Raw genomic sequence first — 288,358 nt, 5'->3', positions numbered from 1 at the left:
AACAGTGACTTCTTGAATTTGTTTCCTGGTAGAGTTCTGATTATTAAGTAAAATGATGCTGTATAACTTGGTAGCATTATTCAGGCAGCACAGAGTGCAATCATCTCAAGGGTTTGTTACTAGCATATCACAAAGTAATATCCCCAGCTCTGAAAGTATAATTCACTGCACACAGATTCAGGGGGCCAACAGCAGTGTTGGTAACCTCCTTGGCTCTGGTGTGTGTCTGTGTGTTTATGAGTGTCTTGGCATCTGTGGGTAATACAGGATGCTCTATGCTTTGCAAAGTGACCATTTTTCCCTACCTCTCTGGGTAAACAATTCATGTTTAAAAAGCAGCAGTGGCCTACACAGGGTGTTCTGTGACTTTCTTTTAATCACAAGGTTTGGGATTCTCTGAGGCACAAACACCCTTGGACCCTGAATCAGAAGATGCTTAGAGATGGTTCAGTCAGCTTATATTTTGACTTTTACACCTGCAGATGCCCTTTTTCCCTGAAAACAACAAAAACAACCCCCCTGAACCTTAGAATTCCAATATGTAAAACACATTAAATTATTTTAATAGCATTAATTTACAAACTCGAGTTTTATAATCTTTGTTTCATATACTAATACATGAGGTCCTTTGAGAAGACAAATTTCAAACTCAGAAACTTAAGTTTAGGACTTCATTTATTCAGCAAATAATTACTGACTTTCTATTTTGTGTGAGCCACTGTGCTAAGCCTCTGTATATTATTTTCCATGTGGATTCCAAGAGTTATGGGTGACAGTACAGTCTTAAGTCAGTTTGCTTACAAAATTAAAATAAAATTGTGCAGAACCACAAAGCACCTACACGGCACATTGCACAGAACACAGCTGGACTTGCACTCGTCGAATCTAGTCCCACTATTACCCAGATGATGAAGCAGAGGCCCTGGAAGAGGTAGTAATTTTCCCGAAGGAGGAAGGTTAAAATAGCATTGACTGTGTGTCTGCTCAGTGCAAGTGGTGAGGGGGTATTTGCTAAAATTCACCTTATTTTTTTGTGATATTATCGATATTGTTAGACCCATTTTATAAAGGAAAAAGTTAGGGTACTATGAGGCTGAAGAGGTGGCTAGCAGCCAGATAACAAAGACCTTTTAAATGCATTGATGATTTTGGCTGTTGGTTTAAGCAGGTGTGATTCGACCAGATATGTGTTTTAAATTACATGTTCTATGGACCTTACATGTATTACCTTATATCCCTCAAGAAAAAAATTGTAGGAAGTACACATAATTCCCTTATCCCTGTTCTACAAGTGATCATATTGAGGTACAGCAAATTTGTGTCACTTGGCCTAGAAGTGTGTTATGGGGAAGATGTGGCAGAGCTGGGATTTGAACCCTGATAGTCTGACTGAAGAACTCCATGCTTTCCGAGCTGAGCAGTGGTCAGTGCTCTGCAGCCAGAGATGCTCAGAACATGCCTGTGGTTCAAGAAGCTGGGTTCCCTGGTTACTGCAACAAGGCAGATACAGATGGAGAACCATGGGGCGTCTCCATTAGAGGGTGTTAGAGGGCACCTATGGCTCTGGGACTGTGCTGGGCAAGTTGAGGAGGCTTGAAGGAGGCAAAGCTGAGCTCCAGAGTGTGTGCGTGGTCTTAAAATGGGGTGATTCTATGACTGGGTTTCTTAATCTAATTTTATAAGAAGAAAGAGCAAGACTAAAGTTGTGATTGATGAAGCAGGAGCAGTTATTACTATACAAGATCGGGTGCAGGCATGCGTCGCCAGGATCTGGCTGATTTTGTGGCTTGGGCAGTGTTCATGTTTCGCCTGTTCAGGCATGATCACGGCGAGGTCTTGTTTTTGTTTTGATCCATCAGATGTTGTCTGATGCTGATGGTCTGGGAAATCATTGTCGTCAACAGGAAACTACCCAGGACCAGTTGTTAGAACTCAGGCAGCTCCTAGTGATTCCATTATGTGGTGATGGTGCCAGACCGACACCTACCTTTCAGGGGATGCTTTTCTCTCACAAGATGCACCCTTTCAGTAAATGTGACCTCTCTGGCTGGTGTGTGGACACTGAACTGAAAGGCCTCAAGTGAGGTGCAAGGACACCACTTCTCAGGTCATTGCCTGAGGCCAGGACAGAGAGGTTGATAGCTGTGAAATGTGAGTGGAGAGGACGGGGTGGATCTGAGAGCCTTTAGGAAGCAGGATTGAATGTCACCGAAGATCCCTTATTCTCCAAGAACCCAACCTGTGACACATTGGGACTGAACCATCTGAGAACACACAACATATTCATCAATGCTTAGTTGTTGTGGGACAACGAGTAAGGGAAAATCTTACCAAATACTAACTCAGCTTTGTCTCCTCCAAACCCATTCTCAGGCCTCCGAAACTGTGGTTTCCAGAGAGGCTGAGATTTACAGAGACCTTCTCTTCCTCCAGACTACTTGGATGTTTTTTTGCAAACTTCTTAACACCTTGACAAGTACTTCTTACTGGCTGAAAGCCCCTTTTTCGTTATTGACAAAATCTTCCCAGAGGGCATGTGGGAATTAGATTTGTGTTTGCAGATTCACCTTATATGTGGTCTGACTGGAAACAGAGAGAAATGCTTTTAATTATGAGTGTAGTGTATGATATAAGCAAGGACTAGAGAGGTTTGTATGAGGTGTGAGAAGGGAAAACATGCCTGTGTAACCATCAAGGCTGCTTGTCTTGAGTCCTTCACAATTTAAAATGCCCAGCTTAACTGAAGAGTAGTTTTCAATGAGTTTTTTTTTCTCAACCTCCTCCTATCTTGCCCTTTTCCCTGAACCCCCCCCTGAGACATTGGTTCAAAGGGGAACAAAGCAGAGTAGTTAATACTAAATTTTATTCTACCTTCAGATTTATAACGACAGAACTTCCAGATATTTGCCACACCTTGTATTGTCACATTATAACCTCGTCGGAAATGCAGCGTGAGAGCCTAGATCAAATTGTAGTGTCATAACCTTGTCAGAGTTCTCATTTCAGAATCTAATCAGGGTTTTAATATTATAACTATAGGGGCTTAAGTAACCCAAGTTAAGATATATGGTGAAGAAATAGAGCAGAGAGACGCCACAATATTATGTTATTACTTCTAAGGTGAGGTAGAGGAGAATATGCCCAGTATCCCTGTATGTAAGTAGACTTTTAAATAGGCCACCCCAGAATTAGGTAGCCTTACCTCCCAGCATGGCATCATGAATTCTATTGTCCAGCAGGGCCAGAAAGAGGCTGGGACACCACAGTCTTATGGCAAGCTCCTTCAGGTGGAGGGAACATCAGGGAGGGGGGATTGCCCAGAAATAATTAACGTACACAAAATTCTGTCACATGGAATTGGTTTATTCTAACATCACCATTTAACCTGAAATACAGTATCATAAATCAACCTGAATTCAAGTACTAAAACCTAGCCAGGATTATATAGTTATAACTCAACTCATTCTAAATTTTTAATGATATTGCATTGTGGAAGGAAAACATGTACAGAGCTCAGAGAGATTATTAGATAATTTTAGGCAAATAATGATAGCTCTTGTGTGTGCATAATTTGGGGCCTATGATTTTATTGGTCAGAAAGACTGAATTTTTATTTTTTTAGAAGGGGAGCCTTGGTCCATGTAAACACTCATTCTTTGAGTGGTTAGTTAAAAATAATCACTTCCCTGGCTAAGTTTCCTTGAGTTACCACTCCTGTCTCCCCCCGCATCACCTCCCACTTCATCCTCCACATATTCTCATAACATGCTTATTGCTACTTTGTGACATTTGTTAAATGCCTTCATTATATAATGAATTATTTCTTCTCTGTGTTTCCCTACTAGACTGTATGTAGTTCTTTGAAGGCAGTTTCCCTATTTATCCTGTTTGATGTTTCTGCAGAGCTGATAGCATAACTTGTATATGTTAATGGTCAACAAAAATATTTGGTCTCGTCTCTGGTTGTTAGAATAGCATTTAGCATAGCGTCTTACACAGGGCCCCCTGAAAACAGACTCTGAAGTGGGGAGTCGTGCAGAAAGCTTACTAAGGGAGTGGTCTCTGGAGGTGCACCTTCAGGAAGTAAGAGGGCAAGTTTGGGCAGAAGTAGCTATTCCACAGTGGAATTATAACTGACACACCCTCCCTATTTTAAGGGAGATCTGGAGCTGGGATTTCCATTGGGATTATCACAAAGTAAGGCAAAGTGGGGCTTTTGTATCAACATGGAAACAGTCATTGGGAGGAGGCATGACCCTGGGGAAGGGGGCAGTGCCCTGGTTCAGGGAGCAGTTTGCAATGAGGGTTGCAGCTGTTACCTGACAGCAGCTAACCTTCCCAGAAGCTGGGAGGTGGGGGCATGAGCCTGAGGAGGGGATCTTGGTGAGCCCCACAGCATCCTGTACACAACTGTCCTTTAGTATATGAACTAGGCTGCCATGCAGCTAGTAACACTGGAGCAAACTGAAGCAGATTTTCAGACTCTCACACCATGGTCTTTCCAGTCTAAGTGGCTTCACGTCATTTTTTTTATCCATTAAGCATCACTAATCACTAATTAGCTAGATGGCTAATGTGTCCTTAAATCATCATGAATGCATAGGATTCAGGACGCCTAACTTGTGATTCCTTTCAGAGGTGGCAACCAAGGCTGAATAGGCTGGAGAGGTGGGTGTAGAGAGGAATCAGGTAACACAAACATAGCATTTGCTATCTGCCAGGCACGGTTTCCAGTGCTCTGCATGAATGAATTCATTTACTTCCCCATGACATTATATGGTAGGTAGAGCCTCTTTTTTTTTTTTTTTTTTTGCAGTTGAGGAAACTTAAGCTCACATATCTAAATAATTTGCCCAAAGATGACAGAGCCAATAAGTAACCAGACCAAATTTGGACAGAGAGAGTCTGGCTGAAGTTCTGTGTCCTTAATCTTTTGAGGAAAACACTCTCTATCCCTTGATTTATTATGTGCTTACTCTGTGTCAGGCACTGTGGTAAGCATTTTGCTGGCTTTATTTTCACTCCCACATTCCTCTGAGGTAGGTTCAAATACTCCTCTTTTAGGGAAGAGGATACCAATGCCCAGCAGGTTTATAACCTGCACATAGCTGGAAAGTGGGGGCGACCAGGATTTAAATCCATATCCATCTTACCTCCTGGTCCCTGTCTGAAGCGGTATCTCCAGTGTTCTAGTTTCTGTGTTTTGACAAGAAGGCCAGCATGGTAACTCTTTGAAGATCTTATAAGGCAGAATGAAGTTGTTTTTACAGGACAGGTTTACAGGGGCACTGAGGGAGTGCACACAGACCGCAACCTAAGTGACTTTCTGTAAGAAGAAAAAAAATGGCAAGAAGGAAATAAACATTTATTGGACTTCCCATAAGTCTGGATAACTTCACTGCATTATCTTAACTATAGTGAGAAATAACAGATATTAATTCTGACCATATGAACATACAATGCCCTGCTTCCCATGGGTTACTCTTCAGTGGGGGTGGGGAGGGGAAGGCGCCCCATCTGCCTTCAGGACTGGAGTTTTCTCCATGAGTTGGATAGCAGGGTCATAGGAGGCTTGTACCCCTGACTCTGCAACCTGTGTAAACCCTAGACCTTGACCAACTGAGCCAGTCATTGCTTTTGAAAAAATGAAAGTTCTTCCTAAGATCCTGATCACACCCCCTATAAATATTCTAATTTTTTTCTGAATTTCCCAATGCCAGATTTGAGTGTTGGCATAAGGAAAATCGTGTCCCGTGTGGTTTTCCTTTAAAAAGAGAGCTGGAAGTAAGTATTTCTCCTGGGCTGGGAGGGCAGCTGAGCACTTGCTTGATTTCTTTGCCCAGTGTTTTTGACAGGAAGGACCAGGCAGGTTATTTACATGGAAGCGGAAAGGGAAGCTGACAAGGGTTTGTTGATTGAGCCTGGCATGGTTCAGTTCCAGGAATGACTTTTGTGCTGATATCAAATAGTAGTGATTTCAGGTTTATGACAGTTATCAAATATAATGAAGTGGAATGGGACTGAATTGTACCATAATAGCAATAAAAATCAACCTGGAAGGAGAGATGTGTCCATCTGTTTTGCTGTTGCTCAGGGAGGTTGACTGTGGGCATTTGAGGCAGTGGTATGACTTCAAAGGACCAGATTCTGTGATTCTGCCTATGCGAAAGATAAGGCCACCCAGATTCCTGTGGCCACAAGGGACTTGGGCTCTGATAGCTGTTTCCTGGCCAGGCATCCACTGTCACTTTTGTAATCAACACTGGTGGTTGCCTTCTTGGGAACGAACTGAGGGGAGAGAAGGCTTGAGCGGCTGGGTGGGACTTGGTGATGTTAAAATAGAGCATCTCTCACGCACACCACAGGCACCAGAGCTCTTCTTTTTCACCCATTCAGAGGTTGCCTTAGTTGGATAGTTGGAGAATCATCCTTTACATTTCTTACAGGGTCTTTTGTGCAATACTTCAAGGCATGTTTTACTCATCCCAAACAAACAAGCAGACAAAAGCCGATGGTTAAATGAGTTTGAAAAATACTGTCTGTGATGTTTTCCCTTTTTAAGCTGGCCTTGCCCAAGGCTGTATTAGAGAACTCCCGAAGTCCTGTACCTACTGCTGTTTACCTGAAAGCTGAACATTTATTTGTGAGAATAAACACTAAATGGAGAATTTTTACCTGTTGATCTCCCACGGAGCTGGTACTACAGATAAACATTTCTGGAAACACATTGAAAAAACTGTGCTCTTTAGCGGCCAGTGTTCAGGTCGAGATGATTTCCTTGTATGTGAAGGATATGACCAGTGTGGGGCCTTCCCTGAGTTTGACATCTGACCCCTTGTTAGGGCTGGGAGGGTGGGACTGCCTACTCGAAGGTGGCCTCTGATCTGCACTGAAATGACTAGAGGCTTGCTGAGCTGCAAATAGTGCTCACAGTGCAAGGGACCTCTCGTTATAACACTTGTTTAAACCAGTTCTTAAGGTTGTTGTTGAGGAAAGAAGAGCTTCCTGGTCAGAGGAGAGTGTGGCTGAAAAAAGGAATTGGTCTGTGCTCCATCTTTCAGGATAGATAAGCGGAGTCAGAGGGACATGAAAGGGACAATGTCCAGGAGAATTCACTGAAACTCTGGAATATGTGCTGCGGTTTTGTCCGTCAGACCCTGTGAGGCCCTGGGTGACTTAGAACACAGAGATCTCCTGGGCTGCCGCCACGCAGGGACCTCTTGTCCTTCGCAGACCTGGAGCCTGAGGCAGCACCAGCCGTGTGGAGACTCAAGCCAATCTTGAAGCCTTTGGCCAAGTCTTACATAGTTCTCAGGAGTGTTTTATGACACAGCCTTTATCCCACTGTGAAGCCCCTGGTTACCCATCACCTGTACCAACCTGGAGGTTTTAGTTTCAAGTAACTAAGTCCCAACGTAAACTGCTTCAAGCCTGAAAGAAAAATTTAGTGGATTATATTCCGTGAAAGTTCAGGAATACTGTTCAAACTCAGCTCAGTTCAGGGCCTCAAGCAATTCCTTCAGGCCTTAGAGTCTGTCTCCCTTTCTGTCCCTCTCTTTTCCCCTAATTCTTCCATCTCCCCCTTCTCCCTCCCCTCCCCATCTCCATGATTCAGTTCCTGCCTTCCTCTGAGCTGGCTTCTCCCCAAGATGGAAAAATAGCTTCTGGAAACTCCAGATTCCCATTTCACAGATTAACAAGAAAGTTGAAAAACACTAGTCTCTTTCCCAAGACTTCTAGCAAAAGTCTTTGAATTAGGTTTTCCTGGGCCAGTTTGAGTCATAGCCTATTCCCAGACCCATCACAATGGCCAGGATCATGCTGACCAGCCAGGCCAGCGTCACAGCCCCCCTTCCTGTGCTGGAGGGGAGGATCAGCTGGTCCACAGTGGCTGGGAGGGAGGTCTTTCCCCAAAGGAGGGTTGAGGTGCTATGACCAGAAAAAGGGCAAATACACAGAGAGGAGAGGAACAGCCGATGTCCGGTATCACAGTGTAGCTGCTCTCAGCATGTGATGGTGGTCCAGGCACGGAAAGCCCTAGAGGAAGTTTTATCACAAGAGAAAGACCAAATCAAGGCAGCTTTGCAAACATTGCATTGAAGAGTAAAAAAAAAACCTGCAGCAGAAAACTAGGACGTATTTTCTTGTGAATTATGCTAACTTACTTAGTTATTCTGTGTCTGTCTCTACACACCCTTGCCACATGGCTCTCTGCTCTGCTCTTCTTTATTCATGGACCAGAATTCTGGCCCCTGTGAACAGTATCACCTGGACTTCCTTGAGCCCCGACTTCCATGTGGATTTGGGCAACCAGCAGGAGGCTGGAGGGCGAGAGAGGACGAGCTGGGGTATTTCTTACCCTGCTCCCTTCCTTTCTCTGAGCTGCGTCTCAGCAGTGGCTGCAGTCCGTGGGGCTTGGAGTCCTGCCTGGACGTCCTTCTTTGGTTCCAGTGACACTGTTTCCTCTCCTTGCCCTTGCAGCCTAGAGAGCTGGTGATAGCTTTCTGGCTTCCTGTTGTTGCCAGTTCTAGAGTTTCTCACCGTTCTGCGTAGAGCCCCATAATCCCGCCCCTGCCCCTGTGAGTGGTACTTCCTTTCAGTTCTCTGTAGAATCTCCTCTGAGTGTGCCTTCTCTTTTCTTCCTAGGTCTGTAACTTTCATTCATGAGCATTGTAGGGTTTTTGAGAGACCTTGAGACATTTTCCCCTTCCCTTGCAGCATTAGTAGGTTTAAATGTCCACACTCATATGGATCCTACGTGTTAACTGGGGGGAAGGGGAGAAAAGCCTCCTAAGGTGGCCCTGTTGATATATAAGGAGCGAGAGAGACCTGTAAAAATAGCTCGGTGCAAAACGACAGGAGGTCACACAATGTTCAACCCTGAAACATCTAGGATCCCAGACGCCTGATGCAAAGAGCTGAGAACATTTTCCCAGTTCCAGCTGAGACCATCTGCATAGCCACCTGTCCACGGCTGTCATTTTGTTCACTGTCCCCAGGGTATGAGTCTGTGTATTTTCGGAGGAGGCAGTGTGGGGTAGTGATGAAGAATTTCCACTGTGGGAATAAAGAGCTGGCAGCTCCGGAGAGGAAAGGCAGGAAGGGAAACTCAGTTCTAGGGGACTGGGAAGGAAGAAGAGGGTGCCTAGAAAAGGTGAACCTGTGCCCATAATGGGCAGGATTCCCTTGTGGGTTCCTGTAAAACCTTGTGGTTTGGCTTCACCAGTAGACTTGTGACCCCTGGTTGTACAGATGGGCCAGCAGGGAAAGACTGAGCCTGCCTGGCCGGGCGCACTCAGCCTGGGGCTTCTGCCAGTGCTGCCTCTTAGGCCACGCCTGTGTTGAGGGCACTCACCACAGAGGAGTGATGGTCCATGAGCTGGGTGGGCGTGCTTTATTAGTGGAGGCTGTATGTACCGGGGAGGACCCTGGGCTAGATGTTGAGAGCTGTTGCATCTGGTTTCTAAAACTTACTCAGGTTTTGACTTGAGGGTAACTTAATTGGCTGCGTTTCACTGGCCTCAATCAGCAAATGAACGAGCATAATGCTGTCTATGCTGTTTTCATTACAGGGTTAAATAGGAGATGTGAAATCAGATTTAGAAACCAAAGACTTGAAGTTCTTTTTTTTTTAATGAGCAGACAGAGTATAGTTTCTATTCTCTTGCACTCACTGTTCTGTTGTATAAACACATGTTAACAGCAATGCTGTAATCAACTGTTCTCTCTAATCAAGGAATGAACAGGTCTCCAGGAGAACTTGAAGGCAAACCCCTTAGCCTTGTCCAAGATGAGTAGAGAGTACCCCTGAAAGGCCAGCAAGGCACAGACCAGGGAAGGGATAAGCACTCCCACCAGAAGATACGGCAGGCAGAAGGGTGCATCCGCTTAGCAGAAGCACAGCCACAGGAGCATTGTGGCCAGTGAGGCTGGTTGGGAGCTGGGCCGTGGAAGATCACACATGCCAAGCTGAGGCATTTGGGAGGACCAGCATTTTTAGAGTTTGTTCCTGAGAGCAGTAGTTGTGGGACAAAAACATTGACCAGTCCAACTTGGGAAATCACCTCACCCTGTCAACTTCTTGGAGATGCACATTAATATAAGAGAAGTTCTAATAAGTACTACAGAAAAAAAGCAGTCTGTTTAATTTTGTTTTATTCAGTTTTGTCTATTATTTAAACATTTATTCCTTTCAAAAAGAAAACAAGTGTGTTTTTACATCTCTTGGAAGTAATGATCCACCAAACTAATTTTTGGGAAACAGTGAATGGAAACTATCACAGAGGAATGTCATGATTGCATCTGGGTTTGGGAATGATCATTCTAACGGCAAATAGGGGCAGGATGGGTTAGAAGGAGAAGATGAATGTGGGGGGTGGTGGTGGCCAAAAAAGGCTTCTCAGGTAACCCTGGAAAGTTATGACAGGAGCCTGAGCAGAGGCATTAGCCGGGGGAGTGATGAGGGATGTTTGAGAGAGAGAATCAGCCGTTCACTACTGGACTGATCAAGTATAGGGACATAAGCAGGATACAAACTCAGATATATTTTAAAAATCATTTATCAGACATATAGTATAACAGCAACAAATACTACTCTGATTGAGTGCATGTTACATGCCAGGTAATGTTCTAGGTACCTGTAATGAATTAACAAATACAGTCTTCAGAAAAACCCTGTGAGAGAGGTGCTGTCATTTTACAGATGATAAAACTGAGTCACACAGAGATGTAATTATGTGCTCGAGGTCACACACTTGATAAGTCTAGGAGTCATGAAACTCACCTGACACTTTGCCTGGATTTGTATGGCTCCAGAGCTATGAATTTTCTTTTAAATTTTTAACATTTTTGTATGCTTGGAAAAAATCCAATAAAGAGTAACATTTTATGACAGGAAATTACATGAAAATTAACATTTCCATGGAAAAAATTTTGTTGGGTCACAGCCACATATATTTATGTATAGTCTTTGGCTGCTTCTGTGCACAACAGCAGAGTCAAGCCGTTGTCACAGAGCCGCTGACGGCCTGCAAAGCTGGAAATATTTACTCTCTGGCTCTTTACAGAAGTCTGCAGCCCCCCCAGTGAGTGGCACAGCACAGCCAGTATTCAAATCTGAGATTCAAAAGCATTACTTGCCCCCTGGAGGCACAGACCACCCAGGACTTGGGAATACAGACGGAAGACCTGGCCCAGTGCCTTCCAAGAAGCTCACGGACAGAGGAGAAATGGTAAGTCAACAATCACCAGAATTCCAACATGGCAGTTGTTTCAGTGGGTGAAAGATGCAGCAGGGTCTTCCGGTCTGAGAAACGGTGCCTGAGTCGGGCTGGGGAAGGGGCGGGAGGTGTCAAGGAAGGTTAGTCAAGAGTGGAAATGAGACAGTGAAGCTCATGGAGAGAGAAAGCAGTGGGACAAATGACATGATAACAGAGAGCTTTCCCTGCAGCCTGTTTCTGCTTTTACACCTTCCTTGATCCTCAGCCAAAGAGGGAGCCCAATATTTGAGAAGAACACTCAGTAGGAAGAAACAGAATAAACTGCACTCAGAGGTTTAATATCATGTTTGTGGGGAACACAGAGGCTCTTGTGTTAAAGTAGAAATCGAAAGCAGTTGCCGGGAGCTTCACCAGCTTGTTGAATACTAGCAAGCTGGTGATGGAATCGACAATAAAACAGTTTCTTCTGTTCAGGGCCATTGTGAGCAGCTTGACTACAGAAGCACTTGTTGCAATACCTTGATCAGATCCATTTTGCTTCCTGCTGGGAAGAGGCGGAGCACACCTGCCCAGAGTGCTCCAGGGAGAGCCCGTGCGGCCGATGCCCTCCGCAGGTTCTCTTCGCATCATCTGAAGTGCTCCTAGAAACTGCTCCCGGTCAGTAACAGGTAATAAACACGTGGAAGCAAATGCTTTCATTCCACACGTTATGATGTGTTCCAGCATCCTTTGGACAGCCTGACTGCCTTTTATGCCAGAGTAGTATTTGCTCATCTAAGAAATTAGGCTAAGTGAGAGGGGAAACGAGATGAAATTGGTATGCACCACTGACAAGCTCTTTTGTCCACAGTACAGGAAAGCCTTATTAGTGTTATAGTCTGCACAGCCAAGTTTGTTCACAAAGAGCACCACAGGCCTGGAATTGGCCTCTGGGAGTCAGCAGTCTGCTTGTTGGGTGCTGTCATGGGAATGGAACCTCCTGTTATCCTATTTAATAAATATTTATTAGGTGTTTGTCTCACTTGTCCGGGCAGTAGAGACACACTGGTGTCCCAAACCCAAATGATTCCTGCTACCATGCGGGAGCATACAGTCACACGAGGGCAGAAATGTTCATCACATAGTCTCACAGTCAAGTATAAACCTGACTGTGCTAAACTCTACATAGGGGAGCTTCCTGTGTTATAAGATCGTGTACTGGGGGGTTCGATCTGGTCAGGGAGTGTAGGAACTCAGGGAATGGGATCTGAGATGTTTAGGGTGAGCATGACTTACCTAGATGAAGAGGAGAATGAATAGAGTTCCAGGCACAAGGAACCATGTGGTGGCTTTACAGCTGCCAAGCAGCTTTGCCTGGCTCAGTGACTCCTGTGTGGCTGGTTTATAAATGTCAGGGATGTTCCCTTCATTCCACAGGCTGTCTTTACTATCATGTGCAGAATATGAATTCGTTTGTAGTTTAATTGACCGATTTGGCTCATTGAGTCAACAGTCTTTATTGAGAGCTATGTGCCATGCTGGGGTACTGATGTGGAAAGACACTGTCATGATCCATATCTCATAGGTACCATTTATTGAGCTCCAATTTGGGACACGGATCTGCAGGACGATCATCTATGTGCCTTTTATGAGGCTGGTAGCATGGGCAAGATACTTTGTCTGAGACTTGGGTCCCAATCTGTTTAAAAATAAAAAGGCCAGTGATTTTTACTTAACCTGATAGCTGGAAGGACAAAGTGAGATGGTGCAACATGTAGCACAGTTCCTAGAGCAAAGTAGCAACTCAATGAGTGTTTGTTGATCGAACAATGCAGTTTGTCTTGGACCAGTCCTGGGCTTTAGAGTCCGGACTGGTTCACTTCAGTTTATGCACAGATCATAACATTCTCCAACTGTCTACCTGCCAGTTCTCCTCCCTCATTATGTCTAGAAATAGATTCATCCCCTTAAGAACTGTACCCATTCCTTTTCTGGTCAAGGCATGAATGCACTACTAGAGAATCATTCATTTATGTATTTCTAGCAATTGTATAATGACTGGTCCAACTTAGTACTGGGGTAAAAAAAGATTTCCTCCAGCTAAAATCCTTGAGTAATAAAATGGATTCATGATCAGGGAACTCATGAAAACTGCTAATTATTCTTTTATACTGACACCTGACAAAAGAAATGAATGTATAGGTCTGCCATCTTTCAATCATGAATGCTATTTTAGAAAGTCTCAAATCTACCCAAATAATAATATTTCTTTTAGCATCTACAGTAATATGAGCATTGTCCTCAGGAAGCCTGTCAGCCTCATTTTATTAGGAAATATGTTTATGTCAGTGGTGGAACCACACATTTGTTTTTTGATGCCTCCCAAACCTGAAATTACACTATCCAAGAGCTTGCTTGCACAGTGTGCCACATCCCTGTATTGTGTTTTAGAGACCTAGGGAAAATGAAAAGATACAGGTGGGTCTACCAAACTTGAGAGTGAAGTGGGCAGGGAAACAGAAGGCTGAGATTTCTGGAACTTGAAGGCTCATGTGTCTGATGTCAGATTCCATGAAATCGATCATGGTGCTGCTCGAAGGGAACCAGTGAATGCAAGGTCTCTTATGAGGTCATTCCATCCTCCCTCACCCACCCATTTCTGATTATAAATTGGCAATTGGTGATTAGAAAACTATCATGATTTTATCTTAAATTTCCAGACATGGATCCATAGACATGGAACTAATCTGGTATGGTGTCTTAGAACCCAGTAGCCAGGGATTATTTTCCTTGTGCTTACCCTAAAATCTTATTTTCTGTACTTTGAGCCCTTGATTCTTAGAATTGTGTTTCTTGATTCTATTCAAACAAACAAAAGCAAACAACCAACCCTTGTGTTTCCATCTTCGGAAGTGTCATTGAGAAGTCATATGAGAAGTAGTCTCACAGACCCCGCCTGGGTTCAAATCCTACCACCCTCACTTAATTGCTGTGTAACCTTGTGCAAGTTACTTAATCTCTCTGTGCTCATGTTTTTCATCTCTAAAGTGGGGGAGATAGTAGTAGCCCCTGCCTTATGGAATTGTTGTGTGAACTAATTCATTAGCATGAGTAAAATGCTTAGGATTTCTTGGCACATATCAATATCAAATAAGTATTAGGCTAAACGTAAAAATAAGGTTGCCAGCTTTCTTGTATCTAGGATAAAAGAACCATAATTGAGCTTGACTGTCTTTATAAAATGTTTTATAAATTTAGACTTTTAGGAGATATGGCATAGAAGAAAGTAAGTAAATCTTCCCAAATAGCACTATTTATACATTTCCTTTGAATGGAAGATGCGTTCATTTAATGCATGCCCTCTTGAAGAAAGAACTGGAATGATTTATTTGCTGGCACAGGCTTTCTGGAGAATTATCTAGTTCTGGGGCTCACAGGAAAGATGAGACTTACTCCCACTGCTAGTCAGCATATTCTGTGGTTATACATTAGTAATTTATCTTGGGGCAGAATAAGCTTCTCAGGATAATCCATTGCTACTTGACCACCTTGTGCTTCCCTGCCTGTCTTCCCTCCATTTGTCTATGATTTCTAGTGACTTCTTTAGGGAGCATGCCGTTATAATCCGTTTCCCCCCAGACCTTTCTGGTGACTAAAGAGGTATTTAATAAAAGAGATCCCATTGCATAAAGAAGCAAACTAGACAAGAAAATGATTATAAAAATATGAATTAAATTCCAGATTCCTTATTTTCTAATTAGTTCTTTCCTGATGCTAAGTAGATACCTTCTACAATCACCAACCTCATGAAACCATTTTCTCTAAAATGTTGGGGCATTCACTTGTCTTGGCTTCTGAGATATCAGTTTTTCTCTCTTCTGCAGAGTAACCAAGGCATTAATTCACTGGATAAACAGGAAGGCAAAGCCCTTGGAGGCAGGCTGTGGAGAGCCTGGTCACATGGCTTAAGGTGGCAGAAGGGGTAAAGGGCAGTAAGCACGCTGAGGTTGGACACCAGGGGTGGGGCACGAAACCACACTGGTATCCCCTAGTTCCTTGAGAGAGATGAAGACCTGGTTTTGACATACTAAAGTTGGGTCAGTGTGAATCTGAGCCCGGTGGTATGCCAGAGAGCGAAGATCTCTTAGGCCCTGAAGCCTGAAGTGGTACAAGCCTGGATGACTTAGCTCTGGCTTAATTTTATTTCCTTCGAGCCACATGACCTGCATGTTTTCATCTAACACAGTGATTCTCAACTGGGAGATTTTACTGCCCAGGGGAGACGTTTGGCATTGCTCACAGACATTTTGGTTATTGCAACTACAAGAGACTGGGGAACTACCGCCAGTGAGTTGAGGCCATTTTATAGTGCACAGAACATCCCCCAAATAACCTAGAATTATCCAGCCCCAAATACTACTAAACATCAAGGTACAGAAACTCTGCCTAATGTGACCAGACTGCTCCTGCCTCTCGGTCTTCGTGCTGGGTGTTCCCTCTGCCTGACCCTTCCTCCTCTGTACCTCCGCCTGTCTGGCTCTTGCTGGCATGCAGATTTCTACACAGATAGCATCTCCTGGGAGGAGGCCAGTCCACTTACTGGGGAACTCCCTCTTCCACCCACAGTTACTTTTTTTCAAATCCCCAATGTTTTTATTTTTTTTTCATAGTGCTTAGCCATGTGAATTATGACTTGCTCAATAAAAATATTCATTTTTATGAATCATGCGTTTTGCTTTTCACAAAGCAAAGAATTTACAAATGCATTTGAATTTTTGATATGTCTTCTGCTTATTGTCTTTTCTGTGCAGAAAAGCTTTCAAAAACCAACAAAACCCCTTTCACTTGTTGAAAAATGCAAAATACAAAATCATTGTGCAGCAGTAATTAATGTGGTTTTTTTTGGGGGGAGTTGGATTTTACCTAATTAAATTTGTGCAAAGAATGAGAAAGGGGCTTTATCATCCACCAGAGAATCAAGTTTTGTGGCACCTGACTTCAATCACTCTGAATAAGTGCTTCATTAAGACATAGGCAAGCCTAGTGACAGATCATTAATTTTCATGGATATAATCTGGAAAGCCAAATGTTTGTAGAAGAGGAGTCTGGCAAGAAAGGCATAAATGTATTAGCACTTATTAAAAATAAGCTGTAAGTCTGTTTGCATGCCACATCTGTCATGTTATGAATTAATAGCTTGAATGTAACCACCTTAAAATATACGTCACAGTGTGTTGCAGAATGAAAAGTAGTTAGTATCTTCATCCTCTGTCAGTCTGGGTCTTTTACATTCTTGAATTTAAAAGTTTTTTGAGGCTAATGGAAAGAAATAAAATGGAACCAGAGCCAGGAACATTTGTATTCTTTCTTGCTGTAGCTTGACTCTCTTGCTATTTATTTTGAATAGAATGAAAGGGAAGGCAGTAGGTATCTGAAAGACTAGATCTTCCATCTGTGGTGGAGAATGAAATACACTATTTTTATACCAACACCCATTTGGTAATTTTTAAACATAACTGTCTCAATACATCAGAGCTCCAGAGTCTTAAAAATCAGAGAAAAAAATGTACAATTAATGGCAAACTTTACATTTCTCCATAGTAACTAGTTTTGAGGGAGGGATATTGCTGTCTCTGAATTTTTCTATTCATTCTAAGGAATTGAAATCGGGATACAAACACTGTCATGCTAATGGACTAACCTATTAGTCTCACAAAATGATGGCACCTAATTATGTAATGATCTCACTGATTTAAAGTACTTCGCCAGCATAAGTGCAAACCCTATCCCTTTTCCTCTCTGAGATTAGTATCTGCCAATGTAGGCTTGGTACTTTGTTATAAAGATCATGCTTTGTAACCTATCTATGGTCTGGATATAGAAGTTAGATTAGGATTAAGATGTGTGCCATTTAAAATGAATTCAGTAGGAAGACAACAGCTTTTAAGATCAAAACTGCATTCAAATATTGGCTCTGCTACTTACTGTACTTGTTGGACAATTTACACAGCTTCTTTGAGCATCAGTATTTTCATCTGGAACAAAAATGTGACCAATGATTAAATGAGTGTTGTGTAACATGTTGACACATGGAAGATACTCAGTAAACAGTACTTCCTATCCCTGTAACACTGTAATACTAGATTTTGAGGGTTACCTGGTAGTGAATCTCTTCTGACCTTGGTTTTTGTTTTATTTTGGATTGGGTTATAATGGTCATCATTGTTTATGATAACTTAAAAGGAGCTTTTTGGGTCATTCCTAGGGGTTATTTATTAAGTAGCACAAACTTTTTACACTTCGTCTGGAGACTGGAAGTCTGGGTGCCTACTTGTCTTAATATACTCCTGGATTCCAGTTATCTTTGGGGATATCTGTATTTTCTTCCCTCCAAGTAGTAAAAAAGTGATGTAAATATTTAAAGCCAGGACTTTGCTCTCAAAAATTTTAAATGTATGGTGACTGTAGATAAATTTATGTAGCAAAGACTCTATTCCCTTTTTTTGTCTTTTTAATCATAGTAATACAGTTCATGGTGCTCTTTCTATACAAATGGGTTGAGTGAATGAAAGAAAGAAGAAATAACTTCCAGAACTAGACATGATGGTTTCCTGTTTCAACTTTATATCCTGAATAAGGAGGAGGAGTTACAGAGGATACTGGGGGAGTTGGAGAATATGGGTTCAAATATTAGCTCTGTGACTTAATAGCTGAATGAACATGGGCAAGGTCTGACCTATTTGAGTCCTATCCTCCTGATCTGTAAAATAGCAGTCATAATAATTCGTCTCGAGACATGTGGTATTACATAGATCTCCATGATGATTTACTAAGATAATGTAAGAAAAGCAGTCACCACAGTGCAGAGCACAGAGTAAGCATGCAGCAAGTGTTAGTAATATCATAACAATTATTTATGGATTTGAGAAAAATTTGCATTCATGAGAGCTATTTGGGGTATAACTCTACTTCAGTTGCTTCCTCAGATTCTCTACTTCCCATTGAAAACACCACCATGAATTTCCTTTGAGGTGGTCAGGAGTGAGTTAACTCCCAGGAGCAGATCTGAAAGCTGCCCATGAGACGTGTCAGTCTGGTATTGGAAAGCTGTAAGATCACCCCAAATTCCTTAGCTTTGGACCAAGGAGCCTGCCTCCAAGAGTGTCAAACTCCACCAGTATGCTAATCTTATGTTTTTTTATTAGCTATGCTTTATGAGAACACTGCTGAAATATGATATTTATCTGAAAACACATCATGCAAATAATATGCTACCGAGAAATGTACTAACACAGTGAGAAAAGTTTTAAAATGAGTGAAATGATTCCATCTGATGGTGTTCAGTCAGAGTTAAATTGCATTTGCATCTTCAGCATGCTACACATATTGTTAGTCTGTCTCACATAAAAATCATCAGGGTTAATAATAATCTTCACTTTAATTTTCTACTTGGCACGCTAGAGATACAAAACCAAACCCACATACTGTAAAAAAGAGTTTCCTCACTCAGTTAATCTACTTTTGCACCAGTTTGCTGGGATCTTCCATCCAACCTTCTCTCCTTTGTGTAAGCATTGAATCTTTTCTTTTCTTCCAAAGAATGCATGTAAGAGCAATGTGTGACGTGACCTGCTTTTTGCCACATAGCATTGGTCAAAGGAAAATTTCCCACTATACTCTCCCCAAATTATTCAATTCAAGAATTTTTTTTAATTCAGGTAAAATTGGCATTTAACATTATTTAAGTATTATAGTTTGGCATCTGAGTAGACTACAAAGTGATCACCACCAAAAGTCTACTTATAATCCATTACTGTGCAGTTGGCCCCTTCATCCATTTTGCCCACTCCTCAACTCCCTTCCCTTCTGGTAACTATCAACTTTCTGTATCTGTTAGTTTGTTTTTATAGATTCTACATATGAGTGAAATTGTATGGTATTTGTCTTTTCCTGTCAGACTTACTTCACTTTCATAACATCCTCAAGATCCATCCATGTTGTCAGAAATGACAAGATCTCATTCTTCTTTATAGCTGAGTAATATTGCATTGTGTATATTACATATGTATAGTAATACCACATCTTCTTTATTCATGCATCCATCAGTGCACACTTAGGTTGTTTCCATATCTTTGCTATTGTGAATAATGCTGCAGTGAGCATAAGGGTGCATATATCTTTCTGAATTAGAGTTTTCATATTTTTGGATAAATACCCAGAATAGGTGGATCATATGGTAGATCTGCTCTTGGTCTTTTGAGGAATCTCCATTCTGTATTCCATAGTGACTGTACCAATTTACATTCCCACCAACAGTGTACAAAGGTTCCCTTTTCTTTACATCCTCTTCAGCACTTGTTTTTTCTTGTCTATCTGATAATTGCCATTCTAAGAAGTCTGAGGTAATAGCTAATTGAGGTTTTGCTTTGCATTTCCCTGGTAATTAGTGAATATTTTTTTCATGTGCCTGTTGGCCATCCATGTTTTCTTTGGGAAAATATCTATATTCAAATTCTCTGACCATTTTTAAATCATGTTGCTTGTTTTTATTGTTGAATTGTTTGAGTTCTTTGTATGTTTTGGATATTAATCCCTTACTGAATATATGATTTGTAAATATCTTCACCCATCACTGGGTTGTCTTTTCATTTCAATGACAATTTCCTTAGCTGTGCAGAAATCCCACGTTTATTTTTCCTTTTGTGTCCCTTTCCTATGGTATCAGATCCACAAACATATCACTAAGACAGATGTCAGGGAACTTTTATGTATTCTTCTAGGAATTTTATGGTTTCAGGTCTTACATCCAAATCTTTAATCCAATTATGATTAATTTGGGTATGTGGTGTAAGATAGGGGTCCAGCTTCATTCTTTTGCATGTGGCTTTCCAGTTTTCTCAGTGCCATTTATTGAAGAGACTGTCCTATGTCCATTGTGTATTCTTGGCTTGTCATAGATTAATTGTCCATATTTGTGTGGGTTTATTTCTGAGCTCTCAATTCTGTTCCATTGATGTCTGTGTTAGTTTTAATGCCAATACCACATTGTATTGATACTGTAGCTTTGTAGTATAGCTTGAAATCAGAATCATGGATACCACCAGCTTTTTCTTCTTTCTCTGGATTGCTTTGGCTATTTGGAATCTCGTGGCACCATACAAATTTTAGAATGACTTATTTTAATTCTGTGAAAAATGCCTTTAGGATTTTGATAGGGATTGCATTGAATCAATAGATTGATTTGATAGTATAGACATTTTAATAACATTAATTCTTCTAATTCATGAGCATGGAATATCTTCCAATGTATTTGTGTCTTCTTTAATTTCTTTCATTAGTGTCTTACAGTTTTCAGCATATAGCTCTTCCATCTCCTTGGTTAAAATTAAACTTGGTTAAAATTCCTATCTATTATTTTTAATGAAATTGTAGTGGATCACTTTTGTAATTTCCCTTTATAATAGTTCATTATTACTATATAGAAACATCACAGATTTTTGTATATTGATTTTTTATCCAGCTTTGCTGGATTCATTTATTAGTTCTGTCAGTGTTTTGGTGGAGACCTTAGGATTTTCCACATACAGTATCATGTCATCTGCAAGGAATGACCATTTTTACTTCTTCCTTTCTAACTTGGATGCCTTTTATTTCTTATTTGATTGCCATGGCTAGGACCTCCAGTATTGTTGAACAAAAATCGTGAAGAGTGGACATCCTTGTCTTGTTCTTGATCTTTGAGGAAAAGCTTTCATTGAATATGATTTTAGCTGTGGCTTGTCATATTTGGCCTTTATTATTCTGATGTTCCTTCTATACCTAATTTGTTGAGAGTTGTTATAATAAATGGATGTTGAATTTTGTCAAATGCTTTTTTTTTCATTTTAATTTATTTTTTATTGAACTAAAGTGACATAATATAATAGCTTCAGGTGTACAACATAATAATTCGACATCTATGAACATTACAAAATGCTCACTACCGTAAGTGTAATTATGCCATGCCACCATGCCAAGTCACTACAATATTATTGACTGTATTATCTGTGCTATACCTTTCATCCCTGTGACTTATTTATATATTTATTTTTTGCTTTTTAAAAAAATTTTATTTTGGTATCATTAATCTACAATTACATGAAGGACATTATGTTTACTAGGCTCCCCCCTTCACCAAGTACCCCCCAACTTACCCCTTCACAGTCACTGTCCATCAACATAGCAAGATGCTGTAAAATCACTACTTGCCTTCTCTGTGTTGCACAGCCCTCCCCATGCCCCCCCCCCCCACACTATACATGTTAATCATAATGCCCCCTTTCTTTTTCCCTGCCCTTATCCCTCCCTTCCCACCCGTCCTCCTGAGTCCCTCTCCCTTTGGTAACTGTTAGTCCATTTTTGGGTTCTGTGCTTCTGCTGCTGTTTTGTTCCTTCAGTTTTCTTTTGTTCTTATACTCCACATATGAGTGAGATCATTTAGTACTTGTCTTTCTCCTCCTGGCTTATTTCAGTGAGCATAATACCCTCTAGCTCTATCCATGTTGTTGCAAATGGTAGGATCTGTTTTTTTCTTATGGCTGAGTAATATTCCATTGTGTATATGTACCACATCTTCTTTATCCATTCATCTACTGATAGACACTTAGGTTGCTTCCATATCTTGGCTATTGTAAATAGTGCAGCAATAAATACAGGGGTGCATCTGTCTTTTTCAAACTGGAGTGCTGCATTCTTAGGGTAAATTCCTAGAAGTGGAATTCGTGGGTCAAATGGTATTTCTATTTTGAGCATTTTGAGGAATCTCCATGCTGCTTTCCACAATGGTTGAACTAGTTTACATTCCCACCAGCAGTGTAGGAGGGTTCCCCTTTCTCCACAACCTCACCAACATTTGTTGTTCTTTGTCTTTTGGATGGTAGCCATCCTTACTGGTGTGAGATGATATCTCGTTGTGGTTTTAATTTGCATTTCTCTGATGACAAGCGATGTGGAGCATCTTTTCATGTGTCTGTTGGCCATCTGAATTTCTTCTTTAGAGAACTGTCTATTCAGCTCCTCTGCCCATTTTTTAATTGGATTATTTGCTTTTTGTTTGTTGAGGCGTGTGAGTTCTTTATATATTTTGGACATCAACCCTTTATTGGATCTGTCATTTATGAATATATTCTCCCATACTGTAGGATGTCTTTTTGATCTATTGATGGTATACTTTGCTGTACAGAAGCTTTTCAGCTTGATATAGTCCCACTTGTTCATTTTTGCTTTTGTTTCCCTTGCCCGGGGAGATATGTTCAAGAAGAGGTCACTCATGTTTATGTCTAAGAGATTTTTGCCTATGTTTTTTTCTAAGAGTTTTATGGTTCCATGACTTAGATTCAAGTCTTTGATCCATTTCGAATTTACTTTTGTGTATGGGGTTAGACAGTGATCCAGTTTCATTCTCTTACATGTAGCTATTCAGTTTTGCCAGCACCATCTGTTGAAGAGACTGTCATTTCCCCATTGTATGTCCATGGCCCCTTCATCGAATATTAGTTGACCGTATATGTTTGGGTTAATGTTTGGAGTCTCTATGCTGTTCCATTGGTCTGTGGCTCTGTTCTTGTGCCAGTACCAAATTGTCTTGATTACTGTGGCTTTGTAGTAGAGCTTGAAGTTGGGGAGTGAGATTCCCCCACTTTATTCTTCCTTTTCAGGACTGCTTTAGCTATTCGGGGTCTTTGGTGTTTCCATATGAATTTTTGAACTATTTGTTCCAGTTCATTGAAGAATGCTGTTGGTAATTTGATAGGGATTGCATCGAATCTGTATATTGCTTTGGGCAGGATGGCTATTTTGACGATATTAATTCTTCGTAGCCAGGAGTATGGGATGAGTTTCCATTTGTTAGTGACCTCTTTAATTTCTCTTAAGAGTGTCTTGTAGTTTTCAGGGTATAGGTCTTTCACTTCCTTGGTTAGGTTTATTCCTAGGTATTTTATTCTTTTTGATGCTATTGTGAATGGAATTGTTTTCCTGATTTCCCTTTCTATTGGTTCATTGTTAGTGTATAGGAAAGCCACAGATTTCTGTATGTTAATTTTGTATCCTGCAACTTTGCTGAATTCCGATATTAGCTCTAGTAGTTTCTGAGTGGAGTCTTTAGGGTTTGTTATGTACAATATCATGTCATCTGCAAATAGTGACAGTTTAACTTCTTCTTTATCAATCTGGATTCCTTGTATTTCTTTGTTTTGTCTAATTTCCATGTCTAGGACCTCCAGTACTATGTTAAGTAACAGTGGGGATAGTGGGCATCCCTGTCTTGTTCCTGATCTCAGAGGAAAAGCTTTCAGCTCCATGTTCAGTATGAGTTGTGGTTTTATCACATATGGCCTTTATTATGTTGAAGTACTTGCCCTTTATACCCATTTTGTTCAGAGTTTTTATCATGAATGGATGTTGAATTTTTTCGAATGGTTTTTCAGCATCTATGGAGATGATCATGTGGTTTTTGTCTTTCTTTTTGTTGATGTGGTGGATGATGTTGATGGATTTTCGAATGTTGTACCATCCTTGCATCCCTGGGATGAATCCCACTTGGTCATGGTGTATGATCCTTTTGATGTATTTTTGAATTCAGTTTGCTAATATTTTGTTGAGTATTTTTGCATCTACATTCATCAGGGATATTGGTCTGTAGTTTTCTTTTTTGTTGGAGTCTTTGCCTGTTTTTGGTATTAGGGTGATGTTAGCTTCATAGAATGAGTTTGGGAGTATTCTCTCCTCTTCTATTTTTTGGAAAACTTTAAGGAGAATGGGTATTATGTCTTCCCTGTATGTCTGATAAAATTCCGAGGTAAATCCATCTGGCCCGGGGGTTTTGTTCTTTGGTAGTTTTTTGATTACCACTTCAATTTCGTTGCTGGTAATTGGTCTGTTTAGATTTTCTATTTCTTTCTGGGTCAGTCTTGGAAGGTTGTATTGTTTTAGGAAGTTGTCCATTTCTCCTAGGTTTCCGAGCTTGTTAGCATATAGGTTTTCATAGTACTCTCTAATAATTCTTTGTATTTATGCGGGGTCCGTCGTGATTTTTCCTTTCTCGTTTCTGATTCTGTTGATGTGTGTTGACTCTCTTTTCCTCTTAATAAGTCTGGCTAGAGGCTTATCTATTTTGTTTATTTTCTCGAAGAACCAGCTCTTGGTTTCATTGATTTTTTCTATTGTTTTATTCTTCTCAATTTTATTTATTTCTTCTCTGATCTTTATTATGTCCCTCCATCTGCTGACTTTAGGCCTCATTTGTTCTTCTTTTTCCAATTTCAATAATTGTGACAGTAGACCATTCATTTGGGATTGTTCTTCCTTCTTTAAATATGCCTGGATTGCTATATACTTTTCTCTTAAGACTGCTTTTGCTGTACCTCACAGTAGTTGGAGCTTTGTCTTGTTGTTGTCATTTGTTTCCATATATTGCTGGATCTCCATTTTAATTTGGTCATTGATCCATTGATTATTTAGGAGCATGTTGTTAAGCCTCCATGTGTTTGTGAGCCTTTTTGCTTTCTTTGTACAGTTTATTTCTAGTTTTATACCTTTGTGGTCTGAAAAGTTGGTTGGTAGGATTTCAATCTTTTGTAATTTACTGAGGCTCTTTTTGTGACCTAGTATGTGGTCTATTCTGGAGGATGTTCCATGTGCATTTGAGAAGAATGTGTATCCTGTTCTTTTTGTATGTAGAGTTCTATAGATGTCTATTAGGTCCATCTGTTCTAGTGTGTTGTTCAGTGCATCTGTGTCCTTACTTATTTTCTGTCTGGTGGATCTCTCCTTTGGAGTGAGTGGTGTGTTGAAGTCTCCCAGAATGAATGCATTGCATTCTATTTCCTCCTTTAATTCTGTTAGTATTTGTTTCACATATGTTGGTGCTCCTGTATTGGGTGCATATATATTTATAATGGTTATATCCTCTTGTTGGACTGAGCCCTTTATCATTATATAATGTCCTTCTTTATCTTTTGTTACTTTCTTTATTTTGAAGTCTATTTTGTCTGATACTAGTATTGCAACCCCTGCTTTCTTCTCTCTGTTGTTTGCATGAAATATATTTTTCCATCTCTTGACTTTAAGTCTGTACATGTCTTTGGGTTTGAGGTGAGTCTCTTGTGAGCAGCACATGGATGGGTCTTGCTTTTTTATCCATTCTATTACTCTGTGTCTTTTGATTGGTGCATTCAGTCCATTTACATTTAGGGTGATTATTGAAAGGTATGTACTTATTGCCATTGCAGGCTTTAAGTTTGTGGTTACCAAAGGTTCAAGGTTCGCTTCTTTACTGTCTTACTGTCTAATTTACCTCACTTATTGAGCTCTTATAAACACAGTCTGATGATTCTTTATTTCTCTCCCTTCTTATTCCTCCTCCTCCCTTCTTCATATGTTGGGTGTTTTGTTCTGTGCTCTTTTTAGGAGTGCTCCCATCTAGAGCATTCCCTGTAAGATGCCCTGTAAAGGTGGTTTGTGGGAGGCAAATTCCCTCAACTTTTGCTTGTCTGGGAATTGTTTAATACCTCCTTCATATTTAAATGATAATCGTGCTGGATACAGTAGTCTTGGTTCGAGGCCCTTCTATTTCATTGCATTAAGTATATCATGCCATTCTCTTCTGGCCTGTAAGGTTTCTGTCGAGAAGTCTGATGATAGCCTGATGGGTTTTCCTTTGTAGGTGACCTTTCTTTTCTCTCTGGCTGCCTTTAATACTCTGTCCTTGTCTTTGATCTTTGCCATTTTAATTATTATGTGTCTTGATGTTGCCCTCCTTGGATCCCTTGTCATGGGAGTTCTGTGTACCTCTGTGGTCTGAGAGGCCATTTCCTCCCCTAGTTTGGGGAAGTTTTCAGCAATTATTTCTTCAAAGACACTTTCTATCCCTTTTTCTCTCTCTTCTTCTTCTGGTACCCCTGTAATGAGGATATTGTTCCGTTTTGATTGGTCATTTAGTTCTCTTAATATTCTTTTATTCGTGGAGATCCTTTTATCTCTCTCTGCATCAGCTTCTCTGCATTCCTGTTCTCTGATTTCTAGTCCATTAATGGTCTCTTGCATCTCATCCATTCTGCTTTGAAGTCCTTCCAGAGATTGTTTTAGTTCTGTATTCTCCCTCCTTAGTTCTTGCATATTTCTCTGCAAGTCCATCAGCATGGTTATGACTTTTGTTTTGAATTCTTTTTCAGGAAGATTGGTTAAATCTATCTCCCCAGGTTCCTTCTCAGGGGAAGATGTAGAAGATGTAGAAAATGTCTGGATCAAATTTTTTTGCCTTTTCATGTGGATAGGCGCAGTGGTGTGCTATTGACTCGTCTGTCAGCTGGCAGAGCCAAGACTCTTTCCACTTGCTCCTGTCCTTTCTTTACTGGGACAACTGCGACCCCTAGTGGCTTGTGTTGGGCAATTGCGTGTAGACTGGGTCTCTGTATCTTGCCCGGCCTGTATGGAGGAAGCTCTCTTGCTGTGGGGGTGGCCAGCCTCTGGCTGCTGCTTTGCTATGGCGGGGTCCCGGAGGGGTAAAGGATGGGGGGCTCTTTGGCTGTTTACCTCCGTGAGGGGCCTCAGAGCTGTTGCCTAGGGGGTTAGTGCGCCCAGAGTTCCCTGGAATTTCCAGCTGCTGGACTGTACCCAGGATGCTTCCGTCCAGCCATGGGGTCCCTGTCCCTTTAAGACTTTCAAAAAGCACTTGTTTGTCTTTGTTGCAGGGGTGCTTGCTGCGGGACCCGCTCACAGGTCTTACTGTCCTGCTTCCCTAGTTTCCAGCACCCCACGCATGCACTGTGTCTGCGCTCCGGTGCGGATGGCTAGGGCTGGGTGTTTAGCAGTCCTGGGGTCCCTCTCCCTCCCTGCTCTGACTCCTCTCCTCCCACTGGGAGCTGGGGTGAGGGCCCTTGGGTCCCAACGGGCTGCAGCTTGTGTCTTACCCCTTTCACCAGGCACAGGTGTGGATGTAGTCTGACTGTTGTCCTGTGTCTTCTGGTCTCTTTTAGGGATAGTTGTATTTGTTGTATTTTCAAAAATATATATGTTTTTGGGAGGAGATTCCCACTGTCCTACTCACTCTGCCTTCTTGGCTCCACCCCCCTCAAATGCTTTTTATGTATCTATTGAGACAGTCATTTTTTTGTCTTTCATTTTGATATTGTTATATCTCACTTTTTTATTTGTAGATGTTGAACCATCCTTGCATCCTTCGAATAAATCCCACTTGATCATTGTCTATGATCCTTTCAATGTATTATTGAATCAATTTGCCATTATCTTATTGAGGATTTTGCATCAGGGATATTTTCCTGTAATTTTCTTTTTCTGTTGTGTCCTTAACTGATTTTGGTATCAGAGTAATGCTAGCCTTGTAAATGAGTTTGGAAGCATTCCCTCTTCTTCAGTTTTTTAGAAGAGTTTGAGAAGGAGAGCTGTTAAATCTTCTTTAAATTCTTCATAGAATTCAACAATGAAACTCTCCTGGCACATTTGTTTGTTGGGAAGTTTTTGATTACTGATTCAATATTCTTACTAGAAATCAGTCTAGTCAGATTTTCTGTTTATTTGTGACTCAATCTTGGAAGATTGTGTATTTCTAGAAATTTATCCATTTCTTCTAGGTTTTTCACTTTTATGGCATATAAGTTCATGGTCCTCTCTCATGATCCTTCATGTTTCTACAGTATCATTTGTAACTTCTCTTTCATTTGTGGTTTTATATATTTGAGCCCTCTATCTTACTTGATGAATCTAAGCTAAATGTTTTCCAATTTACCTTTTTACAGAGCCATTTCTTAGTTTTCCTAATCTTTCTTTTGCCCTCTTTGTCTCTATGTCATTTATTTCTGCTCTGATCTTTGTAAATTCCTTCCTTCTACTAACTTTGGACTTCATTTGTTATTTTTTTTCTAGTTCCCTTAAGGGTCAAGTTAGACTGAGATTTTTCTTTTCTTGAGGTAGACATGTACTGTGATGAACTTCCCTCTTAAACTGTTTTGAGAGGGTGAGTTCTTTACCTACAAATACATATTTAACAATAACAATATTATACACAGCAGTTAACTGTAGTATAACTACATTCAAGTTCCAAGACCTGATTCCAATGTGTGTAAGGATATGGGAGGGGGTCTTCCCACACTAACACCAAGCAATTCCCTAACACCAGCAGGGTTATTGAACTCAACTCAGTTCTGATGCTATCTTCCCAGAAAAAGCACCAGATTCCCCAGACAGCCTTCCACCCCTCACTCCAGGTACTGGTCACAAGCCCCAGGCAGTTACCTGTGCTTCTGACCTACTGGCTACAGATTGGAGGGTTCCCATGACCTCCCCCTTAGGTTCAATTAATTTGATAGAGCAGCTCACTGAACTCAGGGAAACACTTATGTTTACCAGTTTAATAAAGGATACAATCTAGCAGCCAGATAAAGAGAGACATAGGGCAAGGTCCCAAATAAAGGAACTTCTGTTCTCATGGAGCTCGGGGCCTGGATCAGTGGCAAGCGGAGGCATTCAAGTTTAGAAGCTCTCCCCGAATGAGAAGCAGGATCGAACACAGCAGAGGGCAATAAGGTTTTCTCAGAGGTTTTTGTGAGGGCTTCATTGCATAGTCCTGACTGACTAAATTATTGGCCATTGACTGATTCAACCTCTAGCTCCTGCTCTTGAGTGGGGAATCCAAAAGTCTCCCATTAACGTGACAAAACACCTGTTTCACATTTAAGACTCTATAGTGTTTTCAGGAACTGTGGATGAAGACCAAATATAACTGGGAAATATATATTTGGTCATATAAGTGACCAAATATGTATTTCTTATGACTCATTATATGGCACTGTTTTTTGTTGAATCCCATAGATTCTGGTATGCTGTATTTCTGTTTTGATTTGTCTTATGGCCCTTTTATGATTTCTTCCCTGGTTTCTTTGTTGATCCATTGTTTGTTCAATAGCATGTTGTTTAATGTCCACATATTTGTGATTTTTCCAGTTTTCTTCTGGTAACTGATTTCTAGCTTCATATCAGTGTGGTCAGAAAAGATGCTTGATATGATTTCAATCTTGTTAAATTTATTGAGACTTGTGGCTTAACATGTGATCTATTCTGGATAATGTTCCATGTGCACTTGAGAAGAATGTGTATTCTGCCCTTGGATAGGGTATTCTGTTTATATCTTTTGTGTTGATCTATTCTAATGTGTTGTTTAAAGCTCATATTTCTTTATTGATTTTCTGTCTGGATGATCTATCCATTGATATAAGTAGGGCATTAAAGTCACCTACTATTACTGTGCTGCTACCAATTTTCTCCCTTTAGGTCTGTTAATATTTGCTTTATATATTTAAGTGCTCCTATGTTGGATGCATAAATATGTGCAAATGTTATATCTTCTTTTTTGAGTAACCCCTTTTTCATTATGGAATGCCTTTTTTTTCTTTAAATGCAACCTTTGTTTTGTCTGATATATAAGTACAGCTACCCCAAGTTACTTTGGTTTCCATTTGCATGAAACATCTTTTTCCATCCCTTCACTTTGTGTGTGTCCTTACATCAAAAATGAGTCTCTTGTGGGTAGTATATAGATGGGTCTTGATTTTTATCCATTCAGCCATTCTGTGTCTTTTCAATGGAGCAGCTAGGCCATTTACATTTAAAGTAATTATTGATATGTATACACTTATTGCCATTTTAGTAATTATTGTCTGGCTTTTTTTCATAGTTTCTCTGTTCCCTTTTCTTCCTTTTCTTCTCTGAGTTGGTAGCTTTTCTTAGTGTTTAGATTCCTTTCGATTCCTTTCTCATTTTCTTTTGTTTATTTACTGTAAGTTTTTGGTTTACAGTTACTGTGAGGTTTACATATAACAACATATTTAGTAATGGTCAATTTTAAGTGGATAGGAAGTTAAATTTGAGCACATTCCAAAACTTTACATTTTTACCTCCTGCCTCACATTTTATATTTTTGGTGTCATATTTTACATATTTTATTTTGTGCATCCCTTAACACTTTTACCTCCCCCGATGTTTTATATTTTTGATGTCATATTTTACATCTTTTTATTTTATGCATCCTTTAACTATTATTGTAATTTTAATTAATGTTACTACTTTTGTCTTTTAACCTACATATGTGCTTGATAAGTGATTAATCTGCTACTTTTAGTATATATTTACCATTTTCAGTGAGATTTTCACCTTTGTATGTTTTCTTGTTATTAGTGTCGTTCCTTTTCAACTTAAAGAAGTCCCTTTAACATTTGCTGTAAGGCTCATTTAGTGGTAAAGAATGCTTTTAGTTTTTGTTTATCTGGAAAACTCTTAATCTCCCCTTTTGTTCTGAATGATAACCTTGCTGGGTAGAGAATTCTTAGTTGGAAGTTTTTTCTTTTCAGTACTTTGAGTATATCATGACACTCCCTTCTGTCCTGCAAAGTTTCTGCTGAAAAATCTTTTTATGTCTTTACGGGTTTCCATAGCATATAACAAGTTATTTTTTCTTGCTGCTCTTACAGTTTTCTCTTCAACTTTTACTGTTTTGATTGTGATGTGTCTTGGTGTGGATCTCTTTGGCTTCATCTAACTTGAATTTCTTGTTTTTTTCTGGACTAAATGTCAGTTTTCTTCCCCTGATTAAGGAAGTTGTCAGCTATTATTTCTTCAAATAAGTTTTCTGGCCCTTTCTGTCTCTTCTCTTTGTGAGACCCCTATTATGCAACTATTACACCACTTGATGTTGTCACATAGGTTCCTTAAGGTTCTTTTACCTTTAAAAATTCTTCTTACTTTTTGCCACTCACTCTGGGTGAATCCCACTGTTTTGCCTTCCAGCTCACTGATCTGTTCTCCTGTTTTAGGCAGTCTGCTATTGAAGCTGTCTAGAGTATTTTTCAGTTCAGTTATTGTATTTTTCAGCTCTGTAACTTGTGTTTAGCACTATCTTATATGTTCTACATCTTTATTGAATTCTTCATTCTGTGTATTCATCCATTCTTCTTCCATGTTTAGTGAGCACCTTTCTGACCATTACTTTGAAGTATTAGGTAAATTGCTTGTGTCCATTTCATTAAGGCCTTTCCTGTGGTTTTTGTCTTTTCCTTTCATTTGGAACATATTTACCTGTGTCCTCATTTTGTCTGACTCTGCGTGTTTGTTTCTATGTGTTCGTCAATCAACTACCTTCCCCAATCTTAAAGGAGTGGCCTTGTATGGGAAATATCCTGTGGGGCCCAGATGCAGTCCCCCCCCCTCACCACCTGAGTCAAGTGTCAAGGGGTGCCCCCTGTGTGAGCTGAGTGCTTATGGGCATGGCACAGTGGTGGGTGGGTCTCTTACCCAGCTCAGCTGAAGTGTGTGGCTGCTGTGTGGGTGTGGATGGGGCTCTCGCCTGGCCCTCTTGTCACCTGCAGCTGGGGTGTGCTGGTTGGCAGGACCGTTACTGGGACATGGTCCCTGGTCCTAACAGGTGAGGTGGAGAGTTCCAACATGGCACCCGAGAGCACCTGTATTAAGATAGAATAAGAATGTAAAAATGGCACCTGACAGTGTTTCTGACCCTATCTCCAAATAAGGCCACCTTCTTAGGTACTGGGGTAGGACCCCAGAATATCTTTTTGGGAGAATTCCTCAAATTCAAACCTCTGTGCCTTGAATGCATTTCTAATCCATTATGTAATTCTGTCTTCCTACCAAATCTGAGTATGCTCTCAAAACACTTGCTTGCAGTTGGTAACCATGCCATTTCTGATTAGATAAAACTATTCATTTCTTGAAATTACATCCTCCTGAGGTGTAGCAGGGTAAGGAAATCATGGCTTCAACCCTATGCTGTTTTCTTTCATGTGGGGTAAAGATCTGTTTAACTGACCTGGATTCAACTCTATTCTCTTCGTGAACAAATGGCTCAATTTCACTTAGCCTCAGTTTCCATTGTTCAGAAAGTGGGTATTAAAATCCATCTAAGAAAATTTTTGCACAAATAATTGAAATACCCCACATATGAAGGTATGTATAAGCACTTGGCAGGCAATCACATAATAAAAACCTTACCTCCTTTCTTCTATATTCAGTAACTACTCTTTTTGCCAGTGGTGGGAGGTGGGCAGTCTCTTATTCCTAGTTTACAGAAAGGGAAATCAAGAGCCACAGACTGATAAATGACATGCCCAGAAAAAAAAAAAAAGATGTGAACTTCTTCTCTGCCATAGTGTTTTTGGTTGACTGTCTTAAGAGAGATAATCCTTTTATTTTTGTTTTGTCAGTTAATAGAACAAAATTCTAAGCACCAAAAATGGGATGATAAAAGATATTCTTGTAGGATTTGTCTATAAAAGCTCAGCTGCTTGCACAGTTAGTGCTTACACAGTAGTGCCCCAAACCCGTCTTTGGATTTACTATCACTTTTGCATGACAGTTTTGTAATAATAATGGTAATTTTATTTCTGGCAGGATCCATATATCACCTTTTGCTTATTATCACTATTTACATTTTATTTTTGAAAGCTTCATAATTGTACATGAAATTTATGTGTCTTAAAAAGTTCATCTCAAATTGCAAACAATTGTTGTTAAAACAGTGATACTCTTATGATTGTTTTCATCTCTAATATATTATCTGACTTGACAGCTACTTTGTGTGGCATAAATGGAATGTGTTGACTTGACTTATAAACACAGGGACATTCACACCCATTTGGGCTATATTATCTTTTATGGATCCATGTTTTCTTGGCTGCTAACAAGAAGCTAATTATATTTGTGCCCTCAATTACAAAATTAGGAAAGTGGTGTCTACCTTTAAACTCCAAATCCAGTAAGGAAGCTGCACCATACAAGTAGCAGGGGTCAAATACATCTTCCTTTGCTACACTGACCTTCAAAAGCCAATAAATATATCATTTTGCCTCTCTTCATCTCCCTACCCAAAAGGAGACTTTTGGCCAAATACAAATTGAACTCTTATTGAGTATCCAGATATACTCTGGCTGAAATTAAGAAAAAAAGAATTCTACATCATATTTTTATTTCTAAGATGTTTTTCTTTAGAGATGCTTTTGGAAAAATTGATGGTAGTTCAGAGGAAAAATGGCACAGCTGTTTGACCAACTGTGTTGTTGATGTTGAATCTGAATGGCCCTTCAGGTACCATCTGGGACTGACATTTAACTTGACCTTCTCAGGACAAGAGGTTAATTTCTGAAGTTTTAGAATTATGGAGATTAATTTGTAAAGCTGCTTATAATTAAGATGCCATTGACTCTTGCATCTGGGCTGGAGACAGCAGACATTAATGATAATAATCCATTTTCTCCCAGGAACAAGTGAGGTCTGCAGTTTTAAGCTTTCCCAATTCCTTTGTGGATTATTCTCCATTTTCACTCTTCTAGAGAAAAGATTGGTGACCTCTTATAAACACAATGCCCCCTCTCTCCTGAGATGGAAAAGCCAGCCAGAGATCTTACTGAAGTGTATAATGAATCCATTCTTGACTCAGGTTAGCCACAATAATTGTGACAAGAACTTACTGTTGAGCCAGACTGTATTCTAAATCCATGCCATAAATCATTTCATTTAATCTTTCTAACAGCCATGTATGATAAGGACTACTGTTATCTCTATTTTATGGATAACCAGAGAGATTAAATAACTTTTACAGGATCACACAGTTGTTATTTTGGCTGAACCAGAAACTGACATTTAGTCTATTTTACTCTAAAGTCTGTATTTTCAGCCACTAAACTAGCCTGCTGGAGAGGTTTGGAAATAAATGGTAGCTCCTACTATATAACAAGCAATGTTGTAAATGATTTAATCTCACACAACCCAATGTCATAAGTAAAAGTACCATCTTACTTTTATAGAGAAGGAAAGTAAAGCACAGGGAAATCAAGTGACTTGACCAAGGTCACTTAGCTAATAAATAAGTGGTTGTCCAGGAAATTTGACTTCAGACAGTCTGGTACCACAATCTGTGTTCTTAACCCATCTACAAGTCTTCCTTTCTGAGTGGAAATTGTTAGTGAGCTCATCTATAGAAAAATAAATCTTGATGTTGCATAGGGGGAGAAATATAACTGGACATCATTAACTCTCATGGAGGAGATCTTAGAAGAGGCTTTCTCAAACCAGGCTATAGTCAGAAACAACTGAGGTGGCCCTAGTTACTTCATTTAGTAACCTAGTTGATTTAATTGGTTTGGGTCAAGACTTGGGTATCTATTGTTTTTAAAACTCCACAAGTGATTCTGATGGGAAGCTGGAGTTGAGATTCACTCTTTTGGATAAGAAATTCAGCTATAATAAAATGGTCCAGTAGGTGAATAAAGATAAAATGTTAAGTAGTTTTAGCTAATGACTGCTGTTCTTTTAAGGCAGTGATGAGTCAGGTCCCAATCAACTTTCACTGCCTCTTCCCCACTCAGAAAAAAAAAAATCAGAACTAAACTCGAGAGTTGTTTAGAAGGTGTTGATGTTGATTTAATTATCTCATTTTCTGGAACCTTATTAATCTAGTCTGGTGCCTATGACATGTAGTTACAAAGTCCCACCATTCTCCAATGTCATGATTTATTGCTTAGTTAGACCACACGTGACCATGAGAAGCCCCAGCGAATAGCCTGCCATTTGGGTTGGCCTCATAGTCTTTTTAGATCTTAGGACTGGCTCAGTCCCACTGAGTTCTGTCAGTTTTATCACAGTCTGGTGGTCTGAGGATCAGCTTTGTCTCCCCCCCTAGACTTCTCTTCTCTTCCTCCAAGGGTGGTTTCATCTAAGAGGTTTAGCTGGAGGGAATAGAATTATAAAATAAAATGAAATAAAAAATAGTTCCCTTGAACTTTTGTTTTGCAATATGTACCAATAATGCCACATAATTAAAAGAATGCACCTCTTTTGGCTTCATATTCATACAGCATTTATGGGTTTTAGAATTATTGGGTTTTCTATCTTATGACACATTCATGTTGTATACTAAAGTCTGCTTTGCTTATATCAAACTGTTCTTAACAGTTTGGTCATGTATGAAAAATTCTGTTTATATTTAATTTCAAGAGTTACATTATTATGTAAAGTGGCTTTGATTATTTAAACTTATCTTTTTGGCAACTGAATGACTGATTATTAGGACTTTTGAAAAGCCCAGGGAGTTACAGAAAACAAAAGTAAGAAGTTGAAATGAAAACTGCTGATACCAACTTAAAGTGATGAGACTAAAGGGCAGGGTATGTGTAATTTCCCCAAGTTTTTCATGTTATAAGCCTTCTCTTATGGCTTGTGCATGCTTCTGTGACTGTGAAAGGCACCATATATCAGTGTGATCCAGAGAAACACGTTAACAACATAGATCCTACAGAAAAAGTGGGACAATGTGGGAGATAGGGCAGAAATGGTGCAAAGGGCTGGTGACCAGGAGAACTGGATCTGCAATAGGCTTGTTGTATGATGTTGGACAATGATCTTCTCTATACTTGCCTTCATTCATCTGTGGACTATCAGAGGAAAGGCAAACAATGGGTTGGACTGTATCAGTGGTTCTTCAAGTGTGATCCTAGGGCTGGGAATGTGTTAGAAATATAGATTCTCAGGACCCACCGAGACCTACTAAGTCAGAACACCGTGGGGTGAGGCCCAGCAGTCTGTGTCGTAACAAGCCCTGTAGGGGATCTGATATATACCACATTTTGAGAACCATTGGGTAAAATTATCTTTGTGTCTTATCTATAGCTAACATTCTAGATGGCTTTCATTGATGTCCTAAATACTTCATTTATGCAGAAAATACTTCATCTTACTTTTATTTAGATGATTTGATACCATTTTAAACTTGGTAGATGATTTGATGCCATTTTAAACTTGGGTTGTCGTTGTACTGACTGAGCCCAATAATAGGCGTTCTTAGTTGATATAATGCTATTTAAAAATAGAAGTATAAGGTTTCAGAACTAGAAGGAACCTTGAAGTTCCTTAAGTCAGTTATCTTCAGCTGACATTTTAGAACAGAGGAAACTGAGGCCCGGAAAGCTGTATGACCTTGACATCTTTTAGATGAGACAGAGAGGCTTTGAAGAGCTGGAGCCACAGGCTAGGAACAGTCCTTGCATTTTATTATTTTGTGGAATATAGGCAGTGTCAGACAACTACCTGAGCAACTAAATTGATTTTACACCCATGTGCACATACAGAACAGCAATTAGGAAGCAGTGTGTTACAGATTTTGACATGTATGAAATTATAGAACCAATTACTTTTTACAAGTCAACTCATGACAGTCAAACAAAGCTGGAATCTATTCTTTCAGGACACAGTTGACAGAATGTCAGTGCATGTAAACCTCATTTCATTTTCTAGAGATCAGATTTGAGAGGGTGAGCTGGAGGAGTAGACAGATGTTGATGTACAATAACAGTTTATTATTTTAAGGGTTGCTTTCTGGGAAAAAAATCTACAATAAGTGATACAATCATTGCTCTCCAGTAGGTTGTGATGGAAGGACTGCTTTTACAGATTTGCAGAGATACAAGTGTTAATCTTATTTCCTTATATCCCTCTGTTGTTTAATACTTGCAGGGTCTTGAGGGGAATCACAGAGCCCTCTGGACCTCAGTTGATCTATCTGTTAAATGGGCTTATTAATATCTAGAGTTTCTCAAAGCAGAGAGTAAAACCAAGTGATACCCTGAAAAAACACAGAAATGGAAAATTAAAAGGAGATGAGTTCCAGAGAACTCATTCAGATGTCCCAATAAATGAGAGTACTGCTTCTTGAAGTAGAAAGAGCATTGAACTAAGGAGCAGGAAGAGTTGGGTCAAATCAGTCAGTTACTATCCTTATGACCTTGAGGACCTCAATGTTTGGGAAGAACAACAGCTTCACACACCAGTTCAGGTGAACTGCTGTATCATGAGAAAGTACTGGAAAAGCATCCAGCCATTGTTCAAGGTCATCAGGAAAATTAGTAGAGGCTGACAGCCCCATCAGAAGGCTGTGTGGAGACTTCCGTTTATGTGCATGACAGAGTATTTGGTACAGGACTTGCCCTCTTGCTTAAACATGTAGAAAACTAGATAAAATACACAAAACAATGTTTTCTGAATATTTGTTAACAGACACAGTAGGACTGTGATTCATGGGAGAAGGCAAACAAGTGAACACTGTGTACTCCAACTTTTTTCCAGTAATGCCTTTACTGTGCTTCTAGGAGGAGGAACCAAAGCCTGTGGATCTGACTGAATTGAGATCAGAGTTCAGGGATGCTGTGATAGCTAGAATTTGTGGTGTAGAGCACTGGACAGAAGGTAGTTCATCCAGAGAGAGAATGAGGGAAGGGGAGAAGAGGACAGGAAACACATTCTGGAGGTATGCAGATGAGTCCTCTCAAATCTTCGACTAAATATCAGTATGTGCACATGTGGGGTAAAATTCCATCATGCTGAGCAAAGAACAGTTGACAGAGATGGAACAATTACTGGGGAGTTTGCAGCTTCCAAAGTTCAGATGGGGCAGGAGCCTTGGGAATTCCAACCAGTCAGAGCAGGGAGACACCACTGAATGAACATAGAATTTACTGGCAACTCCAGGGTGATAGCATTTTAATATTGGTACTAAATTGCCCTAGACTGAAGGCTGCAATAGATGCTCCCTTAAGAGCTTATAAAGAAACCACAGAAGGATCAATGGGATCTACAGTAACTGTTGAACTACCTGACAGAACAAAGTCCAGCTCCCTTTTAGGAAATTCAGTACTCAACAACATAAAATATGTTAACATCTGGCATCCACCAAAAATAAAAACATGAAGATGAGGGAAAATACAAGCAATATGTAGGAGGAAAATCACTTAATAGGAACAGTTCCAGAAATGAGAGAGAGATGATAAAAGTAGCAGGTATTTTAAATAGCTATTATAAGTGTAATCTGTAGAATCAAGGAAAATATTTAAAGGAAAACATGACGTATTGAGGATTTGAAAGAGAAACTATAAAAACAAACCCAGCAGAATTTCAGGAGTTTAAAAAATGCAATATCTGAAATAAAACTAGCTGGATGAACAGAAGATTGGGGGCTGGAAGAAGAAAGGATGAATAAACTTGAAAACACAAAAAAATAGAAACTATTGAAGGATGTGTCAACATAAAAACAAAGAAACAGAAAAAGGTTGAAAAAATGGTGTCTCAGTGACCTGTGGGATAACATCAAGCAGCCTACAATATAATGTGTAGTTAAAGTCACAAAAGGTAAGACAGAGAAAATAACAACTCAGTACACTTAAGAATTCAAATCATGCAGAGTATTTCCTACTACCCAAAAATATTTAAATTAGAACTTAGTAACATAAAAATGGAGTATACTGAAACATTGGGAAAGTTCTAAATAACCTATAGGTCAAAGAAGAATTTCAAAAGAAAATAAAAATTATTTTGAACCAAATAAAAAAATATATATAATATCAAAATTTGTGGGGTGCATCCAAATCAGTTCTTAGAGGTATATTTATAGCTTTTTAATTGTATCAGAAAAGAAGAAAGATCTCAAATAATTTAAATTTCCATTTTAAGAACCTAGAAAAAGACCAATTTAAACCCTTAAAAGTAGAAGAAAATAGTAAAGATAGGAAAAAAATCACTAAGACAGAAAATTTTTCAGTAGAGAAAATCAGTGAAACTCAAAGCTAGTTCTCTGAAAAGGCCAATATAATAGACAACAAACCTCTAGCCAGAGTTATCAAAAACAAGATGAAGTATAAACTACTAGTATCAGGAATGAATAGGGGATTTCACCACCTGTTCTACAGACAACAAGGATAATAAAGAGATACCACAATCAATCAAATGTCTGTCAATAAATTCAACTTTGCTGAAATAGACAAAGTCTTTGAGAGACATAATTTTTTATCAAGTGATCCCGAAAGAAATATGCTTAATAGCTCTATATAAGTTAAATATATGTGATTTGCTATTTAAATGCTTCCCGTATTGAATACTGTGTTATATCTTGGATTGGATCTTCAAACAGCAAAAGGATGTAATAGAAATAGTGATGAAATATGAACACTGTATAGTTTGGTTAATGGTAACGTACTAGGGTTAATTTCTTAGATTTTACAAATATACCATGATTATGTAAGATGTTAACATTAGAGAAGTGGTCCTCCCTGAGTGGTAATTTTGTCCCTCAGGGTATTTTAGGCAATGTCTGGAAACATTAATGGCTGTCATAACGAGGGGGACAGTGCTGCAGTATCTAGTGGGTAGAGGCTAAATGTGCTAATAATAAACACTCTACAATGTGTGGGATAGCTCCTGCAACAAAGACTTATCTGGCCTGAAATGTCACTGGTGCTAATGTGGAACAACTGCATTTGGGAAAATGAAGTGCAGGATAAAATGGTGACTCTGTACTATCTTGGCAACTTTTCTCTAAATCTAAAATTACTCTTAAAATTGTTTATTAAAAAAAATGCTACCCTGTAAAGAAAACTCCAGGTTCAGCTTGCTTTACATTTAATATAATGTTAATTGTATTAAATATTTAAGGAATATATAATACCAGTTCTATATAGACACTTAAAAAAATGCACATATAGGCAGAGGGAATACTTCTCACTTTAAGGGGCCAGCATGTCCCTTTCTCCCTTCTTCATTTTTCTTCTCTTTCACCCCCTGCCCCCAATTTCTTTTTATCTTGTCTTCCTCTAAATATGTGTGCATTTTGCTTCACAGTGAGGAATATCCTATTGCAGAACGGTGAAGACAAGCAGTGTGCTTCCTCTCAATCACATCTTCCCTACTCATTTCATTTCTGAGTTTACCTGCCTGTTCTCTGCCTCATTAATGGGATCTTGGACCTGGCTAGTGGGTGGTGACTTTACCTGTAGACATATCTGGTCATGCGGTTCCAGGCAAGTTCACAGAGATAAGCACAGATCACTGTTCAATAAAATCCTTAACCTAGAGCAAAATATCATGTGCAACCAGGCTTCTGTCCTCTGTGCTTGGCTTCCTCAGCAACCAGATACATAGCACTCGTATTAGTAGAGAAATAGACTTGCTGGGTAAACACCTTTTTAAGCAGCATAATTATATCACTGTCAATGTCTCTGTTGCCCCTGGAAAATTTCCTAAATGTCTTTGTGAGTCATGAATTATTAGTAACAACCTCCTCCCACTCACTCACTAGAAAAGCCTGGGTGGAGAACCAGCAAGTGAATGTAAACCTTTCTCTCCCCTTCATCCACTGACCCATCAGAAACACTGAGCCGTGAAAGGCATAGCATCTTCACTAACCTGGAAACTAGCAGTTTCTCTGGGGATTTCATAGGAGCATGGGTTAATTGGAGGATTTCATTATCTGGTGAAATCTTGGCATGCTTGGGGACCAATTAGGGAATTCTTAAAGTCATCCTTCTCAAAACCTAACAATAACTTCAATTACAGTAATTTAGAAAATTGCATACTTGAGATATCACCTCCCTAACTTTTTGGGAAATGTTTTGCTCCATTTCATTAAGTCTGCATTTCATCGAAACATACACATAACAGAAGTGTATTGTAAACACGTTCACAAAGTGTAGCTCAATGTATCGGCTTTGCTTGATCCCTCTGGTTTTCTGCTGTTCTCATTACTCATTGCAAAGTTGTTCCCTGAAGTCTCTAAGGGAGGTATTCTAGGTGCACCCCAGCTCACTCTGTACTCTCTTCCTGGAGAAGCTGAGAAATTACAGTCATGTTTTAAAGGCATGAAGACATTTTCAAACTATCCAAAGCAGCGCTCTCTGCCCCCAATCCTAGAGAAAATACACGCTTATTCTTTTGTGGTGGAAGAGAGTTCTAGGCTTGTCAAAATATTAGAAATGTTACACAAGATCAGATAGAACTAGGGAAGACAGGCAAAAAAGTATGCTAATGAAGATGTACGAAAGGAGGGATATGGGAAATGATAAAGTCATTATTTCAAGTAGGAATTCCAGAAGGTCTTAAAAATGTTGGTTGAATAAATCAATAGATGTACTCAGTCAATCTTAGTGCATAGTGTGGATGTTTGAAAGATGTGATAAAACAGTTACTACTCACCAAGAGTGTGAGTGCTTTCCGGGAGCATCACAAACTTACATATGAAAATAATAATATTCTAGTGTTCAGTTGTAAAGAATGGGAGCACTATTTCACGTGCTAAGTGAAAAAGTTTTTGGAATAATTAAATGGGCTGCTTTCCAATTCAACCAAGGACTACTAAATAAGTTATGAGTTAAGGCCCGGCCGGTCATTAGTGGAGGAATGCTACTACAGCTGGCGGAGAGGCGGCATCTAGATATTTGGAATTTGTAAAGGCATTGGTGAGGGCTGAGAAAGAGTCCTCACATAAATATTTATGAGAGTCTTCAGGATGGCCCATTCTTCCACTTTTAAATTCCTGCCTATTAGCTATTTCTCTCATGAATGACTCTACTGGTCTGCAGATTAAGATGCCACCCAAGGCCATTGATTCATTATCTTTAGGAAATTCATTTCAAGTGTGTGCTAAGAAGAGATGGTTTTGCACATTCTCTTAGAGGATCTTCCCCTCCATTTGTGGGGAATTTGGATCTTTGCATGTACTCTGTGACCAAGAGTCATGTAGTGAAAAGTAAGTTAATCCCTTTGTTTTAATTAACTAACCTCGTTGTTACAGGGGTCCCTGATTTTAATAGATAACTAATAAATGTATTGAATGACTTGGTAAATGTGGCAGTACGTCATGAAGAGAAGTAACTTCATTACATGAAGTTCCCATTGGGAAAACCATATTTTTGTGATCCAAATACTTTTTGAAAATGATGTTCAGATTTAATAATTAGATGAATGGGTGCCCACCTGCATCCTGTTGCTTCACTCTCTGAGACCCTGAACATTTTGCTGCTAAAAGCAAACACTTGTGGATCTTCAGAGGATGGCTTTTGGGCTCTGGGGCCCCCTTGCTCCTTAGGGATAGTCTGAGATGCTCCATCATTTATCTCCCTCCTCCCCCAGGCTACCCATGACTTCTGATGTATTAGCTCAACAGCCCAGCTCCAGGGACTCCAGAGAGAGAGCCCCTGATTTGTAAGTTAGCTCTCCAGAGCTCCCAGCAGGACCAAGCTGAGGCTACACTTTTAGCTGAAATCACACCCTTTTGGGCCGCCTCTCCTTCTCTGTGTCCTCTGTCTCTCCCTTGCTGGTTCTCCTGAGAGCATTTTCTTAACAGATCTTTACACTCATGAGCTCAAGCCCTACTTCTGGAAGAACTTGTTCTTCCTAAGATACCCTTACAATTAAAAATGGGCTCCCAGGGGTTCTTCTCTTACAATAACAAGCAGCATGGTTTGTAAAAAGGTTGAACTGTCTGTCTTTTGGTCCAGTATTCTACAGCCACTGGCCCCATTTTTGCCTTAAAAAATTCAGCAGTGAATTTACATAATGAGCTTCAACAGATTACCCGTCATCTTGCTTCCCTGTTGGGAAGATATTGTAATATCTGTTTTTAAAAGGTTCAAATAGATATTTTTTCCACTAAAGCATTGCAATCAAGTCAACAGCATACATTTTTAAGAATTCCATCATACGTATACATCATACCCAACTCTGATGAATTCAATAAATATCTCATACAGTATTATGTCTACTCACTCTAGGGAGTTCTTTATATGCACTTATGGGTATTTTAATCATTTCTCTTTTTTTATTAAAAGTGAAAGAAATAATAGTGCATGTAAAATGTGTACAGTGAGACGATGCCTGGATTTTATACAAACACGTGTGAAAAATGTGAGACTTCATTGCTCATATGAAAATTCACTTTGATCAAGGCTGTCCTGGAACATAAATATGCTTGTGAGGCCTTAAAGTTATTTATCTAGTTCTGTGTTCAGTGGAATTAAAATGAGTTACAAAAGCGTGCATGATTAGGACTCTTACAACTCAAAGTCTAAGTTCTTTTAAGTCAGTGAAATACAAAGGTAAAGTTGACCTATGATTGGGAGAGACACTAAATTACTGAGATAGATGCAATAAAAGTTTCTGATCCTTTGAATGTGGGAAGACTTCTGGTATAAGCAATATTGACTGAGGTCCTATGGTAGTCATTCTGGTGAATATTATCTTACTAATTCTTAATTACAACCTGTGAGATAGGTATAATTTTCTCCATTTTGCAGTGAAGGAAACAGTTTTTAATAGTTGAATTCCCCCAAGTTGTCTAGCAATAACTAGGAAAGATGAGATATTAATCTAGGTCTATGAGACGCATTTTCTGTGCTGTTTCCAGACTTTTCAGTTGTTTAAATAATGGAAAATGTGGTTTCTTACACATCTGGTTTGAGACAGATTATCTTTCTAAGTAACTGAATCAGCCTTGAACATATTTAAGCTGGACATATTCCTGGGCAATTTACACTGATATTTGGATTATTTTATCTTTTGGCATTTTTACACCAGGATGCAGGCTGAGGACTGCTGCTCCAGTTTTGTCTATCTGAGTAATACTGGTAGAGAAAATAAATCACAGGGTAGAAGGTATTCATGTGCAACATTCTACTACTGATTTGTAGAAGTGAAAAATACGTATCAGCCACTGACAAGCATCAGATTTCTCTCTCCATGTTTATGCTGGTTTCATATCACTCGGAGGAAAAGTGCTTGCCTTTTGATTTATGTTCACTGACAATGAAATGTCCATGATGATTAATTACGCTGCTCTGAGATTTTGCCGTGGTGCTTACCTCTGTAGCCTCAAATCTGAAGCAAATAAATGTCTTATGTTTTGCCACAGAACAACACTTACACTTTCTTTTAACAAAGTGATACACAGCTTGTAGCGGATGGAGTATTATGCAGATTGATTTGCAACCTAGATTACTATTTTTTAAAAGGATAGTGGTTCCTAATTGTAAGGTGAACATACATAAATTTAATTTTTTATGGGCATTTCTCATATGCTATGGATGAGAAAGGAGGTTAGAAAAGTATTCATTTCATTTCTGTGAGTCCATCTCAAAAATAAAGCTATAAGTACAAAGATAATCATTTAAACATTATATTATAGGGATAAAATGGATATCCAAGTACCCAACTATAAGGGATGAGTAAGTAAATCCTGAAATAACTATAAGATAGAATCTTACCCATGTATTAATCATCATTTACAAGTTTTAATTGTGTAAGAATTATGACAATATCAAGTATAAACATCAGGAAGTTAAACTGTTAATACATTATTGTCTGAAAAACAATGCATATGAAAAAAGGGACTATCTTATTATTAAATGTCCAATATTTTTGGATAGTGAAACTAAATGTAATTTTTATTTTTTTGAAATATCCTCTATTTTTTTGTTTCTAACAATGTGCACACATTTTAACAATAAACATTGCCCACAGAATGTAGACAAAATGTTAGAATGTTTTCAGGAAAAAATTTAAATTAAAAAATGTTTTAAGTCACGATATGCACAACGTTGTGACCTGTAAGGATACACAAACTGCCACCAATGGGCTGTGCCCTGCTGGTTGCATGGTTTTGTAAATAATGTTTTATTGCAACACGGCTACCACACCTCTTCATTTACTTATGATCTGTATAGTTGTTTTTATGTTCCAACAGCAAAGTTCAGTAGTTGGGACTGTAAACCCTGAAATATTTACTGCCTGGCATTTTTCAAGTTTGGCAATCCCTGTTTTAGAGTAATAAAGCAACTCTAATAAATGAATTTATATTTACCTGGTGTCAGTTTCTTTTAAAAATATGTCCAATTTCATATGCATATTCTAGAAGCAAATGCATTAACTGAGAAACAATGGGAAGGGGTAGAGATAATTCTCAATTTGTACATATGAGAGTTTATTTTCAGAGCTGGACCTTGGCACTTGGTAAACTGATCATTCATTCATTCCTGAAAGGTCTTTCTAAGATTAAGAACTTAACAAAAACTTTGTTGCTGAGATTAAAGACAAAGCTCCCTTTTATATTTTATGCAATGAAAAGACATGAAGGCATCTTTCACTCTCTTCTCTCCAATCTCCTTTTTGCTATGTCATATTTTTACATTTTCCAGGTGTACAATGATAATTTTCTCTTATAAAAACCACCATTTCCACTGTTTCCATGTTGCTTGTGCAAAATTGTGAAGCCAGCCTTTTTTCCCACTCTATTAATTTACTTTTTTTTTTTCCCTTGGATAATTTAAGAATTCGTTCTCTGTAGATTATAATGTGTTGTATCAAGAGAGAATTTAGTGTTGAACCTTCTGTGTTAAGTTTCCATGGAGTGCTCTGTTGTCTTTTGTTTCAAAGAGTCAGGTTTTCTCTTCCCACATTTCAGGAAACATTTCATTAATTTTATTATAGTTCTTGGGTTGTATTTATTGATTTGTTTACTTCAGCACCAACAGTAATTTTTAAGTGGCTAATCTGTGGATTCTCTTCATCTGTTAGCTTTCCTCTAATCTTCTGGCCTTTCATGTTTGCATTTGTTGTGTTTGTTATTAAGCCTTTCCTACTCATCAAAAGTATACTTTTCAGGTGTACCTTTTCTGATCCTTTTTGTTTCTAACTCACATACTGACCCTGTAGTGATGCTTTTTGTCTTCAATTTCTTCCTTTCATTCTGCATTTTCCTCCTATTCTTGGTTCTGTTCTATCCTCTTTTCAGGCCTGTTTTTGTTGGGTTTGCATTCTTACTGGTAGTGTAAAGCCCTGTGGGAATGTTCTCTAATTTGTGTTATGTTCTCTTGTGGGTTGGGTTCCATTTTCATTTATTCACACACATATACCTGTACTTACATATAGAGAGAGATGATGTGTTTATATGTGTATGTGAACACACATACATGCAGCTTCTTTACCTTTTTTAAAATTTTTAGGTGGTAGCTTTCCCTGTTGTGTTAAGCTCTTGTCTTCGTTGTTTCATCTCGCTTACCATCTCTTTTCTCTTACATAACGTTGGGCATCTGTTTGCCTTTCAGTCCCATGGTTCCATGGCCATTGTTGTAACTGCTGCATTAATTATGTTTTAAATCCTGGTCTGTGTGTGAAGGAATGGGAAAGGAGCAGATGGCAAGTGGCAGGGGGGACTCTCTCCACTCAGGCTCCGCTCTGTACTCTGAGATTGTGTCATATACTGCATCCTGGAAGTCATTTCACCTATACAGGGACCACACCCACATGGAAGGAGGGCCTCTCAGCTATCAGATCATTTCTCCAATGCAGAACTGACATTTTCTCTTCTCTTGGGCAGCATGTCATCCCCAGCATCCGTTGCTACTTCTGCTCAGACAGAATAGGGAAAAGATTAGGATACCCCCGTAGTAGTTAGCTTCTCACCTGATTTCAGGGTATTAATGGAAGTTCTATGGATTATTTTCAACTCATTTTGTGGCACATAAGCTGTGGCGGAGGGGACAGGGGCTGACTCTGCCCTCCTAGCTGTGGTACAGAATTTTACATTTATATTTTTTGAAAGCAAATTGATTTTAATATCATGATAATAAATTCCTCCCTCCCCTTTGATTATTTACTACTGGGAAACGTTGGAGGGTAGTATGTTTTGTTTATCTGATTATATTTTAGCAGTCCTACAGTTCTGTTCTATTGGGTCTTTGCTTTAAGGGGTCATTCAAATAGCTAATGTTATATGATTTCGTTTCTTTAAGAAAATAACCTTTGTCTTTTAGGATGGTTTTAGATTTATAGAAGAAATGTGAAGATAGTACAGAGTCCCAAATACCCTGCCCCCAGTTTCCCCTATATTATTAACATCTCTTATTACTGTGGTACATTATTATAATTAATGAACCAATAGCAATACATTATTATGGAATAAAGTCCACACTTCATTCAGATTCCCTTAGTTCTACCTAGTGTCCCCTTCTGTTCCAGGATCCCAGCTAGGAAACCCTGCATTCCATTTAGTCTTCCTGTGCCCTAAGGCTCCTGTTGGTTGTGGCCATTTCTCAGACTTCCTTGTTTATGATGGCCTGGATGGTCTGAGGAGTCCTGGTCAGATATTCTGTAGAATGTCCCTCGATAGGGGTTTACATGTTTTTCTCATGGTTAGACTGAGTTTATGTGTTTTGCCGAGGTATAAAGGGCCATTTTCATGATACCAAAGGTGCACCGTTGATGCTGATTTTGATCATCTGAGATAGTCCTTGTCAGGCTTCCCTGCTGTGAGGATGCTTTTTTACCCCTTCTCTCCCTCTTTTCCACACTGTGCTGCTTGGAAGGAAGTCACTATACACAATCCACACTTCAGGTGATACTTCTGAAATGTGGAGTATCTATATAAATTATTTGAAATCCTTCTACATGGGAGATTTTTCTTTTCTACCCCATCTATTTATTCCATCATTTGCATCAGTACTTTCTCATGGATATTTTATACTTTGGCTTATAATACAAACTATTTTGTTGCTCAGAGTGTCCCATCTTTGGCCATTGCATGGTATTTTGGTCGGCTCAAGTGTCCTGTGACATACCTCCATCATTGTGGTTTTATTTCCCCAGTATTCCTTGTGCATTTTCTGCCCCAGTTACAGCATCATCAAGGATGCCTGGTTCCTTGCTAGTGGTGCTTGTTACTACTGGAGTGCCATTGCTTATAGACCCTCTCAGCTGAAAGAGCACGGAAGTAAAGAAGTATGTACTAGCTCATGTATACACAGATATATATATAGATATTTATATATCTGTATATTCACACTGATGTCTCCTACTATAACCCATCACCATATGGATCATTCTAGCTTCTTACCATTGCTTTTCTGTACACTCACATGCCAACCCAGTGAGAAATCCAGCTCTTGCAGTTGGACATCTATTTGCTGAATAGTTCAATTTAATTATATGTGTCTAGAAATGTCAGAATTCTTAACCACCCCCTCCATGGGAAACAGCTTCATCAACTAGAGTGCTGTGCTTATGTGTAGTTCCTTTTGTCCTTAGTTTTTGCCACATTCTGCATTCCATACTGAAATTTCCCCTTACTGCCTACATCATTTTACAAAAACTGATGTACATTAAGGTTTATTCTTTGTGTTGTCAAGTTCCATGATTCTGGACAAATTTATAGTATGGTATCCAAAATTACAAAATGAGACAGAATAGTTTCACTGCCCTAAAAAATTCCCTGTGCCTCACCATTTTAATCCTCTTCCTCTCCTCCCCTGCTACTGGCAACCCTTGGTCCTGTGCTGTCTCTATAGTTTTGTCTTTTCCGGAATGTCATGTAGGTGGAGTCATGCAGTCTGTGGCCTTTTCAGATTGGCTTCTTTCACGTGCCAACATGTAATTTAAGATTCATCCATGTCTTTTCTTGTTCACTTATTATTTTTTTTGATTACTGAATAATGTGGATATACCACAGTTTGTTTATCTATTCATGTACTAAAGGACATCTTAGTTATTTCCAGTTTTGGGTAGTTATGAATAAAGCTACTATAAACATTGACATGCAGGTTTTATGTGGATGTGAGTTTTCAAATCAGTGGGGTCAATACCTAGGAACATGATTGCTGGATTGTATGGGATGACTGTGTTTAGCTTTGTAAGAAGTGTCATGAGTTTTTTGTTGATTCTGTGGGGTTTTCTTCACAGACAATAATATCATCTGTGTAAAAAGGTACTTGTATTTTATATATTTTATTTCCTTTTCTTATTGCATCATTTAGATCTTCCAATATTCTGTTGAATAGCTGTTGTTAGAGAGGACAACCTTGCCTTGTTCCTGATCTTAGGAAACAAATGTTCAGGTTCTCACTATTGAATATGATGTTAGCTGTCTGGTTGTTTTTTGTTTTATTGTTTTTGTTTTTCTAGATGTTCTTTACAATTTCAGAAAGTCTACCTCTGTTTATACCGTCGAGAGTGTTCATAATGAATGGGTGCTGAATTTTGTGAAATGCTTTTTCTGTGTTAATTGGTATGATTATATAACTTTTCTTCTCTAATCTTTTGATGCAGTGGGTTACACTAATTGGTTTTTGGATGTTGAGCCACCACACATATCTAGAATAAATCCCATCTGGTCATGGTGTGTAATTCTTTTTATACATTGTTTCACTCAAGTTATTGATGTTTTATTGATTTTTGCACCTATGTTCATAAGGGGTACCGATCTGTAGCTTTCCTTTCTTATCATGTCTATCTTGTTTTGGTATTGGAGTACGCTCTTCTTATAGACAGAGTGAGGACATGTTCCCTCTGCTTCTGTGTTCTGGAAGAGAGTATGGAACAACTGGAATAATTTATTCCTTAAATACCTAGTGCCATTCACTACTGGAACCATGTGGGCTTGGTCTTTTCTTTTTGAGAAGGGTACTAATTATTGATCCAATTTGCTTAATAGATGTAGGTCTCACAAGATTGTCTATTTCAACTTGTAAGTTTTGGTAGGTTCCATCTTTCATGTAATTGGTCCATTTCATCTAAGTTACAAAATTTGTGATTGAGTTGTTTATGTCATTTTATTATGTCCATGAAAATAGTAGTGATAACTCCTCTTTCATTTTTGTTATTTTAAATTTATATCTTCTTTCTCTCTTTCTCATTATTTTATTTTTTGGTTAGCACAGCTAGAGGTTTGTTAATTTAATTGATCTTTTCAAAGAACTAGCTTTTGGTCACTACTTTTTTTCTGTTTTCAATTTTATTGATTTCTGTTACATTCTATTTATTTTTCTTCTGCATCTTTTAATTGCTTCTTTTTCTCTAGTTTACTATTGTGGAAGCTGAGATTATTTCATTCTTTATATTTTATATGTTCTCTATTTTTTATTATTGTCTATATGGTATAAATTTCTCTCTGAGCAGCACTTTCATTGCATACTACAAAAATCAATGTTATATTTCCACATTCATTTAGCTCAAAATACTTTAAATTTCCCTTAAGAGTTCTTTGACCCATATGCTGTTTAGAAATATGCTGTTTAATTTCCACATATTTGGCGGATTTTTCTGTTTACCCTTCTGTTATGGATTTCTAGTTTAGTTATGGATTGAGAATATGCTTCATATAATTTCTGTTTAAATTGGTAAGGTATGTATTCTAGCCTAGAATGTGGTCTGTTTTTGTTTTCATTCCATGTGAATTTGAGAAGAGCATCTCTTCTGCTGTTGGCTGCACTATTGTATAAATATAAATTAGATCAAATTGAATGATCGTGTTCATTTCTGTTATTACTGATTTTCTATTGGATTAATCTAATAATGAAATAGAGGTGTTTGACATCCAACTATAATAGTGGATTCTTCTCTTTTACTTTGCAGGTCTATCAATTATTGCCTCATTTATTATAATGCTCTGTTAGGTGTATACAAGTTATTATATCTTCTTGGAGTATTGACTACTTTATTATTATGTAATTCTCTACTTTACTCTTGATAATTTCCTTAATCTGAATTCTGTTTCGTCTGAATTAATATGGTTACTCCAGCCTTCTTTTGGTAAGTGCTGGTGTGGTATACATTTCTCCATCCTAGTATTTTAACTATAGCACATAAAATCTTTAACTTACTTATAACAATTTCTTTTTTACTGTTTATAAAAGTGGTGTTATATATGTTTAGTAGAGAAAGTTAAGAAAATGCAGAGAAACCCCACAAACTTATCCTCAATCACACTACATATGCTAAAATTTTGGTGCCTTTTTTTTTCCTTCTGATTTTTCCCCTGTGAGTACATGCACAGTGAGGTTCAAATGACCTAGGAACGTCCTGGTAAAAAGAAAAAAAGTAGGAATAGCTCACAAGAAGTTTCTATAAATTAAAGGATGAAGTAACTTCAAATCTTGTTTATTTTTCTGTATAGTTAACACATATGTACAGCACCACATTCATAAGGATATCTATTGATCGTAATCTCAAACCTTGACTCTGAATTTAATTCTCTTCCCCTAGAAATAGCAACTTTAACATTTTACTGCATATTCAGAATATATTCTGTACATATTCAAGAATAGGCACTTAAAAATTTTTTTTTACACAACACATATATATATACACATATATACTATTTTTTTTTACACAACACATATATACTAGGGCATTGTTCTGCCCTAGTCTTGGAATCCAATTATGTATATTATATAATTTTCCATTTAGGTTATTTCCAGGGTTCTTACTATTACAAAAATACCACTGCAATGAATATGTTGTACACAGTACTTCGTGTGTGTGTATATATATACAAATACATATTTATCAGTAGATACACATATATCTATATGTATATATATACATATATTGATGTTTGTGTGTATATGCATTATCTGTATTTATGTATATATGTCTATGTATAGGGAATATTCCTAAACATGAGATTCCTTGGTAAATGGGTATACACTTTTAAATTTTGATAAAGATATTACTGAATTTCCAGCCATTGCGAGCCTATTATATTACCAAAGAATCACATATAAAAAGGCCCTTTTCTATACTTAGCTAACATGGTGTTCACCAAATTATCTAAATTAGTACTGTATCTAATGGTTCTTCTGTCACATTATAGTTTTATTTCTCTAAAAGAAGGTTTTAAGAACTATTTCATGTGTGTGACACCTGTATGTCTCTCTGAATCAGCTGTTCATAATGTCTACCCATGTTTCTACTCTATTGTTGGTTTTATTTTGTGACTTGTAGAAGTTCTTTGTATAAATTTATCTTCTGTGATGTGAATTGGAAGTTTTTAATTTTGTTTCATGATGTAGACATTTAAAAATTTTGCATAGTTAAAGACAACTCTCTGGGGCTGTGTGTCATACCTAGGAATGTATTTCCATTCTGGTGTTATCAAAAAAAGTTTCCCTGTGGTTTCTTCAGTTATATCTATGATTTATTTTTCTGTTCAATTATCTTATCCATTAGATTTTTATCTCACTGCTAAGGTATGAAGTAGGGATCCAACCTAATATTTTTTCAGATTGTTATTAAGTTTTCCTAGCATCATTTTTGAAAATTATTTTGCTTCCTGATTTGCATTGCTCCATCTGCTATACATTGAGTTGCTGTACATAGTTGAGTCTATTGGGTATCTACTTTGTTTCCTTGGTCTGTGCCAATATCACAATTATATATATGTAAATATATATGAATGAATATAAGTGAATATATGGATATATGCTTGTTAATATTTGTCTGTGATGCTTCTCTCATTAGTCTTTATGTTGAGATATAGACCTTGCATACCTTCTTTCACTTTTCAGTCTTTCCTTCTTTGTTTTCAAGAAACCTTCTTTGTTTTCTTCTAAGGAAATCTTATCTGGTTTCCTTCTATTTTCAGACATGAATGAGATACCATAGTGTGAGTTTAGGTCTCATTTCTTTAGTGGTCCTGAGGGTCTGGAAAAAGTAACCTGGAAGTACAGGAATATTAATTCTGTATAATTAATATATGATGGCAGGGAGACAGACAAATTCTTTCTCCTTGCAAACTGTCTATAGAAGTTCTCTTTGTACGTTTTATGGCTTGAGGTGAAATGTAGCCAGTATAATAAAGTACCAATTGATGGCATATGTTGATGGCCATGTGCACTGGCCATGTACCAGGTTTCAGAAAGACTATAAGACCCCCACCCTTTTTATTTTTAGGTATTATTGTGGCAGTCCTTGTTTTATTGGTTTCATAATGAATCTTTGCATTTACCAAAAAAGGACTTTGTGGAAAAAAGCTAAATAGTCTTGTCAGATATCTGAACGTCTAGTTCTGCATATTTCATGGCAGAAGTGTTTTACTTGCATATGTCTGGATTTCCCAGTGCCTTAGTAAACATATTCCTTCTTTCTGGAGTCCTAAAATTATTATGAGTAAGACATTCTCAGTTCCCCATTCAACAGAAAGATCTGCCATAGAGGTTGATAATGCTTAAAGGTTGGGCATGTTCATTGATTTTTCTTATGAGTATGGCATTATGCTAGACACTGAGGAAGAGAAAATGTGGATTTAAAAAGGAAATGTAAGTTACTGTTCCTCTCTTTAAAGAGAATGAAAGATTGTGCTATAGAAGCTGACTAAATGGGAAGTGATATGAAATGTTTTCATATACCAGTGGCTTCTGTCTCATAAAATCAGTTTCTACACATAGCCATTTATGTTATTTTGGCCTGTCCTCTGCTAAATAGTGATGCTAATTGAGTATGGGGCAGACAACACTGACTATCAATAAGTAATTTCCTTTCACAATGAAAAAGTTATGCATCTTACCATAATTGCTGATTGGGTACATCCCATAACCTAAAGCAAGTGATTTTTTTTCAGACATCTTCTGTTTTTATGATTAACCTTACGGCTTTGAACCTTGGGAGGAAAACTTATTAAAAACATACTCAAGGGATTATTATTTTGAGAAAAACCAATAGATCCCCTGTGGCATGCTTGAGCAGGTACATGTTACAAGACGAATTAGCTTAGGCATGCGTACAGTTTTGTGACAGTGACAACAAGGAAAGGCAATTTCTTATTCTGAGGCAGCTGAGAAATTGTGAGATGGGTGGGCTTCTGTATACTTATATTTATTATTTCCACTGGCTGTGCAAGAAAGCTTAAAAGGCAACTTTTCCACAATAGGTCATCCTTGGTATTTAGAATAATGGTGTCTATTGCGATAACTATAGGTGCTGGGTGTATTAGTTTGCTAGGCTGCCATGAGAAAGCCCCACAGACTAGGTGCCTTAAACCCCAGAAATGAATTTCCTCACAATTTTGGAGGCCAGAGTCCAGTATCAAGATGTTAGCAGGATTGCTTTCTTCTGAGGGTCTCTCCTTGGCTTGTAGATGATGGTCTTCTCCCTGTGTCTTCATACGGTCATCTCTCTTACTTGTTTGAACTAATCTCTTCTTTTTTTTTATTGAAGTAAAGTTGATATACAATCTTATATTGGTTTCAAGTATACAGCACTGTGATTCAACAGTTACCCTTATTATTAAAACTTTACCCCCCACTAGTGCAGTTATTATCTGTTAACATAGGAAGATGTTACAGAATCATTGGCTATATTCTCCATGCTGTACTACCATCCCTGTGACTAACTTTTATTATGATTGAGAATTCTTGTGCCCTTTTATCCCCCTCCCCTTCCCCACCCACCTACCCCAACTCCTCCCTAATGGTAATTATGAGGCACTTCTCAGTGTCTATGATTCTACTGCTATTTGGTTCATTTTGTTTTGTTTTTAGATTCCATAAATAAGTGAAGTCATATGGTATTTGTCTTTCTCTACCTGGAGCTAATACCCTCTAGCTCCATTCATGTTGTCTCAAATGGCAGGATTTCTTTCTTTTTTAATGGCTGAATAATATTCCATTGTGAATATATACCACATCTTCTTCATCCATTCATCTATCGATGAACACTTAGGTTGCTTCCATATCTTGGCTATTGTAAATAGTGCTGTGATAAACATAGGGGTGCATATGCCTTTTCAAATCAGGGATTTTTTCCTTAGGGTAAATTCCTAGAAGTGGAATTACTGGGTCATATAGTATTTCTACTTTTAGTTTTTTGAGGAATCTTCATACTGCCTTTCACAATGGCTGCACCAATTGACATTCCCACCAACAGTGTAGGAGGGTTCCCTTTACTCCACATACTCACAAACACTTGTTATTTCTTGTCTTTTGGATAGTGGCCGTCTAACTGGTGTGAGGTGATATGTTATTGTGGTTTTGATTTGCATTTCCCTGATGATTAGCAATGTGGTGCATCTTTTCATGTGTCTGTTGGCCATCTGTATTTCTTCTCTGGAAAAATGTCTGTTCAAGTCCTCCACCCATTTTTTAAATTGGGTTACTTTATTTTATTTTTTTCTTTGTATTGAGGCATATGAACTCCTTATATAGGAGCTTTTTAGTTTGATTAATCTACTTTGTTCATTTTTTTATTTTGTTTCCCTTACCTAAGGAGATGTATCCAGGAAAAAACTACTCAAGCTTATGTTCAAGAGATTTATGCCTCTGTTTGCTTCTAAGACTTTTATGTTTTCATGACTTACATTCAAGTCTTTGATCCATTTTGAGTTTACTTTTGTGTATGGAGTTAGGCAGTAATCCAGTTTCATTCTCTTGCATGTAGCTGTCCAGTTTTCCCAACACCAATTATTGAAAAGACTTTTCCCCATTGTATATTTGTGGCTCCTTTACCATATATGAATTGACCATATATATGGGGGTTTATATCTGAGCTCTGTATTCTGTTCCATTGATCTATGGGTCTGTGCTTGTACCCAAACCATAGTGTTTTGATTACTATAGTTTTGTAATATAGCTTGAAGATAGGGAGCATAATACCCCCAACTTTGTTCTTTCTCAGAACTGCTTTGGCTGTTTGGGGTCTTTTATGATTCCGTATAAATTTTAGGATAATTTGCTCTTGTTCATTGAAAAATGTTGTTGGTATTTTGATAGAGATTGCATTGAATCTGTAAATTGCTTTGGGTAGGATGGCCATTTTGATGATATTAATTCTTCCTGTCCATAAGCATGAGATAGACTTCTATTTATTTGTGTCTTCTTTAATTTCTTCCATGAATGTTTATTACAGTTATCAGAGTACAGGTCTTTTACCTCTTTGGTTACATTTATTCCTAGATGTTTTATTCTTTTTGATGCAAATGGAATTATTTTATTCTTATAAATTATTATAATAAATTATTTACTCTTAATAAAATGTTTTATTCTTTTTGATTGTAAATGGAATTGCTTTCCTGATTTTTTTTCTGCCATTTCTTTGTTGGTATACAGGAATGTACCAATTTATTTGTATTAATTTTGTATCCTGTCACTTTACTAAATCCAGTTATTCTCATAGTTTTTTTGGTGGTGTTTTTAGGTTTTTCTATATAGAGTGTTATGTTATCTGCAAAAAGTTACAGTTTTACTTCTTTCTTACAAATTTGGGTATCTTTTTTCTCTTTACTGGTCTGGTTGCTGTGGCTAGGACCTCCAGTACTATATGTTGAATAAAAGTGGTGAGAGTGGACATCCTTGTCTTGTCCTTGATCTTAGAGGAAAAACTTTTAGCTTTTCACTATTGAGTGTGATGCTGTGGGCTTGTCATATGTGGTCTTTATTATGTTGAGATATCTTCTTTCTATACCTGTTTTGTTGAGAGTTTTTATCATGAATGGATGCTGAATTTTGTCAAATACTTTTTCAGCATTTTTTGACTAATCTCCTTTTCTTATGTGGACACCAGTATATTGTTTTAGGGGCCACATCAATGACCTCATTAACCTTAATTATCTCTTGAAAAAACCTATCTCCAAATACATTCTGATATCCTGGTGGTTAGAACTTCACCATATAAATATTGCAAGGAAATATTTCAGCCCATAACACTGTTGGTGAGGTTTGAGACTAAATCTCTGGGTGGTTAAGTTTTCTATGCTGTGGTGATAATGTAAAGTTAGGGATGATGTAAATTAATGTGAAATGCATTCCATTCCACCCCATCGTCTGGTCTTCAGGGCCACTGTACCAACTCCTTTAGAATTACTTCTGTGCTTTGTATCTACCTTTAGAATTACTGTTAAGTATTTGCCACGGTATTTCACAGTGGCAAGATGGATTGGCAGGCTCCCTCTTTCACCACCAAGAATGTACTGTTACTTGCAGCTGAATGTCAATATGCCTGAATATTCATGTTTCTTTCCCCTTTCCTAGTTTTCTCTCTGGTGCTGCTCATGCTCTTTTCCTTGGGTACCGGGAAATCCCTCTCCTTTGCTCTCCGTTGCTTCTTGTATGGAGCCCATACCTTCACCTTGCCCCTTTCAGTGTATAGACTTAGGTCTCCATTCCTCTTTTGATGGTATTGCCCCTCATGTAAGTATAAGGGGCCCAGTTTGACCCATGGGTACTTAGTGATTATCCCCCTCCATAGTATAACTTTGATGGGTTTTTATACCACTTTATCACCAGGGGCAAAGATGAAAAAGGACAAAGAAGTAAAGGGGCATATAGAATTCTAGTCTTCCACTCATGTAGGCCTATTTATTTATTTATATCTTATATATGTATATATATTATTTATACGTATATCATATGCATTATTTATATATATGTCAGACATTACTTATGTATAATATATAAGTAATATTACTTATGATAATATAATATATAAATAATATATATTATTTAAAAAATTTCTGGATATGACTCCAGAAGGCAGGGACTGTGTCTCAGCTTTGAGTTAACCATCATGCGACCTAGTTTCTGACACTTGCTAATGGCTCACTCAGTGTTTGGTGGAACTAAACGGAGTAGTTTCTGTATTTCAGGTTTGAAAGAAGCCTTGCTGTGTTTATTCTTTACACAAACTTGCTCCAGTTTTCCTTGGGTAATGTACTTAGCAAGAGAAGTGCTGTTCATTGACAAATTCTTGGCTACAAACCCAAAGATCCCAGATGATTTAGGTTCCTAATAGTTTCTATTTTGGTCATTTTTTATCTTACCAGAATCAGGAAGCATTTGGATATTAGGAGGCCCGGAAAAACATAAGTTATTCTATGTTTAAGAATTCTAAAGGAGTTTAAGTCTATTTGGGAAGAGAAAAAAAAGAGAGACCAGTACAAGGTGGGCCCAGGCTAGGGAGCTAAGAATAGAACTTGTTGGTTTGATCTAAAGGCAATGGGAAGATCTCATTAGATCTTTATAGAGGGATTTGGAGGATATCACAGCATTGTTGAAGGCCACCTGGCTAGAACTCAGATTTACCAGGTGATCTATTTTTATTATTTTGCCATAAAGCAGCAATAAGAAAACACATCAGCTGGTAAAGAAAGATGGCCTTTATTAAGCATTAAAATATTTTCAATTTTTATGTTTTATATATAATATCAATACAGTATTATAGGGTTACAAATAATTTATAAATAATACAAATAATCTCATTGAGAAAATAAGTAGAAAATGTCTACACTGTGATATTAGTAGTTTAGTTCACATTCTCCTTGATGTTGGCCTACAAAGTGCTTCCAAATGGTACCGACTTCCTGAGGGCAGGAAATTATTTGTAGAAGTCTTATCTTTGGCAAGATAATCAGTTTTCATATATTTTTTTAATGTCAAGAATAATTTTAAGGTTACTGGGAACATTATGTTTTACAGTAGAATATTGTCTTGCCAGTGGGTTTCAGCCCTGGGCTAGTTCAGTATGGATTCAATATGACTGAAGAAATTGACAGCAAAACGTTCTTGGGGTAAAAGGGTTATACCCAACTTTATTTCCAGGTGGCAGGTCAGTCACTAGAATCCCATTCACTCAGAGCAGTCTGCAGGCAGCAATCTGGTCTCTCCCTCTGGGCCCTTCTGTCCGCACAGCCATCCTCTGGGCCTCTGTCCTTGGCCCTGCCACCACTCCAGCCTCTGCTCTGCTCTCCTGCAGCCTTGCAGCCCTGCCACTGTGTCGTACCCAGAGTACTGGGCGGAGCTCTTTTTATAGAGACAACAGCCATGTATTGCCCACAGGTGTGCAGTGAACTAGTCAACCAGGGCCAGGTGAGAATCCTGGCCACAGGAACTCTCATTTTATCCATAAATATATAAAATTTATGTATAGACTCTATGCCTCAATTTCCTCATCTTTAAAATGGGATAAATAAACAAGTACCTACTTCAGAGATTTGCTGTAGAGATCAGTGTGTTAACACAGAAAAAGCCCTTAGTGCAATGTCTGCTACAGAGTAAACTCGCATCAGATATGAAGTATTCATGCTATTCATGCTGTTAGTTTTAGTCCAAAGGCCACTTTATCACATCTCCCTTGATGCCTGTCAAGTTCCAACAATTGAATAACAAACGATAGCAAATCCAAAATGGAGATCCGCAGGTGTTGGTGAAGAAATTTGAAACTTATAAATTGCAAAAATAGCCCTCTTTAAGTAGTAGAAGTGCTTCTCAGGAAAATGAAGAAGGAAGGAGGGGGAATGACTTAAGATAGAGAACATTCAGCTGAGATGAAATGTCTGTCTATAGAAAGTGACAAATGAGAAATGGTAAGAATCTTTCCAGGTGATTAATAATTTAAACATTATTTAATTTTGACATTGCAGAAAGTAGGTCCACTTTCTCTTTTCAGTTCTGCCAGTAACTCTTTAAATATTATTAATTATTTACTTTTTACTAAGCATGTAATGTTTATTAGACACTGTGTTAAGTGCTTTTATGTATACCATGTCTGTATAAACTCACAGCTAATAGACATAATTAGTCTCACTTTACAGGTGAGTAAACTGGAGTTTAAGTATCTTGGCTGGTGTCGCACAGGAAAAGGCAGAGTGGAATATAATCACTCTGTGTCTCAGTTTCCACATTTATAAAATGATGAGACCATATTCCAAATTGCCTTTCTAGTGTGCTTGCTAGAATTTAGCTGTTTTGTCGGGTGGGAGGAGGCGGTAGGTGGGTGGCCGATGCAAGTTGCCTCTTCTGCCACCTAGTGGACACTTCAGTAATTACTATGTTACTTCTAGACTGGATTGTTAGCTTTGAATTGCAGAACAGTTGAGGTGGCCTAGTCCAATCCCGTTAATGAAAGTTGAAGGCTAGAAAAGGGAAGTTTTTTTCCAGGATACCAAAAAGTCAATATATAAATCATGGCTCTTAGCATGGTTACACTTACTATTTCATTTATGATAATATCTTTGTGTCACAGGGTAATAGCCAAAAGATGTCAAGGAGTATTTGTAGATTTGTATAGTGTGCCCAATATTTCCTATGTGCAATGATATTTTTTGGAATTATACTAGGATGACTGGTGTTGATTGAGATAAGATAATTTCTTAAAAGTAAATCATAAAAAAAACTATCTGGAAACAAAACTTTAGGACACTATAAAGACTTTTGAGAAATTGAATACTGTAGATGATTTTTAAGAGACTTGGTCCTTGATAATAAGCATATTTATACGCAAATAGTGGCGATTTCTTGAACTTCTCTTGGTGAAGAAGCTATGTATAAAAGATTGCCTTCAGATTGGTGCTCTAGCTAGAAATGCTCAGAATTAAGTTTCTTCAATGAAACTCCTCTCATCCCTTTTTCTTAGCATGGAAAATCTAACTCTCTCACTAAAAAATAAAAAGAAAAGAAAAGAAATGAGGCTCACAGCAATTGTATGTTAACACCCTTTGGATGATAATTTCCAGCTTCCCTATTGAGAGATTTCATGAATTATAGCAGACGGAGATCTGTGTCTTATGGATGGAAAAGACTTGCCTAAGAGTCAGACACAGGTTTGCTGAGTGGCCTTGGGCAAGTTATTTAACTTCATAAGCCTCAGATCCTCAGGTGTGTTTGAAGTAATTCTGATTCTGCTTTACTCTATAATGCTATGGGGGGCTTATACGAGACTGATGTATAAGTGGACATGCTGTCACAGAGCAGGGCATGCGTCTCAGAAATTATGTAGAGAGACTGAAAGGTAGCAAGTCAGGCTGCTTGCATTTTACAAAAGATGGATACTGGAAAAGAAAACACATTATTCTATTACCCATTCTCCTAAGCAGCTTACAGTCATTCACATCCCAAATAAAACTGTGAATAAGACAGAGAGTTGTGGGACTATGTAGGTGGCACTTGGAAAGGTATTAAAAAGAAATTGGCTTTGAAATCTAAAGGCTTTGTGTAGAAAATGTCTCCTGTCTTGGGCCCAAACTGAAATTAAGGCATAGTTGGTGAACTGCTGGACAGCCCTTGAAAGATTGTTTTACTTTAGGTTTTTGGTTTTGGTTGAAAAATCTGGGGAGAAACATAAATGAACCCTAAGGCCATTACCTAAGTATAATAAGAAAGTCATAGAAATACAAAGTGTGTGATTCCACTTATATGAAAATCTTAGAGCAGTCACATTCATAGAGACAGAAAGTAGGAAGGTGGCTGCCAGAGCAGGGGGGAGGGGAGAGTGAGGAGTTAGTGTTTAATGGGGACAGAGTTTCAGTTTTGCAAGATGAAAGAAGTTCTGAACATGTATTGTGGTGGGTGGGTGCAGCATTCTGATTGTATTTCATACCCCTGAACTCTACATTTAAAGTTCTTAATGGTAATATTTATGTGTATTTTACCACAATAAAAAACAGTGGAAAAAAAATACAGATTTATGTAAACAGATAGAACAGATAGTTTAAAAAAAAAGGCTAGAAAGAGGTTTGTTGAGGGCCTGGACTGGCGGGAGGGCTTTGGAAGGAAAGGGAAGGCATGGGATCTGTCTGTCCCAGCTTGGCCAGCAGAGAGATTTTTAGGGAGAATGAAAAGGAGCTGTTCTTACAGGGGCCTTGGTAAGAACTGGCAAGTGGATTGCTGCGTGGGTGACGTGTGGGTCAGAGCTGGGGGAGGAGCCCTGTGGCGGGGAAGGCTGGCTGGTACCCTGTGGGTTGACAGCGAAGGCAGCACTGGCTGGGGGCACCACCCTTGGTGAGGGGTCGCAGCTCACAGGGCATCCCCTCAGCAGGGTGGTGATCAGATGCTCTCTAGAGTCCTCACGGGCAGAGGACTGGGCTGCCTCGGGGAGAGGACACGGTAGTTGCCTTACGGTGATCGTAGCTGACAGTCTGGGCCCTGAACACTGGTAAGAGTCTGTGAAGGCCCCAGACCCCCCGGGTGAATCAGTCCAGGCGACCAGAGGTCCTGTATGAGCAGGTGAGGGCAAGAGCCAGGAAAATAGGGGTTATTATCTGTAAAGTGACTCCATCTACACCTTTGCACTGGGGAAAGCTAGGGAAGCTCACATTTCTCATGAATAAACATAGGGTCATATTCCTGAACAGCATGAGCAGAGAAAACATTTACTCAAATCTGAAATCTGTTAATGAATAACACATGGGTCCAATCATATGAATGGGATTAGATTTATAATTATGGCGTCAAGGACCTATTCCTTTAAGCTAAGACATGAGGAGATGGCACTTGAATGGAAATGTTTGCTGAGTGATTCATTGGAAGCTGACTGTTTCATGAATGGCAAAAGGGAAAACTGCCCCCCTTTACAAACTACATAAATCATCTGGAATTATGATGGATTAAGTATTCTTCCCCCTTGTGACAGTAATATGTGTTATGAGCAGCTTTTAATAGTTAGAAAGACAGAAGAGATAAATGCCAATTACTATTAGAGGAAGCATCTTTTAAAATTCGCTTTCCTGCTTTTTCCCATGATAAGGTTAATTATTTATGGCAAAGGCACATTAATAATTTCATTTTATCTCTTTATCCAAGCAGTAAGTGAATTGCAATACAGGGAGATTTGGGTAATCGATACAACAAGAATGTATTCAAAGTATTTAAAAGTTTTGTAACTGCCTTTAAAACTTACTTTGAGCCATATACTGTGCTTAAATTAATAATATGTATTGGAAATTGTGTGTCGCCCTTCCCCAGCCTTGTAAGGCCTTGGCCATCTCCAGGAGAATGTTCTGGGCAGGGCCTTTGTCTTGGGGTTTCAGTTCCCTTCCCCAGGCCTGAACCTCAAGTGTTGCTCTCTCAGGACTCTTAGGGATCTTTCCAGGAGAAAGCCTACAAGTGGGTGTGAATTCATCTCAGAAAGGCTGCCCCAGGGACTGTGCTTTTCTAACTAGCCTGCCTGAGGCCTTTACTCATTTCTCTAACATTTTTAGTAAAGTTGTCTTCCTTACGTCCCAAGGCGTCTCCCCTAGGTAAGCAAGCGCTGGCACCCTGTGTCTGATCGCAGGCACCTGTCTTTCCTTAAATTTTGGGTTAGTTGGTTGTCCTGTGACTTCAGTCCTCTGACGTTTTGAAGAAAGTTAGGAACCTACCAGTCATCTTGTCTTTCTTGCTTTGTATGGGAGAGAGCAGTGCTCTTCCTGCTGAGTGAATCCCAAGGGGAAGCTGGAGTCAGATAAACCCCTGTTATCTCTGCTGACGTCTGGACCCTTTTCCAGCTGGATTTGTGGCGGTTTTGCTTTTCCTTGAGATTTATTCCTCACTGCTTTCTGGCCTCTCTTTCAGTCGTTCAGACCCCACTGACTGTTCTTCCCTTAGCCTCATAAACATAACCAGGTTTCCACCCTGGGGGAGCATGAAAGAGGCGGCAGTGGTGATGCCGGCCCTTCGCTTCTGATCTTAGGGGAAGAGGTGGTGCGTTGAGCTGCTTCTTCACACCCACTTGAGGTGTGAGTAGCAAGATGTAGAGTTAAAGGTGATGGATATTGGTACTTGCTTTTATGGTATCCTCAGCACCCGTGGGATCGGGTGGGGGCTAACACTGTTTGGAATTTTCCATCTTGAGAGGTTTTCTATATAACTTCTTCATTCATAATCATGCAAGAGGGAAGGAAAAAAAGAATTGCAGGATGCTAAGAATTGGTGCAATGGTTCCCATTAGTAGCTTGAGAGTAGTCCATCCCTAGTGCTGGCTGGTTCTGCATCAGTCACCTTTATAGTTGTTTGGAGAGGGTAGAATCATATCAGTGTCCCCCTGAAACTCTGCAGCCTCACTTTCCTGCGTATATCTGGATGGGGCCAGAGGCAGGAGACTTGGGTTAAGGCTGAAAGATTGCTAACTGGCTCACAAGTACCCTGAATGAGGAGAGAAACTGCATGTAACTTTCAAGGCCACTGAGGAGCACTGCTGAGTAAGGTGGTCAGGCCACTGACATCAGTCTGTTCTCTCAAATTTGGTGGCTGTGACACTTCCCAGCAGGAAGAGATGGAAGAGTTGTTTTCCTGGTGGTGTACTCCTGTGCAGATCTGTCAGCCGGCACTCTGATGTCAGGAGGAAAAAATACCATGTGTTCCTCCCTTCATTTCCAACAAGGGTCTGCAAGGATCGTCAGGGTGTTAAAGGCAGCCCAGCCCAACCCTAGATGTCCTCAGCTTGTTCCTACAAAGTAGAATTGTTTTACAGCCTAGTACATCCACCTGTCCATCCATTCAACTCTTCATTCACTTTTAAATATGCACTTATTGAATGCCTTCTATGTGCACAAATGATGAAAATAAAATCGTGAATAAACATCTACCACAGAACTGGGAACCTTGTAGGTGCTTAAAAAGTATTTGTTGAATGAATGAATAAATGAATGAAGACAGGATTCCTGTTCTTACAGCACTAGTGGTAGCAGGGGTTGGGGATGGAGGCACATTGAAGAATATGCCATCGTAATGGGAAGCAGAGGGTATCACGGGAATGAGAGGCAGGAGCCTTTGCATATGTCTTGGATAATTAAGGAAAGTTTCTAAAATTAGTGACATTTAAGTTGAGTTACATGAAGAAGCAGGAGTTTGATGAACAGGGAATAGTTATAGTATGGAATGATCAGTAGTGTGGACTCTCTGTTTCAGCATATCCAGGTTTAAGCTCCAGCTCTGCCACCTGCTTATGTCCTCAAAACCTACCAGGATAACACGTTGATCAAGCAAAGACAGGTTTATCAGAACTACTGCCATAACATCCCTTTATAGGAGTCTTCATAGCATCTTAGAAAGGAGCGGTTAGAGGAAGATATCTAAAGTATTTTAGCACCAGGGCTGGGTGATTTTAAGACTGCCCTTGCGAGGGGCAGGGAGCAGGGGCTGATTGCAAAAGGGCAGAGTTCGTACCGTGACAGTGAGATGAAATTCTTGGAGCAGGTCTAGCTAAGCAAGGTAATAGCCTTAAAAAATACTGTATTTTAGTTGATTCATCAACTCATCTTCTGCAAGGAAGTGCACAATCCCTTTTTGTCTGCTCTCAGAATTGTTCAATACAGGGACAGAGAAGCATATTGATTTCTGTACTCACCTGCTATGGGACTTGCATCAAGTTTTTTTTTTTAACTTGTTTTAAATTGAATCTAATAGAATGAATGAAACTGGTAGAAGATTTAATGAGATAAAAGGTGTGGCCACATAGCGCATGGGCTTGTCCACAGGAAGCACTCACTGGGAGCGCGGAGCTGTGAGCAACAACGGCAGCCTCGCCACACCATCCCCGTTAGGTTGTGACGATGACTTTATAGCCGGGGAAGCTGGACCAGCGCTCGCTCCTCCCAATTCTCCTACCAGCTGGCTGTGTGACCTCGGGCAGGAGGCTCATCTCTCTGGAAATGTGTTTCCTCCTACGAAAAGTAAAGTCATTCAGTTTTCTCATTGCACAAAGTAGCTATGACGTTTCCTCCAGGTCTATGAATACATTTGGCCTGGAGCCACTTGTCCTGGAGCCTTTTCTGTCTGAGCTTACCCTGCTGGTACAAGTCTCCCCGGGGATCTGGGTAGCTTAAGTGACAGCTGTGAAGCGTTGTGTGCTCCGCTGCCTGAGTTCCCGTCTATACTGCTGAAGGGCATGAGAACGCTGGGCTGTTAGACTGATGGTCATGGACATTCTGCAGTATTTGGGTCTACACCCTACATGACCCACTGGAATAGGTTGTTCTTAAAAAAGAAAAAAAAAGACAGAAATTATAATGTGACTTGTCCACACTCTGGAAGAAGGCAGTAGAGAGTAGTGGTAGCAGGTACTGAGATTAAGGCGAAGATCACTAACTTGGAATCCAAAGACTGACAGTCATTCCCTTCTCGGCCTTTCTTGGGCAAGTCACCTTGCCTCACTGAGTCCTAGGTACCCATCTAACAAATGGAGGAAATAATATTGAGACTGTGAGGCTGCTCAGAGGAGACAGTGCATGTTCATGTTCCAGTTAAACTGACACACACTGCCAGTAGGAGCTGATATTGCTGTCCAGCCTTCCCCAAATATTTGCTGAGTGTTAGAGGTAGTTCTAGGACCTGAGAGCTCAGCAATGAATGAGGCAGACAGAATTTCCCACCCCCCAGGGAGATGGTACTCTAGCGGGGAGACTCTGTTGTTAGAACAAAGCACACACCTTATTCCTGTGAAGTTTTGTTTTAATTTGAAAAATGAGTTTGAAAGAAAGCACAATGGGAGCTGGTATTTATTGAGCACCTATGACCTGCCAGAAGCTAGTTTTCTCACTTAGTCCTTGCAAAGAACCAGTGTAGAAGGTTTTATTTCTCCCATGCAGAAAAGTAGTCTATACTAGGGATTTAACCCCACATTTCTCTGATCAGAAAGCTGAGGGTGTTTCCTGTATTCTCAAGCCTGTGAATCTGTTCCTTTGATTGTACTTCTTCCACTGTGTGCAGTTTATCTAAATCTTAAAATAGTGAAGCATTAAAATATTTCTATATCATTCTGTAATTTTTTCCAGCTCTACCTTCCTTTATCTGTAGAGACATTGTACCTGTTTGGAAACATCTGTTGTGTGCATTTGAGCTGATGCATGAAGGATAAATAAGCACTCAAAGGAACAAAAGGTCCTCCAGTTTATTATGAAATATATATATATATATATATAAGTGTCCCAGAATTGTAAGCTATTGCTGTTATTGTTAATAATAATATTGTTACCTATCCTGTGTTAAGAAGCTAGCAGGTTAGCAGGAAGGAGGAACTGAAAGATGAGAAGTGTGCTTCAGGCTCTAGGTTTGAAAGGAGATGCAGCAGCTACCTGGATTTAGGGCTTGGGGATCAGCTGGTAGAGACCTCAGAATGAGAGGCCACATCCTCAGGATGGACATTCCTGTTTGTGAAGGGGTTGCAGCCTCACTGTTGGGGTAGTCCAAATGTCTGTGTTGCTAAGGCAGGAAGATTGCTGTTTCATAGCTGAGAAAACCAGAGCGTAGAGAGTTTTGCTTCTGATGCACTTGACTGGGGTCGATAGTAAGCTTGCACACTGCCTGTCTCTGGGCGGAGCAGGTTCTGAGAAAATATAAAACACTCTCACTTGGACTTTGCAGTCAGAGTCAGAAAAATAAAACATAAAGGAAAAATGACCTCTTGTGAGAGTGAACTGCTATCAGAGACAGGGGATCTGGGCAAGCAAATGATAGAGCCCTTACCTAGTTCCCACTGTGGCAGACAAACTCCCATATGCCCACTCATACCCACCCCCTCTCATGCCTCTCAAAGGAAACTACTAATTGAGAGAGAGGATGGATCCTAGAGAGACTTAAATTAGTGCCCTTTATGGTTAAGTGAAAGAAATATCAGAAAACATAGATTGAAATGACAAACACATGGAAATTTTGAGAGAAAAGATACTTGGAAGTCAGATATGGGACATATAAGAAGGGAATAACAACCCCTCACAGTGAGAAAAAGGAGGTCATAGGAGAGGCACATATTAAGTAAATAAAAGAAGAAATTTCCATGCACTAAAGAAAGTTTTGAACCAGAAATTGGGAAGGCTCCCATATTTCCAGGTGAGATTACTCAGAAAAGACACATACCTAGTAAAATTCTTCAGCTTTGACCATAAAGAAGAAATCTTAGACTCTTCCAGAAAGAATAGGTTATTTTTATAGGAAAAAAATTTAGAGTGGCATCTGACCTCTCATTTGCTACCCAGGACATTAGAAGAAGAAAGGACTAAAGCAAAAGACTCTACTGTCCAAAAAAAAAATCATTCCTTGTTAGGGGAAAGAAAAATGTATTTCAGTAAGAAAGGACTTAGATACTATTTCATGGAAGTGATATAAGTAATACGCTCAAAAAGTAACATAACAACGAATGCATCAGAGTACAGAAGCCTTGAGAGAGAAGAAAATGGGGAGAAAGCGGAGGTAAAAAATCTTGTGTTATATGTATGTGTGTGTGTGCATGTGTATTTGTAAATCTAATTGGATAACAAACATAACAGGTGTAATATAAACACAGGTGTAACTAAATGTGAAGTCTCAAAATTATAATTGTTAGCCTAAGCACAGTCTGGAAGTACAACTAACCAAACTCTGTAGAATTAGGTTGGTGTAGTTTTGAGCCTAATTTAGCAGAAGAAATATTTGTCTGAAAAACAGAAAGCTGCCTGATACCTCTTTTCCCAGCTTGTGTTTTTTAGCCAGCTGCTTCTCTATACAATTTCATAGATCTTGTCCTAAAGGAAAAAAGCAAAATTAGGATTTAGTGGAGAAATATGATGTCCAAACTTCCAAGAAATGTTTTTTGGTAAGTAGGTTATTTCCTAAGATATTCGATATCTATCTAAAACTTTTTTTTAAGTTTTCAAATATTGGAAGTGGCTTCCAGGATTTAAAACCTCTCACAGTGAAAATGTAACCCTTCTACAATGTTGGTAGGAATGTAAAATGGTGCAGCCACTTTGGAAAACATATAGCATTCCCTCAAAATGATTAATGTAGAGTTATCATGTGGCTGCAATTCCACTCCTTGGCATATATCTGAGAGAAATACAAATATATGTCCACATGTAGCTTGTACTTGAATATCCATGGAGGCATTCTTTATAATAGCCCAAAAGTGAATCAGCTGATGAATAGAGAAATGTGTCATATCTATACATTGGAATATTATGTAGCAACAAAAAGGAATTAAGCTCTGCTACATGCTTCAGTATGGATAAACCCTGGAAACATTATGCTGAGTGAAAGAAGTCAATCACAAAGGGCCACATATTATATGATTCTATGTATAGAACAGTCAAATCTATAGAGACAGATTAGTGATTGCCAGGGGCTTAGGGAAGAGAGAAATGGGGCATTGAGGGTTTCTTTTTGGGGTGACAAAAATGTTCTAAAATTGATTTTGGTGATGATTGCATAATTCCATAAGTATACTAAAATCCATTGGTTTTTACACTTTAAAAGAGTGAATTATTTGGTACACAAATCTCAGAAAAGCTGCCAAAAAAGAACAAAACCTGATATGCTCCCCACCATTTGTCTTTCCAGTAATTCCTGAGCCTTTTATAAAATTTTATCTTGTTAAAAATATACACAAAGAATGGCAGTAAAATCTCACCCAGATGGTAAAATTTGTAGATGGATTGGTTAGCAACTTATGTGCCATTATTTTGGGGAAGCCACCTATCAAAATGTAAGGTTATCAAGACTAACACTGTGTGCGGTCCTCAGGCAACGTATTAACAGACCAGAGACACCAAACTTGTCTGCTACAGGAACTGTATTAGACATTTTCCTCAGAGCGCTTGTGGCTACCACAGGGAACATGAAATATAAAAGGATTTTTGTGGCTTACAATGGTTCCTGCTAAGTGAAATTCCAAAGTAGAGTGTTACAGTGGGTTGGACGCTGAGCCTCATGATCGTCCTCAGAACATAAGGGTCTTGGCCTCCGGGTCTTTAACATGCCATTGATTTGATAGGTTTTGAATTCATGGTGATGTCTTAGTCCAAGTGTGTTTCTTTCTCTTTCCATTTTTATGTCCTTATAATCTCACTTATCATTTACATTTTGCCTTATTTTTATGTCTATATCGTCTTTAAAAAAATGTATTCCTAAAGAATTCTTATCTACTAGGAAAATAGGAAAATTGACAAGCATAGATAAAAATTTTTATATTAAATAGGATATTATTATTAACTTTACTGTATAACTAAACTTTCATTTACTCTGCACTGAACCAGAAATTTTTGTTGGCTATTTAAATCTTGCTGGAGATCTTTCTGCAAAGTGTCAATTATCTGCCCTGCCAATGAAAATGAAATGTGTACTTAGACAGCCAACAATAGCTGAGGGGCTTTGCAGCTCCCAAATTTCTTAATGTCAACAATTATTTATTGGCTGCTTACTGTATAAGACTCTTATTGAATAGGGAAGATTGTGTTGAAGATGGTATAGGTTCGTGGCTGAATGTGTCTTAAGCCCAGAATATCTTAACTCAGGATTCTGGTTAGAGTTTATTCTGCACACACCCTAATATGAAGATGTATCCAAATGCCTTCCCTCCAGACCCATATTTTCTTATAAGAAACCAAACCTTTAAAAAATAAATTTTGGTCTTAAAAGACAAAGGTTTGGCTTGGTTTTTTGAAAATACTATAAATCCTCTTGTGTATTATTGCAGAAAAATTATTCATGATACTTGTTAAGGAACAGACAGTCTTTATTCAGGGATGACTTCAGTGGGGTTTTGCAGTAGGGGAGAGACTGGGCTCAATTCCTAATGCAACAAGGAAAAGTGGGAATTTATAGCCACAGGGCAGGGTGGAATAGGTCAGTGGATGGAAAAATCACCAAGTGGAAACATTAGGGGTTTGGGGAAGGGTGCTCTGGCTAAAGTGCCCTAACAAAACCCTTGCTGAAGGCAGGCCAGGGTGCTCAGACCTTACCTGAGGAATGCGGGCGATGAGGGACCCGATCAAATGTTGAGCGTGATGAGATGCTGAGAGTGGGGAATTCTGGCTAAACCAATTTAGGATCCTTGCTAAACTGGGTTCTTGAAGGACATGCCCAGGGGTGGGCAGAGGTGACTGGGGAGAGCTCCCTAGAGCTCAGTCCTGGAGAGAATCTTTGTCAGTATACGCATGGGACTGAAGAGGCGGTGGGAAGAAGGTTCATGTCATCAGGAGAAGAGAAAAGGCCATAGGGGGGGTTATTTTCAGTGGACATTCCCAGAGAATAACAAATCTAGACATGGGCTTAGTACTGACTTGTTATTTCCACCTGGAAAATTGTTTTTCATAGAGACGAGGTTTTGGGATCTGCATGTATTTCTTGGTGGGTCTGGTTCCAATGTGAGAGAACAATTCAGCCCTCTCTTGCCCCTATTTGAGGATTTTTACAGGTAAACAACTCATCCATTAATTAATCATCTTGTATTCATTAAGGAGGTTAAGAAAAAGTGTTAGGACTTGCGTTGTTGCCCTCATGGAATTTCCAGTCCAGGCTGGAAGACCCCCAGAGAGAAGTACAGCAGTCCTTTTTTGAAATGAGCTTCAAAAAGGAAGGATGACACCACATTTACAACTGCCACTCAGCTTTGAAGTCGGCAGAGTGGGTCATGTCACCACCTGCTTTAAACCCTTCAGCGGTTTCTCACTGATTCAGGATAAAGAACAGAATCCTTCATACAGCTTATGAGATTCTACATGAGTCGTGCTCTGTCAGTCTCTCCAAGCAATGTTTTGTTTTCTGATTCGCTTCATTTTCCGTGTTAGTATTTACTGAGGTTGCCAGGTTCTCACGTGGGTTAGTACTAAGCTGTCTCTAAGTGAGCTCATTAATATCGTGGCAGCTCACAGGAATGGCAAAAGGTCCTTGAGGCTTAAGCTGTGCTTGAAGTTTTGATGAAGGTAGGAGTCCTGACTGGATCTGTCCTCAACGACAGTGAATCCTTTTGGTTTCAGATGCAGTGCATGGAGCACAAATATTCATGCATTTATAGATGATGCTACTGCTAGGTCGCCAGGTGAGTTGATAAAGTTGGGGTGGTAGTGCCTGGCTGCAAGCTTCCTGAGATGCTCAGTAACATGCTCCTTCTTTGTCCTTGGTGTTCCTGATCAACAAGCAGTCCTCTGGTTGCAGTGAATACAGGTAACCAGATAAAGACCTGTCCCAACTGTGTGCCTCGGGAGTCTGTGCCCCCAGAGGAGACCTCACTGTTGAACAGCTGCCTTGTGGATTTCTTTCAGCGTTACTATCCACAGCTATCCTGCAGTAACTTTGGAATTACCCACTGAGATGCATTGCTTCCATACATGTATTTCTCAGTGGGACTCCTGAATCTTTCTAAGAAATATCTTTGCAGCCACATATGGATTTTGGTATGAAGCTGGCCTTATTACATCATTTACAGTCCTTATATGAACCTGGTAAACTACTTAAACAGATAAACATTTCATATGGACACATCCTTGCTTTCTGAGGAAAGTGCTTGCTTCTTTGAGAAACATTTTCCAAATAAGACTATTGTGTATTTGTCAGGGATGAGAGCTGGCACTTCTATGGGGGGCAGACAAGGGTGCTCAACCTGTATCTTGGCTAATCCCTGGGGTCCCCAAGGGAATGGGGGTTGGTGATAACAACACTGAACCATAAATCTTGACTTAACTGGATAATTTCTTAGGGAATTCAATTCTCAGCTGTCATTACAAGGCCTTCCTCTCTCTCTTTCCTGTTGTTGCTACTCTTTATTCTTTCTTAACTCTGTGAAGTCTACAGTTTCAGGGAGTTTTTGTTAAATGTTGTGGTGGTTTTTCTTCTGCACATGAGTTTCATCCCTGGAGACAATGAGGAGAAAACAAATTCTTGGAAAAGATGCCAAATGGCTGTTATTTATCTGGGTCAGTGGGCTGCATAGTTACCAAACATTAGAGTTATGCTTGCAAGCATCATTTACCTCACTGACTGTTTTCTGCTGGGTGATGTTTTAGCATTTTTAAGATGACCATACTTTCAGGCACATGGCAGACAAAAGGCTTTTTATTTTCCAGTTCATGAGTTTGTTTACCTGAAAAGTAGAACAAAGACAGCAAAATGGCATTTAGTTTTAATTCAATGAATTAATCTTTATAGAAAGAATAAAATTAATCATATTGGAGACAAGCTGGGAAATCAGAATGAATTAGTGCCTTCAGGCACTTAATCTAATCCTCTGGAAAATAAGGAGAACCGAGAAGCCACATGTTGCTTATTAAAGGCAAAAGACGTTTGAAAGTAGCCCAGATAATACTAAACATGCCCAAAAGGACTTTATTGATGAAGCCTTAATACTTTTTCAAGGATTATAATATATGTAGAAAAACATATTTTTGGTGGCCTATCCATTAAATATTACATTGAGTTTTTTATCCACTTGCTTGATCTTATAAGTTCTCTGAGCCTAGGCTTCAAGACATGGCAAAATGTTAACACACGAAAACGAAACAGAACAAAATACCAATTAACCAGGTGACGTGGTTCCTCTGAAATGAGTGAATTACACACAGAATACTCACAGATTTCACAGAGGATTGACACCTCCTCTCCTCCTTCTGGGCAGCCCATCCGGCTGGCTGGCTGGCAGTTAGGGGATTGGTGGCGTGGAGCAGGGTGGGGCCACGCACAGCTAATTTGACCTTGTCTTGCAGGCAAGCGCTCTCTGACCAGTCTGGATGAGCGTGTCCCCATCTGGCTCCAAGAACCAGTCTTTACCCAGAGGTGCCATATCCCACAAGCAGCTTCCCCCACAGTGCTCTCTGGGTCTGTGAGGGTGAGCAGGATGGCACCGAGGGTCCTAATTCCTACAGGCTGCTTGGGAATAATCCTCTTTCCCCACTACTGCCAAATGCCTGGAGAGGAGTCTTGCACATATTAGATGCACAATACATTCTTATTCATTGAGAAGTTTCTTTTCTTTAGTGAGGGATTTAAATGACTTGCAAAGGGACTCATTAATGTGGTAGCTGTGTGCTGATATGAGATACCAAATGCTGTATTGGCAAGGAAAGTGTCGGAGATGGGTTAATTTGCTGCCCATGTAATTTTCAAAATGATCTTAAACATATTCTAAGGATATGCTTTTAGGGTACACTTTCAGAAACAATGGTACAAGAGCTTTTGAAAATGTCAGTTACTAATTAAAAGTTCAATCTAGACTAATAGGTATTGGGTTATAGAACACTGATGTTAGGTTTTGAAAATACCAAATGCCATTTAGTAATCCGTCTGGAGGGGCTATCTTGGTCCTATTGCTCTTAACAAAATACTGCTTTTCTATGACCTGTTAAGCACTTGCCAACATCTTCTAGAAAAATACTTCAGATGACAACGGTGATACCATTGTGTAACAGAGTTATTTCTCTTCAGAATACATCACTTAGATTCAAGTGATGTCAGATTCAGTTTACTTTTACCGAATCCTAAGCTTTCAGATATATGATATTTTGAATGTGAACTAGCACACTGAGGTAAATATTTTCCTGTCTTCCCAGGTTTGTATGAGTTGTAGGGAGAGACAGAATTTAAGCCCAGATCCTCTAAGTCTGGTACTTTTCATATGTTGCTAACGTAGCCTTTTTTTACACAGCAAGCAGAACCAGTTATTGTAAGCCAGGGCTATTCCTTTCCACAATTTTTTTTTTGAGAGGGCATCTCTCATATTTATTGATCAAATGGTTGTTAACAGTTAACTACAATAAAATTCTGTACAGGGGACTCGATGCACAATCATTAATCCACCCCAAGCCTAATTCTCATCAGTCTCCGATCTTCTGAAGCACAACAAACAAGTTCTTACATGGTGAACAAATTCTTACATAGTCAATACGTTCTTACATGGTGAACAGTACAAGGGCAGTCATCACAGAAACTTTCGGTTTTGATCACGCATTATGAACTATAAACAAACAGGTCAAATATGAATATTCGTTTGATTTTTATACTTGATTTATATGTGAATCCCACATTTCTCCATTATTATTATTATTATTATTATTATTTTTTTAATAAAATGCTGAAGTGGTAGGTAGATGCAAGATAAAGGTAGAAAACATAGTTTAGTGCTGTAAGAAAGCAAATGTAGATGATCAGGTGTGTACCTGTAGACTATGTGTTAATCCAATCTAGACAAGGGTAGCAAAACATCCACAGATGCAGATGATTTCTCTCAAAACAAAGGGGGTGAGGTTCTAAACCTCACCTCTGTTGATCCCCAATTTCTCACCTGATGGACCCCCTGTGACTGTGCCTGTCTTAGGTTGTTCCTCCCTTGAGGAATCTTACCCGTCCCTGGCTAACCAGTCATCTTCCGGGGCCATACAGGGAAATGTAAAGTTGGTAAGTGAGAGAGAAGCAATATTGTTTGAAAAGGTAGGCTTTTTACTTCTTTGCATATTTATGCCCTGTGGCTTCTATGCCCAGCATTTGTCTTGAGGTATCTTTACCACTTGGAAGAATTATGATACTCAGTAAATTCGACATGAGGCATGAATTCTATTTAAGGGTTGTAATTAGGAAGGAAGAAGAAAAGCTATAGAAGTAGCAGACGGAAGAAAACATGGGAAGATTGGTTATTTCTTTGACATATCTTCTTGTAGAGTAATTTAAGCATGTATAAGTTTTAAACTACTAATTAAATTGCACACCCATATTAACATAATAGGAATACAGTTACATAACCAAAGCAGACCTACAATTACCAGCCATCTCCAGTGAAACCAAGAAAACCAGTTAGGCACCCTAAGCATTTGTGAAAACTTATCTATGATATGATGGATATTGTCTAACTGAACTTGAATAGTTTGAGAAAAATCAGACAATTTAAAACAACACACTCCTGGGAACTGTTCACATCCCATATGTTCTTCTAACAGTAGATAGTCTGTAGTCTCAAGATTTTGGAGTGCTGCAACTTGCACTTCTCCTAACTCTTGGTTGAGTTCCAACAGTATCGATCCAGCCAAATTTGTTATTTTACTGTATGCACAGGCCAGCTTAGATATCTCCTTCTTCATTCCAATGGCAGTTCCAGGAACCAGTGGGATGAATGCAGCTATGACTGCAACAGCGCCAGAATCTTTGTTGACGTTTTTTGATGATCATCTTCTGGAATGACTCTTCCAGAGAATGTTGATGTTGGAAGTTCTTCTTCATATCGTATCTTAATTCGTTTTCTGGGTAGCCAAATTAGGCTTTGATCCTCTGTATAAACACAAACAGACCCTTTGCCGACCCTTGATATGCCCTTTATACCATTGTGAAGAACTTAATGGAGGTCCCACACAGGAACTGCTTTTTTTTGTTGTTGTTGTTAGCATTAATCTACAATTACATGAAGAATATTATGCTTACTAGGCTCTCCCCTATACCAGGTCCCCCTATAAACCCCTTTACAGTCACTGTCCATCAGCATAGCAAAATGCTGTAGAATCACTACTTGTCTTCTCTGTGTTGTACAGCCTTCCCCTTTCTCCCACCCCCCCTTTATGCATGCTAATCTTAATAACCCCCTTCGTCTTCCCGCCCCCCCTTATTCATCCCTACCCACCCATCCTCCCCAGTCCCTTTCCCTTTGGTACCTGTTAGTCCATTCTTGGGTTCTGTGATTCTGCTGCTGTTTTGTTCCTTCAGTTTTTCCTTTGCTCTTATACTCCACAGATGAGTGAAATCATTTGGTATTTCTCTTTCTCCGCTTGGCTTATTTCACTGAACATAATACCCTCTAGCTCCATCCATGTTGTTGCAAATGGTAGGATTTGTTTTCTTCTTATGGCTGACTAATATTCCATTGTGTATATGCACCACATCTTCTTTATCCAGTCATCTACTGATGGACACAGGTTGCTTCCAATTCTTGGCTATTGTAAACAGTGCTGCGATAAACATAGGGGTGCACTGGTCTTTCTCAAACTTGATTGCTGCGTTCTTAGGGTAAATTCCTAGGAGTGGAATTCCTGGGTCAAATGGTAAGTTTATTTTGAGCATTTTGAGGAAACTCCATACTGCTTTCCACAATGGTGGAATTAATTTACATTCCCACCAGCAGTGTAGGAGGGTTGCCCTTTCTCCACAGCCTCACCAACATTTGTTGTTGTTTGTCTTTTGGATGGCAGCCATCCTTACTGGTGTGAGGTGATACCTCATTGTAGTTTTAATTTGCATTTCTCTGATAATTAGCGATGTGGAGCATCTTTTCATGTGTCTGTTGGCCATCTGCATTTCTTTTTTGGAGAACTGTCTATTCAGTTCCTCTGCCCATTTTTTAAGTGGATTGTTTGTTTTTTGTTTGTTGAGGTGGGTGAGCTCTTTATATATTTTGGACGTCGAGCCTTTATTGGATCTGTCATTTTCAAATATATTCTCCCATACTGTAGGGTTCCTTTTTGTTCTATTGATGGTGTCTTTTGCTGTACAGAAGCTTTTCAGCTTAATATAGTCCCACTTGTTCATTTTTGCTGTTTTTTTCCTTGCCCGGGGAGATATGTTCAAGAAGAGGTCACTCATGTTTATGTCTAAGAGGTTTGTGCCTATGTTTTTTTCTAAGAGTTTTATGGTTTCATGACTTACACTCAGGTCTTTGATCCATTTTGAATTTACTTTTATGTATGGAGTTAGACAATGGTCCAGTTTCATTCTCCTACATGTAGCTGTCCAGTTTTGCCAGCACCATCTGTTGAAGAGACTGTCATTTCACCATTGTATGTCCATGGCTCCTTTATCAAATATTAATTGACCATATGTGTTTGGGTTAATGTCTGGAGTCTCTAATCTGTTCCACTGGTCTGTGGCTCTGTTCTTGTGCCAGTACCAAATTGTCTTGATTACTATGGCTTTGTAGTAGAGCTTGAAGTTGGGGAGTGAGATCCCCCCTACTTTATTCTTTTTTCTCAGGATTGCTTTGGCTATTCGGGTGTTTGGTGTTTCCATATGAATTTTTGAATTATTTGTTCCAGTTCATTGAAGAATGTTGCTGGTAATTTGATAGGGATTGCATCAAATCTGTATATTGCTTAGGGCAGGATGGCCATTTTGACAATATTAATTCTTCCTAGCCATGAGCATGGGATGAGTTTCCACTTGCTAGTGTCCCCTTTAATTTCTCTTAAGAGTGACTTGTAGTTTTCAGGGTATAGGCCTTTCACTTCTTTGGTTAGGTTTATTCCTAGGTATTTTATTATTTTTGATGCAACTGTGAATGGAATTGTTTTCCTGATTTCTCTTTCTATTGGTTCATTGTTAGTGTATAGGAAATCTACAGATTTCTGTGTGTTAATTTTGTATCCTGCAACTTAGCTGTATTCCGATATCAGTTCTCGTAGTTTTGTAGTGGAGTCTTTAGGGTTTTTTATGTACAATATCATGTCATCTGCAAATAGTGACAGTTTAACTTCTTCTTTACCAATCTGGATTCCTTGTATTTCTTTGTTTTGTCTGATTGCCGTGGCTAGGACCTCCAGTACTCTGTTAAATAACAGTGGGGAGAGTGGGCATCCCTGTCTAGTTCCCGATCTCAGAGGAAAAGCTTTCAGCTTCTTGCTGTTCAGTATAATGTTGGTTGTGGATTTATCATATATGGCCTTTATTATGTTGAGGTACTTGCCCTCTATTCCTTCTTTGCTGAGAGTTTTTATCATGAATGGATGTTGAATTTTGTCAAATGCTTTTTCAGCATCTATGGAGATGATCATGTGGTTTTTGTCTTTCTTTTTGTTGATGTGGTGGATGATGTTGATGGATTTTCGAATGTTGTATCATCCTTGCATCCCTGGGATGAATCCCACTTGGTCGTGGTGTATGATCCTTTTGATATAGTTTGAATTTGGTTTGCTAATATTTTATTGAGTACTTTTGCATCTACATTCATCAGGGATATTGGTCTGTAATTTTCTTTTTGGTGGGGTCTTTGCCTGGTTTTGGTATTAGAGTGATGTTGGCTTCATAGAATGAGTTTGGGTGTATTCCCTCCTCTTCTGTTTTTTGGAAAACTTTAAGGAGAATGGGTATTATGTCTTCTCTGTGTGTCTGATAAAATTCCGAGGTAAATCCGTCTGGACCGGGGGTTTTGTTCTTGGGTAGTTGTTTGATTACCATTTCAATTTCTTTGCTCATAATTGGTTTGTTTAACTTTTGTGTTTCTTCCTCGGTCAGTCTTGGAAGGTTGTATTTTTCTAGGAAGTTGTTCATTTCTTCTAGTTTTCCAGCTTGTTGGCATATAGGTTTTCATAGTAGTCTTTAATAATTCTTTGTATTTCTGTGGAGTCTGTCATGATTTTTCCGTTCTCATTTCTGATTCTGTTGATTTGTGTTGATTCTCTTTTTATCTTAATAAGTTTGGCTAGAGGCTTATCTATTTTGCTTATTTTTCCTCAAAGAACCAGCTCTTGGTTTCATTGATTTTTGCTATTGTTTTATTCTTCTCAATTTTATTTATTTCTTCTCTGATCTTTATTATGTCCCTCCTTCTGCCTACTTTAGGCCTCATTTGTTCTTCTTTTTCCAGTTTCGATAATTGTGATGTTAGACTATTCATTTGGGATTGTTCTTGCTTCTTCAAGTGTGCCTGGATTGCTATATACTTTCCTCTTAAGACTGCTTTTGCTGCATCCCACAGAAGTTGGGTCTTTGTGTTGTTGTTGTCATTTGTTTCCATATATTCCTTGATCTCTATTTTAATTTGTTAGTTGATCCATTGATTATTTAGGAGCATGTTGTTCAGCCTCCATGTGTTTTTGAGCCTTTTTGTTTTCTTTGTAGAATTTATTTCTAGTTTTATACCTTTGTGGTCTGAAAAGTTGGTCGGTAGGATTTCAATCCTTTGGAATTTACTGAGGCTCTTTTTGTGGCCTAGTATGTGGTCTATTCTGGAGAATGTTCCATGTGCACTTGAGAAGAGTGTATATTCTGTTGCTTTTGGATGTAGAGTTCTATAGATGTCTATTAGGTCCATCTGTTCTAGTGTGTTGTTCAGTGCCTCTGTGTCCTTACTTATTTTCTGCCCGGAGGATCTATCCTTTGGGGTGAGTGGTGTGTTGAAGTCTCCTAGAATGAATGCATTGCAGTCTATTTCCCCCTTTAGTTCTGTTAGTATTTGTTTCACATATGCTGGTGCTCCTGTGTTGGGTGCATATATATTTAGAATGGTTATATCCTCTTGTTGGACTGAGTCCTTTATCATTATGTAGTGTCCTTCTTTATCTCTTGTTACTTTCTTTGTTTTGAAGTCTATTTTGTCTGATATTAGTACTGCAACCCCTGCTTTCTTCTTGCTGTTGTTTGCCTGAAATATGTTTTTCCATCCCTTGACTTTTAGTCTGTGCATGTCTTTGGGTTTGAGGTGAGTTTCTTGTAAGCAGCATATAGATGGTTCTTGCTTTTTTATCCATTCTATTACTCTCTGTCTTTTGATTTTTGCTTTAAGTCCATTTACATTTAGGGTGACTATTGAGAGATATGTACTTATTGCCATTGTAGGCTTTAAATTCGTGGTTACCAAAGGTTCAAGGTTAGCCTCTTTAGTATCTTACTGCCTAACGTAGCTCGCTTATTGAGCTGTTATATACACTGTCTGGAGATTCTTTTCTTCTCTCCCTTCTTATTCCTCCTCCTCCATTCTTCATATGTTGGGTGTTTTGTTCTGTGCTCTTTTTAGGAGTGCTCCCATCTAGAGCAGTCCCTGTAAGATGCCCTGTAGAGGTGGTTTGTGGGAAGAAAATTCTCTCAGCTTTTGCTTGTCTGGGAATTGTTTAATCCTGCCATCATATTTAAATGATAGTCGTGCTGGATACAGTATCCTTGGTTCAAGGCCCTTCTGTTTCATTGCATTAAATATATCATGCCATTCTCTTCTGGCCTGTAGGGTTTCTGTCGAGAAGTCTGATGATAGCCTGATGGGTTTTCCTTTATAGGTGACCTTTTTCTCTCTGGCTGCCTTTAAAACTCTTTCCTTGTCCTTGATCTCTGGCATTTTAATTATTATGTGTCTTGGTGTTGTCTTCCTTGGATCCTTTCTGTTGGGGGTTCTGTGTATTTCCGTGGTCTGTTCAATTATTTCCTCCCCCAGTTTGGGGAAGTTTTCAGCAATTATTTCTTCAAAGACACTTTCTATTCCTTTTTCTTTCTCTTCTTCTTCTGGTACCCCTATAATATGGATATAGTTCCTTTTGGATTGTCACACAGTTCTCTTAATATTGTTTCATTCCTGGAGATCCTTTTAGCTCTCTCTATGTCAGCTTCTATGCGTTCCTGTTCTGTGGTTTCTATTCCTTCAATGGCCTCTTGCATCCTATCCATTCTGCTTATAAACCGTTCCAGAGTTTGTTTCATTTCTGTAATCTCCTTTTTGGCATCTGTGATCTCCCTCCGGACTTCATCCCATATCTCTTGCATATTTCTCTGCATCTCTGTCAGCATGTTTATGATTTTTATTTTGAATTCTTTGTCAGGAAGACTAGTTAGGTCTGTCTCCTTCTCTGGTGTTGTCTCTGTGATCTTTGTCTGCCTGTAGCTTTGCCTTTTCATGGTGATAGGAATAGTCTGCAGAACTGGGACGAGTGACGGCTGGAAGGACTTCCCTTCTTGTTGGTTTGTGGCCCTCCTCTCTTGGGAGAACAGCGACTTCTCGTGGCTTGTGCTGGGCAGCTGCGTGCAGACAGGGTTTCTGCTTCCTGCCCGGCTGCTATGGAGTTTATCTCCACTGTTGCTGTGGGTGTGGCCTCGCTCGGGCAGCTGCTCCAAAGTGGTGGAGCCCCGTTGGAGGGGGATCGGCCGGGAGACTATTTATCTCTGTAAGAAGCCTCCTTTGCTCCCTGCTTCCCTGGGGGTTAAAGTGCCCAGAGATCCCTAGATTCCCTACCTCTGGACTAAGTTTCCCACCCTGCCCCTTTAAGACTTCCAAAAAGCACTCGCCAAAACAAAACAACAACAACAACAAAAAAAAAACCACTTGCTTTTCTTTTTCCTCAGGCGCTGGCCTCAGGCACCTGCTCACTGGTCTTGCTGCCCTGTTTCCCTAGTATCCAGCACCCCACGCATGCAGTGTGTCTGCGCTCTTGTGTGGATGGGGGCTGGGTGTTCAGCAGTCCTGGGCTCCCTCTCCTTCCTGCTCTGACTCCTCTCCTCCCGCCGGGAGCTGGGGAGAGGGGCGCTCAGGTCCCATGGGGCCGGGGCTTGTAGCTTACCCCCTTCGCAAGGCGCTGGGTTCTCGCAGGTGTGGATGTGGTCTGGATGTTTTCCTGTGTCCTCTGGTCTCTATTCTAGGAAGGGTTTTTTTTGTTATATTTTCATAGATATATGTGGTTTTGGTAGGAGATTTCTGCTGCTCTACTCACGCTGCCATCTTGGCTCCACCCTGTCCTTTCCACAATTTTTGAGGACAAATCTTCATTGTTACGAAAATCTGTTTGAACTCATTTCAGCTCTAGTTCATTACTCTCTTCCATTACTCTTCAAACACCTTAATTTTCTTTTTTAAAAACCAACCTAAAACCACTCATATTAATATGTACAGCATTACATTTTTGTACCTGATATGTTTGCAGTTTCCTTCCCCTCTAAGGGGAAGCCAGTGCTTATTCTCAAGAACTGGTATATTAAGGGGTGAAGGTGGTTAGCGAGTGGATGAGGAACCTGTAGTTAATGGGCAGAACTGTCATAGTGGTAGAGAGCACAGGATTTGGAGTCAGAAATATCTGGATTGGAGTTAGTTCCTCTATTGTTCCTGAGCTCAGTTTCCTCATCTATAAAATGGGGATAACAGTAGTACTGGCTTCTTAGGGCTCAAGTGAGGAGTAGTTGATATAATGCGTACAGTGTGCAGCACCTGATGCATAGGGAGGGGCCTCTACTTGACTCCTTCCATCATTGTTGTTGCTCTCTTCTTGCTCTACTAATCAGTCACCCCAGCGGATCATTTTGGAAGGCCAGCCCTCAAAAGCTGCTTCCATGTCTTTGAGGCCATACAGGACCAATCAGCAGATAGACTGCAACTTACATGGATATAATAGCAGGATTTTTGTGTCCTGCAACATGAGAGACTTCGCCTTCTTTGACTTGCAGACAGATGATATGACTCTTGCTCTTTATCCCCCTAGATCATGGAGTGACAACTAAATGGGGTAGAAAAGACAGTTTCCTTAAGGTATTAACTTTGGTGAAAGAGCACAAAAGGTAAAAGGGCTTATTTATCACCCTTTGCTTCAGGAAGTAAGAAAACTTCATGCAGGTCCTCATCATCAGTTGACAAGACTCAAAGCTCATAGTAAATGATGGCGTGTAGTCAGGTTGAAGCCTGGAAGCCACTGTTTGGGATTATCATTAACAAATAGCCTAAACATGACACAGTAAGGGGGCATTTTTTAGTTAAACAGTTGAAAGCTCTAAGACCCATTTGTTGTATGACTTAATATATTTACTTTTCTAACAACTAAAAGCAAATGTATCTTTACTCCTAGCTAATTACATAATTAATATTCAGTTTCTATTACGGCTTTGTAGGATGCACAGGGCATGTAGTTGTGGCCAAGGTCAAAATGATCCTTGACTTCATGGAAGGTACATCTTAGGGACGGATAAGGTGGGGCAGACTCTATTAAGCGGTAGCTCATGAAATAGGATATGTTCAATGATTGGGGAAGGACACAATATTATGAAACTGTACATCAAGAACACCTGACCTTTTTCAGACTTGAGCTTGGGAAAGACTTCTTGGTGGGATTCACGTTCATGCCAAGTCCTGGAGAAGTTAAGTAGGAATACACCAGGCAACCAAGTCCTGGAGAAGTTAAGTAGGAATACACCAGGCAAAGATGAGGGGAGGAGAAAACCATGTGGAGGAAGCAGCCAATACAGAGGCAAGGCCGTTGGAAGCCCGAAAAGCTGAGAAGAAGCATCTCATTGTGTTTGGAGAATAGAGCGTGTGTGTGTTGGGGGGGATGAATACAGGGAGGCAGATAGAACAGTGGAAAGATGTAAAACTTTGAGGCAGCAAGAGGCTTGTAGCGAGCAATCCCTAAATATCTCAGAGGAGCAATGATGGACTTTTAGAGGGGTTGGGCAATTAATGTTTGAATGTTGGTTCCAGACAGGACTGATCTCCCTGACCCTGAGAATATTCCATTGTAAAGGGGAAAGAGTAATATTTACCCCACAGGGTTATGATGAGTACACAGTGAAATAAATGGAAGAATATATCTAAAGGGCCGGGTATCATCCTGACACAGAGTCGGTGCTCTGGGAATGTCAACATATGTATATAAAGGCAAATACACACAAGCACACACAACACAGAGGTAATAGAAGGATATGAATGTCCAACCTGTTAGCTCCTTATAAGAACATTTACCAGAATGCATGCATATGTGTATTTCTTTGTGTATAAACTGTCATTGGCAAAATCTGCTGGGGAAGGGGTCCTTCTTTGGTACATGAGACAGGTATTTTCTCTCTCCCTGAAGTGAAAGAACATCCAGTAATTATGTTTCTGAAGAATGGTTCTGCATTAGTTTCCTATTGCTGCTGTAACAAATCACCACCGACTGAATGGCTTAAAACAACACACATTTATTATCTTACACTTCTGGAAGCCACCTGTCTGCAATGAATTTTCCTGGGCTAACATTAAGGTGTCAGCAGGGCTGTGTTCTCTGGAAGTTCTAGGGGAGAATCCATTTTCTCGCCTTTCCCAGCTTCTAGAGGCCGCCTGCAGTCCTTGCCCTGTATCCCCTTCCTCCATCTCCAAAGCCGGCAGTGGAGCATCTTCTAGATTTTTTCTGATCCACCTGTGTCCCTTGAAAAGAACTCTGTGATTATATTGCCTCCTCCCAGATAATCTAAAATAATCTCCATCTCAAACTTTGTAATTGTATTTACAAAACCCCTTTGCCATGTAAGGTAACATATTGACCAGAGATTAGGGTGTAGACATCTTGTGGGTGGTCATTGTTCTGCCTACCATGCGGTCTGGCTTTTCCTTGAGGAAGAAGGAACTAGTTTTGCTAGTTGTTTGGACCCTGGTTTTCCTGGGGATCAAGGCTCTTCGTGATTGGCCACCAGTGATGGGAGAAGGGGAAAGGACTTGGCGTCCCTCCTTCCCCGGCATCATGCTGCTCACCACTCTGCTTCTCCAGCTGCATAGGCCTGCATTTCCAGGCCTCCTGGTGGTGCAGCCCTGGGCCCTGGGCCTGAAATGCCCTACTGTCTTCATCCAGTTAACTCCTCTTCAGCCTCCAGATCTCTTTAACTATCACTTCTTCTCTGGTTCACCTGCCTCTGTTCTTGGGATCAAGCTGGGTACCCCCCACTGGAATCACAGTGGGGCCACTTTTGAAACGGGGGCATATTTTATAGTCATTCATTTAACCAATGTTTATGGAGAATTGTTACAGGTTAGAGGTCTCTGGAGGCAAATGTTGAGCCAGAGTTGGGGGTGCTCTATGTTTATTAGAGATCAACATTTGTGAAAGGAAGCGACGGGGACACAGGCATGAGCAGAGGGAGAAGTCAAGTGGTGATATGGGCCCCAACAGATTCCGGGGGCCTGGAGTGAACACTGCCTGTTGGAGTGAGCTGTGCCAGGGCCCAAACGGCAGAGTCGGGGGGTGGCTGGCTTGAGGGTGTGATCCCTCACAAGGTGGCACTCTGCAGTGCTGGCTGACCCTCAACAGTCTGACAGAAGGGGGCCTTCAGCTTATCACACTCCCCATAGTTGGGCAGCAGATCTGCCCCTGAAAGGGGTTCTGGGAATCATCTCTCCCTGTGACCAACACAAGTGCCTAAATGCATCAAGAACTTTACTAGCTTTTCTAGGCACAAGGGATGTAGCAGGACATACAGCGGATGACAGTCCTTGCCCTTGTGCGTTTTACATTTGCATGAGAGGAGACAGATGATAAATAAATGAACAAGTAACATGTAACATGGAGATAGTGATGAGTGCCATGGAGAAAATAAAGCAAGTGAGAGGGGGATAGAGAGTGTTGTGGCAGAGGAGGGTTGCGTAGTTTAGATTGAGGTCAAGGAAGGCCTCCCTGAGGAGGTGACACCTGAGCCAGTACCCAGGATGGAGGGAGGGAGCAATGTGGATATCTGGGAAGAACTGCCTGGCAGAGTGAAGTGCAAGGTTCCCGTTCCCTGAGACGGGAGCAGCAGGGAGGCCCCACGGCCAGGCAGGGGATTGAGGGAGAGGGTCACTGGGGTCCAGTTCAGAGGAGTAAGGGGTGCAGGTGGGGCAAGGGGATGTAGGGCCTGGGGAGCTTTTCTAATGATTCTGGCTTTATGTGGAGTAAGGTGAGAAGCTGTTGGATGGCTCTGAGCAGAAGAATCTGATTTGCAATTATTTTAAAATATATGTATCAGTGGTGTTAAAAGCAGTGCTGTTATTACAAAGAAAAGAAAATGAAACAACAAAATTGCAGAATCATCCTGGGGCAGCCTGAATAGGTCATGTGGAGCCACCTGGGGAAGACATCAAACCCTCATACTCATCCGGGGAGCTAGGTAAGGACCACAGAGTTGCCGAACAAGAATGAGCAAAACCTGGGGGCTAATCCTTGGTCAGTTCAGGGCTGAGGCTGAGTGAACACAACCACATGTTTGTTCTGCATAATTATTGCACCTTTGACTCATTTTCTGGGGAAAAGAAGGTAATTGCCTAAGAATCTTGGGTGCTTCTGAATTTCTCCATTTTGGATATTTGCTTGATTTGCTATTGGGCAAATTCTATTCATATTTACAAGTGGGGACTATAAAAACTGAGTTGATAATTTATCAGTCATAAAAGGCTTCTAGCTCTTGCTCATGTGTGGAGTATTTCTACTGGATGGCTACCATTTCTAAGGAACTGTATTTATGTTACTTTCATTTCTTTGGTGTGTAAAGTGAAATCTGTCAGTGTTTCTCAGTTTTGTTGACTCAGTTCATTCATTGAGCACATGCAGAAGTTGCTAAGTGCTAAGCATTTGGATATATGCTGGTGACTTAATGCATACAGACATTGTTGCTTAGAGGCAAAGAGCTGGAGGTGTGGAGCTGTGGTTCTCAAACTTGCTTCCTGGACTAGCTGTATTATCACCATCTGGAACCTGATCAGAGACATACTCAACTGGATGGGAGAGGGGCCCAGCAATCTGTATTGTAACAAGGTTTCTAGGTGATCCTGAGGGATGCTAAACTTTTGGAAACACTGGTCTAGAGATGGGACAACTAAAAATTATAACATAGTGGTGCCCCAGAAGGAAGCCCCAGGTGCTGGGAGAGTCCAGAGGAGGTAGCCCTAACTTGATGCAAAGGTGGACCACCTCCAAGAGGACGGGCTGCTCAAGATGAGCCTTACCAACAGTACAGACTAATAGGTAGAGGAAATGGAAAAGGACCCCTAGGCATGGGGGCCAGGCCAGCTGTGGAGGCCAAAGAAAACATTGCGTGCAATCCCCTATGGCTGTGGGATTGGGTGCCCATGGGGTCCCAGGATGAAGATGGAGAGGCAGGTAGATATTAAGACCTCTCACTACTACCGCTAAATAATTCTCTGGCTTTATACCATCAAAATAGCTTATTGCTAAACTCTCGGAAATTCACGGGGTGGAAGAGGATCAGAATCACCTTCTAGAGCTCTGTCCCCAGGTCTTAAACTCCTGCCATCACAGTTCATGTCTCCTGTTAAAAGCAAAGGAATGTTTGATTCAGGATGCAGTCTCAAAGGTTCCTCCTGAGAGATGCAGCAAAGAGACTTGTCTTTCTGGCTTCTTGAGATGATGCTGACACTGTACTTCTCCGGAAGTGATTTCCAGCGGGAGGGGGTGCCCTGGGCCTCCTGTGCTTCCGATTCAGGCGTTTAGACTGTGCCGGGTCTTCCTCAGAGCCCTGCTCCCCAGGGCTGCTTTCTCAGCAGTAGCTCATGAAGCATTTCCCTGTGTTCTTGGTCAGCCATGCTTTTATTACTCTAATTCTTTGTAATGCTCCTTGCTGTTCTTGTGACTTTAGTTAGGAATTCCATAGCTAAATTATAGGACTTGAAGGGTGAAGCTTGTCCAATATTTTGCCCCTCTGCTGTGATAACTTCTCTAACTTGAGGTAAAGCATACAATTGATTTTGAGATTTTGGTGTTGAATAAATTACAAGCTTCCAAATGGCCTAACCTTGCATTTTCTGCTTGAAATTTTAAGTTACTTGCTTGCCAGTTTTATTTTTCTGAAAGATTTTTACTTTTTTCTCTCTGGACCTTTTATTATTGCCTTGAAGGGCCTCTGTTGAAAGGTATATTTTTACATGGGATTTTTCAACTGTGAGATTTCAAAGTGGATTTGTTAGACTTTCAGACTCTGGGGTTATAGGAATCAGATTCTGAGATGTTTAAGTGGAATTGTTTGCTTTATTCCCTGTAGCCTCTAGCAGGTGCTTCTAATCAAAGTGACTTAATCCTATGGTTAGATACCGGGCGTTCCATTTAGAAGGCAGGAGAGAATTCCGGACTGACTCTTAGCTGCATTTCAGTGACACTCATTCTTTTCGTGTTCACACTAAGTTTATGAGAGAGAGCATTGGAGTGTGCCACCAATATAAAAGCTGTCAACAGTGTGACTTTCCCATTAAGTGTACTCACCCTTCATCTGGACAGTCTGCAGTCATGCAGTATGATTTTCTCAGTGTGCTGTTGGCTTCAAGGTAGCTGTGAGTTTTCTTTCCTTGTAAAAGTCAGTCAGACTGACTTCCGGATTGGCAGTGTGAGGAGCACAGCAGACACTCTCCATAGCAAAATAAACATGTAGTTGCTGAAACACATATGATAAATATATGTAATTATATATGATAAACATATAAATATTTAAATATATTGTATATAATTACATAACTACATAATTATATGTGTGTGTGTGTGTGTGTGTGTATATACGTATATTCAATACGTATATTATATATATTTGTCAGCAGTTAAATGGTTGACATTAGAAATCTCTGGAAATTGCCTTAAGGGCACATAGAAAAAGGAGAAACATTTAAGAAATCCACTCAACATTGGAGAGGAAGGTGAAGATCTGTAGCATTTAAGCTGGAACCTGTCTCTTCCACCCCGCCCCCCGCCACACAGACAGTATGTTAGAAACTATACTCCAGGCAAGTACAGGCAAGAAGATGGGCCGCTGTCTTCCGCAGCTACCATTTCACTCCAGGAGGGGCTTGCCACTAGCATGTCTCATCACAATGTACCAGCTTCCTGTTGCAGAAGCTCTATTCTGGGCAGCTGCTGATGAGAGGACTGGTTTCCCATTCCCTGTCCGGCCCCACTCACAGGGTAGAAACTCTACCAAAGGCACCGCAGGCCAAGAATACTGAGTCCTGAAACATCCACCTCAGCTGGCTTATAAAGTGGGGATTGTATGCAAGCCCACCCTCCATGCCAGGAGGGACAAGATGGGAAGACCAGGGGCTACCATCCTTGCCTGAAGCTCTGATAATAGAGCAACGTGTCACACTGTGAGGAGGAGGCCATTATGCATGCCCCACCCCACATTCCATTGCATTTACACAGAGATACTGCTGGGGGAGGAGGATAGTCAGGTCATAAAAACAGATTGCTCTACAAATCTCCCTAAGGTGATTGCCTTTTTTTGGAACAAAGAGTGGAGAAACCCATGCCTAGGGGAGTTGTTGAAAACAATGAAGATCTTGGTGGTAACCAATTAGTAGTGGTGCCATTAGGTGGGTAGCTACCTTATGGCAATAAGCGGAATGTTAGATCAGCCAGAAGTTCAACAGAGAGAACCAGGAAAAGAGACAGCTAAGTAGAGCCCTTCTGAGACCTGAGTAACCTCAAAGACTGGCAAAACTCTGACACTGAAAACAGTCTCTAGCTTAATAGAGTAAGACTGTAGAGCAGTTCATATCAGGGCATTGTCAAAAAACAACCAGGAGTCTATTAATCTAAAGCAATGAATGCAGACTAATATATGGGTGTGTAACCAAGTAGAGGCAGATCAGCTTCGAGGCCCAGGGAGACTGTGTGCATACCCAAGACTTTACCCTCTGAGGGACGATTTCATAGTTTGCATACTTTGGTGGAAGCAGACTTCAGTGAGATAGTCTATCTAGGTCATTTAAAACAGCAAGGAAGCAATATAAGCCCCAGTGGTGGTGGTTCAGTATTTAGAGTTGCCATAGTTCAGCTTTTCATGAGATACAGCTGAACACTTCCCAAATCTGATGAAAGCCATTAATCTATACATATAAGAAACCCAAAGAATGCCAGGTGGGATAAATACAGAGTGTTCTACAGCCAGCATCATACTCTAAAGTCAAAAAGAAAATTTAGAAACCAGAAAAAAAAAAAGACTCATGATTGACAAGGGATTTCCAGTAAGATGAACATGTGACTTATGTTCAGAAACAGTGCCTGCTGGAAGGCACTGGGATGACATAGTCAAGGTACTGAAAGTAAACAAGTGCCAACCAGTAATCCTGTATTCAGCAAAACTGTTCTTCAAAAGCAAGGGTTAAATAATGGCATTTCCAGATAAACAAACACTAAAGGAATTTTTTTCAGGAACATTCATATCTTAGAAGAAATGGTAAAGGAAGTTCTCCAGGCTGAAAGCAACTCATACCAGATTCAGATTCAAATCCACACGAAATAAGCAAACAACACGCACAAAGATAATCTAGGTAATTATAAAAGGCAACGTAATTAACTATCTCTTCTCTACATGATTTAAAAAGCACTTGCATAATAGTTAGGTCTGTAATGTACAGAAATGTAATATATTTGAAAATGACAGCATAGAGGCAGTGGGTGGGAATTACTGTTTTAGAGCGAGGAAATAATATCAGCTGGTATTGAATATACAGGAAGAAATGAAAGAATCAGGAATGGCAAATAATAAGGTTAATAGAACAAACTATATAAATAGCCTTTTTTCAGCTTTAAAAACATAAATTACATAAACATGTATAAGGGTGAAGTTTCTATATCACACCAAAATTAATTTACTGTCTAGGTTATTATATATTTTATAAGCCTTAGAGCAACTAAGAAAGTAACTAAAAAATATATAGTTAAAAAACTATTAAAGGAAATTGGAGCTCTCATACATTACTGGCAGAATTATAAAATGATGCAGCCACTTATTAACAGTTTGGCAATTCCTCAAAGTGTTAGAGTTACCATATGGCTCAGCAACTTTACTCCTAAGCATATACCCAAGAGAAATAAAACATATGCCCACATATAAAACTGGTATATTAAATGTCCATAGCAGCAGTATTCATAATGGCTCAAAAGTGTAAACAACCCAAATGCCCATCAACTGATCAATGAAAAAGTAAGATGTGGTGTATTTATACAGTGAAGTTGTGTTTGGCAACAAAAAGGAATGCACTGATATATTCTACAACGTGGATGAACCTTGGAAATATCCTAAGGGAAGAAGCCCAGACACAAAAGGCCACATATTGTGTGATTCCATTTGTGGGAAATGTCCATGACAGCCAAATTTATAGAAAGAGAAAATAGATTAATTCATCCCAAGGACTAAGGAGAATAGGGGGTGGGGAGTGACTGCTAATGGGTATGGATTTCTTTCTGCAGTGACAAAATTGTGATAAAATTCTATTGTGTTGATGGTTTCACAAGTCTGTGATCATACCACAAAGCACTGAATTATACACTTTAAAAATGGTGAACTACAAAGTATGTGAATGCTATCTTCACAGAGCTATTAAAAAATCATCAAAAGTCATGCTTCATACTTTATAAAGCACTGAGTATAAATTAGCACCATTTCATGCCAAAACTCTATCCCTGCCTGCTGGCTATGAAGTAATTGGGTAGATACGCTGATTGCCTTTGTTTTATCAGTGAGGAACTGAGGCTTAGACGATCAAGTGGCTTGTTAGAGTTCCCACATACCAACTAGGTAAAGGAAAATTGCTGGGAATACAAGTCTTCTCACTCCAAAAACTCTGTTTCCCAATGCATTACACATTTCTCTTAGGAAGGCTTGTGGGTCTCAAAGAAAGGCTTACCACCTTTTTTACCTTCACACCAAAACAACAAAAGACTGCCAAACATTAGTTTTTATAAAGTTCTTGGGAAGTATAGAAAATTATAAAGAAGAAAATGAGTAATAGCACCATCCAGAAATAAAACTCTAACAAGATTTGTATATAATTATGTCCTTTTTTCTCTCGATATCTATGAATACACATGCATTTTTAACACAGTTCAGGTGATACCATATATATGATTTAGCTTACTTTAAAAAACTAATATTTTCTCCCAATTCTCCATGACATCGTTCTTCAGAAACATAATTTAATAACTGCCTAATATTTACTCTTATGTGTGCATCATAATTGATTTAGTGCTTTTACTGTTGGACTTTCAGATTGATTCAAGTTTTTGTAGTCTAAGAAAAGTGCTATGTACATAAACCTTCATCTGAATTTGACTATTTACTTAGAAGAAACCCCTAGAATGTATGAACTTTTAAAAGGTTTTTCAGGTATATACTGTATTGCTATTCCAAAAGGTTATATGAATTTTCTGTATCAATGAAGAATATATCAGGAAGCTGTAAGGTTAATGGTAAAGCAGAAAAGTCAGAAAATCTGGACTTGAAACCTGGTTCCACCATAGACTAAGTGAGTGAGCTGGAGTTCTCCAAAGAATAGAACCAATAGGGTGTGTGTGTGTGTGTGTGTGTGTGTGTGTGTGTGTGTGTGTGTGTGTGTGTGAGAGAGAGAGAGAGAGAGAGAGAGAGAGAGAGAGAGGGAGAGGTTGGGTGGAAAGAAGGGTGGGGAAAGAGGAAAGAGAACATGAAAGAGTCTTATCTTAAAGAATTGGCTCACGTAGTAGTGGAGACTTAGTGAGACCAACATTTGATGGAGTTGATTGACAGGCTGGAGGGCCAGGGAAGAGTTGCAGTTTGAATCCAAATGCTGTCTTTGTGCTACTAAGGACTTCAACTGATTAGATGACACCCACCCACATCCTGGAGGGTAATCTGCTTTACTCAAAGCCCACTGATATAAATGTTAATCTCATCCAAAAATATCCATCCAGAAACACTGTTCTAAGCACTTTACATTCATTAGCCCATCTAAGTCTTACAATAAATAGCTTTACAGGTAGGGGCTATTATTATCACCACTTTTTACATGAGAAAATAGAGGCGCACAGAGTTCCTGAGTACCCACCCAGGCATGCTGACTCCAGTTCATGCTCTTGATGATGACACAGAAATTATGAGGAAATCCTGTAAGGCCTGGTGAAGGAAATGCCAAGAGGAAGCAGGGCATTTTTTGTCCAGGTCTTAATGAGGGTGAAGAGGCAGAAGCTCCAAGGTGGGGCAGAGGGGAAGGAAAATGTGCCTTTGTTTTATATAAGTTAGATTCCCAACTGTTGTGCACAGTTTAGGCCCTGATCTGAGGCCAAGAACTCTCAAGACAAATAAAGACAAAGCAGATGCTGTTCTGTGGTCTCCCACATATAACCAGTAACAATGGTTGGCCATTTGTGGGAAGCTATTGATTCCGATCATGTTTGATGTGGTGCCAGTAATTTGAGATCTTAATATTCCACTAACCTCCAAGATTGTAGGCTATAGAGGTTCAAGTCTGCACCCCTTAGGAGTTCACGTTTTAGCCAAGAGGTGGGCATGACCATGTATAATTGCAGTGCCTCTTGATACTGGTCTCTTATGATAGCTACAAAATGTTATGGGGTGTATCAAGCACTAGTAGCCTGTGATCAAAGAATCATAGTGGGGATTTCATGGAGGAGGTGATACATGAGCTGAGTTATTGAAGGATGAACAGAAGTTTATCTGACAGTCAAATACAGACAACATAGGTATTCATATTGGCCAGTGCAAAAGAAAGATCAAGGCTCACCTGGGGAACCATGGGGTGGTGACCTAGAACAGGGGAAATAAGGCATATGCCAAGTGCTTTAAAGAGTAGGAGTTTCTTGGGACATTCCGGCCAGGAGGAATCTAAGGTTACACCGCACTCAGCTGGAAAGGGGGTCTTGGTGGGTGTCTGCCATGAGTGTAGGGGTGTGGAGGGCAGTTCTGTTGGCTAACTTTCATCATGATTGTGAAGGAAATTTCTTAACTTGTTATGAGGTTTTAACATTATCTGAGAGACAAGAAAGCATCATGGAAAGATTTATAAGCAGATTTGACGGGTTGAAGTTACCCTTTGGAAAATGACTGTGGAAGTGCTGTGGAACAGAGCTGTCTCTCTCCTCTGCACACGCTACCTGCCCCCTCCTTCCCTGCACGCCCATATCCTTGCTCACCTGCTGGAGAAATAGTAGGTAACAAGGCAGTGAGGATTAATCATGGTAACGATTAGATAATTAATGGTTAATCATGGTAATGATTAAAACCTTCATAGCTCATGGTAAAATAACTTCTCTGGGTCACTCTTTGAACACCTTACAAGTAAGGTGCTAGTTGCATTACTTCAACCTGGCTGGTTTTTTACTGTGCTTCCACACTAGGTGGTAATTACCCAGTCTTCCAAGCAGCCCTTGGTGAGCTCCACTAACCTGGAAAGGCCATTCCAGCTTCTCCCTCTAAGATCTTTCCAAGGTCAAACCACTAGAGGCATAAAGTCTGGAAGTTAATTAGGGATCTCCATCCTGCTGCTGCTGAGGGTTTTGGCCTGATTCTTTTCTGATTCCTAAGTATCATGTCCACATTGATGGTAAAACATGTTGTGTAGAACTCCTGTTTAAGGATAAATTCAAAGCACTGTAGTTGTCAGACTTCAGGAAATTTGCATGATTCTTAAAAAGACAAACCAAACCAATCCAAACTAAAATGAAGTAAACCCCTTCATTTTGGCAGCTTTGGGAGAGAGTCAGGGATGGACTTCACTTTTAATTCCATCTTCTTAGAAAAGGAGTTGAGTGTTTATGGTTCCTAGTAGAGGATACTTTGGTGGAAATGCAACAATGATTCTTATCTCTGTAATGTTTATATACATCACTTGGGGTGGGCGTTGTCAAAGGCATGGATTCTGGACTCCACCATTCAAATCTAAATCTGTTTGTCTCAGATGGTGTGTATGAAGGTGGTGGTGGTATTTTTTTCAATAAGCATGGACCCCAGGGATTCTGTGGCAGGTGGTCTGTGAGTCACATTTTAAAAGGGTCTCTTGACTTTGGAGGATGCAAAGAGTCTGCTTCAGTGATGTACTTAACAGCCAAATTCAAAGTTATGGGCAATCTGCAAATATGTAAAATACACAGATGTTTTCTGCTTAGAGAGCAGAGGTAGAATTGGGCTAGTTAGGAAATGTGGTCTTTGACTTTACAAAGGTGTGATTTACTTCTCAAGATTTGCTTCCTATTTGTATTTAGAGTTGTCAAAAAATACACACACGGTTAAAAAGTCAAATAGTACTGAGACAACCTAATGGAAGGGACCAGTCCCCTGCACCCCATTCTCACTTTCTCCTAACTCTTCCCTACCCCCTCTTCCCAGCTTCTGTCAGCTGCACTGGTAATTTTAATGTTGTTAAGGCTGATAACATTTATATTCTACAGTGTAACCTCAAATAAGTCTTCAATGTGTTTTCTGTAGATTGGTTACAAATAGACAGCATTTTCATTATTGTGACTAGGAAAATGTGGTTCTCAGTAGAGCCAGGAAGAATATTTTCATGGCATTTCCTTTTCTAGGGCACCAAGGACACAACCTCTGTGCCACTCAGTGTAGCATATCCGACGGGCCTGCCTTCTTGGGAGGGTCGGTTACTGTGAAGTTGTAAATCACTGTGCAAATACGTCTAGAAAGGGGGCACATCAAACCCTTACAGTGCTGGCATGATCCTGAATGCAATCCCCTGGAATCTTATAACCTTCAAGTTTTACTACATTCAAATGGCCAAGTTCACTCTGACCCCCAAGAAAATAAAACAAATTTTATTGTCTTTGCATTTACATAAGGGTTATATTGAAAGCTTATATAATGATATGTTGAGCCTTATATATATTGAACATATATGTGTGTGTGTGTGTGTATATATACACACACACACACATGCATGCAGTAAACTATATATTTTCTGTATGTCCTATACATAATTATATATTGAAAAAAATATATGTTGAATTTACATACATTGCATCTTGGTGGGCTGCAGGCTCCTTCCATGGTGACTACTGGTACATGAATGAAAACAAAGGTAAATTGTTATTCTGCACAGTCACTTACCTGAATTTACCTGACACTCATTTACAAAGACTATTGAATTTCACAAATAGGGTGATCCCTTGGGGTAACTTACAGTTGATGGATGGTGACAATAGAATCTTTGTTACCTGTGAGGAGGGTGGCAACAGCTGTCATCTCTAGAAGGTTCTCCTCAACTGGAATATCGTGCCTTCACGTGCCCAGCAGGTTTTTTTTTTCCAGTTTTACCTGTTCTTCATGGCCAGACCCAGATCCTACCTGTTCTGCTTGGTTGCTCCTGTCCACGTGGATGCCCATCTTGTACTGGGCAAACAATATCCACACATGTTATACCAACACCTTGAGTATAGCCATAATGTGCTTATTTTAGGAGAAGGAGACCAAGACATAGTGAACCTAAGAGAACTGCTCAAGCCTCCACAGCCAGGAGGGGGTTAAGAATGAAATTTCTGTCCATGAACTTCATGTGTGACACTATAGCCTTCCAGCCATCTCTCTCTTAGACTTTTACTACATCATTCCTTTAGCACTCAGCTTACTTGACACTATTTTCATGTATGTGTGCTCTCTGAGAATAGTTACTGTATCTTTGGCTTCACAGCATTTATGTCCTTTACAACATCTGGTACAGGTAGGTATTTAAAAATGGGCTTACAGTAGGTTCATTTTGCTTACACATCCGGGTGACTCCCAGAGGCCGTGGTCTCTGCACAGAAGGAGGCTCTCTAGTCCTAACACCTCCCTGCCCTGCAGACTCCTCTGTTCAACTCCAGTTTTCTTAGTTCTGCAGAGACGTCTCTTAGGCATCTCTGCATTAACATGTCCCAAACTAATTACACGATTTTCTCCCTCAGTCGTGCATTTCTCTTTCTTTCCCAGTTGTTGAAGCCAAAAGATCCTTGATCCTTTATTGCCAGCCTCTTGTTTTTAACATCCAGAATATAGTTTAAATCTATTCACTTCTGTCCATCTCCACTGCAGCATCAAACCCAAGCCTCCATTCTCTCGTACTGGAATTCCTGTCATAATTTCAAAACGGTTATGCCTGCTGTTTTCCCGCATACCCTCCCTCCAGCTACTCCTCCAGAGATGAGCTAAAGGGATCTCTTTAAAAGTGCAGTCCCATCTTGCCACCCCCACGTTAAGGTCTTCCATCAGCCTCCCATGACTCTTCAGAACACTAACCATATTCCTTGCCAAGTTTACAGGGTTCCACAGGCTCGATTTCCTGTTAAACCCTCACACCTTACCACGTGTCACTCTGTCTTGCTCTCTGTGTTCCTGGCATATCATTCTCTTCTCTGTTTCTTGAACATACAAAGCCTCTTCTACTTCAAGATTTTTCTACAAGTTGTAGCTCTTAAATATAATTTTTTCCCCCTTCTCCTATGATGGTCTGCTTTCTTCCTTTGTGTCACAGCTAAAATGCTACTTTCTTAGCCCTTTCCTGACCCCCCTGTCAAGAGTGGTCACCCTCCTTCTAGCCTATCTCTACCACACTGCCTGGTGTATTTGCCTATGGCCTTAACCTATATTCTCTCCCCACTGAACATAAACTCTATGAGGGCAGCAGCCTTGTTGGGTTCGTTCAGCTCTGTCAGCTCCTGGGGGGGGGCCATGGTTTTTGGATGGGTGATGGATGGTTGGATGCAGGAGAGAGGAGGGAAGAAGGGGAAAAAAAGGATGGAAGTAATAACTACTGGAAGAGATGCCAGTCACTAAATCCATATGGGCGGGGTGCTCACACAGAGAAAGAGAACACTTTATACTCCTGTCCCTCCCTGAAGGGGAGCACTAGCCCGACCTGGCCCAAAGCAGGCCACTTTAAGGCAGCCTGGTTTCCCAGAAGAAAATACTGGGATGAAATGCATCAGTTTTATGATAATGTTAATTCCACGTGGTGCTGCTGCATTCTAATGGGCTTGTTTTCTTTCTGAGACTCTAAGACGCATCCTAAATACAAGGCTTCTCTTACAAGATTGGATGGGCCTCCATCCACGTGGCTGGACTTGGGAATGCCCACGAGTGCCCACCCAGCCGCCACACCCACCGCCCCTTCCAGCAACGGCTATTGCCCCAACTCCTGAGTGCCTTTCAGAATGCAAACAGAACTCTAGCGAGGCAACAGCCTTTTGACCCATTAAAAGTGACTTTCTTTGCTCTTACTGCTTTGCGGGAGTAACATACAAAATACACATTTTGAGCGGGAAGGGAGCATAAAAAGCTCCTGACACTATGAGGTCGAGGCCTGGTTGGGAGCGGAGGAGAAAACCTGGCATTTTCAGGAAAAGTCCCTGCCGTATGGGCAACATGTGGTTGGGGGGCGAGGGTGATTACTCCAGGGAGGGGCACGAAAGGAAGCTGCTTACTGCTTCTCAGCGGATGTGCGGGGCCAGGCTTGCATGCGCACCATCAGATGGCAGCGTTGCAGTTCGCCATCTGGATCGTTTGTCTGAAATGGCTTCTTATGCTTCTCTCTCCTTGATCATGAAACGGCGTTAACTCCAACAGTGCGGCTGGAACCTGATGTGCACATACCACAGCTCCTTTCCCTAAACTAAGCCAAGCGGCACAAAGAAAGCTCAGGAAAGATGCTGGCACACATAGAAAGACCTGTAGTCACCCTGTAGCTAATGCTTTTTCTCCTAAACACTCACGCTTGCCTGGCACCCCCAGGCACTGTGTTGATGGACAAGAGTACGGTCCTCTCTCTAGAGGATAATCAGGATTTAGTAATACCTCTTCAGCTATTTATAATTCACTTTCAGCTTTACATCTGAAAACCTTACCTCCTGTTTCAGTTTCGGTCATGACTATAGTGATCGTTTTTTGCCCAGCGACTAACCTTCTGTCTGTCCCTTTACTTGCTCTTTCTGGCTCATTGGAGGCTGTTTTTTCTCTCTTGGCCTTCATTTCTGCCTTTTTCATTTCTCCATTCCTCTGGTTTCCTACATTTCCAAGCACTTACTGTGTAAAATGTTTGGCAGAGGGATTGAACTTAACTTGCACGAGGTCAACATGAATTGGAAATAGGGTTAAATTAAGGAAAAATCGTGGATTTTTAAAAGAATGAATTCTTTCTACTTTGATAAAATACTTGCAACCTTGCTTTTGTCAGTTAATTTTTTCACAGTTGTAATTTTTTTGAAATTATTATGCACGTTTATTATACAAGCCAACCCTCAAGCTGACTTTCTTACCCTACTATCAGATATAATGTGATGAAAACTATATGAATGTACTCATTAATAATGGCAACTGCTAAAATATTACATTAGTTAATTCTTTTAAATCAGCATGTGATCTAGATTTTTATTTTTCAATTGAGATATAGTTGATGTATAACATTCTATTTGTTTCAGGTATACAATATGATTTGATATTTCTATGATTTGATCACCACAATAAATTTAGTTAACATCCATCACCACACCTAGTTACACATATTTTTGCTTGTGATGAGAACTTGCAAGATCTACTTTCTTAGCACATTGCAAATATACACCACAGTAGTATTAAGTATAGTCACCCTACTGTATATTACATTCCCAGGACTTATTTATTTAAAACTGAAAGCTTGTAGCTTTTGACCCCTGTCACCTATTTCCCCACCCCCACCCCCAGTCCCTGCCACCTTCTCTGGCAACCACTGATTTGTTCTCTGGCAACCACTGACTTGTTCTGTGTTTCTTTGAGTTCAGTCTCTTTTTCTTTAATTTTAGATTCCACATATAAGTGAGATCATATGGTATTTGTCTTCCTCTGTCAGACTTAGTTCACTTAGCATCCTGCCCTCAAGGCCCGTCCATGTTATTGCAAAGGGCAAGATTCCCTTTTTTATAGCTGAACAAAATTCCTGTGTGTGTATGTGTGTGCGTGTGCATTTATCACATTTTCTTTATCCATTCATCTGTAGATAGACATTTAGGCTGCTCCCACATCTTGGCTATTGTAAATAATGCTGCGGTGAACATGGGGTTGCATGTGTCTTTTACAGTTAGTGTTTTCATTTCCTTGGATTAATATCCAGAAGTAGAATTGCTGACTCATAAAGTAGTTCTATTTTTAATTTTTCCAGGAACCTCCCTAGTGTTTGCCAGTGTCTGACTCAATTTACATTTCCACCCATAGTGTGTGAGGGTTCTCTTTTCTCCACATCCTCACCAACACTCATTATTTCTTGTTTTCTCAATGGCAGTCATTCTAACAAGTATTAAGTGATATCTCACTGTGGTTTTGATTTGCATTTCCCTGATGATTAGTGATGTTGAGCACCTTTTCACATGCCCGTCGGCCATGTGTGTGTCTTCTTTGGGAAAAATGTCCATTTAGATCCTCTGCCCATTTTTAAATCAGATTGTTTTTTGCTGGTGAGTTTTTTCTGTATTTTCTGTATTAACCCCTTATTACATAAATAATTTGGAAGTATCTTCTTCTATTTGGTAAATTGCCTTTTCATGTTGTTGATGGTTTCCTTTGCTGTGCAGAAGCTTTTTAGTTTGATGTAATCTCACTTGTCTTTATTTGCTTTTGTTACTTTTGCTTTTGGAGTCAGATTAAAAAATTCAACACCAAGACTGATGTCAAGGAGTTTACTACCTTTGTTTTCTTGTAGAAATTTCATGGTTTCAGGCCATTGAAGTTTTTCGTCCATTTTGAGTTGATATTTTGTGTGTGATATATGACAGTATTCTAGTTTCATTCTTTTGCATGTGGCTGTCCAGTTTTCCCAACACCTTTTGTTGAAGAGATTGACCTTTCCCCATTGCACATTCTTAGCTCCTTTGTTGTAAATTAATTGACCACAATACCACTGTTTTCATTTGTCCTGGTTTTTAAAGGTAAAATTGACATTTGGAAAAAAAAAAAGATCTCTTCTTATTCCATTAACTTTTATTAAACTTTGTCATTTGGAGGGTTTGGTTGTCAGAATGAGGGAGTATGACCACAGTGCTTTTATTTTCCTTTCATTTGTAATCTCTTCATCTTTCTGTTGCTTTGTGATCATTCTCCCATACAGGTGAGCAGTAAGCTAAAGAAGTGGCTTCAGCCAAGGTGGGCACAGATGCCCCCTGGAACTTCCGAGGCAGTTCGTCTCCCTTTGTTTCTCCATGAGCTCCATGTCTTATGGATGCCTGCCATAGAGGTCCAGCTTGAAGAGGGGCTTTCTCTGAAATGCCCTCCCCATTATATACACATTTTATAAATCATACTGGTGAGTTAGAACTGAATGGTGGTGCTAGAGTGCACATGTCAATTGTAAATGGAATAATATCATAGCATGTAGTTGAAAGGTAGGAAAGAATTAGAGCCAGTTATTGGCAGTGCATTTATAAAATATCTGTCTGTGTCTGCCATCACACCCGCTTAATCAGGGTGCTGGCATACTTGAAGCCCTTGTGGGACAGTGAAGTGACAGTTTGTTCTAAATCTGGTGTGGCTGATGATATGGGGGTGAAGGAGAGATGATGAAGGAAGTAAGAAAGAGCAGTGTAGTTCAAATAACACAGTCCTTTCTTTATTACAGTCATTTTCTTAACTTTTATTGTCCTAATGAGTTTTTTTTTAATGATTATTATTTTTTTCTTCTCTGGAGAATTGTGTTTCTTTTTGTAATATGGTCTTGGATCTATGAGAAACTGCAAACTTAAGAAGACTATAAGGACATGTATCATTTGTAGGGTAGGGAAAATAAGGACTGTTTTCAATCCCACATCCCGATTTCTGCCAGTCCATAGTGTGCATCTGTGTATAACCTTCATATGTAAATGGAGTCCTAATGGCCCAGTCTGTGTGATATACTTTTAAAGAAACATACTCCACTTAAAATAGCTAAAAACCCTTCAGTCTTTACTGTTGTTTTTCACAAAACCTATTGATGGAAGGAAAACAAATCTCTTCATTCATGCAAACATCCTAAAAATCTCTCCCTATTGCTGCCACTTTCAATGTCATTCACTTGGAAAAATGTCTCTCTCTACTTCATTCTTTCAAAAGTACAAAAGAAACAGTTCTAAAACCAAGTCCTTGCCACCCTTTTCCCTCCTACTCCCACCCCTCTTTCTTCCTTCTTTCTTTTTCCTTCAACAGAAATCTCAGCATTTTCTGATCTGATTTATGCTTCTGTTCCTCCTGCTCCAACGTCTGTCTCTCCTTACAGGTTCATAATATTTTTTCAACTCCTATTCAGAAACACTACTCATATTCTCTGCAATATGTCTTCAAACCTTTGAACTTCTTTTCCAACCCTGCCTGGGCCACTCAGCATTCAGCATAGTTTATTGTGATGGGTAAAGTGAAGCTTGTCTTTTAAGTAGAGTTTCCAGATTTAGCCAAAACAAAGCAAAATGAAATGAAAACAAAACCCCAAACAAGGAAAAACTAGACTCTTCCCTGTACAGTATTTGGGACATATATACATAAAGAAATTAGTTTTTTACCTGAAATTCACATTTATCTAGGAATCCCATATTTTATCTACCTATACTACTTCTATAAGGGAATGGTAATGTTAAAGGAACAGGTCTTTTTTTAAACTTAATTGAGGAATAATTGACAAATATAGTTGTATATATCGAAAGTACATATTATGATTTAATGTACATTCTGGAATGATTACTAAGATCAGAGTAATTAACACATTCATTCCTCATATAGTTAATATTTTTTGTGTGTGTAATGAAAATTCTTAAGACCTACTCTTAGCAATTTTCAGTTATACAATACCATGCTGTACATCTTCAGAACTTATTTTCTTAGAAAATTTGAAAATATGTGCCCTTCTTTGAAAATTTGTGTCCTTTGACCTGCATCACCCCATTTTCCCCTCTCTCCAGCTCCTGGCAACCACTATTCCTTTCTCTGATTCAATCAAATTATTTTTATTTTGTTTGTTTATATTCCACACAATAACGATACCATACAGTATTTGTCTTTCTTTCCCTGTCTTATTTCACTTAGCATAATGCCGTCCGGGCCCATCCATGTTGTCACAAATGGCAGAATTTTCTTTTTTGTGGGGGAATAATATTCCAATTGTGTATATATGTATACACCACATTATCTTTATCTGCTCATCCATAGGCAATTGTTTCAATATCTTGGCTGTTGTGAAAAATGCTGCAGTGAATGTGGGTGTGCAGATATCTCCTTGAGAAACGGGTTTTGGTTCCTTCAGATACATACCCAGGAGCGGGTTTGCTGGATCATAGGGTTTTACTGAGTGTATTTAATAAGTTAGAAGCAGCAAATGAGGGTATTTTTGGAACAGTCCCTAATGTGCTCTGACCCAGGAGGAAATCCAGAAGCTGGGTGTATACGGCCTGGGGATGGTGAGCGGCTACCGAGCCTGGGCCATTGATGCTGAACAGGGAACAAGCTTCTCATATGATTTATTCAAATTGCATTCCAGGTATTCTGATTCATTACTTTTTTCCATAGTGGAGCTAATAGAAATACTTTAAACAAAATATTCAGAAACACATGGAATAGGACAAACGGAATTTGGAGAGTAAAAATATGTGGGAAGACAATCAAGCACCTCCTTATGGGGATGATCCCATTTTTACTGCGTTTTGCTTGCCCCCTCTATTGTCACCTCCTGCTCTTGTTTCTCTATTTCTAGGACTCCTTTTACTTTCCTCCCTGTAACTCATCATCCCTTATTTAAAAAATATCTGTGTACCTAGGACTGCACAAGAGAGTAGCCTCAAATCCACCTAAACTGTCAACATCTGCTTTTAAGTAATGGGGGTCCATGTGGTAGTATGTCCCTCCCGCCTACATTTAATGGGCACAAGCCCTGTTTGTCTTACGTATTAGACAGCAGGCTAACGGCAGAGACCAATCTTTTCATAACAGTGGCAAGAAGATGTTTAACACAGATGCTGAAGACAATGCACTCCTGTCTTCCACTTGAAGTAATCATGAGTTCAATCTGTTCTTAATTGCTACGATTAATTCACTACATGACTAATCATGCTTCTCTGAAACAGAGTTGCTAGCAGGAGTGGTGGTGGGCTCCTTGAGGAGCATTTCTCACTGCTGTTTGACTAACCTAATTTTCCTTTCCCTGGTTCCCAGAACTTAGGGAGACACTATGTAAATCCAAGAAGTAATAAGGATTCTCTAGCTTCAGTGTGATATTTGCTCAAAGATTAACACCTGCTCCTTGTCTCTTTGGGGAAATCATAGAGATCCTTTCTCCTGTGATTTGAAATAGACAGTATTTTCTTGAGAAATCTGTACATCAAAAATGAACAGAAAGGTTGTCTTAATATAGAGCCTCAATAGGTGAAATTTGAACCATTCTTACAGGACATACCTACTGCTTCTCTGAAGTATTTACTAGCTGGTCGGGACTAGTTGCTGATACTTCTAGGTTTAATCCTGTTCTGGACTTAGTAGATGGTGGCTCTAAATGAATTTAGAGTATTTTTTCTAATTTTTTACCCCTGAAGCAGAGGATTCGTGATTCCTTCTCATTTTATTAAGTAGTTTTCTAGCCCCTGAGCCAGGTTGTCTGAATGGTGCAGGTGAGATGAAGGAGCTTTGGTTTTCTCCTTCCTGAGCCCATGTATTCGAGGTCATTATGTTGGACCTGTGGCTCCTAATCCTGGAGGTGCAGGAGTGGCGGTCGGGCAGAGATGGTGTGGGAAGGTGGGTGCTGGTGGGGTCAGTGGAGGTGAGGTGGGAGGCACGGTGGCTGGGATGGCCTGCGGATGGGGAGCAGGGCTTGTGAAGTCTACAGCCACGGTGGCTCCCACACTGGGAGCAGGCAAGAGCGGTCTTGATGTACCAGTCCCAGCGTGTCAAGACTCAGTGTTGCCAATACCATCAAGAGCTTCTCAGTGAAATTTAAGCTGAGAGAAGTAGGCTTCTGAAACTGTAAAATGCAAAAGTACATCCTGCTTTACAAAGATTGTTCATTTAGATTGGCTGTAATATGATTTCAGAATTACAAATTTCTATGTTGGGGAAAACTGCTTTTTTTTTCCTATGCAAAAAGGCTTTCGACGCTTGTGTAAAGTTTCAAAAATCATTCATTATCTTTCCTTGCATGCTTAGGGGGTCATATTTGCTACCAAGAGAAACAGAATGACTTATGGCTCAGGTGGGGTTTTGTCAAATTGTAAATGGGACGTAAGTCATTTTGACTCACCTCACCCCCATCTTTTAGGTGATTTTACCTCGGACTTTGGTCTTTTTTAGACTCTCTGTCCTCCTCAACCACCCAGTGGAGCTCTATATTTATCATGTTTTCAGAAAAGCTTTCCACATTCAAACTCATTTGGCTTTTATGGGAGTTCCCCAGGTTGTAACTAGATGCTACAACAAATCTGATAAACGTATTTACACTAAGATGAAATTGATGAAAAGGGAACATGTGCCATGAACAGCCAGGACATTTTCATTTAACAGGGATCTAGAAATACAGGCTATCAAATCTTTATTTTATTGAAGAGAAAACTGAAACTCAGACAAGTTAAGAGACTTGCTCAGTAATATGGCTTTTTTTGTTATTGGATTGGAATCTAGCTGGATATAAATCTATTGGATTTATAACTCTAATGTAATTTTCCCTGTATCAGTGTTTCTCCAACTTTAGTCATCTCCAGCTCTCCTTACAAGTGATCTACTACATTTTAGTACACTTTTCTTTTATGTAAGTTTTGTCTTAATAATATTCCTAAAATTATGGATTAGAAAAATGCAAACTTTCAATTGAAACATAAATTTAAATATATATATATACACATACCTACATGTGCATATTTTAAAATGTGCTAAGATAAAGCATTGCTCAAACAAAAAGGATGGTTGCCTATAAGCTACCTAAAATCATTCTGGGGACCTCTGGCACAGTGGTGCTTCACTTTAGGAAATTAGGAAACATGGAATTATAATTATGGTCTCTTTTAATGCCTTAGCCTACTTTTCTGGGAATTTGGGGCACTTTGGTTGATAGCCTGGGAGGAGGGAGAGAGAGGTCTCCTTGTTGAAATTCCTGCAGAGTTATGGTCCACCCTTTGGGTCAGCCATTCTTCGGTTTTAAGTGAGACTGAGGCCAGGACAATAGTTGTAGATCTAAGGGTAAGGAAAGTATGTGCTTTCAAAGTAAGACCTTGATTTCAGTGTTCTTCACCTAGAAGCTTTTCTAAGAAAGAAAATCATTTGATTCTCTTACAGTGCTAGATACCTGGTGGTATAAAATAATAAGACATGGTCCTGCCTACCAGCAGAGATAATTGCAGGTAGCTGGTGGCAAGTTCCTCTATAACTAGGGAAATGGGATATAAATTCTTAATCTTTTTTTCCTTTAAGTACAGTGGCCCCTGCAAGGAGGGAAAGCTGTTATGTCGTGCTCGGGCGTGAAGGGAGTAGGGGTGAGTTGCTGAGAGGGTTAGCATTAGAACTGGGCTCAGGACAAGGATGTGAAGAGGGCAGAGGGGCCAGGAAAGGGTGCACTGGGAGGTCTGCAGGAGGCGGGGTTCCCTGTGCAAGGTCACACGCCTTGGACTTCTGCTGAGCTGGTGCTGTGGAGAGAAGACTCTCCTCAGGTCCAATATGGCCACTCAGGGTCTTTCCTCAGCCTTGGTAGTGATCTTGACCTGTGCTGTGGTCTTAGAACTGTGGGGTTTGTTTAAATAAACTTTACTGAGTTTAATTCAGTAAGTTACATTCAAGCAGAGCTGATCAGTGAGCAGTTGGTTCCCCAGGGCCTCATGATACTGTGCCCAGGATCCTCATGCTTGCTTCTCCTGGAGTGGCTGAGCCCTTCTTAGCCTGCCTAAGAACTTTGAAAAATCACCGTGAGAAGGAAAAAAACAAAACAAAACAGACTTTTGAATCTAGGTTTTCCTTTAATTCATCTTCACTGTTTTGAGGATGCCTCATATCATTCACCTTTGTAGCCTTTTCATTTGTGTGATGATATAACATGCACTTAATAGTATCTACTATTTGCACTCTTATAAGCACTTTCCAAATAAAACCCCTCAGAATAGCCCCCTGAGAAGGAACTGCTGTGCCTCCTATGGTGGACAACCTCGGGGCCTTGCCCAGGTCTGTCCAGCTCCAGTTAGCCTTTTCATGTGGACCAGCCCCAGTGCACTTTCAGCCCCAGTAACCATAAACCTGTCCGCAGGCTGCCGGAGCCTGCTTTGCCAGTGTTTATGGGCACTTGAGAATTCATGTCCCCTTGGCTCAGCCCTGAACCAAGGACTGAGAGGCACGTAAGGATAAATACTCCAGCATCCTTGACCTTGGTTAACGTGACTTCCAGGTAAGAACTGCACTATTTCCAGAGCTCCCTTAGGGACCAGTCCGAGGTTTCCCTCTGTGGGATTCTGCGTGATATCATGTGTTCCTCACTCCATTTCCCCCTCCCCTACTACTGTTACTGGGAACATTTCTTATTAAATCCAAATTTCACACGGATTATCATTTCAGTTAGCTTCCTTGGACCTCTACCTAAAGTTAGATCCCAATTTTACAGTTAAGGAACCTGAAACCCAGAGAGGTTAAATAATTTTCCTGAGTCTACTCAGCTGGTGACTACCAACCCTGGGATTCGAACTCCAGCAGTTTGGCTTCATTTTCACCTTGATGAGTAGGAGGACAGAACTGGGGAGTCAGATGGGGCACCAGAAGGGGCTTCTATAAGGAAGACAGTGTGTGGACAGGGGTTCCTAGGAGTAAGGACCATGGCTACCGTTAGATGAATTGGAAAGGATTCTCTAAATCTAGTTGAAAGTTATCATTAAAAAATGGGAGTCTGAGAATGGAATGCTGGATGCCAGGGGTTGGAGGGAGGGGGAAATGGGGAGTTGCTGTTCAGCAGGTATGAAGGTTCAGTAAAGCAAAGTGGATGATTTCTAGAGAGCTGCACAACCATTGTACCTGCAGTTAACAACAGTGCACTGTGCACTTAAAAATGTTAAGAAGGTAGATCTCATATTATGTGCCCTTGCCACAATAAGAAAAGAAAAATAGTATCGAGAAGCACAGCACTGTGGTCAAGAGCACAGACTTCAGGGTTCAACAGGCTAGTGTGGATTCTGCCCCAGCCACTATCTAGTCCTGTGACCTTGTTCAAATCACATTTCTCGGAATTTCTGACTTTGCACATGGGAAACCAGGCTAATGGTTTCCACCTCATGGAGTTGCGTGAAGTGGTTTGCAGTATGCTTGACACACAGCATAATAATACATAAATACATAATAACTATTGTAAGCCAAATGTTTGCAGAAGGTAGTGTGTTTATTTTGGGGACAGAATGGTGGTGAAGAGTTGAAAAACCTAACACAGCGTTAGGAACAGAACACTGTTTAGAATACCCAGTTACCTCTCCCTTAACACTCTGACCTCAAATCCTCTGCTACATTGTCTTAATAGAGTGTTTGGGGGCTCGGCTGGGAATACAACCAAAAATGAGTGTTGGAAACATTAACCAGATATAAATTGAGGAATGCTTGCTTGTTTACACTTTCAAAGTCAAGATCCGCAATTATTTATCATGCCATTTAACCATCCAGTCATCAATTTTATTGGACATAACAGGGAAGATTGTTGGCAAAACAGATGCTGAGAAATAAGACAATGTACATTTCCCAGATCAGTTCTTTATCTGAGACAACCTGGAGGTAGCATTTTATCTCACTTGCCTTAGTGCCGCAATGGGAGAGTGTGTTTCTAAAGCTCTGGGCACCATGCCTGTTAGAATGCCAGTCAGCGGGTGTTAGCTGGCTCCCATTACTACTGTTGCGTACAGCTGGGTTTCTTGGAGGTGGGGTACCCCTGGACATCAGGGACCCTGGTAGGTGTGATGCTGATATTTACTGTAAGATCTCTCAGGTGGATTCTGTAGATATTTCAAAGAATGTCTTACTTTAGCTTTGTTTTAAAAGCCTGGAACAGGAATCCTTTAAAAAAAGGCAGAATGGTAATCCTCTTGAAATGCCAAAACATAAGACAGGTGGTCACTATGTCAATCTAAACCTTTGCCTCGTTTATGGGCATTTAGGAATTTATGTTCCCTTGGCTCAGCCCTGAACCAAGGACTGAGAGGTGCGTAAGGATAAATACTCCAGCATCCTTGACCTTGATTAAGATAACTCCTAAGGAGCTACCGCTATCCTACAGTAATCAGAAGAGATCACAAGGTTATTGTCCCTGTGACAAGCTGAATTATATATCCTTTGACTATTTCCCTCAGCCTCTTAAAACTCTTAAAAAAGAATAAAATCTGATGAAAATGATGTATAATTAAAATGACCTCTCAGTTCATTAATTATACATAAAATGGAATTTCTACAGAGCAGTAAGTGAAGAGACTTAGACTGTTAATTCATCTTTTGTAAATTCAGAGTTTAATGGGGTTGATAATAATTCTCTTCATTTCTTTGTGCATCAGTGTATTTAGCAAGGAAAGAATTCAACAATGAACATTCCATAGTTTATTTAAAGTAATGGAGAAAATTCTGAGTTAGTCTTTTCAGAAAACAAAACATTCATTTTTTTTTTATTTGACAGGCAAAGTGCAAACCATAGAAATGGTTACATTTTTATGCAAATGCCATTTCATTATCTGCATCTTTTTTATCAACATTTTTCTGGGACTTCCCAAAGAAGGGAGAGTGGAACAGGTTGAAAGTTTATCCAGGATGAAATGGAACTTTAACCAGAATAAGATGAAGTTAAACTATAGCAGCTGTTCATTAAATGAGGTCTATGTCTAGGGGTCAGCAAACTATAGGCCAATCATGCATTTTTAATACATAAAATTTTATTGGGAAACAACCACATCCGTTTGTTTATGTATTGTCTGTGGCTACCAGAGTGGAGTTAATAATTGTGACTGCGACAGTATGGCCTGTAAGCCTAGAATGTTTAAATCATTGTAGAAAAAGTTTGCTGCTCCCTGGCCTGTTCCATAGGTCTGAGAATTGTCTTTGTTGATAGTCTCTAAAAAGTCTTTAGATGGGTCACGAAGGAAGGATGGTACATGTCAGTCTGCAGATTCAGTCTGGAGCTCTTACTGCTGCAGGGAATGGAGCAAGGGAGAGATGGGCAGCTTAATCCAAGTGCTTGTGCTGACAGGGACTTGTCACCAGCAGTTAAAGAACTTAGAGAATCCTGCTCTTCACCCCCCTGCCATCTATAAAAGCATCTGCCCCAGGAGATGCCTCACACTGCGGCCTCCTTCCCTGTGCAGCAGGTCCAGTAAGGCCTGTAGGGAGCACGCCACTGGGCTGGGGGGCTGGCCATGGATAGGCAGGAGCACCAGATTCACAGACTCAAGGGACTTCTAATTTCATCAAGTCCAATGGCAAAGAAAAACCATGTTCTGTGAATTAAACCAAAATGTTCCACCATGAAAAGTAAATGATGAGCAGTTTTAATTAAGTAGGAAAAAACTAATGGGTATGTATAATCAAGTTCAAGTTTTTCCCTCTAAAATTTTCATAACTTTTTGGTGCCTTCTACATTTCCCTTTTTATTTAACTCAGGTATATGCTCATTTAGTCAAAGATATTTACAGTAGGCCTATTATGTGCACATAGCAGGTACTGAGTTAGAAGCCTAGAATTTAGTGATGAAGGAAAAAGTCATATTCCTTGTTCTCATGTAACTTAGTCTAGTGGGGTGGCCGTTGAACAAGTGTGTCAGTATCCCTGGAATCAGGTTGCCTCAGTTCAGATCCCAACACCTTCACTGACAAGCTTAATGTCTTTCAAATTTCAAAACCTCTTTGTACCTCTGCTTCCTTGTATATAAAATGTGAAAAATAACTTCTGGGTCTGGTGTGAAACTAAAATAAGACACAAAACATTTGGAGTTTTGTCTGCACAAAATAAGTGTAAATAAACACTAGTACTTGTTGTTTTATGTCAATGTACAAATGCATCGCTTTGGGCTGGAATCCATGCTGTGGAGGAAAAGAACAGGTTTCCATGAGAAAGTAAAGAGGAGAGACCTAAGTTAGCTCGCGTGGAAGTGGAGTTCTGAGAAAGGACTGGATTTGGAAAAGGAGAGGCGTGCAGGTGGAGTTGGGGGAGAGCATTCTAGCTGAAAGGAGCAGTGTGTACAGTGGCCTCGGGGCAGAAAGTGATCTCCATGAGTTCCAGGGTCTGAAAAAGGGCCCTTGTGTCTACAACCCAGTGAGGCCCTCCTGTGGCTTCCATTTGGGGATATCATTTCAACCCTTAGCCTAAGCTTGTTGAATGAGGCAATCTGTATAGAAGCTCATAGAACAGTGCCAGGCATATGACAAGCGTGGAATAAATATCAGCCATTATTGTTGGTGGTACTATTTTTGTTATAGTTGTTACAGAAGGTTTCTAACTCCTTCTCTTGGGAAGCTTTAGCCATTAGTGTTAGTCATGTGGTTTTCCTAGGATTTAAAATGTTATGTACTCAGAAAAAAAGTATTTTCCCTGCTTATAGCAGTGATTTATAAATATTTTAGGGTCACAGAGAAATTGACCCTAAAATAGAATCAGTCTGATGAACACTAAGAAACTTCTCCTTGGAGGAATTCACATTTAACATGCAGAGAAGTGTGCATTCAATGTTAGGCATTCCCTTGGCCTCTGATTAGATAATCCTAATGAATTATTTAAAGTTTCTTGATGGCCAGAATCACATCCTGTACAGCCATTACCTGTCTAATTTAGAAGAAGCTCTATTTTCCTGGACAGTTGGTTTCCTGCCTTCTTTTTAAACTGTGTTTAATCAGCGCTAAGATGCATATTTTTCCTACTTTAACATCTGTGATATTAGGTTGCATCTTATAATCGATACTATGCCTAGTCTAATTGGCAGCATTTTTCTTAGTGCCGCACAAGGCAGAGTCATGATCAATTTGTATTAGACTTGAAACAGTATGGCACATACCGTTTTCCAGTGACCTAGCAGGGCCCCAGATTCCCAAACATCAGGTCTCTGTGAAATGCTTTTATTTCTTCAACTAATTCCTTTCCTCAAGAGGTGGAAAGTCAAGTCTCCTGCCAATTTAATAACAATTCATCTTTCTCTTGGGAGGGATTTCTGGCAGGATCACCCATTTTGATGGTCACTTTGCATCAGGTGTGTACCCAAAGGGCTGCTAAAATCCAGTGAGCACTCCCTCTAGCAATCATGGTCCTGGCCAGCTGTGCCCACCAGCAGAAATGAATACTTGTTTGTCCTTCGTCGGCTCAGAATAGTTGCTGTTTTTAATTTGTCCACCCAGCACTATGACCTTTTTATCAATTCGCACGAGGCATAGTATATGCAAGCAAGAGGTAAGATACCAGGGTCTTAACTTGCTCTCTTCTTTTCTATTCAACTATCCCTCCATCTTCATTGTGTCTAGGTTTTGTCTTACCATCTTTCAGTGAGTCTAAGGTGAAAGGAACCCTAACTCAGCTCCTCATCTACCTGCAGATGACTACTGGCTCTGGTGGACATTGATTGTTTTTTGGCCTGTCAGCATCCAGTTCTCCTCCATTTGGTAACTGTTCTGATTTTCCGGTGGGTAGTCACCACCACCTATCTGCTCAACACAGGAGTCCAGGGAGGCAGGCAGGCAGGGCAGGAGGGCCTGATCCAGTCCTAAGCCAGTCAGCACCTTGTGCCTCCCTAACCTCAGTGAGTCCTGTCCTGTCCCAACCGGATTAAGAAGATAAAGTGGGATTTTTTTTTCCTGGGAATCCCGGCCAGGAGACTCACATTAGCTGGACTTCAGCAAAAGGGGCTGTGAAGCCTGGAGCTGCTCTAGTGGCCTTGAGACCACAGTGGTGCAGCCTCTCTGAGAAGGAGGCCAACAGCCTAGAAGGCTGGACTGAAAGGGTGAGAGAAACTGAGTCTAGATGACGTCATTTGGGATTTGAAAACAGTTGTGTCTGAAGCCAACAATATTCTTAAACTTTGTATATTATGTGAACAAATAAGCTCCCATTTTTTTGCTTAAGCCTGTCTGGGTGGATGCTTTGTAACTTGCAGCTGAAACTAGATCCAGTGTCCTCACAGCTAGAAATAGGATGACATTGGTGTGTTCTGTCTTTCTTGGTCTCTCTCTTTGTCTCTTTCCATCTCTGTCTTTCTATTTCTTGTTCCCTTTCTCTCTCTCTCTCTTTATTTCTTTCTGTTTTTTCCCCATCTTCCTTTAGGAAGCTTTAACAAGCCAATCCTGAGATCTGTCATTGTGATAAAGTAGGAAAAAAGGTATCATTTATTGGCCCCAAAGATCAAGCTTTCTGTGCTGATTTGTTACATCTGTTCTATTTTTAGTAATCACTCATCTGGTTCTAGTTTTTATAGAGCAAAGACTTACGGTTCTGAGGAGGAAATGTTTTTGTTAGCTAGGTTTGTAAAATATGAATGAGGTCAGAACACAGAAGGATTAGTGATCAGTTGCTATTTCTGAATGGGTACTCCTAGGCAGGGTTTGAGAATGTTGTAATCTTCAGCAATCAGATGTCAATTATTGTTACCAAATAAAGTTGTAGAAATAAGGAACATTTATTGATGCAAGTCCAAATGCAGTTAACTCAGGTTTCTAGGCTAAGGTGATGAATTGTAAGCTCCATGAGGGTAGGGATTTTTATCTTAGTCGTTACTATCCAAGTGCTAAATGCATAGAGGGCGCTCAGTAAATATTGGCTGAATTAATAAGTCAATGAGGATTCATGTGTTTTGGTTAATATAGTATGCTCAGTACTTGAGTTAACTTTTATCATGTTCATGATCAATTTTAAGGAGTTAAAATATATATTCTACTCTAGTTATCTTGTGAATAATAAAAACCTCAGCAGAGCTTGTTTTCTCTATTTTTCCCCAGACTTTTTTGTTTCCGAGTTGCTGCCATTGGAGTTGTCAGCAGCTCCTATGGCAAGATGACTTCTCACTATTACAGACTCCTACCCACTTTCCCATGCAAATGTCCTACCTGGAGGAATTAGGCTGATGACCCCAGATTCTGGATTACTGTGTATCTGAATTATACTTCAGGCCAATTTCTTTCAGAGTTGAAGGGGTAACTAACAATTTGTACATAGAGATACAACATTTTCTCTGTTGTCCAATAAGCTATCCTGGGATGCATAATGTGATTGGTTAGGTCCACCCATTTTGAACCAAACCCCTATTACATCATGCTACTGTCCGTCACAGATGGCACCACCATCCTTCATTTTCTAGAACCATTAGCCAGTGGGTACCTTTTCAAAGTCATGCTGAATCACTAAGTCCCTGTCTCCCCAATTTGGATTCTAACATCACTTGACCCATGTTTGTAAATACACATAAAATTGGAAGAATTTTATCCTAGGCAGGGACATTTCTTTGGATGATTACTCCTGTATTTCCATTTGCACTGAGGAGAGTCTACAGCTAGCTGATAATTTGCTTACACAATCCCTGCTTCTTAGGGCCAAAAACAAGGTAAATATTTGTATAGTTTTCTTTCACTGAAAGCCACTCTTTGCAAAGAAGGTGCAGATAGCTCTCTTACAGATTACATTTTTCATCTGCTTGAATGACATGTTGTATAAAGTCTTCAGAGGGAGTCTTTACACTGCAGATAAACAATAAAATAGAGTTATTCCCCACAGGGGATTTAAAGTCACAGCCCATTACACTTATTGACAAAGGATAAATTATTCTCTTCATTGTATCCAATACAGGAGCCAAGTGATCCAGACTCCTAATTCATATGCTTTATTTCCTTCCCTCTCCAAAATTACTTACTGGAAATACAAAGTATAATAACTGTATGTTGGGTGATTACATCATTTTTCAACTTACTGAATTCCTCTATTTTCATTTCAAGCTGAATTCTTAATAATTAAGGAACTTTCTCACATTCTCAGAAAAAATATTTGATCTTGCTCGAAGTGGCTTAGACCTTAAATGTTTAATATGGTTTACCTTTCATTGCATTGGTAATTAAATCAGCACCATACTCCCTTCACTCAATCTTTTTTATTTTTTGAATCTCTACTATTCCCTTGCAATTGAGAAGCTACATTTAATGAAAGGGCTCACACTTCGAGGTATTAATTTTTCTTGTGCGATACAAATTAACCATCACAATCCATTTATAGAAGACTCATCCTAACTCTTTCCTTGGCTTATACATAGGCAAAAGGGGGAGGGATATAAATAGAATTGTCTTGATAATTTAAATCAAAATCAAATAACAGAATTTTTTGATGAATGTTAAGCAATGTTAAAACCAATCATGATAAATGTATCTTTTGATGGAGTTCTCTGGACTGTGGTATATTTCTCTCTGAAGTACAGCCCAAGGTTGTAACAGAGCCAGGGGGCTCATGTATTTCAGATTAACATTCTTTATCCCTCTGTAACTACACAAAACATTACAGATGGTGTGATTGATTTTTACTGGATTCACAAAACTTGAAAGTAGCCTCCATCAGGGAAGGAGGACCCTTCACTGAAAATCAGGGTACTTGATTCTCATCAGCTACTGCTTGGCAAATTATTTAACTCTCCTTGTGTCAGAGAGATGTTGTGACTGTTTTACTGCTCAGTAGATAACATGAACACAAGCTCAAGTGAACAGGAAGAGAGGAATCTTCCATTGATAGACTATGTAGATGGGACATAAAATGAAACAAAAACGTAGCACAAGATTAGCAGGTATAAATTCAAATGAGTCTTGTTGTGACCCATCACTGGGGATACTAGCCTCTTTGGGTCTTGTTTTCTCATTTTTAAACAGAAATACTTTATGGAAAAAAAGTCATTTAGAAAATGGATATCTTTTTATTGTGAAATTGTTGCATCCAATTTTTATTCACATGTACAGAAATCCAAATATACCTATAAACACATATCTGTCCTGTCTTAGTACTTGCAACATAGGAAATTTTTAAATGCAAATTTGGGGGCCCTTCTTTCTTGTGATCATCCTATGCAGGCAAATATGTAAGAAGCATTTGCAAGCTTCATGGCAAAACAACCCTTGCTATATGTTGTATAAAATTCCCTCTAATGGGGAAGCCTAGTGAGGGAGGGCCATATAGTAGCTGAAACTGGATATGATTTATGAGGTCAGAGAAAGTGGTAAAAGTTGCAGGAAATGGAAGTATGGGTAAATCATGGGAAGCTTGAATGGCCAGCTTCAGCACTGAGACTTGGACCAAAAGTAAAGAGGGACTGCTGAAGAGATCTGAATGGGGAAGTTAAATAGGCAATACCTAGACCAGGTTGGGAGCCTGAATACCAGTTAGGAAGGATCTGGAAAAGTGATTGCTAATGAGACATTATATGGTCTATGGAACCAGGCATAGGCTGGTAATATCAGCTAAGAATCATCAGGAGCTGACAAGTTATTGGAAAAAGTGAGCAAATAGATGTCTGTGTAGTTTTCAGCTTTGAAAATTGGGAATATGTCATCTCTCTTGAGAGAGAAACTAAAGCAAAGGGTTTTTTTTTTTGTAAAGATGAAGAGAGTACATAGAATTCAGAATTGATTACAATGGTTTCAAAATTAGATTGGATTCCAAAATAAAAAGGAGTAGTTTTGGCTGTTGGTAATTGATACTGTCATTACAATTTCACATGTACGTTAGAGGTCCTGAAAACCTTTGCATTATTTGAAACAATTCAACATATGTGAAAAGTAGGACCTTTGTAAGAATCCCTGTAGTGAATTCTTTCATAGAGAAAAAGTGTTATTGTGATTTAGTATGCTTAATCACCTCCAACTTCCCTGTTTGGTGGCTGGAATTTTTACTTTACTAGGTTAGAACAACAGCAGCAAGAAAGTAGGTCAGTCTCCACATTTATTCCTGATTGGTAGGTTCTTAACCCAGTTGGTATAACAAATACTGAGTTATGGGTGGAAAGTCCTTTTCAAACAGGATAACCTAGAGACTTCTTGGAGATCTAGCAACCCATTTTGACAGCTTTTCAAAATAGCTATCAAGATTCAGTACATTCTGCATCCCTTGATTTCTTGGGAAGTATTGGGTCTCCCTTTGTCCCCATAAGGGATCGGGATAAACCGTGAAAGTGTGGTCCGTTAATCTCTGTAGGAAATGCATAGGGTGGACAGAGATTGATGGACCTTTGTGAAAACCTGATTAATGCATTTTTTCCCACCAGGTTGCTTCTAATTTCTTTCATGGGTCAGGAAATTTGTTTGTCTTGATGCAACCTTATAAAATGCATCAACACTTCCCCATTTCCTGAGTTCTTCTCAGCAGTCCCCATTTTACTTCTGTAAGCACAGCTTGGATCCCATGACCGGAGACTGGGTTTTAAATGACCTGTTACTTGAGAGCTTTGCCTATGGAATAGCAAATGGAGATAATTGCCTTGCTGTGTCCAAGAGAATGATCACTGCCAGTGGGGCAAGTTTTGGGGTGGGGAGAGGATGTGGCCCTGTATGAAAAAGAACACTAAGACCTGGGAACTGGATAAATCAACCAGCCAAATTTCCTTATACTCAGAAAATAGGAACTGTCCCTCACCCTTTCTTATACTCTTGATATTCAGATTCAGTTTTTTGGCACCCACTCTATATAAATATAAAGATTTGGATTTGAGGAGGATAGGAGGTGTTTTATTAGATGTGTTCTCTTTCAAAATATGGAGTTTCTCTGTCATGGTTTTGGATCTTTTTTCTAGATATTTAAAGTTGTTGTAAGCAAAATTTTGATTATTTTCAATTTTTAAAAGTAACCCCAAAGGACTTTGACCTTATAAGTGCTTATGAAGAATGAAAAGATGGTCATTTAATATGAAAATGGCTTTCTAACTCTTCATCCCAGCCAGCCCAAATGTCAAGAAAAATGTGAAACAAAGATACAAATTCCATTTTTTAGTCAAATCTGGAAAGAGATCCAGAATCTCTTTAAAGGCTTTCAAAAACAACTTCGTTCCTGCAGAGGTGGTATGCGAGGAACCAGAGAAAGAAAAGCAGGGGAGAAAGAGCCCACTCTTGGCAGTGCCCAGAAATCGTCAACAGTTCTTGAAGGTAAAGAGCACCATGTGAAAGATGTAGGGGAGGAAAATTTTTCCCTTCTTCCTTTCTAGGTCTACTTATTAACTTGTTGTCTGGTCTGATAATTAAATCAACATAAGACAGACTAACAAGAGAATAACACATTTTGCATGTATGGAAGCCCCAAAAACATGAGACCCAAAGGCAGTCAAGCAACTGAGGCTTATATGCCATCCTGAGCTACAGAGAAGGGCATGTGCTTCTAAGAAGGGGAAGACAATTCCTAGGGAGATGAGAAAAGCAAATGTTTGTTTGCCCTTCAGATGTTTTCCATGCCATGTGCATAAGTCTTCCTGATAGGAAGTTGCCTTGGTATTAGCTCTCTCCTGGTACAGGCCCTCTATCTAAATTCTTTTATGTAGTGAAGGGGAAGGTAAACAGCTCTTTCTGAGCCTGTTAGGCCATGATTGTTGAAGGTCTAAATAATTCTCTGCCAAAGTGACGTATTTTGGGGTCATCTATTCTGTTCCTTCTCAAAAGCAAAAAGTGATGTTCCTGTTTGAAACATTTAGTGCAGGAGTGAACTAGATGAGACAAAACTGCCCAGCCTCAGTATGATTCAGGAAATGAATGGGGGTAGGGTTCCATGAAGAATCGCACAGAATATCCATTGTCCTAGAAGTTGGGATGTATGTGTGTGGGGCAACTGAACACAATTAAAAATGAGCATTTTGATAGGAAAAGTTATTTACCACAAGTATCCACAGGAAAAAAAATGTAATAAAAGTAGAATGATTTCATAGAAGAGAAAAAAATGTCAAGGCTATACCCACCAGGATAGTTTTATGGGGGAGTTCTACTGAAGTGTTAAATATTAGAAAACTATAGTACAATCTAAGTTGGTCTAGAGCATAGAAAAAGGATTGAAAATTTTCATCATCTTTTAAAGAGAGATTATGAAACTGTTAACCAAAATCTGACACAAATTGTTGAAAAGGAGAAAAAAATGCTATTGATCACTAACCCCAGTGCCAACTCCTACACCTAAATAACTGATATTCACAAATAGGCACTCTTGAAAGGTTTCCTTATATTGAACCACACTGGTCATGACTTAAAGAGGAAAGTCTTGATTTTCTTCATGTATGCTGAAAAGGCATTTGATAAAATTCAACTTCCATTCAGAATAAATATAATCAATAACCTGTTTTGAATTCTTTCTTAAGTTGATAAAATTCTATGTTAAGGAGGAATCCATCTCATAAGCCATCATGATGCCTAGTGGGAAAACATGAGAAGCTTCCCACTGAAGTCAGGAGCAGTGGGTGTCAGGTACGGTCATGGTTACGTGCTGTGCTGTAGTTCACGGAGCACTGTAAACACTAGCTAACATAATTAGATCAAGAACAAAATTAGAAATATGAAAATGTGTAAGGAGGAGATCAAGTATCTTAATTTCCAGATGATATGATTGTATACTTAGAAAATAGAAGAAAATCAACTACAACTCGATAAGTTACTGAGATTAAAATATATACGTAATCGATAAATTCACATATTCAAACAAACCAGTTAGAAAATATATTGGGGGACAAAAAAGGCTCCACTTCCAATTGTAAAATGAAAGCTAAAATGCCAAGGAATTAACAAGAAATACACAAGATGCATATGAAGAAAATGTGGGCAAATTGAAAAGCATACCATGTTCTTGAGTAGAAAGTCAGCATCACTAAGATCACAGCCCTTTCTCAGACCATAAATTAGACATGGTCCCCAGTAAAAAGTCCTGGACAAGGTGATTGAAGTTTATATGACAAAAAACCCCACAAAAAATAACAACAACAACAAAATAATACCCAAAACATTTGAATATATGATAAAGTTTCATAATTCAATGAGTGTTACATTGGCACATAAACTGAAATATCAGAAGATTAGAATTTAAAGCCTAGAAGTAAATGCATTCAGCAAATTTAATCCTGGGATTAATATTTGAAAAAAGTGATTTTGCAAACCATTGGAGAAACCTGGGTTGTTTAACAAGTGATTTTAGAATAGCTGAATAGACATCTAGGATAAATGCCTAATAATAAATGTGGGTTTATAGTTTCTACACTATGAAAAATACCAGTAGATCACAGTTCTAAGTGAAAAAAATTGAAACTATAAAATTACTAGAAGAAAAACATGGGGCTGTTTTTAAACCTCAGATGGGATGGTTTTCCTAACATGAACTGGAACTCCAGAAGCCATAAAATAAAAGAATGGTAAAATAAGCTACATAAAAAGTAAAAAGAAAGAAAAAGAAACTTCTTCTTGTCCCTTTCTCCCCCAAAACAATAAGCAAACTTAAAAACAACTGATGAGCTTAGAGTATTTTCAACATATGGAAAAAATAACTAATATTATCAATATATATAAAGGAGGCTCAGAAATTTATAATGAAAAGACAGATATTTTTAAAGGCCCAAATTTATAAGTATTCAAACCAGAGTCAAAGAAATAAAAATGGTTCATAAACATATGAGAAGATGCTAGATCTCACTCATAATAAGAAAAATGTTAATGAAACAGCACTGAGATATAATTCTTCACCTATCCCACTGGCAAAAGTCTGAAAAGGTCATATATTTGTTGATGAATTGCAAGAAAGAAGTATGGACAACCTTATTGTGTATTGTACAAACTGGTATAATCCTATGAAGGGCTGTGGTATATGTGAAAATTATGATGTGCATGTACCCTTTGACCCAGCAAGTCAACCTCTTAAAAATTTACTCCCAAATACACATGAAGTAATCTATGTTGAATCATTTTCATCATTATAAGAGCTAAAGATTAGACATAATCTAAATGTCCATTGTAGGGTATTGACTAAATAAATTATGATGTATTCCTACCATGGAGGAATATCTAATTGTAAAAAAAAGCTCAAAATGCATTCATGTGGAAATATATTTAAAATCTATTTAAATGATAAGTGAAAGAGAAAGTACAGAACAGCAAGTACAGTAAGGCTCTACTTATGTAAGAAAGATTAAGGTTTGTTTGTATCAGCCAATATCTGAGTAACAGTCTCTGGAATGATAAAGAAGACATGCAGAGCAGTGATAACCTTAGGTGGGAGGGAGACTTTTCATTGTATACCTTTTTGCACACTTAGATGTTTCAGCCTTGTAGGCTGCCTCTTAAAAACTGAACAAATAATGAAAAGGAGATAAACCTCATGTACATAGGAAAAAAAGGCATCACAAAAAAATTACAGAGAGATGGAAAGGAAACTATGCATTTAAACTTAGAAATCCTCTGATAAATTTTGTATGATGAAACATGCAGTATTGTGCATATTAGAAAAATCAATAAATGAAACTGGAAATTTAAAAAATCATGGTGGCATGGGCCCTTTGTTTGCAGAAAAGGTGTACGATCAGTAGGGGTAGTGCCTGGATAGATAATTAAGGAGTATGGTTGCATGGTTTAAGAGTTAATGGTGCCAGTGCTAATAGAATGGTCAGCGGTTCTCATGTGAAATGGGCTAGTTTTTATGTCAAAGATTAGTTTTGGTTACTGGTCAGAAAGAAGCATCAACCTGCCCACAGATGGACCTGGAGCTGCAGAAATTAAGGCCATTCAGAGACTCCAGAGGGGGGAGATGTGCTTGCTAATGGTGATGATGCTTGCTGAAAGCCTCAGTCCCCAAACACTCAGCTATGGGAATTAGGATGCAATTAAAAGGAAAAATACAGAAAAGCAATTAGAAGTGAAAGTAGTTATGATTTCACTGAACAGTAAGGATTTTGCATACCAGTGTCTTTAATGAACGCCTCTTAATTGACCCAGTCCGGTCACTTCTATGACATTGCATTTATGAAAACTGCAATGAAGTAAAGGCTTTGGAGAGAAAGCAATTTACTTATTATCCTGGTGTTGGGGTAGAAAGTATCATCACCATACTCACAGTCTCTTTTTATTAATGCAGAATAATAATAGCTAGTATTTAGTCTGTATTATTTTTATTGTCAGATGTTGCGCTAGACACACAGACATTTTCTTATGCAGTCTTCCCCACAACTTGAAGATATTAATATATTATTAACGGAAAGTTTGAAAAACTAAGCTTAAAAAGGGGCAAGTCTTATTCTCTCTGGGCTCAGCTCATTGTGCTGGGAAGGAACATGCCATCTTTGTGAGTTTCTCTCTTTCCCTTCCTTGAAACGCTACTAAGTACTTGTAATAACTCCATGTGGTTTCTTATTTTTCCCTTTGGACATGGCATGCTGCTGGGATGTCTGGTAGCAGAACTAGGATTAGGTTGGCAAACAGGCACTCAGGGATGCATTGCCTGAAGATAAGGAAAAAAGAGAGGTTTTGGAGATACAGGGCCTGTAACACAGAGATGTAGACTCTACAGCCGGGACAGCTGGCCGGATTTGACTGCAAGGATTATGGCAATTTATCAGACCCATGGGCAAAGTGGAGGCACAGTAACTGGATTCAGTAATGTTCAAAGCCATTCCAGGTTAGGAACTTCGCCCTAGCTCAAAAGGGATCTGATCTCAGTGCTTAAAACTGGGACAGAACCTCCTACTGGAAGCTGCAGCAGGAAGGAAGCTCAAGGAAAGTAAGAAGCAAATGTGGGATCCAAAAAAAAAAATCATATATCATTACTGAGTCACTGCATCTGTCTAAACTTTTATGGGACAGTGACCTTCAGTAAGCTACACAATTAGGGGAAAAGCTGGAGAACTGAATAGTATTTTCTCTACCTTATCAGGAAAACATTCTGGTCACACCAGATGCATGTGGGTTAGTGAAAACCATTTATTCATTCAATAAATAATTACTGATACCTGCTAAGTGACAGGCATTATACAATAGACACAGCAGTGAGCAAAAAAGCACAGTCTGATTCCATGGAGTTTATCCTTGTGGGAAGGAAAGACATTAAGATAATCATGCAAAAATAGAAAATTATAACTAACATCGAGCTGTGAAGGAGCAGTGGTGGGTAACCATGTGAGGTTATGGTGGAAAGAATTGACCTCATCAGGGAAGGCTGGTCTTGGAAGTGATGAATTAAACTTTGAAATGTGAAAATTTATAATGTGCATTGGAGAGAAAGCAATTTACTTATTATCCTGGTGTTGGGGTAGAAAGTTTTCCATACAACAGTATGGAAATAAAATGTTCCACTTGGTCCCCCACCTGCATAATGGGGGAGAGCTATCTTGTAAAATTCAACTTCATTTTCTAAGAAACTTGTTATAAAGAGGCAATCTAGTTTAGAAACATGCCAAAGAGGTTTCCAGGTAGAGGAGACAGCATGTGTTAGGTTGAACTATTATGAAATTGCTGCCTTTAAAAATCAAAATGGCTGAATATCAAATATTCCACATGGTTCAACTTACTTACAGGCATGTTATGCACATAGCAATGTCTAAAGCACTATGGCTAACAATAAGGTTTTGTTTTCTTTTTGTTTAATGTTTCTTACACTCAGGTTTTTTTGTTTGTTTGTTTTTTGTTTTTATAATCCAGATGGAAGAGCCAGTAACAGATAAACAAAAAGTCAAGTGACAGTGGAGTAGGAGAGGTCGTAGGGCAGTGAAAGATCCTCTGGAGGGATGAGCTCCAGAAAAACCAAGTGCTTCTATTTCAAAACACGTTCCATGAATATGGTCTCTCCAGGGAAGAAGCTTCAGTGAGGCGCTCCCGACCTGTTAGCACCGGTCTCCAGCGCACTGAACCTGCCCACGCCTTCCCATCGAGGGGGTGGCCAGCACTTGCCATAGCCAGTCCTCACCCTTCCTGTCTTCCTTGTTAGAAGGAGTGACAGCACTGAAATCAACCTCACAAGCTTGTCTCTTTGGCTGTGTATACATCATGTCACATTGGCAGTGAGATCACTGTAGACCACCGAATGGCGTGAGGAGCCAAGGGGTTGAATAGTTTCACTGTTTTCTTGTAAATGGAATTTGTTGGGCCTGATGATTTGGGAAATTGCTCCAGTTATTTATATGGGATCAAAGACACTGGGGATTCCACATATTCAGCTAACACCAACAGAGAAGATTTCTCTCATCTTAAATTAGAAAACGAATGGTCACAGAGGGTCACATATGTGCTAGCAGCATATTTCTATGACGCTACTTTCCTTCTGAGGCACAAGATTTACATTGTAGCTGTCCAGTTAGTAATCCTGATATGCCTGGTTATGTGTGAGCATCTTATCTGGTGGAGGAACAGGGAAGAAGATAAGAACTCGTAGTGTTTTGTGGGGAAGGAGTGGCCGGTGTGGTGGTGGGCATGCCCTTTGATCTCCTGGAAGAAAGAACAGGCTTTTGGGCTAATCACACTGCAAGAAAATAAGTTAAAATTACTGAAGATCTTTTAAAAAAATCTCACACCTCCATATTTTCTTCTCAAAGCCATCCCTTATGAAATGAAATTCCTTTTATAATTAAATTTCATTCTTGGGAAGGGGTATTTAATCGAGGGATGTGATGTGTCATTCAAAATGTCAAACCCTTCCATTTTCCAAAGTGTTCCTTTTAAATGTAAAGAAGTTGAGACGAATCTCTCCTGTGTACTTTGAACTTTGCACTTTGGTAGAGCCTGTGCACTGCAGTTATTACTCTCCACAGCCCCCTGAGCACCCTGCAGGGTCCGGCTACTTGTTCTCTTTCTACCTGCACCCTTCCCATCCTCCCCGCTGGAAGCTGAGCCTTAACTGACTGTCTCCTTTCTGCGGAGGCATCACAATAAGCCATTTCATTATGTCCCCCACCTGCATAATGGGGGAGCGCTATCTTGTAAAATTCAACTTCATTTTCTAAGAAACTTGTTATAAAAAGGCAACCTAGTTTAGAATTCAGACACATCAAGAAAGTATTATGAGAAGAAACACAGGTGTGTCTTCTTTCTCCTTTATCTGATCAGTGGCATTTAGGTGATGTTGATAATCACCATTAACAGTATGGAAATAATAGTGGCTAATACTTAGTATTTAGTGAGTAGTTACTAAGGGCTGGACACAAGTGCTTTGTATGGATTATGTTCTTTAGGTTTTACCAACAAGCTTATAATAGAGGTCCTTTAAATTGTTTAAAGAGATGATTAAGGGGGCAGGTGTCATAGAGGTGGAGCCAGAATGTAGACCCAGGTTTGTCCAACTCCTGAGCTTGCATTTTTGACCACCCAGTGTTTTTAGTGGGGTTCTTGGAACAGAGGTTCTGGACTCCTCTAGGGAGCTGTTACACATGCAGATTCCTGGGCCCTCACCCCAGCATACGAAATCAGTCTTGGAGGTTAGGTCTATGAGGTCTGCATTTTAACAAGCTCCTGAGGTGGTGCTGGTGTCTTCCTAGGTGAAGCAGCCCTTTGCATCCTGGTAGGAAAAGCAGTCTGGAGCGATTGTTTAGCCCCCAGGAGTCAGCCAGTGCGATTACCAGGAATCTAAAACTGGAAGCTCTCCTCAGCATGATCATATTTGTGTGCAAAGTGGCACATCCTGATTTTTCCTCAGGGAGCAGGAGACAATTGGTCCACAACTATGACAAAACACAAAGCTTACTGGGGAGAGGATTACAGTTGCTTACTGCTTGCTCCCCTTTTTTTTCTCTTCAGCAACTGTGTCCAGTTCTCTCATGAGTTAGGCCACCTCAGGTTAACTGAAAAAGAGGGCCACAGCCACAGAAGCACGTGCCGCCCGCCTGCCTGGAGCCGAACCCCAGTGTCTTCCCCACGTGCAGATGGGTGAGGCCTGCAGTGGCGTCCAAGCGAGGGGTCCTCACAAGTGTAGCTGCTGACACTGAGGAGGGGGGAGGGATGACACCGACATGCTTAGGCTTTGTCTTCCGTATCTGAAGTAGGCCCTCTCTGGCAGTGGTTTTCACATTTGACCATGTGTCAGAACACGTGGAGGGAATGTTAACCAGGAATGCCGGGCCTCCCCCCAGACTTCCTGAGTCAGGAGGCTGGGAGCTGGGGGCGAGTATATGCACACCCAATACCTCATCAGTATGTCAGGCTGATGCTCCTGGTACCAGACTTTGAGAATCACTGGTTTGTGGCTTAGGTTTTAGGATGATTTGGGGACAATTTTCCACTGCAGACTTGAATCTTGGGTTTTGAACTATATGAAACTAGACTATCCACACATCATTTCAGAGGTCAGAGGCTAGGGGCAGAAACCCAGTCATCTCACTGCATTTGGCTGCTAATAGACATCAGTACCTTCCCTAACAGTTTTCCCTACCAGTACTCCATAACAATCTGAGTAATGGTATGGTTTGATAGTTGAGTGCCGGGCTCTGCAGTCAGAACCGATTTCAGATTCAGTTTCCAGGGGAGCAAACTAACAGCTTTGAGCCTCTGTTCCTGCATCTCTAAACCAGGAAGGACAAAAATGCCTATCTTGTAGGATTTGTGCTGGAGACTTTTTGTCTGTCTGTCCCATTCTGTTTTCTCCATTTTGCAGGGTGGCCCAAGAAGCTGACCTGTCCTTTCGCCCTATCCTTTCCACCTGGGTGCAGCCACTGGGGAGTAGCCCTGGGAGATCTAAGTGCTGAAGGAGGGAGAAATAAGCAGATTGCATTCTCCAGCTTGCTTCCTATGGGGTCACAGCAGGCTAGCTGTTGTCCCCCAGAAAGCGCACACCTTGCTGTCTAGCACTCTTGCAGCCAGACCTACCCTCTCTGGGTTTTTGAAACACCGTTGGCCCCTTGGCCCCTTCTGCCTGGGTATGTGAAGGCTGGCACTGTTTCTTGTTCATTTCCATTACCCCTGCTGCCTCTTCTGTAAATAATACCTTTACGAAGGCCCATATGACTGTGTATGTGTTTGATGCCAGAGCCCTGGCTGGTAAAACTGTGGTGAGCTGAATGACAGAATGCAGGCGAAGTGCTTGGCAAGGCGCAGCAGCTCAGGAACACCCAGCACCTCCCATCAGGGTCACTGCTTTGAGGTGGGGGCCTAAATTGCCCCGATAGGACATGGCAACTGCGGCAGCTGTCCATACATGAACAACTCATTAGTACATTTTATCTTCTTCAGGTACCACTTAAATCACCTAGACTGTCTTCCTCATTTACCTCATTGCTGGATAAAGATGACTTCATCAGCATTTGGCACCTGTATTGTGAATGTTACCCTTTCAGATGGTTCTTTACTGTTTCTTATAGGTCAGAACTATAGCAACAGGACTCCCATTTTACTTTTGTTAGTCAAAAATACTGCTGGGTGCCACCTTCTCTTATAGAAATGCTGTTACCCAAGGTAACAAGCTCATGGAAAGAAGGAAAGGTAGGAGTCGGAGCCTCTGATGGCATCAAGGAGTGGCTGTGCTGGTTCTGAACTACTTCCTGTTGTGTGTGTGTGTTCATCTGTTTTGTGAGAAAAATGAACCTTGAATGAGTAAGCCACAGTATTTAGGCTTTTTTGCTGTGTTCAGGCAAATGGATTCCTAACTGGTGTACTGCTCATTCAGGGACTGAACTAGTTCAGTCAGTGTCATTAGGAAACAAATATTCAACAGAGTCACGAAAGCGTTGCTCCAAGAAATGAATGCAACTTGGGAAGATGCTATGGGTTTCTACATTTAAGCTCTAGGCAGCGCTGGTAGTTTCCTTGTGAGCAGGGATTGTCTGTATCCTGGTCATTGCTGTGTCCAAAGTGTCTAGCATAATGCTTCACGCGGAGTTGGTACTTGGTTAGCAAGTGTTTATGGAGTAAAAATGCACAGTGCAGGTTTGGTGGATAATGGGGCTGATTAGTGGCATGAAGACAAAAAATCACAGGGTGTTCCATAACTGTGGTCAGTGCACGTATCTCCTGCCCCAGAGGGAAGGTAACAGGAGGAGACTGGTGGCACATCTGTATTCATAGGACCTAGAACAAGGTCCTAAAAGTGGTAGATGCTCAGAAACTATTTGTGAAGCCAGCAATTGAAGGAAGGAAAATGAATAGAAAGTGTTTTCTATCTGGAGAAGTATTGACTTTGACACTTTTCAGAAGTTTAAATATATTGTATCTTTTGTATCTAAATCACCTCTTCGTTCCACTTTTCTTTTTTCGAATTTATAAACAAGAGAGTGAAGAAAGACCACCAAAAGAAGATAAAATTATCTGTAATCCTGTCATCTAGACATAAAGAGAAAAAAAACAAAACATTTCTGGGTGCCTTTTATGTATATTTTTTTTCCCATCAGCAATAGCTTGTTCTTGGAACCTGATCCTGCTGGTTGATATTTTTCTGCAACGTTGCTTGGTAATTGTGACTGACTTTCCAAATTTCCTGTTAAATCAGGGTAATGAACAATACTTAAAGTTCTCATTTTTACTTTAATTTACAAACCTTTAGAGTATTCAGTTCCTTTTGCTACATTCTTGATATTGTAACTTGCACCAACAGGTCCTTATTCTGAGAGCAGTTTGTTTAAAGATGCCTCATTTCCTGTTCTTCTGGGTATGTTATTACTCTGCACAATGCTTTTGAGCTTTATTATCCTTGTCATCTTTTGACATATATGTGCAATAGCTGATTTTTTTTAGTGTGCTGTTAATATTATTAAATTGTGTTATGTTTTTTATCTGGTTGATGTGTAATTACACAGTCACCTTCCAAATTTATATCTTTAATATAAAAAATTAATGAGCATTTGTATGTTTTTAAAAAATTCTAGCAAAATGTCAGCAAGATAATTAAAAATATAAATAAAGCCAAGTGAATTTGAAGGATTTTATGACATAATCTTGGTTTGGGAAATGGGAAAGAGATGGGAAGGAAGTCAGTTGTTCTAGGTGACTCATTCGACCACAATGTGGGAACTCAGCTAGTTTAAGACTCACAGGTGCCTTCTTTTGGTGACAGAATATTACTGAAAGATAAGAAAGGAACTGTACCTTATACTTTTATATTTACTTATTTTTATTAATATATGATTGACATATAACATTGTGTAAGGTTAAGGTGTGCAGTGTGCAATATGATTACCACCATAGCATTAGTCAACACCTTTATTAGGTCACACAATTACCATTTCTTTTCTGTAGTGAGAACATGTAAGATACAGTCTCCTAGCAACTTGAAAGTATATAATACAGTATTGTTGGCTGTAATCTCTATTCTGTGCATTAGATCTCCAGGACTTAACTTATCTTCTACTTGCAAGTTTATACCCTCTGACCAACATCTCTCCAATTCCCTAACCCCCAAACCCTGGTTACTCTACTCTGTTTTTCAAGTTAGGCTTTTTTGGGCTTCATGTGTAAATGAGATCATGCAATATTCGTCTTTCGCTGTCTGGCTTATGTCAGCAGAACACCTTCAGGTTTCATTCATTGTTGGAAATGGCAGGATTTCCTTCTTTCTCATGGTTTCCTTGTAATACTCCAATGTGTGTGTGGGTATGCGGGTGTGGTGTGTGGGTGTTCATCCATTCATCCATCGATGGGCATCTGGGTTGTGTCTTTATCTTGGCTAGTGTGAATAATGCTGCAATCAGAGGGCATATATCTCTTTGATACTCTGTTTTATTTCCTTGGCTATATACCCAGAAGTGGGACTGCTGGATTATATGTATTTTGTTTTTTGAGGAACCTCATTCCATTTTTTTCTAGCAACTCTTCTTGCTCTCCCCTTCCCTGTCCTTTCATCCTGAAAAACTGTTCAAATCTAGGAACCATACTGTGTTTTGTTTCTGATGTTTATTCATTCATTTTTCCAATCAACACATCTCTATTGGGTGCCTGCTTTTCTGGAGACAGAGTGGGGAGCGAGGCCCTGGGGTTGTAATGGGGGCAGAACCTGGGAGTCTTGGTTCTTGTGAAGCTTGACGTCTAGTAGAGGGGGACAGGCATTCATCAACTAATCACAATAATAAATGTGTTATTACAGATTGGCATAGTGCAATGAAGAAGAGGATCACAATTTAATGAGGAAGTGAAATAAAGGATCCTGAACTAGATGGGGCTTTGGGATCAAGGTCAGGGAGGATTTTCCTTGAGAATGTAAAGTTTGAGATGAGAGTGTAGGATGAGTAGGAGGTGAAAGGTAAAAGGGTATGGGGAGGTGGTGAGGTAGTAGGGTGGTGTTCTAGATAGAGGGGGCAGGATGTAAACCCCATGACTGGAGGGGACAGGGAATGATTGAGGCATGGAAAGGCAGTGGCTGGGGCTCAGAGAGCAAGGGATGGGGTGATGGTAGACATGGCTTGTCAGGTAAGTGGGCCACAGATGAGGCAAAACCTTGAAGATCAGATTGAGATTTTTGTCCTTATACTGAAAGCAATGAGAGGAAACTATCAAGACTTTGTTCATTGGTCCTTAATGCATTCTCCCTTGCACTATTTATTGTCTTTTATGTACATAACTTATATCTAATTAGAATATATTGTGATGGTTTATTTTATGTGTCAACTTGGCTGGACCACAGTGTTCAGATATTTGGTCAAATGTTATTCTGGAAGTTTCTGTAAGGGTGTTTTAAGATGAGATTGACATTTAAATGCATAGATTTGGAGTAAAGCAGGTTGCCCTCCGTGATCTGTGTGGGCTTTATCCAATCAGTTTCCAGGCTGACTAGAACCAAAGGCCAGCCTTCCCTGAGCGAGAGGGAATTCTGCTAACAGTCCTCAGACTTGATGCGGGGTTGGCTCTTCCCTCGGTCTCTAGTCTGCCAGCCCACCCTGAAGATTTTGGACTTGCTGGGCCCATAATCACATGAACCAATTTCTTAAAATAAATATCTCTCTGTATATACTCACCCCTTTGGTTTTGTTTCTCTGGGGAACCTTGACTAATGCAAATATCATTAGCTCCCTGAACATAGAGAATGTTTCATCATCTTTGCATTTGTACTACGTCTAGGCATAATATCTTGTGGGACTTGTGTTTTACGAACATGCTTTGGGTAGCATTAGAGAAAATGTTTATTTGAATCAGAGGGTAAATCATTCTCCTTTATCTACATTGGGATCTACGTATTTCTGAGTCTGGTTAATTCACTGAGGAGGAAAATGATTTGTTTACTTTTGTTTGGATTATTAAACTTGAAGAGACTTGATTATCAGTCTTTTAATTAAAACTTCAGTGGTAGGGTCTTTTATTTTCAAGAGGTCTCTGTATAGTTAGAGTTATGTGACATAGTCAGGAGATCTAATAACTGTGTGGGAGATTGCCAAAATGTTTGTTGCAGGTTGTGGAGAAGAGACAAATTTGCATTATCTAAACAGAGCCACTCAAAATGTAGTTGATGAGTTTGTCTTGGTCCACCAACTGTGTTTTAGTAGTTTATATACAGATGCCTACAGATATTGAGAGTAAGCATGAAGAATCTCTTCTAGCAATTGAACAGTTATTTTATATCCATTGATGTAATTTTAAAAATTGAACATGCATTTTATATGCCTTTTTGAATATAATTGTTCCAGAAGTTAATTTTAATTGGACATTGCAAAATTATTGGTCAATGATGGGTTGTAGATTAAAATGATAAAACAAAGAAACAAAAATCTGGTCAGTCACCAAGGATATTTTGAGAAGCATACTGTAGACTGGCTGAGAAAAAGTTCCTATGGAGGGCAACTGATGAGAAGAGATCGGAGCTTGAGGCAAGGAATGGTATTTTTAGGAGAAGAAACACCATGAACACAGGCAATTGACCCGTCAGTGAAGGTTTCTTGTTTGATGGCAAAGTGCTGTGGAGGAGCTACTCTGGGAGACTTGGCCAAATTCTTTTCCTGATAGGAGATCATTCCAGCTGTGTACCAGTTTTTCTTTTTACTGGTCCATCTGTAACAGTGTTAGTGTGAAAGTTTATTTATTCAAATGATCATGTGGGTATATCACTAGGCAGAGAAAACTCTTATGTGTCTACAGCTCACCAGAGCGAACTCCTTGTTGCCAGGTACCACTTTTTTGAAAGGTAATACTACTGTTGCTGTCCCTTGTCACCCCTCCTGTCAAATCTTAGATGAACTTGAAAATACTACTTGAATTGATGTCATCTAGGAAATAGAAGGCATTTCTAGGAAATAGAAGGCATTTGTCAAGTTCAAAGAACTCCTGCCATTGTATTCTTTACAGTACGTCCATCATGATGAGTTACTCAAATGATGATTTTCCTGCAAGTATATTGCCTACTCTCCCAAGAAATTTCAGAGGTGATGTTATATTTTCAAAAGCAAAAATTCCATTCCAACGAAGAGGTTGCTTATAAAACCAATGCTTGGGAAACTTGAAATAAGCAGCTAGAATACCAAGTGAGACCTTGTGTTTGTGAAAATGGCAGATAGATATTAGTGATGTATATTGTTTTTTAATTACTGAAGTGACCATTTACCTAAGCTGAATAGTATTTGTTTTCTGCCTCCTAGTAGGTTATAATACATAAAGAATCAAATTTGAATCCAATGAGTTCTAGTTTGTAGAGTACAGATGGTAATGCAATATTGAAGCATCCTAGTTGGTGTCTTTTGTTTTTTGGTTGTTATTGATATCTTAAACAGTTTGTCTTTTGTTTTTGATGTGAGGTCCTGGTCGGTGTTTTTGTTTCTTTATTTCATTCAAGAATACGCCTATAAAAAGTATTATTCCACTAGAAGGCCATTGACTTTTTTAGTAAAAGTGAGTCAGTGATATGGATTAAGAACATGAAGGAAGTTCTCAACTCTGATTGCTTGTTAGATGACCTGGGGTGGGTGGGTGGGAAATCATATGCATGCATGTGTGTATGTATGCATTTATTTATTTAAAAATAATCTTACCTGTACCCTACCCAATCCTTTTAAATCAAATTCTTTTGTGGGTAGGACTTGGGCAGAGATACTTTTATTTTTATTTTTATTTATTTAATCTTTTCCTTTTTTTTAAATTAAGGTATGATTGATATACACTCTTATGAAGGTTTCCCATGAAAAAACAATGTGCTTACTACATTTACCCATATTATCAAGTCCCCACCCATAACCCAATGCAGTCACTGTCCATCAGTGTAGTAAGATGCCACACATCCACTATGTGCTTCTCTGAGCTACACTGATCTCCCGGTGATCCCCCACACCATGTGTACTAAACATAATACCCCTCAATCCCCTTGTCCCTCCTTACCCACCCGTCCTCCCACACCCCTCCCCTTTGGTAACCACTAGTCCCTTCTTGGAGTCTCTGAGTCTGCTGCCATTTTGTTCCTTCAGTTTTGCTTCATTGTTATACTCCACAAATGAGGGAAATCATTTGGCATTTGTGTTTCTCTGCCTGGCTTATTTCGCTGAGCCTAATATCCTCCAGGTCCATCCATGTTGCTGCAAATGGTAGGATTTGTTTCTTTCTTATGGCTGAGTAGTATTCCATTGTGTATATGTACCACATCTTCTTTATCCGTTCATCTATCGATGGACATTTAGGTTGCTTCCAATTCTTGGCTACTGTAAATAGTGCTGCGATAAACATAGGGGTGCATTGCTCTTTCTCAAACTTGATTGCTGCGTTCTTAGGGTAAATTCCTAGGAGTGCAATTCCTGGGTCAAATGGTAAGTCTGTTTTGAGCATTTTGATGTACCTCCATACTGCTTTCCACAATGGTTGAACTAACTTACATTCCCACCAGCAGTGTAGGAGGGTTCCCGTTTCTCCACAGCTTCGCCAACATTTGTTGTTGTTTGTCTTTTGGATGGCAGCCATCCTTACTGGTGTGAGGTGATACCTCATTGTAGTTTTAATTTGCATTTCTCTGATAATTAGCGATGTGGAGCATCTTTTCATGTGTCTGTTGGCCATCTGTATTTCTTTTTTGGAGAACTGTCTGTTCAGTTCCTCTGCCCATTTTTTAATTGGGTTATTTGTTTTTGTTTGTTGAGGCGTGTGAGCTATTTATATATTCTGGACGTCAAGCCTTTATCGGATGTGTCATTTTCAAATATATTCTCCCATACTGTAGGGTTCCTTTTTGTTCTATTGATGGTGTCTTTTGCTGTACAGAAGCTTTTCAGCTTAATATAGTCCCACTTGTTCACTTTTGCTGTTGTTTTCCTTGCCCAGGGAGATATGTTCAGGAAGAGGTCACTCATGTTTATGTCTAAGAGGTTTTTGCCTATGTTTTCTTCCAAGAGTTTAATGGTTTCATGACTTACATTCAGGTCTTTGATCCATTTTGAGTTTACTTTTGTATATGGGGTTAGACAATGTTCCAGTTTCATTCTCCTACATGTAGCTGTCCAGTTTTGCCAGCACCACCTGTTGAAGAGACTGTCATTTCGCCATTGTATGTCCATGGCTCCTTTATCAAATATTAATTGACCATATATGTCTGGGTTAATGTCTGGATTGTCTAGTCTGTTCCATTGGTCTGTGGCTCTGCTCTTGTGCCAGTACCAAATTGTCTTGATTACTATGGCTTTATAGTAGAGCTTGAAGTTGGGGAGTGAGATCCCCACTACTTTATTCTTCTTTCTCAGGATTGCTTTGGCTATTCGGGGTCTTTGGTGTTTCCATATGAATTTTTGAATTATTTGTTCCAGTTCACTGAAGAATGTTGCTGATAGTTTCATAGGGATTGCATCAAATCTGTATATTGCTTTGGGCAGGATGGCCATTTTGATGATATTAATTCTTCCTAGCCACGAGCATGGTATGAGTTTCCATCTGTTAGTGTCCCCTTTAATTTCTCTTTAGAGTGACTTGCAGTTTTCAGAGTATAAGTCTTTCACTTCTTTGGTTAGGTTTATTCCTAGGTATTTTATTTTTTTTGATGCAATTGTGAATGGAGTTGTTTTCCTGATTTCTCTTTCTGTTGGTTCATTGTTAGTGTATAGGAAAGCCACAGATTTCTGTGTGTTAATTTTGTATCCTGCAACTTTGCTGTATTCTGATATCAGTTCTAGTAGTTTTGGGGTGGAGTCTTTAGGGTGTTTTATGTACAGTATCATGTCATCTGCAAATAGTGACAGTTTAATTTCTTCTTTACCAATCTGGATTCCTTGTAATTCTTTGTTTTGTCTGATTGCCGTGGCTAGGACCTCCAGTACTATGTTAAATAACAGTGGAGAGAGTGGGCATCCCTATCTAGTTCCCGATCTCCGAGGAAATGCTTTCAGCTTCTCGCTGTTCAATATAATGTTGGCTGTGGGTTTATCATAGATGGCCTTTATTATGTTGAGGTACTTGCCCTCTATTCCCATTTTGCTGAGAGTTTTTATCATGAATGGATGTTGAACTTTGTCAAATGCTTTTTCAGCATCTATGGAGATGATCATGTGGTTTGTCTTTCTTTTTGTTGATGTGGTGGATGATGTTGATGGACTTTCGAATGTTGTGCCATCCTTGCATTCCTGGGATGAATCCCACTTGGTCATGGTGTACGATCCTTTTGATGTATTTTTGAATTCGGTTTGCTAATATTTTGTTGAGTATTTTTGCATCCATGTTCATCAGGGATATTGGTCTGTAGTTTTCTTTTTTGGTGGGGTCTTTGCCTGGTTTTGGTATTAGGGTGATGTTAGCTTCATGGAATGAGTTTGGGAGTATCCCTTCCTCCTCTGTTTTTTGGAAAACTTTAAGGAGAATGGATAGTATGTCTTCCCTGTGTGTCTGATAAAATTCCGAGGTAAATCCATCTGGCCCGGGGGTTTTGTTCTTTGGTAGTTTTTTGATTACCGCTTCAATTTCGTTGCTGGTAATTGGTCTGTTTAGATTTTCTGTTTCTTTCTGGGTCAGTCTTGGAAGGTTGTATTTTTCTAGGAAGTTGTCCATTTCTCCTAGGTTTCCCAGCTTGTTAGCATATAGGTTTTCATAGTATTCTCTAAGAATTCTTTGTACTTCTGTGGGGTCCATCGTGATTTTTCCTTTCTCATTTCTGAGACTGTTGATTTGTGTTGACTCTATTTCCTCTTAATAAGTCTGGCTAGAGGCTTATCTATTTTGTTTATTTTCTCGAAGAACCAGCTCTTGGTTTCATTGATTTTTGCTATTGTTTTATTCTTCTCAATTTTATTTATTTCTTCTCTGATCTTTATTATGTCCCTCCTTCTGCTGACCTTAGGCCTCATTTGTTCTTCTTTTTCCAATTTCAATAATTGTGACATTAGACCATTCATTTGGGATTGTTCTTCCTTTTTTAAATATGCTTGGATTGCTATATACTTCCTCTTAAGACTGCTTTTGCTGTGTCCCACAGAAGTTGGGGCTTAGTGTTGTTGTTGTCATTTGTTTCCATATATTGCTGGATCTCCATTTTGATTTGGTCATTGATCCATTGATTATTTAGGAACGTGTTGTTAAGCCTCCATGTGTTTGTGAGCCTTTTTGCTTTCTTTGTACAGTTTATTTCTAGTTTTATGCCTTTGTGGTCTGAAAAGTTTGTTGGTAGGATTTCAATCTTTTGGAATTTACTGAGGCTCTTTTTGTGGCCTAGTATGTGGTCTATTCTGGAGAATGTTCCATGTGCACTTGAGAAGAATGTATATCCTGTTGCTTTTGGATGTAGAGTTCTATAGATGTCTATTAGGTCCATCAGCTCTACTTGTTGTTAAGTGCTTCCATGTCCTTACTTATTTTCTGCCCAGTGGATCTATCCTTTGGGGTGAGTGTTGTGTTGAAGTCTCCTAGAATGAATGCATTGCAGTCTATTTCCCCCTTTATTTCTGTTAGTATTTGTTTCACATAGGCTGGTGCTCCTGTGTTGGGTGCATATATATTTAGAATGGTTATATCCTCTTGTTGGACTGAGCCCTTTATCATGATGTAGTGTCCTTCTTTATCTCTTGTTACTTTCTTTGTTTTGAAGTCTATTTTGTCTGATATTAGTACTGCAACCCCTGCTTTCTTCTCACTGTTGTTTGCCTGAAATATGTTTTTCCATCCCTTGACTTTTAGTCTGTACATGTCTTTGGGTTTGAGGTGAGTTTCTTGTAAGCAGCATATAGATGGTTCTTGCTTTTTTATCCATTGTATTACTCTGTGTCTTTTGATTGGTCCATTCAGTCCATTAACATTTAGGGTGACTATTGAAAGATATATACTTATTGCCATTGCAGGCTTTAAATTCGTGGTTACCAAAGGTTCAAGATTAGACTCTTTAGTATCTTACTGCCTAACTTAGCTCACTTATTGAGCTATTATATACACTGTCTGGAGATTCTTTTCTTCTCTCCCTTCTTATTCCTCCTCCTCCATTCTTCATATGTTGGGTGTTTTGTTCTGTGCTCTTTTTAGGAGTGCTCCCATCTAGAGCAGTCCCTGTAGGATGCCCTGTAGAGGTGGTTTGTGGGAGGCAAATTCCCTCAACTTTTGCTTGTCTGGAATTGTTTAATCCCTCCTTCATATTTAAATGATATTCGTGCTGGATACAGTAGTCTTGGTTCGAGGCCCTTCTGTTTCATTGCATTAAGTATATCATGCCATTCTCTTCTGGCCTGTAGGGTTTCTGTTGAGAAGTCTGATGATAGCCTGATGGTTTTTCCTTTATAGGTGATCTTTTTCTCTCTAGCTGCCTTTAAAACTCTTTCCTTGTCCTTGATCTTTGCCATTTTAATTATTATGTGTCTTGGTGTTGTCCTCCTTGGATCCTTTCTGTTGGGGGTTCTGTGTATTTCCGTGGTCTGTTCGATTTTTTTCCTCCCCCAGTTTGGGGAAGTTTTCAGCAATTATTTCTTCCAAGATACTTTCCTTCCCTTTTACTCTCTCTTCTTCTTCTTGTACCCCTATAATACAGATATTGTTCCTTTTGGATTGGTCACACAGTTCTCTTAATATTGTTTCATTCCTGGAGATCCTTTTATCTCTGTCTATGTCAGCTTCTATGTGTTCCTGTTCTCTGGTTTCAATTCCATCAATGGCCTCTTGCATCCTATCCATTCTGCTTATAAACCCTTCCAGAGTTTGTTTCATTTCTGTAATCTCCTTTCTGGCATCTGTGATCTCCCTCTGGACTTCATCCCATATCTCTTGCGTATTTCTCTGCATCTCTGTCAGCATGTTTATGATTGTTATTTTGAATTCTTTTTCAGGAAGACTGGTTAGGTCTGTCTCCTTCTCTGGTGTTGTCTCTGTGATCTTTGTCTGCCTGTAGCTTTGCCTTTTCATGGTGATAGGAATAGTTTGCAGAGCTGGGACGAGTGACGGCTGGAAGAAATTCCGTTCTTGTTGGTTTGTGGCCCTCCTCTCCTGGGAGAACAGCGACCTCTAGTGGCTTGTGCTGGGCAGCTGTGCGCAGACAGGGCTTCTGCCTCCTGCCCCGCTGCTATGGAGTTTATCTCCGCTGTTGCTGTGGGCGTGGCCTGGCTCGGGCAGCTGCTCCAAAAAAGTCGCGTGGAAGGGGGAGTGGCCGGGAGGCTATTTATCTCCATAAGGGGCCTCCGTGCTCCCTGCAGCCCAGGCGATTGGGGTGCCCAGAGATCCCCAGATTCCCTACCTCTGGATTAAGTGTCCCACCCTGCCCCTTTAAGACTTCTAAAAAGCACCCGCCAAAACAAAACAACGACCACAAAAAAAAAAAAAAAAATTTTATATTAAAAAAAAATAAAAATAACAAATGGCCACTCGTTTTTCTTTATTCTCCAGTGCCAGCCTCAGGCATCTGCTCACCGGTCTTGCTGCCCTGTTTCCCTAGTATTGTGGTCTGCATCCCTTTAAGACTTCCAAAAAGTGCTCACCAAAACAAAACAACAACAACAACAAAAAAGAAAAATTGGCCGCTCACTTTTCTTATGTCCTCCAGCGCCAGGCCTCCGGTACCCTCTCACTGTTCTTGCTGCCCTGTTTCCCTAGTATCCAGGGCCCCACGCCCGCACTCTGGCTGTGCTCTGGTCCGGATGGCTGGGGCTGGGTGTTCGGCAGTCCTGGGCTCCGTCTCCCTCCCGCTCTGCCTGCTCTTCTCCCGCCGGGAGCTGGGGGGAGGGGTGCTTGGGTCCCGCGGGGCCGGGGCTTGTATCTTACCCCCTTTACGAGGCACTGGGTTCTTGCAGGTGTGGATGTGGTCTGGATGTTGTCCTGTGTTCTCTGGTCTTTATTCTAGGAAGAGTTGTCTTTGTTATATTTTCATAGATATATGTGGTTTGGGGAGGAGATTTCCGCTGCTCTACTCACGCCACCATCTTGGCTCCTCTCTATTGGTATCTTCTTTAATTTCTCTCATGAGTGTCTTGTAGTTTTCAGCATATAGGTCTTTAACTTCCTTGGTTAGGTTTATTCCTAGATATTTTATTCTTTTTGATACAATTTTGAATGGAATTGTTTTCCTGATTTCTCTCTCTGATAATTCATTGGTAGTGTACAGGAATGCCACAGATTTCTGTCTATTAATTTTGTATCCTGCAACTTTGCTGAATTCAGATATGAGATCTAATAGTTTTGGAGTGGATTCTTTGGGTTTTTTATGTACAATATCATGTCATCTGCAAACAGGGACATTTTAACTTCTTCCTTGCCAATCTGGATGCCTGTTATTTCTTTGTGTTGTGTGATTGCCGTGGCCAGGACCTCCAGTATTGTGTTGAATAGAAACAGGGAAAGTGGGCATCCTTATCTTTTTCCTGATCTTAAAGGAAAAGCTCTCAGCTTCTCGCAGTTCAGTATGATGTTGGCTGTGGATTCATCATATATGGCCTTTATTATGTTGAGGTGCTTTCTCTCTATACTCATTTTGTTGAGTTTTTATGATGAATGGATGTTGAATTTTGTCAAATGCTTTTTTATTGTCTATGGAGATGATCATGTGGTTTTTAGCCTTCTTTCTGTTGATGTGGTGGATGATGTTGATGGATTTTTGAATTTTGTACCATCCTTGCATCCCTGGAATAAATCCTACTTGATCATGATGGATGATCTTTTTGATGTATTTTTTGAATTCGGTTTGCTAATATTTTGTTGAGTATTTTTGCATCTATGTTCATCAGGGATATTGGTCTGTAATTTTCTTTTTTTGTGGTGTCTTTGCCTGGTTTCAGTATTAAAGTGATGCTTGCCTCATAGAATGAGTTTGGGAGTATTCTCTCCTCCTCTATTTTTTGGAAAATTTCTAAGGAGAATGGGTATTAGGTCTTCACTAAATGTTTGATAAAATTCAGTGGTGAAGCCTTCTGGTCCAGTAGTTTTGTTCTTAGGTAGTTTTTTGATTACCAGTTCAATTTTGTTGCTGGTAATTGGTCTGTTTAGATTTTCTGTTTCTTCCTGGGTCACCCTTGGAAGGTTGTATTTTTCTAGAAAGTTGTCCATTTCTTCTAGGTTATCCAGTTTCTTAGCATATACTTTTTCATAGTATTCTCTAATAATTCTTTGTATTTCTGTGGTGTCCATAGTGATTTTTCCTTTCTTATTTCTGATTCTGTTTATGTGTGTAGATGCTCTTTTTTTCTTGATAAGTCTGGCTAGGGGGTTTACCTATTTTTTTTGTTTCTCGAAGAGCCAGCTCTTGCTTTCATTGATTCTTTCTATTATTTTATTCTTCTCAATTTTATTTATTTCTGCTCTAATCTTTATTATGTCCCTCCTTCTACTGACTTTGGGCCTCATTTGTTCTTCTTTTCCTAGTTTCATTAATTGTGAGTTTAGACTGCTTATATGGGATTGTTCTTCTTTCCTGAGGTAGGCCTGTATTGCAATATACTCTCCTCTTAGTACAGCCTTGAGTGCGTCCCACAGATTTTGCGGTGTTGAATTATTGTTGTCATTTGTCTCCACATATTGCTTAATTTCTGTTTTTATTTGGTCACTGATCCATTGGATATTTAGGAGCATGTTGTTAAGCCTCCATGTGTTTGTGGGCTTTTTCACTTTCTTTGCATAATTTATTTCTAGTTTCATACCTTTGTGGTCTGAGAAACTGGTTGGTACAATTTCAATCTTTTTGAATTTCCTGAGGCTCTTTTTGTGGCCTAGGATATGATCTATTCCTTAAAATGTTCCATGTACACTTGAGAAGAATGTGTATTCTGTTGCTTTTGGGTGTAGAGTTCTGTAGATGTCTGTTAGGTCCATCTGTTCTAATGTGTTGTTCAGTGCCTCTGTCTCGTTACTTATCTTTTGTCTGGTTGATCTGTCATTCAGAGTGAGTGGAGTGTTGAAGTCTCCTAGAATGAATGCATTGCATTCTATTTCCCCTTTTAATTCTGTGAGTATTTGTTTCACATATGTGGGTGCTCCTGTGTTAGGAGCATAGATATTTATAATGGTTTTATCTTGTTGTTGGATTGACCCCTTTATCATTATGTAATGTCCCTCTTTGTCTCTTGTGATTTTCTTTGTTTTGAAGTCTATTTTGTCTTGTACAAGTACTGCAACTCCTTTTTTCTCTCTGTTAATTGCATGAAATATCTTTTTCCATCCCTTCCCTTTTAGTCTGTGTATGTCTTTGGGTTTAAAGTGAGTCTCTTGTAGGCAGCATATAGATGGGTCTTGTTTTTTTATCCATTCAGTGACTCTATGTCTTTTGATTGGTGCATTCAGTGCATTTACATTTAGGGTGATTATTGATAGGTATGTACTTACTGCCATTGCAGACTTTAGATTCGTGGCTACCAAAGGTTCAAGGTTAACTTCCTTACTATCCAAGAGTCTAACAACTCACTTAATATGTTGTTTCAAACACAATCTAAAGTTTCTTTTCTTTTTCTCCTCCTTTTTCTTCCTCCTCCATTGTTTATATATTAGGTATCATATTCTGTATTCTTTGTCTGTCCCTTGATTGACTTTGTGGATAGTTAATTTAATTTTGCATTTGCTTAGTAATTAGCTGTTCTACTTTCTTTACTGTGGTTTTATTACCCCTGGTGACAGCTATTAAACCTTAGAAACACTTCCATCTATAGCAGTCCCTCCAAAATAGACTGCAGAGATGGTTTGTGGGAGGTAAACTCTCTCAGCTTTTGCTTATCTGGAAATTGTTTAATCCCTCCTTCAAATTTAAATGATAATCTTGCCGGATAAAGTAATCTTGGTTCCAGGCCCTTCTGCTTCGTTGCATTGAGTACATTATGCCACTCCCTTCTGGCCTGTAAGGTTTCTGCTGAGAAGTCTGATGTTAGTCTGATGTGATTTCCTTTGTATGTGATCTTATTTCTCTCTCTGGCTGCTTTTAATAGTCTGTCCTTATCCTTGATCTTTGCCAGTTTAGTTACTATATGTCTTGGTGTTGTCTTCCTTGGGTCCCTTGTGTTGGGAGATCTGTGCATCTCCATGGCCTGAGAGACTATCTCCTTCCCCAGATTGGGGAAGTTTTCAGTAACTACCTCCTCAAAGACACTTTCCATCCCTTTCTCTCTCTTCTTCTTCTTCTGGTATCCCTGTAATGCAAATATTGTTCCATTTGGATTGGTCACACAGTTCTCTCAGTATTCTTTCATTCTTAGAGATCCTTTTTTTCTCTCTGTGCCTCAGCTTCTTTGTATTCCTCTTCTCTAGTTTATATTTCATTTATCCTCTCCTCCACCATACCCAACCTGCTTTTAATACCCTCCATTTTGCTCGTCAATGATTGGATCTCTGATCGGAATTCATTCCTGAGTTCTTGGATGTCTTTCCATACCTCCATTAGCATGTTGATGATTTTTATTTTGAACTCCCTTTCAGGAAGAGTCATAAGGTCCATGTCATTTAAATCTTTGTCTGGAGTTTTATTAATTTTACTCTGTACCAGGTTCCTTTGGCATTTCATATTTGTGTATGGTGCCCTCTAGTGTACAGAATCTCTAGTCTCTGTAGCTGCTCAGCCCCTGAAGCAATGTCGGGGGTCACAGGGGAGCAGTACTGGTGCCTGGGGGGAGAAAAGAGCTGTTTCCTTCTTCCTGGCTTCTATGCCTGTCTCCACTGCCTGAACCATTGGGCCAAGCACTCAGGAATAAGCTTTTGTCCCTGTGTGGGGCAAAGAAATGGATCCCTGCTTCCCACAACAGGCTGGAATCTCAGTTTCTCCAGGAATTCTGCCTGTATTAGCTTTCCAATTCCCTAATCATGAGAGTATCATGAAAGCACCATGAAATATAGGTTTGTGCTCCCAGAGCAGATCTCCAGAGTTAGGTATTCAGCAGTCCCAGGCCTTCCACTCCCTCCCTGCTCTGTTTATCTTCCTCCCACCAGTGAGCTGGGGTGGGGGAATGGCTTGGGTCCCGCTGGGCCACAGCTTTGGTATGTTACCCTTTTCAGTGAGGTCTGCTCTTTTCTCCAGGTGTATGCAGTCTGGCACAGTCCTCTTTCCTGTTGCTCTCTCAGGATTAGTTCTATTAATTATATTTTCATTTTATATGTGGTTTTAGGTGGAAGCCTCTGTCTCACCTCTCACACTGCCATCTTTAATACTTTCTCGGGAGGAGATACTTTAAAAAAGTGTCCATGGCAATTATAATATGTGTTAGGACTGTGAGCCATTGCCTGAAAGCATATCACATGACAGATCGCTGTCCTTTTCTGCTGGGATTGAGGCCCCGACAGACTTCTGACAATGTCCCAGATGCTGTTGATGGCGGTGGTCCTGGGACTCTACTTGGAGAACCATCGTCTTTAAAGATCTGAACAGACTGAGCATGACCTTACCCATCCTTGTCTCAATTAGAAGGCTTTGGGAAGGATGGGGGCTGAGGTTGACCTTGAAGAATAAGTGAAGTTTGGATAGAGGGAGGGACAAGGCATTTTAGCAAGAAGTCAAGATTTGAAGCCCAGAGGAGCAAACATAGAGCTTCTTTTCCTCCATATTCACATTTCATAATTAATCAGCAAGGTGTGTTCCTTCAGAGATACTACCAGCTGGCAATGCTGTGGTTTAAAACTCTGTTCTCTGTTAATACAATCAACATTCCTTCAACAAATAATGCCCTGCATACCCGGTGTGCTCAAAATGAGAGCTTTTAGGTTTCTAAGTTATTTTATTAGTTATTTACCCATCTATCTATTTTTACTATGAGACAGGCACTGTGCCAGGTGCTGGTTATATTATAGGAATTTTTCTAAAAAGATGTGTGTACTCTGGTGCCGGGACAGCAAATTTTTTTCTGCAAAAGACCAGATATGTTAGACTTTGTGAGCCAAGAGGAAAATCGAGGATATTACGTATTCACATAACCACTCAAAATGTAACCAGTCTTAGCTCAGGTACTATACAAAATAGGGCTTCAGGTTGGATTTGGCCACAGGCTGAAGTGTTTTGACCCCTGGTCTAATGAGAGGGACAAGCATTAATTGAACAGACATATAAATACATGACAAAAGTGTATTTTGTTAAGTATCATAAAAAATCATAGGTTCTATGAGGGAAGGCAAGAGGGTCTCATACTGAGTTTAGCATGGAGGTCATGGAAGGCAGCTTTAGGGGGGTGTTATTTGCACTGAGACTTAAAGGGTGAATTTGAGTGTTAGGGGGTAGGGTCAGAGAGAAGGCAGGTGGTGTAGTTCATGTTAAAACACTTTCAGTGTTTTCACAGAACAGAAGTACTGTCACCTTTAGGATCCCAGAGAGGCAGTGCAGGCTGTAAACTGGCAAGACTTATTAGAGAGATAATTCATGTTGTAGTAAAGGGATAATGGAGAAATTCATTGAGTTAATAATAACTAACTTCCTAGGTATTTGTAACTTGATTGCCAAGGTAACTTTCTGATGGGAAGGGAAGAATCCCTGTGCTGCTAGACTTTGTGCAATTGGTAGGGAGAAAGTAAGAGTGTGCAGTGGGGGTAAAGCTCCATTTATTTCATGCTTGTGTAAAGCCAGGGACTACAGTGTGAATATTTAATACCCAAAGAATATGCTATTGTTGTTCCCATTTAGAGAGGAAAAAATTGAGGCATAGAAGAATTTAATAAATTGCCCAATATTATGCTATAGTATGTAGTCAAGCTAGAATTTAAACCTGTGTATTCTTATTTCAGAAGTCACACTGTTTGTGGGATGGGGGGAGTAAAAAGTCAAGACACAAGGAAAATGTGTAAGGAGAACTGTGATTGGTTCTTGCCTGAGATCAGCAAAACTTGTTGGCCTGTTAGAGGAAAATGTACATCCAAGAGAGCAGGTATCTAGCAGGTGTACTGGTGGGTTTTTTCTTTCTATGGCTCTAGGAGATGCCAGCAAGCATGCTTTGTGGATACCTGTGACTCTCTGAGTCCTTCTCCACATAGAGGTATAAGGCATCCCACAAGATAGTAAGTGTCCCTTACCCCTGGCATGAATAAATGTCTGAATATTGGAGCAAAAACTTGGACAGTTCATGGATAACAGACTCAACAAACTCAGGGAAGGCCTGTTGAGCTAATGCTTCTCCCTCCATCCCTTCCCTTCTAGCTCCAGCCAAATGTCTCCTTGGACAAGGGGTTGGCAAATTTTTTCTGTAATGGGCCAGATAGTAAGTATTTTCAGCTTTGCAAGCCAGTCTCTGTTGTAACTACTCTTCTCTGCTGTTGGAGTGGAAAAGCAACCATAAACACTATGTAAATGAAGGAGAGTGTCTGTCTGCCAATAAATCTTTATTTAGAAAAGGAACAGGTCAGATTTGGCTTCTGGGCTATAGTTTGCTGTCCCCTCTCCTAGGCTCAGCATAAATACTACAACTTAAGACTGTGTGGATTGCACTTTTTTTTTTTTTTACAGGCATACCTCTTTTTATGGCACTTCATTTTTTTGACTTCACAGATGCTGCATAAATGGAAAGTTTTTGGCAACCCTGCTCAGGCAGATCTGTTGGTACAATTTTTCCAGCTCACTTTTTGTCACATTTTTGTAATTCTTATAATATTTCAACTTCTCCATTATTACTGTATTTGTTACAGTGATCTGGGATCAGCGACCTTTGGTGCTACTATTATAATTGTTTTGGGGTGCCTTGAACTGCACTCATAAACAGCGAACTTAATAGATAAATGTTGAGTGGGTTCTGGCTGCCTCACAGATGGGCCATCCCCCTATCTCTCTCCCTCTCCTTTTCCCTGAGACACAACAGTATTAAAAGTAGGGGCAGTTAATAACCCCATAATGGCCTCTGAGTGTTCAAGTGAAAGGCAGACTTGCATGTCTCTCACTTTAAACCAAAAGCTAGAAATGATTAAGCTTAGGAAAGCATGCTGAAAGCTGAGAAAGGCCAAAAGCTAGGCCTCTTGTGACAAAAAATCAGGCTACGAAGGCAAAGGAAGAGTTTTGAAAGAAATTTAAAGTGCTGCTCTGGTGAACCCATGAATGAGAAAATGAAACAGCCATTCTGCTGATGAGGAGCAAGTCTCAGTGGTCTGGATAGAAGATCAAACCAGCCACAACATTGTCTCAAGCAAAAGCCTAAGTCAGAGCAAGGCCCTAATGCTCTTCAGTAATGTGAAGGCTGAGAGAGGGGAGGAAGGTGCAGGAGAAAAGCTGGAAGCTAACAGAGGTTGGTTCATGAGGTTTAAGGAATGAAGCCGTCTCTGTAACATGAAAGTGCAGTTGACGCAGCAGGTGCTGAAGGAGAAGCTGCAGCAAGTTATCCAGAAGCTCTAGCTAAGGTCGTTAATGAAGGTGGCTACACTGAACCATAGATGTTTCAGTAGATAAAACAGCCTTCTGTTGGAAGAAGATGCCATCCAGGACTTTCATAATAGAGAGGTCAAGTCAACGCCTGGATCAGAGGACAGGCTGACTCTCTTGTTAGGGGCCAGTGCAGCTGGTGACTTAAACTGAAGCCACTGCTCATTTACTATTCTGAGAATCCTAGGGCCCTTAAGAATTAGCCTAAATCTACTCTGTCTGTGCTATAAAAATGGAACAACAAAATCCTGGATGATAGCACATCCGTTTAAACATGTTTTACTGCATATTTTAATCCCACTGTTGAAACCTATTGCTCAAAAATATGACTGCTCATAGACAATGCACCTGGTCATCCAAGAGCTCTGATGAAGACGTGCAGGGAGATTAATGTTGCTTTCAGGCCTGCTAACACACCATCCATACTGCAGCCCATGGATCAAGGAGTCATTTGACTTTCAAGTCTTATTGTTTAAGAAATACATTTCATAAGACTCTAGCTGCCATAGACAGTGATTCCTCTGAAGGATCTGGGCAAAGTCAATTGAAAAATCTCTGGAAAGTATTCACCATTCTAGATGCCATTCAGAACAATCGTGACTCATGGAAAGAGGTCAAAATATCAACATTAACAGGAATTTGGAAGAAGTTGACCAGCCCTCATGGATGACTTTTAGGGGTTCCAGACCTCAGTGGAGGAAGTCACTGCAGATGTGGTGGAAACAGCAAGAGAACTAGAATTAGACGTGGAGCCTGACGGTGTGACTGAATCGCTCCATGTCATGATACGACCTTAAGAGATGAGAAGCTGCTTCCTGTGGATGAGCAAAGAAAGTAGTTTCTTGAGACGGAATCTTCTCCTGGTGAGAATGCTGTGAAGGTTGTTGAAATGCAACAAGATATTTAGGTACTACATAAACATAGTTGATAACACAGTGTAAGGGATTGAAAGGATTGATCCCGTTTTGAAAGAAGTTCTACCGTCGGTAAAATGTTGTTCAACAGCATCACACGCTACAGAGAAATTGTTAAAGGATGAGTCAGTCGATCTGGCAAACTTCATTGCTGTTGTGTTTTAAGGAATTGCCACAGCCACCCCAACCTTCAGAAGCCACCACCCTGACCATTCAGCAGCTATTGTCCTAAGACTAGACCTTCCACAGCAAAATGGTTATGACTCGATGACAGCTCAGTTGATGGCTAGCACTTTTTAGCATAAAGTATTTTTTAACCAAAGTATGCGTACACTGTCTTCTAAGACATAATGCTATCGCACACTTAATAACTTAATAGACTGCAGTGTAATGGAAACAACATTTACATGTACTGGGAAACCAAAAAACTCATTTGAGTTGCTTTATTGAAATATTCACTTTATTGCTGTGATCTGGAACTAAACTGAAAATATCTCTGAGATATACCTGTAGCTTGCAGATTACATTTAAGATTTGGGAATATGACCATGTATATCCTCTTTAGTGTTTTGGGGAATTAGATTACATTTTTCTTTCAGAAAGCAGACATTAGTTAGAGATTAATTGGCCTTAAGAAATCAGAAGGTTTTGTTCATGTAAAAGTTGAGTTTCAATAACTGCTTCCAGATCTCACAAATGATGGAGACTCCTTCCACAGTTACTCTTTGTTTCTTAATCACCATAAGACACTTTCATGGAAGAGCAACAACTCCCAACTGCCTAACGTTATGGCTCATAGCTCATGCAGATAGAGGTGTCACTAAAATATCCAGAATCATGTTCTATATTTTCTCCCTTTGCCATTCATCAAAATGAAAGGTTTTCAAGAAAAGGATTAAAGGCCATAAAATGGAATACATTGTCATGCTCTCTTTGAAACGTTTTAAGCATTATTAAAAATAGTGCAGTTTGAGGTAAAAGGTCAGCCAGTAATAATCAATTTCTTGAACATTGATATGATTTTTATATTAAACACTTATAGTTTGGGTGTCATTTCAGAAGGCTTTGGAAATCATTTTTCATTTTCTATATGCCGTTTTGTAGTTGTCAATTGCTGAGCAGCAACAAGCATTGCATCTCAATTCTGGGCCTTATAACACTTTATGCAGGTATTCTTCTGAAATTCTGTGTTCTGAAATTTTATACTGTGCACAGGTACTTAGAATATATAGGGGTTCCCAAAGTTTTCTGTAAGTTGTAGCAATGGTAAATTCTTTAATTCAGATTTCAACCAAGTATGGAGCAGTTGGACATTGTTTTCTCATTTTCTCCAGTTTCTTTTAGCTTCAGCTTCTCAACTTAGAGGAAAAGGGACTGAAGGAATGTTCTCAGGAAACTAATTTTGAACATACCTTTCCTATGTGAGTTTTAGCCTGTATTCCCTTGAGATGAGGGTGAAGAGTAGGGTGTTTATGTGTTTGTGTGTTGGAGGGATGGGAGAGGGAGGAAAGAAGAGAAGGGGAGGAGGAGAAAGAAAGGGACCAAGAATGAGAGCAGTGCACAACACAAACACATTTGCATTTAATTAAAAACTCACATTGCGTTGTCCGTTAGGGCTTCCATGAACACCTTCAGTGCCAACCTTCTCCTCCTTTCATTACTCCTGGTACCTGATTGCTGACTTGTTCCATGGTTTGAGAGTAATGTCAGTTATCTGTTGGGGCAAGAGAACATCTTGGAGAGGAACATGAGCTTTGGTTTTGCACTCGTGGAGGTTCAGCTGAGCCGTGGGTGCTGGCTGCTGGCATCTGCTGCCACAGATCTCCTTCCTCCAGGTTTTCGATACAATGGTCTAAGCTGTGTTACCCTTTGGCAAGTTATTTCAACTTTTTAAGCCACAATTTTCCTCAGTCTCTATAAAATGGGGAGAGCAAGACCTCATACTATTGTTGTAAGGATTAAATGAGATACAATTATGTTAGTATCATGCTAGGCATATAGTAAACCATGATAAATGCCTACAAGTAAGGTTTCTACCTCTAGCAAGGTATTAGCTATGGGTGGAAAACATTCAATAATTTCAGAGAAGCTATTAGAAAAGCCTACCTACTCAAACGTGTTTATACTATTTTGAACTACATTGTCTATAATTTGACATGATTTTAGGGAGTCATTTCCTTAGACTACAATTTCTGGAATAAGCATTAATCAAAGCATGAATATTATCTGGGGAGTATCACATGTTACCATTCAGGTACATGGACCTGACGATCAGATTAGACAGTGGTACACAGGACCCATCAGGGGACTGAGGATATATGACAATGGATGGGTAAAGTTTTCTGGAGGAGGAAGTGGGGAGAGAAGCACAAAACAGAGATGACAGGTCTAGATTCTGTGGCAGCTGGGTATGCCATGCCCGGTATTGTATTGAAAACACAGAGAAAGAAGATGCCAAGAAAAGCCCAACTGTTTAACAAGTTCTTACGAAGCAGGGTGCTGCAGGATTGCTGGTGCTCCTCTCAGGTCCTCTTGGATTCCTATTCAGCATGTTTGTGCACCATTTTCCTGCATGATTTTGATTCCAACAACCAGCACTCACAGCTTATCTTCAGGGAGAGCGCCCCTCAAGCTATTTGAGCTGCTGTGCACTCACAGATGTCCTGGAGATGCCTGGGTGGACCTTCGCCAATGACTCACAGATGCTCCCTGGTGAGGACACTCTGAGTACAGTTTGTGCTCAAGTTCCCTGTGGGATCAGGCTGAACACAGCCCCTGAAAGACTGTGCATGCACTCTCACTTTTGTTTGGCTTCTTCACCTTCCTTGTCATGCCTCCTAGTCTCCCCTGGAAGCTCCTCCTTGTAAAGCACCTGCACACACATCCTCATCCCAAGATCTGCATCTGGGGAACCTGATGAAAGACAAAGGAAAATAAATACAGTTTTTTATTATATAAACAGTTGGCACTAGGAGGATATTTCAGTTGTTTAAATAGTGATAGACTGATTGGCTGTGTCAGCAAGACGTTGAAGGACTAGTACATGGTCTGTAAAGAGATCATTAAACAAAGAAGTAATTCAACTCTGCCGTGTAATAAATTTGTGGGTGCTTGCATGATGGGGCATATAATGAGAGAGAAGACATCAGGAAGATGGAGAAAGGGAAGGTGGGACCAAATAACACAGAGCACCAAAGCAAATGTCTGCTGGGGTTTTGTTCCATATCCTGCCAAGCAGGATAGCTCTCATTCAGTGCTAAGGTACTTACTAGAATGGAAACCTCTCTGTCTTCCTCCTGCTGTCTGCTATACACATAACCCAGTACTAGTAGAATTGGGGGAGTAAAGAAAATAAGGGGTTATGTCCATTATGGAGAATCTTACAGCAAAAATACTGCAGCAAAGAGATCTGTAAACTGAACTAATTCATTAGAATCCAGAATTTGTAACCAGAAGTGATTAAGAGAAATATAAAGAATCCCAAATTCCCAAATTTTGGACTGTAGACAGGGGTCCTATTACTCATTAGATGGAGACATAACCAATTTTATATCAGTTGTAGAGTACTGAGTGAGCCCAGCTGATATCTGGACTCTGCTTGCTTCTCTGTTACACTGAATGATCTATAGTTAGCTCTGTAGGAAGGAAAGATTCCCAGTCTTTTCACCTCAAAGTGTTTCTTTTCCCTGTTTTTCATTGATACAACCTTATGAATGGGCTAAAAATAGGGTGAAAGAGAAAATTCATTTATTGATAGTCTGTGTGGGGCAGGAGAAGTGGGTACCCTGAAAAATCCCCTTTGACATGAAGGGGGAAAGAAAGAATGGATTTAATTACCATGATTTAAACCAATTAAGTATCTAATTCTGCTCTTGAGAACAAAAGACCACTTGTAGGGTTTCTAACTCCAAACATTTAAAGGTAGAAAGGGTAATTTTCCATAGGCAGTCAGTGTATGCCATTCTGGGAGAAAGACCACCATATAAATGTTGGTAGAATTTACTGGAAAGAATGTCCCTAGTGGTCATAAATAATCCTACATTTAGGAGTACCCATCTCTTTCCCATATACAGTTTTCATTTGGCCACTGGGCAATTTCTTTTTGCAATCTACTTTATAAAGTTTTTATAAATTAAGGAATGGGTAGATGAATGAGGCTCATATCATAACTTCCCAATGAGAGGTCAGAGAATGGTTTACAGTGGTGTTGCTGATCCTTGCTACCACAAGAACTTGTCCATAGAATTTCCGGTAGCTTCTTTTTTTCCTCCCAAATTCTGTTCTCATCTGTGTCATCAATCAGTTACTCTCCTTGTGAAGATCTATGTCTACATCTGTAGCTAAACCTACATCTACATCTGTGTATCTATATCTATATCCATATTGATACATCCTAACATGTTGCATACTCTACACATTCTTAAAACATTGACCATAGAAATCAGAGCATTAATCAGTAACTGCTAAGTGCACATGCCTTAAATTTCTTACTGAAGACCTTTTCTCTTTGGGTTTAAGAAAACATTGACATTTAAGAACCATCTGATGAACCATGGATACCTTTTATCAGGGAATATGTAGCTCATAAGCAATGCACCCACTGTGTGCCAATGGACAACATAGCTAATTAATCATAACATGCCTTCCTGCTGAGTCCAAATGTAGCCTCAGAGCCTTTCTCAACTCTGGAAATGACAAGATACTGGCTAGAGTTGTTACTGCAAGAGAAGATTGCTTGCAATTCCAACTCTAAAACTTGTCAGCTTGTAGCACTAAAGCATGAATGAGTTTTTAAATACTTGTCAGCAGGAAAGCTAGCTAGGAGCATTTTATAGCAGGAAAGAGAAAAACAGTAAGATAATTTTTGACTTGAGATGGAGTGAACAATTGCCAGGTATTCCAGAGTGAGATGATACTTTCAGGACAGAAGGGCATTGTAAAGGGAAAACAGGAAAGTCCGGAAAACAGACTTCCACCATTTTTTGTTTCAGAGCTACACTGTCCAATATGGTAGCCTCTAGGCATTTGTGGTTACTGAGCACTGGAAATGTGGCTAGTCTGAATTGAGATGTTCTATAAGTGTCAGTACACACTGGATTTTGAAGAGTTAGAATGAAAAATAGTGGAAACAGCTTATTGACAATTTTTGTATTGATTACATATTGAGATCATATTTGGATATGTTAAGTGATAATATTAAGCTTAATTTCATGTGTTTCTTTTTCGCTTCTTTAAAACATAACTACTAGAAAATTAAGATTACATGTATGTCTTGCATTGTATTGGATAGCCCTGATGTACAGCATGGTATTTACTTCAGTTCAGAGACCTCTAAAGGATTTATGCAGAGGGTTTCAGAAGATTGGGAAATGACTGAGAGATTATGCATCATATTATGTGCAGTTGCATATGGATTTTTCTGAAAGAATATCATTACATTTTTATCAGAGTTTGTGATACCAAACAGGTATAATCATCACTGGTTGAGTCTTTGATGGAAGGGTATGTAATGTTGAAGTGGAATTTTAGTAGGCAAAATGCATGACCTTTTCCCATTTCTGAAACCCTCAGAGAAGAGATTTGAGATCATTGTCACAGGGTTGAGACTTTAATCTCACTGAAGGCAGTGGCTGGTTATGTTGTTCACCATTTTGCCGCAGGACTGGCATGCAGTATTAGCATCCAGAAAAGATTCTGCCACTTACTGCCTTTGAACCCATCACCTGTGAAAATTTTAAGGTCAATATTTTCTGTACAGACACTAAGCATAGTTTTGAAATAAAAATGACACCTTGGAACTTATTTGGAAAAAAATATTTGTCTCAGGGGAATTCCCCAGAATCTAAGGATTATAAACAATTCTATGAAAGTAAGTTTAATTGTGAGGTAACCCAGGACACCCTGGTGTTGCCGGGCAGTCCAGTCTGGGGAGAGCTCCCTGTGCGCTGGGTGAGACCTCAACTTGGGAGGGGCTCTTGACTCTGATGGAGGAAGAATTCATGAACAGGTCAGACAAATATACGTAAGGAAGGAATTCATTAAAGTGAGAGTAGTAATGAACGGCAGCTGCCTTCCAGGCAGCTGACAACAGGAAAGTGCAGAGGGAGAGAAGTTCACTGTACTCCTGTTCGGCATAGGGCAGATACCCTTGCCAACTCCTAAAGACAGGGTCACCTGACATCCTGTGTCCACTTGGATCTGTACAGCATGGGGACTAAGCCCTTACCACTCCAGGACTTGGGGGAGCTACAGAGCACTGGATAGAGTGAGATTATGTTCTGAGCATTTCCCAAAGAAAGGAGATTTTTCAGGCAGGGTACTAAAGAGCAGATCATGCAGCTACGGTCCTGTCCAGGTCTCCCAGGTGACGGGAACTTGCAAGCCCAAAGCAGAGCTCTCAGCAGCCTCTCCCTACTTAGCTGGAGTAAAACAGACAGAGTGAAGACTTGGAAATAGAGTGAAATAGAAAAGAGACAAAGCCACTTACTACTGGAAGAGCTCAGAGACAAAATGCCATGAGCTGAGCAGCGAGAAGGCTTTATTTAAAAGTACGCACTTAAAGAAAGGGGAATATGGGCAACCTCAGAGAGGAGGCATACTTAAAAGGCTGGGGATTCTATCTTTTAAGGATTTTCAGGAATGTGACAAAGGGCCAGGGGGTGTAGGTTTGTCAAGCAGTCTCAAGATGCTTATCTCTGGTAAGAAACACCATGTCTCCTCCATAATCAGTCCTCCAGATAATTCTGTAAAATACACTTAACACAAAAAATCTATTGATACAGCTCCTCTCCAGGATAGTAGCTTCCCTCTGGGAACATACCAGTTAAGACTGTTTGCTTTGCTTTTAAGGTAGGTTGAGTTATTGTCTGTTTACCAAAGAATACATTAGGAATCTTGCTTTTCAATTCTGCTTTTTCTTTAAAGTGGAATCTTTAGCCTTAAGATGAAATACCTCCTGTTCTATTTATATCTTGGCTTTTTTGAAAATTAATCATGATGCTTGATCCATGATTCTGCCCTATCTCACCAACAGGTGAGTGGGGGAGTGAGCCAGGGATGGGAAGGAAGCCAGATGGAGGTAGATTACTGAGCAGGTCACTACTGTGGGTCCTCTTGGACACTGTGTGCATCGGCTCCCAGAGTTGTCCCATGTGAAGGGCAGGGTCGCCATCAACTCCTGTGTGTCTTTGGTTTAAGGTCTTTCCTTGGATTATAAATCCACAGATCTTCTGTGTGCCCCATGTGAGCACTGCCCACCTTTCTCTAGCCAAGGGAAGTCCTTAGGCTTAGTGTTATGGCCACATGCATTTAGAAGAATAAGTGCTGAAGGGATGTGGGTGAGATAACAGCTTCATCTAAGTGTTGCATGAAGGTATTGTGGCTGGAAGAAATTATTCTTTCCTTATATAGCAGTGGACAGGGAGGACGTGCTTCTCATAGGATAAGGTTGCAATGCACATGACTTGGAAAATTGTGCATATAGGAATATCATGACGATGGTTGTCTGCCTTCTGGGGATTAAAAAAATTAATGCTATTTTATACCATGTGCTTTTTATGTTTAGGCCCATCCAAACTAATTGTTTTTTTTTTCAACTATTGTAATATGAAGGCTCACAGGAAAATGGGTCTTCAAGTGTCATTGAAAATCATTCAAAGAGCTGCAGTTATTGTAAAACAGTTTGCCAAGCGTAAGGCTTGTTGGTGGAAATGAAAAGCAGTTTTGAGGCCAAGAGTTTGCTATTTTTCCACAAACAAGTTTAATGAAACATAAAATTATTTCCTCTCTTTGGCAAACTTAAAATGTTTAAGTGTCCTCTACAAGAATTAAGTACAAATTTTCTAATAGATCACAATGTTTAATCTCCCAAAATCTATTCTCCATTAGAAAAACCCAATTATTAGGATGAAAATGGTATATAAGTAGAGTTGTTTTCACTTTTCTTATTGAAAATGTGAAGGGAAGCACCCTCCAACTTAATTTTAAGCCTATAAAAAGATACAGCTGTCCTTTTTCAAACTATTGTACTCATTTTCAGGAATACTTCTGTCCTAGAGTCTTCAGAGGCACAAACATGATATAGATGAGCTTGAAGTCTTCGCCACAAACAGTGCTGTTTAAACTTTTGAATTGACCTCCAGCCCTGCATTTGTAGGGTGCAGTTGGGCAAGAAACTGTAAGAAAATGACCAACAGCATCTTTATTTCTAATCTATTTTCCCATAAGCAAATCATAAAATGTAATTTCTCTAGTAGTAGTGTCTTAATTTATTCAAATTAGAATGTCTGGAATATTCCTTTTTCTTTCTTTAAGTGAGCTTTCACTGGATACCAGCTAGAACTATCTAAATAGTTTTTTGAAATTGCTTAAACTCTTTATTAGCTTTTGTCTGATCTCCTGATAAAAATTGGAAATCTCTAACTGCCTGTGCAGGACATATACTCTGACTCCTACTTTTCTTTGTAGCTTGACTTCCTAACTGTTCCCATCTTACTGACTGCACTTCACGTCCTGGAACTTCTCTGTCTCCAGATTCCTTATCTTCTCAGTGTCTCTCTGTGTGCTAGCATCTTCTGTTACCCCTAGCCCCTTCTTCCTACTCATCCTCCCATTTGGAACCTGCCTTCTCATCCAGCCCCCTATTTATGGGATGATTTATTTAATGTTTGCTTTTTTCTCCCATGTCGACCCATACAGTGATCAGCATCTACTAGTAGGTGTCATTGTTATAGGCTGAGTTCATTCTGCTCAGGCCTTGTCCCCACTGCAACAAAGAATTGAAGGGCAGAGACACAGTAGCAAAGCAGAATGAAAATTTTACTTGAATATGCTCCAAGGGAGGAGCAGGCCTGAGTCAAGGTAGACAAAGGCAGGTTTATCTGAATATACTTCAAGTGAGGAGTGGGCCAGAGTCAGGGTGGACAAAGGCAGCCTGCTTACTGTGAGGCTGCTTTTATGGGGTTTTTGGCAGGGCAGAGAAGTCCATGAGTGACAATCTTTGGCCTTGGAGGCTGGCCTAATTGGTGAAAAGGAGACATGGGCTGTGTTCTGATGTTTACTGTGCCTGTCCTCTGAGATTCTCTTCATCTGGAGAGTGTCTGGACATTCCATGTAACTTCTGGCCTTTGGAACTTCAACTCATTAACTCTGTGAGTCTTTTCTGTCTCTCTGCTTTTATCTGGTTAGCTCTTTGAGTCCCTTTTACTGGGCTCCACTGGCCTTACTCTCCCTCCAACTGTTTATGCCTAACATTTTTTTATCATTAATCTACAATTACATGAAGAACATTATGTTTACTAGGGTCCCCCCTTCACCAAGTCCCCCCCACACTCCCCATTATAGTCACTGTCCATCAGTATAGTAAGATGCTGTAGAATCACTACTTGTCTTCATTGTGTTGCACAGCCCTCCCCTTTCCCCCACCCCCCCAAATTATACATGCTAATCATAATATCCCCTTTCTTTTTCCCCACCCTTATCCCTCCCTTCCCCCCCATCCTCCCCAGTCCCTTTCCCTTTGGTAACTGTTAGTCCATTCTTGGGTTCTGTGAGTCTGCTGCTGTTTTGTTCCTTCAGTTTTTTTCTTTGTTCTTATACTCCACATATGAGTGAAATCATTTGGTACTTGTCTTTCTCTGCCTGGCTTATTTCACTGAGCATAATATCCTCCAGCTCCATCCATGTTGTTGCAAATGATAGGATCTGTTTTCTTCTTATGGCTGATAATATTCCATTGTGTATATGTACCACATCTTCTTTATCCATTCATCTACTGATGGACATTTAAGTTGCTTCCAATTCTTGGCTATTGTAAATAGTGCTGCGATAAACATAGGAGTGTGTCTGTCTTTTTCAAACTGGGCTGCTGCATTCTTAGAGTAAATTCCTAGAAGTGGAATTCCTGGGTCAAATGGTATGTCTATTTTGAGCATTTTGAGGAACCTCTATATTGCTTTCCACAATGGTTGAACTAATTTACATTCCCACCAGCAGTGTAGGAGGGTTCCCCTTTCTCCGCAACCTCACCAACATTTGTTGTTGTTTGTCTTTTGGATGGTGGCGATCCTTACTGGTGTGAGCTGATATCTCATTGTGGTTTTAATTTGCATTTCTCTGATGACTAGCAATGTGGAGCATCTTTTCATGTGTCTGTTGTATGCCTCACATTTTTAATAAGTTTTTGGTGAATTAATGAGTGGACGACTTAAGAAATGTTAATAAGTTTACATTCTTATTGTCAATGTGTCATTGTAACTTTTCTCCTGACTTAAACATGATGTCTCCACTGTAATTGTGGAAGGTTGATCAATTAAAGCAAATCATAAGGTGCCATATTGGACCCTCAGGAAAAATTCCACAAGTTTATCCTCAAGGTCCATCTTTTCTATTTATATCAATGACTAAATTCCTCATTTTGTAATGGTTTCACTTTGTCTCATGTGGATACCACCATATCTCCCATATCTTGACATAATACCCTTCTCATATAGCCATTTTTTTGAATAAATAAATAAGAAAGGGAGCCAGAAGTTTTCTTTTTAAAATTCATACATCATTTATGAACTGGGCCATCTTCTGAGAAATTTGAAAGCTTAGATTAGACAAAACAAGCCTAATAGAATGTCTGTCCATTCATTAATTTATTATGTGTATGTGTCCTGACTATATATTTTGGCAAAAATAATGAGTTATTGAAAAAAACATTTAATGTTGTACCTGATTTTCTGCTCTGATGTCCCTCCTGTGACAGGGTTTGTTTATCCTTCTGTCTTACAGTTCTGTGTTCGTTGCCACCTCCCTGGCCCTAACTGCTACCATCCCTCCTGGGGCCCCTCCTGCCGCCATCTGACTTCTCTCAGCCGTCTGTGCCTCTCTCTAAGCTGCTCTTAGCACTAAATCCAGGAGGACACTCAAATCTCAATTCTCTCTTGTCAATTTCTTTGCTTAAAATATTTCCAAATTTTCCCATTCCTCTTAGAATGAAATTCAGTAACTAGTTTCTTCAGCCACACCATTTACTGGGTTTCTCACCTTTCATGTTTAAGCCGTGTAAGCTGCCCCTGGCCTTGGCTCATGTCCCTTTGCCCGGAAAGCTCTTTCTTCCCATCTGCCCCCAGCTTACTTCATTACCTTTAGATCTCAGTTTAGTCGTCATTTGCCTAATTGAAATTCTCCCCACCACAGATATGTTAATGCACTTTTCTGCAGGAGTACTTTATAGAACACATACGTTTGGATTTTACATCTGTGCGATTATTTAGTAACTCTCCACACTATAATGAATGCTCCACAAGGGCAAGACTTTCCTGGCGTTCTACTAGAGTAGAGCACACAGCACTGGGTCTGGCAAGTATATATTTGATAAAACAATTGAGCTTATTCCCATAGGGAAACAGGCCCCTGTGGGATATAGGTCCATTTTTTTTTCTAAAAGAGCATTTCAAGGGATCCTAGTTCAACTGTATCAATTTAAGCTTCTTTTTGTGCTCTCTGTGATTGGACTTTTCAAATCAGGCAGCTGACATTCTGCCCCCCGTTTGTAATTTAGTTTCCATCAGCAGCCTTTATTTGTTGTCCTAGAGTCCCTGCTTTGATAATCCCCTTTACCTCTTGATCTCATCACCGAGAAGGTGCCTGTCTCCACCAGTCCAGTCAGCTCATGTGTGTCCCCAAACCTGAGCCCAGTGATTGAACCCTGCTGTCTGATGTAGGAATGTCCTTTCTTAACCGCCCTGTCTGACAGCCCCTTGCTGGGCCTTCCTTTCAGGAACCACAACTGGGATTCTCACCTGCCGCACACTCATGGTGTCAAGGGAACCACAAGCACACTCATTAGCTAGACTTCCTCTGGTTTTCACTGCCAAACTGAGGCCGCAAATCCTGCGACTGCCAACAATGTCCTGGTTTGCTGTCAGCTGAGCTCCGTGTCTGAAAACCTGCTTTGGATTCTTTGCTTCTATCATTTTTTAACAGTTCCTCTTCAGGTCAACATGACATCCATTCAGACTTACCCAAAGAGAACAGCATGTTCTCTTCGATGTTTGCATTTTCCAGAATAAATGACTTTATCTCTCTTAATTTCTACTTTTGGAATCTTAATGAGCATTAAGTTTTAGAGACAGCGACCTTGTTTTCAAGTGTAGGAATTAATTACTTCAAAATATCACTGTTAAAGGAATATCAGCACTCTGTTCTTATCATAAATTACCACCAACTAAAATTGCACAAAAATTATATTTATTTCTTCTAGCAAAATCTTCTCTTTTTTATGTGCAGAGGCTATTTCAGGGTGATCCTGGGACATTTCCATCAAAATCACTTGGATGTGGGGAGGTGACTCTTAAAAATCCATATTCTAAGATCCCGCTGCAGACACATGAGCTAAAATCTACTGGGATGTGGAAATATACATTTTAAGCAAGGTTATTCCAATGAATCTTACATACATTAAAGCTTAAAGAAGTGAGTTTTGTCATTGGGCACTCTGGAAAAATAAAGTTGACACTCCTGACATATGTTTGTTATAGGGACTATGCTGATATAATGGTTGCATTATAAGTGATACCTTAGAAGTAGACATATTGAAAGAATGAGAGAAAAGATCAATATAAACAGAAGGTATTTTTGCCATACCTCATAGTGGATTATTCTGCACAAGCTGTAGGATATAGATACTCTACTGTGGAAATGATTGTCTTAAAGTTTGCAGAATATTAAGTTTACCCCCAAGTTTGCCTGTGTCCTATTCTTTCTGAGAATATGCTGTAGCTTAGATGAGCAGCAGAATCAGTTTTGTTGAGGGGAGAGCCAAGCATAGCGGAGTTCTAGGAAGGAGTTCTGGGCACGTGAGAAAGTTTAAGGGCACAGATAAGATGGGACGTCAAAGGTAGCACAGGGAGGTATTGCTGACAGTGGGATTGTACAGAAGGGACAAGGGAGGGACCTTGCATAACTGATCCTGACTTAGCACAGTGCGCTATCATATATGTACCCCCTCTCTCTTTCCTGCCCCCCATGTTGTGCTACTCCAGGTGTATGGAGCAGAGGGTCAAAGCTAAACCACAAACTCATACTGGCCCATGACAGGATAACTGTAGAAACCAAAGTAAGTGTTCAGAAATGTTTAGAGCAACTTGAAGTCAATTGTTGAGGCAATGAGTAATTCATACTTGTTGTATTTTACAGAAGTATTAGTCTGGAATTGAGTTAATTACATTTTAATTAAATTAGAGAAAAAAGTGCTGGTCCTTCCCTGTAGATTATTGGAGAGGCTCTGCCTGACTTGATGCATAAGGCTGAATTCCCCATCTCCTTGCCTTTGACCACCGATGGCAAAGTGCTGTGTCTTTCTCACTTGAAGGAGCTGTCTTGTTGGCTGGTACAGAAAGAACAGCAAGCTTGGGCACGTCATGTGGCCTCTGTAGGACTTCTTATCATGTGTATATTAAGATAATGGAACCAGATACTTGGTGCAGTGTCTTGGGTTCTCATTTTCTATCATCATGTGAAGGAAGAGTGCCTGCTTTCCAAGTAGCTGCATCTTTCCCAGGAGACTTTGGATTGTAACCAGTGAAGCACGTAGTGTGACTGTTCAAGTCCAGGAAATGTTTGAAGAAACTTAGTAGACACATTTTTGTTTTGTCATTGTCGTATTAAGCCCTGCCTTTGGTGATATGAAAACAGATTTCTCTTCTTGCACTTCTCCCTAATTACAGCCTGCTTACCTGGCTTCAGGAGAGAAAAGACTTTTTTTAGCCTGAGCTTATGCTCCATCTTGGCTAAACTAATTTTGCAATTTTGTTGATTCCAAAGTATTTTGATAAGAAAAATAATTACAATTGCAACAACGGATAACTGTTACTTATTCATAAGCACTTATGTGCCTGACAGCGCATTTAATGTATTCTGTCATGTAATCCTCACAACAAAAGGAGTGTCACCATTTTACAGATGATGAAACAGTCTAAATCATTAAATGACTTATCTATGATCATATAATTAGTTAGCAGAAGATTATCAAATTAAACTTAGTAATGATTATATAATTAGTTAGAAGATTATCAAATTAAACTTAGTACTAACCCAGAATTCCAGACTTTTAACCATGTACTATAGTGCCTCCCAGTATATGAAACAAAAAGATACTGAAAATAACTAATTCACTGATTCATTTACCCATCAGTCCCACTGTCCAATAAAGAAAACACCAAAATTCATTGAGTTTGCTGTCTTTAAATTGGGCTAGTCAAACACAATGAGGCTCCTTCTTGGGAGACAAAGCACAGGAACTGTCTTGGAGACCCCTCAGTATCTAAGTCCCCTTCCTCTTTCGTCTCTATTCCAGTCCTCAAAATCCAGAGATACTCTGTCTAGCTTAAAGGCTACAGAAAATTGTCTCTGATACCACATATTCTCCAAAATGGTTTGTTTATGCCTAGACATTGGTTTTCTTAAATGCAAGAAATATATAACATATACATAATACTGCCTTATACGTGTTGGGATTGTTTCCCCCGCTGTCCCTGAGCTCAGGCTGGATGCACAGCCCCCCTTTGGTTCTCAGTTCCCTTCTCTTCCTTGTGCAGTCTTCCCGGCTCCCTCCACCTGCATGATCACCCTTTTCTGTGGGAGGCTGAAAGACTGGCCCTGGCTCATTACGTGTGTTTCCAGATCCACAGCCTCTGCCAGGGCTTGTCTCTTCCCTGCAGGACCTAAGCTCTTGAAAGGCAAAGCTAGGAAGAGAGATTTTGTGGCTTTCTCATTCCTTTCCTAGAAGCCAGGGACACTGAAGCCAGCTTTGTCTGACTGAACAGGGGAAGGGTTCTTGGGGAGAAAATAATACAAGATCCAAAAACTGCACCGGTACTATTGCAGAAAAAAAAGTAGCCCATGTTTATAGTTACATGTTTATGTTTTTATGTGTGTGTGAGCATGGGTGTGTACAGGCTTCCCCTGCTTTGGGACAGCAGAGTGTCCCTGTGAAGCTTTGCTAGGCCAAAATGGCCTAAAGCGAGAAGCAATCACCATGACTTTACATGGAAAATTTTGTGAGCATTCCCAGACCCAAAAGATAATGTTTCTTAGGCTTTTCTGATACCCTAGGACACATCTTGCTAACAGATACACAACAAAATCATGATAAAGCACAGAAGCTCATAGACATAGGTCAAAGCGACGGCGGCTGGAAGCCGAGACGCTGAGGGTGGTTCCCGGGAAGGAGCCTGGTGGCACGGCTGTCGCTGCTCCACGCACACGCCGATCTGGAACCGCTGCAGAACGAACGCTGAGCGCTATTTTTGCTTCTTTGTCTTTTTTCATAAAATCAAAAATCCTCTTCAGATTTCTTTCTGTTAGTGGAAACAGGTACTAGTGTGGGTCTTTCTTTAAAAGTGAAGTGGTGAAACATGAACTTTCAAAAAGTAGGGGGATACCTGTGTTTATGATTCCTGGTGATTACTGTCACTCACTGGTTTTGCCCGTGCTGAACGAATTAGATTACTGGTTCTCCATATACTGGGCAGAGAATAAAGGGCAAAAGGGATTCAGCAAAGAGTCATAAACTGTTGAATTTCACTTTTGTGAGGTTTGTTGAGCTGTTGTGGAGCCAGCAGCTTTATCCCACAGGCCTTATTTTTATACTCTTCTTTCTTCTACCAACCCTCAAACCCATTGGCCACAAATGTTCGCTAAGTATGGAATTTGGAGTTTAATCTTGTCTGAAATGTCATTAGAAGACTGTCTGATTAGCCTGAATCAGAAACTCCCTTCCAAATAGTGTATTGGAAAACATTAATGAATTGTCTAGAATTTTCTGAAAAGAAAACATGATTTATTGATTGTCTTCTGAGCGTTTTTCTTGCTGCAATAAATAAGAGAATTATAGTGGCCTTGTTGGAATAACTATAATTAAGATTGCTTTGTTGTTTCAGTGATAGACTTCTGTTTATTAGACTTTTGAAAGGAAAAATATCCTGACATGGCAAGCCCTTTCATATAAGGAATCACAGAAATGCCAAGATTTTTTTAAAAAGTAGTACATGGTTCATTGCACTTTGTTAGCAGTCAGTGTATGGAGAAATTCTAGTTTCAGATACTAAGTATTTTCTGCATTTAAGTCAAGCATGTGAAGTGGGCATTTTTCAGCCCATTAATCTGTGATATTGTGTTGGGAACAATTTGAAAATGACCGACAGTTTGGTTGGCACCTGTCTATATTGTTCTCAAGGATTAACAAGAAAGGCCCATCACTATCTATCCCACTTGTGCACACGCACATATACCTACCCACACTCATATACACGCACATTCTCCTTTCAGGATTGCTTCTGCATGGGCTCCTGGGGAGCATTTCTGCTGAGATGATAGCCAGTCCTAGCTCCAGATCATCCATTAGAGGCTATAACAGGCATGTCTTTGCACTGCGGTTTTCTCCACCCAGCGTTAATGGCTGTGTTTAGAGCTCTTGACATTTACCTAGTCAGGAGCACATTAATTGAATGCTTACCAGATACAGTTCTTAGCATGGTATGTTCATTATTTCATTCAGTGGTCACATGCATCTCTCATTTTGGCAGCTATTCTTACAGCATCTGCTCTGCAGATGAGAAAACTGGTGATCTGAGAACTTAAATAACTTGTTCAAGGCTACACAACTGATAAGAAGCAGAGTTGGGAATCCTCTGCTCTCAAACCTTCTGCCATTTTTTTCATTTCAGTATAATGCCAAAAGTGTAAAGACTGGAACATAACTAAGCTCTATGCTAGTTTGTCTCTGACCTATCTTCCCTACTTTATCTCTCACAGCACACTTACACAATCCCTCTGTGGCAGTTTGTGAGATAACTAATGTTTATGGCATGTGGACTTACTCTTATGCAGCTATGTTTGGTAGTTGACTCTACTATTTGGAATTGAGTCAACTTTGGCAAGGTAATTTTCCAGTATGGAGAAGGTATTTGGGGCATGGTTGTTACAGTGGGTTATTCTTCCTAAAACCATTGATACCCCACCTCTTTTCTTTTAGAACTTTGATTTTGTTTACCCTTCTTTCATTGGATAGGTTCAGGGAATCTGACCTCTGTTTTAGCTTTTGGAGTGAATCTTGCCAGTAACTGGGTAAGTAAGGGGAAGGTATTCAAATTCTGGGTAATGAGATATGAAAATAGTTCAGTGGGTTTCCTTTACTTTACAAAGGAACATATTGCATTATATGTATGGTAAATTACTCTAAAAAGTAATATAAAACTGTTATGGGTTTGTGTGTACATGTAAGATGACTTTAATCTTTACCTTAATATGTCTGCAAAAGAAATGGACACTATAGAGGGGCCTATGTAATTAATTCAAATATTGTGACTGAAAAATATACAAGAAGATTTGCTAATTAGATGTTGGAAATAACCTTCCCTGGTGACTGGCACATGTGGCTGACTAGAGAGATTATACAGGGTCCTCCACTATTTCATGAACAAGGTAAAGAACCTAGCTTCCCCAGTTCACTGATGACCTTGTACCAGCACTCCAGGTCTAGATCTCTGCTCTGTGTCCCATCTCCAACATCATAGAAAACTCTGTTATCTGACTTGACTATATGGTTGTCTGGTCATACCCTCCAAATAATTTTGAATCTACCACCGTGGAGAGAAATTTTCACAGAAGGTCCTTGTTGGAATGTCTGAAAACAGAACATAGGGACGTATGACTTTTATGACTGTTTTTTGTGCCTGGCTAGCAATATTGTTGAGTAATGGAAGTCCTGGGCTAACCCAATTTGGGATTTCTTGTTATTTAAGATCAGTTTTCTCATGGGTCAAACCAGTTTGGGTTGGGTTTATTTGCAGCTAAAAGCATTCTGATATACATTTCTATAAGCAGGATTGGCTATGTAATTTGTGGTGCTCAGTGCAAAATAAAATCAGGGCCCCTTATTAAAGAGTTAATAAGAATTTCAGGACAGTGACAGTAGAATATTCAATTAAGTGAGGGACTGTCCTAATCACAGGACCACATGTATGTCCATGAAGCTGACTCTACCCATGAGGAGCTTGGTTGGAATGCTTCCCCACCAAACAGGGGGAAATGTAATTTGGCAGGGAACTTCTTTCCTTGGGAATTAGAATTTATTACTTCCTCTGACTTAGAGGATGATTTTTGAATTAGGTTTGCCTACAGCTATCGAACCAGGTTTACCTAGAGATACTGAACTGAAGGAGAAGGCACTAAAATAGTTTTTCCTGATCTCTTAAAATGTTACCACCCTTTTTTCTGAGCCAATCATTTTCTTAGGTTGATCAGATGGAACAAACATATCTTAATATCTGGTATGCTCAGCTCCATGGTTAAAATCTATTGTGCTCAGTTTCATAGAAACCTGAACAACTTATGTCTTTGCTTCATAAAGACCTACCATTCTCCTAATAAGGTATTGAAAGTGGGAACTAAAATATTAGTTTCATGCCATTTGGGGTGACCAGCTAAAGATAGAAATAATAAGAAGCTAATTTTTACAGCAAACTTTTGGTGCTTAGACTTTCCGCTAGAGTGTCTTCTGCTAGAGAGAGAAGTGAGTGAGATTAGTCATGTTGGTAAGCTTAAAGGCAAATAAAGCTACACAAGGCTCAACACCATTCTAGACTTTAATTTTTGTCAGCTTTAAGTATATACTTTCAAAGGTATGGGCTGACCCTTTTGACCTTTTAACTTGAGGACCATGATCCTCAGGATCTAAGGAAGTTTGTTAAGTGGTTTTTGAATAGATTGAGTATGGGATTTTTCCCAAGGAAGAAGGCAAAACTATTTCTGTATCCATAGAGACGGCAATGACTCCATGGAAGGTCATGAAAAAATCAACTGCATTTGTGATGATAGAGTGGTCAACACCCTTACAATTTAGGAGGGTCTATCAGTACCCCAGCCCTGCTATTTTGGTAGTAGTTTTTTTGGTATCACTTGGTTAGAAAAAAATCATCATGACAAAGGATACTATGAATTCCACATGTTGAATATAAACCATTTACACACATTTGAAATGTGCACGTAAGTGTAAAATGTGGCATTCATTAGATTTATAGGAAGTTTGTGATGTCCATATGGCTTCAGGTAGCCCTTACAGTCAAGGCAAAGGCCTTCAGGTTGAAGGAGGAAAATTTATTTCAAAGGAGAAGATTTCTACTGTGTGCTAGATGTAACGGCAGCATGTATCAAGGGGAGGAGGCAAGACTCAAGTGTATGCTTTCTAGCCAACACTTTCAAGTGAGGAAAGCTTTCCCTGCTCAAATTTGAATAATTTTAGGTCCTTCTTCCCCCCTCCCCCCCACCCCCCAAAAAGCTCAGTTCTTTATGGAGTCAAATTCACCCATTTATTATTTGCAAACACATCTTTTGCTTTTCTACTTCCCCACTTATTTTTCTCATGCTATTCTCATTCCCAGAAATTCCTAACATATCCATTCCTGCCTAGTCCTATTCCAACTGTTATGAAGGTCATGGTCATATGCCACCCTCTCTGGGAAACATTCTCTGCACAAGCATTTCTTTTGCATTAAATCTGTGTTTTCTTGCTTGGATGTCCCTCTAGCTTCCAAAATGAGGATGCTCATTTTATGCTCCTATGTAGACTCTAACTTTCTTGAGGGAAAGGACTCCATCTTGCACTTTCTTTTCTTTTTCTTAAGGTATTATTGATATACACTCTTATGAAGGTTTCACATGAAAAACAATGTGGTTACTATATTCACCCATATTATCAAGTCCCATCCCATAACCCATTGCAGTCACTGTCCATCAGTGTAGTAAGATGCCACAGAGTCACTATTTGCCTTCTCTGTGCTACACTGTCTTCCCCATTATCCCACCTACACCATGTGTGCCAATCATAATGCCCCTCAACACCCTTGCCCCCCTTTCCCCACCTCTCCCCTTTGGAAACCGCCAATCCCTTCTTGGAGTCTGTGAGTCTGCTGCTATTTTATTTCTTCAGTTTTGATTCATTGTAATACTCCACAAAAGAGGGAAATCATTTGGTACTTGTCTTTCTCTGCCTGACTTATTTCACTGAGCATAATATCCTCCAGCTCCATCTATGTTATTGCAAATGGTAGGATTTGTTTTCTTCTTATGGCTGAATAGTATTCCATTGTGTATATGTACCACATCTTCTTTATCCATTCATCTACTGATGGGCACTTAGGTTGCTTCCATATCTTGGCTATTATACACAGTGCTGCAATCAACATAGGGGTGCATATGTCTCTTTGAATCTGAGATCTTGCTTTCTTTCAGTAAATTCCAAGGAGTGGGATTCTGGGGTCAAGTGGTATTTCTGTTTTTGGTTTTTTGAGAAACCTCCATATTGCTTTCCACAATGGTTGAACTAGCTTATATTCCCACCAGTTGTATAGGAGGGTTCCCCTTTCTCCCATCCTCTCCAGCATTTGTTCTTAGTCTTTTCAATACTGGCCATCCTAACTGGTGTGAGGTGATAGCTCCTTGTGGTTTTTATTTGCGTTTCCCTGATAATTAGTGATATGGAGCATCTTTTCATGTGCCTGTTGGCTATCTGAATTTCTTCTTTGGAGAATTGTCTGTTCATATCCTTCACCCATTTTTTAATCGGGCTATTTGCTTTTTGGTTGTTGAGGTGTGTGAGTTCTTCATATATTTTGGATGTTAACCCTTTGTCGGATATGTCATTTACAAATATATTCTCCCATACTGTAGGATGCCTTCTTGTTCTGTTGATGGTGTCCTTTGCTGTACAGAAGCTTTTTAGTTTAATGTAGTACCATGTGTTCTTTTTGCTTTTGTTTCCCTTGCTTGAGATGTGTTCAGGAAAAAGTTGCTCATGTTTCTATTCAGGCGATTTTTACCTATGTTGTCTTCTGAGAGTTTTGTGGTTTCATGACTTATATTCAGTTCTTTGATCCATTTTGAGTTTACTTTTGTGTATGGGGTTAGACAATGATCCAGTTTCATTCTCTTGCATGTAGCTGTCCAGTTTTTCCAACACCAGTTGTTGAAGAGGTTGTCATTTCCCCATTGTATGTCCATGGCTCCTTTATCATATATTAATTGACCATATATGCTTGGGTTTATATCTAAGCTCTCTAGTCTGTTCCATTGGTCTGTGCATCTGTTCTTGTGCCAGTACCAAATTGTCTTGATTACTTTGGCTTTGTAGTAGAGCTTGAAGTTGGGAATGTAATCCCCTGCCTTTATTCTTCCTTCTCAGGATTGTTTTGGCTATTCGGGGTCTTTTGTGGTTCCATATGAATTTTAGAACTATTTGCTCTAGTTCATTGAAGAATGCCACTGGTATTTTGATAGGAATTGCATTGGAAGTATTCCCTCCTCTTCTACTTTTTTGAAAACTTTATGGAGGATATGTATTAAGTCTTCACTAAATGTTTGATAAAAATCAGTGGTGAAGCCATCTGGTCCAGGTGTTTTGTTCTTAGGTAATTTTTTGATTACTGATTCAAATTTGGTGCTGGTAATTGGTCTGTTCAGATTTTCTGTTTCTTTCTGGTTCAGCCTTGGAAGATTGTATTTTTCTAGAATGTTTTCCATTTCTTCATCTTGCACTTTCTTATGACCACAAGCTCTTGGATTGATGCTTCTATGTGGTAAGTACTCCATAACAGTTTATTGATTTTGTTTGATGCTAATACATTAATGTGTGTTGCTTGGCTGTTCATATTAGATTATAAAAATTAGATTAGTATAAAGACATAAATTTCTGGGTGGGAGAATCTGAATTGTGACCCACTAGAAAGGGAATATTTGAAAAAGTATAGTTAGATATATAAACAATTCAATGGAAAAGTAGATAATCAAAAGACATGTTAAGAAGAACATTGAAGAATTAGAATGCTGATTTCTAGTCCAAGTTAATATCACTACACCATGCTTGGTTAATGACTAAATCTCCAGCACCTAAACCTGTGTTTTCCAGGTGCTCATTAAATTATTTGTTGAGGGAGTGAGTGATGAATGAATGAATGAATGGGAATGACTGGAGCCCCATCCATATTCTCGAGTCATCAGAACATCTTCAAGGATATGTTTTCCAGCATCAATTAAAGGAGTTGGATCAGAATATTTTTTCAGTCACTTTGAGATCTTTCCCATGGTCAATATGACTTCATACCTTAAAACAAAATGCCATGACTACATGATGTGATTTGTAGAATGATGGAGAATGTTCTAAAATACCTGTTCATCTTTGCTGAAGTGGCTGAGATTTTACAGTTGAAGAGGAATGCTGCTTTGTATCTTAGAGTCTCTTTCTTCCTTGAAAATATTCTTATTAAAAAGCCACTTTATGTTTCTATCAGCTCACACCTAACTGAGAAGATTTTAGTCAGTTGTGTGTTTCCGCTTAGGAAAATGTCACTGAGAGGGCCCTGTAAAAATTAGACAAATGTGCAAGATGTTGCAAAGTGGTTGCCACCAGCTAGCCCAAGGTAAGGCCGATTTGTAGGCAGGTCTGAGAGCTGCCTAGCCTGTATGGTCAGAGGTTGGCTGTTAGTAAATTTGAAAGGCGATCTCTAGGTCAAGATTCACTCTTTGAAGCTGGTGTTACCCTTAGCTGTATCTCTGTTTAACTCTGACTAACAGGAATATTTAAATTTTTGTTCATGGTAACATTCATTGTTGAGGATTTCTGTGAACAAGAGATACTGTTCTACTTCATTGTTTATCTTCAAAGTAGAATTGCTTTTACTCTTGGTTAGGTTTTAAGGCAAAAATTTATTCAGTAATTACCTTTTAATGGTCTTTAGTGATGTGCCCTGCTAGAGAACAATGTAGGCAATATGTAGCCCAGAACAGCCAGTTTTTCCACAAGTATTGGAAAGAATCATATTTTCTTTACCTGACTGCCAGCTGATGCCAGTTGGCTGTACTTGAGGGCCATTTATTTCTTGAAAAAAATATGTTTTGTTAAATGCTAGCATCCCACTTCCACATGACACCCAATTTAACAAGATTCTCATATTATGAGAGTCACAGAGGACCTGAGACTCACTTGAGCGTATAGACTCAGGTCACCTCTGGAGTTCATGCTCACTGCGTGGAATCGTGACATCTCAAAACCACACTTACAGAAACTGTTCTTTGTCTCTGTCTCTTTCTTATCTTTCCCTCTCTCAATTTCTTTTCTTCCCCCCACTCTCCCTACCTCCCTACCATCCCCAAACTTGTATAATGAAATAACTAAATTAATAAAAGGAAATGGGCAGAGGACACGACACCACTGTGCTTGCCTTTTTGTGTGTGTGCTGTACTTTTCTGAATTTCACACAGTGCCTTCTATATAAGGATCTGCTTCCAATAGACCATGAGTTAGCTTTCTATTACTACTATAAGAACACAAATTTCCTATCTTAAAGTTGTGTAACTCAGAAGTCCAACACGGGTCTCACTGGGCTAAAATCAAGGGGTCAATAGGAACATCTTTCTGGAGGCCCTCAAAGAGAATCTGTTTCCTGCTCATTTGGGTCGTTGGCAGAGTTCAGTTTCTTGGGGTGATGGGACTGATGTCTCTCTCTCTTTGCTAATTGTGAGCTGTGGGGGGATCCTAGCCTCTGGAAGCTGCCTGATGCATTGGTTTGCGGCCCCCTTCTTCCATCCTCAAAGCCAGCCATGGGGGGTAGAGTCCCTTTACACTCACCGTCTCCCCTGCCTCTTCTCCCATCGTCACACCTCTCTCCTGATTTCTCTGCCTTTGTCTTCTACTTTAAAGGGCCCAAGTGATTACACTGGATTTATCTGGATAATCCAGATTAATCTCCCTAATTTAAAATCTATGACCTTAATTCCCTTCACAGCATCCCTTTTACCATGTAATGTAATGCAGTCTCAGGTTCTGGGGATTCAGGTGGGAGATTTCAAGGGTGGCTAGGGAGGGAGAGGAGTAATATTATTCTGTCTAGCATAGACCACCTGAAAGAGGATGGTTATTACCTTTTCTTCTAAAATCTAGAGACGCTTCCTACTGACGGCTTTTCTAGGGCACAATTTTTACAGATACCTCCTTCCAGGAGTTGGGGTCCAGGATAACTAGGGACTGGAAATGGCTCTTTGTCCCTCAGTGACCATACTTATCAGAGGTAACTGATGGATTCAGTGTTTTCCTGGCAGGGAAGCAGTCATGATACTGTTCCATGGGAAGCATTGTTGCTGTTGATTAGCTGGAGGAAAAGAGTGAAAACGGAGGTAAGCCGAATGAAGAAGTGCTAAGTTTCTGTTTTGTTTTCAGGTACAAAAATGTCTGCAAACTAGTCAAACCTCCCCTGTTTGGGGCTTAAAGAACTAAACATTGAATAAAAATGCAGTCCAGTCCATTGTACTGCTGGAGCAATGAACTTCCCAGAATAGCTTATCAGGATGTCATAGCTCCTTTGGTGGACTGCTATGTGGACATTCCTTAGCTCACAATTTGCCTTTTGTGTATTATAGTGTCTCATCCAGGGACCAACAAAACCCTGTTACAGTAAAGTTGATGTATGAATGCCATCAAAGAATGTTCCCTTGGTTATTCAGTCACTTCCTGTAAGCAATTAACTACTTTTCTAGGTGGTAGGCTAGTTTTCAAGGTCAGAGACTGTTGGTTTTGAATGCAGCCCTTTGCTGATTGAGCAGAGCTTTGAGAAATGAGATGCAGGTATAGTGTCATGGGGAAAGGCAGAAAGGTCTGTCCAGGTGACATTTGGATGCTAGGGATTTGAGCTGGTTTAGTTATTTTTCAGTTTTTAACTAGACTTGTCTCTGAACCAGCAAACAAGGCTTTGAACTCTGACACCTCGTTCAGGGTCGGGTGCCCCATGAGTGCAGAGAGAGTGTCTCTAGTTAAAACAAGATTCCAGGGAGAGGTAGTGAGGCATGAAGACCCCTTTTCTTTGCATCTCAGGAACTCAAATCTTTGAAGGACAAGTGAAAATTTTAAGAGATAAGTTAGATCCTGTCATTCTTCAGTCCCAGACCCTGCAGTTATGTTTTTAAAAGCTGAAAAATGTATTTGGACCTCCAGTGCCTTGAGTCAGTGTTACTTAAGTGCAATCAGTGCCATTCTATTAACTCTTACTGTTCCTCTAGCTGTCCGAGAATAAAATCAACAATGTCACTAACACTTTAATTCAGCTGGGATACATACATATATTTAGTAGCAACACATTTTCAGCGAAGGAGGGGATGCCTTGACATATGTATACATGCACACATATGTATGCCTGTGTATATACTGACATGTAGGTACATATATGCACATGTATATTTGTTATTTGCTTCCCTTCTCCTTTAGCCTTTGGTAAAACTCACCTCAAAAGTCACTTTTTTCAGAGACACTTTTCTAGTCATCTATCTAAATTTATACCACCTTCACCCTACTTCATGTTTTCTATTCCACCTCCTTGTGTTTTTTTCCCCTCCTTAGCACTAATCACTAATTATTTTGCAATGTACTTTACTTATTTCTGTTGTCATTATTTATTGCCTTTCCTTACAGAGGTAAGCTCCATGATGACAGAGATCATGGTCTGTTTTGTTTACCTTTGTATCCCAGCTTCTAGAAGTATACCTGGCCCATAGTAAGATTTCAATGAATATTTTTTGAATGAATGATTAGAGGAACTAACAGATTGATGAATAAGTAAACATAAGAATAGTAAATAAATGAATAAAATACATATATATATATATATAAAAGTAGATAAATGAGTGGATGGGTGGTTGGATGAATGAATGAAAGTGGATATATGATATTTTAAAACCTAATGTTTTTAGGTTTTTGTCTAGTTGTGTAAACCTGAGGGTGGAACATCTTGTCTCTGCTCCAAGCAGATTGACTCTCTCATCCACTACCACAGCAGTGAGGTGTTTTCTTGCAGATTAATCACCATGCATGTGGGCTGGTTGTCTCCTATTCTGCACATTTCTGTGGAGCACATTCTATCACTTGTTAAAGAGTAGTCTATGATCTAAATAATGAGAGTTCAAGAATGTAGTCTTAGAAACTGGCGGCTCTCAGAGGATTGACTCATTGTGAGTGAGAAGAATCAAAAGGACTGGAGATTTCTTACTTGGGGAGTAACGGATCATGGTGACTAAGAGCTTGACTCCATAGTTGTATAAACAGATCATATCCTACTTCTGTGTACCATCTATGTGACCTCAGGGGCATCACGTGTCTTTCTTATGCCTCAGTTTTCACAGCTGTGGTATGGAAATAATTAACTTTCTAGAGATGCTGTGAGCATTAACTGAAATAGTGTTTGAAAAGTTAAATGTTTGTAAAAGTAATGTAGACACTGACATAATGTGCTCACTTAGTAAGTGCTGGCCAGCTCTGCCTGCGGGTCCTCCCTCAATGCCCTCTGACACTGTTGTCAGCAACTCTGGAGCTATGTGACCTCTCCTTTCCAGACGTGGTTTCCTTTTACTCACACAATTAAGAGATTTGTTTTGGATTCTTTATTTATTTTTCAGTTTCTCAACAGAAGACATTTAATCAAGTTTCCAAAGTATTGCATATATGTTGCTAGAGTTTGTGAGATGCATTTTGATACATAGAATGTTTTTCATTTTAAGTGTCACATATGTCAACTTGTATGAGGATAAAACTAGAATGCTGGTGATGGGGATAGTCTAGTAAACATAATGTTCCTCAAAAAAAGAAACTGGAATGCATATGAGGAAGAGCAAAAGTTTTAGAAGTATAAATTAAAAAAAAGAAATAGCTAATTAATAGTGCATATGCTAATTGGACAAGGAAAAATACCCCACAAAATGTAGTGGCTGTAAACTTCAGAAGTGTCTGTGTCACTACTGGCAGTTTTACCTGCTGCTGCAGTTTTATGGGAGTGGAGACTGCTGCCTCTATCACCAGATCATCACTCCTTGTAGCTTCGGTTGTGGTTCATCCTGAGTTGTTGCATTTCTCTTAGTCCACTGCTCACTCCTGCCTCATACCCTCTCTTCTCAACAGCCTACTCATGTAAGTCAAGGCTTTGTTAGAAAAGGCAGTGTGTCATGTGCTGTTCATATATTCTTCAATAATTTTCTCATTTAAGAATAATAACAAGTGAAAGACCTATACCCTGAAAACTACAAGATACTCTTATGAGAAATTAAATAGGACACTAACAAATGGAAACTCATCCCATGCATTTGGCTAGGAAGAATTAATATTGTCAAAATGGCCATCCTGCTTAAAGCAATCTACAGATTCAATGCAATGCCTATCAAAATACCAACAGCATTCTTCAACGAAATGGAACAAATAGTTTTAAAATTCATATCGAACCACAAAACACCCCGAATAGCCAAAGCAATACTGAGAAGGAAGAATAAAGCAGGGGGGAATCTCGCTTCCCAACTTAAAGCTCTACTACAAAGCCACAGTAATTAAGACAGTTTGGTACTGGCACAAGAACAGACTCACCAGTAGAACAGAATAGGGAGTCCATATATTAACCCAAACAACAGACTCACCAGTAGAACAGAATAGGGAGTCCATATATTAACCCAAACATATATGGTCAATTCATATACAATAAAGGAGCCATGGACATACAATGGGGAAATGACAGCCTCTTTAACAGCTGGTGTTGGCAAAACTGGACAGCTACATGTAAGAGAATGAAACTGGATCACTGTCTAACCCCATACACAAAAGTGAATTCGAAATGAATCAAAGACCTGAATGTAAGTCATGAAACTGTAAAACTTTTAGAAAAAAACATAGGCAAAAATCTCTTAGACATAAACATGAGTGACTTGTTCATGAACATACCTCCCCAGGCAAGGGAAACAAAAGCAAAAATGAACAAGTGGGACTATATCAAGCTGAAAAGCTTCTGTACAGCAAAGGACACCATCAATAGAACAAAAAAGCATCATACAGTATGGGAGAATATATTCATAAATGACAGATCTGATAAAGGGTTGACATCCAAAATATACAAAGAGCTCACACACCTCAACAAACAAAAAGCAAATAATCCAATTAAAAAATGGTCAGAGGAGCTGAACAGACAGTTCTCCAAAGAAGAAATTCAGATGGCCAACAGACACATGAAAAGATGCTCCACATCGCTTGTCATCAGAGTAATGTAAATTAAAACCACAATGAGATACCACCTCACACCAGTAAGGATGGCCACCACCCAAAAGACAAACAACAACAAATATTGACGCGGTTGTGGAGAAAAGGGAACCATCCTACACTGCTGGTGGGAATGTAAATTAGTTCTACCATTGTGGAAAGCAGTATGGAGGATCCTCAAAAAGCTCACAATAGAAATACCATTTGACCCAGGAATTCCACTTCTAGGAATTTACTCTAAGAATGCAGCAGCCCAGTTTGAAAAAGACATATGCACCCCTATATTTATCACAGCACTATTTACAATAGCCAAGAAATGGAAGCTACCTAAGTGCCCATCAGTAGATGAATGGATAAAGAAGATGTGGTACATATAAACAATGAAATATTACTCAGCCATAAGAAGAAAACAAATCCTACCATTTGCAACAACATGGATGGAACTAGAGGGTATTATGCTCAGTGAAATAAGCCAGGTGGAGAAAGACAAATATCAAATGATTTCACTCATGTGTGGAGTATAAGAACAAAGAAAATAATGGAAGGAGCAAAACAGCAGCAGACTCACAGAACCCAAGAATGGACTAACAGTTACCAAAGGGAAAGGGACTGGGGAGGATGGGTGGAAGGGAGGGATATGGGGGGGGAAGAAAGGGGGCATTATGATTAGCATGTATAATGGGGGGTGGGACAGGGAGGGCTGTGCAACACAGAGAAGACAAGTAGTGATTCTACAGCATCTTACTATGCTGATGGACAGTGACTGTAATGGGGAGTTGCGGGGGGACTTGGTAATGGGAGTGTCTAGTCAACATAATGTTCCTCATGTAATTGTAGATTAATGATAACAAAAAAAAAAGAATAACAACAGCTGTATGCCTTTGGTAGTATTATTTTTATTTTATAGACCTTATAGGAAACTAAGGCTTAATGAACTAAATAACTTGAAAGAGGTAGAAGAAGGTAAGTGTCAGAGACAGCTTAAAAATCTCTGACCTTAAACACCTTTTCTTTCTCCTATATCAGCGCATGTTGCATACTAGAAGCTACTAAAAATACCAGTGCCTGGGGGCTCAGAACAGGCCAGTTGATGTAGAATTCTGGGGTGGTGTCTGGTCGTGGCATTTTTATTTAACTTTTTTTTTTTAATTTTGAAAACTTCAAACCTACAGTAATTTTGAAATAATAGTACAATAAACACTCTTCCCTTCACCTGAATCTATCAGTTATTAATATTTTGCCTCATTTAGTTAATCTCCATTCCTCACTCCCTTCCAGCATCCCTCTCTCTCATACACACACACACACACACACACACACACACACACACACACACTTATTTGTCCTTTATTTCCCTAGTTCATTTGTAATGTCACTTTAATCATCAGCATGCACTTAACTAGAACATAGACATCCTCCATTTTTACACTGATGACCTAAACACATGCTTATTTTATATATTACATATTTTCCTCATTCAAATTTCCCCAATCGTTTCAGAAATGTACTTTACTACTCCTTTTTTTTTTACAACTCAGGGTCCAATCAAGGGTCACACATTGCCTTTGCTTTTTCTGCCTCTTTAATTTTCTTTAATCAACAATACAGGTTAACAAACTGCAGCCCATGGGCCGTATCTGGCCTCCTCCTTGGTTTTGTATGACCTTCAAGCCAAGAATAGTTTTTACATTTTTAGATGGCAAGAAAAAAATTAAAAGAAAAATAATGTTCTGTGAGCTATTCAGAATCAAATTTCAGTGTCCATGAATAAATTTTTAACAGGACACGGCCATGCTTATAAGTTTTGTTCATGAATGTTTTCAAGGGCAAAATTGACTAGCTGTAACAAGCCAGTGGAGCCTAACCCTCTGGCCTGTACAAAAAAATTTTGCTGACCCTGATCTACGACATCCTAGTCACTTAAAAATATATATATATTTTACATGGCTCAGATATTTTAAAAAATGGAAGCTAGCTTTGTAACAGAATCTCCTCCAATCTGGAATTGTTTCCTCAGTTTTAGATTCAGATCAAACATGTTAATGATGATTGACTTTGGTGGTACTGTGCACTTTCTCCTGCATCACACCAGAGGTCATGTGCTATTGGTTCATGCCATAACTAGTGATGTTAGCTATCAATTGTCATTTGGTTCCAGTGGCGTTGGCTCGATCCTCCCATTGTAAAGGCACCTTTTATCTTTGTAAATAATGATTACTATGATCTAAATATCTGTGTAGCCTCAGAATTCATTGGCTGAAATTCTAACCCTCAAGGTGATGGTGTTAGGAGTTGGGGCCTTTGGGAGGTGATTAGATCATGAGGGCAGAGCCCACATGAATGGGGTTAGTATCCTTATAAAAGAGGTCTGAGAGAGCTCCCTAGGCCCTTCTACCATCTGAGGACACAGTGGAAAGACTGCTGTCTCTGAACCAGGAACCTCTTATCAGACACCATGTCTGCAGGCACATGATGTTGGACTCCCCAGCGTCCAGAACTGTGAGAAATAAATTTATGTTTATAAGCTAACCAGTCTTGCTATTTTGTTAGAGCAGCAGAAACCGACTAAAACAATAAGTGGGTTATTTGATTTGCTCTCTTTCCCCCTAGCTTCTCAAGATTGAAACTTGGCTCATTTTGGGGGCGGGGGAGGCATTTTTCTATTCTAATATATGCATTTAAAGCTGTTAATTTACTTCTGTGCCCCAGTTAGCTACATTCCTCATGTTGTTTTTATCTTTTTTTATTATCATTCAGTGAAAAACATTTTACAGTTTTCATTTTGATTTCTTCTTGAATCCATGGATTATTTAAAAATAAATGGCTGAGCAGTTGGAGATTATTTTAGTCATTTTTTTCTTCTAATTTCTAGCTTAATTTCACTGTTTTAGAGAGAAAACTGAAACATCGCAACCCTTTGATACTTTCTGAGGCTTGCTTTGTGACCATCAAATGACCGGTTTTGGTAAATATTTTAGGTGCACTTGAAATTAATGTATATTCTTTTGTTATGGGTATAATGTCTAATTGGTCAATTTTATAGTAATGTTTCTCAGATCTTGTATAGTATTTATTTTGTATGCTAGTTTTATTAACTGTGGAAAGATGTATGTTAGTCTTGCACTGTGATTGTGAATGTGGATATTTCTCCTTTAAGTTCCGTCACTTATTGCTTAATGTTTTGAAACTGTTTTGGGTACGTAAAGATTTAGGATTGTGATAACTTTCTGGTGGATTGACCACTCTATTATTATGAAACATCCTTTATTTTTCATAATTTTTCATCTTAAAGATTATTTTACTAATAATAGTGTAGTTATTATTTTTAAAATTTTTGTTATTATTTGCTTTATATAATTTTGCATGGCAGAACAGAATATCTATTCTCTTTTAAACATTGTTTCCTCATAATCATAACTCATTTTTTATTGTGTTAAAATGTAACAAAAAGCTTACCATATTTACCTTTTTTAAGTGTTCAGATAGTTCAGTGGCTTTAAGTTTATTCATATTATTGTTGTACCATCATTCATCTCCAGAACTTCTTCTTCTTTTCCAATTGAAACATATGAAATGCTAACTCCCCATTGTTGTCTCTCCCAACCCCTGGCATATAAGTATATTGTACTTTGTCTCTATGAATTTGACTATTGTAAATACATCATAGAAGTGGAATCATACATTTGTCCTGGTACGATGGCTTATTTACCTTAGCATGATGTTTTCAAGCTACTGAAAACTTAAGATAGTATTGACATCTATCCTAACAATATTAAGTTTTCCAATCTATGAATATAGGATGTCTTTCCATGTATTAGTGTGTTCTTTAATTCCTAAGCAACATTTTGTAGTTTTGGTGTACAAATACTTCATATCCATGGTTAAGTTTATACCTAAGGGTTTTTTTTAATGCTATTATATGTGAAATTGTTTTCTTAGTTTCCTTTCTAGGTCATATAGAAATGCATCTGACTTTTGTGTGCTGATTTTTGTATGCTGTAAGTTTGCTGAATTCATTTATTAGCTGTAACAGTTTTTCTTTTTTTTTTGGTGAAACAGTTATGGTTTTCTCATATTATAAGATCATGCCATATTCAAAAGAGACAAAGTCACTCCTTTCATTTTGATTTGGGTGTATTTATTTCTATTGCCTAATTGTTCTGGTTAGGACTTCTAGTAATCATTTGAATAGAAGTTGACAAAAGCAGGCTTCCTTTTCTTGTTCCAGATCTTAGAAGAAAAGTTTTCAGTCTTTTGCTATTGAGTGTGATATTAGCTGTGGGTTTTTCTTATATGTGCTTCTATTGTGTTGAGTTAGTTTTCTTCTATTCCTAGTTTATTTAATGTTTTTATCATGGAAAAATGTTGAATTTTGTCAAATGCTTTTTCTGCATTGAGTCATTATGTGAGTTTCCTCTTTTCTCTGCTAATGTGAAGTATTGATTTTCACATGTTGAACCATCCTTGCATTTCCACGTGGTTATGGTGCATTATTCTTGTAATAAACTGTTGGATTTGGTTTGATATTTTGTGAGGATTTTTACATCAATATTCATACATTTACATCAATATTCACATTGATCTGTAGCTTTTATTTCCTGTAGTGTCTTTGTCTAACTTTGGTATCAGGGTAATGCTGGCCTCATAAAATGAGTTTGGAAATGTATCCTCTTCAGTTTTTTAGAACAGTTTGAGGATTAGTGTTCCTTAAGTTTTTGGTAGAATTCAACACTGAGTCTATCTGGTTCCAGCTTTTTCTTTGTTAGGTGGTTTTTGATTACTGATTTAATTTCCTTATTGGTTATGGATCAGTCTTTTCAGATTTTTTATTTTTTCACAATTCAGTTTTGGTAGGTTGTATGTTTCCAATAATTTGTCCATTTCATATAGGTTATACAGTTTGATGACATAGTTATTCATAGTACTCTTTTTAATCCTTTTTATTTCTGCAAGGTCAGTAGTAATCTTTTTCATTTCTGATTTTAGTTATGTGAATCTTCTCTCTTATTTTCCTAGTCAGTCTAGCTAAAAGTTTATTATTTTTGCTGATCTTTTCCTTTCAAATAACCCATTTTTGGTTTTGTTAATTTTCTCTGTTGTTTTTTTCTACTATTTCATTTATCTCTGCTCTGATGTTTATTATTTTATGTATTATTTATTTAGTTCTTCCTCTCTTTGGGATTTAGTTTATTCTTATTTTTTTTCTAGTTCCTTAAGGTGGAAAGTTAGGTTGTTGATTTGAGACCTTTTTATCCTTTTATAATATAAGCATTTGTAGCTGTAGATTTTCCTTAGCCCTGTTTTTGCTGCATCTCCTAAGTTTTTGTATGTTGTGATTTCATTTTTGTCTCCAGATATTTTTTAATTTTTCCTGTGATTCATTCTTTGATCCATTGGTTGTTTAAGACTGTGTTATTTAATTCCCACATACTTGTGAATTTTCCAGCTTTTCTTCTGCCATTGGTTGTGGTTGGAAAAGATACTTAGTATGATTTCAGTATCTTCAAATTTATTAAAATGTTGTTTTATGTCATAACATATGTTCTGTCCTGGAGAATGTTTCATGTACACTTGAGATAATTTTATTTTCTGCTGTTGTTGGGGTGAGTTTTCTGAATATGTCTGTTAGATCCAATTCATTTATAGTCTTTTTCAAGTGCTCTATTTCCTTATTGATCTTCTGTTTGTTCTATACATTATTGAAAGTTGAGGTATTGAAGTCTCCTACTATTTCTGTAGAGATGCCTATTTTTCTCCTTGGTTAATATTTGATTCATATGCTTAGGAACTCTGATGTTTGGTGCATATATATTTATAATTGTTATAGCATCTTGGTGAATTGAGCCTTTGTAGCAATTTTTGATTTAAAGTCTTGTCTTACACTAGTATAGCTACATCTCTCTTTTGGTTGTTGTTCACATGGAATATCTTTTTCCATCCTTTCACTTTCAACTTATAGATGTCCTTATATCTAAAGTAGGTCTCTCGTAGACAGCATATAGTTGAATCCTTAAAAAAAAATCCATTTTGCCAACCTGTAGTTTCTGATTGAGGAGTTTAATCTATTTAAAGTAATTTCTGATTAGGAAGCATTTACTTCTGTCAATATGTTTTTTGCTTTCTTTATGTCTTACAGCTTTTTTTATTCCTCATTTCCTCTATTACTGTCTTCCTTTGTGTGTAATTGATTTTTATAGTGCTATTGCTTGATTTCCTTTATATTTTAAAAGTGACTCTTTTATGCAGCATAAGCTCTGAGTTTTTAAGTCCAACTTAACAATCTTATTTTACTTGGGATATTTAGTACATTTTATTTAATTATTCATGTAATTGAGTTTACATGCACCAAATTACCGTTTGTTTTCTATTTGACCCATTTGTCTTATGTGCTTCAATTCTTCCCTCTTTCCCGTTTCTGGACTAACCAGATGTTCATCGTGTTTTGTTTTCTCTGTTAATAACTTGGTACTCTAGAGATTACCACATATACTATTATTTAATCACAATATAAGACAAATTAATACTTCTATGGACTTTCCATCAACAGAAAATGCTTTGAACACTTTGATGTTGTTATACTCTCAACTTTTGGATTGTTGATGACACAGTTTAATGTTACATATATGTATGTATATATATATATGAAACCCCACAAGACTTTACTATTATTGTTTTGTACAGTCAATTTTCATTCATGTTCACCTACATATTTTACTTTTCTGCTCTATAATATTTCCTGGAACTGTGTGTTTTTATCTGGCTTTAGTTTATCTTCTTCCCAAGGAACTAATTTTAATGTTACTTTTAATGGAGGTGTAATGGTGAATTCTTTTTTTATTGAAACACTGCATTTCTCAGTTTTGAAATATGTTTTGTCAGATGTAGAAGTATAGACTGAAATTTATTATCTTTCAGCACTTTAAAAAGAGCCATTATCTCCTTGACTCTACTGTTTCTTTTGAGAATTCAGTTACCAGACATATAAGTTTATCCTTTGAAAGTAGTATGTCCTTTTCTCCTCTGGCTGTTAAGATGTTTTTCTTTGTTTTAGATTTTTAGCAGTTTAACTATTATATGTTTATGTTTATTTGTATTTGTATTTAACTTGCTTGGGTTTTCTAGATTGTGTTGAATTTGTGCATTTTTAGCTTTTACACTTTTGGAAAACTTTAAGCCATTATATCTTCAAATATTATTTCTGTCCCATTTTCTCTCTTAATATGTTAAACATTACCTTCCTGTCCCTCATGTCTTTTATCATGTTTTCTGTCTTTTCCATATTTTCTCTCTCCTATTTAGGTGTTTTCTGTTGACATTCCTACAGCCCATAAATCATGTCCTCTTCAATGTCTAATCTGCTGCTGAGCTATATATTGAAATAATCATTTTAGATATATATTTCAATTATAGAGTATTTTTTTAAAATTCTGACCCCCTGTGGTTAAATTCTCCATTACTCTAACTTTCCACAATTTTATTTTTTGAATATATTGGTGTGCATGGTAATTTTAGATGAAAATGCTTCTCATTTTTTCAAAAGCAGATGTAGAAGCTCCACATGAAAAATTCTTTCAGAAAGGATTTATCTTATCTATACTGTTCAGACAGAATGATGTTCATTTTAATTCTATCAAGAACTGAACTGAGTTAAAGCTTGATGGCAGTTTTTTTAAAGTTGTATGAGGTGATAGTCTGCCTGTATGAGGAGATAGTATATAGATAGCTTCCCCTATTATCAAATTGGTTGTTGTAAATGATTTTTTCCCCTATCATTCCTCCCTTATTTATTTCTAAGATGAAATTATTCTGTAGTAAATAGTCCTTGCTTGTTTGTTTAGTTTTGTTTTTTAGTATCAAACTATCACTGGTTTGGCTAACATCAGCCTCCTCAAGCTGGCTTCTTGTATCCTTTTGAAATATCCTCATTCCTTAACCTTTGCGTAAGACAAAGCATCTTGTGCCTTCCTGCCCTAGCCCTGAATCAAAACGTTTTTCATGAATTCCTGGTTCCATTAAGTAGAGAATATTTTGAAATGAAGATATAAATTTTCCCTCCTATATATACTCCCATGTGTTACTGCTACTGTTCTGTTATCGTTTCTAAGCTCCTTTGGTAGAAAGGACTAGAAAAGTGTATGTGGCATATATATACATGTATACTCATACCCATATAATTATATATATTTATTTATCAACATACCTATCTATTTATATTAAAAATATGAATTAATACCAGTATTTTAAAATCCAGTCCAATATCATAGGGTACATACATGTGTTTCTTTTTCAAGCCTAGAAGGCACTGAAAGTAGTATCAGGGTTGCTGAATACCATACCACTATGAAAAGAAAACCTACTCAGTGGAGTTTAACATTTGTTTGTATTCTTTTCCTAAGATAAAATTCATATACTGTGAAATTTGCAAATCTTTGGTGTCTGAATTTTGGCAAAAATGAGTTTTTAAATTCCCCACCTGACCCTAATGTTTAATCAGAGATCACTAGTCATATGCTATCCAATGGAGCCTCTTCAAGTTTTAAAATGAAACCCACATGGTGAGAGATCTTGTAAGCAAATCTCTAAATGGAGCAGATTCAGGTTTCCCAGTTTCTGGAATTGTGCATAAAGTCACTGTTGAAACAAGTTTATACCATTGGCTTTGTGGCAATCTCCCCTAAGTACTTTTTTCCATTAATAGCTGCTTCCTCTTTTTAAAATAGGTGTTGATGAAGCTTTTTTATATTTCTTAAAATTGAATTTATCATTTATGGAATGATTCCTTTGACACTCATGGCCTGGTATTTCACAGTGCTATCAGAAAAGAGAGCTTAAGGGGGAGAGAAGCTGAAATGAAATGCCCCTCTATTTTCACACTGTTATCTGCAGATTTTGGGCAACTAATCTGCTTTATATATTTCCTTTGAAAACTCTCCAAGGCTCCTAAAAATACTCCCAAGATATTTACAGTCATTTCAGCTCCCAAGGCCTGAGTTATTATCTTCTATCTCCTTGAGGATGTAGAAAAATCACTTGAGGGGATTCTAACCAATTGATATTAAGGATTCTTCTCTGTTAATAGTGCCAGCAGACACCTATGCTCCATATTTGTTGACTTGGTATCCTTTACTGTGAGAGTTGTCTGTGACCTGGATACGAAAAGGGGTATCTTAGAGACCATCTTGTGCAGGAACTTGCCTGGTAAGAAAGTAGTTTAAGCTGCTTGGATAAAGGGATGGGATTTTGTTGTAGGGTCAACTCTGAAATCTGCCCTTGAATCTGCTCTTTGTCAGGTTGCAGAAAGACCTCATGGTGAGGACTGAACAGGCGCTATATGCATTCTAATTTTAGCCAGGAACAGTTGCAATATTTATAAAGTTAGCCAGGACTAGGTACAATATTTATAGAACTCTTGATGCTCTTTAGTGGGTAAAACTTATCTTCTGTTATTTTACAGAAAAGTGTTAGAACATTTTTGACCCTGACTGAATAAGAATACGGTAAGAATGAGCTACTTTCAGACTCAGGCCAGTAAACCAATAGCACTGGTGATTATTTGCAGGGATAGCTGTGTAGAACTTGATCATATTTTTGCTTTGTTCTCAATTATAATTTACCTCACCATATGAAATTTTGCACAAGTATCACTTATTTTGTGATTGGTTGTTTTATTTTTTTAATGAACTTTAGTGTTTAGAATAAAATTTATAAAAAATTGTGAAGCTAGTATAGAGAATTCGCATAAATTGTGCTCCCAGCTTCTCCTATTATTGACACTTTACATTAGTAAGGTATGTTTGTTATAATTAGAGGACCAATATTTATATGTTGTTATTAACTAAAGCCCATATTGTATTCATATTTTTTATTGGAAAATGGTATTAGAAATGAAGACCTGGGCACTGGTGTGCTTATTATTACAGGAGTGTTTTGCTGGTAGGCCCCCTCAGAAATACAGAGCAAAGGAATATTGGTGTGCATACTAACTCATGTATATACACATATGTATGACTATATATATACATATACCTGCATATATGTATAAATATTTCTCCATGTGACCATTGTATCTGTATTAAGCTAAACATGAATTCATACTGCGGTATCCAACTCTAATCTGTTACCCCATGGATCATTCTTATTTCCTTCTCTACTTATCTTTAAACCCTGCTTAAACAGTGAGAAACCTGGCACCACCATCTGCCATGCGTTTACTTAACTCTTTAATTCCAGTTTACATATGTGCAAGTATCAGAGTTGTAAACCCTTATCCACGTGTGATATAACTCTTTTGCCTTCAGTCTTAGAGAGTTTACTCATTTCTAGACTTACTTAGGATGTCACGTTTTCCTCCACCTCCCTCATCAAAGCTGTTTTATACATGCAGAATACAATGAGTGTTGTCACATTCTGCATTCCACCTTAGGATTCCCCCAATGTACTAAATGAATGAAAAAACTTGTATATGTTAAAGGTCACTCTTTGTTTTATAAAGTTCTATAGGTTTTAACAAATGCACGATGTCATGTATGCACAAAGTATCAAAAAAAAAAATCTTCACTGCCAGAAAAGATCCACTGTGTTTCACCTACCCAAATTTCCCTTCCCTCCCTCCAACCCCTCGGCAACCACTGATCTTTATATTATCTCTATAGTCTTGCCTTTTCCAGAATATCATATAATTGGAATCGTACAGCATTTTCAGACTGTCTTATTTCACTTACCAATATGCATTTAAGAATTACCTTTGTCGTTTTATGGCTTCATAGCTCATTACTTTTTATTGCTGAATAGTACCACATTGTACACCTGTTCCTGAGTTGGTTTATCATTCACCTGTAGGAGGACATCTTACTTGCTCACAGTTTCTGGTGATTATGAATAAGGCTTGTGTACATATTTGTGGGCAGGTTTTCTTGTGGACATAAATGTTATCACATTATTTATGCAGATAGCATCACTTGTTTTTATCTCATATGTGGAGTACCTTCTTTCAAAGCTGCTAATTTTCCCTTTCCATTTATCACTCATTTACCATGCATCAACTGAGAGTGATACCGTGAGGAGGTATTGTTCTGAATTCTGGCACACAATAGTAAGCCTGAGTAGCTACTGTCCGGACCCAGGGAACTTACACGCTAGTGGGGGACACACAGCATGAGAGTCACTTAACCAGATAACCAAACTCAATACTGTCAGTAATCAGACAAGCTGATATCATGTGTCTCCTCATATTATACACTGAGAAGGAAAAACATCAATTCTCTGGTATTCCTGCCAAAATTAAATAATCAGAATGTGACCATAAGGAACCATTAGGCAAACTCCAACTGAGAGTCATTTTACAAAATAACTGGTTTGTATTCTTCAAAAAATATCAAGGTCTCAAAAGACAAAGACAAATTGAGAGGTTATTCCAGGTTAAAGGAGACAGAGACACTTGATAACTAAATGCAATATGTGATCCTGAGTTGGATTTTGAATCAGAATATTTTTTTTTGCCACACAGGAAGTTATTGAGAAATTAGTGAAATATGAATAAAGTCTAAAATAATGGTATTATGTTGATGTCAGCTTCCTGGCTTTAATCCTCTAGCTGTGGTTATGTAAGGACAGTCCTCTGATCTTAGGAGCACACAAGTATTTAGGAGTCAAGTGGCATCATGTTAGCGACTTATTCTCAAATGGCCTATAAAAAGAAAAAAGACACATACATGCATAGAGAGAAAATTATAAGCAGATGTGGAAAGTTTTAATAATTGAGCAGCCTGGTTGAGTGTGATGTGAGAATTTTTTGAGCTATTTTGCTACTTTTAGGAGCATCTGAAATTACTTTCAAATAAAAGTCCACAAAAATAAAAACTGCAATTGCACTTTACATTCTAAGAATGAGGCAAACATGATGCTTTGGTAGAAAAGTAGAATGATTAGCTGAAAGAGAGGAAGAAGGAATGTTTAAATCAGTTTCAAGTCACCAAATAATCATTGAACACTCACTGTGCCCCAGGAACTGGCTCTGAGTGCTGGCAGGACAGTAGCAAAGAAAAGAGACAGAGTTTCTGCCCTCAAGGAGCTTTCATTCTAGAGGGACATTAAACAATCTCAATAAATTACGAAGATAATCTTGGGAGAGCCTGTTAGGAGGATATTTGCTTCATTTGGGTTAGAAATGATTTTCAACTGGACCACAGTATTGCTGGTGGATTTAGAGGGAAATGAATGGATCTAGGAGGGACTGGATAAGAAAAAGAGTGATGGGACAATTATAGTTGATATAGGAGAATGGTGTCAAGAATTACTTTCAGGATTCTGGGTTTCCACCTTTTAGTGCCTCTCAAATATCCCACAATTGAAATGCAAACAACAGCATAGCATGCACGTTGAAATCCATTTCTTTCATTTACCTTGTATTCCAACATTTTTCAGGTGGCTTAGAAGAACATTCCTTAAGCACAGTACTGCCTCAGTTGCTTATGCCATTCAATGGTCTATGATGTCCTAGTCATTCATTCAATTCTAACTCTTCCATTTTTCTTAACATCTGTGAGCAAACAATGCAACTTTGCAAGCTCCCATGATTCCCCCTTCACTTCCTCTCCCATTAACCTAGTTTGATCTGTTTGCCTCCCGTGATCACCATCCCCCCCCGCCAGCTGTGCCCTTCTTCACGCCTCTTCTGTTCTCTCCTCTCTTTGTCATCGAGTGGTTCCCTTATCTTCACATAACTGTTTCGGGAACTCTGCCTTAACTCTCTTCATTCTGCAAATGAAAAGACCCTCAGAAAGTCTGTATCTTTCTTTAGAAATTATTTTCTTCTTGCAGAATTAATAATCAAATTAAGATAATAAACGATCAGAAGAACCTGAGCTTTGAATGGTTGGTTATTCAAGTTGCTTATTCACAGGGTTGCAAGAGATCATAAAAAAATTGTAGAAAATTAGAAGCTCTTTTCTGCAGCCCCCTATAGAATATAGGTATGCCCATTTCAAAGACTGTTATTTATCTTTCCTGATTAAATATCTCCAATGATGGGAAACTCATTACTCCCTGTGACATTTTTGGGGGGTGGGAAATCTCTGACTATTATAGAGTCTTATTTACATCAAGTTAAAATATACCTTGTTATCAGTAAGGACAAGCTAAGCCATATTGCAATAATAACCAGCCCTCCAATCTCAGTAGCTTAACACATGGAAGTTCCTTTCTTGCTTATTCCGAAGTTGCACATCTGGGTGATTCTTTAGGCAACTGTCGAAGTGCTGACTCAGGAGTTCATTCTATCTGTTCTTCCACAAATGCCTGAACAGGGGAAGGAAGAGCTGAAGGATTACCTACCAATTCCTAGGAGCTTTAATCCAGCAGTGGCACAGATCATATCAAACTCAGATCTCTTCACATAGTCCCACTTACTAGCAAGGCGGCTGGGGAATTGGAGAGAATACCCAGCTGTTTGGAGAGAAGTTCAACTTTCTGATCACCAAATATCTTTTTGTTCCCTTTGATCACTCAGGACAATCACCGCATCCACATGGCGGCAACTTAAAATCCCTGCCAGTAACGGTGCTGAGTTCAGTGTCCAGGATCCCAGGGTGGTGTAGCATTGTATCCTTACTATATCCAAGCGCAGCTCCTTTTGTTAACTAAGAACTAAAAACCCAAAGAAGCATGCCTTTCTTATAGATGGCAAATCGTACTCACTTTATCTCCTGCCTACTTGGAATGGTGGGGGCCCAAAGTTTTAATTCTTGAAAGCCATAAGATTCGTTTCGACCACAGTCTAGCACCTTCTGTTCGGTTAATACAACTTAACATGTTTTAGGTTTCTCATCTGCTTCTCGTCATTTAAATGTGGCAGTAACTACAACTACTTTTCTTTTTAAGATTTTTCTCAAATCCTTATTTCATTGTATTGTTACTGGAATGATTCATTTTTTTTTTTAATTTAATGGATTTTTTAAAACTTAATCCATCTCTTGAGGATGTCAGACTTCAGGTAAAGAACTGTGATTCCTGTTGGCTTTAGAGGATGCCTGTAACTGTAGTGAGCACACGGCTCATTGTCTGGCAGGAATAAATGCAAGAGTTAGTTCACTTTTGGTGTAATTTATTCCACTGAGTGACACCAGGATTTTCTACACCCTACCTACCTGCCTCAGACAGAGGATGCTGCCTTATTTCACTTATTCGGGTGAAACTCAATAGTACAATGTCCAGGGCTGTGAGCTGAGAGAGTAATACATGTTCCCCATATGCCCAAACCATTGAAGAGATTTTTGTAACTTTCTAGGGAAGAAAAATGAATTATGAGGACAGCAGAGGTATGGAGAAAAGAGAGTGTATTTGAGAGGTATTTAAGAGGTATGATCAGTAGTACAGATCTGTATTATGCTGATACGGATTAAAAAGGAAATTTAGAGAGTTTCCATGTTAAGATGGCATATTGAACATATGTATCCAATTTCACTGTCTCCCAAACATATACAAAAACCATCCTAAAGATATTTTAAAAATCAATGTAAGTCCATAATATTTTGGAAGGTAGATAGACTGGAAAAAGGTAACTGGCTAGAGAAAGTAAGAGTCTAAAACCAGAAAGAAAGATCCAGAATATTCTGATACACATTGCAGAATTCCTATTTAATGAAGCTTAGATTATCAAAGTAATAAGAGTTTGGAGAAAGAGAACAGAAGGATGATGAGGAGAGCTTTATTCTTATTTACCAAATAGGTAGTCAACAAATGATGCCTACAATTCAAAAATTGAAAAAGGTTGCAATTTGTATAGAAATGTAAAAATCTGTAAATTCCAGAAGGATTAAGAGGATCTAAAGTCACTGCATTTGCAGGATATTTCTTGTAAGTCTGTGAATACTGTTTGACTTTTAAAATGTGTACATGATACTTTGAGAAAATAATTAAGTTAAAAAGAAGTTTACCTGATTTGAATCTTTTACAGATAATAAGAATTTTTAGAAGAGGAAGGTGGTATCCAGGAAGATAAACAGAGGCCAAATCTGTCCTTTGACAGATGATGACATTGAGGCATGATAGAACTCTGTCCGATCTTACAGTTCTGCGGACACAGTCACCATCAGGACTGCAGTCATCTGCATGTCTGAGTTAGCTTCTGCTCCAAGCAAGTCTCCACCATCCTAGTAGGAAAGCAAGGATGTGGTTGTGGCCATTTAACACTAGTGCAATGATGACTTCTTGGCATTGTTTCAAAAGGGTAGATTAAACATATTAAAAGCAAGACAGGCAATGTTGTCTGAGTGATTAGCCGTGGTAACTGTCAGGAATGGGGCTGAAATCTGGATGCAGGAAAGGAGAAATATTTATGGGTTTCAACAAGATGGAAAGTAGAGCACAGTGCATGTAGGCCGAAATGAAATATGCTAAGGGGAGTGACGGTAATGAGATGATGTGTATTATAAGCACTGACAATTTACTCTCATTACTACAATACACAAAGGGAATGAGCACAATTATATAGCAGACTCTCTGGGACAATGAACTTACTACACCATTTGCACTGTAGTCTATAAAAGTTTACTACTAGATTTTATGCTTTATGAGAACAAAATTAAGCATTTTCCCTCCTATACCCCAATAAAAATTGGAGCAACTAGTATTTGTGAAATTAGACCAGCACTGGGCCTTCAGAGGCCATCCCGTCCTGGTTTATCTGCTGTCTCCCTTGGAGTATTGAATGCAAGGGGGAGGGAAAGCGAATCCCAGGCCCTGCAGCCTCCCTCAACCAGAGCAATGCTACCAGTTGGCTTCTTTTGTGTTACCTGTGCCATAATATTGTGCATAGCAGAGTGAGAGTGATTCCATCGAAACAAAAAAAAGTTGGAAATTCAGAAATTTCTTTTAACTTGCTCGCTGCTGAGGTGAAGAGTCTGAGCCTTAAGAGAGTCAAGGGGTTTGCCTGCGGTCAGACTGAGCTAGAGTGAGAGCTCCGCTCTGCATCCTCCGGGCCTCCCACCGCACTGGGCCTCGTTCTGGCACGAATGGCTTGAGGCAGGAGCACACTTTGTCTGGGATGAGCGGCGCTGGGAAGGGCCTCACCCAGCCCACCAGCACTGATGGCCGCCCAGGGACAAAGCCCAGACGGGCTGGGAAGGGCCAGGAAGGCCAGGCCATGCTCATCCATCTCATTGGAGGCGATCTGCTTCAAGTATGGGGGGTCTTCTGTAAAAACAAAAATACAAAGGCACTTGTTACGCACATGCTTTATGCAGTATACAGTAAGTTATACAGTATGTCAGTAACCGTCCAAGCACTTTACATAGAGGATTTAGGATTAGGCCTTTGAAACTAGAGAAATGGATCCTTCACTTGGAATTGTGATCTCCAGTCAGCAAAATACTTCTGAGTTCATGTGAGATGTGGTTCAAGGTACATGGAGAATTAGAAACAGGACAGTTAAACTTATGGACATTTACTCCCCGCAGACTGCAGTGGGAATGGATTTTGGAAGCAGCAATGATTAGGATGGTAGGAAAGGTGGCTAATCACCCCATTTCAGAAACGATGTACATCCCGTTATTTGCCGTTTGTCCTACTAAAGCTAATGTCTCTGGCTTGATGAGGCCTCGTGGATGGGGTCCCCTGGGCTCCCTTGCCAACTGCTTTCTAATGGGTGGTGCTGGTGGATTAGGGGCAGGAGGAGAGAGAGGTTGACATACGCTGCTTCATCCGCCACGAGGTAAGACTCTACTTTGCCTGAGGTGGCACAGTCTCCTCAGTTGTGTCTCTCACTGGACTTCAGTAACATTATTTCTTCTCCCAAATTGTCACCTGCTGGCTTCCCCGTCTAAGCACTGGTGACTTCTCCTTATCCCGAACCCTGCCCCCACCTCTCTAAGTTACCCCATTCTGAAAGTCTTTTCATTTGAACCATCTGGGATGGATTCTTCTCCTGATCAGACTCTGACAGAGGTAACACAGGACCTTAAACAAATGAGAAGAGTGTTGTGGCTCAACACAGGCTTTGATGACAGCGTCTATTGTGAAATTCAAGACGTGAACTCCGGCAGTCCGCTGACTTTCTAGAGTGGCCACTTAAAAAGCACACCTCTTTGGATATATAAGGTATATAAAGTCTTACACATGCATTAAAGCTTTTTTTAAAATTGGCATAATTCTTTGCATACAGCAAGTGAGCTTGAAGAAAATCCAGAGGTTTTGTATGATGTTTTTACTTAGAAGGTGCCTTTCTGTGTCTGAGCACAGAAGGGCTCGCCACATTTTGTCGTGGAAACCATATTCGCGTAGGGACAGAGATCTGGGTTTTATTTCTTGCTGTCTGACTTGAGCAAAGCCACGTAAACTCTGATCCACTTTGTTTTATAGTTTTTAAAACCAGTGATGGGGTGCTGGGGCTTTCTCTCTCAGCCCCACAGTTTCTGTGATATTACACTTTGTCTCTCAGTGCAAGATTGTTCATATGCACACGTTTGCATGATGTTCGGCTTTGCTTAATGTCCACAAACTGATTTCTAGGTCTAGAGAGTAAGTCTCGAGCAGGAAGAAAAGGAAAAGCTGACCAGCCTCACACAGCCTATCACACACTATGAATTCTCCTGGGAAATAGTGGCAGGGTGCTCATGGCATGTAAGCACACTCCCTTATTTTGCAATCTTTGGGACAGTGTTCAAATCACACTGTGTTCAGTACCTCTGGGAGCCCTAGATGAGATCCCAAAACAAGTTCCACTGGAAGCACATGGCTCATTTTCAGTCGTGCTCGGTGATGAAGACAATCTGTTTCTCTTCCCTGCCCACCCCAGCTCCCCCTCCAGGCGCGGGGCTGCCCTCCCTCCCACTGCAGTGATTTCCACGACTAGAGGGAGCTGCAGACTAAATTGCTTTCTCCTCTTGCATCTTTGTACATGTCAGATGAGATCAGATTCAAACCCGGCTCTGTTCTCTGCAGTGCTGCTTCACATCAACCAAAGTATCTATTACACGGGACATGATGGGAAGTATATTCACTTTGCTGAGTCCTCTAATGGTCCTGTCATCCAGTCCCCGAAGCAGGCATGCAAGAGGAACTCATGAATCAGAATTGTTTTCCAGGTAATACCTTTACCTTTCTGCTTCCAGGCTGGTTCCATGAACATCTCGATGTTAGGAGGGGGAATGTGGGGCCCACCTGGAACTCTAATTTTTTCCAGCCTTTTGCTTTTAAATTGTGTAAACCTGTACAGTTCCTTTATATTCTCCACTGTTTGGCTATACAGTAAGAAAAAACATCCTAAGGAATTTCTGATCAACACCACGGAGCTATAGGTTTCTGTTTGTGCTGGTCACTTTAACTTCCTCTTTATATATCCATGAACTTTATTTTGCTACCAGATCCAGAAGCAATACTATTTCTCCTTTAGAGAATATTTAAGTAAACAGAGCTATGTTGGGCTCTCTCTCAAATCCACATGGTGTCTCTCTTTCTCTGGAAGAAAAAAAACAACATAAAAGGTTTACCTAAACCTTGTTATTTTCCCTTTATTCTATTTTCATACAGACCCTGTTTTCTTTTCTTTTTCTTCTTTTTTTATGTAAACATCTTTTTAGATACTGAAGAAACTCTGCGGTAAAAGCCTCTCTTACAGTAGTCAGTCTGAGACAAAGTTTTAGCTTCCTCTCCTGGGCACTTGAGATCACTTTCCAGAGGGATGTACAGACATGGGGTGACAGTTCAGGGTGAGTGTGTTTGGGGGCTCCTGGGACCTGCGGTTCTCAGACTGTGGAAATGCTCTTGGCTGTGTTTGAGAATCTCTGATTCTTCCCTCATTCCGGGACGACCCCCTTCCATGACTGAGGACGAAGGGTATTGTTTGGCATTTTCCCTGGTCTCTCCTAAACCCCTTGTTCCTGGAGACATCAGGATCAGGCAACAGGCCTGCAGTCTCTCCACGTGCACGGGCACCAGGCAGGCTCATTCCTGATAGGCGGAACACTCCCCATTCTCACTTCCCGCCCCTCGGAGGAGGGTCGGAGGCGAGGGAAGGGGCCAGCAGAGAGCACTCGACAGCCCACCTGAAGGGCCTGGGAGGAGGCCCTGGGTGCGTTTGACCCCACTAGTTCATGTGAGAGGGGTCTAAGCATACAGAGTGGGGGCTTAGGTGCACATACTCCACTCTTCTGCCCCCCCGTGCTGAGCATGGTCCTCCCTGCTAGGACGTGTATCACAGCTGATCTTGAGTCTAGACAATAGGAAGCATGTTAAACGGGATGCCGGCGCTTGGCCTCTGCCCTCAGTCGGTTCCTGTCCTCTCAGGGCTGAGCTAGGACAACTGCTTCCTCGCTGGTCCTCAGAGGGTAGCCATTTGTGGGTCGGCCTGGTACCCTCTTTAACTTAAGAAGGTGTTGCCTGTATCCTTTATAAAATTAAGGAAAACACCTGAGGTCTTGAAGGGACTGTGAGGCAGACCCTGGCCAAGGAGTGAACATAGAAACCAGGCCGTTGTGGGGTTGGAGCTCCAAAGAATGACTCAGAGAAGGAAAATAAATAATCTCTTGTCTTCCTGCTGGCCTGTTAGAGGAGAGAGGGCCTATGCAGTCCCACTTACCTGAATTTCCAGGGCTGCTTTGGTTCAAGGCCTTTTCAAAGCTTAGTCTACCAATATCCATCCACTAAGTCACCCCCTCCTTTTTTTAAAGTTGCCCCGAGTCAATTTTTGTGGTTTACTTTTCCTCTACCAACCCTCCTTGTGGTAATCTACCTCTTTAAAAAATTGTTTTAAGTCCACCGTGCATATTGCTTTGAGAATAATCCCCCTATCCCACGGCTGACACATCCCTGCTAACATCCTCACTGCTTGCAGTTCCTCGCTGCCATGTGTATGAATCCCTTAGCCTGGCTTTTAACACTTTCAATATGTCCTCTACACCTTCCTTCAGGGAATACCTGCTCCAAGTATCAGATGATGTGGGGGAAGTAATCAGAATAGGGACAGGCAGATAATACAGGGGAAGAGGTGACTGATAACTGTTCTTTTCCTTTAAAAAGGTGAATGTAAAAATAGTAAAATGTAAAATCCTTTCCCTCTCTAACATTCTATGCTTGAAATCTTGTTTTCTTATTAGCATGCAATGGCTGTTTTTTTTTGCCCCTGTATATTTTAAGGACTATGTATGAATATATATATGGCTGACAGTATTTGGGCCTCCTCCCAATAAAAATGCTTGTGTATGAAAATCTGAGTAAGCAGTGTGTACATATGAAAAGCACACTATGAAAACCGGCGTTTAAGCAGAGACTACAAATAAGTTGCACTGCCCGTGACCGCCATTAATTCTGCCATTTGACAATTCTTTGCTGTCTTCAAGTTTGCTGTCCCAGTCTCTCCTTGGCTCTCGGGGGTTTTGCTTGGATATTTCCAATCTCAAGTTTTATATCCCCTTTTTCTCTTTTTCTCTTTCTCAATGTATTGTATGCTTTTATGTTCCACTGATACAAGATGTGCTCGGGGAGTTAGTCGGTCCAGTGGAGGAAGGCAGAAGAGGTCTGTTGCTTGCTTGGATGGCAAACTGGTTTAAATGCTTTTGCCACATGCAGCTGAAATGGTAACACTTCTTCAATGGAAATAGATGCTAATTTTTGGTGTTTCACTTTGGCTTTTTCTAATGGCTCAATGTCAAGTTTCATGCTAAAGCAGTTGCTCTTCACGTCTTTTAAGTTTTTTTCCTTTGTTCATTCAACTACTATCCCCAGATCTAAAATCATTTTTTAAAGTATGTTTTCATGAAAGGAGTAAAAATGCATCTGTTGGATTTGAGCTATTTTCAGCAGAAACCTGTTAGTCACAGTGATGGACAGGAAGTGTATTTTTCCCAAATAAGTTTCTGCCTCACTTTCACCTTATCCTTTTTATTTTCTCCAACCCTCTGATGACTGGCAGGGGCTTCAATTCATACAGAGGAATGGCTTTGCCTTGTTGGCCATGACTCCTCTTTCCCATTTCCCATTCCAGCTAAAAACACCTAAATTTACCTTTTTTTAGGTTGTCAAGTTGTATGGTCTGTTAACTAAAAATATGAGTAGTGATTCTTCTTCCCTGGGGTGTTTGCAAATAAAGTGTGGTTTCCATTTGAAGTTACGTTAACAGACCTTGCTACTGAGCGACCCATGCCATCCAAGTAGGCAGGATACCATGGAAGACATGTCAACATTTCCTTCCTCTCTAGTAGATGTGTAAGGTCTTAGGGGTTCATTCATTCAGCAAATACCAGTTGAGACCCTAGTACGATATGTCAAGTACTGTGATGGGCATTGGTCACGTGTTTGGTGGGCACAGTAAGAAGCCGTCTCTGCTCTCTTTGAAGCTCATAGGGGAATCTTAATTGTATAATTATGCATTAGTTATCTATTCCTAGGTAAAGCAGAGCCTCAAGCCTAGGAGTGGAGAACAACAGACATATATCATCTGTTTGCATGGCAAAGGGTCGGGAAGCTGGGAGTGCAGGGACCTTAGCCGGGTGGCTCTGGCTCCGCAGCTCTCAGGGTCTGCATGCAAGGTGGTGCGGGGCAGGGCTGCAGTCTCTGGAGATTTCACTAGTGCTGGGACGGGATCTTCCAAACTCAGCCACGTGGCTGTGAGCAGGAGCTTCAGGTCCTCCCCAGGGAGCCTTTCCACAGGGTCCTCGTGACAGAGCTTCCCCAAGAGCGAGTGGTACCAGATGGAGAGGGAGGGAAGGAGGGAGAGACAGAGAAGCCAGCGTGGAGGTGGCGGTCTTTTAGAACCAAGCCTTGGAAGTGACTTCTGCTGTACTGTGCACGTCACACGGGTGCGCCCAGAGCAGCGCGAGGGGACCACATCAGGAGGCAGGGCGCTCTCTTGGACGCTGGCCTCCAAAACCCATATGAATGAAAATAAATCTAAAACATAGTAAGTGTTCTAAAAGGTGACCTGTGGCTTTTTAATTTTAAAGTCATGAGCAGCATAGGAGGATTTGACTTGTCAGATCCAGAAGGCGACCCTAAAGCATAAGGAATGACCTGAGATTTGAAGGGTGAGTAGGTGGTGACCGGGAGAAGAGGTCGAGCTGAGTGGCGCAGAGGACCTCGCTTGTGCAAAGGCCTGTGAAGAGAAGGAATGTAGTGCTTTCAAGGAACGGAGAGAAAGCCGGAGCATAGGGCTGGGGAGCGGGGAGAGGAGGGTACCAGGCTACAGAGGGTGCTGCTGGGTGGGCACAGGGCACGTTATCAGTGTGATCCTCATTGTAATTATTTCAATGGAAGTGGCTTAAGCAGAGTCACCCAGTAAGACTAACTAGTAGTTTTTTGGTATTAACTAATGTTTTGCTGTGATAAAGTATGTATAACAAAAGTTACCATTTGAACCATTTAAGTGTACAATTCAGTGGCATTAATTATATCCCTAATGTTGTACAACCATTACCACTTTCTATTTCCAAAACTTATCACCCCAGAAAGAAACTTTATACCCACTGAGCAATAGCTTCCCATTTCCCACTACCCCAGCCCCTGTAACCTCGAATCTACTTTCCGTCTTTATGAATTTGCCTGTTGTAGATATCTTATGTAAGTGGAACCATACAATATCTGTGCTTCGGTTGTATCTTACTTCACTTCGCCTAATGTTTCCAACACTCATACACACTGTAGCTGCATCAGAATTTCATTCCCTTTTATGGTGGAATGATATTTCGTTGTATGGCCGTCACCACATTGTGTCCACCCATGTGTTGATGGACACTCAGGTTGTTCTCCCCCTTTTGGCTGTCGTGAACAGTGCTGCCATGAACATCGGTGCACAGGAACCTGTTTGAGTCCCTGCTTTCAGTTCTTTAGTATGGAAACCAAGAAGTGTAATTGCTGGGTCACATGATAGTTCTGTGGTGAGTTTTTGAGGAATTGTAGAACTGGTTTCCCCAGCAGCAAGGCTGGCCTTTGCTCTGGCAGCGGGGTAGAGACCGGGCAAAGCAGTTTGTCACAGGTGGCAGGAGATTCATGCGGAGGGCCAGACGGTTTTGGTGAGATGGAATTTAAATTTGAAGTATGTATTGTGGAGCCTTAAATGGTGCACGATCAAGAACTGTGTATCATGGTCAAAAGATCACAGAATATGGAAACTGTAGATATGCATTTGAGTTTTGGCTGAGCCACCCAGTTACTGGGTGATTGTCTGGCAGCCTAGGCTGCTGTTTTAGGCATCAGCCTTCTTGTAAGCAAGCCTAATGGCTTATATTAGTTCACCTTAGCCATTGAGGAGCCTGTGGCTGGAAAGGGGAATGGCTTGGGAGAAATTTACCCTATTGGAAAAAGAACTTAAGTATTACTCTGCAGGATCCTTAATTTCAAGGGTTTTTTTTTTGTGAATGTAAACAATTCCTAAGTTTTTGCTTTGTTACTGTATTTCAATGAGATACAAGCATTTGGATTTAAAGGAGAATTCCAGAATGTCTTTGTGAGGAGACCCACACACATTAACCTTGCCTGCACTGCTGTGTGTCCTACATGACAGGTAATTTTAGCCATTTTATAAAATCTCTCTTTAGAGGAGGAGGTCATTGTCACATACGTCTTCGCGTCTTCTTCAGTGTCTCATGCTTAGAAAGCATTTGGTAAATATGTGTGGAATGTCTGAGTGAATCTGATAGTGTTGAGACAGGCTAAATTTCCTATTACTAATTTGAGAAGTTTTCAGCTTTCCTTTGTAAATTATATGGGAATAAAAATAATGTTGCAATAAAAACATCGGAATTTTGGAGAATATTGTAGGAATATTCTAGGGATTGTCTAGAGTGCAGATAGGTCTTCTGTCTTCTGTCCTCTCTGGAAGAAGTCAGTAACAATGTGCTGACTTAGCCATCATGTTAACTGTCCAATCACACAGGAGTTATATTTTTATTAAATGAGGTTGAGCTCCCAGACCATCTTCTATTTCTTTGGTTTTCCTACCCCCTTTTCAAAAAAAACGGAAATAAACTAAGTGTTTTATTAATTGATTCATGTTGTTTTTGTACCAGAAGAGTTCCACTTGTTCAGAATTATGAATATATTTGTGCCTGAGCCTTCTGTAAGCAGAAGTACAAATGCTCAAACTTTTTCCCCTGAATTTGGTCATTAAGCCAAGTGAGATACCAAAATCAAGGTCTTGCCTTCACGTACTCTGCTTTCCGATCATCCCTGTGCCTGGGCTGGGCAAGAACAGCAGGTACTGGAAAAATGCTGCTGAGGAAGGCGAGGGACCCAGGCACGCCTGTGAGAGAGGAGGAGCCACGGGAGTGTCACCTGCCCCAGGCCTATAGCTACATTCACCCGGGGATTCTGGGTAGCGGGCTACAATTCCACCGTGTTAGACCCTGTACCCCCAGGCTCTTGCTCCTTTGCCTTTGACTGTGAGAGAGAGGAAGTGAACAACTCCAACCTTAGGGAAAAAATCATACTGTGAAATGAAGCCAGCTTATCAGAAGATCTGGATACTTTCTGGAGAAACAGAGCCTCTCACCCCGGCATTTTGCTGGCACCAATGCTGATGCGGGCCCTCACTAACTCTCCCATCATAAAGTTGTACAAGGTGGGCTGGCCTTACTTCGGCTGTACCTAGTTGCAGGCTTAGATCTCATAAAAGCTTGCAGCTGTTGAGAGCATGGTTGGCACTTTTTCTGAGCCATTGAAAAATGTAATGATGTTTTATTAAAATGTAATAACTCTCTCTCTCTCTCTCTCTCTCTCTATATATATATATATATATATAGCAAAAGTTCATATAGTAACTCTACACTTATATATTTGCAGTGAAGATATTTATTACTTAATGCTTATATACTTCATGAATTACTAAAAACCTGTCACTTTTATAATTACAATGTCAGGATACACTAAGATATCTGTATGTGGCAGCATGGCAGTGTTTTCAAAAACAAAGCTTGGCATGTGTGATATGACTGGTAAGAATATGTTAGTAGATACCTGATCCATATGAGCAAATATTTGAAATCATCCTGAAAAACCCAGGACTCCAGAGCCCTGCCAGTTATGTATGCAACTGTTTTCTTAGTCTCCTTTAAGTCAGGAATAAAAGCTGATTTATTTCTTTTCCTTCTTTCTTTTTGTCCAAGGTCACAAGTGGGTCTTTCAAGCCTGCATGTTGCCGAGGGACTCTAAACTGATCCATTCCCAGCGCAACCTTTCCACATTCTACCTGTAATAGTTCTGGATTCCAGCTTTGCCCTGCAGGTAGGTTATGTGAGGGCATCAATAACAAGGTCGGGGGTCGAACTAGCTTCAAATAGAAGGCAAACTGAGGCAGATCCCAGAGTCCTATCACTCATTCTGAGGCCCAAGAGGGTGGGCGCCAGTGAGAGTCACAAGGAATAAAATCGTGTGGCTGAATAACTGAGTCCCCTGTCAAGCACACCGCCAAGCAGAGCACCACAGCTATTGCCAAAGGCAACAGCGGGTTTCAAGTGATTGGCGTGCAAACTGCGAAACACTCAGGGGTCTGGCCACTCAGTGCCGTGTGAAGCACGTTCAGGCGCGTCATGTTTTAAACAAGCAGGGGCTCCTTTTCCCTCCAGGATAATGACTCTCAGAAGCCCTGATCACAATTATATTTCAATTTATCTCATTTTGCCACTAACAGCCCACAATGTTTGGGGAATTAATGTGATTTCTGTTTTGTTTCTCCAATAAGTTTGAGTTTACAATATTGGAAATCATATCCCAATGGAAAAAAAAAGTCTTTTATGAATTGAACCACATCGCCTGTGTAGACTACTGATAATACAAGGAAGCAGATTTTTAACATATTTGAATATATTTAAATGTAAACAGAAAACCATTCAAGCTTGTTGTATGTTTGGAGTTATAACAGAAACTGATATCTTTTTACTGAAAACCAGGAGTTATTTTTTAAGGAAAATTTTCATCAGCTAATAGGAATCAGCTAACATACTGGGAGCATACATCATTTACAAAGTGGGGAAAAATAGTTTCCTATGTATACTAACATGTAAATTGAAATACTAGATAGTTTTCTCTTTTGTTACTGTTACCTCCTTTATGGCTGGAGCTGTGCTTGGAGCTCAGTGACGTGTCATCTCCAGTCAGCCCAGGATGTGCACTGTGAGTGTGCGGTGGGGTGGGACGAGCAGGCTGAAGACCCTTAGAGTGGAGTGCTGTGGAGAGAGAGGCATGCTGGGAGAGCGGAGGTGGCCTGTGTGTTGTGGTGGCTGTGCACGAAGCAGGAGGTGGGGGTTGGTCCCACCTGGGTTCCCTGACTAGTGCTTATGGAAGTTAGGCTGCTAGCCTCCCACAGAGCTTGAGGGACAGGAACTGTCTTCCAGTGTTGGCTGGAACAAACAGTAAATTCATTTGGCAGCCTTGAGTTTTCTCAGGCAGACCCTTTAAGGAGAGTGAGGGTCCTCCTTGGGCTGTAGCCCTGAACTATTAGAAACTGAGTTACTTCTTTGTTCAGCCCTTTATAGGTCAAGTTTGAAGCCTAGTTGAGAAGGGGCGCAGAGGTGCCGGGTTGGAGGTTGGTGATGGAGAGACTCACTGTCATTACACAGGGCCAGCTTTGATTCCTGTAGGAGGGGACAGCAGACTGGTGTGACTGCCTGGGGTGCACATTATTGGGGGACCCCATGGAAGGTTAAAACAAGGCCTCCAGAGCTACACTACCTGGGTTCAAAGCTAGCTTCAGTCTTTTTAAGCCATGCTGAATTTATTTCCTGACCTTAGGTGAATTATTTTTGATGCTAAAGCTTTGTTTCCTTGTTAGCAAAATGGAGGCTAGTAGTCATATTTACCTCAGATTGTTATGAGGATTAAAGGAGACGCAGAGCTTGGTAAGCAGTAAAGGGCTCAGTAAAAGCTAATTCTCATCACTGTCATGGTTATGTCACTGATTTGATAGTTTATCTGATAATGTAAATTCTTAGAGGCTGAAGGTTCTCCTTTGTCACAGAGACCACTGAAAACTGGTCAGCCTCCTTGTCTTCCCTGAGTGGGATCCAGGGCTCCTGCAGCTGTGTCCTTCCATTCCCACCCTCTCATGCTTGCCATTCAGGAGAGTATTAGAGGTGCTTTGTGTTTCTGCCCTAAGATAAACTAGGGTGAGGTCATCCACTGTGCACAGACCTCAGGCTAGACCACAGTGGACACCATTCTGGTCATATGCTTAAACATGGAAAAGATCATTTCATGTAAACATGCAATTCTCACCATGCACTTTTCATAAACTCTCCAGCATAAAGGTGCATGTATGTTTCTGCTCTTCTTAGAGACTGATAACTGTATTTTGGTCTTTTCATCTGTACAATCCTCAATTCAGAACAGAACAATATTTTTATACATATAATTTATTTAACTATTTTCATTTTTTATGTTAATGTACATGCTATAAAATGTACAAATATTAGTGTACAGCTTGAATTCTGATGTATATACACTCATGTAGCCATCACCCAGATCAAGATGCCACTTTTTTCCCTTCTCCTATCTTACCCACCCCTACACTCTCCTTCCCTGTGACAACTACCAGTCTGTTATAAGTTACTTTGGTGTTTGTTTTTCTTTTCTTGGTAACTGCCTTGTGTCCCTTTGCATATGTCCTCTAGGTCTTTCATGTAATCACAAATGGCAAGCAAGACTTCTTTTTTTATGGCTGAGTTATATTCCATTGAGTATATGTACCAGTTCTTTATCCATTCATCTACTGATGGACATGTAGGGTGCCTCTATATTTTGGCTATTATAAATAATGCTGCAATGAACAGAGGGGCACAGTTCTCTTCAGATTAGTGACTTTGTTTCCTTCAGGTAGCTTCCCAGAAGTGCAATTGTTAAGTCATAAGTTATTTCTCATTTTAGTTTTTTGAGAACCTACAGACTGCTTTCCACAGTGGCTGCACCAGTCTGCAATCCCGCCAGCAGTGCATGAGGGCCCCTTTTCTCCACATCCTTGCCAGCACTTGTTATTTCCTGTCTTATTGATATTAGTCATTCTGACTGGTGTGAGGTGATCTCTCCTTGTGGTTTTGATTTGCATTTCCCTGTTGATTAGAAATGTAGAGCATCTTTTTCATATGTCCATTGGCCATCTGTATGTTTTGTTTGGAAAAATGTCTATTCAGGTCCTTGCGCATTTTTTAATCAGATTATTTGTGTTTTTGGTGTTGAGTTGTAAGAGCTCTTTATATATCTTGTATATTAGCCCCTCATTGGATATATCATTTGGAAATATATTTTCCCATACCCATGGATGGCCTTTTCGTTTTGTTGATGGTGTCCTTTGCTGTGCAGAAGCTATTTAGTGTGATGTGTCCCACTTGTTTATTTTTGCTTTTGTTTCCTTGTCTGGGGAGCCATATCCAGAAAAAATTACAAACACCAGTGTTCAAGAGTTTTCTTCTGGGAGTTTTATGGTTTTAGGTCTTTAACCCATTTAGAGTTTACTTTTGTGTGTGGTGTGATAGTGGTCTAGTTTCATTCTTTTGCATGTAGCTGTCCAGTTTTCCCATCACCATTTATTGAAGAGACTGTCCTTTCCCTATTGTATATTCTTGTCTCCTTTATCATAAAATAGTTGACCAAATGGGCATGGGTTTATTTCTGGGCTCTCTAACTAATCTATAGAACAATTATTATGTATCATGTAACATATCAAATATGGTCAGTGTTAGAGCAAGAGAGCCCCATGTGTTCTCTACTCTTGCTAATACTTTTAGTTGGTGTTTAGGACACTCAGACCTGAAGTAGAATCAGTTATTCAAACCTCAGCAGTGCTCTCACTAAAAGCAGAGTTGATTTCACCAGTTCTGAGGACCCAGCAACTAAACCACAATGACTGCTGATGGGAAAATTGTAAGCGACACAGATCAGTTTACAATGTGAATTACTCACCAGTGGTCGATGACACAACATAGACACATTCACTGTAAAATCACCTCTTAGTTGGGAAGGATGTGTCAAGAGTAAAAAATATGAACACGTTTATGTCAAAAGCAGAATACTTTTGTAAAACTGACTTGCTTTATGGAGGACTCACTGAGAACCTTGCTGTTAGTATGGAGAAATATTTATTCTCTTGCTCACCTCCTAAATGCCCAAATGTAAAACAGTTTTAGATTTCACATTTGCCCAAGGACATATGATAAAACTGAGACAAACTGAGCTCTTAAAATTTTGTCTTACAAAATAGTACATCATAATATTTGTATTTGACTTTACCCCAAGATACTACCTGTTCTTTTACAGGAAATATAAACTCAGTTTGGCATAATAGTGATGAACTCTAATTAAATAAACATTTCTTTTTCCCACAGCTGGGGTGAAGAAGGCCTACCAAAAGTTGCAAATGAAGTACCTATGTCCCAGAGGTGTTGATAAAATGGATTTTAAAAAAAGAATCATATGAATAATTCAATGCTGTGGGTCCTGTAGTGGTGGGATTATTTTGCACTACACAAGAAACATGGAGTGTGCTTTATCTTAGATGTAGGCAGCCTAGTGGGCTGGAACCAGATGTAGGCCATTGGATTTGCTCTCAGGCTGTATCAGGTCAAATGGAGAGATATGAAGAGGTCATCCTTCCTCGTTTTGATAAATCACACACACACATTTTCTTGGAGTGTAACAGTGATGTTGCCACCATTGTTTTGTTTTAAAACTTAGGAAATACTCAACCTGGTTGTAATAAAAGATGATAACTTAATGAATAATAGGGTCACCCATCTAGAAGACAGTCTGAATAATTGTTCTTATGTGAACAGTAGAGAATTATGGCCTTTGTTGTGCACAGGGATCCAATTCCCACAGCGCATCATTCCTGCATGGAGGTTTCTTTTCTTACAGGTGTTAGCTTGGACCGGTCTCAGGGGTCCGTCAGCTGCCTACCACATGTATAAGTATGAGCCTGACATGCATAGAAAATATCAGGTCCTTTCTCAAGGCGCAGGTTGAAATAGATTCCCATTTGGCAGTGTGACATTTGCTCCAAGACAGGTTCTAAGTTGCCAGAAACATAAGTTTTTTCATTTGTTTCAAGCTGGACAATTCCACTCACATCACAAGGCCCTTGAGACACTGAAGGAGAGCTTTGAAAAGGGATGGGTGTTATCGTTTTTGGAACTGGGACTGGAGATAGGCTTTTGATTTTTTTTTTGCATGACACAAAAGATAATCCCAAAATACTAGCCAGTGACATCAAAAAAGATTACATTTCCCATATCTTCAAAAATAATGCTCTCTTGGGTCTCCATTCATGTGATCGTTAGCAGTGAACTCTTCTTAGAGTGACCCCTACCCTGAAATATTGCTGAGAGGCCCCCAAGGGGTGTCCAGTATGTGATCACAAACCAGTTTGTTGGCTGAGCACTTAGCTATGTCTGCTTTGTCATTCCTGTTAGTCAGGTTCCCACGTAGTTGATCTTTTGCCCAAGAAATAATTATATAGGCTTCACTGCTTATAGTCAGAATTCTAGTATCCAAGTCAAGAATCAAGTCTACAGACCTTAAAACATTCATTCTTGAGTTGTGGATTAGTCGGGAGAGCTACACTACGCTGCAGTAACAAATAAACCACTAACAAGTGTTTGTCTTTTACTCAGCAGTCGGTGCTCGATGGCTGTCCGTGGCCCCTTTCCTCTGAATGCCGATGACGCCATCTGAAACAGGCAGCCTCAGAAGCTACCACAGAAGGACATGGGAGCTTCATGGCCAGGCTTCAATGTCTGCATCACATCTGCCCACATTCCTTTCTGCAGAACTCAGTCACGTGGCTCCACCCCAACTGCAGGGGAGGCTGTGGAAATGCCGTCTTCCTGTGTGTCCTGAAGAGAAAAAGGAAACATTAGGTAAATATGTAACACAGAGTCCACCACACAGAAGCAGTGCATGTCTGAGTTCTGGGCAGAAGTCTGGAAGACGCAGCCTTCCCTGCCCTCCCTCACCAGGACTCTGGCCATACTATGACCCTACCTGAATCAGAAACAGATCAGCTTGAGCTCAGAGTCCCACTATTGTTTCACTTAATTGTGGCTCTTATATCTTGAACTACGTAAGTTCAAACCGATTCTGGTGGTCCTGCTTAGAACAAGATACCATGCTCTTCTCCTAATAGTCTTTCATTCTGTTCCTAAAATTCGTATTTCTAAATCTTATTTCTTCCTTAGTTATAAAGCCCAAATTCCTGGCCATGCATCTGTGCAAACACGTAGAGGAGGAAAGGGTAGTGGGAGGTCACTCACACTAACATCACTGGGGTTCTGCCTTTGTCAGCAAAAGGGCTTTGAACCATGGGTTCTACCTGATTTTCAACCTCTTCAGAAGACTGTGGGATTGGTGATGCAAAGATGGAACCACCATAATTTGGAAAGCTCAATCCCTTAAGATTCTCTTCAGCCCCAAGGGACCCAGCACTTGAACAACAGTGGCTTAAAATGGTAAGTGTTCATCTTTTTTACCTCCCTCACTCCTTCCATTATTTTTATTTTTATTTTTTACAGTCTGAAGGTAGGTATTTGCTATTCCACTCTTTAATGATCCTTAACATCCAGCAATTCTGGGGTTTCCTTGTCCTTTTGCTCATCTTTGTCAACCATGGTTGCAGAAGCAGATAGAGTTAAAAAGGTAAGTAAAATGCAAAACAGTGCTAGTGTCCTCATAATTTTTTTCTTTGAAAAACTGTATTTTTTATTAAGGTATCATTGATATACAATCTTATGAAGGTTTCACATGAGCAACATTGTGGTTACTACATTTACACATATTATCAAGTCCCCCCCAGTACCCCATTGCAGTCACTGTCCATCAGTGTAGTAAAATGCTCTAGAGTCTTCTTACTACTTGTCTTCTTTGTGCTATACTGCCTCCCCTGTGATCCCCCAATTTTATGTGTGCTAATCATAATACCCTATAATCCCCTTCTCCTTCTCTCCCCACCCCCTTTCCCTTTGGTAACTGCTAGTCCTCTCCTGGAGTCTGTGATCTGCTGCTGTTTTGTTCCTTCAGTTTTCCTTTGTTCTTATACACCACATATGAGTGAAATCATTTGGTACTTGCCTTTCTCCACCTGGCTTATTTCACTGAGCATAATACACTCTAGCTCTGTCCATGTTGCTGTAAATGGTAGGATTTGTTTTCTTCTTATGGCTGAATAATATTCCATTGTGTATATGTACCACACATTCTTTATCCATTCATCTATTGATGGACACATAGGTTGCTTACCTGTCTTGGCTATTGTAAATAGTGCTGGGATAAACATAGGGGTGCATATGTCTTTTTAAATTTTTTTTTGAGAGGGCATCTCTCATATTTATTGATCAAACGGTTGTTAACAACAATAAAATTCTGTATAGGGGAGTCAATGCTCAATGCACAATCATTAATCCACCCCAAGCCTAATTCTCGTCAGTCTCCAATCTTCTGAAGCATAACGAACAAGTTCTTACATGGAGTACAAATTCTTACATAGTGAGTAAGTTACATGGTGAACAGTACAAGGGCAGTCATCACAAACTTACGGTTTTGCTCATGCATTATGAACTATAAACAGTCAGTTCAAATATGAATAATCATTTGATTTTTATACTTGATTTATATGTGGATACCACATTTCTCTCTTTATTATTATTATTTTTAATAAAATGCTGAAGTGGTAGGTAGATACAAGATAAAGGTAGAAAACATAGTTTAGTGTTGTAAGAGAGCAAATGTAGATGATCAGGTGTGTGCCTGTAGACTATGTGTTAATCCAAGCTAGACAAGGGCAATAAAACATCCACGGATACAGAAGATTTCTCTCAAAACAGGGGGGGTGAGGTTCTAAGCCTCACCTCTGTTGATCCCCAATTTCTCACCTGATGGCCCCCCTGCGACTGTGCCTGTCTTAGGTTGTTCCTCCCTTGAGGAATCTTACCTGTCTCTGGCTAACCAGCCATCTTCCGGGGCCATACAGGGAAATGTAAAGTTGGTAAGTGAGAGAGAAGCCTTATTGTTTGAAAAGGTTAGCTTTTTACTTCTTTGCATATTTATGCCCTGTGGCTTCTATGCCAAGCATTTGTCTTGAGGTATCTTTATCACTTGGGAGAATTATGATACTCGGTAATTTTGATATGAGGCACGAATTCTATTTAAGGGTTGTAATTAGGAAGGAAGAAGAAAAGCTATAGAAGTAGCAGGCGGAAGAAAATATGGGAAGATTGATTATTTCTTTGACATATCTTCTTGTAGAGTAACTTAAGCATGTATGGGTTTTAAAATACTAATTAAATTGTGCACACACATTAACATAATAGGAATACAGTTACATAACCAAAGCAGATCTATAATTACCAGCCATCTCCAGTGAAGCCAAGAAAACCAGTTAGGCACCCTAGGCATTTGTGAAAATTTGTCTATGATATGATGGATAATGTCCAACTGTACTTGAACAGTCTGAGAGAAATCAGACAAATTAAAACAGTCCATTCCTGGGAACTGTTCACATCCCATTTGTTCTTTTAACAGTAGATAGTCTGTAGTTGTAAGATTTTGAAGCGCTAAAACTTGCACTTCTCCTAATTCTTGATTGAGTTTCAACAGTGTAGATCCAGTCAGATTTGTTGTTTTACTGTATGCACAGGCCAACTTAGATATCTCCTTCTTCATTCCAATGGCAAGTCCAGGAACTGGTGGGATGAATGCAGCTACAACTGCAGCATCACCTGGATCTTTGTTGAGGTTTTTTGATGATCATCTTCTGGTGTGACTCTTCCAGAGAGTGCTGATGTTGGAAGTTCTTCTTCATGTAGTATCTTAGTTCATTTTCTGGGTAGCCAAATTAGGCTTTGATCCTCTGTATAAACACAAACAGACCCTTTGCCCACTTTGATATGCCCTTTATACCATTGTGTATCAAAGGGAACTCATTGGAGGTCACCACACAGGAACTGCTTTTCTTTTTTTTGTTATCTTTAATCTACACTTACATGAAGAACATTATGTTTACTAGGCTCTCCCCTATACCAGGTCCCCGCTATGAACCCCTTTACAGTCACTGTCCATCAGCATAGATAAATGTTGTAGAATCACTACTTGTCTTCTCTGTGTTGTACAGCCCTCCCCTTTCTCCCACCCCCCCATGCATGCTAATCTTAATACCCCCCTACTTCTCCCCCCTTATCCCTCCCTACCCACCCATCCTCCCCAGTCCCTTTCCCTTTGGTACCTGTTAGTCCATTCTTGGGTTCTGTGATTCCGCTGCTGTTTTGTTCCTTCAGTTTTTCCTTTGTTCTTATATTCCACAGATGAGTGAAATCATTTGGTATTTCTCTTTCTCTGCTTGGCTTGTTTCACGGAGCATAATACCCTCCAGCTCCATCCATGTTGCTGCAAATGGTAGGATTTGCCCTTTTCTTGTGACTGAGTAGTATTCCATTGTGTATATGTACCACATCTTCTTTATCCATTCATCTACCGATGCACATTTAGGTCGTTTCCAATTCTTGGCTACTGTAAATAGTGCTGCGATAAACATAGGGGTGCATCTGTCTTTCTCAAACTTGATTGCTGCGTTCTTAGGGTAAATTCCTAGGAGTGGAATTCCTGGGTCAAATGGTAAGTCTCTTTTGAGCATTTTGATGAACCTCCATACTGCTTTCCACAATGGTTGAACTAATTTACGTTCCCACCAGCAGTGTAGGAGGGTTCCCCTTTCTCCAATGTCTCACCAACATTTGTTGTTGTTTGTCTTTTGGATGGCAGCCATCCTTACTGGTGTGAGGTGATACCTCATTGTAGTTTTAATTTGCATTTCTCTGATAATTAGCGATGTGGAGCATCTTTTCATGTGTCTGTTGGCCATCTGTATTTCTTTTTTGGAGAACTGTCTGTTCAGTTCCTCTGCCCATCTTTTAATTGGGTTATTTGTTTTTTGTTTGTTGAGGCGTGTGAGCTCTTTATATATTTTGGATGTCAAGCCTTTATTGGATCTGTCATTTACAAATATATTCTCCCATACTGTAGGGTTCCTTTTTGTTCTATTGATAGTGTCTTTTCCTGTATAGAAGCTTTTCTTTTCATTCTTTTTTCTTTCTGCTGTTCAGTTTTTTAGTGCTTTCCCCTACTCTCTCTTGCAAATTACTGATCAATTCTTCTGCATCCTCTAGTGTATTTTTCAATTTATTATATTCCTTATCTCTGACTGGTTCCTTTTGATATTGTCTCACTGAGTTCATCCACTCTTCTCTCAAGTCTGATTAGCATCTTTATCACCACTACTTTTTATCAGATGGATTGCTTAACTCCCATTTCATTTAGTTGTTTGTGGTTTTGCCATGTTCTTTTGTTTCAAACATATTCCTGTGTCTCCTTATTTTGCTTGACTTTCTGTAAGTTAGGCAAAAGGGCTGCCTTTTGTAGGAATGTCCCTTAGGTAGACTACATGTGCCCGGTGCTTTTGGCTGGCTAGCTGGAGGCCAGGTGAGTGTGGGTTGGAGTGTCTTGGGGCTGGGGCTTCCAGGGCATAGGCTGGGGGTCTTCTAGTTTGGCACTCATTGGGGTTACAGTATTGGTGGGGTGATAGGCCCTCCAGGGGCTCCTGGGTAAGCAGTGGGCCAGGGAGTGAGGCATGGGGTCTGGTGATCTGTCTGGGCACCAGTGAATCCACATGGGCAGGGTCCAAGAGACACCTTGGTTAAGTCTGGAGCTGGTGTGTGCACCCTTACCCTACTCTGGGCCGCACTCTGAATACATGGGGGGAATGTAAACAATAGCACTCCTGCTCCTATAGAGAATTCTAGCAGTTCCCCCACCTTTTGTTGGGTTCTTTCATTCTGAAAATCAGTTTCCTTCATGTAAGTGTGGCTGTCTTTTAAACTCCTAATAACAGCTTTTCCTCCTGTGCCCCAGGGCAGGCAGATCTTCACTATGGGCCATGAGCGACATCCCTCCGTACTGCAGAGCCACACTGGGAGTGGGGCTCCCTCTGTTACCGTGTCTCTGTCTCTCCTGCCATATTTTTATGTGATGTTTTTGTGCAGAAGGTGCTCTAACTCAGGCCTCAGTTGTTCTCAGGATGAATTGCTCTGGTATGGGTGTGGGTATAGATTTTATGTGTACATAGGATGAAGTGAGTTCATGCTCTTTCTACACTGCCATCTTGGACCTCCTCTTGGAATAGGTATCAGCTTGCTGTTTTTAAGTAAAACACTGAAAATTGTTTCAGAATTAACTTCCAAAATAGTAAATGTTTAATTCTCATAATCATTGAGCACCCCACAAAAATCTTTAGCTTATTATTAGGAGAGAGAGTATGAAACCCAAAAATTTTTTAAAAGCTAGTTTAGAACATAAGACTACCTGTTTTTCTGTTTATCATTTGGCTTTTGTTTATTGTATTTTTAGCTGTGGGAATTTTATGATTTTTGTGGTGTCAAGTCCCTATATATCTGCCATTTTCATGTTTATAATTTTTTGCTTAATTTTTTATTTATTGTAATATATGGATATCTCTTTTCTCTAAATATATAGCCAGCTGTCTCAATATTATATATCAAGTCATGATTTCCCACTCTTTTCATTTGATGAATTCCAGTATATACTCAGCATTTTAAGAAACCACTGATTATTTCCACTAGTCTTTGGGTATTTCTATGCTAGAACCAGACAGATGGCTCTCATTACCATAGCTTTAAGATATTATTTTGACACGTACCTGTTATCAAAACTGCTCATTTTCCTTTCCCACAATTTTATTGATTATTCTCATCCACTTAATTTTCCAGATAAAATTTAGAGTATCTATTGAATTACAAAAAGTATACAGTAATATGATGATAGTAATTGTATTGAAATTATACATGCCTTTAGGAAGAATTGACTTCTTTATATTTCTGAGTCCTCAATTTCTATGGAATATATATTTCTTATAGGCCCACACTTTTGTGCTAGGTTTGGGTATTTTAATGTGTTCTAACATTCTCCCTTATTGTAATGCCACTAGCCTATCTCTGTTGGTGTTCCGACCTCCATATCTGACATCAAGTCCATACTTGATGTCAACCATGTTGTTGTTATTCATTTTCCTAACAGTGATTTTTTATCAAAATATTTCCAAAGGAACTACTATGCCATGTGTCCCAAGGTCTCTCTATTTTAAGGACTTGTTTTTTTCCAGTTTTCCAACAGACTCACTCAGATCTTTATTGAGGCTGTTCTTTTCACTCTTAAGTTTAGGTTGGATTGCTCCACAAGGACTTGAACAGCTATACTATGGATAACCTGAAATAAATATATATACTAAGTTCCCAGAGTGAAGGGGAAGTAAATAGAACAAAACTTTTACAGAATTAAAAAAATTATTTTCTTACTTGTCAAGCATCATGCAAAATTGACCCATACAGTTGGAGTGATCTGGCCATTTGGAAAACAGATACCTCAGTAAAAACTTTAGATGTTATTTGAGCTCTGTATATACTATGAAATACTTGCTTGTGGAATAAAAAAAGCAGCATGTATTTTTAAAGGTCTTCTTTTCAACATGGTAATGTTCACACCGAGCAACATGAGGTCTTTCACTCAACTGTCTATTTAACTCAGTTAATATCTAATGTTAAAAATAATACAACAGGCCAAAAATGAAGTCACTTATGCTAAGCCCCATGCTACTAAACTGGAAGTTAAGTATAGTTTGGGACCTCCCAGAAATGGAATGGTCAAGCAGGAATTGCCTGGTAGACCCCTGCCTTCCCCTAAAGGAAAGTAACCTGCAATAGCCAGTCCACTTTCTTGCCTACTGTAATTTCTTTGCACCCATGCTCCTATGCTTATACAAATCTTTCATTTTGTACAGCTCCTGTCAGATTAGATGCTGCCTAATTCATAACTGTTGAATAATACCAATAATATCTTTAAAATTTACTCAGTTAAAATTTGTTTTTTAACAGTGGTGGCTATAATGAGATTGAAGGAGACTTCTGATGGCTTTTGGCACAAGAAACAAAGGCATTGGTACCTGCTAACCCTTTGAGTCCTCTGTCTTTTTGCCATTTCTGAGGGACACAGATAAGTTCCTTTCAGATTCAGGCTCCACTGTTTGTGTTCAGCTCCCTGTGTAATTGGCTTTCCAGTCCACATCTTACTTTAGCAGGTCAGCTTGGGCTGACAAATGGTTTCATCCAGAACCTGAGTCCCTAGCCTGTGATTAGTCTGCGGTCTGTATTTGTTGGGTTCTGTGATTCAATCTGTAGTTCACTTTGGGAACAGTTGGTAGTATGTGCCTAAGGCCTTCTCTTGGCTTGTCTACAATTCCACTTCCTCAATTACTATTGGTTTCTGCCAATGTATGCAGGAGGTAAAGGAATAATAGGCCTATTATTAATGGGAATGAGGGTGCCATTAGGGTGCTTGCCACCTAAATCTCAGACACCCGTGTTATAGGATAAGTTGGTCACTGAACAGGTTAGATGGACACCAGACCACCTGCCAACCTCAAGAAAATTTCCATGCATGAAGAACATTGTAAAATATCACACAATCATCTACCCATGGCAAATCCTTCTTAAGCATTAATTTGACTCAAAAAGGCCCTAAGGCTTAAAGAAATGGGATCTTCAAGTTTCAGATAACTGAGTGCATCCCCTTATGGCACAACTGCTTATTTTATATCTAAACCAGAAGCTGCTACATTCTACAAAAATGGCAAAATGTTACTAAGACAACTAGAAATGCAATGGCCATTATAGGGGGCATTCCAGTTAGACAGAAGTGTTCATTTAAGAAGTGCACTGGAAAGCAGGGGCTCCCAAATCAAGCAATAGAATGGAACACCCATCTTAACTGACATGCAGAAGCCTCCAAAAGACTTTAAGGTTCTAAAATATCTTTGAAAGATCAATGAAAAATTAAAAGTCACAAGAGGTATTAAAACTAAGGATCAGACTGATGAGACTATAAGACCACAGACAAAAGCTGCTTTTGGCCTCATAGACATTCCCATAAGCTAACTCTCAAAAGAGGGCCCCTGCATGTGGGCCCTAGCAGGGTTGGGGGATTCTCTGGGACTGTATCTCCCCCTTAGCAGCCAATGGAAAACTAAAAATTACTGGAAAAGCTTGCTAAATTTTGATGTCTGCCTGGCTGACACTATCTATCTTAAATCCCACTAGAAATCCCACTAGATCTGGAGCCTGCAGATGGGATCCTGGTAAAGCTGGCAGACGCCAGCAGAGGGTGAGCATTCTTCTGGGGTCAGCTCTTCTGAATCTCCACAGTGCCTGGCTCTGAGAGGAAGGTAAAGTGTCATGGTGTCCCTTCCTTTCCAAATCCCCACCTACTGGTTATTAATCCTTTTTCTCCTAGGAACAGTTATTGCTCCATGTTTTTCTTGTTTGTGTCCTGAGAACTTAGGTTGGGGACCCCAAAAATGTGGATTGCCTTCCATTTGCAGCTAGGATCCTACCTCCTGTTGACGACTCTCAGGACAATTGTTAAGTTTTTCTTTCTTTTGGATATATTTGGGGGTGGAGAATCTTTTCACTCTCTTTGGGGTCACTCCGTACTGCTAGGAATATTTACTGTTTGTCCAAAGGTGTTTGAAGGATTTTTTTTTTAAGTAGGTCCATTGTCAGAAGCTTGCCAGATTGCAAATTGATAGTCAGAACTTGACAAGAACCATTTTTTAGGTCTTCTCCCCTAGGGGAAAATTAAACTGTATAGCCAGAGGGAAAGGAAAACCTTCCAAAGACTGACAGCTCTAAATCTAGAACATAGGAAGCTTTTAATTCCCACCTTAGAGATCTCCTTGATTAAATAAGATGCAAATGGGTAGACCTTGATATAATTTAGGTTGGAACCCAATTTTCTGAGGATTAAGTCTTTACAAGAACAGAAATGCAGTGCAAGAACTAATTAAAAGCCCACCTGTCCCTCTCAAAAGGCTTGTAGATATTGTAAAAGATCTGGACTCACAAACATCCTTCCTGGTGAAAGTTTCATTCTTTCTTTGCCTTTTGAGGTTTCAAATTTTACCCAGTCTTCTCTAGGGATCAAGGTAATTCTTATAAGGAAAGAAAGGTTATTTGAAAGCTAGGCCTATAAAAAATCTTAAAAATCTTTGCCACAAATATTAGTAAAGTTTAAGACATCTGAGCAGGTAACCTTAACCTATGCCATCTAATAGAAACACAGTTAGGATCCAATTGTGTTTTTATAAACTAGGGAGTTTTGCATTACCATACCTATCCCACGGGTAAAATTTTGAAACTTATAGACATCTATTTATATCTGTCTTCACATATGTATGTTAGAATGTGATTTTTCTATCCCCAAGGGTATTGCCAAAGTTAATTTTTAAAGAGCTCTATTTGCATTAAAGGCAAATCAGTGCTATATAAATTCAGTATATTCTCAGAAATATAAAAGTGAACCCAAATGTTTTTCAAGCTTACATGATATAGGACAATTTTCCTTAAGTAAAAACAAGAGCTATAAATATTAGATACAATGCAAACATAAAACTCCCATGCTCCCTATATTGGTTTACTAAAAGTCAAATAAGTTCATGTTATCTCTCTCACACAGGATTTGTCAGCAAGAAAAATAACTTGAGTGATCTAATTATTCTTTATTGTATGTCTACTTAAAAATAGCTTCCAAAATATTTTTGGTAACTCGAAACCTTAAAGTTATACTAGACTAAATTAAATGATGGGTATTCATTGAATATCTAGATCCTTTCCAAGTAAGATATAATAGTGAAACATGACCTACTGAACATAGGCTTATTATCCCCTTGGGCTTCCTTTGATAAAGGAACTAAGGATATTTGAGTGTATTAGTAACTGTGTTTTCTGCCATATTGAGGGAGACTATACTTCTAATGTATTTATGAGTTTGCCAAGCCACAGTATGCTAGTGTAATAGTCCTGGTTGCTTATTTTAGTTTTTGCTAGGAATTAAGGATTCTGTGGGCTACGAAGTCTATTCTATTCAATACATGTAACCAAACTACTTAGAAATAATAAGGGTGGAAGGAAATGTACATGCAAAAGTAGGTAAGGAAAGTAAAATGGTTCCATAATGAGAAAAAAATGGCTACAAAAACTACGTTGAAAAGGTAGCTTGATGTGGTCAAGCTGGCTAAAATTATAAATTTTTCAAATGAGTTTTAATATCAAAAGCACATTGGTAAAGAACTAGAGTTTGTTTTTCTCTCTGTGTTAAAAAACCAATGTTGGAGGAGGAGCCAAGATGGTGACATGAGTAGGGCAGAAGAAATCTCCCAAAACCATATATATTTTTGAAAATACAACAAATACAACTATCCCTAAAAGAGAGACCAGTGGATACAGTAACATAGCCAGGATACATCTACATCTGCAAGAACTCAGCATCTCATGAAGGGGGTAAGATACAAGCCATGGATGGCAGGACCCGAGTGCTCCCCCCACCCCAGCTCCCTGGCAGAAAGAAAGGAGTCAGAGAGGGATGGGGGTGAAACCCCAGGACTGCTAAATACCCAGCCCTAGTCATCTGCACCAGGAGTGCAGACACACATCACATGGTGTGCTAGATATTAGAGAAACAGAAAAGTAAAATCTGCAAGTGGGTCCCCCACAGACGGCTCCCCTGGGACAAAAGAAAAGCAAGTGCTTTTTGAAAGTCTTAAAGGGACAGGGGCCTCACAGCTGCACAGAAGCGTCCCAGCACACTCAGCCGAGCAGCTGGGAATCCTGGGCAGCTCTGAAGTCCCTCATGGTTATAAACAGCCTGCCAGTCATACCCCTTCTGGCACAGTCGTGCACATGCTCACAGCAGTGGAGCAGGGGGAGAGAGGCCGCACCCACAGCAACTGCACAGAATCTCTTCCCGGCATGCAGCCGCCCAGGCCAGACCCAGGAGACTCCCAGGAGAGCACACCTGGCATGCCTAACACTCCCTGCAGGCCTCTGGGCTACCCTGATGGTGAGCCCACCCACAGCATTTAGGGGACTAATCTGGAGGCTGTGCCAGGTGTGCAGTAACCAACACAGGCAGCAGAGAAGGGCACGGAGACAAATAAGCAGGAAAGGACTTTGTTCTGCCAGCTGACACATGCGCCACCTGCCTACAGCTACCTCTATAACCATGAAAAGGCAGAAGAATTTGGTTCAGTCCAGAATTACCCAGACAAACCCCAAGAGAGGGCCTGGGGAGATAGATTTAACCAATCTTCCTGAAAAAGAATTCAAAATAAAGGTCATAACCATGCTGATGGACCTGTAGAGAAATATGCAAGAGCTAAAGGAGCAAGTAGGGAGGGAGAATACAGAAATAAAAAAATCTCTGGAAGGACTTAGGAGCAGACTGGCTGAAGTACAAGAGGCCATTAATGGAATAGAAATCAGAGAACAGGAATACAGAGAAGCTGAGGCAGAGAGAGATAGAAGGATCTCCAGGAATGAAAGAATAGTGAGAGAACTGTGTGACCAATCCAAATGGAACAATATCCACATCATAGGGGTACCAGAAGAAGAAGAGAGAGAAAAGGGATAGATAGTGTCTTTGAAGAAATAATTGCTGAAAACTTCCCCAAACTGGGGGAGGAAATAGCCTCTCAGATCATAGAAGCACACAGAACTCCCAACACGAGAGACCCAAGGAGGACAATGCCAAGACACATAATAATGAAAATGGCAAAGATCAAGGACAAGGACAGAGTATTAAAGGCAGCCAGAAAGAGAAAAAAGCACCTACAAAAGAAAACCCATCAGGCTATCATCAGACCTCTCAACAGAAACCTTACAGGCCAGAAGAGAATGGCATGATATACTTAATGCAATGAAACAGAAGGGCCTCAAACCAAGGATACTGTATCCAGCATGACTATCATTTAAATATGAAGGAGGGATTAAACAGTTTCCAGACAAGCAAAAGTTGAGGGAATTTGCCTCCCACAAACCACCTATACAGGGTATTCTAGAGGGACTGCTCTAGATGGAAGCACTCCTAAGGCTAAACAGATGTCAACAGAGAAAAAAAATCACAACAAAGAAAGACCAACCAAATACTAACTAAAGGCAAAAAATAAAACCAACTACTCACAAAAGCAGTCAAAGGAAAGACAAAACAGTACAGAATACAACAACTAACATACAAAGAATGGAGGAAGAGGAATAAGAAGGGACAGAAATAAAGAATCATCAGACTGTGCTTATAATAGCTTAATAAGCAAGAAGTTAGAAGGTTAGATAGTAAAAGAAGCTACCATTGAACCTTTGGTAACCACGAATCTAAACCAGCAATGGCAATAAGTACAAATGTAAATGGACTGAATGCACCAATCAAAAGACACAGAATAATGGAATGGATAAAAAAGCAAGACCCATTTATATGCTGCTGATAAGAGACTCACCTCAAACCTAAAGACATGCACAGACTAAAATTCAAGGGATGGAAAAAATATTTCATGCAAATAATAGGGAGAATAAAGCAGGTGTTGCCATATTTGTATTAGACAAAATACACTTCAAAACAAAAAAAGTAACAAGAGATAAAGAAAGACATTACATAATGATAAAGGGCTCAGTCCAACAAGAGGATATAACCATTATAAATATATATGCACCCAATACAGGAGCACCAACATATGTGAAACAAGTACTAACAGAATTAAAGGAGGAAATAGAATGCAATGCATTTGTTCTTGGAGACATCAACACACCACTCACTCCAAAGGACAGATCCACCGGACAGAAAATAAGTAAGGACACAGAGGCACTGAACAACACAGTAGAACAGATGGACCTAATAGACATCTATAGAACTCTACATCCAAAAGCAACAGGTTACACATTCTTCTCAAGTGCACATGGAACATTCTCCAGAATAGACCACATACTAGGCCACATAAAGAGCCTCAGTAAATTCCAAAAGATTGAAATCCTACCAACCAACTTTTCAGACCACAAAGGTTTAAAACTAGAAATAAATTGTACAAAGAAAGCAAAAAAGGCTCACAAACACATGGAGGCTTAACAACATGCTCCTAAATAATCAATGAATCAATGACCAAATTAAAATAGATATCCAGCAATATATGGAAACAAATGACAACAACAACACAAAGCCGCAACTTCTGTGGGACGCAGCAAAGGCAGTTCTAAGAGGAAAGTATATAGCAATTCAGGCCTATTTAAAGAAGGAAGAGCAATCCCAAATGAATAGTCTAAAGTCACAATTATTGGAACTGGAAAAAGAAGAACAAATGAGTCAGCAGAAGGAGGGACATAATAAAGATGAGAGAAGAAATAAACAAAATTGAGAATAAAACAATAGCAAAAATCAATGAAACCAAGAGCTTGTTCTTTGAGAAAATAAACAAAATAGATAAGCCCCTAGCCAGACTTATTATGAGAGAAAGAGAATCTACACACATCAACAGAATCAGAAATGAGAAAGAAAAAATCATGACAGACCCCCACAGAAATACAAAGAATTATTAGAGAATACTATGAAAATCTCTATGCTAACAAGCTGAAAAACCTAAAAGAAATGGACAACTTTGTAGAAAATTACAACCCTCCAAGACTGACCAAGGAAGAAACAGAAAATCTAAACAGACTAATTACCAGAAATGAAATTAAATCGGTAATCAAAAAACTACCCAAGAGCAAAACCCCCGGGCCAGATGGATTTACTGCAGAATTTTATCAGACATATAGAGAAGACATAATACCCATTCTCCTTAAAGTTTTCCAAAAAATAGAAGAGGAGGGAATACTCCCAAACTCATTCAATGAAGCCAACATCACCCTAATACCAAAACTAGGCAAAGACCCCACCAAGAAAGAAAATTACAGACCAATATCCCTGATGAACATAGATGCAAAAATACATCAAGAGGATCATGCACCATGATCAAGTGGGATTCATCTCAGGGATGTAAGGATGGTACAACATTTGAAAATCCATCAACATCATCCACCACATCAACAAAAAGGACAAAATCCACATGATCATTTCCATAGGCACTGAAAAAGCATTCAACAAAATTCAACATCCATTCATGATAAAAACTCTCAACAAAATGGGTATAGAGGGCAAGTACCTCAACATAATAAAGGCCATATATGACAAACCCACAGCCACCATCATACTGAACAGTGAAAAGCTGAAAGCTTTTTCTCTATGATCAGGAACAAGACAGGGATGCCCACTCTCCCCACTCTTATTCAACATAGTACTGGAGGTCCTAGCCATGGCAATCAGACAAAACAAATACAAGCCATCCAGATTGGTAAAGAAGAAGTCAAACTGTCACTATTTGCAGATGACATGATATTGTACATAAAAAACCCTAAAGACTCCACTCCAAAACTACTAGAACTGATATCAGAATACAGCAAAGTTGCAGGATACAAAATTAACACACCCTATACACTAATGAAGAACTAGCAGAAAGAGAAATCAGGAAAACAATTCCACTCACAATTGCATCAAAAAGAATAAAATACTTAGGAATAAACTTTACCAAGGAAGTGAAAGACCTATACCCTGAGAACTATAAGACACTCTCAGGAGAAATTAAAGAGGACAGTAACAAATGGAAACTCATCCCATGCTCTTGGCTAGGAAGAATTAATATTGTCAAAATGGCCATCCTGCCTAAAGCAATCTACAGATTCAATGCAATGCCTATCAAAATAGCAACAGCATTCTTTAATGAACTGGAACAAATAGTTTTAAAATTCATATGGAACCACAAAAGACCCCAAATAGCCAAAGCAATCCTGAGAAGGAAGAATAAAGCAGGGGGGATCTTGCTTCCCAACTTCAAGCTCTACTACAAAGCCACAGTAATCAAGACAATTTGGTACTGGCACAAGAATAGATCCACAGACCAGTGGAACAGAATAGAGAGTCCAGATATTTACCCAAACATATATGGGCAATTAATATACAATAAAGGAGCCATGGACATACAATGGGGAAATGACAGTCCCTTCAATAGCTGGTGTTGGCAAAACTAGACAGCTACATGTAAGAGAATGAAACTGGATCATTGTCTAACCACATACACAAAAGTAAATTTGAAATGGATCAAAGACCTGAATGTAAGTCATGAAACCATAACACTCTTAGAAAAACATGAGCGACTTCTTCATGAACACATCTCCCCAGGCCAGGGAAACAAAGGAAAAATGAACAAGTGGGACTATATCAAACTGAAAAGCTTCTGTACAGCAAAGGACACCACCAATAGAACAAAAAGGCATCCTACAGTATGCGAGAATATATTCATAAATGACAGATCTGATAAGGGGTTCACATCCAAAATATATAAAGAGCTCATACACCTCAACAAACAAAAAGCAAATAATCCAATTAAAAAATGTGCAGAGGAGCTGAACAGACACTTCTCCAAAGCAGAAATTCAGATGGCCAACAGACACATGAAAAGATGCTCCACATTGTTAGTCATCAGAAAAATGCAAATTAAAACCACATGAGATATCACATCACACCAATTAGAATGGCCACCAACCAAAAGACAAACAACAACAAATGCTGGAGAGGGTGCGGAGAAAGAGGAACCCTCCTACACTGCTGGTGGGAATGTAAACTAGTTCAACCATTGTAGAAAGTAGTATGGAGGTTCCTCAAAAAACTCAAATAGAAATACCATTTGACCCAGGAATTCCACTTCTAGGAATTTACCCTAAGAACGCAGCAGCCCAGTTTGAAAAATCATATGCACGCCTATGTTTATTGCAGCACTATTTACAATAGCCAAGAAATGGAAGCAACCTAAGTGTCCATCAGTAAATGAACAAAGGAAAAATGAACAAGTGGGACTACATTTGCAACAACATGGATGGAGCTAGAGGGTATTATGCTCAGTGAAATAAGCCAGGCGGAGAAAGACAAGTATTAAATGATTTCACTCATTTGTGGAGTATAAGAACAAAGAAAAAACTGAAGGAGCAAAACACTAGAAGACTCACAGAACCCAAGAATGGACTAACATTTAACAAAGGGAAAAGGACTGGGGAGGGATAAGTGGGGGGTGGGAGATAGGGTCTTTATGATTAGCATGCATAATGTGGGCTGGGGCACGGGGAGGGTTGTAGAACACAGAGAAGACAAGTAGTGATTCTACAATATCTTACTACGCTGATGGACAATGACTGCAATGGGAAATGTCGGGGGGCACTTGGTGATGGGGGGAGTCTAGTAAACATAATGTTCATCGTGTAATTGTAGAGTAATGATACTAAAATAAAAAAAGAATGACTTTCCTGTCCAGGTAGATTACTTAAACTTTTATAAATCTCTTACTAAAGATTTTATGTCTTACCAAAAAATTTACTGTGTTTCAAGTCATCTTTAACAGTTTTGGGATTACTTGAAAAATCTTCTCAATGTTAACAGAGCCAAGTGCGCACAAGTATGTAACCTTCTGTATTTACCTTTAACATCTTCAATTGTTACTTTTATGAAATAGATAATTTCATAATGATCTATGATATTATTTAATCAAATATCAAACCTTTTGACACCTTCCCCAAATCAAAGTTTTTAACCTCAAACTAACTCTCAGAAGTCCTCTGGAATAGCTCAAAGGATTTCTCTCACCTGGGAAGATGTTAAACTAGGTTTACTTTAAGAAGGTTTAGCATCAGTGCCTCTTTGATAATGCTTCCCATGTAATTTAACATGTGTCCTGGCCTATAACATTACCAGTCATAATTCCAGTTATTACCTTAAAATGTATGTCACAGAAATAACCAATTTTCCTTTGCAATCCTATTCCAATGTGTTTTAAACCATGTGTATTTTTAAATATTCTACCATTTACATACATTTATTATTTTGCTCTTATGCTTTTGCAGAAGTGAAATTCATGGAAAGGACCCTACCAACTACCATGGACCCTTGACACCACAAAATCACAAGGTATCAAACCTTTCACAACTGAAGAAGGTTGCACCTGATATCTGATCCTATACAATGCTGGAGACCTCAAAATCAAAGATTAGGAAGAGAAGTAGCTGGACTGAGGTAGACATACTGCTTCCTCCCACCATGCTGAGTCAAGAACTTTTATTTCCAATTCTTACACTATGAATGAAGCTCTTTATGATTCTTGTATCTTCCTTTGGCCTTGCTCTGTCCCAGAAAAATGCCACTGTTCACATATGAGGCCTTGCATGGGGAGGTGCAATCCAGCCTTCAAACTACTAATGGATTATCCTATAGTTTTATCCATTGCAAACCTCTCCCTGATTTCCAGTGCCTTGGTTTCTCAGGAACAAACTCTGCCCCTTTCTTTGGTTGTCCGGTTGTCCATTTCCCTTCTCTTGTTGGCAAATCCAAACTCAGGGAAACTAGCACCCAGGCTCTGCACCAAGAAAGGAACCCAAGGGCAGCCAGCATAAAACTATCTGTACAGTCTACAGACCCTTACATTTTACTGACTTTCAGAGCTGTCACCTTTCCAGTTCTGAGCCACAAGTTCCAACAGGAAGTAGTAAGAGGCATTCATGATTCAAAATTAGTTTCCTTTGGCAGGTCCCACTCCTCTGACTAGGGGTAAGTGCAAACGAAGCTATGATCAGTAACCTCTTCTTATTGGATCTACTGCACAATCTGCTGCTAAAGGAATAGCTACCCAATTGACAAAGTTGTTCCTGATGAAAGAAGAGCCCTTCAATACAGTCTTTTGTTGACATCATTGATTCTGATCAGTCTGGGTCTTGGGGCCATGGCTCTGAAGTTTGCTCCAGACACTGGGGGTTATCCTGTTTCTAATAATCACAAATCACAGGAGTCTTCCCAGGGTGCTGTGTTTTCTCAAAAGCTTTAAATGCATATTCAAAGCCAATAAACACCGAGAAAATGATTTTTGTAATATTAGAACTTCAGAAAAGGAATGAAGAGAGTGATCTACTTTAATGTGAACCTGACACTGACCTATGGCTACCCCACAGAGGATCAGCAAAAAAACTTCACAAATTCCAGTGTGGTAGCTGGGGGTAGAGCTGATACATTAAATTTTTAGCACAAGACAACAGGTCAAAAATGGAATCACTTATGCTAAGCCCCATGTCACCAAACCAAGACTTAATTACAGTTTTGACTGTTCCAGAAATGGAATCTTAAATCAGGCAAGCAGGAGAAACCTGGCAGCACTAGTAGGGTGAACACCTGCTAGGCCCCTGCCTTCTCCTGATGGGAAGTAACTCTGCAATGACCAAACCTGCTTTTTTGGCGACAGTAACTCCCTTATTTCCACTCCCTCCTTTCTATCTGCTAGACGGATGTTGCCTGATTCATCAATCACTGGATAAAGCCAGTAAGATTTTAAAATTTACCCAGTTGAATTTTGTTTTTTAACAGTACAAATCCATGATGGGGAATCCTATTCATTGATAAGGAGTCATGTTAGGAATAAAGAAGTTGGATATTTTAAGATTAATGGAAGTTTTTAAATAGGCATATGGCTGCAAAAAAACATTCCAGCCCCTTTTAATTCATTGTTCCTTGGAGAAACATCCAAAGGATAATTCGGAAGTACTGACTACTCATTACAATGGGTGAAAAGTAATAATATTAAATTTAGTTCATGATAGTCTACTCTCAAAAGTAGGAACAGGGATTTTTTGTTTGTTTCTATCAAACAGGTCACTTTTTAAATTGGAAAATGAGTGAATTTTTAAAAGTCTTTTAAGCTCTAAGTAAATGACATTGCCCATTATATAAAAATATACACACTACAATGAAAAATTTACCAGACTATTCAACTTCCATAATTGAATTGTCTAACTGTTGGGGGTCTATTCATTATACAAAAATTGATTCATAGTAAGTGAAATTTGTATATTAAACAGTTTTTCCAAATAACTGACTACCGTTCTAATGGTCTTGTTTATTTAAACAATTAACAATTACTGAGAAAGAAAAGTTGAGGCCAATTAAAGACCAAGGTAATACACACATTGCATGTTCCAGCAATTAATTGATAACTTGCTTACCAGGGGCTATCTAACAATTAACCAGGGAAATACTTCTAGGAAATAGAAGCATTAATGCAAATGTCTTCTAGATTTATTCTTTTCAAATCCATTTACCACATTATCTAATCTGGCATAGGCAGAAAACCCCCAAGGAAGATTAATATTCAAAACACCTCTAAAGCCCTCTGGTGTTAGGAACCTTAATTGTTTTGGCAACATAAATTGTTAAAGCAAGGATTTCTAAGGACAGTTCTTAGCTATCATGGTCAGAAATGTGACTCAAAAATGGAGCATAAAGAGTTGTATAGACGCTGCAGCCTGGTGGCTCTCAGTATGTTCTTGATTCATGTGGCTACAGATGATACACTCACAGACCCATGACGTAGCTGGAGCCATACAAGGTCACTGCTAAACACCAGTCCATGAATGCACATTACAAACAACTGTGAGAGACATTAGCCTGAACTCTTCACTATTCCATATTTAAAAAGTCATTCAAAATTTTTTGACTTGACCTTTTAACATTTCTTAATTCAAAATTGAAGGTGACTCAGAGCGAGTCACTGTGCTGTGTTGCGACATCATGACTGAGAACTGCTAAAGGGGTCCTTACCTTTCCAACTCCTGTGAGTGGGACCCCCGATGTTTACCTCTTCAGGTAAAATGTTGAAGACTCAGCCAACTGTCCAGGTGTTCAGTTAGTTTCTGCGAGATTCAAATATTTTGGGGAAAAAAATAAGTAAAACACTGGATGGTATAAATAAAATATGTGCTTTGGGGTTTCCTAAACTCAGCAAGAATAGTTTGGGGCAGGGTAATTCTTACTTGTGGAGGCCTCTTGTGCACTGCAGCATTTAGCAGGATGGTTTGTACGTACTACATGCCCGTCGCAGCCCTCCAGTATGACAACAGAAATGTGTCCACATACTATCAAGAGGCCCCCAGTTGAGAACCACTGTGTAGAACATCAAACAAGTATACACTGCTTCTGTGATTGTGTAGGCAAAGCCCTAGGAACTGGCAACTCAGAGTAATTTTCCCTTAGTGACAAACCATTTACATATGTAATCAGTTCTGACCCTATACAAGTTCTTTGAAAGAAAGGGAAAATCTTCACACAGTTTGAAAACCAAAGATAAAAGGCCTCACCTACAGGAGGCCTACTTTCTCCCCTTTCTCGGGATTGCCAAATGAGGTATCGGACAAAGAAGTTTATAGTTTACTAAAAATTTTTGTTTCATTGTTTAGAAGCAAATTGAATCTATTTTTCTGAATGATGTGACATTAATCACCAGAAAACTGTTCTTACCTACAGGAGATATCTTTATCCTGGCTTTTGAAATACAATAATCTCAAGTGTTCTTCAGGAAAACGAGTCTTGTGTTGGCTCATAGTTCATCTGTTTATGATGTCGTCTTCATCTGGGAAGACAGTAGAAAGAAATTACATGAGTTCTATTAAGGCTTAAACACTCCCCATCTACCCCAATAGAACACTCACAAGAAAAAGATAATTTTTCTCAATACCACCATTACCTTCAGTCTGTGTGAAATTATTACCTCCATCTACAGAAAACCAATGGACCATTTTAACTATTCATCCCACTCAAGTTGTCAAACTAAAGCAGTAAAAATGCCAATAATTTACAGCTAGGCCTTAACATACTTTAGGACCTCATAGATGGAAACCTAAACGGAGGGTGGGCGGCTTTCACCAATAAGAGAAAAATAGCTGGCTGGACCAGGGTGAGCCAAAATCTGTGCGGACAAACCCTCACCAAGAGAAATGCACACTGAACTTTTCACTACATCTACTTTCCCATCACCATTCATACCATTAAGCCTTGAAATAATGACCTTTTATTTCTGCATCCTGACGTGTCTAGCGCTGGGCCTTGGCCGTGAGAGAACAGAGGCAACTTCAGCTAATTCTGTTGTTATGAGAAAGAACTGTGACATCATGATTATACAGCAGTGCGACCCTATGCAGTGAAACTAGGAAGAACAAAGTGCACCTGAAAATAAACTGATATGTATGTGTCAAAATAAGCATCTGCTTTATAGAATTTCACAAGGTATCAAGATGTTTGTAAGCAGACACCCAGGCAAGAGTGAAACAAAGAGAGAAAGGTTCCATGATGTAGTCTTTTAAAAAGTATAAACTGTTTCCATAAAAACAATTTAAATGAAACACACACTTGTAACACACTTGGAAAACACAAAAATAGGCATTACTAAGAAATTCTTTACAATTCTTGTAATTTCATTTCCTACATATAACACAGTTGATAGATTGGCTTATTTTACATAGAAATTGTTACAATCACTTCACATAATCCAATAAATGTATCTGATTCTTTAAGTGGACAATATATTATGGACATTTCTAATGTCTTAAATATTCAAACACATTCTTCTCTAGGGTTGTATGAGATTTCACTGCATGTTACTGAGATTGACATAATCATATACTGGCTATTTAGGGTGTTTCTCAGTGAATAAAAACATCTTGTAACTGCTCTTATGCACATATTTGTGTGCCTTCAATTTCGAATTAATATCTGAGGCTATGTCTATCTTTAAGCATCTTGTCGTATCTCACCAACAGTTATGGGTTGAACTGTGTCCCCCCAAATCCCTATGTTGAAGTCTTTACCACCCAGTACCTCAGAATGTAATCTTATTTAGAAATGGGGTCATTGCAGGTGTAGTAAGTTAAAATGAGGCTACACTGGAGTGGGGAGAGGTGGGGCCCCACACAAGTGTGACTGGTTTCCTTACTCAATGGGGAAAACTTGACCCAGACACCCAGAGAGGAACAGCAATGTAAAGAGAGAAGAAATGACCTGGAACAGATCCTCCCCCCTGGCACTGCCAGCCTCAAAATGAACCAGCCCCACCGACACATCATGTTGGATTTGCAGCCTCCTGAACTCTGAGCCCATACATCTCCACTGTGAGCCGCTCAGCACGTGACACATTATTACTGCAGCCCCAGACTGGCGCCAGGCCAACAGGGAGAGGTGTCCGCCCTCCTCAGCGCCGCCCAGCCTAGCCAGCCCATCACACCTGCACCAGCGCTTCAGAGGTTTGGTCACGACTTTTCAACCTCTATCTTTGATATCCAAGTCACTGTATATCTTTCCCTATTTCCTTTCTTCCAGTCCATAGCCTTTGTAGAGGGCATTTTCTTGCCTTACTGTTCCAAAGATCTTGACATAATTAAAAAATAATAACAATAGCTAATATTGACTCCTTTCTCTGTTCAGGCTTCATGCTAAATTAAACTCTTTATGTTAATTATCTCCTTTATTGCCATGCTAACAGACTGATGGAAATGAAGTGTCATCCCCATCCTTCTTTTGTTTTAGTTTGTCACAGAGGTGCCCTGTGCATTCTAGACATCCATTACATGTGGACAGCTTCTAGACATGCATAAGTCTTAAAAAATGATTGCACCTCAACACAGGCTGTAACTAACTGGACTAACTACAGTGGTCCTCAGGAAGGCAGACTAGAATTGGCATCTGGGTGGCATTTATTCCAGGACCTGGAATTTTCACTGAATTGAATTCCACTGAAATTCCACTCCAATTTTGATAGCATTTCAGTTCATTTAAAGCCCCGTGGCCCCCTTATCCTACAGGAGGGAAACAGCATTCAGAAGAAGACTATTCAGATGGTGGAAAAGCCAAAGAGGATGCAAATGTTACTAAGTGAGTAATAGCAAGCAGCAAGTGTAAGTGTGCTGAAATCTGAGGGCAGAGCAAGAAATAGCCATTGGGGGTCATGGAGCGGAGCCAGGAGAGTAGGGAGGTGGGTGTAGGGAGGCGCCAGGCAGCGAGCGCCAGGCGCGGGGCAGGGCCGGCTAAGGGAGGCGCCCACAGAGCAGGGTCTGCGAACAGCCAAAAGGAGGCGGCTGTGGCGAAGCAAGTGGGCTTGTGCAGAGAGCATAAAGGGATGTTAATGAAGAGAATGGGCTGACAGCAGCTCTGGATTGTCAGTCAGGCTGCAGCTGCTGGTTGATGCAGGGCCTGTGGGGGGAAGGGGGGACAGCTGTCAGAACCTGATGTCAGCAAACCTCCTGCAGAAGCCCTGTGCAAACACAGCCGGGGTGGGGCTGAGGTGGCAACGAAGTTTCTATTTAGTTTTTGCTCATTATATGATAGCTATTTCTTACTATCAGTGAAGTGACTTGTATTTTACTCTTTGAATTCTGAAAGGGACCACCGAGGAAATATGTGCTCTCACATCGATAGTGGGGAAAGCTGGGAGAGGCCTAAAACACTCTGGTGTTTGAAGCAGGGTGCAGCTCTGCAGAGGGTGGGGGCATGCATTTATTAATTCACACCAACGCCTTCCACAAGAGTGTCTGGCCCTAGTTAATGCTCTTCATGATTCTGCACCTGGTTCTGACACGTGGGGGTTTTCCCACACCACCAAAGAAGCAATTCTCAAGACACTAGTTGGGTGTCCTACAATTTCAACCCAGTTTTGACACTGTCGCGCTGGAGACAGCATCAGATCCACAGGTTAAGGGCTCAGTCCCCTAAGATGCCCCCACTTCAGATGCCAGTCACAAGTCCGGCCTGTCACCTGTGCTTCCGATGAAGCAGTTGTACATCAGAGGTTCCCAGGACCCCTGCCTGGATTCAGTTAATTTGCAAGAGCAGCTCACTGACCTCAGTTTACTCACTGGATGATCAGTTTATTACAAAGGATATTAAAGGATATGAATCAACAGCCAGATGAAGAGACACATGCAAAGCAAGGTCCCCAACAAAGGGGCCCCTGTCCTCATGGAGTTCGGGGCTGGGCGCAGTGGCACGTGAAGCTCTGGTTCACCAACATCGAAGCTCTCCAAACCCCCTCCTTGTGTGTTATGGAGGCTTCATTAAAAGGGTGTCACCGATTAAATTACTGGCCACTGGGGATTGATTAAACTCCAGTCCTTCTCTCCCTAGAAATTAGGATGGGACTGAAAGCTCCAACCCTCAAATCAGGCTTGCTTCTCCTGGCAACAGCCCCCATCCTTAGGGCCTTTCTAAAAGTCACTTCATCGACATAGCAGAAGACACCTTTAGAGTTTCATCACTCGGGAAATTCCAAGAGTTTTAAGAGCTCTGTGCCACAAATGGGGATAAAGACCAAATATATATATTTCTTAGAATAAATGACTTAATCAAATTTTTTTTTCAATCCTAAAAAAAATTTGGGATTCATTATTCATCCTGGGGAAGCTACTGATGCATCATTCCCAGGGTATGATGTGGATGTCTGACGCCTTTGCAGAGAGCTTGCCTGTCTACTGCACCAGGCCCAGTGTCCTCTTCTGGGCAATAAATGCCTGTTTATGCACGAGGCTAAATGGCTAAACTGCACCTGAAAGCAACAGCCAAAATCCTGTGTGAGCTTCCTCTGGGAGTTCGTTAATTATGTTCTCAACTGTCTGGCAGTGAAAGGCGATGTGCTTGCATTTCTCTAGCTGGAAGTTAATTCCTCTCCTATCCTGGTAGCCCACCTTAAACTTGCCCTGCCACTATCCAGTCTACTGGATACTACTCAGTCATTCTCCAATCACACCTGATCAAAAACCAAAATTTGCCAAACATCAGCACATGTATTTAGCTATGAGCTACTGGCTTTCTATCCCTTTGCTTCATTCAGCAACGATTTCCTGCTCAGCCAGGTGTGGAGAGAAAACAGTATCAAGAACACTTGATTCGGACTGATCATTTATCAATTTATCTACCTCTCAATCCCCTGCACTGAGTGCCATCTGTGTGCCAGGCAATTCCAGACATGGGGACCTGGTGGCTTACAAACACCATCTTTGTGTGGGTGCCTCTTGCTGTGAAGGCTCTATAACCTAGTGATGACAGCTGAGGACTTGTGGGTCCCCAGGATTCCTGTCAAGATCTAACTACTGCATTGTCACTCCACAGCAGGCCTTCAAAGTCATCCAAGCTTTATAAACAAGTCTCTGGGGAACCTTGTAGTTGCCAATGGAAATGGCGGCACTGGTACATCAAAACTCTGGGGCTGGGTGCCCAGTCTGTGGCTTCTGTCTGCAATGTGATGTGCAATCAAATCCATTTGACTGCATCACCTCTGATCCTGCAGCCTGTGAATCAGGCCACCGAACTGGATCCTTTTTAAATCTTAAAGGCAATGCATTCACAAAGGATGATTTTCCCCAAGAATGTGTACAGGCTCAAGGTCACAGCTGGTAAACTCTGCTTTGATTTAAAATTTATGCCATTGTCTGCACAGGAAAGCTTTTGTGGTCTTAACACACAGCAGGCGTGACATTTGACAATAAAGTCTTGTAATCTTGGGTGAAGTTTCTGGGAAGCTCTGCTCATTTGATCATTTTGTTCTAGGTAACTATAGGGCTGGCTCTCCAGCAGGAATTGATGGAATCCTCCCTCCCATCAGCCCCACTGAGGCGCCATAGGCCTGGATCAAGTGTCAGAGGAAAGCAGTCTTGCCTTCTTCCCAAGCCCTCCCTTCTCACACCTGCACAGCCTCCTCTGTGTGCAGGGTACTGATACACAGATGTATGAGGCATGGCCTGCCTAGTGATAGGAACCACAAGAATGTACCTCATTTTAACATAACATGAAAATTCAAATAAATTACAAGTAATAGCAAAAGCAAAACCCAGGGTATGAGAATCCCTGGGGAATAGCAGTCTACACTGAGGGAATAGTCAGTACTGAGTCTTGAGTGTGACAATGTGGCTAGAGAAGAGTGAGCAGGGGGAAGGGGAAGGGAAGTGATGTTAGACAGTTTGCCTACCACCTCCCTCCTACCCTCCCTGCAAGATGTCCATGCCTGGAACCTATGAATATGCTACCTTACATGGCAAATGTGATTAAGTTAAAGACCTTGAGAGGGGCACATTATTTTAGATTATCTAGGAGGGATTAATGTAATCACATGGGTCATTAAAGGCTGAAGGAGACAGAAGAGGAGGTCAGCATGATGTGATAAGAGAAAGGCTCAACCCACTGTTGCAGGCTTTGAAGATGGAGTGAAGGTCTGTGAGTCAAGGAATGAGGACAACCTCCAGAAGCTAGAAAAAGCAAGGAAATAGAATCTCCTCTAAAGTCTCCAGGAAGGAGTGAAACCCTGCCATCACTTGGATTTTAATCCAGTGAGACCTATGTCACACTTATGATATATAAAACTATAAAATAATTAATCTGTGTTGTTTTAAGCCACTTGATAATTTGTTACAGCAGCAATTGAAAACTAATACAGTATCATTCTTTACAAGACAATTCTTACTTTCTTTACACTTCAGTGAAAAGTTTCTGTCTTATGTTGAAAACCTTGACTTATGCAACTTCTCAGGAATAACACCGGTTGTTTTAAAGTGAATACACATGTCCCATCCTCATGGTCTGGGGTCACCTTGTAAATATACAAAATAAAGAATAGCAAAACAAAACAGAAACAAAGAAAAAAAGCAAAGCCCAGGGTTTAGACTAGGGCTTCAGATGGGATGATGCTCAGTGATGGGAGAAGCTGGGATGGGTAAATGTCTATACCTATTGTTTGATAGTAAAAACAGGTTTTAAAACTTTACTATAAACATAAAGCCAGATTTAAAATAGATATTAGAATAGAAAGTAGTAAAGTGGTAGAGGGCCTGTGAAAGGAGTCTGTCAAGGTCTGGTGTTCTGGTGAACCAGAGGAGGGGGTGGTCAGTTCTCTAGAGATTCTTGAGGAGGTGATACTTGAGCTGAGTCTTGGGAGATCAACCGTGGACAAGGTAGTAATTTCAGGCAAAGGGAACAGCATGAATATAGTCCAAGAGAAGGCATTTAGGGACAAGGCAGCATGGTACATATGTATGACTCCCAAGTTGTTTGATGTGAGTGGTAGACAGAGGACAGGCTTTGGGAACACATGATGTGGGGGTAGGGTCACGGGGAAGGCAGTAAGCCCAGAGACGACAAGTAGTGACTATATAGCACCTTAACTATATTGATGGACAGTGACTACAATGGGGGTGTTGGGGGAGGTACTTGATAATATGGGTGAATGTTGTACCTACATTGTTGCTCGTGGAAACCTTCATAAGATTGTATATCAATGATAACTTAATAAAAAAAAGAAATGTTAGAAGAAACACTACAACTGATACCAGAGAAATACAAAGGATCATAAGACTTCTACAACAATTATATGCTGACAAACTTGACAGTCTAGAAGTAATGGACAAATTTCTAGAAATACAGCATAGTAAAGTTGATATATGACAAATCCACAGCTAAAATCATATTCAGTGGTAAATAGCTGTAAGCTTTTCCTCTAAGATCAGGAACAGGACAAGGATGCGTACTCTCACCACTTTTATTCAACATAGTACTGGAGATCCTAACCAGAGTAATAGCCAAAAATCACCCCCCAACACACAAAAAAAATAAAAAATAAAAATGGAAAGGAAGAAGTTGTCATATGTAGATATGATATTATATGAAGCAAACCTTAAAGACTCCACCAAAAAACTTTTAGAATAAATTCAGTAAAGTTGAGAATACACATCAATATACAAAAGTCTTTGCATTTCTATTACTAATAACTTTCAGAAAAATAAATTAGGAGATAATCCCATCTACTACTGTATCAAAAAGAATGAAATACCTAGAAATAAATTTAATCAAGGAGGTAAAACCTATAAGACATTGATGAAAGAAACTGGAGGAGACAAAAATAATGAAAAGATATCCAATGTTCATGGATTGGAAGGACAAATATTGATAAAATATCCAGACTACCCAAAGCAATATACAGAGCTCTATAAACACCAATCTCTATAAAATTGCAGTCTCTATAAAAATACCAAAAGCACTTTCACAGAAAAAAACATTTCCTAAAATTTGTATGAAACCATGAAAGATGCCAAATAGCCTAAACAATCTTAGGAAAGAACAACAAAGGTGGAGGCATCATGCTCCTTGATTTCAAAGTATACTACAAAGCTACATATATCAAAACAGTATGGTACCAGCATAAAAATAGATACATAGATTAATGGAACAGAATAGACAATGCACAAAGAAATCCATGCCTATGTGGCCACTTAATTTGCAACAAACAAAAGAGTCAAGAATATGCAATGGGAGACGGACATTATCTTCTGCAAATGGTGTTGGGAAAACTGGCCAGTCACATGTACAATAATGATACTGGACCACTATCCTACACCAAACAGAAAAAGTAAACTTAAAATGGATTAAAGAATTGAATGTGAGATCTGAAAACACAAAACTCATAGAAGAAAATATAGGTCATAAACTCCTTGACTTTGGCCTTGATGATGATTTTTTTTATCTTGACACCAAAAGCAAAGGCAAGAAACAAGAACTACATCACACCACAAAGTTTTTACATAGCAAAGGAAACCATCAACAAAAGGAAAAGACAACCTATTCCACAGGAGAAAATATCCATCTAATAAGGGGTTAATATCCAAAATATATAAAGAACTTATACAATTCAATATTTTAAAATACCAAACAATCCAATTTAAAATGGGCAAAGGATCTATATAGTTATTTTTCCAAAGATGATATACAGATGGCAAGGTGCTCAACATCACTATCACTATCAGGTAAATGCAAATCAAAACCACACTGATACACCTCACATCTGTTAGGCTGGCTTTATCAAAAAGACAAGAAATAACAAGTGTTGTCAAGGATGTGTGGAATAGGGGACCCCTTGTACATTGTTGGTGGGAATGCAGCCACTATGGAAAAGAGTATGGGGATACCTCAAAAAATAAAAAATAGGATTTCCATGTGACCCAGAAATTCTATTTCTGGATATTTATCTCAAGAAAACAATAACTTTAACTAACAAAGATATATTCCCTCGCATGTTTATTGCAGCATTAGTCACAATAGCCAAGATAAGGAAACAACCTAAGTTTCCACTGATGGATGAATGGACAAAAAATACGTGGGGGTATGTATACAATGGGCTTTTATTCTGCCATAAAAAGAATGAAATCTTGCTGTTTCGGACAACATAGATGGACCTCATAGGCATTATGCTAAGTGAAATAAGACAAAGAAATGCTTTATAACACTTATATGTGTAATTAAAGAAAGCAAGCAGCTCATAGATGTACAGAACAGGTTGCTGGTTGCCAAGAGGTGGGGGTAGGGGGACAAAATGGGCAAAGGTGGTTAAAAGTTCCAGTTATAAAATGAAAAAGCGATGGGGATATAATGTATAGCATTCATACCATATTGTCTATTTAAAATTTGCTAAGAGAGCAGATTATAGAAAAAAATTTGCAACTGCATGGTGATGGATGTTACACAGACTTCTGTGGTGAACATTTTGCAATATATACAATAAAAATTGTTCTGGTCTAGTGGCACTGAGAAAAATTAAAACTGCAGTGCTTTCATGGACTTTGTAGCTAGTCAGCCACAGATCAAATTACAGATCCAACATATTCTCTTTGACATTTGGCAATTTAACTGTTCTGAGTGTCAGTTTTCACCTGTGTAAACTGCAGCTGGTAATGAAACATATCTTTCAATGTTGAGAGGTGCAAATGAGAGCATACATGTAAAGCAGAGAAACTAGGGTAGTGCTGAGCATATAGTAAGTGTTCAACAAATGATAGCTACTGTTATTACGGTCAGCATATATGTATATGCAGGACATGTGATTTCAAGTTGCATAATGTTTTTCTCCTCTGTATTAGACAACATGCTTCTTTTCTTATTCCACTACCCCTTGCCCGTTCTGTGTTTTCTTGGTAGGGCTGTCAATCAAGTTACCTCTTCTATTCTGGCTAAGAAGTGGATGTTTGACTCTCACAAATTCATGCCCAATCTCCCTACAAGGAATTGACTCCTCAGAACAGAAAATGTTCAGAAAAGAAACATTTTAAGATAGTCACTAAGAACTTGTCTGTAATTCCAGCTACCTTGTCCTTGATAATGGCTGTATTTTGACCCTTTCTTAGTATTAATGAGCTACCCAATTTTCTTTAACATATTCATTTGAGTTTTCAGTAGAACTGGTTTCTCGTGTTTATAACCAAAGGACCCTCAATGATATATCAATATTAATGTTTTTAAGTACATGAACTGATCTCTGTATAGTTTTATAAATTTTAGATTTTTCATTTGTGCAGTTTTTCTTCATTTAGTGTTATGATATAAATTCATTATAGCAACATTTAAAATTTTTGCAAGAATCATTTTTTAATGCCTATTTGTTATTCCACCATAGAGTTCTCTTGCAGTTTAACTATTTTCCTATGTGGGACACTTCCAGTTTTTGCTATCATAAATAAAGTATAAGAATGTTGGATAATTTCAGCACTGCAAAAACCTAGTCAACCATAAAACTTCTGTTTTAAACACAGACTAAATCAGGTCAGAGTGAGGCACATGTCCTCAACATCACAGACTTTCTCATATACATTTTGTCTTATCCCAGTAAGCTATGAATCACATGTTCCATTTATGTGGAGTCTGAGTCTTTCAATAATATAGATGTTTGCAAATATTTTTACAATTTACAATAATATATACATTTTAACACTGGCTCAAGAAACAAGTGTTAAATGCTGACATACCTAATCCTATTGGAAATCATTTCTGATACTGAAATATTGTTTTACTAAGATAAACCACTATAGAAAGTAGTTCAGGAGGTGCTTTTTAACTGTACGGACTCTGTCTGTACTTCTAAAGCTGGCTTTCTACCATGGAATCCAACCACAGAACGAGAGAAGGCCAAAAAGTCAATCATATGAAGAGGCTGCACTAAAATACATTTCAAGAAACAATGATTCCAGACAGAAGTAGTCTTGTAGTCATCCTACATGGATCTATGGCCATGACTTCTTATGCTTCCAAATTATGAAATTTTTATGCTTTGGACTTCTCAAGTCTTTCTGAAACCTGGACCCAGAAAGATGATTATTTTTTTATTTATATGGACATTCAACATTCTGAGAGGCTTACTATTCATATGACACTACAGAAACCTGTTAGAGTTCACAGTGTTCAGTTTTTGGAGAGGGCACAAAATTTGTGAGTTTTTGTGTCCACTGACAGAAAGTGATTTGAGTTTGCTACTGTTTGACATTTCTTAAAAAGTTCTAGAAATGTTAACAGTACATTTTATTAACACAATGAAAGCAGTCTCTTGAAACACAAATTGGGCAATTAGTTTACTTACTGGGCATCATAAATTCATTTCAGTATTAACTCAAATTCAAATTAACTTCATTATCTTCCATTTGAAAAAACAATAACAATTTTATGTCTTGGGATAATATAATGAGATCAAGTGAATCCAATTTGATTTGGTGATTAGATTTCCCACAGCCAGGTCTATTTATCTTAGCATGCATGACCCCCTTTGCCTCCTCCTTTTGATAGCTTGATATTTTTCTTTCCTTCTAGGAACCAAACACCCATGAACATGTTTTCTTAGTGTCACCAACTTCAACATAATGTCAGTGACATAATTTTTCAGTGACATAATGTTACCCTCAAACATCTCTTTTATCACTATTAGAGAGTGTTGACCCAAAAGAGCTTTAGTTCATGTAAGTGATGTCTATTGACATTTACCAATTAGAAATTAAACCTGATAAGAAATTCACTTATTTGGTTCATATAAACCATGTTAACATTAATAAAACAAAAGCAAACAACTAATGAAAAGAGCAGTGTTGTTTAATCTCTGTGTGAATCTCAGTTGGACTTGTGTCTATTTCTGCCTTCAACTTGCCTCAATATATCGATTTGGTTGAAGTAAATGTAGCAAATATGGCCCATACACATAGGTAGTTGGACATGGGAAAAGTGTGTTTTAATATCCCAGTTGGAGATAATTGTGGATGATCATCTTTGATATTACAATAGACCTTAAATGGTAGTTTCTTAAAGGTTTACAGTGTGGAATCTGAAATATATCAATGAACATTTTGGGCTCTGTTTCATTAATATTATTTGATCTCTCTTGTATTTGAATGATCTTATACCCAAACATGATTTTATAATATCATGTAATAGTTTCTTAAAGGATATTGGTTCACTCTGTTGTGTATATTATTGAAAAAAAATTATTCTGAGACTTGTTAAAATGTTAAGGAAGATTTTAACCAGGACTTTTGGCAATTGGTTCAAGACTATCACAACAGGGGAGAGAGATCAGCCTCAATACCCAATACAGTCATGTCAGCTGGGGACACAGAGCCAAAGAAACACAGTAAGGGGTGGGGGATCAGTATATACAAAATTACTAAGGTAGAGAGATTTTTGCTTAAAACCAATTAACAGGATTCTGCTGAAGGCAGGTCAAGGACTTCTGTATCAAAGGTGGGCGATGAGGAACTTGATCAGATATTGAAGGTAATCAGATATAAGAGTGCAGGGATTCTCAATAAACTGACTTAGCAGGATTCTTGCCACACTGAACTATGCAGGCCCAGCAAGGATGAGCATCAAGGTCAAAGCCTAGCTGAGAAAAGGGCTAAGAGGTGCCTGACTCATGATGGTTAAAGAGAATATTTGTCAGTGTTTTCCAAACATTAACACATTTCATTATATAGTTTCAGAAAATCACTTTTGTTGTTATTACAACTAAAGTAATCAGAAAAGGCTTTTAGTAATGGGAAGCTGTCATGATGACAGTGGAGGAGTTTTTCAATCGACTTAACTTTTACATTAAAGTTCAAATTCTATAAATAGCAACAAATGGTGTTAACTTTTATCTTGAAGAGACAGACTCATGTTTTTTTTTTTAGGTAACATCTGTCAAATACCCAATACTGAATGATCATAGTTTGTCTGTTTTTTTTTTTTTTTTTTAAGTAAAGTTGATATTCTGTAAGAAAAGTGGCTAGTTCATCTGGCAACCAAACAAATGTGTAAGAGCTTTCTCTAAACACAACCATCACACCTCAGTATAGAGGGCGCTTCATGTGTATTTCCAGGGTTGTCATGTAAATGTTAAAAAGATGTGTACTCAAGGGGTCAGATTTAATAACTTGACTGTTTCATCAATGACAGTCTTAAGTAATACTGCAATTTTTTCTTTAAATTGAAAGTGGATTTTGATGAAGAATACAGCGAACAGTAGCACAGTTTGCTTCCACTCTTGATTCATAGCAAGGTGCCAAACATTTTTACCCAGCATTGCTTTTGCTTCAGTTTTACCCAGCATTTATTAGGCTCCAAATAGTGCAAATGACAACCTGTGAAAAAGGCAACTACTATTTTAATATTAGGAAAAGAGTTTTTACTTCATAGACCTCTTAAAAGGGTCTTGAGAACCCCTGGAGTCTGTAGACCGTACTTTGAGAATTGCTTAACTTATCAAAACCTGGGAAATGGTTTATATCATACCAGCATATGATAATCTTTCACTTTCTAATTTACTGGGGGGGATTGTCTCTGTTGAAGTTTTATGACTCTAATCCTATTACAAATTTTTAAATATATGTGTCTGTATTGTGTGTGTGTGTATGCATGTGTGCATATGTAGAAAGAGAGAAAACAGAAGAGAGAGAAAGCAAGTGAGAGACACACACAGAGAGAATGTATGAATGACTGTCTTAAAGGAAAAAGCCCGACTCCTAATGAAAGTTGAGCCTGAGACAAAGGCTTGCATGTAGGTAGTTGATTATATCCTCATGAAATGAGGGAAAGCCAGTAGATGTATTTTTTATGTTTCATTGAGATGGCTCCCAACACCCCCTTTCTAAAAGACCAGTGCTCAATCTTACCAGGATTTTCTGCAGATCCTTTGATTCATCTACCAAGGAGAAAAGAAAGAAAGGGGAAGCCTTTATCCATTGACTTCAGTGCTCAAAGATGGCCCCATCATAGGCATTTACCCCTGCATCTTCATGATACTATTTTTCATTTTGCATGGGTAACTTAGGAGTGGTTCTTGCCTGGGTCCCATTTTACACCATGAAAGAAATCAAAAGGCAGGAGGAGAGACATATGAGAAGGATGGAAGCCACTCAGTAGCCGAGTAAGACATGAAGCTGAATGTGTGCTTTGGGCCTACTTACATGACTATGTAGTCTTTATTAGGAATACTTAGTGAGACCTGTATTATCATCAGTCTTGGGCCATAATTATGGAGCTGAGATGAAATCTCAGAAATAATATATATGAAACTGCTTGGTACAGAGTAGGCTCTGAATGTGAGTCATTTGGGAAGTTGCACATGCTCTAGCGATACCTGACCATACAGAAAAAACCACTCTGATATAAATATTATCAAGTTGAAAGAGAATTTAAATTTGGTTGGTGATAGGTGACATGGTAATTTATAATAAGAAATAAATATTTGGTCTTGTCCCTGTCCCTGGCACAAAACTCCTGAAACCCTTAGAATATCCTGTGTTAAAAACCATAAAGAGATCTTGTGTTACATCATCGAGGTGGCTTTTGGACCCACCTGAGGATGAAGGCTGGTTGCCTGTGGAACCAGCTACATGACTAGAGGGTTAGAACTTTCGGTCCTGGGAGGGGAGAAGGCTAGAGATTAAGTTCAATGACCGATGATTTAATCAATCATGTCTACATTACAATAAAAACCCATAAGTATAGTGTTCAGAGAGCTTCTTTTTTGGTGGACATGTGGATATTCTGGGGGGAGTTGCCATAAAGGTCAGGGAGCTCCATAGCTCTTTCCCCAAACCTTGTCCTGGTATCTCTCCCACCTGGCTCTAAGTTATATCCTTTCATAATAAACTCATACTATATTAAGTAAGATGTTTCTTTGAGTTCTTTGAGTCCTTCTAGAAAATTACTTGAACTCAAGAAGGGGGTCATGAGAACCTCTGATTTAAAGCCAGTTGGTCAGAACCGAGGTGACAACCTAGACTTGGAATTTGAGTCTGAAGCTGGGGGTTTGGGGGTCTTGTGGAACTGAGCCCTTGACCTGTGGGTCTGATGTTTTCTTGGGATAGACAGTGTCAGAATTGACTTGAATTGTAGAACACTCAGATGGTATTCAAGAATTACTTGGTGTGGAGAAAAAACCCACACATTGGAATTGATGTCAGATTCATACTATATGAAAGGAAACAAACAACTCTGCTAAGGCAACCAGCAGAAATTTTCATACCTTGTATATTTTGGATATATTCACAAAGTTCTGATTCTCTAAAGACATAGAAATAGCAGCTAAGACAGGGTACTTTGAGCTTGGAATGTCCACCACTGCTAACGGGGGGCCTGGACACTGCTGAATTGTCTTCAATTTACACTAAATGTTACTCTTTGGCTTTAATGGCTGAAGCTCTCAATTTAAGACTTAAAAATTACCATGCCCTTCTAAAATAGTAGTCCTACTTTGGGATATTTAAGAAATTATTCAGAGATGAATTTATAAATTCATGTATAAAGAAGAATTATTTAAATGAAACTCAATACCACAACAACGTGGATAAAACCTAAGTGTTCCAAAAAATATAATTTTAGATAATTTGTGATGAATGGTATCATAAGAGATCTAATGGCATTTTTCATTGGACTAGAGCAAATAGTCCTAAAATTTGTATGGAACTACAATAACTGAATAACCCATGCAATGGAAGAATAATAAAGCTGGGGGTATCACACTCCATGATTTCAAACTATCTTACAAAGCTATAGTAATCAAAACAGTATGATACTGGCACAAGAACAGATACATATGCCAAAAGAACAGAGAGTCCATAAATAAACCCATGCCTATGTGGCAAATTAACATATCATAAAGAAGGCAAGAACATACAATGGAGAACACAGTCTCTTCAACAAAGAGTTCTAGGAAAGCTACAATCAAAAGAATAAAACTAGTCCACTGTCTTACACTATATAAAAAAGTAAACTCTAAATGGATTAAAGATCTAAATATAAGACATGAAATTATAAAATTCTTGGAAGAGAACATAGGTAGTAACTCTTGAACATTGACATTAGTAACTTTTCTCTGGATATTATTTCCCCAGGCAAAGGAAGCAAAAGCAAAAATAAACAAGTGGGACTATATCAAATTAAAAATCTCTTGAAGCAAAGGAAACCATCAATAAAATGCAAAGGCAACATACTGTCTGAGAGAATATATTTATTTGCAAATGATAAATCTGATAAGGGGCTAATATCCAAAATACATAAAGAACTCACACAACTCAACACCAAAAAAAAAAAAAAACAACCAAATAAACCAATTAAAAGATAGGCAGAGGACCTGAATAGACTTTTTTCCAAAGCTATACAGATGATCAACAGATACAAGAAGAGATGCATCAACATCACAAATCATCAGGAAAATGCAAATCAAAACCACAATGAGACATCACCTCACACCGGTCAAAATGGCTAATATCAACAAAGTCAGAAATAGCAAATGTTGATGAGGATGTGGAGAAACACATCATATACTGCTAGTGTGACTGTAGATTTGTGCAGCCACTATGGAAAACAGGTTTGTCAAAAAACTAAAAGCTGAAATACCATACAACTCAGCAATTCCACTTCTGGGAATTCACCTAAAGAAAACAAAATCAGCAATTTGAAAAGATGCATGCATTCCTAAACTTATCACAGCATTATTTATAATAGCCAAAATATAGAAACAACCTAAGTGTCCATCAATAGATAAATGGATAAAAAAGATGTGGTACATATGCACAATGGAATATTACTCAGTCATAAAAAGAATGAAATCTTGTCATTTGGAACAACATGGATGGACCTGGCAGTTACTATGCTGAGTAAAATAATTCAGAGAAAGACAAATACTATATGATTTCAATTATATATGGAATCTAAAAAACAATAAACAAAGAACACTGAAATAGACTCAAACACAGACAGACTGATGGTTGCTTTGGGGAGGGGATGAAGGAGGAGGAATGGGTGAAATAGGTGAAAAGGGGAAACTATTAGTGAGAACGTTTGATATCCTGATCTGGGTGATGGTTACATGAGTATATACACATGCAAAAATTCACCAAACTGTACATTAAGATTTGTGCATTTTATTGTTTGTACATCAATATAAAACAGAAAAAATATTTTACAGATATTAAAATCTTATTTTGAAAGATGGGAAAATCTTCATATTCCAAATGGCTTTATATAAATGTAGGACAGTAAATCACCTATTCAAAATAATAGTTTCGGTGAAAAAAATAGGTGTACAGAAACTAAAAAGAAAAAAAGCCACAAACTTTATTTAACATTGGTTTAGGATTTGGGATAATTTGTATTTTGTATAATGATTGCCAATATTATCCCTGTATTTTTATTGTGAGTATGTGATGTTATCAGAAAAAAAAAGAGATGTTAATAAAATACTGGAAGGAAAAACTAAAAAAAAGTGGCAGTTAACCAGCTAGTGTGATTGAGAGCTCAAAAGCAGTTCAAGAAATATTAAACATTTACCAGGCCAACCAACTTTTCACTTACTTCTTTCTGTCACCCATGTCAAGCTTTGACTTTGCTAGTAATTTTTCTTCCACCAGAGTGCATTGTAGCAGAGCTAACCAAAGCATCGTATCCTGACTTCCTAGAAGGCTGCTTGTCTCTGTTCCCACTGGTGTCGGGCAGACAACGTCATCATTCCTTCACTTCACACTCCAACACTATTTCAACATCTATAACAGTCAAGAGGAAATTCTGGGAGAGTTCATAGACTCCAAGGTAAAGGATTTTCCCCAGGCCTGTCTGATGCTGCTCCTGCAGCCTATGTTCCCAGTGGGACACAGGGTATACTACATAAGGCTGGAACAAAGTCCATATGGGCAGTCACCAATGCTGAATGAACTTGGTCTAGTTTTTGTCTACACTCTGTGCTACAAAGGGAGGCTCTGCCATCATGCTGCTACAACAGCTGGAAAGACATCTGGCTCAGTACATTACTAAGAAGTCTACATTTCATTTACATGAATATTCTTTGGAATACTCAGAGTCCAGAAGGCAGTTTAAACATTTCTTTACCCTTCTATTCAAGTCTGCCCTTCTGTCCACAAGCTGTCTGCCTCTCTGGGAGCACCCACATGTCCTTCTTGTTTGACCTCCTTCCCTCCGCCTTTCATTATCGCTTTCCCCTTTAGATCTAGCTTCTTGATTCTGCTGCCATTTCTTACAGGTGAGCTAGGAAGCTCCATAGTTCTAGTTGTCCTCTATTTTCTGTGGACCTACATTCTTGAGAGTGGGTCTGTAAGACAAACCTTTCTCTTGACAAAATAGATTACTTCTAGAATATTTTTCGGCAGTCTAGACAGACATTAAGATAGTGAGTAATACACATTGCTTTAGAGACTCAAAATAGCATTTCACCAAACAAACAATCCTAAAATTTGTCTAGAACAACAAAAGACTCCAAATAGTTAAAGAAATCTTGAGAAAGAATTACAAAGCTGGAGACATCATGCTTCCTGATTTCAAACTCTATTATAAAGCTACAGTAATGAAAACAGTATGGTACTGGCATAAAAGAGAGGTATCTATCCATGGAATGGAACAAAGAGCCCAGAAATAAACCCAATATATACAATTAATTAATTTATAACAAAGGAACCAAGATTATACAATGAAAAAAGGACAGTCTATTCAATAAATGGTGTTGGGAAAATGAGACAGCCACATGCGAAACAATGTAACTGGATCACTATCCCACACCAAACACCAAAATTAACTCAAAATGGATTAGACTTGAATATAATACCCAAGGCAATAAAATTCCTAGAAGAAAACATAGTAAGCTCCCTGACATGAGTCTTAGAGATGAGTTTTTGGATCTGACACTAAAAGGCAACAAAAGTGAAATTAAACAAGTAAAAAATACTACATTAAATAAGCTCTGCACAGCAAGAGAAACTGTCAACAAAATGAAAAGGCGATCTAGTGAATGGGAGACAGTATGGCATATCCTGTATCTAAGAAGATGTTAGCATCCAAGATATACAAAAACTCATAAAACTCAATGGCAAAAAAAAAAATAATAAAATCCAATTAAAAACTGGGCAAAGGATCTGAGTATTCATTTTTCCAAGGAAGATATACAGGTGGCCAACAGACACAGGAAAGATGCTCAAAATCTCACTAATCATCAGGGAACTGCAAATCAAAACCACAATAAGAGATCACCTCACACTAGTCAGAATGGCTAATATCAAAAAGATAAGAAAACAAGTGTTGTCAAGGATGTAGGAAGAGCGAATCCTTGTGCACTGTTTGGAGGGAATGCAAATTGGTATAGCCACTATGGGAAACTGTATGGAGGTTCCTTGAAAAATTAAAAATAGAAATACCATACAATCCAGTAGTTTTACTTCTGAGTATTTACCTGAGGAAAGAAAAACACTATTTTGAAAAGATTTATGCATCCCCATGTTCACAGCAGCATTATTTACAATAGCCAAGGTATGAAAACAAACTAAATGTCCACTGATAGATGAACAGATAAAGAAAACGTAGCATGTGCACATGCATGTGTGTGTGTGTGTGTGTGTGTGTGTGTATAGAAGAGTATTATTTAGCCATTAAAGGAATGAAATCTTTTTGTGACAACATAGATGAACCTTGAAGGAATTATTCTAGTTGAAATAAGGTAAACATTGATCGAGCTCACTTATATGTGGAATTAAAAAAAAAAAACCAAAAGAAGAAGTTTAAAGATATAGAGAATAGACTGGTGGTTACTGTCAGAGGTGGATAGTGGGTGGTGGTAAAGGAGTGAAGAGAGTCACACGGCACAAAATCCCAGTAGTAATATAAGTAAGTCTTGGGGATGCAATATATAGCACACTAACTATAGTAACACTCCAGTTTGTATTTGAAATTGCGTGGAGAGTAGATCTTAAAAAACAAACAAAAAATCCCCTCGCATTTCTCTTTAAACAGGTCCTTTGCTTCCACAGTCCCTCACTTCATGATCAAATCATCATTAATATTGCTTAAAAGAGCATAAGCAGACTTCCTTAATAATTTACAACAATGGATAGTTCTCAACAACTGCTGTGGATTGGTTCTCTTAAAACAAACTGTGTATGAAAATTTGTGGTTGAGGAATTACAAAACACATAGGCTTTATTGTATAGGTTGGCTAACCAAATTTGGAAACAAACTTATGATTGAAATCTCACATATACATATTCACCATTCACCAAATAATGAAGACAAAGAAAATGTGGTACATTCACCAAATAATAAAGATATAAAGAGAATGCGGTATCATCTGGAATTAGCAGTGACGGTTACATAACAATTTCTGTCCTGTTAAAAACAATAACCTTTAAGGATTTTCCTCCTCTAAACATTCAGTGGCTTCTCTTACTGGATGGTATAAACTAAAGATATGCAGCCATCTCCTACTCGTGCTATGCTAAACACACTGGGGTGGAGGTAATACAAGAATGACAACAGCACCTGCTAACCAAAGGAGGCAGACGTGAATAGACCTGGGGACTCTTTGCAGTATTAATTCATAGTTTGCCGTTCATTTTGGTTGAGGCCTGCCGTTTGCACACAATGCACAGATGCGCTCCTCAGAATGTTCAGCAGCACTTGTCTCTACCCCTTTTATGACTTTAGCCATGTTCTACTTTCTTGTATAGCTGTTGGTCTACTTTATCACATTCACTAGATAGTAAACTCCTCGGTAAAAGAACTGACTGAGCTGTGGAACTGTCCTCAGGCCTGGATCTCTGGTGCCCTGGATATTAGTAGGCAGGTGCTTCAAGGAAGGAACAGGTTTGTGTGTTCCCTGAATGAAAAGCACTTTGTACACACATATGCTTTTACCTTCAAGAATCTTACAATAATGGTGTAACCCACTGAGCCTTACTAATTCTCAAAATCACTGAGATACTGAAAGCCACAGAAAATTTGTTCTTTCTATGTAAAGGCAAACACTGTCACAACCAGGCCTATCTTAGTCCATATGACACCTACTGTGAATTGTACAGTAGGCCCTTCTCCTGCAGGTGATTCATTCCTTTGCCAGGATACACACACTGGTGATCCACAGGCAGGCTGGTTTTCAGCCTTTTTCCACCTGCTTGGGGGGCCACATGCAGGGAACAGCCTCTTCAACTGTACATGTACCCCTGATCGCTGTTTACCAATTCATAAAGCAAAGGTTACATCAAGGAGCCAGACCCAGGGTACCCAAGCCTTCAAGTATTGAACTAGTTTAAGCTGGTAGCACCCAGGGCACACTTTTAAGCTCTCCAAATCTAACTAGAATTTGAGGGACATTTTAAGGAAGCTGGTAAGTCTAAAGAATGCCATGTAAGGTACTTTCAAAATCACATTAGAAATATTCTTGATCAGAACCTTGGTGCATAATTTTATAAATACCCTATGGTTCTTTCCACTCTCTATATTCCTGAAGAAAGGTATTAAGTTCCTGGGGGGACTTTCTAGTCCTCCAAATCTCAAAGACAGCCTGGGCCTTGCCATAAGCATAGATTGTTATTAGAGAAACAGTTTCTTAACCCTTCACACTTATATTTCTAGCTGCAGTGCACTGAAGATTCCACACACCTCAGGTAAGAAGTTTCTATATACAGAACATAAATGTAATGACCACCATGTGCTAAGCACTTCTCATGGTTGATCTTCATTCCTCACAATAGTCTTGATGAAGTCTCACAATTTGATGAAAAACTGATGCTCAGAGAAAGTAAACAATGTGCCCAAATTCACTTATCCAGAAATTGTAAAACCAGAATATTCTGATGAGAGAAGCTAGATTTTAACTGGTTCATTATACTTGCAACTGTCTTAGATGTTACATAATTTTATAATTGTGATAATCAAAAACCTAAGTTTGTCTAAATAAGCATCTTAGCTGAAACACATTCAGCAAATGACTTCCCATGACCTCACTGAATACCTCACAGGATGGGATAAACAAGATCCCAAAGGCAGGCTTCAGTGATGGAAAAGTAATAATTATAGAGAGATGGTATACTGAGTTGAAATCAAGCACCTTGAAATTTCTACCTAGAACTGCATATTTGTACATAAACAGAATTAAATCTTCCTGTTCTGTGTATCTACATGTCACAAGGAAAGACAACTGTCATGATTTCATAACCTTCCCCTACCCTACCCCAGTGTAGCTTTCCCCTTTTAGACTTGAGCATTCCTGATCATTCATGTATTCTCCATACACTGTCATTGGGTTTGAGCACCTGTCTAACTGGGGACCTTTACCTGGGCATGTTATAGATTAATAAAAAATATTTGCTATTATGATGCTCTAAACTGAACATAATACCATAGGTGTTGTTCAATCAGTGTACAACAGGGACGTTTGGTGAGTTATTGCTTGTATTTGTCATTCAGGCCTAGTTACACTCCCTGCCTAATTTTGGCAAAGGGTTGTGCCAGGGAGGATTGACTTCAGTGGACCTATATTCTCAATGATGCCAGTTTCCTTTGGAGGTTGGGGCTATTATTTTTTCGCTGTCTTTAGTTAATACCTGCTTTCTGGATAAAATGCAAAGCCAATTCCCACTCAAAAGGAGGCAGAATTTAAGAATGATTTTTATAGTGAGAAAGACATTAAATTTATTCCCCACTTTGTAATGTGCAACCTTTATGACCTTGGAAAATTCTAGAACTTCCCTGAGCTTCAGCTTCCCCATCTATAAAGTGGGGAATCTGATCCCTTTCTTCTGGTGGTGGTCTGCAGGTTAAATCAGAAATTAAATTAATAAAATGCTTATTTCAGTGTCTGACACATTGTAAGAGGTAACAAAAAAGGGGGCTGTTGTTTCTTAATCGAACTAATGGAGACATTTCAACGATTATTCCCTAGGAACTAGTCAAACACTGTTTATATGAGAATTAACCCAGTTTCAGAGTACTCCAGACTGCACTGCCACTGATAACAATAAACCATTCCTCCGGGGCTCAAGGCTTTGATAAAAAGATACAAAACAAGGTTCCTAGTGCATCCGCATGTTTATGCTCATACTTACATAGGTTTAGTTGCTGAGTTTAAAAATTTTCAAACTATGCTTTCTTAATTACTCTGCACAATGATCACATATAATAAGTTATTGCGACTATACTGGGGCCTCGCTGACATTCTCTAACATCAGGCCATTATTCTCTCTCTCCTGGGCTACAGGAATGACTCTGACTTGCATCACGCTGAGACTAAGTTGCCCCAGTTTGAAATGAAAAAGATCATACCTGACTTTCCTGGATGCCTGTGAGGGTAAACTCAAACGTTTGTATATGATTAGCAGATACCTGACTCATGAGTTTAAAAACAACAACCCTTAATTCTGTTCCCCCAGTCGATAGGGAGAACTTGGTGACAGGAATATGTCTCACTGCTCTGATGCCTGTTCTACGCTGACGCATGAGAGCATCCTGTAAATGAATCCATGAGTGGTTCCTTATCTGGGTATCCAAGGCCTTTTCCTTTAGCTTTCAAAAGACCCTTTTCCAAGGGAGTTCTAAGGATGAGGGCAGAAAGACAATCTTGTTTCACATTCAGTACCATATGCTAAGTATTCCCATTATTTAAGTTGCATTTTGGAACAACAGCCTGAGGTCAGTGGCACTGTTAGGCAGAAAGACAAATATGAGCAGGTCAAAAAGAGAGGGCCCCCCCAAATGACTCAGCAGGTTGATCAGATGAAGCCACAGGGTCCAACAGTGACTCAGGAAATGTCCAGGGTCTCCACAGGAAAGAAACATCAGAAGCACAGGCACAGCAGAACCCATGTCCTCATTTCACCAACCAGAACAAGCCTAGAGGGATGAGAGCTGTCAATCAAGGACTTCTCTGCCCTGCCAAAACCACATAAAAGAAGCCTCAGAATGAGCATCCAGGCCTGTCTCACCTTAGGCAGGCCCACTCTGTTACTCTATGCAGAGTGTATTAAAACTTTTGCTTTCTTAACTTTGGTTTCTCCTCTCACTATACCTGACTTCTCAGAGACACGGAGCCAAGTTCCTTCCTAACAGCAGAAGATGGCTGGAGTTCCAGTTCTGAATATGCATCTCAATTCCTGTGGGGGTGCAGGACTGGGGAAGAACTGCTTGATAAGCAGCTGAAAATTCTATTTCCTCTCCCTACGTATACAATTACAAATGCTATCAAACATAGTGAGTGTCAAACATGTGCTATAATGCCTCCCAAGAGAGCAGACCCCACAATTTCCTTCAGATGTTAATGGCAGTGACATGACAGATGAGAAACAGTCAGTTGCCTTCAGTCTTACTAAATACATATGACAGTCACATTCATACCAAATTATTCCAAAGTTAATGTTATTCAAGTCAGCACCTAGAAATTAATCATTTCACCATTATTTTAGTGATAACAAGACACCTTAATGGAGTCATTTGACAAAGACCATTCACATTAAATTGAAAGGAGAGGTGAAGATGTCAAAAGCTAATTATTGGTGGACAAATTCTATGGAAGATTTTGAGCAGAGTCTTAGGGTTTTTGTTTTTGGAAAATTTCTCTTTAGATTACTTTATCTGGTCCTGGCCTCTCTTCTCTCAGTTTCCAAAACCCAGACAGAATATGTCATCTATCTGGGTACTCCTGTTTTAGAGAAGGTACATTCATACTCCAATTAAAAATTAACATCATCACAGGTAAAGTTTACTGAACAATTAGCATGTTAAAGGAATTGTGCTTAGACTATTATACAGTTGTATTACTATTATACATTATATGTTGTATATATCTTATGTATATACATTATAACATTATATATACATTATACACATTATATATTATAATGTATGTACATTGTATATCATACATGTTATAATGTATATACCTCATAATATATAGTAATATACATTATATATTAAAATGTATAATTATAATCCCTTTTTTCAGCTAACAAAAAATAAGGTATAGAGAAGTAAAGTGATTTGTTCAAGGTCTATCTATTTAAACACCAGCTGGTTGTTTTCTTACAGATCAAAAACTATAACCTCATTGTTGTTTCAGGACTCTTTCTTGCCATTATGACATATTCTTTCTTCAGAGAAAAGCAAACTCAAGTTTCTTGAATCAAATTAACAGTAAACCAGTATGCAGTGTAGTTTCATTGTGAGAGAGCCACATATTCCTTTGAAATATTCTATTTCTCAGTTCTAGAATTTCTATTGTTTATCATTTGACTTTCTCTGCTGAGATTTCCCAACTTTTCATTTATTATGAGCATATTTCCATTTGCTTAAGATAATTATAGCTGCTTTAAAGTCACTGTCTGATAATTCCAATAGTTAGATAATTTGGGGTTTTCTGTTGTCATATTTTGAGTATTGGTCACACATTCCTGTTTCTATGTATGTTGAGTAATTTTGAATTGTATCTTGGACGTTGTGGATGTTATGTGTTAAGAGTCTCTGGATTCATTATATTTCTCAGAAGAGGTGTAACTTTTGCCTTAGTCGGAAATTAACTTGGTGGGACTCAAAAGTACAAACTCTTGTCTCTTGGGAAATAGCTGAAAATTCATTTCACTCCAACAATTTAAATGATAAGTATTTATATGGGGAAGAAGATTCTTCAGATCTCTCTCACTGATTTAAGAATGCTTTTATCCCGTGTTGACTTCTCTTCCCTCACTTTCTTTAGGAGGAGGGAATACTGATTTGATGTACCCTATGGGTTAGTGGACAGGGTCACTGTGGAAGGCTGTCAAGTACTCATATTTTCCTATCCATGTGGTAGAATAGCAACCTACTTAGCCAAACCTGTATGTTATGAGACATCGCTTTTGGCTCCTATATTTGAGGCCACTGAAGAAGTAGTAATATTTCCAGGTGTCTAGATGGGCATGTAAGGAAGCAACAAGTTCTACTTACCACTTGTACTAAACTGGCAGTCCCAGTCCAGCTTATATGATGCCTGCATGTGATGGCTTTAGCATTAGTATAACTAATTAAGTAGCATTCTTTATTCACTTAGTTGCTCTTTTTTCAGGTGGAAATCTTCCTCAGTTTGTCATTAACACAGTTCTGCAGGGAGCCGATATCAACTGATTAGAATTAGCTTGGAGGTAAAACCCATTTTCCACACTTGCTCTGCAGCAGCCATTCTGACTGGAAGCATATATACTCATTACTTTATTTGGGCTAATTGTATATGTATTTAAATCAGTCAACTATTGGTTTTCTACTATAGTTGCTTTGAAGATGTCAGGGGTCACCATGGAGCATCATTAATAACTGTGTGAAAAGACTCAGTAGGAAAATTCAAACAGTAAGAAAATTGGTCAGGGATTACAGAAGCAAAATTCAAAGATACTCTTAACTTACTATAAGTTACTTGAAAAATCATTCGTTGTTTGCATATCTTTGGAATAGACTGGTGATCCCCTATTCCTTAGCAGTAAATAAGGTTGCATAAAGCAGAGTCTTAGGAAGCAATCAAAGAAATTTAGGTTCATTTTCTTGATTGCCTAGTGACTAGAAAAATAAATATATCAGCAAAGATTTAAGAAATACATACTGAGGATGAATTACTTACTTTTGGGTGAGACAGATGTGATTTTTGTGGAAATTGGGAAAAGCACCAGCTTGTTATGATCAAAATCCAGATTTATTCTTGAACTCAGTGACTAGAAAAATAAATATATCAGCAAAGATTTAAGAAATACATACTGAGGATGAATTACTTACTTTTGGGTGAGACAGATGTGATTTTTGTGGAAATTGGGAAAAGCACCAGCTTGTTATGATCAAAATCCAGATTTATTCTTGAACTTCTGTCAGTCTGAGTATTCAGCTACTGTGTGTTTTGTGATATTATATATGAATAACTGAAGATCAGTGTTACATCTTGCATGACTCTGGCCCTAAATGCCTTACATATACTTTAATCAGTTTCTCAAACTGTGGTCCATGGATTCCCTGCATCAGGATCATCACCTGGGATACTTGAAGAAATGCAGATGCCAGTTACCATCCTAGATTTATGGAATAGAAATGTCAAGGTGGGGGTGCAATGTATGAGAATCTGAAATTTTTAACAAGAATAATAGATGATTTTAAAACCTAATAATGCTGGGAACAGTCATTTAGACCTGTGCTTAAACTTCAGTCAAGCTTTGATAACCACATATTCTCGACCAATTATTGAAATACAGGTTAAAATATTCAGCTTGATCTAAGATGTTGGAATTATAACCTTGGTATTATAACTAATTGGAATCTAAAGAGAATCAGTTCAAGTGTTTTCTTCCTCCTACTGTATCTCCTTTAAGCGTAGTTTCATTGGGTTCAATTTTTGGAGGTATTCAAAAGCAGTAAGAATGAAGAGGAGTGAAATAAACATTTATTGAAAGGTTAAGAAAATTATTTTTCTTTCTTTGCCTAAGGTAAGTTATGTATTGTTAAAAAAATCTGTTTTTGTTTTGTCTCAATGTAAAATAGGTCTGTTGTATAACATACTTGTTTTAATGTCAAATAATAGCCAAATTGAAGCCTGAGGCAAGCAGAGTGAGAATGTAGGGCACAGTCTGCAGGAAGATGACAATTTAGAAACTGTAAATGTCTCACATGAAGGCATCCATCAATAACACTGAGCGATACCACTGCTCATTGCAATGTCCATGTAAATTGAAATGAATACTCCTACAGAAACTCTCATTTGACTCCGCCATGACAGAATAAAATAGGATTTTATAACATCTGATACAAGTGCATTTAGATTCTGATGACACATTTCTGAGTATGACTGTCAAAGAATCAAATTAGGGGGTAGAAAGTGACTTTACGGTGACATCTATAAAGGCAAATTAAAGTGGGGAGAAGGTGGAGATTTTTTAAATAATTTAGGCAAGTGAGGGAAAAAATATTTTTTGAGTTCTGAATTATTCAGGCCTTCTATGTTGATCCAATCCATCACGGTCATTACTAAATCCTACTTTTCTTGTGTAGCTGTAGGCTGCAGCGTGCTCCTTCCAGTGCAATTCTAGGAGGTTCAGTTCGTAGCCTGAATGGGTTTCCCCAATCTTCTTATTTGTATGCAATGATAATTAGGGTAGTAGTAAACATTTATTGAACATTTATGTGCCAATGACAGCTCTAATTACTTTACTGCTTATTCATCCTTTATTACAACTCTATGAAGTCGATATTAATATTTCTATTTTATAGGTAAAGGAACAAAGACCCATAGAGCTTAAATAACTTGCACAGCCACCAAGAAGCAGATCCAGGACTCAAAATTGTGCCCCTAATTCTAAAGTCTTGCTTTTATGAACTATACTATGCAGAGAGCTTTGAAAAAGAGGTTTGATTGACAGGCAATCTTGGTGTTGGTTTTGGTTCCCATTGTATAGCTTGGTTAATAGCAACTGGAATGGAAGAGAAAAAGATCAGGAAGAAACAGCACTGGGTGTCGGATCTGGCTTTCTGAGAGTCAGATGAGAAGCCCGTAAGTATGGGAGGGACGAAGCTTGCTCTGTGGAAAGTGGGTAGTGGAAGGGATGGAGCAGATTAATTTCTCCTTCTTTCTCTTCCCCATGACCTAAGATACGATTTTTCCAGTCCTTCTGGAGAACTTGTATGTGGCAAACAAACATATCCGCTCACTGTCCTACTGGACTCTCTGCAGCTTTTTGTGAAATGGTCGATGGCATAGAAACATGTCATGTCTCATTTTCCTTTTTCCTTGCCTACCTTCTTTTTTAAATCTCATCTTCACAGTCTTGGGCTCATACCTCCCAAATAAAATGTCAGCACTTTAATGTGATGTCTCAGGGATTGTTTCTTAGAGGTCCTGGGCTGAAATAATCGCTCATACAGACATAGGCCTTACAGGTGCCAGACCCCATTCTTAATGCTTCAGATACATTAACTCATTTAATCCTGGCAACAACACAATGAGATATTATCATCACCATCCCCGTTTACAGTTAAGGAAATTAAGATATAGAAAGGCCTTCTTTAGGACCCAGCATAAATAAGGATGTTCTGTATATGTGTATGCATATGAGTACATAAATGAATAAGTGAATGAACACAAACTTGCTCAAGAGAATGAAATGACGAGGAAAATTTCCACTTCCAAAATTCACTGTGTACTGCCACTTACATTATAAGCTATTTGCTGAAAAAAGAAAATCAGCCCTGCATCCAGCAAAATGCACTGCACAGAAGGGATACTCAACACTTAATAAAGTAATGCACACAGTATTCCCTATGTCCAGTTTTTTTTATTACATATATATTTCTTCAAATATGCACAGACATAAAAGAGATAAATAGCATTACTCTTGCATGATTTGAGGAGCTCAGATTATGTGATAAGGTAATGGTGGAGAACTAACTTGGGAGATGCTTTGTCACACTTCTGTTTTATTTGAAACCAAATTGAGTTGCTGGAATTCTAAGTTCCTTAGGGTTTTAGGACCAACAATAAATAAGTGATAAATAAAAGAGACTGCCATGAAAATCAATGTGGTGTCCAGAAAATGGAACAGCCAAGAAATGAGCACCTTTTGTGTGCTCTATGAATTTTCCTTGGCATGAGTTGATCTTTTGTTAAAGGTCTTTGTTTCCTATTCGATATAACTGCTCATGTGCAGTGACCCCTGTTCAAGTATTGATGAGAAGTTTGAGAGACTTGAGAAAGCTTAAAGATGAAGACTGGAAACAAATGACTGGGGAATGGAAATGATACGGCATTGTCAAATATTAACCCAAACACATGGGTTTTTAATGGGTGGTGCCTCAGACTTTCTTAGGTATTTCTGCAATTTTTCCATCTTTTTCCAGATACTACCTACTTTTAAAGAAGCAAACTAGTTTGTAAAATGAACTGATTTTGTGTGAAGAGTGGAACAGCAGTTTACAGTGAAATTTTAACTAAGCCCAGTTAATTTTACTATATTGCAGATCGTTTCTTGAAAATTCTTAAGTCTTATAGAGAAGTTTTTAAAGCATGCTATTTTCTGTGGCACTGTAATCAAACATCTCACTGACAAATCACTTCTACACAGCTGTGTAAGGGAAGATGTAAGTGCTTTCGTTTCATCTCTGCAGAATTCTCACATACATTGTTAGGTACCACTTGAGTCCTATAGTTGTAGAGCTACAATATGAATACTGATGAGATGAATGCTTTTTTAATGTTTTGAAATGGATCTGTAAGTCTTTGAATGAATAGGGCAAACCTGCTCACTCTTTTTTGGAACCTATGAAAAATTCCTTTCCTACTCATAGTATTGCTAGCAACTGTAGCTCCCTCAACTGGTTACTGCAACTGGCCCCAGGGACTGATAAAAGGCTTATCTGGGTAAAGGTATCATCCCACTACTCTGGTGACTGTTTTAGGAATTGGCATATTTCCAAAGTCAAAAGCAATCATAATCCTCCTTGGCATTTTTCTGCTCAAGTTAGCAGGAGAGGAAAGAAAGCAGAACATGTATTTATTCATCCTTAGACTTAGTAATCTAATATATATATTTTTTTTTTGTGAGGGCATCTCTCATATTTATTGATCAAATGGTTGTTAACGACAATAAAATTCTGTATAGGGGAGTCAATGCTCAATGCACAATCATTAATCCACCCCAAGCCTAATTTTCGTCAGTCTCCAATCTTCTGAGGCATAACAAACAAGTTCTTACATGGAGAACAAATTCTTACATAATGAATAAGTTACATAGTGAACAGTACAAGGGCAGTCATCACAGAAACTTTCGGTTTTGCTCATGCATTATGAACTCTAAACAGTCAGTTCAAATATGAATACTCATTTGGTTTTTATACTTGATTTATATGTGGATACCACCTTTCTCTATTATTATTATTTTTAATAAAATGCTGAAGTGGTAGGTAGATACAAGATAAAGGTAGAAAACATAGTTTAGTGTTGTAAGAGAGCAAATGTAGATGATCAGGTGTGTGCCTGTAGACTATGTGTTAATCCAAGCTAGACCAGGGCAATAAAACATCCACGTATGCAGAAGATTTCTCTCAGAACAGGGGGGGTGAGGTTCTAAGCCTCACCTCTGTTGATCCCCAATTTCTCACCTGATGGCTCCCCTGCGACTGTGCCTGTCTTAGGTTGTTCCTCCCTTGAGGAATCTTACCCTCTCTGGCTAACCAGTCATCTTCCGGGGCCATACAGGGAAATGTGAAGTTGGTAAGTGAGAGGGAAGCCTTATTGTTTGAAAAGGTTAGCTTTTTACTTCTTTGCATATTTATGCCCTGTGGCTTCTATGCCCAGCATTTGTCTTGAGGTATCTTTACCACTTGGAAGAATTATGATACTCGGTAAATTTGATACGAGGCACGAATTCTATTTAAGGGTTGTAATTAGGAAGGAAGAAGAAAAGCTATAGAAGTAGCAGGCGGAAGAAAACATGGGAAGATTGATTATTTCTTTGGCATATCTTCTTGTAGAGTAACTTCAGCATGAATAGGTTTTAAGCTACTACTTAAATTGCGCACACACATTAACATAATAGGAGTATAGTTACATAACCAAAGCATATCTGTAATTACCAGCCATCTCCAGTGAAACCAAGTAAACCAGTTAGGCACCTTAGGCATTTGTGAAAACTTATCTATGACATGATGGATATTGTCCAACTGAACTTGAACAGTCTGAGAGAAATCAGACAAATTAAAACAACCCATTCCTGGGGACTGTTCACATGCCATATGTTCTTTTAACAGTAAATAGTCTGTAGTTGTAAGACTTTGGAGCACTACAATTTGCACTTCTCCAAATTCTTGGTTGAGTTCCAACAGTATAGATACAGTCAAATTTGTTGTTTTACTGTATGCACAGGCCAGCTTAGATATCTCCTTCCTCATTCCCATGGCAAGTCCAGGAACTGGTGGGATGGGTGCATCTACAGCTGTAGCAGTGCGTGGATCTTTGTTGGGGTTTTTTGATGATCATCTTCTGGCATGAGTCTTCCAGAGAGTGCAGATGTTGGAAGTTCTTTTTCATATCGTATCTTAGTTCATTTTCGGGGTAGCCCAATTAGGCTTTGATCCTCTGTATAAACACAAACAGACCCTTTGCCTACACTTTTATATGCCCTTTATACCCTTGTGTAGAACTCGTTGGAGGTTACCACACAGGAACTGCCCTTTTTTTTTTTCTTTGTTTTTGGTATCACTAATCTACACTTACATGACGAATATTATGTTTACTAGGCTCTCCCCTATACCAGGTCTCCCCTATAAACCCCTTTACAGTCACTGTCCATCAGCATAGCAAAATGTTGTAGAATCACTACTTGCCTTCTCTGTGTTGTACAGCCCTCCCTTTTCTCCTACCCCCCCATGCATGTTAATCTTAATACCCCCCTACTTCTCCCCCCCTTATCCCTCCCTACCCACCCATCCTCCCCAGTCCCTTTCCCTTTGGTACCTCTTAGTCCATTCTTGAGTTCTGTGATTCTGCTGCTGTTTTGTTCCTTCAGTTTTTCCTTTGTTCTTATATTCCACAGATAAGTGAAATCATTTGGTATTTCTCTTTCTCCGCTTGGCTTGTTTCACTGAGCATAATACCCTCCAGCTCCATCCATGTTGCTGCAAATGATTGGATTTGCCCTTTTCTTATGGCTGAGTAGTATTCCATTGTGTATATGTACCACATCTTCTTTATCCAGTCATCTATTGATGGACATTTAGGTTGCTTCCAATTCTTGGCTATTGTAAATAGTGCTGCAATAAACATAGGGGTGCATCTGTCTTTCTCAAACTTGATTGCTGTGTTCTTAGGGTAAATTCCTAGGAGTGCAATTCCTGGGTCAAATGGTAAGTCTGTTTTGAGCATTCTGATGTACCTCCATACTGCTTTCCACAATGGTTGAACTAACTTACATTCCCACCAGCAGTGTAGGAGGGTTCCCCTTTCTCCACAGCCTCGCCAACATTTGTTGTTGTTTGTCTTTTGGATGGCAGCCATCCTTACTGGTGTGAGGTGATACCTCATTGTAGTTTTAATTTGCATTTCTCTGATAATTAGCGATGTGGAGCATCTTTTCATGTGTCTGTTGGCCATCTGTATTTCTTTTTTGGAGAACTGTCTGTTCAGTTCCTCTGACCATTTTTTAATTGGGTTATTTGTTTTTTGTTTGTTGAGGCGTGTGAGCTCCTTATATATTCTGGACGTCAAGCCTTTATCGGATGTGTCATTTTCAAATATATTCTCCCATACTGTAGGGATCCTTCTTGTTCTATTGATGGTGTCTTTTGCTGTACAGAAGCTTTTCAGCTTAATATAGTCACACTTACTCATTTTTGCTGTTGTTTCCCTTGCCCGGGGAGATATGTTCAAGAAGAGGTCACTCATGTTTATGTCTAAGAGGTTTTTGCCTATGTTTTCTTCCAAGAGTTTAATGGTTTCATGGCTTACATTCAGGTCTTTGATCCATTTTGAGTTTACTTTTGTATATGGGGTTAGACAATGGTCCAGTTTCATTCTCCTACATGTAGCTGTCCAGTTTTGCCAGCACCACCTGTTGAAGAGACTGTCATTTCACCATTGTATGTCCATGGCTCCTTTATCAAATATTAATTGACCATATATGTCTGGGTTAATGTCTGGATTCTCTAGTCTGTTCCATTGGTCTGTGGCTCTGCTCTTGTGCCACTACCAAATTGTCTTGATTACTATGGCTTTATAGTAGAGCTTGAAGTTGGGGAGTGAGATCCCCCCTACTTCATTCTTCTTTCTCAGGATTGCTTTGGCTATTCGGGGTCTTTGGTGTTTCCATATGAATTTTTGAATTATTTGTTCCAGTTCATTGAAGAATGTTGCTGGTAGTTTCATAGGGATTGCATCAAATCTGTATATTGCTTTGGGCAGGATGGCCATTTTGACGATATTAATTCTTCCTAGCCACGAGCATGGGATGAGTTTCCATCTGTTAGTGTCCCCTTTAATTTCTCTTAAGAGTGACTTGTAGTTTTCAGAGTATAAGTCTTTCACTTCTTTGGTTAGGTTTATTCCTAGGTATTTTATTTTTTTTGATGCAATTGTGAATGGAGTTGTTTTCCTGATTTCTCTTTCTGTTGGTTCATTGTTAGTATATAGGAAAGCCACAGATTTCTGTGTGTTGATTTTGTATCCTGCAACTTTGCTGTATTCCGATATCAGTTCTAGTAGTTTTGGGGTGGAGTCTTTAGGGTTTTTTATGTACAGTATCATGTCATCTGCAAATAGTGACAGTTTAACTTCTTCTTTACCAATCTGGATTCCTTGTATTTCTTTGTTTTGTCTGATTGCCGTGGCTAGGACCTCCAGTACTATGTTAAATAACAGTGGAGAGAGTGGGCATCCCTGTCTAATTCCCGATCTCAGAGGAAATGCTTTCAGCTTCTCGCTGTTCAATATAATGTTGGCTGTGGGTTTATCATAGATAGCCTTTATTATGTTGAGGTACTTGCCCTCTATTCCCATTTTGCTGAGAGTTTTTAACATGAATGGATGTTGAACTTTGTCAAATGGTTTTTCAGCATCTATGGAGATGATCATGTGGTTTTTGTCTTTCTTTTTGTTGATGTGGTGGATGATGTTGATGGACTTTCGAATGTTGTACCATCCTTGCATCCCTGGGATGAATCCCACTTGGTCATGGTGTATGATCCTTTTGATGTATTTTTGAATTCGGTTTGCTAATATTTTGTTGAGTATTTTTGCATCTACGTTCATCAGGGATATTGGTCTGTAGTTTTCTTTTTTGGTGGGGTCTTTGCCTGGTTTTGGTATTAGGGTGATGTTAGCTTCATAGAATGAGTTTGGGAGTATCCCCTCCTCCTCTATTTTTTGGAAAACTCTAAGGAGAATGGGTATTATGTCTTCCCTGTATGTCTGATAAAATTCCGAGGTAAATCCATCTGGCCCGGAGGTTTTGTTCTTTGGTAGTTTTTTGATTACCACTTCAATTTCGTTGCTGGTAATTGGTCTGTTTAGATTTTCTGTTTCTTCCTGGGTCAATCTTGGAAGGTTATATTTTTCTAGGAAGTTGTCCATTTCTCCTGGGTTTCCCAGCTTGTTAGCATATAGGATTTCATAGTATTCTCCAATAATTCTTTGCATTTCCGTGGGGTCCGTCATGATTTTTCCTTTCTCGTTTCTGATACTGTTGATTTGTGTTGACTCTCTTTTCTTCTTAATAAGTCTGGCTAGAGGCTTATCTATTTTGTTTATTTTCTCGAAGAACCAGCTCTTGGTTTCATTGATTTTTGCTATTGTTTTATTCTTCTCAATTTTATTTATTTCTTCTCTGATCTTTATTATGTCCCTCCTTCTGCTGACCTTAGGCCTCATCTGTTCTTCTTTTTCCAATTTCGATAATTGTGACATTAGACCATTCATTTGGGATTGCTCTTCCTTTTTTAAATATGCTTGGATTGCTATATACTTTCCTCTTAAGACTGCTTTTGCTGCGTCCCACAGAAGTTGGGGCTTAGTGTTGTTGTTGTCATTTGTTTCCATATATTGCTGCATCTCCATTTTTATTTGGTCATTGATCCATTGATTATTTAGGAGCGTGTTGTTAAGCCTCCATGTGTTTGTGAGCCTCTTTGCTTTCTTTGTACAGTTTATTTCTAGTTTTATGCCTTTGTGGTCTGAAAAGTTGGTTGGTAGGATTTCAATCTTTTGGAATTTTCTGAGGCTCTTTTTGTGGCCTAGTATGTGGTCTATTCTGGAGAATGTTCCATGTGCACTTGAGAAGAATGTATATCCCGCTGCTTTTGGATGTAAAGTTCTATAGATGTCTATTAGGTCCATCTGCTCTACTGTGTTGTTCAGTGCTTCCGTGTCCTTACTTATTTTCTGCCCAGTGGATCTATCCTTTGGGGTGAGTGGTGTGTTGAAGTCTCCTAGAATGAATGCATTGCAGTCTATATCCTCCCCCTTTAGTTCTGTTAGTATTTGTTTCACATATGCTGGTGCTCCTGTGTTGGGTGCATATATATTTAGAATGGTTATATCCTCTTGTTTGACTGAGCCCTTTATCATTATGTAGTGTCCTTCTTTATCTCTTGTTACTTTCTTTGTTTTGAAGTCTATTTTGTCTGATATTAGTACTGCAACCCCTGCTTTCTTCTCACTGTTGTTTGCTTGAAATATGTTTTTCCATCCCTTGACTTTTAGTCTGTACATGTCTTTGGGTTTGAGGTGAGTTTCTTGTAAGCAGCATATAGATGGGTCTTGCTTTTTTATCCATTCTGTTACTCTGTGTCTTTTGATTGGTGCATTCAACCCATTAACATTTAGGGTGACTATTGAAAGATATGTACTTATTGCCATTGCAGGCTTTAAATTCGTGGTTACCAAAGGTTCAAGGTTAGCCTCTTTAGTATCTTACTGCCTAACTTAGCTCGCTTATTGAGCTGTTATATACACTGTCTGGAGATTCTTTTCTTCTCTCCCTTCTTGTTCCTCCTCCTCGATTCTTCATATGTTGGGTGTTTTGTGCTGTGCTCTTTCTAGGAGTGCTCCCATCTAGAGCAGTCCCTGTAAGATGTTCTGTAGAGGTGGTTTGTGGAAAGCAAATTCCCTCAGCTTTTGTTTGTCTGGGAATTGTTTAATCCCACCGTCATATTTGAATGATAGTCGTGCTGGATACAGTATCCTTGGTTCAAGGCCCTTCTGTTTCATTGTATTAAATATATCATGCCATTCTCTTCTGGCCTGTAGGGTTTCTGTTGAGAAATCTGACGTTAGCCTGATGGGTTTCCCTTTATAGGTGACCTTTTTCTCTCTAGCTGCCTTTAACACTCTTTCCTTGTCCTTGATCTTTGCCATTTTAATTATTATGTGTCTTGGTGTTGCCCTTCTTGGATCCTTTCTGTTGGGGGTTCTGTGTATTTCCGTGGTCTGTTCGATTACTTCCTCCCCCAGTGTGGGGAAGTTTTCAGCAATTATTTCTTCTAAGATACTTTCCATCTCTTTTCCTCTCTCTTCTTCTTCTGGGACCCCTATAATACGGATATTGTTCCTTTTGAATTGGTCACACAGTTCTCTTAATATTGTTTCATTCCTGGAGATCCTTTTGTCTCTCTCTATGTCAGCTTCTATGCGTTCCTGTTCTCTGATTTCAATTCCATCAATGGCCTCTTGCATTCTATCCATTCTGCTTATAAATCCTTCCAGAGTTTGTTTCATTTCTGTGATCTCCTTTCTGGCATCTGTGATCTCCTTCCGGACTTCATCCCATTTCTCTTGGGTATTTCTCTGCATCTCTGTCAGCATGTTTATGATTCTTATTTTGAATTCTTTTTCAGGAAGACTGGTTAGGTCTGCCTCCTTCTCTGGTGTTGTCTCTGTGATCTTTGTCTGCCTGTAGCTTTGCCTTTTCATGGTGATAGGAATAGTCTGCAGAACTGGGACAAGTGACGGTTGGAAGGACTTCCTTTCTTGTTGGTTTGTGGCCCTCCTCTCCTGGGAGAACAGCGACCTCTAGTGGCTTGTGCTGCGCAGCTGCGCGCAGACAGGGTTTCTGCTTCCTGCCCGGCTGCTATGGAGTTTATCTCCGCTGTTGCTGTGGGCGTGGCCTGGCTCGGGCAGCTACTCCAAAATGGTGGAGTCGCGTTGGAGCAGGAGCTGCTGGGAGGCTATTTATCTCCGTAAGGGGCCTCCCTGCTCCCTGCAGCCCAGGGGTTAGGGTGCCCAGAGATCCCGGATTCCCTACCTCTGGATTAAGTGACCCGCCCTGCCCCTTTAAGACTTCCAAAAAGCACCCGCCAAAACAAAACAGCGACCACCAAAAAAAAAGAGAAAAAAAAATTTTTAAATTAAAAAAAAAAAAAAAAGGTTTTTAATTAAAAAAAAAAAAAAAAAGGTGGTCGTTCGTTTTTCTTTATTCTCCGGTGCCAGCCTCAGGCCTCTGCTCACTGGTCTTTCTGCCCTGTTTCCCTAGTATTGGGGTCCCTATCACTTTAAGACTTCCAAAAAGCACTTGCCAAAACAAAACAGCAAAAAAGCAAAAAAAAAAAAATGGTCACGCGCTTTTCTTATGTCCTCTGTCGCCCAGCCTCCAGTGCCCGCTCACTGTTCTTGCTGCCCTGTTTTCCTAGTATCGAGGGCCCTGCACTCTGGCCCGGATGGCGGGGGCTGGGTGTTCAGCAGTCCTGGGCTCCGTCTCCCTCCCGCTCTGCCTGCTCTTCTCCCGCCGGGAGCTGGGGGGAGGGGCGCTCGGCTCCCGCGGGTCCGGGGCTTGTATCTTACCCCCTTCGCGAGGCGCTGGGTTCTCTCAGGTGCGGATGTGGTCTGGATATTGTCCTGTGTCCTCTGGTCTTTATTCTAGGAAGGGTTGTCTTTGTTATATTTTCATAGATATATGTTGTTTTGGGAGGAGATTTCCGCTGCTCTACTCACGCCGCCATCTTCCACCCCTCTAATCTATTATTTTAAAAGTTCAGATTCCCCATTTGTTTGGGCAACTATTTTAGTTAAGTTTTTCTGTATATTTGTCCATTTTATCCAAGTTTAAAATTTCATGAGTATAAGGTATCCAAAATATTTTATTTTATAATGTTTATAGTTATGTTTCCTTCTTTAATTTCAATGTTTATTTGAATCCTAATGTCAACTGCACCTTTTTTCTCTTGATCAATTTTGCCAGAGATTTGTCAATTTTATTAGTCTTTGTAAAGAACCAGATTTTGGTTTTGTGCAGAATATTGTATTATTGTTTATATATCATAATTTCTGCTTATATTTATGATTTTTATTTCTACTTTGTTGGGGTTTATCCAATAGTTTTTTTAAATGTTTTGAAATGGATGCTTAATACATTTATAGTCAGGCTTTATATTTTCTACAGTACTTATTGCTACACATTTCTAAGCACAGCTTTAGCTCATGACAGCAGTTTTTATATGCCATTTATTATTGTTTTTTTTTCTAATTTCCATTATGATTTCTTATTTGACTCAGTAATTTAGACACATGCTTCTTAATTTCCCAAAATATGTAGTTTTCAAGTTTTCTTTTTATTACTGATTATATAATGGTTAGAAAAAATAATTTATAATTGATCAAATTTTTTTCCTGAAGTTTCTTAATATATGCTTTATGTTGCCCTATGAGGCCAGGTGTGTGTGTGTGTGTGTGTGTGTGTGTGTGTGTATGTTTATGAATTAAGTGTGCTTAAAATGAATATTTGTACTGTATTAGTTGAGTTCAGTGTCCTATATGTATATATGTATAAAACAAGTGTTTTGAGTTACAATCTTTTATATCCAGTTTTACTTTTCTTTTCTCCTGTGTTATTTTGTGTTTTCATTTCTCCTTTTGGCTTGCCTGTGCTATCAATTCTTAATAGAAATGTGAAAAATCTGCCACTATGATGGTGGATTTATGTAGTCCATTTTTTTTTATTAATATACAATTACATGAGCAACATTATGGTTACTAGACTCCCCCCATTATCAAGTCCCCACCACATACCCCATTACAGTCACTGTCTATCAGCATAGTAAGATGCTAGAGAATCACTACTTGTCTTCTCTGTGCTATACTGCCATCATCGTGCCATCCCCCACCACCACATTATGTGTGCTAATCATAATGCTCCCTTTTCCCCCTTGTCCCTCCCTTCCCCCCCATCCTTCCCAGTCCTTTTCCCTTTAGTAACTATTAGTCCATTCTTGGGTTCTGTGATTCTGCTGCTGTTTTGTTCATTCAGTTTTTTTCTTTGTTCTTATACTCCACAGATGAGTGAAATCATTTGGTACTTGTCTTTCACCACCTGGCTTATTTCACTGAGCATAATACCCTCTAGCTCCATCCATGTTGTTGCAAATAGTAGGATTTGTTTTCTTCTTATGGCTGAATAATATTGCATTGTGCATATGTACCACATCTTCTTTATCCATTCATCTTATGTAGTTCATTTTATAATTTTTTATTTTAAAATAATTCTAAATTCACAAGTCACAAAAAAAGTAGCGAGATCCTTCCCACACTTCACCCAGCTTCCTTCAGTGGTAAATGTAATACATGGTCAAAGCCAAGAAACTGACTTTGGTGCAATGTTAGCATATAGACATGTGCCATTTAATCACATGTGTAGATTCCTGTAACATTTATTTCATTGCAATGAAAATACAAAACTATTTTAGCATAACTAAGATTTCTCTCCAGCCACAATCCCCTTTATGGTCATTTCTCTTCCTAACTTCTGGCAATCACTAAGCTGTTTTCCATCAGTATAATTTTGCCATTTGGCAAAGTTATATAACTTGATTATTAAGGTATGCTTTTGAGGTTGGCTTTTCAAACTCAGCATCATGCCCTTGAGACCCATCCAAGGTGAGTGTACTAACAGGTTGTTGCTTTTTATTGCTGAGTATGGATGTACCACATTGCATGCTTCCAGTTCTGGCTATTATATTAGGACTGTTATAAATATTTTTGTATGGACATACACTTCATTTTTTCTGGGTAAATGTACAGAAGTGAAATTACTAGGTAAGTGCATATTTAGTTTTTTTTAAGAAACTGTCAAACTATGTTCCAGAGTGGCTGTACCATTAAAAAAATTTTTCTTTGTATATTTTGAAGTTATATTTATAGGTACAAACACATTTGTAATTTTATATCTTCCTCTGTATAATATATATATTCTTTTTTTCAAATCATACTCTCTTAATTTCTCATAATGCTTTTTTGCTTTATATCCATTTTGCTTTCTATTAACATTGATATTTCAACTTCAAAAATTTTTATTTACTCAATAAAAGTTTTTCCATTCTCTTACATACTTTCATACTTTAAATGTTAAAATATCTCCTTATAAACAGCATATGGCTAAAATTTGTTAATTCACTTTGACAATCTGTGTCTCTTAACTAAACCATTTAGTTCATTTAAAACTACTTGCATTTGAGATTTTTTTCTATAATTTTAGTTTCTGTTCATTATTGTTTGGCCTTGTCTGTTTTATTTCCTTCATTTATATTGTTTTATTTTCTCATTCAATATTTTCCTCTACTTGTTTAGAAGGCACCTCTATTTAATTCTGCTAGTTACTCCAGAATCTTAAAATCTACACTAATTATGAAACAAAGATAATCAGTACCTTTCTCCTCAACAAAAAGCCCTTAAAACACTAACTACAATTAGTCATTCTTTCAATTTATGCACTTTATACTTGTTTTCTTGTTATTATTTATCTTATAAGGTTTTGTTGTATACAGTTAATATTTACTTGCATATTTACATTTTATTACTCATGATTACCTCTCTTATTTTATTCCTTTCACTAGAAATCATTTTTTTTCTGCCTATAATGCACTTATTACTTAATTTCCCCTAAGTACATGTCTGCTGGTGGCAAACTCTATATTTTCACTAATTTCAAAAGGTCTTGATTTCACTCATGTTTTAAGAAACATTTTTTGACTGGAAGTCCTATCCAGAGTAAGTAATTAAGGAAAAGAAATAAAAAATACCTGTATTGGAAAGAAAGAACTAAAATTGTCATTGTTTTGCAGATAACATGATATTGTATACAGAAAACCCCAAAGACTCCACAGGAAATTGTTAAACCTAATAAACAAATTCAGTAAAGTTGCAGGATACAAAATCAATATACAAAAGCCTGTTATGTTTGTATAAATTAGTAATGAAATATTAGAGAAATTAAGAAAACAATTTTTATTTACAATCACATCAAAAAGAATAGTATAGGAATAAATTTAACCAAGAAGGTGAAACATGCATACACCAAAAACTGTAACATTGATGAATGAATTGAAGAAGACATAAATAAATGGAAAGATATTCTGTGCTCATGGATTGGAAGTATTAATATTGTTAAAATATCCTAAATACTCAAAGCAATCTATAGATTCCAGAGCAATCCCTATTAAAAATCCAACAGCAAATTTCACAGAAATACAACAAACAATTCTAAACTCTGTATGGAACCACAGAAGAGCCTGAGTACCCAAAGCAATCTTGAGAAAGAAGAACAAAGAGGCAGATATCACGTGCCCTAATTCCAAATTATACTATAAAGCTACAGTAATTAAAACAGTATATTACAGCCATAAAAACAGACACATAGATCAATGGGACAGAACAGACAGCCAGGAATAGACCCACACATATATGGTCAACTAATTTACAACAAAGGAGCCAAAAATACACAATGGGGAAAAGAGAGTCTCTTTAATAAATTGTGTTGGGAAAACTGGACAACTAAATGAAAAGAATTAAACTGGACCACTATCTCACATCATATAAATGTTAACAAATGGATGCAAGATTTGAATTTGAGACCTGAAACTATGAAACTCCTGGAAGAAAATGGAGGTGGCAAGCTCCTTGACAGCAGCCTTGAAGATATTTGGATTTGACACCAAAAGCAAAGTCATCAACAGCAATAATAAAGTGGAACTGCATCAAACTAAAAAGCTTTTGCAGAGCAAAGGAAACCATCAACAAACAAGGCAACCTACTGAGTGGAACAAAATATTTGCAAAGCATGTATCTGATTAAGGGCTAATATCCAAAATATATAAAGAACTCATAATGTAAGAGCTAATAAAAAAGCAAACAACAAGCAATCTTCTTATAAAATGAGAAGATATGAATAGACATTTTCCCAAAGAAGACATATAGATGGCCAACAGACACATGAAAAGTTTTTCAACCTCACCAATCATCAGGTAAATAAAAATCAAAAACACAGTGAGATATCATCTAACACTCATTAGAATGGCTAATATAAAAAAGACAAGAATTAATAATTCTTGGCAAGGCTATAGTGAAAAGGTAACCCTTGTGCATAGATGGTGGGAATATAATTTGGTACAGCCACTATGGAAAGAGTTTGGAGCTTCCTTAAAAAATTAAAAATAGAGTTTATTTTCAAGATGGTGATGTAATGAAGTTCCTTCCCACAAACATACTAAATTTAAAGCTACATAGAGAATAACCTCTGGAAAACAAAAAAACTAAAAACAGACTGAGTGACTCCTATTTATTGGATGAATGAAAGAATTCCCATATCAAAGCAATAGGACAGGCTAGGACAGAATCTGACATAAACTTCCTGGCATGGCAACTACAGTCAAAAGGAACTCAAATACCAGAGCTTCTTCCTAAGAAGTGAGGGTTTGAATTCTACATGGCACTGCCAAGTTTTAACATCTGCACCAGATAGATAAGCCCCTGGAACTTCTAGCACTGAAAACCAATGGGGCTCATGTCCACAAGATACACAAGGCTATAGTTATCTGAGAAACAGCTCTTATAGGGTCTGTGCTGTATACTTGGACTTATTTAGCCTAGAGCCCAGACAAGAAGTGATTATAAAGGGTCATCTGGACTTTGTATGGAAGATCCTCATTTGCAGGTCCTGGAGCTTTGGCCTGAGAGGCAGACTTTATATTTGGCACACATCTAAACATCTACAGACATAGTCTCAAGGAATGTAGCCTAGTGCATACCATTTGGCACTCTCTCTCTACCTTGATATAGTTCAATGAAATCTCCCAGACAGGAGATTTTACACTTGCCTGGAGCCCCAATTCTTGTGACTGCTGTCAAGTTGACCTCTTTAGATCATCTGGAACTGGTGACCAATGGGGCTACACTTTAGGTCCACAGGACTATGTATTTGCATATTTGAAAGGTTGCTGCTTGAGGGTGTGAATTCCAATCAGCCTAAAACTAGGTACTGAAATCCTCTCCTTTGAGACACTGACTGGTCTTGTACACTCTCAACTACTGAGAGTCATTAACTTAAAAAGCTATTTGAACAATCACAAAGGTTTAAGAGACAACCAAAAGCTAGGGAGGATTGAACAAAAGGTTCATCTCCTATATAAGGTCATTCCTTCAAGAATGGGAGAGGTGGCTATTTTATTTAATGCACAGAAACCAATACAGAGAGTAAGCTAAATTATGAAACAGGAGAATATGTGCCAAATCAAGTAAGAACAAAACCTCAGGGGAAAAAATCTTAAACAGATAAGTAATTTACATAATAAAATGTTCAAAGTAATCATTATAAAGATGCTCACCAAATGGATCAGCACAGTGAGAACATCAACCATGAGATAGAAAATATAGCAAAGTACCAAACAGGAGTCACAAACCCAATGTATACATTAACTGAACTGAAAAATACACTAGAGGGGTTCAATAGCTGACCAGATGAAGCAGAAAAAAAGGCTCAGTTAACTTGAAGACAGGGCAGTAGAATTCACCCCATCAGAAGAGCAAAAAGAAAAAAGAATGAAGAAGTGAAGATAGCTTCAGAGACTTATGGAAACAAATCAAAGCTGATTAACATTCACATTATAGGGGTCCTAGAAGGAGAAGAGAGAGAAAGGGGGAGAAAATCTTGTTTGAAGGAAAATGACAACTTCCCTGACCCGAAGAAAGATACAGACACCCAGGTCAAGGAAGGCCAGAAATTTTCAAATAAGATGAACTTAAGGAAACTTCCATCAAGACACATTACAATTAAAATGTCAGACATTAAAGACAAGGACAGAATATTAAAAGCAGCAAAATAGTTTGTTATGTACAAAGGAACTCCCATAAGTCTATCAGATTTTGTGTTAGAAACTTTGCTTGGTAGAAGGGATTAGCACAATGTATTTAAAGTGCTGAAAGGAAACAAAAATCCAAGAAAGAATACTCTATACAGCAACATTATCATTCAGAATAGAAGGAGAGTTGAAAGACAGGCAAAAGGTAAAGTTGTTCATCACCACTACTGGCCTTATAAAAAATGTTAAAGCTACTTCTTTTAGCTGAAAAGAAAGGGCACTTATTAAAAACAAGAAAACATATTAAGATAATCATACTGGTTAAAGGTAAATATGTAGTAAAGGTAGGAGATCAATCAATTTAAAGCTAGTATAAAGGTTAAAAGACAAAAGTAGTAAAAATAACTGATGATTTGCTAAGCAATGCAAATAATCAGTTAATTAGATAAAAAGATATAAAAAATGACATAAAAAACGGGAAGAGTAAAAATGCAGAGCTTTAGAATTCATTCAAACTTATGTTATCATCAACTTAAAATAGACTGTTAGAAATATAAATTGTATGTAAGCATCATGGGAACCCCAAAGCATAAACATACAGTAGACACACAAAACATAAAGGAGTCTAAGCATAACACTAAAGAAAGTCATAAACCACAAAAGGAGAAAAAGAAGAAAAAGCAGAGAAGTATAAAACAGCCAGCAAATGATTAACAAAAGGGCAATAAGTACATACCTATCAATAATTACTTTAAGTGTAAATGGATTAATTTTCAATGAAAACAGAATGGCTGAATGGATAGAAAAACAAGATCTTTCTATATGATGCCTACAAGAGACTCAAACCTTCACATGTGCCTTCAGATGAAAAGACACATATAGACTGAAAGTGAAGGGATGGAAAAAGATATTCCATGTAAATGAAAACCAACAGCATATTGTGTAGCCATATTTATACCAGACAAAATAGACTTTAAAACAAAGACTATAATAAGAGACAGTAAAGGATATTACATTTTGATAAATGGGTTAATTCAACAAGAGGATATGTCATTTGTAAATATTTATGAACCCAACATAGAATCTCCTAAATATATAAAGTAAATATTAACAGACTTAAAGGGACAAACAGATAACAACACAATATTACCAGGAGACTTTAATACCTCACTTATGTCAATAGAAAGATCAAGACAGAATTTCAGTTTAAAAAACATCAGTCTTGAAAAAAAGATGGTGGCATGAGAAGTAGGGCAGAAATATCCTCTCAAAACCACATATAACATGAAAATACAGCAAATACAACTAATCCTGAAAGAGCAACCTGAAGACTGTGACAGGTGGCCTACATCTGGGGAAAACCTCACATAAAAGGGTAAAGTAGCAAAGCCACAATTTGGCAATACCCAAGCCCTCAACCAACCCCAGCCCACAGGCAGGAGGAGGAGAAATGGAGTGGGGAGGAAGTAGAAGCTCAGGACTGCTGAACACCCAGCTGTGAAGATCTGCTTCAGGAGCATGAACCCATATTACATGCTGCTCTGGAGATTAGTGGGGTTGGAAAGCAAAGACAGGCAGAATATTCATAGAGACTGAGATTTCAGCTGCTTGTGGAGAACAGGTATGAACAACTGACCACTCCAGGACAAAAGAATTTTAAGTCACTTTGAAAAGTTTCCCAACAGTGAGAGGGGTGATAAAGGGTCAAGGATTACACAGAGCTTGCTGATCAGAAAAAGGACAGATGGACAAAATTGTCCTGGCACACTCAGCTAAGCAGATTGGGAAGATTCAAGAGCTTCTGATGCTCCATATCCCTGACTGGAAATGCAGCACAGAAGCCCCCTACAATGATATGGACCCTGCAACTCCTTCTGCCTGATGGGCACTGGTTCACAAATCTGCTAGCCCGCCATCATGCCGGGTCAGCTGGAGGGCTGACCCACCTATGGTAGCTACAAGGGCATAATGAAGAGGCTCCTCCCTGCACACTTGGTCCGCTGGTCCTGGTAGTGGAGGCAGACACAGCAGCTGGGAAGCAGAAAAGCACTCTTTCCTCCTGACAGACAACAGTGCCACTCATCTGTGACCCCACCATTGCTACAGGTGCTGGGCATCTCCAGAGAGTAGAGCTCCTGGGCACTAGAGGGTACAGCCTACACAAATTTATTCTGTACTAATCCTTAGAAATATGAAATGGCAAAGATAATCTTGTACAAACCAAAATCCCTCAAACACCAGAAAGAGGGTTAAGTGAAACTAAAATCACCAATCTTGCTGATAAATATCACAAAATAAAAATCATAAATATACTCATGTAGCTACAGAAAAATATTGAAGATCTCAGGGAAGACTTCAAGAAAGAGACAGAAACTATGAAAAATACAGTATCTTAAATGAAACATACAAAGGAGGGATATAAAAGCAGATTAGATGAGGCAGAGGAGATGGTAAATGAAACAGAAATAACACAACAGGAATACAAAGAAGCTGAGGCACAGAGAGAAAAATTGATCTCTAGGAATGAAAGGATAATAAGACAACTCTGTGACCAATACAAATGGAACAATATTTGCATTGTAGGGGTACCAGAAGAAGAAGAGAGAGGAAAAGGAATGGAAACTGTCTTTGAGGAAATAATTGCTGAAAACTTCCCCAATCTGGGGAAGGAGCCAGTCTATCAGGCCATGGAAGTCCACAGATCTCCCAACACAAAGGACCCAAGGAAGACAAGACCAAGACATATAATTCAAAATGGCAAGGATCAAGGACAAGGAGAAAGTATTAAAAACAGCCAGAGAGAGAAAAAGGATTACATACAAAGGAAAATGCATCAGACTACTCAGCAGAAACTTTACAGGCCAGACAGGAGTGGCATGATATATTTAATGCAATAAAACAGAAGGCCATCAAAACAAGAATACTCTAATCAGCAAGATTATCATTTAAATTTGAAAGAGGGATTAAATAATTTCCAGATAAGCAAAAGCTGAGAGAATTTACCTCCCACAAATCATCTCTACAGTATATTTTGGAGGGTCTGCTATAGATGGAAGTGTTCCTAAGGCTAAATAGAAGCCACCAGAGGTAATAAAACCACAGAAAAGAAAGTAGATGAATTAATTACTAAACAAATGCAAAATTAATTCAACTACCCCCAAAGTCAGTCAAGGGATAGACAAAGAATACGGAATATGATACCTAATATATAAAGAGTGGAGGAGAAAGATAAAGGAGGAGAATAAAAAAGAACCTTTAGATTGTGTTTGTAATAGCATACTAAGTGAGTTAAGTTAGACTCTTAGATAGTAAGGAAGTTACCCTTGAATCTTTGGTAACCACAAATCTAAAGCCTGCAATGACAATAAGTACTTACCTATCAATAATCACCCTAAATGTAAGTGGTCTGGATGCAGCAATTAAAAGACATAGAGTCACTGAATGGATAAAAAAACAAGAACCATCTATATGTTGCCTAAAAGAGACTCAGTTCAAACCCAAAAACATACACAGACTAAAAGTGAAGGGAAGGAAAAACATATTTCATGCAACTAATAGGAAGAAAAGAGCAGAAGTTGCATTGTTTCAGACAAAATAGATTTCAAAACAAAGAAAGTAACAAGAGACAAAGAAGGATATTATATTATGATAAAGGGGTCAGTACAAGAGAATATAACCATTATAAATACCTATGCACCCAACACAGAAGCATCTACATATGTGAAACAAATACTAACAGAATTAAAGGGGGAAATAGACTGCAGTGCATTCATTTTAGGAGACTTCAAAGCACCACTCACTCCAAAGGACAGATAAACCAGACAGAAAATACAGAAACAGAGGCACTGAACAACACTTTAGAACAGATGGACAGACATCTACAGAACACTCCACCCAAAAGCAGCAGGATACACATTCTTCTAAAGTGCACATGGAACATTTTTCAGAATAGATCATAAACTAGACCACAAGAAGAGCCTCAGTAAATTCAGAAGGACTGAAATTTTACCTATCAACTTCTCAGACCACAAAGGTTTGAAACTAGAAATAAATTATGCAAAGAAAACAACAAAGCCCACAAATATATGGAGACTTAACAACACGCTCCTAAATAATCAATGGATCAGTGACCAAATTAAAACAGAGATCAAGCAATATGGAGACTAATGAAAAGCAACAACTTAACACCCCAACTTTCGTGGGACACAGTGAAAGCAGTTCCAAGAGTAAAGTATATAGCAATACAGGCTAACCTCAAGAAACAACAAGCCCAAATGAACAGTCTAAACTCACAATTAGTGAAACTAGAAAAAGAAGAATGAATGAGGCCCAAAGTGAGTAGAAGGAGGGACATAATAAAGATCAGAGCAGAAATAAATAAAATTGAGAAGAATAAAACAGTAGAAAGAATTAATGAAACCAGAAGCTGGTTCTTTGAGAAAATAAACAAAATAGATAAACCTCTAGCCAGACTTATCAAGAAAAAAAGAGAGTCTACACACATGCACAGAATCAGAAATGAGATAGGAAAAATCACTATGGACACCACAGAAATACAAAGAATTATTAATGCATGCTATGAAAAATTCTAGAAGAAATGGAAAACTTTCTAGGAAAATACAACCTTCCAAGATTGACCCAGCAAGAAACAGAAATTCTGAACAGACCAATTACCAGCAATGAAATTTAATTGGCAATCAAAGAACTATATAAGAATGAAACTCCCAGACCAGATGGCTTCATTGATTTTTGTCAAAAATTTAGTGAAGACCTAATACCCATCCTCCTTAAAGTTTTCCAAAAAGCATAAGAGAAGGGAATACGTCCAAACTCATTCTATGAGATTAACATCATTCTAATACCAAAACCAGATGAAGACAGTATAAGAAAAGAAAATTACAGAGCAATATCCCTGATGAACACAGATACAAAAATACTCAACAAAACATTAATAAACCAAATTAAAAAATACATCAAAAAGTTCATATATCATGATCAAGTGGGATTTATTGCAGGGATGCAAGGATGGTAAAATATTTGAAAATCCATCAACAACATACATCACATCCACAAAGAAGGAGAAAAATCACAGGATCATCTCCATAGATGCTGAAAAAGCATTTGACAAGATTCAATGTCTACTCATGATAAAAACTCTACCCATTATGTTGGTAGATGTTACATACCTCTACATAATAAAGGTCATATATGACAAACCAACAGCCAACATAATAATTAACAGCATAAAGCTGAAAGTTTTTCCTCTAAGATTGGGAACAAGACAAGGATACCCACTCTCTCCAATTTTATTCAACATTGTATTGGAGGTCCTAGCAATGGCAATCAGACAACACAAAGAAATAAAGGCATCCAGATATTGGTAAGGAAGAAGTTAAACTGTCACTGTTTGCAGATGTCATGATATTATACATTAAAAACCCTAAAGAATCCACCCCAAAACTACTAGAACTAATAACTGAATTCAGCAATGTTCAGGATACAAAATTAATACACAGATATCTGTTTCATTCTTATACACTATGAACTAGCAGAAAGAGAAATCAAGAAAACAACATGGATGGAGCTAGAGGGTATTATGCTCAGTGAAATAAGCCAGGCAGAGAAAGACAAGCACCAAATTATTTCACTCATTTGTGTAGTATAACAACAAAGCAAACTGAAGGAACAAAACAGCAGCAGACTCACAGGCTCTCAGAAGGGACTGGCGGTTACCAAAGGGAAGAGAGTGAGGCATGTGGGTGGTGAGGGACGGAGTAGGGGATTAAGGGGCATTACGATTAGCACACATAACATAGGTGTGAGGTAGGGCATGGGGAAGGCAGTATAGCACAGAGAAGACAAATAGTGACTCTATAGCATCTTACTATGCTGATGGAGAGTTACTGCAGTGGGATGTTGGGGGGACTTGATAATATGGGTGAATGTTGTAACCACAATATTACTCATATGAAACCTTCATAAGACTGTATATCAATGATACTTAAATAAAAAATAATCAGCCTTATATGACACATTAGACCAGATGGACCTAACAGATATATATACAAAACATTCCATCCAAATGCAACAGAACATACATTCTTTTAAGTGTAACTGGAACATTCTCTAGGATAGATCCTATGTTAAGTCACAAGTCTTTAGTGTGAAGAAGAGTGAAATCATATTAAGCATCTTTTCTGACCATATTGTATGAAACTATAAATCAATTATGAGAGAATTAATTGTAAAATACACAAATATGTGGAGATTAGACAAAATGCTACTGAACAACCAAAGGTCAAATGAATAAATCAAAAAGAAATAAAAAAATACCTTGAAGCAAATGAAAAATGAAAATTCAACATACCAAAAGTTATGGGTTCAATAACAGAAGTTCTAGGAGGGAAATTCATAGCAGTAAATACTTATCTGAAGAACACAGAAAGATCTCAAAGAAATGATCTAACCTTACTTCTAAAAAAACTGGAAAAAAAAGATTAAGTCCAAAGTTAGTAGAAAAAAGGAAATAAAACCAGCACAAAAATAAATAAAATAGACATTAAAAAGACAATAGAAAAGAACAATAAAACTAGGAGGTGAGTCTTTGCAAAGATAAAGAAAATTGATAAACATCAGCTTATCTCACCATGAGAAAAAGTGAGAGGACTCAAAATCAGAAATGAAAGAGGAGACATATTGATAGCACAGAAATACAAAGGATTATAAGAGATTACTATAAACAATTACATGCCAATAAATTTAATAATCCTGAAGAAGGTGATAAATTTCTGGAAATATACAACCTACCATGATAGAATTATGGTAAGCAGAGAATCTGAACAGACCTATTACTAGTAAGGAGATTGAATCAATAATCCAAAACCACCCAAAAAACAAAAGCCCAGAAACAAAGGGCATCACTAGTGAATTCTACCAAACATTCAAATAATTAATACCTATGCTTCTCAACCTCTTCCAAAAAATAGAAGAGGGAGCACTCCCAAACTCACTTTACAAGAACACCATTGTCCTGACAACAAAACCAGAGAAGGATTCCACAAGAAAATTGCCAGCCAATATCCTTGATGAACATAAATGCAAAAATCCTCAATAAAATATTAGTAAATGAAATTCAACAATACATTAAAAGACTCATACACCATGATCAAGTGGGATTTATTTTAGGGATGCAAAGATAATTCAATATACACAAAATAAATTTGATACAATTTAACAAAATGAGGGATAAAAATCCTATGATTATTTTAATGGATGCAAATAAAATACTTGACAAAATTCATTATCCATTTATGATAAAAAATCCCCAAAAAGTGGGCATAAAGGCAATGTACCTCCACATAAAGGCTGTATATGACAATACCACAGCAAACTTTATTCTCAACAGTGGAAAGCTGAGAATGTTTCCTTTAAGATCAGGAAAAAGATAGGGATGACTACTGTCATTCTTACTAGAAGTTATAGTCATAGAAATTAGCCAACAAAAAGTAATAGTCATCCAAATTAGAAAGGAAGAAATAAAATGTAACTATTTGTAGATGACAAAATTATATATTGAAACTGCTAAATATTTCCACCAAAAATATAAAATAAATTCAGTGAGGTTGCAGGACACAAAATCAATATACAAAAACCTGTTGCAATTCTATACCCTAATGACAAACTATCAGAAAGAGAAATTAAGGAAATAATTCTATTTGCAACTGGATCCAAAGGAACAAAATACATAGGAACAAATTTAACCGAGGAGGGGAAAGACCTGTACACCGAACTTCATAAGACTTTAATAAAAGAAACTAAAGACACAAATAAATGGAAAATATTCTGTGCTTAAGGGTTGAAAAAATTAACACTGTCAAAAGGTCCATACTACCCAAAACAATGAAAATTTCAGTAGCTTTTTTTTTTTTAACAGAATCAGAGCAAGCAATCCTGAAGTTTGTATGGAACCACAAAAGAACCTGAACAGTCAAGGCAATATCAAATCAGTGTGTTGTACACCTGAAACCAGTGTTATATGTTAATTACATCTAAATTTTTAAAAGTAATATTTTTTTGATGAATATACAATTTTAAGTTAAATACTCTCCAAGAACACTGAATATCAATTTCACTCCTGGCTTCTTCTGTTGCTTTTAAAATGTCAATTGCCATAATTTACTGTTCAGTTGAAAGTAATAGGTCTTTCCTCAGTAATTGATTTGAAGTTTTTCTCTTCATCGTTGTGTCCTGCATATTCCATATGATGTGTACAGATATGGATTATTTTTATTATTTTTCTTTCCTTTTTGTTATCACTGTGGAGTCAATAAATTGTCTTTCATTTGTTATGAAAGTTCTTTGCTGTAATCTCCTCAAATATTGCCTTTTCGCCACTCTCTCTCCTGTCCTTTTTGAACTCCAATTAAATGTATTTCAATTTGATTCTTTTTGGTCCCATTTTTAATTATTATATTTTCTATCACTACATGGTTTTTTATCTTTTTCCTAAGAATTGCTTAGTCTTTTTGAGATCTCTTGTTCTCACATTTTCAATTTATTTCATTTAGCATATTTGTCATTAAAAAAATAATATATTTTACAATTCTAATACAGATTTTCTTCATTGGTCTATTTCTGCTGGCTTTTGTTCTGGTGCTTTATTTCCTTTATGTTTCATGATTTTTTTAAAACTCTGTAATAATCTTTGAGGCCTTACCTGAAAGCAAATTCTTCCAGAATGAATTTTCATGTTTCATCTAGGTACCTGAGTAGTACCGTTATCCTGGGAAATTTTTAATGAAATTTTATTCTTTAGTGTGTAGGATCAAAAAGGAGGTACATATTGGGCTTCAAAGTCACAGGAATGGAAGGTGAGGATATAAACTTTCAGACTTTTTTTCCTCCTATACTTTGTATTACATTTTAAATGGGCAGTTTTCTTTGTATTCCCCTGCAAAGCTAAGTTTACTTGTCATTTACTCTAAAATGAGGGTTCCAGCTTAATGCCTGGGTTCCTACTGGACCCCCCTTTTCTCTGGTTACCTCGATAGGGCTTGTTGTATTTCTGTCCCATGTAACCTGTGAGGCTGTCAAAAGGGAAGATCAGGCTCACCAAGTTCAGCATGCACCCTCAAGTTTAAAGCCAGCTTCAATCTCTGCTTTTATTTAGTGTTTCGTCTTTTTGAGTATTCCTTACTTTGTTTCAGTTTATTGATACCTTTTATATTTTATTTAAAGTATTATATTCACATGCTATACAAAAAACAGAAGCAACCCAAATACCTAACAACAGAGGAATGGAAAAACACACTGTATTTTATTTATATAACACCCTACCATACAAAAAAAAACTAACTACACTATTCAGCCAATTACACACAATGTAGATGAATTTCACATTTGTGTGGAATGAAAAAAAAAAACTGGACACAAAAGTGGCATAATTCCACTTATATGACATCTAAGAACAGGTGAAAGCACTCAGGGTTGATAGAAGCCCCTGATTACTTTTACTAGTTATTCAGACTTGGTTGGAGGGATGGGGCTGAAGGGTGTTGGTTCCTAACCTAGGAGGGCTATGAGGAAATTTCTGGGACTTTGGAAATGTTCCAGATCTTGATCTGGGTGATGGCTACGGAGGTATATAAACTCATCTTGCTGTACATGCAGGATTAGTGTAATACTTTATATACTGTAATGTATGTAATGTATGTTATGTTATAACTCAATAAAGTAAAAGAAAAATTATCCCCCAGTTTTAGTTGGTTTGGCCAGGGTATCTCATGTGACTTACTGCTGCAAATAAAAGTCCAAGTGCTTTACAAATATGCAGGATTTATATTCATTACCTACATTGCCAGCATGAAGGAGAAGACTGGACAGTTATTTGGAGAAGGCTATGATAATATAAAACTGCCACTTCTCCCTTTTTGGCAGTAGGGTTTTAATTTTTTTTTACCATAACAAACTCCACATTTTATTTGCTTTTATAGTCAGCGTTTGAATAACTGGAAACATCTTACAGAGAAAATGTATTAAAACAAAGTATTAATATAATTACAGATATAATTTCTAAGGGTATAGTAAAACTATTATTTTTATAACAAGTCTTGAAAATGAATGTAGTTTTAATTCTTTGATAAATGCTACCATGAAGACCACAGGCAGTTCAATCTGAAGGACTAATTAATTTTTCTAGTGTTCGTTTCTGGATACCTCTATCATTTCTACCACTGCACACAGGGTATTGTTTTTCACATGTAAGTGCAATTCATCTATAAACTACATTTGTGTCTAGCAGTTTATAAATAAGGAAGATTTTATTAGCAAAAGGAAAGGCGTAGTTATGTGGGCTTATTTATATATTTAATGGCCGTTGTTTACACGTTTGCCAACAGGATCATTAACTGCTTTTGCAAATGAAGAGCATAAAGTAGAGAACAAACTGTAGATGATGCAAGATGCTTATCCTCCGCATAGTGAAGCTTGCAACTAATGTTTTACTGGTAGAATGGCCCATATGTCTTTATACATCTTTGTTTCCCTCAGCAGGTTTAGCAAAGTGTCTAACATATAACAGGCTCTCTGAAATGTTTGCCAAGTAAATAACAATAATCATAACCCACCTCTCCTTTTAAGTCATATTCTTAAAAAAAAATCCTACCCCAATCCTTCAATAGCACTCAAGTTTCACAGTAATGTGATGGGAAAAGAATACTATAACAATTTTGATGAAACAAATGCAAGCGTGTACTGCTACCATTTCTTCTAAAGCAAAAAATGCTTCAGGGTATTTGAGGGAATAATTACAACAATGGAAACCAATTGTTACCCACCATATTCCTCAGCATCAAAAATTTAAATCAACAAATATTCACTAAAATCAATATTTACAAGGCACCCACATGGATGTGGGATCTTAAAATACCCAAGACATCACTTTACTTGGGGGATGGGATTTTGATATTTAGTGGTCTCAAAACAATTTTAGTATGATGCTTTAAGGGGATCCTGGTATAAAACAGGTCTAGCTCTTTTACTTAACAATTGAATGACTATCATAGCTCCTCGGGATTTCTGCAAAAATGTTGGGCTAGGGGTAGTTAGTAATTTTTTTTTTTTTTGCTAATTCGTGTGCTTTTATTTGGTTAGCTCCTTACATTACCCCAAGCATCAGGGCTATCCTTTGTGTTCTTCTATGTAATTTCTTGTTATTCCTCTGATTCTTCAGAAGGCAAAGACAGATGTAGCACCTGACAGATGAAATTTAGAAGCACTGGTTCTTAGGAACCTACTTAGCTCAATGAGAACACACTGAATACCTTTTGTAAAGCATGATTTCTGTACACCTTGGTTTTCATCACCTAATAATTTGGGATGACAACATTATTGACTTTACAAGGTGATTATTCTAACTGAACAAGATTATCATCTAGCTCAAGTGACTTGTACTTTGCCTGGAATATATATAAATAATGCTTAATGAACATTAGCTATCATTGTTATTGTGTTCTTCATTATCTTTTATGTTATTCAGTAGTAGCTAAGAGTCTAGAATTTGGAGTCAGATCTGAGATTTTGACCTGGATCTGTCACTTCAAAGGTATACAAACTTGAAAAATGACTTCATATCTCTCACCTCAGTTTTTCCATCTTCCAAGTGGGAATAAGAAAGAGCCCTTAATACATGCAATTGCTCTAATACTTAACTGAGACAATGTGTGTCAGTCAAGGCTTCAGTGCCATGCTTAGCACCCAGTAAATGCCCAATCGATGTAAGTGAAGATGGTAATGTCGTCTCTCTGTAAGACAACAAGTACCTCAGAACAGATTATTCATCTCTATTACACGGTTTGTCTCTTAATTCATAGGGCCGGGCATCGAAGAAGAGATAAAGAGGGCAGATACAGTGTGCCATGGGTACACTCTCAGATCAAGGAAATGAAAGGAGAAGCTGAGAGGGAGTTTGATCTGAGTACAAGGACCTCATAGACAATTATTTGCTACACCCTTTTCTAGTCCGAGGAAGCCTTGCAGGGTCCCTCACAGAGGAGTTTTACCAACTCAGCCAGGTTTGGAAACAGTGATGGAGAAGTTCAGTAACAGTGACTCACTGGAAGACCATGTCTACAGAACAAGACATCCACAAGGCTATTTTAGGTTCAAGATTAACTTTACCTGAATTATTTGGATACTTGCCCTGGTCTCTAATGTGAAACCCCTGTATTCTCAATGATAGCCCTGTGAACTGCCTAAGCCTAAGTGTCCTTAGAGCTGTCCAATGGTGGCAGAGAGGACTCTGCCAACAGGTAGTAGGAAAAATGCAAGGAACAATGACTTTGATTTGTGGACTGGTTTTGTCTTCTTGCCAGTCCCCAGACTTTCATTCCCCTAGTGAAAGCCAATTCACATAACAGATCAGTTGTCATTTTTACTTACATTCTTGGCTTGGAAATATTTCCCACCAACAAATGTCTCTGCGTCTTTGTCTTGGTGGTAAAATGCCTTCATTTATGGCTTTTGTCACCCTCCTGTCCCTTATTCCTCTAAATCCTCTTTAATCTTATTTCCACTCCACTTACCTTGTGCAATAGCAGATGACCCTGTGGACAACTTAAGGGGTCATGCTTATCTAATAAGCCCTGCCTTCCACCAAAACATATAAGAATAAACTCCATAGGATACTGAGAAATGTGGAGGAGAGATTTGCAGTTGGAGGGCTAAATTCTTTTACTTTGTCAATGTCAGCCTGATTTAGAGGTTTTTTCCCCCCTCCTTGCTGTCACTTACATTTTCTCATGTCACAAAGGCAAATATGGAAAAAGACACACTAACTAGGGCTTCTCACTCTCCTGTGTAGCTGATCTTATTGAAGAAGTTAAATCACTTGGAAAATGAGTGGAGAGAGACAGCAGTCATTCTGTAACTCCTGAAAGCATTGTGCACCCTAGGCATTTTGTTGTAGGGGAAAAAATAGGTTACGCATATTAAAGAAGTAAAACACATTTTTCTTTTTACTACTCGACATGCTGAATCCTTTACAGCTTTGTAATTTGGAAAGAGTGGTTCAACTCCTTTTGTGCCTTACTTTATCATGCTATATAATTACATCTGCTAAAGCCCAGCATCTAATTTTGCCTTTCATGCACGCATACCGTACATCACTGTGAGTGACATTTCTTTTAGATGTTGCTGGTTGCTTAGCACTTTCATTTTGTATTTTTTTCTATCAGTACCAATCCCAGTAATCAAGTTTTACAAGGCATCTTCTCATTGTGACTTGCCTTACTTCCATACAGAAATGATCATTGCAAATGGTACATTATAAAATCTGTATGCAGTGGTTTTAAACTGAGCGTTCATTTCCTTTTATTCCTTTCCTTCCTTATTTCTTTGTCTGCTAAGTGTTGGTATGTTTTATACACATTACATTTGAATTAGCGGCCAACATATTGAAATTGGGACATTTCAGCTGGAGCTGAGTCGAAACAGCTCTTTAGGTGAGGGTGGATGGGCAGATGGGGCATACACAATGCACTTGGCATAGTTTCTGTGTTTCCCTACAGGCTCCCTGATACCTTGCTGATTAATTTACTACCAGAACTGTGAAGGGAGGTCATAATCCCTGCTATATGTTGAAGTGAGAGCTGCTATCCCTTTGTTTTTGCTTCAAATTGAGGAACCCGCATATATGCTAGCAATCCTCAAAGGGTTAAACTGATCTGACAGGCTTCATGTTTTCCTTAACACCGTGTGTTTCAAGCTTGTGTTGAAATCATAGCACTGCTGCTGTGACCAGGAGGAGGGATTACCCAGCATTTTTGGAAGACAACACCTTATTATGGAGTCACAACCTTAATGGTGTTTGGTCTCTTTGTCACAAATATTCTACTCCCAAGAACTTAAAGCATGATTTCAAAAACTAAATTATATAGGTAGAAAGGTATTCATTAAAAAGTCTGTAACAGCCAGGAAGGTTTTAAAATGTTAATTAGGAAGACTGTGTTGAAATGTGAAAAATAAGTTATATAAAAGAAAGATAAGTGCCGGGGGCAGAGAAAAAGATGGCAGAGTAGAAAGGCAAGGTGGAAACCTCCTTCCAAAAACATATAAAAGAAAATACAGAAAATACACTCACTCTGAAAATGAGCTGAAGACTGAAGACCAGACCCCCTACACCTGGGGAAGAAGAGCAGCCCACACAGAAAAGGGTAAAGTGGCAGAGCCAAGATGGAGTGGGACCCAAGCCCTCTGCCCACCCCAGCCCACAGGAGGGGGCACAGAGGAACTGAGCAGAGTGGAGACAGGAGCCCAGGAACGCTGCACACCTGGCCCTGGAGATCTGCTCCAGGAGCATGAGTTCACATTGCACTGGGTTCTGGTGATTAGCAGGGCTGGACAGGTGGAACACCTTGGGAGGCCTAGACTCCAGGCTCTTGTGGAGAACAGGCATGCTCCTGCAGTTGTGAGACCCAAAGCAGGGGTGGTAGTTGGAAAGACTTGCCAGCAGTGAGAGAGGTACCAGAGGGGACAAGGGTTGGATTGAGCTCTGCACTCAGGAGAGGTGGACGAGACCTACTCAGTCCTCCCTCAGCCCAACAGGATGGGAACTCTCGGGAGCCCCATCCCCCTCACTGGCAATTCAGCCCCGAGCCACCTCCCTGTGGGCACTTCCCGTGAGCTGACCCACTTGGCCCAGGAGCATCAGACTTGGCTGCCTGGCAGGCAAAGGGAGACTATCCCAGCTTTCTCCCTGCATTTCAGCCCAACTGGGGAGGTGCCTGCAGGAACCAGCCCCAAGAACTCATTCCTCCCCACAAGGTCCAAGCCTGGGGATGCACATCTCACCTTGCCCCAGAGCAACACGATGGCCCCTCCCACCCTATTAACCTACAGCCTCACCAATGCTACAGGACTGGCAGAGGGCAACCCAGGGCACAGCAATCACAGCAGAGCCTTCTGCTCTGATCACAAAGGCACTGAGGTCTGAGCTGCAGACTCAGACCACTACTGGTAGATAGGCAGAAAGGCAGCCCTGCCCACTGAACACAAACAGCTGTGGTGGCAGCAAAGGAGAACAAGACACTAGAGAGTAAAGAGTCTTGACCTGGGAACCCTTCATAAAGCTATTAATCTAAAGCCCAGGACGCAGAGCAGATCCATCTAATACAAAGGAAGAAACATAGAAACTCTGACAAAATGAGGAGGCAGGGGAGTATGTTCCAAAGAAAACTACAGGACAGGAGGCAGAGCCAAGATGGCGGCATGCGTAGGACAGTGGGAATATCCTCCCAAAAACATATATATTTTTGAAAATACAACAAATACAACTAATCCTAAAAGAGACCAGAAGACACAGGACAACAGCCAGACTACATCCACCCCTGTGAGAACCCAGCTCCTGGTGAAAGGGGTAAGATACAAGCCCCGGCCCTGCGGGACCCGAGCACCCCTCCGCCCAGCTCCCAGAGGAAGGAGAGGAGTCGGAGCAGGGAGGGAGAGGGAGCCCAGTACTGCTAATCACCCAGCCCTAGCCATCCGCAGCAAAGCACAGACACAGTGCATGCGTGGGGTGCTAGAAACTAGGGAAACAGGGCAGCAAGATATTTGAGCGGGTCCTGAAGCCGGCACCCCTGTGACAAAGAAAAGCGAGTGCTTCTGAAAGTCTTAAAGGGACAGGGACACCACAGCTGGACAGAAGCATTCTGGGTCACAGTCCAGCAGCTGGAAATTCCAGGGAACTCCGGCCACACTAACTCCCTGGGCAACAGCTCTGAGACCCCTCACGGAGGTAAGCAGCCTAACAGCCCCCCGTCCATTACCCCTCCGGGTCCTGCCATAGCAGAGCAGCAGCCTGAGGCTGGCCACGCCCACTGCAAGGGAGCTTCCTCCACACCGGCCCTGCAAGATACAGAGACCCAGTCCACATGCAAATGCCCAATACAAGCCAGTAGGGGTCGCAGGTGTCCCAGTAAAGAGGCCAGGAGCAAGTGGAAAGCCTTGGCTCTCCCAGCTGACAGAAAGCCAATAGCTCACCAGTGCACCTATCAACAGCAAAAAGCAAAAAAATTTGATCCAGACAAGACTAACCCAGACAGCTTCGATATCTGCTACATCTTCCCCTGAAAAGGAACCCGGGGAGATAGATTTAACCAGTCTTTGTGAAAAAGAATTCAAAACAAAAGTCATAATCTTGCTGATGGACTTGCAGAGAAATATGCAAGAACTAAGGAAAGAAAATACAGAAATAAAATAAGCTCTGGAAGGACTACAAAACAGAATGGACGAGATGCAAGAGACCATTAATGGACTAGAAAACAGAGAACAGGAACACAGAGAAGCTGATGCAGAGAGAGATAAAAGGATCTCCAGGAATGAAAGAATTTTAAGAGAACTGTGTGACCAATCGAAATGGAACAATATCCACATTATAGGGGTACACGAAGAAGAAGAGAGACAAAAAGGGATAGAAAGTGTCTTTGAAGAAATAATTGCTGAAAACTTCCACAAACGAGAGGAGGAAATGGCCTCTCAGACCACAGAGGTACACAGAACTCCCATGACAAGGGATCCAAGGAGGGCAACACCAAGACACATAATAATTAAAATGGCAAAGATCAAAGACAAGGAAAAAGTATTAAAGACAGCCAGAGGGAAAAAAAAGGTAACCTACAAAGGAAAACCCATCAGGCTATCATCACACTTCTCAACAGAAACCCTAGAGGCCAGAAGAGAATGGCATGATATACTTAATGCAATGAAACAGAAGGGCCTCGAACCAAGATTACTGTATCCAGCACGATTATCATTTAAATATGAAGGAGAGATTAAACAATTCCCAGACAAGCAAAAGTTGAGGGAATTTGCCTCCCACAAACCACCTCTACAGGGCATCTTACAGGGACTGCTCTAGATGGGAGCACTCCTAAAAAGAGCACAGAACAAAACACCCAACATATGAAGAAGGGAGGAGGAGGAATAAGAAGGGAGAGAAATAAAGAATCATCAGACTGTGTTTATAATAGCTCAATAAGCGAGTTAAGTTAGACAGTAACATAGTAAAGAAGCTAACCTTGAACCTTCGGTAACTACAAACTTAAAGCCTGCAATGGCAATAAGTACATACCTTTCAATAATCACCCTAAATGTAAATGGACTGAATGCACCAATCAAAAGACACAGAGTAAAAGAATGGATAAAAAAGCAAGACCCATCCATATGCTGCTTACAATAGACTCACCTCAAACCCAAAGACATGCACAGACTTAAAGTCAAGGGATGGAAAAAGATATTTCATGCAAACAACAGAGAGAAAAAAGCAGGTGTTGCAATACTAGTATCAGACAAAATAGACTTCAAAATAAAGAAAGTAACAAAAGATAAAGAAGGACATTACATAATGATAAAGGGCTCAATCTAACAAGAGGATATAACCATTATAAATATATATGCACCCAATACAGGAGCACCAAAATATGTGAAACAAATACTAACAGAATTAAAGGAGGAAATAGAATGCAATGCATTCATTCTGGGAGATTTCAACACACCACTCACTCCAAACGACAGATCCATGAGACAGAAAATAAGTAAGGACACAGAGGCACTGAACAACACACTAGAACAGAAGGACCTAATAGACATCTACAGAACTCTACACCCAAAATAAACAGGATACACGTTCTTCTCAAGTGGACATGGAACATTCTCCAGAATAGACCACATACTAGGCCACAAAAAGAGCCTCAGTAAATTCCAAAAGATTGAAATCCTACCAACCAACTTTTCAGACCACAAAGGCATAAAATTAGAAATAAATTGTACAAAGAAAGCAAAAAGTCTCACAAACACATGGAGGCTTAACAACACGCTCCTAAGTAATCAATG

The 288,358-nt window shown here is 39.2% G+C and overlaps 2 long non-coding RNA genes across 2 annotated transcripts; both read left to right on the top strand.

Annotated features, from left to right (window-relative positions):
- The first annotated feature begins 70,913 nt into the window (after positions 1-70,913).
- LOC130684827 (uncharacterized) lies at positions 70,914-204,732 on the top strand. The gene is made up of 3 exons (XR_008999175.1): positions 70,914-71,378; positions 200,113-200,230; positions 204,322-204,732. It is a non-coding gene; the product is annotated as an uncharacterized LOC130684827 (long non-coding RNA).
- Position 204,733: 1 nt separating this feature from the next.
- Positions 204,734-225,345, top strand: LOC118908528 (uncharacterized). Its single transcript, XR_005023220.2, has 3 exons — positions 204,734-206,439; positions 214,147-214,271; positions 222,853-225,345. It is a non-coding gene; the product is annotated as an uncharacterized LOC118908528 (long non-coding RNA).
- Positions 225,346-288,358: the final 63,013 nt, after the last annotated feature.

The sequence above is a fragment of the Manis pentadactyla genome, chromosome 1, assembly GCF_030020395.1.
Source record: "Manis pentadactyla isolate mManPen7 chromosome 1, mManPen7.hap1, whole genome shotgun sequence".
Taxonomy (NCBI): Eukaryota; Metazoa; Chordata; class Mammalia; order Pholidota; family Manidae; genus Manis; species Manis pentadactyla.
This window is presented reverse-complemented; position numbering and strand designations above follow the sequence as displayed.